This window comes from Globicephala melas, chromosome 12 (genome assembly GCF_963455315.2).
Source record: "Globicephala melas chromosome 12, mGloMel1.2, whole genome shotgun sequence".
Taxonomy (NCBI): domain Eukaryota; kingdom Metazoa; phylum Chordata; class Mammalia; order Artiodactyla; family Delphinidae; genus Globicephala; species Globicephala melas.
The window spans coordinates 29,349,429-29,609,806 of record NC_083325.1 but is presented as its reverse complement, the minus strand read 5'-3'; the positions used below and the strand labels follow the sequence as shown (position 1 = coordinate 29,609,806).

The following is a 260,378-nucleotide window of genomic DNA, read 5'->3' as shown; positions in this document are numbered from 1 at the left end:
TTACTTCCTTCAAATTAGTTATCTGGACATTGGGATTCTAAATTAAAATAAAAGGAACTGCTTAAAGCATAAAAGTATAGTAGAGGTGATTTGTGTGTTTTATCCTAGTGACAGATGTTGATGGTTCACTGTATGTAGTAAATAATGTTCCTCTCTGCTGCTGCTTGCACTTCAGACTGGGAATTAGGACTCCAAATACAAAAGATTTTTAGGTTTGTTTTGTTTTGTTTCGTTTTTTTAAATAAACATACCTTTTTTGCATATAATCTTAGAAGTGTTCTAGACTTTTCCAGAAAACCTTGAAATACCTACCTCCCTTTATTCACACTACACATATGGAATGTCATTTACATAGCAGTTTCTGCTTACTAGTTGGTTAAGGTATATAACTGGATTGCAGCTTTTACCATTTCAGCATAGTTTCTGTCATTATCTAGACACCAAAGCAAGAAAAGGTTGTGTTCTACACCTCCATAAAGGTATTTAGATTCTTTTACCCTTTCTGGCATAGAATGCTGTGGAAGTTTGCCTCTCCAAAACTGCTCCTTCTGAATTCTTTAAAAAGAAAAAAAATGTGTTGAGAGTCAGGTTTTAAAACGTTAAATTTTTATTTTAATATTTTATTGTTTGATTGTAGAAAGTATCAAGCATTTGAAAAAGAATAGGGTAATTTATATATACTAATTATCTAGTTTGAGTAATTATCAGTGCAGTTATCAATTTATATATTTACTTTTTTCACTTCTCATTTTTTATGTTCTTTTTTGTTTTTTGCGGTACACGGGCCCCTCACTGTTGTGGCCTCTACCGTTGCGGAGCACAGGCTCTGGATGCACAGGCTCAGTGGCCATGGCTCATGGGCCTAGCCGCTCCACGGCATGTGGGATCTTCCCGGACCGGGGCACGAACCTGTGTCCCCTGCATCGGCAGGCGGACTCTCAACCACTGCGCCACCAGGGAAGCCCCGTCACTTCTCATATTATTTTAAAGTAAATCTCAGCATGTCATTTTACCCATAAATGTTTCATTATGTATTTCTAAAAGATAAGGATTCTTCTTAAAATAACCAGTAATATCATTAAAAATATTCCTTATTTAGATAAAAATCCAGGGACTTTCCTGGTGGTGCAGTTGTTAAGAATCTGCCTGCCAATGCAGGGTACACGGGTTCAACCAGTGGTCTGGGAAGATCCCACATGCTGCGGAGCAACTAAGCCCTTGCGCTACAACTACTGAGCCCGTGTGCCACAACTACTGATGCCCATGCGCCTAGAGCCCATGCTCTGCAGCAAGAGAAGCCACAACAAATGAGAAGCCTGTGCACCTCAACGAAGAGTAGCCTCTGCTCGTCACGCCACAACTAGAGAAAGCCCGCACCCAGCAGCGAAGACCCAGTGCAGCCAAAATAAATAAATAAAAAATAAAAATCCAGTTCAGATTTTCTACTCTCTCATAAGTGATTTTTGTTTTCTTTTACTATGTTTGCATCAAGATCAAAATAAGATCTGTACATTGTTGCTGGCTTGGTAGGTCTTTTAAATTATTTTTAATATATAGACTCTCTTCTGGTAATTTATTTAATGAAGAAACGAGATATTCAGTTCTGCAAAGCCATGCCACTCAAAATGAGGTCTTTGGATCTAGTGCCAGTCCACGAACTGTCTGGTACTAGTACAGAAGTTGAAAGTGTTTAGAAACTTTATCGCCGTTTGACAGAGACTTTGTCTGTTTGTTGAATCTAATAATTTTAAAAATTGGGCTTGCATGTTTTTGCATTTTTTGTTTTTTAAAATATATTTACAAGTATTAGTCTGTGATAGATTGGAAATTAGGGGGTGAAAAATAAACTGATCCATCACATAGTTTGAGAAGCACTGCTGAAGGGTTTCACACAGCCTGGATTTTGTTGATTGCAACTGTACAGTGGAATTCTAACATTCCTCTTATAAATTGATAGTTGAATACAGAACGTTGATCAGAATTTTCTTTCTTTTTGGCAAGACTGCTTCAGACCGTGTTGTGGTCTTCCTGATCAGGAGGCACAAAATACCTGTTTTCTTCGGGATTTTGGTAGCAGTTGATGCTTAGAGCTTTGATGCACTTGGTCATTAGGGATTGTGAAACACTGATACTATAATTCTATATTTCTTCTTGTATAAACTAGGATACTTGTCTGAAAAGAGAACTTCCCCTCATCTGCTGTTTGGTTACTCGGTGGGTATGGTTTATGTAAAAAAGACATGATACGGGGCTTCCCTGGTGGCGCAGTGGTTGAGAGTCCACCTGCTGTTGCAGGGGACACGGGTTTGTGCCCCGGTCTGGGAGGATCCCACATGCCATGGAGCGGCTGGGCCCGTGAGCCATGGCCGCTGAACCTGTGCGTCCAGAGCCTGTGCTCCGCAACGGGAGAGGCCACAACAGTGAGAGGCCCGCGTACCGCAAAAAAAAAAGACATGATACATATTTGATGCTTTTCCTTTATTTACCTTTTTCCCCCCCAAAATAAGTTGTTTTGTTGGCATTCACTGGGCGTGATAAATTCTTTTTATTTAAATATTAATTTGAATTCATGAATTTTAACATATTTGATGTTACAAACCTTTGCAGTATCAGCCCGTTGATACTCAAATTGTTCCATTTTTGGCCTTTTTGATTTGACACCTCATTCCTTTTAACATGACACAACTAATTTTAATAGGTTCCTTCCTATCTGTATATGAAGATGTTGCAGGCTCACCTTGTATACCTCCTGCCCCAAATCTGAAGTCAGCCGTTTCCTTAAGGAACAGTGTCTACTTAGGGTGCACATTGCTTCTGTTTGGTTATTGCTCTTCAGTGGCTGGAACTTGGAAGTATATGTTTTGTTTTTAAGATAAAATGCATCATGATCATACTGATTCTTCTGGTTCAAATTCAGGACTTATAAGTTTTTATTTAGCTCTTTTAAGTCTAGATTTTCTTTGTCCTATGTCAGGAATTCTCATTCTCAAGGACATCAGTCAGAATAACAATACCAAGACCACAACCAACAATGTGATTATTAAAAACAAAATTTTAAACTTGAAACCTTTTGCACACCAAAGGAAACCATAAACAAGATGAAAAGACAACCCTCAGAATGGGAGAAAATATTTGCAAACAAAGGAACCGACAAGGGATTAATCTCCAAAATACACAAACAGCTCATGCAGCTCAATATCAAAAAAACAAGCAACCCAATCCAAAAATGGGCAGAAGACCTAAATAGACGTTCCTCCAAAGAAGACATACAGATGGCCAAAAAGCACATGGAAAGATGCTCAACATCACTAATTATTAGAGAAATGCAAATCAAAACTACAATGAGGTATGTCCCCTCACACCCGTCGGGATGGTCATCGTCAAAGAATCTACAAACAATAAATGCTGGAGAGGGTGTGGAGAAAAGGGAACCCTCCGACACTGTTGGTGGGAATGTAAATTGGTGTAGCCACTATGGAGAACAGTATGGAGGTTCCTTAAAAAACTAAAAATTGAGCTACCATATGATCCAGCAGTCCCACTCCTGGGAATATATCCAGAGAAAACTATAATTTGAAAGGATATGTGTACCCCAGTGTTCATTGCAGCACTATTTACAATAGCCAGGACATGGAAGCAACGTAAATGTCCATCAACAGAGGAATGGATAAAGAAGATGTGGTGTGTGTGTGTGTATATATATATATATATATACACATACAATAATGGAATATTACTCAGCTGTAAAAAAAAAAAAAAAGAATGAAATAATGCCATTTGCAGCAACATGGATGGACCTAGAGATTGTCATACTGAGTGAAGTAAGTCAGACACAAAAAAGACAAGATATTGCTTATATGTGGAATCTAAAAAGGTACAAATGAACTTATCTACAAAACAGTTAACAGATGTAGAAAAACTTACGGTTAACAGGAAATAAGGGGGAGGAGAGATAAATTGGGAGATTGGGATTGACGTATACACACTACTGTATGTAAAATAGATAACTAATAAAGGCCTACTGTATAGCACAGGGAACTCTACTCAATACTCTGTAATGGATTACATGGAAAGGAGTCTAAAAAAGAGTGGATAGGGGCTTCCCTGGTGGCGCAGTGGTTGAGAGTCCGCTTGCCGATGCAGGGGACGTGGGTTCGTGCCCCGGTCCAGGAGGATCCCACATGCCGCAGAGTGGCTGGGCCTGTGAGCCATGGCCGCTGGGCCTGTGCATCTGGAGCCTGTGCTTTGCAACGGGAGAGGCCACAACAGTGAGTGGCCTGCATACCACAAAAAAAAAAAAAAAAGGGTGGATATATGTACATATATAGCTGATTCACTTTGCTGTACACCTGAAACTAACACAACATTGTGAATCAACTATACTCCAATAAACATTAAAAAACTTTTTTTCCACCTTTGCTTTTGTTTTGCCTTTAGAGTATATCCTAGTAAGGATATACGTTCAAATTATAGGGCTTTCAAGTCACTTGGAAATAGTTCTTTAACAGTTATGCTGCCATCTAGATTAACATTGAGGTTCGTTTAATTTCATTTTTGATTTTTTTCCAGACCACTGGTAGGAGTGGTCTCTAGACTTTGGTGGGGTGGGGTATTTTATCACTAATATTGTATAGAGTTGCCTATAGTAAATGATGATGATAAAAAGCAGTTTTACTCAGTTTTTATTATTTTTAAGTACTTTATAGACAACCCCCCCCCCAATTTGGCCTTCATGGAATAGACTATACCCATTGCCCTGTCTTTAGTACACCCCTGCCAGTGGGGCTGCATTCCCCACTGGCAGGGGTGTACTAGAGGAGGCAGCCCTGCTGTATCTGGGGTGACTCAGCCCTGTAGAACAGCTGGAGCCTTCTGAGTCTCTCCTGACTTACCGAGAAAGGCTTCTGAGTGGCCAGGAGGGGCACCTGGAGTATGCTGGTGCCTTTTTGAAAAGACTAGCCAGAGGCTTGGGTGGAAGTGTAATTAACGCACCACCTCTCACCAGCCTTGGTTGCAGTGACAACCTCTTGACTCCAGGTGTGTGTAGGCCCCCCGAGTTGATCCTAGTCATGTATTAAGGACCAGAGAAGAGAGGCCTGGCTTATAACAGCCACTGCAGGGACTGACTGGGAGCTGCACTCAGGTGTTACCTACCCTGTGACGGCCCTGTAGTCTGGAACTTTTTTATTTTCAGTCCTCCAACTCCAACAGACCTGTTGCCACCACCTTCCCGAGGAAAACCCCTTGTGGTAAGCTGCCCCCGCCAGGGAAGGAAGGGGTGAAGATACCTGAGGAATGTTACAAAGGTGAAGTTCAAACTCTGGCACCGAGGTATAATCACTCTGCAGTTATAGAAGTGGCCCCATACTTTGCTGTGAGCTGCTGGCTCTTGGTAAGTGTGACCCAGCCAGGTTTTTCTAATGCAACATTCGAAGCTATATTAGTTAGAAAGCTGAGGAACACGTAAACATAAGAAAACTGAATTAAACAGAGAACTCTATGAATCTCCCTATTCTTTTCCTTCTTTAAGCCCTTGATTAAGTAATTTGCTTGTATTTCAGGCCTTTTTTACTTAAGAAATACACTGTGTCATTAAACTTTGAATTAACACTTAGCAGGGAGGGCTGTGCATGCCAGAAGGGGCACCTGTGACCAACAGCTTGAAGGAAGGCAGAAATCATGCCTTCCTCATGTTCACCTGGGGCCTTTCTCCTTGAGTAGAATAGCTTGGCACCTAAGTATTTGAAAATTCCAATCTCTTCTGTCCAGCATGTCAATTAAATGGACATATAGTGTAGCTCCAAGACCTGAGAGAGAGGAGTTGCTGTTGTGGAGAGGAGTTGCTGTTGTGGGGAAGTGAGGTTTAGAGGTGGGAATGAAAGGTACTTAGGAGGGCTTGTACATGTGATTGCTGTTGCTTGCTTGTGAAGCACTCATTTCTCCCTTCTAAGTAGTCCTGCCATTGGGAACCAACATGGAAGCCACCCTACCTCTGGATTTTCAGTTCTGAGAGCTAATCCATTTTCTTATGTTTTATCAACTTTCTCTCAAACTCATAGCTTTAGATGTTGAGGTTGGGAACTTTATCCCATTGTCAAAGGAAAATATGCACACTTTTGAGATGAAATCCCATATTTAGGAAAATCACATTTACACACTGACCTTTACATGCCATCTACTCTGGTGCTGATGTAAGGCAACAGTTTAATTTCCATCTTTTGTCTAATGTGATACTGCTGATTTCCTTGTTGATTTGTGGCTGATTCCACTAGGCTCCTGTCCCTTTCATCTCCCCAGCCTTGCTTGAAACATCCAAACACACAGTGCTTCCTCTGTCACGTCCTATGGACAACCCCAGTCTATTCCTCTGTACTCCAACCTGATTCCTCATGCCAGTGGTTAGGACCTCCACACTGACTACTTTCCATACTTTTTAGGCTGTTTTGTTGCAGCCGTCTTGGCAGCAAAATCTCAGTGCTGGGGGGACATAATAGGTCACCAAGGCCAGTCTTCAGATGCTCAAAATTCTCCATGGCATTCCCGCAATGGAATGGCTGTCCATTCAAGGAGTACTTCTAGGGCCTGGGTGCTCCCACTGTGGCCACTTCCATTTTTAGTTAGTTCTAGTTATTATCCTCTCTTTAGAATTTGAGTCTTAAAAACCTAGAGGTAAATCCAAGAGAAAATTTCAGGGTCCTTCAGGTAAGGAACTGTTAGATATTTTCTGTTTGTCCTACCAGATCCACTCCCTACCCTTTCCCACCCTGCTTTCTGCCCCAGGAGGCTAACCTATGTGGACAGCATCCATTGCCTGTCCACTTCTGTGTGGTTTTGAATGAGAAGCCAGGGCAGGAGATCGAACAGAGTAAGTGAGGTCAGAGTATTTCTCCTGGCTTTCTCTCTGCAGGATTACCTCAGTCTGGCTTTGTTCTTCAACTAGGAATCAACATTTTAATCAAGGCTGCATTCTTTATAGGATTCTCTCCTTTTAGGTTCCAGTAACTAGTAACTACTGTTACTCATCCTAGGGTGTTGAACTACCCTATAGCCTGCACACTTTGTCAATAGTCTCTTTATTAAACCTTCCTCAAGTTATCCTAATATCAGTGTGCTATTTCTTAATGAGACCTAGATTGATAGAATAATTGGTACCACAAGTGGCTCTAGGAAACTGTCCTTCAAAACTGGGCTAACATTAATTTTTTAACTGGTTATATTAATGTCAGATAAATTATACTTCAAAGTTTATTACTAGAGACAATGAGAAACATTACATGACAATAAAAAGATCAGTCCACCAAGAAGATGTAACAATCCTAAATGTTTAAACACCAAGGAACAAAGCTTCAAAATACATGAAGGAAGAACTGATAGAGCTAAAAGGAGAAATAGAAAAATCAGTTATACTTGGGGATTTCAGTACCTCTCACCAATTGATAGAATTGCTAGAGAGAAAATCATCAAGCATACAGAAGATCTGAAGAAAATCGTCAAATCAACAGGATCTAATTGGCATTTCTAGAACACCCAGCAACAGCAGAATACACATTGTTTTCAAGCAAGTATAGAATGTGCATTACAGACCATAATCTGGACCATAAAACAAACCTTGACGTATTTAAAACCATTAGAATAATACAGAATATGTACTTTGACCATAATGGAATCAAACAGAAATCAACAACAGAATGACAATAGGAAAACACAAAACACTTGGAAATTAAACAGCACACTTATAAATAATTCATGGGTCAAAGATGACGTTTCAAAGGGAAAAAACAGGAATGAAGATGAAGACATCAAAATTTGTGGGCTACAGCTAGTGAAGTACTGAGGAATATTTAAGTGCTTGCTTTGTAGAATAAATAAGTTCATAGCTCAAGAAGCTAGAAAAAGGAGCAAGTGAGACCCAATGTAATCAGAAGGAAATGATAAAGCAGAAATTAATAAAATTGAAAAGAGGAAAATGAGAGGGAAAAATGAATGAAACAAAGCTAGTCCCTCAAAAAAATCAATAAAATTGATGAACCTCAGCAAGATTCACAAAAAGAAGACATGGATACTAATACTGGGAATGAAAAAGGAAATAGCACAACAGACACTGCAGCTATTAGAAGAAGAATAAAGGAATACTATGAATAATCTCTGCTCAAATTCGACAACTTGGAAGAAATGGACAAGTCCCTTGAAAATCACAAGTTACCAAAACTAAGCAAAGATGAAGGTAGAGAACCTGAATAATCCTAAAATTGAATTTATAATCAAAACACTCTCAAAAAAGATAACTCCAGGCCCAGATGGTTTCACTGAAGAATTCTTTGAAACGTTCAAAGAATTACTTTATACAATTTCTTCCAGAAAGTAGAAGAAGGAATACTTCCTGCCCATCATTTGAGGGATTTATTCTAGATATGCAAGGCTGGTTCAGTATTGGAAACTCATCAATGTAATCCACCATATCAACTGGCTAAGGAAGGAAAAAGCCAGATGATAGCTTTTGATTCAGAAAAGACATTTGACAAAATTCAACACACATTCATGGTTAAATAGACAAACAAAAAAACCTCTCAGTACACTAAAAATAGATGGGAACTTCCTCAATCTCATAAAGAGGCTCTATCCCCCAAAATCTACAGCTAGCATCACACTTAACATTGAAAGACAATGCTCTCCCTCTCAGATCCCAAGCAATGAAAGGATGTCCACTCTCACTTCTGTTATTTAACATAGTATTATAAATTGTAGCCACTGCAAGAAAGAAAAATCAGAAAGAAGAAATAAAACTATTGCTATCTGCAGATGATATGATTGTCTACATAGAAAACTCCACGGAATCTGCAACAAAACTTCTAGAACTCTTATATGAGTTCAGTAAGGTATAAGAGCAATACAAAAATGAATTGTATTTTCTATATACTGACAATAAATAAGTAGAAACCAAAAATTTTTTTTTCAAATTCAGTACCAGTTACAATTGCTCCAAAGAAAATTACTTAGGTGTAAATGTACCAAAACATGTACAGGATCTATATTATGAAAATTATAAAATGCTGGTGAAAGAAATTAAGGGAGACCTAAATAAATAGATGATTATGTTCATGGATTGAAAAGTTCAACACAGTTAAGATGTTAATTCTCCCCAAAATTGTTCTATAGGTTAATGCAATTCCTGTCAAAATCCCAGTAAGTTGTTTATTTTTGTAGACATGTACAAGCTTATTCTACCCTTATATATGGGACACATAAAGCTGAAACAGTGGAGGGGAATTGGCCAAGGTGTTGGAGTAGAAACACCCTGAGTTCACCTCTCTTGGGCACACCAAAATCACAAATATTTGCAGAACAACCATTGGTGAAAAAGACCAGAACCTACCCGAAAAAATCTACAACTAAAGATATAAAGAAGTAACCACAAGATGGGTAGGAGGGGCAGAGATGTGATGTAGTCAAGCCCTGTAACCCTAGTTGGGCAAGTTACAAAGGGGAGAATAACTACAATGGCAGAGGTTCTTCCAAGGGAGTGAGAGGTTGAAGCCCCACAATAGGCTCCCCATCCTGGGGGTCCTGCACTGGGAAAACAAGCCCCCAGAGCATTTGGCTTTGCAGGCCAGTGGGACTTACTTTAGGGTGTTCCAGGGGGCTGGGAGAAATAGAGACTTCACCCTTAAAGGGTGCACACAAAATCTCACATGCTCCATGACCCCGGGCAGAAGGAGTAATTTGATAGGAGCCTAGGTCAGACCTACCTGCTGATCTTGGACAGTCACCCAGAGAGACAGGAGGCAACTGCAGCTCACAGTGGGGACATAGGCACTGGTGGCAGCCATTTTGGGGAGCTCATTCTACCACATGGACACTAGTGCTGGCATGTGCCATTTTGGAATCCTCCCTCTAGCTTTTTAGCCCCAGGACAAAGCCCCACCCTGACCCAACAGCCTGTAGGCACCAGTGTAGGGATGTCTCAGGCCAAGCAACTGTGTATGGACATAGCTTCATCCTCTAGCAGACAGGCTGCCTCACCACCCCCTGAACCCACAGCTGTCCCTGGACATGGCACTGCCCACCAGAGGGCCCAGGACACCACCCCACACACCACTGTGCAGGCACTAGACTTGGGACCCCCGGACCCTCTAACCAGAGATCCCAGGTCCCAACTCTGCCAACTGGGGGCAGACACCAGAAAGGCCCACATGGCCCTCATACAGGGAACCCCTAGAGCATATAGCTCTGGTGACAAGAGGGGAGTGTGCTGCTGGGAAGCAGAGGACATCTCCTACAAAAGACCCCTTCTCCAAGGTTAGGAAATGTAACCAATCTACCACATACATAAAAATAAAAACAGCAACTTAGGCAAAACGAGGCAACAGGAACATGTTCCAAAGGAAGAAACAAAATAAAACCCAAAGAAGGACTAAGTGGAGATAAGCAATCTACCCAAGAAAGAGTTTAGGGTGGTGATCATAAAGATGATCAAAGAACTCAGGAGAAGAATGGATGCACAGAGTGAGATGTTAGAATTTTTTTTAACAGAGTTTGAAAATATAAAGAACAACCAAACAGAAATGAAGAATACAATCATAAATGAAAAATATATTAGAAGAAATCAACAGTAGACTAAATGATACAGAGGAATGGATCAGTGAGTGGAAGACAGAGTAGTAGAAATCACTGCTGCTGAACAGAAAAAAGAATGAAAAGAAATGAGGACAGTTTTAAGAGACCTCTGGGACAACATCAAGTGCATGTATATATGCTGCATGCAAGAGACTCATTTCAGATCTAAAGACACACACTAAAAGTGAGGGGATGGAAAAGGGTATTCAATGCAAATGGAAATCAAAAGAAGGCCTGGGTAGCAATAGTTACATCAGACAAAATAGACTTTTAAATAAAGACTGTTACAAGAGACAAAGAAGGGCCTTGCATAATGATCAATGGATCAATTCAAGAAGAAAGTATAACAATTGTAAATATATATGCACCCAACATATTAACACAAAGCAAATACTAACAGACACAAAGGGAAAAAACAACAGTAAAAATAGTAGTAGGGGACTTTAACACCCCACTTACATCAATGGACAGATCACCCAGACAGAAAATCAATAAGGAAACACAGGCCTTAAATGACACATTAAGTCAGATGGACTTAATAGCTGTATGTAGGACATTTCATCCAAAAGCAGCAGAATACACATTCTTTTCAAATGCACATGGAACATTCTCCAGGATAGCTCACATCACATTCTTGGTAATTTTTAAGAAAATTGAAAGCATATCACGCATCTTTTCTGACCACAATGCTGTGAGACTAGAAATCAACTACAAGAAAAAAACTGCCAAAAAACACAAACACATGGAGGCTAAACAATATGCTACTAAACAACCAATGGCTCACTGAAGAAATCAAAGAGGAAATTAAAAAATACCTGAAGACAAATAAAAACATAACCATCCAAAATCTATAGGATGCAGCAAAAGCAGTTGTAAGAAGGAAGTTTATAGTGATACAAGCATACCTCAGGAAATAAGAAAAAATCTCAAACAACCTAACCTTACACCTAAAGGAGCATAGAAAAAGAAGAACAAACAAAACCCAAAGTTAGTAGAAGGAAAGAAATCAAAGATCAGAGCAAAAATAAATGAAATAGAGACTTTAAAAACAGTTGAAAAGATCAATGAAACTAAGAGCTGTTTCTTTGAAAAAATAAACAAAATTGATAAACCTTTAGCCATACTCATGAAAGAGAGAGAGAGAAAGCCCAAATTAAAAAAAAAAAATCAGAAATGAAAAAGGAGAAGTTAAAACCAACACCACAGAAAGGCAAAGAATCAGACTGATATGAATAACTATGCCAATAAAATGGTCAATCTAGAAGAAATGGACAAATGTCTGGAGATGTACAATTTCCCAAGACTGAACCAGGAAGAAATAGAAAATATGAAGAGATCAACTACCAGTAATGAAATTGAAACAGTAAAACAAAAACAAATAACTCCCAACAAACAAAAGTCCAGGACCAGATGGCTTCACAAGTGAATTCTATCAAACATTTAGAGAAGAGTTAACATCTATCCTTCTCAAACTATTCCAAAAAATTGCAGAAGAAGAAATGCTTCTGAATGCATTCTATGGGACTAGCATCACCCCCCCCCCCAATACTAAAACCAGACAAAGATACCACAAAAAAAGAAAATTAGGGACTTCCCTGGTGGCGCAGTGGTTAAGAATCTGCCTGCCAATGCAGGGGACACGTGTTTGAGCCCTGGTCCAGGAGGATCCCACATGCTGTGGAGCAACTAAGCCCATGCGCCACAACTACTGAGCCTGTGTGCCACAATTACTGAAGCCCACTCGCCTAGAGCCCTGCTCTGCAACAAGAGAAGCCACCGCAATGAGAAGCCCTTGCACCACAACGAAGAGTAGCCCCCGCTCACCCTGCAACTAGAGGAAGACCATGCACAGCAACGGAGACCCAACACAGCCAAAAAAAAATAAATGAATAAATAAATAAATAAATTGTAAGAAAAAAGAACATTACAGGCCACTATCACTGATGAACATAGATACAGAAATCCTCAACAAAATATTAGCAAACCAAATCCAACAATACATTAAAAGGATCATATACACATAATCAAGTAGGATTTATTCCAGGAATGGAAGAATTTTTCAATATCCTACAAGTCAATCAATGTGATTCACCACATTCACAAATTGAAGAATAAAAACCATATGATCATCTTAATAGTTGCAGAAAAAAGCTTTTGATAAAATTCAACATCCATTTATGATAAAAACTCTCCAGAAAGTGAGCATAGAGGGAATATACTCCAACATAGGAAAGGCCATATATGACAAGCCCATCATACTCAACAGTGAAAAGCTGAAAGCATTTCCTCTAAGATCAGGAACAAGACAAGGAGACCCACTCTTGCCACTTTTATTCAGCATAGTATTAGAAGTCCTAGCCACAGAAATCAGACAAGAAGAAGAAATAAAAGAAATCCAGATTGGAAAGGAAGAAGTAAAACTGTCACTGTTTGCAGATGACATGATACTATACATAGAAAATCCTAAAGACGCCACCAAAAAACTACTAGAGCTCATCAATGAATTTGGTAAAGTTGCAGGATACAAAATTAATATACAGAAATATGTTGCATTTCCATACACTAACAATAAACTATGAAAGAGAAATTAAGGAAAAATTCCATTTACAATCATATCAAAAAGAATAAAATATCTAGGAATAAACCTACCTAAGGAGGTAAAAGACCTGTACTCAGAAAACTGTAAGATACTGACAAAAGAAATTGAAGACTACACAAACAGATGGAAAGATAAACTGTGTTTATGGAATGGAAGAACTAATATTGTTAAAATGGCAATACTACCCAGGATAATCTACAGATGCCATGCAATACCTATCAAAATACCAAGGGCATTTTTCACAGAAATAGAACAAATAATTTTAAAATTTGTATAGAAACACAAAAGACCCTAAATAGCCAAAATAATCTTGAAAAGAAGAACAGAGCTGGAGGAATCATGCTTGCTGACTTCAGACTATACTACAAAGCTACAGTAGTCAAACAGTATGGTACTGGGACTTCCCTGGTGGTCCTGTGGTTAAGACTTCGCCTTCCAATGCAGGGGGTGTGGGTTCAATCTTAGTGGGAGCTAAGATCCCACATGCCTTGTGGCCAAAAAACCAAAACATAAAACAGAAGCAATGTTGTAACAAATTCAATAAAGACTTTAAAAATGGTCCACATCCAAAAAAAAAAATCTTAGGGCTTCCCTGGTGGCGCAGTGGTTAAGAATCTGCCTGCCGATGCAGGGGACATGGGTTCAAGCCCTGGTCCGGGAAGATCCCACATGCCACGGAGCAACTAAGCCCATGCGCCACAACTACTAAGCCTATGCTCAAGCCCAGAAGCTACAACTACTGGGCCCGCAAGCCACAACTACTGAAGCCCGCATGCCTAGAGCCCATGCTCTGCAACAAGAGAAGCCACTGCAATGAGAAGCCCGCGCACCACAATGAAGAATAGCCCCCGCTCACCACAACTAGAGAAAGCCCGTGCACAGCAACAAAGACCCAATGCAGCCAAAATATAAATAAATAAATAAAAATTTTTAAAAAATCTTAAAAGGAAAAAAAGTATGGTATTGGGAGGAAAAAATAAAACAGAGACATAGATCAATGGAACAGAATAGAGAGCCCAGAAATAAACCCACACACTGGATTATGGCAATCTATGACAGAGGGGACAATATACAGTGGAGAAAAGACAGTCTCTTCAGTAAGTGGTACTGGGAAATCTGGATACCTACATGTAAAAAAATGAAATCAGAACATTCTCTAGCACCATATACAAAATAAAACTCAAAATGGATTAAAGACCTAAATGTAAGACTGCAACCATAAAACTCCTAGAAGAAAACATAGGCAGAACACTCTTTGACATTAGTCATAGAAATATTTTTTTGGATCTGTCTCCTAAGGCAAAGGGAAAAACAGTAAATTAAACAAATGGGACCTAATTAAACTTAAAATCTTTTGCATAGCAAAGGAAACCATCAACAAATAAAAAGGCAACCTGAACAGGAGAAAATTTTTGCAAATGATATGACCAATAAGCGGTTAATATCCAATATATATAACAACTCATACAACTCAATATCAAAAAAAAAAAAAACCGAACAACCTGATTAAAAAATGAGCAGAAGACCTGAATAGACATTTTCCCAAAGAAGACATACAGATGGCCAAAAGGCATATGAAAAGATGCTCAACTTCGCTACTTATTAGAGAAATGCAAATCAAAACCACAATGAGAGAGCACCTCACATCTGTCAGAATAGCTATCATTAAAAAGTCTACAAATAGCAAATGTTGGAGAGGATGTGGAGAAAAGGGAACCCTCATACACTGTTGGTGGGAATATAAATTGGTGCAGCCACTGTGGAAAACAGTAGGGAGGTTTCTCAAAAAAACTAAAAATTGGAACTACCATATGATCCAGCGATTCCACTCCTGGATACATATTAGAAAAAAATGAAAACACTGATTCAAAAAGATACATGCACCCCAATGTTCATAGCAAAATCATTAACAATAGCCAAGATATGGAAGCAACGTAATGCCCATCAACAGATGAATGGGTAAAGGTGATGTGGTGTATATATATTATGCCATGTATGTAATATATAGAGGAATGGAATATTACTCATCCATTAAAAAAAAGAATGCAATTTTACCATTTGCCACAGCAGGGATGGACCTGGAGGGCACAATGCTGAGCGAAATAAGTCAGACACAGAGAGACAAATACTGTATGATGTCACTTCTATGTGGAATCTATAAAGTAAACTAATGAATGTAACAAAAAAAGAAACAGACTCACAGAGAAAACAAACTAGTGGTTACCAGTGGGGAGAGGGAAGGGGGAGGGGTAAAGTAGGGGTAGGGGATTCAGAGGTACAAACTACTATGTATAAAATAAGTAAGCTACAACGATGTATTGTACATCACAGGGAATATAGCCAATATTTTTATCATAACTATAAATGGAATATAACCTTTAAATATTGTGAATCACTACATTGTGTACCTGAAACTTATACAATATTGTACATCAACTATATCTCAACAAATAAATAAAGTTTATATGGGAAGGGAAGAGCCCTAGAATAGACAAAACCATTTTGAAAGAGAAGAATAAAGGGAAAGAAATCACTTTCTAATGTTAATTCTTACCATTTAGGTGCGGTAATCAAGAGAGCATGGTACTAAGAGAAGGAAATACACAGAGATCAATGGAACAGAATAGAAAACCTGGAAATAGACCCACACAAATATACCCAATTAATTATTTACAAAGAAGCAAAGGCAATTCAATGGAATAGGAGTAGACTTTACATTAAATGGTGTTGGAGCAATTGGACATCCATCAGCAAAAAATTGAACCTCGACCTAAACTTCACACCTTATATGAAAAACTCAAAAAGGATCATGGATTTAAATGTAAAACACAAAACTATGAAACTTTCAGAGAAGAGTGTAAGGAAAATCTTAAGGATCTAGGATTTGGCCAGAGTTCTTAGACTTGACACCAAAAGTAAAATCCAAAAGAGGAAAAGTGGATAAATTGGATTTCATCAAAGTGAAAACTTTTGTTTTGCAAAAGACCTAAAAGGATGGTAAAGACAAATTATAGACTAGCAGAAAATATTTACAAGTCACATATCCAACAAAGGCCTTATACCTAAAATATATAAAGTCTTGGACTTGCCTGGCTGTCCAGAGGTTAGGACTCTGCTCTTCCCCTGCAGGGGCAAGTTCGATCCCTGGTCAGGGAACTAAGACCCTACATGCCGCACGGTGTGGCCAAAAAATTTTAAAAAGTCTCAAAACTTAAAATTAAAAAAAATCCAATCGAAAATCAGCAACAAATCCTCTTTGTATATCCAAAGAGGATATACAGATCACATATAAACACATGAAAAGACATTCAACATCATTAGCTGTTAGTGAAATGCAAATTAAAATCACAAGGTATCACTACACAAGTATGAGAATAGTTAAAATGAAAAACAGTGATAATACCAAATGCTGGCAAGGAATCGGACAAACTTGGTTGCTCATACATTGCTCACCAGCACAACCACTCCGGAAAATAGTTAGACAGATTCTTTTGAAACTAAAAATGAACTTACCATATGACCCAGCATTTGTACTCTTGGGCATTTATCCCAGAGAAACGAAGATTTATTTTTACACAAGAACTTGTACACAAATATTCATAGTAGCTTTATTTGTAATAGTCCCAAAAGGGAAGCTGCTGAAATACCCTTCAGTGGGTGAATAGTTAAACAAACTGTGGTCAATCCATACTATGAAATACTCTTTAACACCTAAAAACAAGCCATTGTTGCTCAGAACAACTTGGATGAACCTCAAGGAAATTATGCTGAGTGAAAAAAGCCAGTCTCAAAAGGATACATGCCACATGGTTCCATTTATGTAGCATTCATAAATAGTTAATAAAGATGGAGAACAGATTAGTTATTGACAAGGATTAAGAATGGGAGAGAGGATGGGTGTAACTATAAAGGGGTAACATGAAATAGTCTTTGATAGTACAATTGATTATCTTGATCATGGTGGTGGCTATGCAAGGCTACACGTAACAAAATTGTATAGCGCTATATGCACATACAAGTGAGTGCATATATAACTGGTGAAATTGAAAAAGTTTTATGGGTTGTACTGATACCACTTGTTGATTTTCATATAGTTCTATGGTCGCTTAAAATATTAACATTGGGGGAGTTGGTGGAAGGGTGCACAGAACTTCCCTGTACATTTCTTCGCAACTTCCTGTGAATCCATAATTATTTCAAAGTGAAAATTTAAAAAAATTGGATTCTGGGGTTGCATTGGTCATATATTCAAGTAATACGTAACCTCTTTGCCAGGGGTGAATAGGACATGGTAATCTGGTATGCAGTATCATCACAATTATTCCAGTTATCACCAGTGGTATCAAGGAATGAAGTTTAAGGGCAGGCTTTGGAAGACGAAGTATCTGTGGCACTTTAGTCACTGTGACAACAATAGTGCTTATAAAGCTTCTAGATTTACCTGGTTTCCTATGGCCCCAGTTAGCATATTTAGAGAAAAAGAGAAAAGTTATAAGCATACAATTAAAACAAGCATGGAGGGACTTCCCTGGCTGTCCAGTAGTAAAGATTCCGGGCTTTCGCTGCAGGGGGCACGGGTTTGATCCCTGGTCGGGGAACTAAGATCCCACATGCCATGAGGCATGGCCAAAAAAACCAAACAAACAGCAACAAAAAAAAAACAACAGCCATGGAGAACCAGAAGACCTCTATGGCAGCTTTGAAGTTGTTCCTCATCTGGTGTCATAGAGAAGGTAAGGGTGAGGAACCTCGATATGACACATTCCCCTCAGATCCTGCCAGCCACTGGGTAGCTGGTTGACTGTATTCAGCCCCTCGCATCATGGAGGGTACAATGCTTTGTCCTCACCAGGGATTTACACGTTTTGGGTCTGGATTTGTCTTCCCTGAACTCAGGGCTTCTGATAGTACCACATTTGTGGACTTATGGATGGATTTATCCATCACCATGGAATAGCATTCAACCTCATTTGACAAGGAGATACATTTTTTGGTAAATGGACATGTGGGCCATGGGCTCATGCCCACAGACTTCACGAGTTTTACTGTGTGCTCCATAACCCAGAAGCAGGTGGCTGATAGGTGGAATGACCTGCTAGAGTAGTTATGGCACAAATTGGAGGAAGTATGGGTGTTGTACTGCAGATGCTTTATATACTTTATTTTTTTTCTTTTTTTTGCAGTTTGTAGCCTTTTATTTATTTTTTACTTTTGGCTGCATTGGGTCTTTTTTGCTGCGCGCGGGCTTTCTCTAGTTGCAGTGAGCAGGGCTACTCTTCGTTGCAGTGCTCAGGCTTCTCATTGCGGTGGCTTCTCTTGTTGTGGAGCATGGGCTGTAGGCGCGTGGGCTTCAGTAGTTGTGGCTCACGGGCTCTAGAGCACAGGCTCAGTAGCTGTGGTGCACGGGCTTAGTTGCTCCACAGCATGTGGGATCTTCCCGGTCCAGGGCTCGAACCCATGTCCCCTGCATTAGCAGGTGGATTCTTAACCACTGCGTCACCAGGGAAGCCCGCTTTATATACTTTAGACAGAGGCCAATATGTGGTACCATCTCCCCCATGGCCAGAATGCATAGGTTTGAGAACTAAGGAGTGGAGGTGTGGGTGTTCCCTCTCACTATTATATCCACTAACCCACTTGAAGGATTTTTATTTCCCATCTTTGTGACCCTGGCCTCAGTCTTTTTGGAAGTACCTAAGAGAAGAATGCATACACCAGAATGAATTGGAAGCTGAGACGGCCCTTTCACCTTTTGGGGTTCCTCATGCCACTGGACGAACAGGAAGGGAAAGAGATCATTGTACCTGATTGGATAATTGGTCCTGTTTACTGGGGGAAACTGAGTTTCATGGGAGTGTGCCTCTTACGACTCACTTGCCCAATAGCCATGGTCAATGGAAAACTGTGGCAATCTGATAAAGACAGGACCAGCAAGGACTCAAATCTGCCCAGCGTTCCTGCTGGCAGAGGGTTATGCAGAAGATGGAATGAGTAATGGAAAAATTAAACTTGATTATCAACATAGGCCTTGTTACCAGATACAGAGGTGGAGACTATAGCAGGTGATTCTTTTTTTAAAATCTCTATTTCTCCTATTATTTTATATGCTGGGTGTGACAAACTAAGGATGCTCTGATAAGTACCCAATTCTAAAACCACTAAGGGACTTGAATATTAGTAAAGATTGGTCTCAGAGCCTAGGCTTATCCGCCTTGGAGGATAAAGTGTCCTCAGATGTTAGGGGTGCTAATAGAACATGATCTCTGGATCAGATATTGGGCAATGATTGGGCAAGAGAGAAGAGCAACTGTGAAGTACTGTGACTGGATGGGAAGTAGTGCAGCATGGTTTGTTCTGTTGTCTCAGTAGGACCTTTGGCTCAGTTCTGTTTTTCTCAAGCCAACTATATTCCTAAGCTGACTATAAAAAGAAAGCTCTTGGGAAGGGTGGGGATTTGCCAGGATCAAGGAGTTAAGTGGGTTCCCTGGGTTTGAGGGCAGCTGGTTAATAGAGAGTGTTGTGGAAAGACAGAGTCCTACTGAAATCACAGGGTATGAGCCTTGAAAACCAGTCATCGCCCTGGATAACATTGATCCCAAAGCTGATTCTCCCCAGGCTTCCTTCTGTGCCTGCTATTCCAACCAGTTCTTTCTCGTTGGCCAGGATTATGTTCCATGTAGTGGGTTCCTTCCTTCTCAGCTCATCTTCTAAGCAATGGAATGGTCCCTAAGGTAAATCGAGATATTACTAGATGCATATCGCTGAGCTACTGTAACTTCCCCCAAATGTCCAGAGAGTGGAAGTCTCTCCTCACCACCCGGGCTAGCCCTTGCACTAGAATCATCATCTCCAGTAATCATATGTTCCAGTTTCCCCTCTCCTCTAATCCTCACCTAGAGCCTCTCTTGCATGAGTCTTGGTGAGGATTTCCATGCAGGGGTACATCTTCTTGATCTGCAGGACTCTCTCTCCTGCCATCTGGTAGTTATGCTGCTTTGATCAAGGACTATCTTTCACCACTTTGTTGGGTTTATGTAAATACTTCTACTGTTAGAACCATACATGCTTCTGCTATGGTCTGAATGTTTGTGGCCCCCAAAATTCATATGCTGACATCCTAACCCCTAAAGGTGATGCTGTTAGTAGGTAGGACCTTTGGGAGGTGTTTAAGTCATGAGAGTGGAGCCCTCGTGAATAGGATTAGTGCTTTTTAAAGAGGCTCCAGAGATATTCCTAGCCTCCTTCTATCACGTGAGGACACAATGAGAAGTCTGTGACCCGGAGAAGAGAACTTACTCAACCATGCGGGCGCCCTGATGTGAGGCTTCCAGCCTCCAGACTGTGAGTAAAAATTTCTGATTATGAACCACCCAGTCAATGTTATTTTGTTATAGCAGCCTGAACGAACTAAGACCGCTTATAACATTTTTACAGATGTTAGAGACCATAAATATTATTTGTGGTTTCATTTCTAAAGTTTTAATTTTATGAAATTAAATAATAGCTACACATTCCAATAGTAATAATAATAAAACAATAATAATAACTAGCTAATATTTACTGAATGCTCACTATACACCAGGCAGATATAATGTTTGTAAAGCACTGTATTAGTCAGAGTTCTCTGGAGAAACAGAACCAGTAGGATATAAATATAAATACATAGAAAGAAATTTATTATGAAAGATGAGCACTTGCACTTAACGGAGGCTGAGAAGTCCCATGACCTGCCGTCTGCAAGCTGGCGGCCCAGAAAAGCCAGTGGTGCAGTTCCAGTCCTAACCCAAAGGCCCAAGAACCAGGAAGGAGTGGGGCGGGGTGGGAGTGGAGGTCGCTGATGGTGTAAGTCCTGATCTGAGAAGGCCCAAGAACCAAGAGTGCCAGTGTCTGAGGGCAGGAGAAGATGGATGTCCCAGCTCAAGCAGAGAACATATCTGCCCTTCCTCTGCCTTACTGTTCTAATCAGTCTACTCAGTCCCTCAATGGACTGGATGATACCCACCTGCACTGGTGAGGGTGATCTTTACTTAGCCTACCGATTCAAATGCTAATCTCTTGCAGAAACAACCTCACAGACACCCAGAAATAATGTTTTACCAGCTATCTGGGCATCTCTTAGCCCAGTCAAGTTGACCCACAACAGTTAATCATCACAAGCACTTGTCCCATGAGGTAGATGTTCCTATAGTATCCATTTTACAGACAAGGAAACCAAGGTGTCAGGAAAGTAGGCTATCATGCCCAAGGCTATACAGCTAGAAGGTGAAGAGTGAAGGTTTGAATCCAGGTAGTCTGACTCCAGAGACATCCTTTTACACTGGTGCCATTGTCCTTTTCTTGTCCTACTGGTTTTACAGTTTTTAGCTGAATATTATCTCCCTCACCTTCTCTCCCTCCCCCAAATGCTCTCTTTTGCCACTTCAAGCCAATCTCCAGACAAACATAGTCTTCTCAGTCCTTGTGAAATGTACACCCTCTGGATTCAAGAGTGCATTCACCTGGCGTTTAAGGTTAGGATCCAAAGAGCCAAAGCCTGTGCTTTGACACTACCTGGGTCAGTGTTTCCTGGTCTTTGGTCCATATAAGAATAACTGGGGAGTTTTTAAAAGCCAGATTCCTGGGCCTTTTGCAGAGATTTTGATTCAGTAGGCCTAGGAGTACAGAGGAACCGAGGTGTCTCCGTTTTTTACAAGAAGCTTCCAATGCAGGAAACCCTCAGATGGAGCACACTTTAAGAAATGCTGATGGGTCAAATATTCGCTTCTCTCGGTGTCCTTCCTTTTCCAAAGTCTCAGCCTTCAGACAAGGAAGACACGCTGAAAATGCCCACAGTTTGTTGCCCTCTTAAGTCCTGGAACTATTCTTTAGGCCTTTCCTGGTGGTGTCTCCCCAGATAGCCACAGGAGTCCTTTGGTGTGTAAGCTTCAGCAAGCTCTCTGGCTCAGCTCCGCCCAGAGATGCACAGGAGCCCTTCACACTTGTTCCTCCTCATAGGTATCAACTCAGCCTAGGCCCTTATTCTGTGCCTCAGCAGGGAGCCATCCAGCACCACCATCTGCCTCTTCCCCCTGCTGGGGCCTGGAACAGGTTTCCTCACATTTGCTAAGATTGCTGCATCCTGGGATGTTGTAGTCTCTTCCAGAAGATGAGATAGCCTCACTTTGGAAAAAGTTTAATTCCTGTTCTTTTCCTCCATCACCTTAGTTTGGATCTTCTCAGAAGTGCACTCGCGCTCTCTCCCCTCCTCCAATGCCCCGCCCCATCTGTGTGTGTGTGTGTGTGTGTGTGTGTGTGTGTGTGTGTGTTTCTCTCATTCCTCTCTAGAGACTCCTCATCCTTTGGAATTGATGTGAAAGGAGGACCGTGCTTACAGACTGACCTGCTCCCATTAGTCCCAAGGCCATGCTCCCTGCACTTCAGCAGATGGGCTGCTCCCACCCCCTGCTCAGGATGGGGCTTTCAGGGGGCATTTCAGACCACAGGAGCTCCACCCCTCCATTCTGAACACACTCCTTTTCCGTATATCAGCCATGCCTGGATGGATAAAAATAGTCTCTATTTATTGGGTGTTTACTAAGTGTTTATCATGGTAGATTCTCAGGAAGGTCCCTTTCATGGAAAATTGAAACCTTCTGACATTACCATAAGTTTTTCTCCTCAGCGTAAGCAGATGAGATGACCAGAGTGTGAACAGGATCTGTGGCTCTTAGCAAGCGTGGCGGAGATCTGTGGCTGAGAAGGTGGAAGTCATTCAGTGTTTACAGATTCTCTCTTCTGTTAAAATCTGTTGCTGCTTTTCTTCTTTCTTTCTGTTTTCTATTGGAAAACAGACTTTTTAAAAATCTGTTGCAGAAAGAAGACTTTCTTTCTGTTTTCTATTGGAAAATGGTATCAGACTTGTCGCTTGGTGTCTCAGTGAGGCTGGAGAGCTGACTCTCCTTTTCTACCCTGAAACAACAAGCAGTAAAAGTGGTCTGAACACAAGCTCTTTTCAATAATGGTCTGGCTGCCGTTGTCAGAGGTTTGGTGCATTAGTTTCCTATGGCTGCTCTAACCAATTGTTACAGTTGTGGTGGTTAAAACAGCAAAATGTATTCTTTCACAGTTGTGGAGGCTGGAAGCCCAAGCTCAAGGTGTCAGCAGGGCCATGCTCCTTCCGGAGGCTTTGGGGGAAAATCTGTTCTTATCTCTTGTAGCTTCTGGTGACTGCCTGGCATTCCTTGACTTGTGGCCCCATCACTCCAATCTCTGCCTCCATCTTCACATCACCTTCTCTGTGTGCACCTGCCCTTCTCCTGCTGCCTCTTTCTTATAAGGATACACGTGATTGCATTTAGGGCCCACTGGGATAATCCAGGATAAACTCCCCCTCTCAAGATCCTTAACTTGGGCTTCCCTGGTGGCGCAGTGGTTGAGAGTCCGCCTGCCGATGCAGGGGACACGGGTTCGTGCCCCGGTCCGGGAAGATCCCACATGCCGCGGAGCGGCTGGGCTCGTGAGCCATGGCCGCTGAGCCTGCACGTCTGGAGCCTGCACGTCCGGAGCCTGTGCTCCGCAATGGGAGAGGCCACAACAGTGAGATGCCCGCGTACTGCAAAAAAAAAAAAAAAAAAAAAAAAAGATCCTTAACTTAATCACATGTTTTGCCATGTAAAGTAATATTCACAGGTCCTGGAGATTAGGAAATGAATATATCTCTGTGGAGGCACTTTTCTGACTTGGCTGTGGAAAGTAGGCACCCTCTGTTGTTAGCCCCCAAAGATCGAGCAAGGCGAGGCCACCCCTTGGCCCTGGACAGTCCAATCAATTGACGAATCTCACCTTCAGCAGAGGGCAGGAACAGAGTGGACATCTCTGCATTTGATAGGAAATAAAAGATAAATAAAATATTTTGAGCAGCCTCTGTATCCTGATATGTTGTACTTGCTTAACCTGCTGTGATAAAAAAAAAAAAAAAAATCCCTATCCAGGCCAGAAAAGGGAGGCACCCTTGATTTTGGAAAACCTTAAAATAGTGTTTTACATTACATGCATTTTATTCTCATTTTATCCTCACTGCAAACTGTGATTGTATTCATCTTACAGATGAGGAAACTAAGGCTCATAGATAATAACTCTGTCAATAGTCATATGGTAACTGGGAGCTAACACTGTTACCATCCCCACTTTCTGTTCCCGGTACACCTGACCCACTGGCTTCCTCTGCCCAGAACACAGAGCATGTGGTCCCAGAAGACCTGAGCTCATAGAAGCAAAAATAGGTTGACCTTGAAGATTCAAATAATTTTTCCTTAAATTGCCTAAGCTGGGAAGGGTTCTACTTATTTACTTTCTTTCCCAGGGGAGAAACCAAACTGTACCATCTTATGGAAAACCCAAACGAACTTTTTGGCCAACCCAATACAAGAAGATGTATAAATTCTGCATGTCAGCCAGGCTATCTATGGAGTAGAATTCATCTTTAGAGACTTCCTGAGCTGAAGCTGACTGACTGCCTATTTAGTACCTTCAGCTAGAGATCCTGACTTTGACATGGTTATGGTCTATGAGGGTCATCATGTATCATTGTTCAGGGCACTACCTGTGCAACTGTACATGGCAGCCCAGTTGGTTATTCTCTCATCCCAAATAAGGGATGGACCCCAGCCCACAAAAATCCCCCTGACAACAACACACACCCGTAGACCTTACTTTACCCTCTGAGGACTCTTTCCCGGTTACATCAAAGCTCTAAGTACTGTTAAGACTCCGTGCTTCCACTGCAGGAGGACATGGGTTGAATCCCTGATCAGGGAACTAAGATCCCACATGCCACCCCGTGTGGCCAAAAAAAAAAAAAAGCTCCTAAGTCCTCACATTCTCCACTCCTCCACTTCTTTGCTTCTTTCCTGGTCTGATTCCAACCAGAGTTCCAAAGCAGAGAGGATAGGCAGAAACATGAGACACTAGTGGTGCTTAATATACCTTGAAAGTCATAGCCAAGGATCTTTTATAGCAAGAAACAGAATTATGCTTCAGGGACTTCCCTTGTGGCACAGTGGATAGGAGTCCTCCTGCAAACACGGGGGACATGGGTTCGATCACTGGTCCAGGACAATCCCACGTGCCGCGGAGCAACTAAGCCCGTGCGCCACAACTACTGAGCCTGCGCTCTGGAGCCCGCGAGCCACAACTACTGAGCCCGCGTGCCTAGAGCCCGTGCTCCGCAACAAGAGAAGCCACTGTAATGAGAAGCCTGTGCACCACAACGAAGAGTAGCCCCCGCTCGCCACAACTAGAGAAAGCTGGCGTGCAGCAACGAAGACCCAACACAGCCAAAAATAAATAAAAATTAAATCTTAAAAAAAGAAAAAAAAAAGAATTATGCTTCAAATTACCCTAATCAAGATGTGGAGGGATTCATTATAAAGACACTAGATACAGTTGGATTCTTGGCTACTAGCAATAGCAACCAAACCTGGGCATCCGAATCAAGAGAGTTACAGGGGAGCTTTGGGGGCTCACAAAATGGACGGAAGTTGACAGTCTTGGCTTGGGAAAGAAATAGAACTCAGGGCAGCAGGAGTCACGGCTGTGATCCTTTGTCCTACAGCAGGAGAAGGCTGGTCATTTGCTGTCACTGCAGCTGCCATGTCCGACTTCCTGAAGCTCCTAAGGACTTACTTCCAGTCCTGGGAGAGAGTGTCCATCTGGCTGAGCCTGGGCCACACTGCACAGTGACGGGGAGCGAGAGGCCCTGGCTCTGAAGTTTCTAGAGAGGAAGGCACTTCTGCTCCCTGGGAACACTTACGAGGAGTGGTGAGAGGGTGTTTTAGGAAGGAGAGGTTGAAAGCTGGGAGCCAGAAACGACAAATATTCACCTCCAAGGCCATCTCAGAATTCATGGGCAGAAAGACTCATGAGGGATGAGATCCAGAAACAACTAGAAGGGTCTCTTTCTCTCTGTTCCCTCCCCCCTTCCCCATCATCTCTTTTTCTCTGCAGAACTTTCTCCACTTCTCCCTGCATGGAGCTCTTTCTGAGGCTCCGTTTTATTCATCTGAGCTCCAGCCACACACAGAAGCTAGCATCTCAGTTCCAGTTCCAAATTCTTGGGAAAGATCATCGAATTGCTTCCGCTTGAATCTGGTGTCTTTCCCTGTCTCCAGGGGGTTAGTCTCAGAGAACATGGTTCTTTTAAATAGAGAAGACACCCCAAACGTGTTCTATATATTGAGGAATAAAGTTGGGGGGCATTCCCACTAGGGGTTCACATCTGTACAGATGTGGCTATGCATAAAAAGTTTGAAGAGGACTTGCTGCATGAATAAACAGTGTAGAGGAGTTGCAAAGGGGATGTTTAACCTATAAAGAAAACTGATTCTTGTCAAATCACTTTAGTCACGTTGTATTTGCAAGCAGCTAAGTGTTTCTTGGATCCAATTTTAGCTCTGCCTTACAGCAGGTTCATGTTGCTTTATGCATTTGAATAGAGCCAAACTGTACTTCTTTAAAAATAGAACATAATTTGGACTTTGCCTAGATCAAAAGGGCCTCTTGCCCTTCTTCTCAATGAAGTCAAGTTTTACTCCCTATTTGGTACCCTTCTCTAAAACTGGAATCTGGCAAACTCCTGCCACATATGAGGCACCCTATAAACGCTGGTTGAATGAATGAATGAATGCATCAGCCAATGACTCCATCCAAAGGTTATTTCTCCAGCAACACATAAAGGCCAAGTTCAGCAGCAAGAAGCTTGATCTACTCCACCTGCTTACAGAACATCCCTCCCAGTTCCTCCCAGCTTTCCTTCATTCCATCTCCACTTTCATCACCTTGGGCCAAGTCACCACCATGTCTCACTTTGACCCTCTGCTATAGCTTCTAACTGGCCTCTTCACCTCCACTCTGGCCCCTTGCACCCCATTCCCCCCAAAGCAGCCAGAGATGCTGAAAAGTAAACCAGATCCTGTCATCCCTCTGGACCTGGCGGGCCCTAGGCAGCTTCCCACAGGCCCTGTGTGGTTCTCTTCAGCCTCATCTCCTCCAACACTCCCTCCCCCTAATCTGCACTCCAGTCAGGATGTTCTTTCTTCCTGGACTCTTCCCAGGACCGTGACCCAGAGCATTTCCTTCCTTCTCTTGAGAAGCCTCTTGTCCTCTGCCCCAACCTCAGTCTTGCCCAGTAAACTCCTAACTGGCCTTCAGATCTCATCTCAAATTACCTCTCACTGTCCGGGGATGAGATGAGGGATCCCTACTATCTGCTCTCACACACCACCATTTTCTATCCTTTATTGTACTTATTGTAATGGTGTAAGATTAGCTTGATTACTTGATAAGCGTCAGTTTCCCCCACTGAAGTGGAAACTCTGTGAGGTCAAGGACTATATTAATTTTCTCAGGCTGCCGTAACAAAATACCACAAACTGGGTGACTTAAACGACAGAAATTGGTTTTCTCACAGTTCTGGAGGCTAGAAGTCCAAGGTCAACCTGTCAGTCAGCAGGTCTTGTTTCTGTTGAGACCTCTGTCCTGGGCTTGCAGACGGCCCCCTCCTTGTGGTGTCCTTGCGTGGTCTTTCCTCTGTGTGCCTGCTTCCCCGGTGTCTCTTCATGTATCCAAATTTCCTCTTCTTACAAGAACCTGTCAGGTTGTGTTAGATTAGAGCCTACTCTGACAGTCTCATTTTAACTTAATGACCTTCTTAACTGGGGTTAGTGCTTCAATGTACAGATTTGGGGAGAACACAATTCAGCCCATAACAGGGACCATGTCACTTATGTTCACCGTTGTGTCCCTGTCACCCAGGACAGTGCTTGGCATGTTGCAGGGCTCCATACATACCTGTTAAATGAATGATTAAATTTAAGCCCCTCATTTTACTTTTCCCCCAACCACGTATGGTGCTAGAGGCAAAGAAGAGGCACAGATTGCAGCCGGAGAACTATAAGTGACCACAGTGTCTGCTATTCTGATCTTAAAATCACAGACCTTTGGGGGAGTGTTGCTACCTCCTGGTACCTTCATATAAGGCAAAGCGAGCCCCCTGTCAGCAGCTGACCCTTCCTGCGCTGGGAGTGTGTGCTACCCCCATGGGCTGCTGGGGGAGAAGTTTTGCTGACAGCTGACAAGTTTTGCTGACAGCACACCCACACCCATCCAAGTGGCCCACTTTAGAAGGTGAGTCACCCATCTGCTGGGAGTGGGTCCACACAGCTGCCGGAAAGCAGTTTAGCAACAGGTACTAGGGCCTAAAAAACAGGCATGTCCTGTGCCCTTATAATTCCAAAGCTAGGAATCCCATCTGAGGAACAAGCAGAGGGGGGCTCAAGATGGGTTTATATCCCAGTTTTTATATAAAAAACGATTTCTCACTACTCTGATGATAAGAAACTGGGAAGAGCCTCAGTGTGCAGCAGTGGGAGAAAGCTTTGGAATTTAAGACATTCATATGATAGAAAATTAGGTAGCTGTTGAAAAAAATTGTTTATAAAGAATTTTTAATGATGCAAGAAAATGGTACATGAAAAAGCAGGACACGGAACTGCACAGACACTCTGATCTCAGGTGTACAATAAAGACTAATTTACGTGCATATATGCATGCAATGCACAGGAAAAAATCTGGGCTGGTAAATAAACAAATGTTAATACTGTATTTTTCAGACTCAGTGATTTCTTTCTTTTATGATTTTGTGTTAAAAGTGTCATGTGTTGTTTTTATAACCAGAGAAGAGCGGTACAAAGTTTTTAAGGCAGCCGGCGCTGCCCGTCAATGAAATTCCTCAGCTCTGGTCTTCTCTCGCGAAAGCGCCGGCCCCGCGCCTGCTCCCCAGCGCGTCCCCGGGGCGGTCCGGCCGGCTGGCTCCGAGGGGGAGTGCTGGAATCCCCGCGGCGGGAGGAGGCGACGGGCTTGGCGTTGCGCACACTGCCGGAGGTGGAAGGTCAGGGGAGGGACAAAGCCCTTCTCCCGTGCAGGAGCGAGATCTGAACTGCGCTGGGCGCCCGGACCCCTGGTCCAGCCCTCAGCCCTCGCGGCCGCCGCCCAGTCCGCTGTTCCACCGCCAGGTGCAAAATGCCGTGTCATTGGGAGAGTCTGCGGCCGGAGCATTGAATTACAGCTTAGCCGAGCCCGGGTAGGGCGGCGGGGGTGGAAGGTGAGCAGAAGCCCCTGTTCTCCTCGGAGCACCCGCTGACAAGCGGGCTGAGCGCAGCCGGGGCGCGGACCGAGTGGAGCCCACTGAAGCAGCCCGGGACTGGCCTGTTCCTCTTTAAGAGCCGCTGCTCTGAGCCGGGAGCCAGTGATCCAAGCCGTTCTCCCTCCGCCAGCTCTCTCCAGTGAGGGAACCCACGAGCTGCGCCTCGACCGTCCCCGACCTTCCCCAGCCCTCTCCGCGCCCTGGGCGCACTGGGCCCTGACTCCCCGCCAGTCATGCTGAGGGTCTTCATCCTCTACGCCGAGAACGTCCACACCCCGGACTCCGATATCAGCGATGCCTACTGTTCTGCGGTGTTTGCAGGTAGGAGGGGCCCGCGATCCCTCCCGGGAGGGGAGGATGGGGTCGGGGAGGAGACGCCGCGGCTCTCCATCCCGGAGAGCACTGGGACGTGAGAGGCCAGACTCCTCGCCCAGACCAGATTGACTTTGAGTGTTGCAAAAACACACCCTCGGAGAGAGGCGACTCAGAGGGAAATTGAGGCAAGAGGGAGAGGCGGCTGAGCGGCCTGGAAGCTGAGCCCGGGTTGGGGCTAAGAGGGGCCTGGAAGACGGGGCCAGCATCTTTCCTCGCACTCTCAGGATCTCTTAAAAGAGACCTTTCCAGGTTGTGTGCTGCAAAGCGTTTTACTGCAGGGCTCCCCGCCTCTCCCCGGAAGACTGGTGCCCGGACTATTTGTAATCCAGCTCTTCCCGCCCCCCGCCCCCCACCCCCTCCCCGCGCCCCGGCCCGGGCCTGGCGGCTCTCCTCGGCCTTCGCTCTCTATTACAGGCTGGGCCGGCAGGCAGGCGGCCACTGGGGGCAGAGACATCGCCCATCGGTCCAGGGATCCTACCCTTGCTTTGGGCACAGGATGCGGGAAATTTAGCATGTTGGGGGTGGTAGCTTCATCATCAGATCGAGGCTACCTTGAGCAGGGGAGCCTGCTCCCCTATCAGATTGAGACATCCCACAGGAAGGTCTTTTCATGGTGATGAACGGCCTACTCCAGGAGGTGACGGCAGGGCCCTGTCTGCTTCTCTGCGACTCCCCTCTGGGTGGAGCCAGAGCTGGGGTCTACACAGCTGGGTCTGTGGGTTTGGAGCCATACTGAGGGAGAAGGACCAGAGGGCAGGAGTGTGGGAGCCCAGCTCCCCACCCGCCCTGTGGGTTCACTCTCAGCCTCTGTTAGTTACCTGTCATTCCCTTTCTACCCCGGAGACCTGGCTACATCCCAGGCCTCTGGCAATCATAGCATCGGCTGGTCCCTGGCCATCCAGCAGACATTCCCTTTCAGTTTCACAAGCTCCTGGATCTACCTGTTCCCAGACGCCCCTGTGCCCATGTGTCCCCGGACACATGCACACCTGAAGTGCCTGTGACACCTGCAAGTTCCAAGGAGTAGAAACTCACAGAACGCAGGCATGTGTCCATAGCAATGTGCACACACACACACACACACACACACACACACATACACACATTCCTGGGTGTGAGATTTTGGGTTTCTCGAGGAGGAGAAAGAAGTGTGCCCCAAAGGGGGTAGAAGGAGTGGGAGGTGACACTCCAGCTGTGCTCTTTTCCTAACGCGTTGCTTTGACCTGTTCTGACCAGTTTCCCACAGTTGCCTTCAGAAATGAGCTTTATCAAGGTTTCCAGGAGGAGAACGAGGGCACCAATCGGGGGCCTCCACGCTTCCTCTGAAACCTTGGCTCTGGGCAGGCCAGGCCAGTGGTTCATCTGCATGGCCCGGACTAGCAGCCTGGCTGAGGGCCCTGGGCTGAGAGCTGCAGACCTCCAGGGAGCACCATTCACTCTGTAAATAGCCCCCTGGCTGAGGGGAGGAAGGATACATTGCTGCCAGAGGGAAAACAGGCACCTTGTGCTTTAAGCAGCCACTCCCACCCCAGCACCCCTCGCCTGGCACAGGGCCCCCTGAGGGCTGAGCACCCTCTGGAGCTGTCCAGTGCACAAATGAAATGCAAGAAGGGTCACCTTGGAGCCCCTGCCTCTGTTCTCAGGGGTCTTGTCTCCTCTGGCGTCCACTCAGCCTGAACCAGACTTTCCCCCACCTTCTCTGACCACACCCCCAGCTCCCAACACCTCCCTGCAGGACAACACACTTGACTCAGCCTTCATGGCGCCCCTCCCCAGACCAAGCTCAGAACCCTAGCAAGAGAAAGGAAAGAATGAATAATGAATAATGAAAGGGGAAGCACTTTCTCACCCCAGAAGTGCTTTACCTAGAGAAATCCTATTGGTGTGGCTCCTCTCCTGTCGTCATGGAGCAATTGCCCCATCCTGCATCCTTGCCCTGACTGAGCCCTTCCCCACATTTGTCTGTCTGCTGTCAGTCTGCAGTCCTCCCCTTGGCCTGCAGCCTGGCTCCTCTGGGTGGGCTCCCCCTTCCCTGGCGATGAACGAGGTACACTGTCTGTGCTGACTGGGAGGGTCCCCAGCCTTCGCAGGGGGCCTTCTGGATCCCCCCCACTCCCAGCCATCACAGTCACTGCCAAGCAGTCATGGGGAGCGCAGGCCCTCCCTCCCCCACCCTTGGCCACAGTCCACCTCCTGCGTGTTGGCCAAGCTCCTCACTCATGTCCAAATTTGGCCTCCCTGCGGCATTCGGGCCTGCTCACCCTCCTTATCCCGACCGGGGCCAGGTTGGTGAATGATTATGCAGAAGGCTCTGTCTCAGGGACACACTCCTCAGAGCAGAACACCCTTCTGGGAAGGCTTCCCGCACCAGCTGGCCTGGACCTGGCTTTCCCAGATCTTCTGCTTTTAGGACCCATAGACCTCCTCCTTTGGTTACCTATTTGTAATATCTCATAATTTCACACGTGCCTCCGCCCATGCATAAATCCATTTCCTGCTCACGGTAGCTTTGTAAGGCCAGTGGGCAGGGATATCATCCCCTTTTACAGATAGGCCCAGAGAAGTGCAGGGGCCTGACCAAGGTCACACAGTGGCCAAAGCACCCCTCCCACCCCCATCACGCCCTCTGTTGTTCTCAGCGTCCACGCTCATGAATAAGAAAGTGCTTTGGAATGCATACCATGCACTGCCCACACAGGAGGCACCCTGGGCCTGAGCCAGAACAGGGGAGGGCTGTGTGGGGGGTACCCAGCATGGGCTGAGTCAGAGTCGGGGGGAGTGCAAGGCTGCGGGGAGGGCAGTGTATGACGAATGACCCAGAGATGCAGGATTCCAATTTTGAAAAGCGTATTCATCACAAGCAGAGAGAATGGTCATTCATTAAGCACAATGTACCATTTTCAGATGCCGTTTCTTCAAAACCCCACAACGATCCTGTGAGATACATTTAACTGATACTGTGCTTACTAGGTGTAAGCGCTGTTCTAAATGGAGCTCACTTACTATGAGTTCTATCGTGTTCGAGTTGTAATTTGTACCAGGCCCTTGTATGTAGACGCTTCATCCTCCTAGCAACCGTATATGGTAGCAACCATTATCACCCCCATTCTACACCAAAAAGAGGTTAAGTCATACACTAGTAATTAGTGGAATCAGGATTCAGGCCCACACACTCTGGCTCCAGAACCCGTCTTTAACTGCTCTACCATTTCCCTCTGGTCTTAGCTCTGATTTATAAGAGACAAGCAGTAAAAGGTGGAGGGGCAGGACCCAGGTCTGGCTCACACCCCAGAGACCAGTCTCAGTCTGCACGTGGCCCCCTCACACCCTGCCTCATCTCACACATTGTCCCTGCTGCCACCCACTCTCGTTCGCCCTCAGGCCCTGACATCCCCACTCGCATTCTCTGGTCTGGAGGATGCTTTCTTATCTCAGAGGGGTCTCTGCCCCTCTGCATCACCCTTTCTGCATCTCATAGGACTAGTCACCGGTTGGCCCAGGATGCTCCCTCTGGGCAGTACTCTTGTGCTAGGCCATCTCAAGGCCTCTGTTAGGCCTGTGATGGCTGTTCAGGGACTGATAAGCTAAGGCTAGAGGCATGCATCATGTAGCACTGAGGTGGGCAGCCTGCAGTGGGTGTGGCAGGCACTTGGGGGCCTCTGGAAAAGGGGCACTGTAAGCATAGGCCCCAAGCTTAGCCAATCCAGTGGGGTGGAGGGGCTCAGGGGTGCAGATAGCTGGCAGCCTTGGTCACATTCCAGTGGGATGAGAGCATGGAACAAGAATGAAAGGACGGTAGCTGAGAGTGTTGGCTGTGGACCCAGACTGCCTGGGACCTTGGATTTGGAATCCCAGCACTGTCATTTTCCAGCTGTGTGTCTTTGGACAAGTTACTTAACCTCTCTGTGTCTCAGTTTCTCATCTATAAAGTGTTGATAATAATAGTACCTGCTTTGGAGGGATGATTCTGAAGCGTTTATGTGTTAATACACATATTACACTTTGAATAGTGCCTGGCACTTAAATACATGTTAACTATTTTACTATTATTATATATGTTTATATATATATTTATTATAATTATTATTATGGTTAACATGTATTGTACATGTACTAAGAAATCACTGCACACATCCAGAAAGCCTTTCACTATCTTTTTTGCCTGGTCCGGCCTATCACCAGCTCTGTTGGTTCATCTACTGTCCTACCAGACTGGGCACAATGTGCTGAGGAGTGAGTGGCCATCCCCTCGGCCCCAAGGGACCCTGGTCCTGTCTCCTCTGGCTGCTCCCCCCGCACCCCCCGGAGCAGTCGCTTCTGAGGCCAAGACACATGTCCACTTGCCTGCCGGCTGGCTGTGACCCTCACCATTGGGCTAGATCTTTCTTGGAAAAGTGACTCCCTGAGCCCACAAACCTTCTCAGTCCCTCTCCCCAGGCCAAAATCTGTTTCTTTCTTTTCTTTTTTTTTTTTTTTACATCTTTATTGGAGTATAATTGCTTTACAATGGTGTGTTAGTTTCTGCTTTATAACAAAGTGAATCAGTTATACATAGACATATGTTCCCATATCTCTTCCCTCTTGCGTCTCCCTCCCTCCCACCCTCCCTATCCCACCCCTATTTCTTTCTTTACTTCCTGCATGCTGGTCTCTTTCCAGATTGGTTCATTAGGCTGAAGTGTTAGCAAGAAGAGCACTAACATCTATTGTGTACCTACTGTGCGCCAGGTAGGCACTGGCCTGGAAACTTTAGTGTTTGCTGTAATCCTCCTAACAGCTCTGTGAAGTAGCATTCTCTCGATTTCACAGAAGTGGAAACAGACTCTGAAAGGTCAAATCTCACGTCTTGGGACACATGGCTAGAAAAGGGTGCACTGGGATGGACGCAGGGCCATCTGATTGTTCCTGCTATGGGAGAGTTCTTCCCAGGCAGTCGGTCACATGACCGTGGCCATAACCAGAATCACTGCTGTGTGTGCAGTCTACACCCCGACACCCCTGGTAGACACGTGACTGCCTCTCTAATCCCAGCTGGTCGGATTGGGATATCCTTGGGACACAAATTCTTCAATGAATGTGAGAGGGGAGGGCAGGAGGAGGCATTGGACCATCCTTACTCCTGTAAGTTTTTGGACTTTGGCAGATGTGCCCTGAGGAATCCTGTAAGCTCACATGCAGAGGGTTCGTCTCCAGGTTGGTGTTATTGGAAGCAGAGGGCAAGGTTTATTTGCTTCCTGGATACCCCATGTCAGGCCTTGGGAAAAAACAAGGCCCCAGACATTAGGAAAACTGAGCCAGAGGAGGCCAACTCCAAAAGCAAGAAGGGGCTCTCCTTGAAGTATCTCCCCCTTGACTGGCAGGGAGGAAGGACCCCATCTAGGTGACAGAAGAGGGTCACAAACCCACATGCCCATGGGAGCATGGCAGGTGGCGTAACTAAGGCCAGAGGGAGAAGCGCATGCATATTGGGTGAGTGGTAGCGAGTAGGGCGAGCCGAGATGCATGCTCCTGGCTGCAGGCGCCAGAGAGTCAGTGTTAGGCAGAAAATTAGGGATCGTGTGCCAGCTTCTCTGATTTTTCAAGGGATGCTATAAATCCAGATCTCCTTATGGTTAAAGTACAATTTTGTTATAAAACATTGTGTTGATCAAAGACAGCAGGTCTATGTGCTGGATGTGTCCCAGGGGACACCAGTGGCAGCATCTGATGGTGTTTTATTTAATCTGGGAGACCTTGGTTCTTGGACTCTCCAGGGAACAGGCAGCCAGTCTCCTCTCACTTGAGATTATCAGTCAGCACCTATCCATGACTACACCGATGGGGTAACAGGGGAGAGCCTTAGTCCCCTCCCCACCTTACCTCTTTTAGCTCTGAAATGTCTGTTGCGCTTAACATGAAATTGTAAGTAAAAACTGGGCTTGCTATGCAAATTCAGCTTCAAAGCAGGTCCCCTTGAGGCAGGAGATAGATGATCCCCAGGCTAAACGGCTGGAGTTTGTCCCCTGTGGACAGAGACTCCAAACAGCAGGAGGGAGGAGAAGCTAAGCCCTGCCCAGATAAGGGATAGAAGACCACATAGTCCTCATTCTCAGAAGTCAAGGAGACCTTCCCAACTACACACACACAGAAAAGCTCCTTGGAGGTCAAAAAGGGAGGGGGCGCCACCCCATAGTAAGTGATGTCAACCTACCCGTAGGCCTATTCTCTAGAATCCATCTTGGCTAAGAGATGCGCACACACACAGAGGAGGACGCTGAGATATACCAAATATGGACTCAGACCAGCAAAGCAAGATGACTGGCCAAAGGAAACCCAGAAGAAATGCCCCATAAAGGTCATTCAAACTACCACAACGGCGCGACTCTCTCTCTGAGCCCGCCCGTGTGTCTACCCACACGTACTCTTTTTCCTCCTAATAAACACTTTACTTGTTTCACTACTCTCCGTTTCTTTGTGGAAATTCATTTTCTTGTCACTGGCCACCGGTCTAGTGGCTAGGATTCAGTGCTCTCACTGCCGTGGCCTGACTTCAATCTCTGGCCGGGAGCTGAAATCCTGCTTCAAGCTGCTGCAGGCCGAGGACACCCGAGACCACCCTTACCCACTTGCTACCCAACAGTGGCTCCTAAGCTGGCCTTGTCCCCTTTGCAGTGGGGCTGGAGTTTTCCGGGATGCCGAGGAGCCGCCCTTACCTGGGGCCTTAGGTAGGATGCAGACCTGGCTGTTGGCTAGCGAGCCCTAACTGATGGTGGGGGGCACGATGGTCTCTCTCACTCACATAATGGTTGATGTGTAGGCAGCCCAGGCTGGTAAAGTTCTGACCCGCAGGGCTGTCCAGGCCCCCGGATCCTTTCTGTCTTGTTTCTCTGCTATCCCCCGTGGTCCCTTTGACAACATGGTTGGTGTGGTGGATACTGTACTTGGCTCTCCAGTGTCCCTTCCACACCATGATGAGGCTGAGCCAGTGGTTCTCAAAGAGGATAGTACTGTCCCCTTGGGGGAATTTTGGATATGATGATTTGGGATATGTTTTCACTGCAGCCTGGGCAGGACACACATAGCCCTCCTGCTCATATCGCATCGGTCATCACCTGGTTTCCTGGCCACATCTAGCTCTGAGGGAGTTCTGGGAAATGTAGTCTATTTATGTGGGTGACCATGCTTCCAGGTCAATCTCCTTGGAACATTTCTATGGCAGGAGGGGAGAACATCTTTTTTTTTTTTTTTTTTTTTTGCAGTACATGGGCCTCTCACTGTTGTGACTTCTCCCGTTGCGGAGCACAGGCTCCGGACGCGCAGGCTCAGCGGCTCACGGGCCCAGCCGCTCCGCGGCATGTGGGATCTTCCCAGACCGAGGCATGAGCCCACGTCCCCTGCACCGGCAGGAGGACTCTCAACCACTGCGCCACCAGGGAAGCCCCGGGAGAACATCTTTGAGGGGGCCAAGTTGAGGTCTCAGCACACTGTCCGCAAGAGCTGCATTCCTGTTGCAAGTCCCCTTGGGAGGAAGCCCCCTTGAGCACCGGCCCCAGGATGACATCCCCAAGGGAAGAGTCAGCCATCCTATCAGGGAGAAGTGAAGGGCAGCCAGGCTGGGAAGTTGGAAGTTGGGATGGGAAAAGAGGCCTCAGGAAGTGTCCAGGGCTCAGGCCACCAGCTGAGCAGGAGTGTGGAGACCCTGTTCCTTGGACATAAGCCAAGTGTTTGCAAAGGTCCCTTGGAATATTCCTCTGGAAATATTAGATATGCCCCTACAGATTTCCTGTGCCCCCTCTGACCGATTAGAGCAGGGCTAGGGGGCAGGGTGTGGTGTGCTGGGGAAGGCAGCAACGTCAGGAATTATTGTGATGGTAAAAACTATCCTCGATCATCAGATCTAAAATTGCCCCTAGGGGGCAGTACTACCCTCTTTGAGAACAGCACCCTTCACATCACAGGGTGGAAGGGACACTGGGGAGCCAAGTACAATGTCCATCACACCAACCCCAGGCCAGCCCTTCTATCCACCGGGAACACCTGGCTGCCTGAGACAGACTGGGGCTCTCCCCTCATCGACCGACTCCACCATCTAGCTAGACATCAAACCAGCACTTAAACAAATAGTTACTGCTTCCAGTTGGGACAAGCGCTAAGAAGGAAAAGCGTTGCTGTGCAGTTGTTTGCCAGAGGACCCAGCCTAGACCAGGAGGTCAGAGGCTTCCCACGGAAGTGATGAAGCCTGAAGAGTGAGTGGGGGTGGCCCTTTAAGAGAGGGGGGAAGGCAGGTGCAGGTGGAGGTGACAGCAGAGCTTGGAGGGAGTTTGGAGGGAGCTCAGCATGTTCCAGAAACTGAGAAGTGAGGGGCTGAGGGGTCTTACCTTGTATGCAGAGGAAAGGGAGCCGGGCTTTATTCCAAGAGCATGGCAGGCCTTGGAGGGATTTTACGAGGGGAAAGACATGATTATATTTAAGATCACTTGGCTCCTGTGTGGATAATGGACCAGAGGTGACCAGCTAAGAGGCAGCCCAGGCAGGAGACGGTGGTGGTGGAAATGCCTTGGTGGAGGTACTTGGATGCTGTGGGCACATAGATGGTACCAAAGTCAGTAAGGATGACTTAGGCTGCAAGTAAGTGAAATCCTACCTCAAAAAGACTTTAATAATAAACAGTCTTAAAGTGATTTTTTTTTTTTTTTTTGAAGTACACGGGCCTCTCACTGTTGTGGCCTCTCCCGTTGCGGAGCACAGGCTCCAGATGCGCAGGCTCAGCGGCCATGGCTCACGGGCCCAGCCGCTCCACGGCATGTGGGATCTTCCCGGACCGGGGCACGAACCCGTGTACCCCTGCATCGGCAGGTGGACTCTCAACCACTGTGCCACCAGGGAAGCCCTTAAAGTGGTTTTTATGCCCGATACAAGTCCTCTTGGGAGGAATCCCTGTTAGTACCACGCCACAGTATGATCCAGAGACCTGGTGGACTCTGGGCATATACAGTGGACAGCTCCACAGTCACCCTGGACCCAGGCTGACTCCATTTTTCTCTCTGGTCTGCCGTCCTTGGTGTCTGCTACATCTTAGAGCTGGCCGGCAATTTGATCTACATGCTTCCTTATTCTCACAAAGCAGGAGAGGAAGTTGGGCTTGTCCATTCACGGAGGATAAGTTATCCCTCCAGGAGAACAACTCGGGACATATGCCATCGCTGGACCAATAGCTATTGCCAGGAGATGGTCTCAGATAGGTCAGGATCTGGAGCTAGGGCTGGGGGTAGTACCCGAATAGTCGGGTTCTGCTGAGAGAGAGGAAGTTTGGATGTTGGAGAGGAAGTAAATGTCCAGCTCATCGTAAGGGTTAGTGGGGTCACCCAGGGAGAGTGGTAGAGTCAGGAGGAAGAGGGCGCAAGCCAGCTAGAGAAGGTGCAGCCTTTAAGGTTGGGGAGAGGACAGCCTCAGACTTGTCATCGAGTGGGTGAGGGGGTAGGATCTAGTGCCCAAGTGCCCAGCGGGGCTTAGGAGTACGAATGATTCGTTTATAACAGCAGGAGAAAGAGCAAAAGATTTGGGTGCAGAAGCTGACGGGAGTTAGGAGGCGGGGAGCCTGAGGAAGTTCTCTACTTTGCATATAAAAAGCAAACTGAGAGCGAGGATGGTGATGGGGTGTTGTGGGTTTGGGGAGAGAAAAGTATGAACTAGCTGTCTAGGAGAGAGGGAGATTGAAGAGGCTGTGGACATGTAGTAGTTCCCTATCAGCACTCAGGATCCACCAGAGTCAGGGGTGGGAAATAACAGGTGAGACCAGCAGGCTAGCTGTGTTATTCTCCAACACCTTTAGTGCTTAGCGGGCTGGCGTGGAGTAGGCAGGGCTGGATTTCACCACGTTGCTGTTTAGCCACCTGAAAATGCTGGATCTTCAAAACAAGCGAAGAAAAAGAGAGCTGTGATCTTGTGCAGCAGAATGACGATAACTAGTCACTGAATTGAGGCTGAGTGAGGAAGCTAGTGAGGACCTGGGAGGTGGGAGGAGGGACAGTGCCTGTCGGGTGCTCGGTGCTGCAATGTAGGGGTATGGAGGTGAGAAGCCACCTGTGGCCAAGAAGTTCATCAGCTGGAAAGGAACCAGACGTAACACAGGAACGCACGCTAAAGGCTGTCACCACTCGAGGCTCACGCTCTAGGCAATTCCCCTCATGGTGAGGGCGAGGGGACCTAGAGATTGCTTTTGGGGATGTGGCAGGGTACCGAGTGGGCAGGATGCAGACCTCCGCCTCCGGAGGCGGGTGACCCCAGACTGCTCTGGAGAAGGCTCAGAGGCTCTTCGCGAGAGTTCGAGCGTCGGAGTCTCTCGGACCTCCGGGGCACCGAGGGCGGTCGAGGGGGAAGGTGGGCCGAGGCGAGCGGCGTGGGCGCCAGGGGCTCAGGGCGCAGCGCACGTTTGGCCGCTCGGCCCTCTCCTCCTCTAGCGCTCGCAGCGCTTGCAGTTTCCCGCGGACACACTCTGGTCTCTGAAGCCCCGTTTCCCCCACCTCCCGCCTTCGCACCCAGTTGCCCCTGGGCGCTTCGGGCAGGAGAGCAGTGGAAACGAGGTCGGCCTTGGTGCGCTCGGGGCCCGGGCGCGCTGGCCGGGCGGGTAACCGGGACGGTGCGGGCTCCCGCTAGCAGGCGGGCGGGCGACGCTTCCCAGCTGCGTAGCCCAGCCGTGCGCCCCGCGTCAGCTGCGCTTCCATTCCTGGCGGGGGCGGGGACCCGCGGAGGGGACCAGCGCCCCCGCCGGCGCCAGGCTGACCCCTGGCCCGCCCCGCCCTCCGCGGGCAGGGCGGATCCGGACCCGGGCCGGAGGGGAGGGTCCACCCAGTGGGTGTCCGGTGTCCTCGCCGCGGCCTCTCTCAGGCGCCGGGACTTCTCCCGCGGAGGCGACAGCTCGCTCCCCTCTGGTGCGGCTGCCTCGGAGCCGAGCGCTTGCTCGGTGGGGGCCGGCCGAACCATGCTGAGCTGCCAGCTGGTGAGGGCCAGCAACCTCCCCAGTGTGAAGAAGGACCGGCGCAGCGACCCGGTCGCCAGCCTGACTTTCCGAGGTGAGAGCCCCGTGGCCGTGGCGCCCGTGCGCCCGCGCCACCGACTCTGCGCGCGCACCGCCGGGTCTGCCGCCCCGGCTCCGGCGCTAACTGTAGTCCAAGCCATAGTTTCCTCCCCGTCAGCAAGGACAGAAATCTCAGAGAAATTTCGGTCCTATCTTCTGCCGAGGAGACGAGGAGGATGCAACCGAGCACGATAAATGCCACAGTGTTCAGAAATTTTGGAAAACCGGAAGTGCCATAACAGGTCGACAGTTAACACTTTTCTAAGACAGAAGCCCAGAGGGAATAACGTGCGAGCCCTTAGCGGGCAGTGATGAGGGCGGGGTTGGAGGATGGGTGCGGAAGAGAGAGGAATAGGATCGCTTAAAAACTGGGTGTGGAGACCGTGAAAGTTGTGTCTTGATTTCATTCATTCATTCGTCCATCTTTCTTCAGCACTGGCCGTATTGAATCGGCCGTGTCTCAGTTGGGAGGAAAAGGGATAGAATAGAGCGGATGTAGCCTTGATACAAAAAATTTTGAGAGTTCAAGGAAGTTTTTTAAATGCAAAGAGCCTAAACACCTGCCTGTGGTACTTAGACCAGAGAGGGTCTCTCTGTTTGGGGCAAACACCCCAAAGGACTCAAACCCCGCCCCCTTCTCACCAGGCACCCTTAACTCCCGCCTCAAGGCAGACATTCCCACGGGAGGAGGTATCTCAGGAGGGGAAAGGGAAGAGGAAGGATCTGTCAAAATTAAGAGAAGGAACAATGGCAGTGAGTCAGGACCCCGGTTCTGCAAAGAAAGATAATTAAGGAAAGGGAGAGGGTTTTCCTCTTACCACGAGGTGTATCCTGTGGTTTTGTGGAATTAAAAAACGTGTGCGGCGCAAAAGGTGGTCAAACGGAGAGGGACAAGTGGCTGGTGTTTTCAGGAGGTTAGAAAAAGGTGGGAACACCAAGGGGGCTCTTTAGCTCTGACCCACGATCGCCATCTTCTCCCCAAGCACCCCAAAATGATGATAACCATAGATGAAAGACACAGTTTGGCAAAGTGAGAACTAACTGTAGCTTTTATTCTTTGATGTGTGACCATTTACATTTTATTCCTCTTTTGAAAAGTGTGAGTCGAAACAGTTTAGAAAACTCTTCTGTTTTCATTAATTGGTGATATTCCTGGGTGCCTACTATGAAATGCAGCATCCAGACAAGGTCCCTAGTTCTCCCTTAGATTCAGATTCTGCTTAAGCCATTCTTGTGTGGAAATGATGGGGCCAACACTGGCTGGGAAAGAAGCTCCCCAAGGACCCTGAGCCCAGGGCCCTTCATCAGCCTAGGTCTCTTAGATGCTTCGGACTTCTTTTGCATCTGTTCACCACTCTCTTTCCCTGGTTCTCTAACGGTTTTGTGGTAGCTACTAATCTCCCCATTCTGCAGACAAGGAAATGGAAACCTGGGGAAGTGTCCTGGTCATGGCAGGGAGTGCTTGGAGCGGGCAGTGCCCTTGAGTCCAAATCAGTTGAGGTCCCTCTTGGCTGTTGCCCCAGCCCAGGTACCCCAAGCACATGCACCTGCTGTCCTCTCCCCATCTCTGCATTCCCCTCCCTTTATAATGCCTTACTATTTATTTGCACTGACAAGCTCCTAGCAAAACTGCAATATAATGGAATGTACCATCTCCAGCTGTTCAGTCTATTTAACTTTCAAAGCCCAGCTACAATGCCACCTTCTCCAGGAAGGCACCCAGGATTCCCCTGGCTATCATTAGTCTCTCCTCTCGTAATGCACAGCACCTTGTTAGGTCTGCTAGTGCACTTGCCCCAGCTGGGCTGTGCTCAGTACTTTGCTCCGTAATTAGGATCGCAGGACTCCTTGAGGGCAGCATCTCGTCCTATTCATCAGGATGCCTGGGGCTGAGAGCAAACTGGTGGTACTCTCTGGTGTGTGCCCTTTGTGGCCCAGTTACTCACCATCTTCCAGATGTGCCTGGGAGTCTCAACAGTCTGAGGCAATGGTTTTCATGTTTTACTGTGCCTGAGAATCTTCTGGCGATTGTGCTTGAAAGACAGATTCCTGGGTCCTATCCATAGAGGTTCTGATGCAGCAGGTTTAAGTGACCTAAGAATTAGCATTTCCATACCTGATGCAGGCCATTTTGGAACCACGTCTTGAGAGAAATTGATGTGAGATGTGGTGAAAGGTGAAATTAATGTGACCTCCCCCACCTGACAGGGGTATTCATGCTGGACTTGGGGGCTGAGTTGATGCTTAGGGAAAGGGGCTGTTAGAATCAGACCCAGAATTTACAGATCATCTAGCTTGGGGTACTCAACCCCGGTTGCACATCAGAATTGCGTGGAGAGCTTTCAGAAAAAACACTGCCAAACTCCCGGTCCCTCCTCTCTTGAAGCAAAACTTCTGGGGTGAGGGGCCCAGATATAGGTGTTTCCAAAAAATCTCCAAATGTACAGAAAGCGCAATCAGGGGTGAGAAGCCTTGTCGGAACACATCATGGCACAGAGGGGACTGGACTGCTTGCAGAGAAGTCTCCGCACTGTGTGCTGGGCTCCCACTCGGAGCGGAGCCCGAGGAGCATGGGCCTGGCCAGGCCCACTTGTCTCACAGTTGTTCCGGGCATTCCAGGCTCAGATGTAATTTCAGGACCTGCCTCCCAAAATAGACTATGAGCTCTGGGAGGCTGGACTCTGAGGGCCCTTTTATGTGTCCCCTCTCTCAGGTCTTTAGGATAGAGGTTTTTAATGAATACTTATCATCCCTTTGTTCTTGTATTAATTATTTAGTTAGCGTGACTAACTACCGTGAGTACCTGGGCCATGGTGGAGATTTTTGACTGACCATCTGCGTGAATGGGCAGCTTCATTTCCTATAGCATTTAATGAGCTGGACTTCTCTTCTGCCCTGCCCATTTCCCACCCTCTAATGTCATGATTTACATCCCTTCGTTCATGCATTTAGTTCATTGAACAAATACTTATTGAGCACCTACTACATGCTGGGTGCTGTTCGAGGGGCTGGGGATGCATCCAAGAACAAAACCAGATCCCTGTTCCCTTCGAGCTCAAACATCTTATTTCCTTGAAGTTTGGGTCTCCTGTGCCCCCACTTAGTGACTTTCTACCCTGCTTCCTCCAGGCTTACCAGCCAGAACCCGAGTCATTACTGCCCCTTCCCTTTCCCTTCTCCCATCAGTCCTCTCTTCCTCCCCGCGTCTCTCCAGTCGCTCTCTCTCCCTTCCCCCCTCCCCTCTCATCTATCTCCTGGGGAATCTTATAGAACCATCTGTAGGTGGGCCCACCTGACTTACCTGTATAGGGAAGGTGAGCTGCAAGGACACCGGACTCTTTGAATCTAGCTTTTTGAATATTAAAAGTTACTTTAGGGCTTCCCTGGTGGCGCAGTGGTTGAGAGTCCGCCTGCCGATGCAGGGGACGCAGGTTCGTGCCCCGGTCCGAGAGGATCCCACGTGCCGCGGCGGAGTGGCTGGGCCCGTGAGCCATGGCCACTAAGCCTGCGTGTCCGGAGCCTGTGCTCCGCAACGGGAGAGGCCACAACAGTGAGAGGCCCGCGAACCGCAAAAAAAAAAAAAAAAAAAAAAAAATTACTTTAAAGCATGGAAAATAGCCTGTTTTCTTTAGGTGAACGTAACATGTACTCAATGTAAAAAAGGATGAGACAAAAGTGAAAAGTAGCCCCCTATCCTTATACTTCAAATTAACTTGTCAACAATTTGACGTATTTCCTCCAAGATTCTTTTTTCTTTTTTTTTTTAAAGCAATTTTAGTGTGAAATTTAACACCTAAGTAAGTACATAATATATAAATGTACGCTTTAATGCAGTTGTTCTCAGTTGGCGATTTTGTTCCTCGGGACCTTTGGCAATGTCTGGAGACCTTTTGGGTTGTCACCACTGGGTGGGAGGATGAGGTACTATTGGCATCTACTGTGGGTAGAGGCCAGGGATGCTGCTAAACGTCCTACAGTGCACAAGACAGCTCCATGACACCCGCAACAAGGACTTATCCATCCCCAGAAGCTAACACAGCCAAGGTTGAGGAACCCTGCTTTAATGGATAAATTATGAAGGGAACACCCATGTCTGTCACTCAGGTCAAGGAATTGAACCTTACCGGTCCTACCCCTCCACCAGAAGTCCCTAGACCCCTTGCCTTCCTCCCTAGAGATGATCCCATCCAGATATCTTTTTTCCAGATGTTTACATATTTACATTTTCACTCAGTAAGAAGCCAGGGGCATTTTTGTATCAGTAAATATCCTCTGCACACCTTCTAAGTTTTATTTTATTACATGGATGCACTATAATTCAGTTAATCAACCCCCATTAAGGAATATTTAGGTTGTATCAATTTTTAATATTTATATCCAAAGCTTAAATTATACTGTCACTATGAGAAATATCCTGGTGACTAAATCTTTGCCCACTTATTTAACTATTTCCTTTTGGTAAATACTGGAAGTGGCGTTGCTGTGTCAGAGGTTATAGACATATTTAAGGCTTTGCCACATTTCCCAAATTGCTATCCTGACAGTCTGTACCAACTTTATCTTCCCATTAGCTGAGTTTGAGGGCTTATTTTCTTATAATTCTGCTAACACAAAGCATTATCATGCAAATTTTTAACAATTTCTTAGGTTCAAATAGTATTTGTGACCTTTCGATGTTATTGCCTATTTACATTTATTTCTTACTGAATTGCTTTTTAATTTGCCCAGTTTGGGAGGGAAGAGATGTTTGTCTTTTTCTTCATTAGTTGTGAGTCCTCTTTACATATTAAGGACATTAAGATGTTGTCATAGATGTTTAAAATATCTTCCCCAGTTCTAATTGGCCTTTTGAGTTTAAAGACTACCCCTCCTAGAGAGCATTCCATCACAGTCAGTATATCCACCTGCCACCACCCCTTCCTGACTACTCATTTTCTGGAAAGTATGCTTTCAGTTAAGATTTAGAAAATTGAGATCGAGGTGGGAGTTCTTGAGGTGAGAAGAGTAGGGCTCTGCTAGGGAAGCAGGGAGTGACTGCTGCCCAGTCTTGGGGTGTGCAGGCTTAAGTCAGGGCACAGATGGTGGGGCAAGTATCAGAGTTACCAGAGTCTGCCTACCGTTTTTGTTAGGGGGTATCTGTGCCAAGAAGTAAAGCAGGCCTTCCCTTGGCAGAAGCCAGGGCTACCTTTTCTCCGTTTACCACCATTTCTCTTGTCCACCAGTTTTTGGTTTTCTGCTGGTAACTTTGAATTTCTATCGCTTTGTTTATCTGATGGGTATTCTTTTTTTTTTTAATTAATTAATTTATTTATTCTTGGCTGCATTGGGTCTTCGTTGCTGCGTGTGGGCTTTCTCTAGTTGCGGTGAGCGGGCTTCTCATTGCTGTGGTTTCTCTTGTTGCAGAGCACGGACTCTAGGCGCACGGGCTTCTGCAGTTATGGCACGCAGGCTCAGTAGTTGTGGGTCTCGGGCTCTAGAGCGCGGGCTCAGTGGCTCTGGCGCATGGACTTAGTTGCTCTGCTGCATGTGGGATCTTCCTGGATCAGGGCTTGAACCTGTGTCCTTTGCACTGGCAGGCAGATTCTTAACTGCTGCACCACCAGGGAAGTCCCTCTGATGGGTATTCTAATGAGCTGTCAAGAGAGTGCCCAGCCCAGAGCAAGTCCTCTATAAATATTTGTGGACTAAATGAGAGGCTGCATTGAGATTGCCTGCACGATCTGAAGGTGCCCTGCCTCTTTGACAGTGGGTCCTGTTACCTGACTGGTGGGCAGAAACAACCCGTCTCTCTCTCTTTGGGAGTCCCAGGTGCCCCATCTCCTCTTCTCTCTGCTCCCTCTCTAGGTGAACAGCCCCACCAGCACTCATGCATCCCTGTCAGAATCTGAGATGTGCTCTGCTCCCACCACCACTTCTGCCTTCCCCACCCAGATGCCTGTCAGTAGACCCCAGGCCTGCTACCTGTGTCCTCACCATCTTCCACCTGGACTTAAAAAAAAATTGTGTTAAAATACACATAATATAGGGCTTCCCTGGTGGCGCAGTTGTTGAGGGTCCGCCTGCCGATGCAGGGGACACGGGTTCGTGCCCCGGTCCGGGATGATCCCACATGCCGCGGAGCAGCTGGGCCCGTGAGCCGTGACCGCTGAGCCTGCGTGTCCGGAGCCTGTGCTCTGCAACGGGAGAGGCCACAACAGTGAGAGGCCCGCGTACCGCAAAAAAAAAAAAAAAAAAAAGACATATTTGTCAACTCACTCAATTGATGTCATGGCCTGCTAATGGGTCCCAATTTGCAGTTTGAAAAACACCACCCTAGGGACTTCCCTGACAGTCCAGTTGTTAGGACTCTGTGCTTCCACTGCAGGGGGCACGGGTTCGATCCCTGGTCAGGGAACTAAGATCCTGCATGCTGTGCAGTGTGGTCAAAAAACAAAAAAGAGAAAGAAAAAGAAAAACACTACCCTACAGCCATGGGTGACTGTGGTCTCGGAGTGTGGGTTGAGTTGGGGTGGGTAGGCTGGGGAAACAAGTGAAGAGTTTGCATGGGGCCCAGAAGAGCCCTCCCATGGCGGGTTCACTCCCCTTCACTAAGTCATTCAGTCTGGAGGCGCACCCTAGGGCTCCAGCATGATTCTCACGGATGCCTGCTGGCCCCCAGTTCTGCAGAGTAATCTGGGGAGAGGATGTAATCCCAGCACGAGCTGTGAGCTCTCCTGTATCTTTAACTATTGAGTCTGTTTATTTACAGACATAACGCCACATCTCTCAAGGCCAGAATTGATGATCAAGGACAGGACAGGTCTAAATCCATGATGAGGAAGGAACTGTTTCCTAATTAGCAGCCTGACGTCCTCTTCCTTGGCGTCTGTAAGTCATGTGATCGTGCCGGGTTAACGTTTCATTTCTTTCTGGCTCTTCTTTGGGGCTGTAGAGCCTATCAGTGACCACTCGCTTCATGTCATCCAGAGGGTCCCAGAGTTGGCCCTTCTAACCAGGACTTAGTGAAATCCCTTAGAGGGTGTTTGTTCTCCTCATCTTCAGGGAAGGCAGGAAGTAGAAAATGTTTAAAAGACACTTTGCACAGGGCTTGGCACACACACACTGCTTAGTTGCTGCTAGCCAGGAGCACCTGGATATGTTTCCAAGTGGACAATTCAAGAGAGGCTGCAGATGGAATTTTCCATGTTACTCCTGTAGGTCATGGAAAGTTGATAGGGGAGGGGAAGTGAACACTTAGATAGCATCTCATATCCCCTCAAAACTGATACAGCAGACACTCTTTATTATTGTCATTTTACTGCCAAGGGAGATAAGGCCTTAGAGAGGTGACAAGTTCAGTTAGTAGCGCCTGCTGTTTGAATGACTCCAAAGCCATGTGTTTAACCTCTGCTGGAACCACACCAACATGGGCCCCAAGGGGATTCAGAATGATTCAGCCAGGGCAGGCCTGGGCAACCTTTAAGAAGATAACTGGGCCCCCCAAGGACACCTGCCCCCCATTGTACTTTCTTTCATCCCCTCTTTCTGTTGACATGTAGCCATTCTGCGAATGCAGTCTCTGGCGTTCTCTGAGAAGAGCCGTTCTGTCCTCTAGTGAGGAAGTGAACTTGCAGTCAACTTGGGAAAGAAAAGGACCCATTCCTTTGGCACCCGATTACTGGGCACCTTGCTATATTCTAGGGTTCCTAACATGAGGAAGGCATGGTGTCTGCTCTCTGAAGCTCACACTCTAGTAGGGGAGACAGACAGAAGCACACAGTTGTCCTGCTGTTCGATACGTGTGGTCACAGCTTGCAACCATCTCTGTCTGGGAGAGTCGGGGGAGGCTTATCTGAGCAGAGACAACTGAGCTGCCCATTGAAGGATCAGTAGGAATTCGCTAGATGCATCAGAGTGGAGCACAGAGGGGAGGGGAGGGGAAGTGAACTCACATTTAATGAGCGTGCTGTGTGCCAGGCAGCTCAGTCATCTTATCTTGTTTAATTTTCACCACAGTCCCGTAGGGAGGTATTATTATGACCTTACAGATGAGGAAACTGAGATGTTCAGTGAATTTCCTAAGAGGTTCTTCAAGTGTGGTACGTGGACCTCTAGGGGAATCCCCAGGCCTTTGAGCAGGTCAGCAAGGTTAAAGCTATTTCCACAATAACACTAAGATGCTATTTGCCATTTTCGCTGAGTCCATATTTGTACAACTGGTACAATAGCACTGGAAGGTGAAACTGTTTCTGCCTTAAGACTAATGAGGGCTTTGGCACCAAATTGTACTCGTTGTTGTATTTTTCACCCTCATGTAATTTGAAAAAAAAAAGCCAGTACTCACAGTTTGGGGGGCAAAAAAGCCAGTTTTACTGAAGAATGACCTTGATAAAGCAGTACAAATATTAATTTTATTAATCTTGATCTGGAGTTACACATGTTTGTAATATTTTCTGTGTTGAGATGGGAAGTATGCACAGAGCATTCTGCCGCACCCTGGAAAATGAAGGTCGCTGCAAGAAAAAGCCCCGTGTGACCGCTTGAGTGGCATGCTGAACTAGGCTTTTTTTTTTTTTTAATGGAATACCGTTTTTACTTGAAAGAATGACTGACAAACTATGATCGTTCAGACTTGGGCATCTGATAGACGTTTTCTTGAAAATGAGTGAGTGAGCCTGCCACTTTAAAAGTTGACGTTTATCATTTGTTGCCCATCATAAAATTTGAGCTTTCAAACAAAAATTGGAATTTTAGAAAGCTTCTGTCTTCCAGTTTCCCAGTATTTAATGTCTTTTCTGTTGAGACTGATGGTGATATTAATGAATGTAATTTTTCAGTATTATACAGTGAAATGTGTCAACATTTGGAAGGTCTGCATAACTCAGTGAGCAAAAACTTCCCAAATGAGCAATGCAAGATGTTACAGAATCATGTGTGGATAAAAGATTTATTCAAAATGCAAGATAGGACAACAGATTTTAATGTAACAGAGTACAAAATGTTCATCACTCTCTACTTTCAGATTTCACACTGCAGCTAACCTTTAGGTTTAAGAAATACTACTTATTGAGGGCTTCCCTAGTGGCACAGTGGTTAAGAATCTGCCTGCCAATGCAGGGGACACGAGTTCAAGCCCTGGTTCAGGAAGCTCCCACATGCCACGGAGCAACTAAGCCCCCTGCGTCCCAACTACTGAGCCTTTGCTCTAGAGTCTGCGAGCCACAACTACTGAGCCTACGTGCTACAGCTACTGAAGCCCATGCGCCTAGAGCCTGTGCTCCACAACAAGAGAAGCCCCGGCAATGAGAAGACTGCGCACCGCATCGAAGAGTAGCGCGCAACTTGAGAAAGCCCGCACGCAGCTACGAAGACCCAGTGCAGCCAAAAATTAAAAAAAAAGAAAAAGAAATAATACTTATTGAGTTTTGGTGCAGTATCAAAGAAGGAGATCCACAATTATCTGAAAATTTATTAAAATGCATCTCCAACTATATGTCTGGTTGGGTTTTTTTCACAGATGTCAACTAAAACAAGACATCTCAATGGACTGAATGTAGACAGGATAATGAGACTTCAGTGAGGCATTAAAGAGATTTGCAAAATGTAAACAGTGTCACTTTTCTGTTGCCTTTGTTTTGGAAGTTAGTTATTTTTCATAAAAATATGCCACTTATGTTAACATGTACTGGGCTTATTATTGTTAATGTAATATTAATTACTAAATAAATATTTTTAAATGCCTCAGTTTTAACCTTGAATACAGTAAAAGTTGATAGATACAAGTTACCTTAGTAAAATCTCCTTAGGGCCCTCAATAAATTTTTTTCTATGGAAGTTTTACTTTTTTAAAAATAAATAAATAAATTTGTTTATTTATTTATTTATTTATTTATGGCTGTGTTGGGTCTTTGTGGCGAGCGGGGGCTACTCTTTGTTGTGGTGCACGGGCTTCTCATTGCGGTGGCTTCTCTTGTTGTGGAGCACAGACTCTAGGCGCATGGGCTCCAGTAGTTCTGGCGCATGGGCTAAGTTGCTCCGCGGCATGTGGGATCTTCCCAGACCAGGGATCGAACCCGTGTCCCTCGCATTGACAGGCGGATTCTTAACCACTGCGCCACCAGCGAAGTCCCCTCAATAATTTTTTTTAAACTTTATTTTATTTACTTATTTATTTTTGGCTGCATTGGGTCTTCGTTGCTGCGCGCGGGCTTTCTCTAGTTGCAGGAAGCGGGGGCTACTCTTCATTGCGGTGCGTGGGCTTTTCATTGCGGTGGCTTCTCTTTGTTGCGGAGCACGGGCTCTAGGCACTTGGGCTTCAGTAGTGTGGCACACGGGCTTAGTTGCTCCGCAGCATGTGGGATCTTCCCGGACCAGGGCTGTAACCGGTGTTCCCTGCACTGGCAGGCAGATTCTTAACCACTGCACCACCAGGGAAGTCCCGCCTCAATAATTTTTAAGAATGACATCCTGTGACCAAAAATTTGAGAACTGCTGCCCCTAGGGTCTTCCAGAAAATAAGTATTCTATGGTGGTCTGTGTCATTCCAAAGTCCACGTGCTTTTCCCACAACAGTGATTTGCAGCAGGCGGTGAGAGGGGTTGGGGGCTCACCCTCTACCACTGGTGGAGGTTTCTCAGGATCTCTGAGGGGGCTCGTGGGGCTGAATCTTTGCCTTAAGTCTACCGATCCTCCCTCAGATGTTTCTTTCTCCTGGATTTTCCTTTGCTCCTTACTCTGTTGTTTCCTTCCTCCAAATCCTTCCCCCTACCTGGCTTGCGTCCTTGACCCACCTCTGCTCCCCGCTTCTCTCCATGCTCTGAACCGGGCCAGGGGGGCTGACCCTACAGAAGGGAAACGGACAATGCTCAGTTTCAGAGGAAGACTCGGGGGTCCTGGGAGATGTTTCCAGAGGCTTGAGGGGCTTTCATGGTCCAGACAGGACTCTGTAAACACTGAGCAGTCCACGTGAGACCAAAGGCTTCTTACTGAAAGGTCTTGCACAGGCGGGGTTGAACCGGTGATCTTTCAGATCCAACCCAAATATAAGTTTTGTGTCTGGCTGAACACTTTTTTTAAAAAATTATTTTAAAAATTTATTTATTTTTATTTATTTATTTTTGGCTGCATTGGGTCTTCGTTGCTGCATGCAGACTTGCTCTAGCTGCGACGAGTGGGGGCTACTCTTCGTTGCGGTGCGCAGGCTTCTCATCGCAGTGGCTTCTCTTGTTGCGGAGCACGGGCTCTAGGTGCACGGGCTTCAGTAGTTGTGGCTCGCAGGCTCTAGAGCGCAGGCTCAGTAGCTGTGGCGCACCGGCTTAGTTGCTCCGCAGCGTGTGGGATCTTCCCGGACCAGGGCTTGAACCCGTGTCCCCTGCATTGGCAGGCAGATTCTTAACCACTGTGCCGCCAGGGAAGCCCTGGCTGACACTTTTAATCGTCCATTGAACACAGAATCATTTCTGTTCTGATGCTTAATGGAAGAGCCAGACGTGTTTAGCCCTTTCTGTGCCCCTCATTCACCCCTTCGGCCCAAACTCCAGAGGGAGCGCTCAGCAGTCTGCCGCCTGGGGCACTGTGGCTCTTCCCAGCCATTACAGTGTCAGTTCTTCTTGTTGTCTATCTCAAAGCCCTTCTGCATTCCCTCGGCCCAGCCCTCACGAGCAGGTAGGACAGCCTGCTTCAGATAGATACCTTCAAGGTGAGAGTGAGGTGGATTTTTTTAAAATTGAGGTAAAATTCACAGACCCTAAAAGTCACCATTTTAACCATTTAAAAGTGTACAGTATAAATGGTTTTTAGTATACTCACAATGTTGTACAACCATCATCACTATCTAATTCCATAACAGTTCATCACCCCAAAAAGAAACCTCCATTAAGCGTTCACTTGCCATTCCCATCTCCCTCTAGGGCCCTGGAAACTACTAATCTAGTTTCTGTCTCTGTGAATTTGCCTGTTCTGGACATTTCATATAAATGGAATCCTACAATATGTGGAGATAGATTGTTTTAAAGAAAAATGGAATATTTTCTATGAAGATCATTCATTTTGAGAATCAGAAACTTTACAATTTAAAAGCTTTACTTAGAAAGTCAGGAGTAACGAACTCATTAAGAAGAGTCAGGCTGGGTATTTTCCTTTAAACAGTCCTTCCGATGGGGCTGCTGTTTGTCCGTCCCAGAGCTGAGAGATGTGTGTGATTGGCATTGGGCTTTCATTGCAGACTGGTGGGATTCTCAGGGACTCGTGGGTTTTGTAAGGTTTCCTTTGGCGGGTGAGGTGCAGTGCAGGTCTTGGAACTGGCCCTCACTTGGGGAAGGCGCAGGTTGGGGTACGTCTCTTCACTCCCCCTCTGTGTCTCTCGTAGGGGTGAAGAAGAGAACCAAAGTCATCAAGAACAACGTGAACCCCGTGTGGAATGAGGTATGTGAGCTTCCCACCTTCCCTCCTTTCCTCCCTCTGCTGCCACTGTCTCTGCAGGGACGAGTCAGGGGGCTCAGGCAGAGGCGGCTTTCTCAGAGGTGTTGTCATGGAGAGGAGGGGCTCTGATCCGTTGTGCCAACGAAATCCTCCTGGCACCTGGGAAGAGGGGTGGTGGCCTGGCTTGCGGTCTCCCCTGTGCTGTGGGTACGGTGTGGAGAGGAGTGAGGGGTCCCTTGTCTCCGCTTCTTTCAGCTCTGGCCAGCCAGGAGGAGGGTGTCTAGGGCTCTCTTACCTGCTTTTTCTCCCTTACACAGGGCCGTTGTCCTTGCCCAGAACTACCTCCTCCCCACAGCCCTCCCTGATTCATCAGGTCCTCCTCTGGTTCCTGCCCTCTCAACCAGCTTTCTTTCTTTCTTTTTTTTTTTTCCTTTGGGTTAAATTTAATACACTGTTTCAGAAAAACTGACAATGTTTAGGTAATTTAAACTATAGGAAATAATTGTCTATTTGCAGTAGATCATCTGTGCAAATGATTTACTTAAGGCATGTTGCAATAGCCTTTAACAAGTTTAATCAGTAAATCTATGTTGGCAGATGCTCATTTATTTGCTTACCAACTCAAGCTCTTGCTGGTCAGGGTATTATCTGTGCAGAGATTTGTCATTCTCTAATTGCAAAAGAATTGGCTCCCATCTGCTACATAACTTGCTCTCGTTCGAGACTTAGTCAACCAGCTTTCTTTATATGGCGCCCTGGTGGTCTTTGGAAGCCCTGTCCTTGTGTGGATGGGGTTGGGATGCATGGGGTGCCTTTGCTCTGAGGAGGGTCCTGGGGTCTCTGGAGACCAAGGTGGCACTAACGCATGCTGTCACCAGGCGCCGGGCTGCCCCACGAGCACACTGATTTTGGGCCCTGAGGGCCACCTGGAAGTTTTCCCAGCTGTGCTCCTGGTGACTGGTGGAATTGAGTTGGGGAGGGGGTCATGGGGGTCTGGTCTCCTACTCTCTTCCGCTGCCTTCAGCTCTCGCTGTCCCTTCTGAAGCTCTGAGACCCTGCTACTCATGTATTCATTCCTTCACTCATGCATCCTTCCCGTCACCAGTAGTGGTCACAGATGCCCGCTCAGTGCCCCAGGGGGACCTGTGGGGACCAGACACAGTCTCTTCTAGGGGTCCATAGGTTAAGACATCTTTTCTCTTTTTCTTCCAGGGCTTTGAGTGGGACCTCAAGGGTGTCCCCCTGGACCAAGGCTCCGAGCTTCATGTGGTGGTCAAAGACCATGAGACGATGGGGAGGAACAGGTGAGGCGGTGAGGGGGACTCTGGCCTGTGGGTGTGTACGGGTAGGGTCGTGGCGGATGTAGACTACAGAATGTGGACTCTGGAGAGCTGGTGTTTAGTGAAGACCTGCCACTCGTGGGCCTGGCCCGGTGGGAGATCTGGGGGCGAGGGCTGGCTGCAGTCTCAGGACCTCAGCCGTGGGTAAATCTGAGAGCTTCCCAAGTGACAGGGAAGGAAGGTGGGCTAGAATCAGATGTGCGTGTGTTTCCCCAGACAGTCTGTGCCCCAGGGAGCAGGGAAGAAAAGGCTCTCTGGGTCCTGCTGCAGCCCTGAGGTGCCTGGCACGGCCCTCTCTCCCTGCCCAGCACAGGCTAGGGAGGGCAGTGGCACATGGCGCGAGGCAGGCCGAGCGATGGCTTCATGGAAGAGGTGGGACTCGAGGTGAGAGTTGTGGTTTAGAAGTCGGAACAGTAATGGCGACACACACTGACTGCCCACCGTCCTGTGGCAGTGTCTTCTGGTGATATTTCATGTACGTAGTAGGGATGGTTCCCAGGCAGGGGCAATAGTAGGAGCAGAGTTCAGAGTTTTGTGGTGGCAGAAGTAGGCTCTCGAGGCGGGCGATGGGTCCTTCCTCGTGTATGGAGCTCCTGGGCCTTGTGTGTGCTGGTGGCGGGGTGGGCAGGGCCAGCCAGCTTGCAGACGGATGGCCCTGTTGACTGTGGGTAGGGTGACCTGGCAGACGCAGCCTGAGAGCGCTCCAGTGCTGGAACCTTGAATGTCAGGGCGGGGCTTCAGCCGGTCCCTGCGAGGCCTGACGGGGGTGCAGCTGTGTGAGGGGCCGGCAGGCGTGGGTTCATGCTCTTGGTGCCGTTCGCTGAGGTCTGGACCCGAGGATCGGGCATGGGCTTGCTGTTTTGTGACCTGCTGACAGTAGAGCCTTTGTTTGGGAACTGGGTCAGCTGGTGTCTGGGGCCCGGCTGTGTTTCCCTGGCAGGGCAAGAGTGGGAGAGGGAAGGAGGGAGGATTCAGAGACCTGGGGAAGGCCGACAGGGGTCTCAGCCTCCCAGACATCTGGAAAGTTGGAAATCTTAAAAAGCTTGGAAGAAAAAGGCAACCACCACGGTCTCTCTGTGTCTCTGCTGGCTGTGGGTGCAGCGCGTGATACGTGTGGGGAGGATGGAGGCGCTTCCACTAGGCCCTCCCAAGGTAGGGCTAAAAGGTGTGGGTCCAGGGCGTCTTGGGTCCATTTTGTCCAGCCTGGACCTCAGCAGCCCCCACCTGCACAGGGTGCAGGTTCCTGCAGGGGCTGGAACTCATTCACACTGTTACCCCAGCACAGGTATTTCATGGAAAAAAGGCAGCTTCTGACAAGCATGAACAGTGGACCTACAGGTGAGGGAGGAGCAATGCTGGACTCTGGGTGGTCCTGGAAGGCTTCCTGGAGGAGGGCCACACAGACGGACTCGGAGGCCAGGGTTGGCTTTAGAGAGGAGAGGAAGGGAGGGCCTTCCACTGTTTGGGCATGGAGGGCAGCAGGCTAAGGCCTTACATGTGGGATTCAGTCACATGACTTGTGCAGCCCAGTGAGAAGGGAGCAATGGGGCCATGTTGGGAGGGGGCCTCTGACACCAGGCTGAGGATAATAATAGCAAACCCACAACAGCTGATGTTTACCAAGAGCTTAGCCAAGTGTCTGGCCCTCTGCTGGGTCTTTATATAAAAGATCTTTTTTAATCGTTAGGTGTTGCTATTAGACTTGTCATTATTACGGAGGGAAACTGAGGCTCCAGGAGATTAATTTCCTCGAAGGCTACTGATGGCAGAGCTGTGATTGAAGGGCAGGTCTGCAACATGGTCAGAATCACGGAGCCCCTGCACCTCTCAGAGGCTCCCGGAAGCCCCAGGCAGGTGCTGGGCCCTTCTGGAGAGAGCGTAGCAAGGCAAAGGCATGCAGAGGAAACGCACGTTTCACTTTCACGATCACATTCAGTACTTTTCAGGCCCTGTGGGGAGATTTCTAAGACCATGAAGGCAGCAGGGGATGAGAACATATTTTTGATCAATTCAAGGGCCAGGCTAGACCTCGGGGTGATAGCAGGCCAGTGCCACACATGGGCCGGCCTGGCTCCGTGGGTTGGAGATCACAGCAGGGGCAGGCTGTCTTGCACATTGGAGCCCTCTCGTTGGCCCCTGTGTGTGTCCTCTGGCTCCTGGGGGCAAGTCAGCTCCCTGAACACCAGTTTCCCACATGACCAGGTACGTCACTTGAGAGGCCAGTGTGCTGGAAATCAGTTCCTCACACAGCAATTTGCAGAAGAACTAATTCACAAAGCTTCCCGATTCACCAGAAACTTCTTTCTGATAACTACTTGAATGTAATTTTTGAGTTTTTCAAACATTTATCTCAATTTTGCATTTCTAGCGATTAAAAATTAAATTTTAATTCAACTAAATTTAAACTTACATTCACAAACATCTGAAGAATTTCAGAAATAATAGAATTTTAGCTTTGCTATCGGAGCCTCGGAGCCAGTGGGGTATGCAGGCTGGAGAGCAGTTTGCTTGGATGGAAGATGCATGAGGGGAAACCCACTGGAGCAGCGGGAGGGAGGCAGGTACCCACAGGGTGCTTCTGTAAGGCCCTCATGGTTAGAGCGCACAGTACGTTCATGCTGCTCATGAAATGTGAGAAAAGAATCCCAGTTAAGGGCTTCCCTGGTGGCGCAGTGGTTGAGAGTCCGCCTGCCGATGCAGGGGACACAGGTTCATGACCCGGTCCGGGAAGATCCCACGTGCTGCAGAGCGGCTGGGCCCGTGAGCCATGGCCACTGAGCCTGCGCGTCCGGAGCCTGTGCTCCGCAACGGGAGAGGCCACAACAGTGAGAGGCCCGCGTACCACAAAAAAAAAAAAAAAAACCAGTTAATTAAAAGTATTAAAAAGTCTAACGCTGTAAAAGTCAAGCATTTCCAGGAAGTGGAAAGAGCAACCATGTGATATTTTACGTTCTAAAAGAGAAAAGGAAAAAAAAATCGGTGAATTCAATTCAATGAACGTTTTACATAGAACACCTACTCAGTACCCTCAAGTTGGCAGTGTCTGGTCAGGAAGCAAATAGGGAGACAACAGGTGTGACGGTGACCGCTGCCATCTGACTGCCCTCAGTTTCAGTGAAATCCACAGGGTCGTCATGCAGCAGTTCCTTCCTTCCTGGCAGTCCTGGGTGGGCTGTGAGCCCACCTAGGGTCCTCCTGGGTCTTCTTCCAAGCGAGGTGCAGCACAGCCCTCCACAGTCTCCCTCTGTCTCCTCCTCTCCGTCTTCTGAACCTCCATCCTCTGCCTCCACCTGTTTCTAGAGTCCCCTCAATGCCTCAATCATTCTTTACCGCCCCTCACTCACACCTCTGTCTCCACAGGTCTGTGGTTTTGCTCCTTTTTCTTCCTGGCCCCTCTCCGTTTATTCCTTCTGTCATCTGACTCTCCCCCACTTCCACTCTCTTCTCTTTCCCCAGGGCTTCTGGGATTTTTGATGTTTCTGTGTTTCCCCGACGACCGTTGGCAGTTTGGGGTGACCTCATTATGCCAGCCTGGTCTGTTGGCCTGGAGTGGGGTCTCGGAATCTCTCAGGAGGGGAAACTCAGGCTGGATACTGTCTCTGGGCCATTCTGCACCCCACCCATCCTGAAGCAACTGCAGGGGTGGATCAACTCCATGTCTATAAAATCAGGTTTCAAATGCACATAAGAGGAAACTTCACTCCTCTGGATGGGAGACACTCGTGCAAACCCAGCTAGGCTGGGTCTTGGACTCAGTTGAGTGTCCCAGGCTGCACTCAACAACTTCCTGTTTACTCTGGGCTTCTCAGAAGGATGCTGGAGGGGAAGTTGACCCTGATCCCTGACCAGCTAAGTTTGACCCCTGGGATGTTCAGCTGAGAAATTCCCAATTCAGGCTATGAGACGCAAGAGCATCAGCAGCAGCTTTGACATAACATACCAGTGCCTGGCCCCGCCTGCAAGTTCTCACTTAATTGATTGGGAGCGGGGCCTGTGCACCATTACGAACTCCCAGGTGTTAGGGAGTGAGAACCAGTCGTCTGCACTCCAGACCAGTGCTGCCCGGTAGAACTTTCTGAGATGATGGAACCATTCCGTGTTGGCTAGTGTAACTGAGGAACTGAATCTTAAATTTTATTTAATTTTAATTAATTTAAATTTGAATAGCTCATGTGCGTGCACAGTGGCGGCTTACTGTGTTGGACAGCGCAGCTCTAGGTTTTTAGAACAGTGCTCCAACCCTGGGTGCATCTTAGAATGGCCTGGGAGCTTTACAATAGATCAGTGTCTAGGCACAAACTGATGAAAGGAGAAGCTGGAGTCGGGTGCAGGCAGCAGCACTTCCTGAAACTGCCCAGGGGAGACCAGTGTGCACCAGGGCATGAGAGCAATGCTGGCACTTCTGCAAGGAATGGCTCTCAATTTTTTCATGGATTAACTGAGAAATAAATATAATTCTTGCCATAGTTTCTGGATGTGGTTATTGGTAGAACTGATTACCATGCAATAATTATGGGCAAAACGGCACGTGATAAAATTGTTAAGGAAATGAAAAACTGACTGAAGAATCCTGTTGGTAACTGTAAACACTGACCTGAGAGAATCAGACTTAATAGAACTAATTCCACAAAAGAAAACTCAAGAATCAAGAGAGCTATATTTGATAAAGCTTGATATGAATCGAAAAATGAAAAAACAAACAAACAAAAAACCCCCCAAGAAAACTTTGCACCAAACCTGTGTTGGGAAATTTAAACAGAAAATAATTGTTACTAATGACAATAATTTTGGTAAAATAAAAATGAAGATTAAAAAAAGAAAGGAGTTTAATTACACTGTATAGAAAATATCTCAACAAATTAACCGGGCTTAATTTAATTTGTTCTGAAAAATGCCTTTCCAGTAGAAATTAATTAATGTAGGTGTATTTTTTTTTAATTTAAATGTTTGGTAAATGTAAATATGGGAGCAAAAGTCTCCATGGGGTCAAAATGTCCATCTGTCAAAACACTAGGGTTACGGAATTCCCTGGCCATCCAGTGGTTAGGACTCTGCGCTTTCACTGCCGAGGGCCCGGTTTGATCCCAGGTCGGGGAACTAAGATCCTACAAGCCTAACGGCCCAGCCAAAAAAACCCCCAAAAAACGAAGCAAAAAAACCACCAGGGTTAAAATGATACTCACCTTGACCACCAGGCCCAGGATAGGGTGGCCAGATTCAATAGAGAAACATACAGGACACTCAGTTAGTTTGAATGTCCCAAATGTTGCATGAGACATACTTACATTAAGAGATTACCAAGTGTTTATCTGAAAGGTAAACTTAGCAGGGAATCCTGTACTTGATCTGGCAACTCTATTCCAGGGTGGCTGTCCCCCCGCCCCCGCTTCAATCAAGAAGTACAGAAGGAGACCCAGATTCACACCAAGAATCGGCTAGAAGGCACACTACTGCCTTTAAAGAAGCGTTCCCTTAGGCTCTCACAATAGCATTTTCTTCAGAAGAGTGTGATTCACTTCCAACCTTTCAGCAACCCGGTGACTCTATAAAGTGGGGCCTTGAGGGCTCTCTCAGCCGCACACAGAGCCTTGCCTGCCTTCACCTGCCCTGCGATCTGGGTTGTCAGTATGGTGCCGGCCACTGACGGGGGCCCCGGAGGCAGCTTGGGTACCTTCCTGGGCACCGCTGCTCCGTGTCCTTCCTCCTCAGCTGCTCCTCCTCTCACCCCGACGTCGGCCCCGTGAGCTGGTCACGGAATGAGCTGGAATGAATATGGACTTTGGGAAGAGCTAGGGTCCAGACTCAACAGCCCTGTGGCCTTGGGCAGGTCCTCAGCTCAGCTCCCTGAGCCTGTTTCCTCCTGCTTAGGGAGTATTAAATCAAGTGCAAAAGCACATCTCAGGGACCTGCCACAGAGGACTGCTCCCTAAATGGCAGTTCCCTTCGGCACATCCCCTTTTCCGTAGCTCCCCTGTGCTGCCCTCCAGCTGCCCCAGTTGCTTGAGTCCCACTGACCCCAGCCCTTTCCCATCAAAGCCTGCTCTCAGCCAGCTGTGGTTTGAAAACGGACTCACTCATTCATACTGAAGTGTTGGTGGCAGCCTGTGGTTTAACGTTTTGCTCCTTCTCTTAGGAATGTAGGCGATGGTGCTTTATTTCCCAGACTCCGCTTAGACCAAAAATGAAAGCGCTAACGGTGAGCCTTTCGGCACCGCGATAGGCTGTGAGGAGATGTTTTGGGAACGGCGGGTCTTCCTGACGTAGGTGACCATCTCCTGTAGGGCTGTTGCTGACCCTGGAGTAGGTCTTGGTGCCCCTAGGGTGGAGGTAGGGGTTGTCCTGGTGTCTCCGGGGACAACGAGCTTAATCTACTGAGGGAAAGCAGGGGTTGCTAGGAAGGAGCTGAATGTGAGTCTGTCACGTGCAAGAATGTAAGGAAGGTCGGGGCGCAGATCTGGCCAGTGGATGCCTTTGACTCACACCTGGAATGAGTTGATGTGGTCAAGGGGTTCCATCCTGGCAGGGGCAGGGGGTCTTGGCCCCCCAGGTTGTCTACATAGCTGAGCAGGGCAGTGGTGGTGGCTGGCATGAGAGTGAAGGTCAAAGGCTACTCTTGGGAGCCCCACTTTCAGCAGTGGGTCTCATCCTGGCACTGCCTTGACCTGGACCTTTCTGAAAGGCAATCACAGTACCTACAGTGCAGAGTTGTTGTATAATGCGTACGCGTCGAACGCCTACCCTGTGCTTGGCACATTGAAGGTGTCCGGTACATGGGGACTGTTGGTTGTAGCAGGATCCACACAGATGCACATACAGAAACCACACCAGTATGTGAACATTACAGCAAGTGCATGCCCCGTCTGGACACGTGCTGTACCTGAATATGAACACATTCTTTTTTATTTGAAAAAACCCCCCACAAGAGTATAAAAATTATAAATATTTTTATAAGCAGAAGTAAGCACCAGGATTTCCCTGGTGGTCCATTGGTTAAGACTCTGTGCTTCCACTGCAGGGGCCATGGGTTCGATCCCTGGTTGGGGAACTAAGATCCCGCATGCCACGTGGCACAGCCAAAAAAAATAAAGTAAAATAATAAGCGTAAGTCAGTAAGCTCCATTTTTAAAAGTTTATAAAGGAAAAAATGCATGTTCTCCAATCCGCTCCTTCCCTTCCCTCCAGTGGTGTCCACTGTTGACCGTATATAGCTTCCTCAACTTTCCCTAAGTATCTGCAAGCATCTGTTTATATACAAGTGTATTCATTTACTTACACAAAAATGAGTCACGCCATGTATATTGGTCCCCATGTAGCTTTTTGTCATTTTATCACTAACCGTTTTCCCAGGTCAGTGGATATCGGTCAACCCCATTTTCAGTAGTTGTGTTGTATTCCACGGTGTGAGTGCACCATAATTTACCCCACTGTAACCGTATTGACTGGTATTTAGTTTCTTTCTAGTTTCTTTCCTGGCCTGCCACTGAACATCTTTATCCAAACGTTTTTATGTTCTTATACTATTTTTCCTTTAGGATAGGTCCTTAGAAATGGGATAACATTTTCATCAATTCTGCCAAATTGCTTTTCAGAAAAGGTGTCCTGAGTTACGTCTACCGACAGTGTAAAAAAAGTGCCCGTCAATGTTTTATTTTTGCTAGTGCCATGGGGGAAAATAGGTATCTTATAATTTGTGTTTCCTTAATTGCTTGTAAAGTTGAGCATCTTTCCATGTGTTTATTGCCCATTTGTATTTCTTCTTCTGTCAGTTGCCTATCTTAATACTTTGAGGTGCTTGTTTTATTCTAACTAATTCATGGTAGTTTGTACGTTTGGGATCTTGTTAGGAATATTGACCCTCGGTCTGTTTTAAGTGTGGATGGTATTTTCTCTCTGCTTGTCGTCTATTGGTTGCTTTGTCCTGGTGTCATTCTTACACAGGAATGGATGTTCACCTTTGGGTATTTGTATGCCTGTGCACATAGACATTTAAAAAGGCAGAGAGGCAGTTTGCTGTTGTTAGAAGTTGGGGAAAGTAGGCCTATGTTCAGCCTCCAGGCTTCAGCAAGCCAGTGAGCAAGCCTCCGGAATCCTTGGGAGGCACTTTTGAGGCAGGAATACTTACAGTTCACCATCCCATTGTTCTCAGCATCCTCGGAAGCATTGACCATATCCTTATTTTCCAAGGATTTTTATAACTATATTTTGTCCTGGATTCTATCCAGGACATCCCTGTGTTTCGGAATTGTTTTTCTTTCTCTGGATTGAAGTGGAAAACTATTTAGAGTTACCCTTGGGCAGCCCCTGGAGGATCAGATACTGGCAGGAAGTCTGCCAGAGGCCAGGCGGGCTGGGGTTTGTGTGTGTGTGTGTTATGTCCGGCTGTTCTCATTTCCTGCCCCTCACGGCCAGGCATGCATGGCTGAAGGGGCCGCAGCTCATGGTGTCTCCTCACCGGTGTCCTTAAACTTCCCCTGAGTGTGTGTGTGTGTGTGTGTGTGTGTCCTGCCAGGTCAGGGGCTATCTGATTTTCCTGTTGTGCTGACTCACTGAATCTAATGAGGAAGGTGCGGCTGAGTCAGCGATGAATGGGTTTGAGTTGTAATACATATATTTTTAGTTGACTTGTCTTTTTCTTAGTTTAAAAGATAAAGAATGAGAAACGGACACATGGAGACCTTTCTAGAGCCTTTTTTGGGAAATAATTTCAAACTCATAGGAAAGTTTCAAAAAGAACATCCACACACTTTACTTAGACTCATTTATTGGTAATGTTCTATTCCATTTGGTTTATAATATTCTCTCTCTCTCTCACTCTCTCCTCTCCCTCCGTCCTCCCTTTTTCTCTCTCTCCCATTTGAGGGTAAGTTATACTCATCATGGCCCTTTATCCTTAGATACTTCTGTGTATATTTCCAAAGAGCAGGGATTTTTTTTACATAATCACAGTAAGTTACCAACTTCAGTTAAATTTAACATGGTTGCCTACTTTAATCTACTGTTTGTATTTTGATCCTATCCATTGACCAAGTTATGTCTTTTATAGCATTTCCCCCTCCCTTTCCCCCAGTATAGATACCCATATTGAATTTTGTCATCATATTTCCATAGCCTCCTTTACTTTGGGACATTTCCACAGTTATGACAATTTACATTTTTGAATAATACAATACCCCAGTGAAAAAAATAGAATATTCCTCATTGTGGGTTTGTCTGATGTCTTTCTCATGATTATATTCATGATCAGATTCGGTTACTGACTCCTGGCTGGAATCCGTCATAGGTGCGTTGTGTTTATCTCAGGATCTGGAGGTGCATGGTGTCCCTCGTTGGTGACATTCATTTCAATCACCCGTCAAGGTGTTGTCTGATTTTTCCATTGTGTCTTTACTGTTCTTTTTTTCCTCCTTGACGTGTGTTAAGAGACACTTTAAGACCCTGCCAATACCCTGCTCATCAAAATGTCCCCCTAGATTTAGCAGCCACAGGTGACTCTTGCTTGACTGATTCAGTCTTTACCATGAAGGCTGGGAACTGGTTTTCCATTGCCAGCACTCCCTTCACATTTACCAGTCTGGGCTGTGTAAGCCTTTCCTGCAGGAGGCCCTAGTGATGGTGCTTGTCTAACCCCACTGCTGTCATGCCTGGACCCTACCCTGTGCCTGCACTGGCCATCGGCCACCCACACTCTCACTGGAGCCTCCCCCCTTGGCAGGTATGCCATCCAGAATTGAAAGACCTGTGGGAGTCTCCTCCATCCTTCAAGGACAGAGCTAGAGTCAGGAAGAAGCCTGTTCAGGGCCTGGATTATAATGTTAGAAAGTCCTTCCTTCTGTTGAGCCACAGTCTCTCTCCCTGAGATTTTGAGGGTCTCATTTCTATTCTACCCTCAGGAGCGACCAAAAATAAATCTTACCTCTCACATATATTATGACAGTCATGATCTAATGAGTCCCTCACTTCAATCTGGTGGGGTAGTATGTGCAGAGGACAGGAAGCTGGTGAGTGGGGTGACATTTACCAAGCACTGTCTGTGTCCCAGACACAGTTGGGGGTGTTAGGAATGTGAACTTGGATTTTACAAGAACCCTTATATATATAGTGTGCACTATTCCTGTGAAGCTCCAACAGTGCAGGGGTGGTTGTCCATTTTGTGTAACCAGTATCCCCAATACCTACAATAATTAGGTGCTCACTACATATTTGTCAAAAGAATAAATGACCTTTACAGATGAGAAAACAGGCCTCAAAAAGGTTACGTAACTTGTCCTCAGCCACAGAGCTGCCGCATGGCAGAGCTGAGGTTCCAGCCCAAGTAGGATGACTCGAGAGCTCTTTTTCTTCATCATTCTACGATAAAATTTATTTTTGGAAGATAGTTGAGAGGAAGAATGTTTTCAAAGTGTTGCTATAGGTTGAAAGGTATAGTTTAGAAATGTTGGCACTGACTCAACATGTGAAGACCATGGTTGGCGTGTGTGACACCCAGGGTCTGCCACCTGGGGTGTCCCATGAACCAAACAGGGCAAGAACTGTGTCCTGCCAGCCTTCCTGGGCCACCTTCCTTCCGGGTGTCTGGGGAGAGGGCTTGTCTTACATTCACTTACTGGTCAGTGTCAGTGTGAGCTGCACCCACTTCTCCCATCTAACTTCTCCCTAACACAGCTCCGAGCACCTGGGGATGTTGTCTTCCCTGGTCTGCTGCACCTCGGCTGCCTCACCTGTTCATTCTTCAGCTCATGGCACCATGGCATATGGGAAGGCCTGGGGTAACGGATGGAGGGTCTGCCACCCCCTGCAGGTGTGGAGGCCACTTTCAGTGGAAGAGCGTCTCTCTTAGGTCCTTCAGCTATCCCTGCCACAGGCATGGCTGCCTCTCCCTGACTAGCTGGTTTCTCCTGGGGTCTCAGCCAGCTGCCCTGTTGCCAGACCTGTTCCTCACACTCGACTCTTCCCTTCCTTCTTCTCCTCAGGGCCCAGACTTCAAGGCCACCCTCTGAAAGCTCCAAATGCATAGTGTAGACTACTAGACCTCACAACCTCCTCTTCATAGGAGAGTGTAGCCCATCTACAGGGTGCGATTACTGAGCTCTTTAAAATGACCATTCACCCCTGATCTCCCCAACAAAGAACTAGCAGGCTTGTGTTTTAAAATGTAGGTTTTGTTATTATTCAGGTATGGTAAGCCAACAAATCAGGAGATGATTACCATTGAAAGGATAGTTTGTTACAGTTCCTCAGAGGAGGGGGCATGCTGCACCATGGGGGCCACGTGGGGAAGCACCAGGGTCAGTCAGGAGGCAGGGGGAGGGGTGGGAAAGCATGGGCAAGAGCCTTTACTGTGGTTTCCTCAGAAAAGAACAGGCAAGGCAGGGTAAGTGGGTTTAGGATTGGCTAGTTTGAATAATTTCAGCAGGCTCTGGAGGGCAGGGGCTATGTGAAGTTATGTGGTACCTGGCCCTGGGGTTTTCAGTGCAGGGGAATGTTGGCTGAGTGTGAGTGCTCAATAGAGAAGCGGGTGGGGGTGTGGGCTCTGGCTTGGTTGGTCTGCATATGAAAGGTGCAGTTGCAGGTGAGTCCTTTATATCTCTAGGAATTGACTAGTCCTGGGAGGGGCAGCCCCTCCAAAGTGAGCAAAGCCCCAGATATCAAAACATCAAAATATTGAAAATAAAAAGGCATGATTAATACAGCTTGGAATTAGATTTTTTTAAAAAGGTTGAACGAGATCAGATTTATAGCCTGGGCTCTCTTTTCCATGGATGAAGCAAAGGGTCTTTTTGTGTCTTGCATGATGTGCTCATGGGGCTCTGAGGTGTGCCACTGGTCCAGGATGGGGTCTAAGGCAAGGCTCTTGGAGTCTGGCTCTGTCTGTTATTTGTGTGAAATCAGACAAGTCAAATGCCTTTCCGAGTCCCAATCTCCTCATCTGTAAGGTGGATTGAACTAATACCAGTACCTACCCCACAGGGCTAGCGTCAGTTTAACCGCTGAGTGTATATCAGACACTCTATACATGTAGAGTGTCTGATATACACTCAGTCAGGAGGCAGGTAGCTCTTAGTAGAATGTAAGTTCCATGAGGGCAGGTTCGGTGTTTTGTCTGATAGGCAAAATAAGTATTTGTTGAATTAATAAATTATAAAATTTAAAAAGAGTTTTTATGCTTTGTTTTCAAATTTAATTTTTGAGTTAGTAAAAAAATTTAAGGAGTTATAAAAGCAGACTCTATTTTAAAAAATGCAGCAGAAGTTCTCCCTTTGTTCCCCCAGCTGCACAATTCTCATCTTTCTCCCATAGGTAACCATTGTTCTTTGTTTCTTCTGTATCACTCATATTATTGGTTAATCACCAGTATAAATTCTGACTTTTCTCTTTTTTACATAATAGATAGTATATTTATTTATTAAAATAGATTTTTTTGTATTGTGGTAAAATACACATAACAATTACCATCTTAACCATTTTTAAGTGTATATAGTTTAGTGGCATTAAATACATTTGCATTGTTTTATAACCATCACTACCATTCATCCCTGTAACTCTTTTCTTCTGTAAAACTGAAGCTCTATACCTATTAAACAATAACTCCCCATTGTCCCCTCCCTCCAGCCTCTGGCAAACACCATTACACTTTCTATCTATCTGACCACTCTAAGTAATAGGTAGCATATTATACACACTTTTTTGAACATTGTTTTTTTACTTAACAATGCATCTTTAAAAAAAACAATCAATATTTTAAAAATTGAAGTATAGTTGATTTACAATGTTGTGTTAATTTCTGCTGTACAGCAAAGTGATTCAGTTATACATATATACATTCTCTTTTTTTCAATATTCTTTTCCATTATGGTTTATCACAGGATATTGAATATAGTTCTCTGTGCCATACAGTAGGACCTTGTTGTTTATCCATTCTATATATAAAAGCTTACATCTGCTAACCCCAACCTCCCACTCCATCCCTCCCCCAACCCCCTCTGCCTTGGCAACCACCAGTCTATTCTCTATGTTCCTGATTCTGTTTCTGTTTCATAGATAGATTCATTTGTATCATAGTTTAGATCCTGCAGTAAGTGATATCATATGGTATTTGTCTTTCTCTTTCTGACTTACTTCACTTAGTATGATAATCTCTAGTTTCATCCATGTGGCTGCAGATGGCATTATGTCGTTCTTTTTTATGACTGAGTAGTATTCCATTGTAGACATGTACCAAATCTTCTCTATCCATTCATCTGTTGATGAATGTTGTTTCCATGTTGTTGTTTCCATGTTGTTTCCATGTCTTGATTATTGTGAATAGTGCTGCTATGAACATAGGGATGCATGTATCTTTTTGAAATATAGTTTTGTCTGGATATATGCCCAGGAGTGGGATTGCTGGATCATATGGTAATTCTATTTTTAGTTTTCTGAGGAGCCTCCATACTGTTTTCCACAGTGGCTATACCAAATTACATTCCCACCAACAGTAGAGGAGGGGTCTCTTTTCTGCATACCCTCTCCAGAATTTGTTACTTGTAGACTTTTTAATGATGGCCATTCTGACCAGTGTGAGGTGGTACCTCATTGTAGTTTTGATTTGCATTTCTCTAATAATTAGCTATGTTGAGCATCTTTTCATGTGCCCATTGGCCATTTGTATGTCCTCTTTGGAGAAATGTCTATTTAGGTCTTCTGCCCATTTTTCAATTAGTTTTTTTGTTGTTGAGATGTATGAGCTGTTTGTATATTTTGGAAATGACCTCGTTGGTCATATCGTTTGCAAATATTTTCTCCTATTCTGTAGGTTGTCTTTTCATTTTGTTTGTGGTTTCCTTTGCTGTGGAAGAGCTTGTGAGTTTGATTAGGTCCATTTGTTTATTTTTGTTTTTATTTCTATTGCCTTGGGAGACTGACCTAAGAAAACATTGGTACGGTTTATGTCAGAGAAAATTTTGCATGATCTCTTGTAGTTTTATGGTGTCATGTCTTATGTTTAAGTCTTTAAGCCACTTTGAGTTTATTTTTGTGTAAGGTGAGAGGGTGTGTTCTAACTTCATTGATTTACATGTGGCTGTCCAACTTTCCCTGTACCACTTGCTGAAGAGACTGTCTTTTCCCCATTGTATAGTCTCTCCTCCTTTGTCGAAGATTAATTGACCATAGCTATGTGGGTTTATTTCTGGGCTCACTATTCTGTTCCATTGATCCATATGCCTAACAATGTACGTTGAAGATTTTCCATACATTATAAGTCTACAGTGTAACATTTCCATAATTTTTATAGCTGTATACTATTCCGTTGTATGTCTATACTTAACTTACCCGTCTTCTATGATGGACATTTGGGTTGCCTCTTGTGTTTTGATCTTACAGTGATGTAAAATGTCCAGATGTTTCCTTTTTTAATTAATTATTAAAATTTTTATTGGAGTATAGTTAATTTACAATGTTGTGTTAGTTTCAGGTGTACAGCAAAGCGAATCAGTTATACATATGCATATATCCACTCTTTTTTAGATTCTTTTCCCATGTATGGCCCGATGTTTTAAAATAAAATTGTTTAGATTTCTTGGTGCTTTGTTAAAATCAACTTACTTGGCCACCTTAATTCGTACCCTCCCACTTAAGGCTTAGACTTGGAGGTCACCACCTCGCATTTCTGACAGGACAGCAACCTACTGGATGATTAATTTGGGAACCAGCTCTTTTTCCATGAGGAAGGACGTATGCCTTGTCAACATGGAAGCAGCTTTGACCTTGCACTCCCTCTCCCATGCTAATTCCTGACCTGGCTTTCTGTCTTTGGGATGGCAGCAGCTCTTTCGGACCCCACACTTCTCTTGCCCTCACATTCCAGTGGCTTGGGAACACAGCACAGCCAAGAGGGACAACCAGGTCCGGGGAGACTGGGCAGCGCATTTTTCTATCAGTAGGCTGTCAAGGCCCACAGGGTTTCCTTCCAGCCCACCAGGCTCCACACACACTCAGAGCTCGCTCTCAGGCAGCCCGTGCAGGAACCCCCACCCCCACCCCAGGCCCGTCCTTGCCTCATTTGACTGCTACTGAATCCTGCCTGCCACACTGGGCCACTGGTTGGTACCCACCGAGCGTGCAGCATCCCTGATGTGCAGAAGGCCGGGGCGCCCTAGGGTCTGTGTCTTAGCCTTGGTCTCAGGATGGGATGGGTCTCCTCAAGGGTCTGGACCCTCCCAGGTCCGAGCCCCCTGAATAACACATCTTCTCGGTGAAATGAATGAATGAAAAGTGCAGGGTTTCCGATCGCGGTCAAGCCTCAGATCCGTCCCCCTTCCCTCCCTCCCTCCTCCTCCCCGCAGTTCGGCGGGGCTGCCCACACCGGGCGGGCTCTGCCTCTCTCGGACTCGGGAGCGTCAGCCCACAACCTGCTCCTTAGGCTTAGGGATAGGCAGCCTGCTTCCAGCCTTACCTCCTAGCGGAGTGGAGGCCTGTGAAGCCGCTCAGGCCCTCGGAGGGACTGACCTCAGGGCCTCGGAGGGACTGACCTCAGGGCCTATGCAGGGTTGGCAAGTGGGGGCATTTCATGGCCCTGAAAGACGTTTAAGGGAGGAAATAACAAGCAATCCTGCTGGCCGCGGTCCCTCCAGCCCGGAGGTGCCTGGGCTGGCAGGGGTGGGGCCGGCGCTTCCTCTTGCATTTCCTCCCATTGTTCCCGCCCCGCTTCCGGGAATTCTCCCTGATAGGGGCCTGGGCGGGCGGGATGCCGGCGAGGGAGGAGAGCCGGGCCCGCTCTGCGCCCTGACCCGCCGCGCTCTGGCCGCAGCCTCCAGGGTCCGGAACCGGGGGCTCGCCGGCAAACTAGCTGTCTGCACCTCCAGGGCTGCCATCCCTCCACTCCCCTGGCGGCCCTGCCTCCCGCCGCCCCAGGCTGAAGCCTCAGAATTGCCAGGAATTGCCGCTGGGAATCTGGGGGCCAAGTCTGTCTACCAACAAATAATGCAGGAGGCTGCAAATAAGAAAATAGTTTATTTGGGATTTTAAGAATTGCAATTCGGGAGACGCAAATTCGGGTACCTGTGAAAGTATTGGGAGAAAGAGGGACTTTTAAAGACAAAAAGCCTGGAGGTTGTTAAAAGTTGCCTGGCGAGAATTGTGATAGGATCTGAAAGTATTTGTGCTTAAAGAAGCACAGGTTGGGGACTTCCCTGGTGGCGCAGTGGTTGAGAGTCTGCCTACCGATGCAGGGGACACGGGTTCATGCCCCGGTCCGGGAAGATGCCACATGCCGCGGAGCGGCTGGGCCCGTGAGCCATGGCCGCTGAGCCTGTGCGTCCGGAGCCTGTGCTCCACAACGGGAGAGGCCACAACAGTGAGAGGCCCGCGTACCGCAAAAAAAAAAAAAAAAAAAAAAAAGAATATGCCTGCCAATGCAGGGGACACGGGTTCGAGCCCTGGTCCGGGAAGATCCCACATGCCGCAGAGCAACTAAGCCAGTGCGCCACAACTACTGAGCCTGCGCCCTAGAGCCTGCGAATCATAACTACTGAAGCCCGTGTGGCACAACTACTGAAGTCCATGCACCTAGAGCCTGTGCTCCGCAACAAGAGAAGCCACCACAATGAGAAGCCCGCGCAACGCAAAGAAGAGTAGCCCCCGCTCACCGTTAACTAGAGAGAGCCCACGTGTAGCAACGAAGACCCAACGCAGCCAAAAAAAAAAAAAAAAGCACAGGTTGTTTTAGGGTAGGGGGTCTATAAGTAGATAGACTCTCCTGAGTTATTTTAGGGAAAGGGTCCGATAAATATCTGGAGTTTCGGGCAGGTGTTCTGGATGACTTCATCAGGTCAAAAGGTCAGATTCCATCCAGGCTGAGACATATATAAGTCACACTTCATTAATGGCCTCCCAGCTCCATTTTATAGAGCTCTCTTACCAATCCCGACTCTATTTTGATTTTCCTTTCACAGGTTCTAGAGCAGGATCCACCATCAACCTGCTCAAGCAAGTCCCTCCGTTCTGCTGCCCCAGTTTCACAGTGTCGCATTGTTACCCAGAAACTGGGTTTGCCTCTTGGTGGGTGTCGAGCCAAAAGACACAACCAAGTCAAAGACCAGGAGAAGGAAGGATTTATTACTTGCAGCAAGTAAAGTGAAATTTGGGGACCCTTCCCAAAGCAGTGTCTCCCTGGAACAGCAAAATTGGGGAAGTTTTAAGCTATGGGTATATGCATATTCGAGAAGGGGCTTGGGCAGTAGGCAGAGTCCGAGCTTTAATTGACTGAAGGCATGAAGGTCAGAAAAGGTCAACGTCACCATCTCTTAGATTCCAGCTGATCTGGTGGTTGAGTGCCTGAGGGGGGATTTAAATTCTGAACAGCTCAAGAAGTGCTTTAGGCTAGTCTTTGCAATTTAAATAGAACTGGGCGTCTCCACAACTGGTTTGTTACCTTTGCTATTGTTACTTTTGCCTTGATAAGTTTGTCCTTTATGTTCTCTTAAGATCATTATTACTGAGATCTATTCAAGGACAAGGACTGTGGCCAGGATTAGATCACAAAATGGTTTAGGCCAAAAATGGCTTCTCTTATGTCAAGGAGGCCATGCCTGGTTCTCTTTCTCTGGGGACCCCCTACCCCATCTGCTTACAGCATGGATTCAGGGGTTCTCCGCACCTACTGTCTGGTTTTTTTGACATTGCCCACTTCAGTCAACACACTGGTGACAGGGGCCTTCCCCTCGCTGGCTCTGGGATAGAGACTCTCCAGGAGGCCCAGTTTAGTGAGCTATGGTACGAGCCTGCTCTGTTCTGCAAAGGACTATAACACAAACCAGTCCAAATTCTAGGAAATTCCTAGCATCATGAGGGGTGTTAGAACCCTGGAATGAATATTAGCAAACATCTCTCCCTTTAGCCCTATTAAAAAACAAAATTCAACTAAGTACATTTGAAGATCTAATTGGTTTTTTATTCATTGAGTTATGAATCTGACAGCGTCCCATCTAGCAACTAGAAAGGCACTCCAAGGGGTTGTGCAAAATGGAAGATATTATAGGCAGAAGGAGGGTGGGGCAAGAAGGTATTAACAAAAGAATATGAAGGGTTATTTTAAAGTCAGGACATCAACTTTTTTGGGTGGGGAACAGACAGGCAAGGGTTTATCATGCAGATTGCCTCGTCTTCTTCTGGGTGGGGTGGGAGTGGGGTAGAGATGCCCCACAAGACAGATTACCTTTCTGGTGCTTGACCAGAACATTCTAGACTGGCCTATTAAGATTACATTTCTGGGAAAGGTTGAAACTGCGACTAGACCCGGTATTAAATCTAGGTTTGGTATTGGCCTCGGCCTGCAGCGGCTTGAAGCAGGATTTTGGTTCCCCAGCCAGAGATTGAAGTCAGGCCGCGGCAGTGAGAGCGCCGAATTCTAGCCACTAGACCACCAGGGACAGTGTCCAGTGACAAGGCCCTGGCCCGTTGGCTTTGTAGAAATGAATTTCCACAAAGAGGCAGACAGTACTGAAATAAGCAAAGTGTTTATTAGGAGGAAAAACGTGAATAGACTCACAGGGGCAGGCTCAGAGAGAGGGTCGCACCCTCGTGGTAGTTTGAATCACTTTTATGGGGCATTTCGTCCAGGTTTCCTCTGGCCAATCATCTTGCTTTGCCCGGCTCTGTGTCTGTATTTGGTTTAACTCAGGGTCCTCCTCTGTGTGTGTGTGCATCTCTGAGCCAAGTTGGATTCTAGTGAAGAGGCCTAGACGTAGGTTGACATCACCTACTATGGGGTGGTGCCCCTCGCTTTTTGACCCCTGAGGAGCCTTTCTGCACATGTGTAGTTGGGAAGGCCTCCTTGACCTAGAGAATGAGAAAAATGTGGTCTCTTTTTCTCTTATCTGGTCAGGGCTCAGCTCCTCTCTGCCCCTGCGATTACTGTTATCTTAAAGTGTCCACCGGAGGCAAAGTCCAGCTATTTACCCTGTTCCTGTTGTTGTTTCTATCTGGATGTGTAAACAGGAGGTTGGCTGAAAATGTCTAACCTGGAGCCCATCTATCTCCTGCCTCACACCTTTTGGCAATTGTGAATAATGCTGTTATGAACTTGGGTGTACAAATATCTCCTTGAGGGGCTTCCCTGGTGGCGCAGTGGTTGAGAGTCCGCCTGCCGATGCAGGGGACACGGGTTTGTGACCCGGTCCGAGAAGATCCCACATGCTGTGGAGCAGCTGGGCCTGTGAGCCATGGCCACTGGGCCTGCGCGTCCAGAGCCTGTGCTCCGCCATGGGAGAGGCCACAACAGTGAGAGGCCCGCGTATCGCAAAAAAAAAAAAAAAAAATCTCCTTGAGTCCCTGATTTCAATTCTTTTGGGTATTTACTCAGAAGTGGAATTGCCAAATCATATGGTAATTCTATATTTATTTATTAAAAGCTTTGTAGTGTTTTTTTTTTTAATTTTATTTATTTTTGGCCGTGTTGGGTCTTTGTTACTGCACGTGGGCTTTCTCTAGTTGTGGTGAGTGGGGGCTACTCTTTGTTGCGGTGCACAGGCTCTAGGCACGGGCTTCAGTAGTTGCAGCATGTGGGCTCAGGAGTTGCGGCATGTGGGCTCAGTAGCTGTGGCTCACGGGGTTGGTTGCTCCGCAGCATGTGGGATCTTCCCGGACCAGGGATCGAACCCACGTCCCCTGCATTGGCAGGCAGATTCTTAACCACTGTGCCACCAGGGAAGTCCTGGTAATTCTATATTTAATTTTTTTGAGGAACCGCCATGCTGTTTTCCATTCCAACCAATGGTGTGCAAGGGTTTCAATTTCTCAACATCCTCGTGAGCATTTGTTGTTTTCTGTTTTCTGATAGTAGTAATGGATGTGAAGTGGTACCTCATTGTAAGCAGCCAGTTTTAATAGTCAGCCCATTAGGTCAAGATGGAAGTTTTATTTCATCAGTAATAAAAACTCATGTTCAAATCAGTTGTTATAGAGACCAGAAAAAGGAAGGTCCCAGATAATAGGTGTGCTATTTATCCATCGGAAAAACAAAAAATTAACAAGCAAATGATGAGAGTACACCTGTGGCTGGTCGTTGTTTGTGTCCTGACAGTAATGTGCAGGAGGCACACCCAAGTCCGATGTAGGCACTGGGCAACGGTTCTGGTTGACACAGGCCACTCGCTGCCCTGGTTTCCTGCCGCTGCTGCAGGATGCAGTTTGCTCACTTTTTAGCTTAGGGACACAACCTTTTTCCTTGGCACTCTTTGAAGGGTACCTTCACTGAACATCAGGTGGTGACCTTCTCTTTCCTAAGAGCTCATCCATCTATGGGCCTCTTCCCCTCAGTCAGAGATGCGGCCTTAGGTGTGTGTGGGGTGATAGTCTCTTGGGAGTGGGGCATGCCTCCCCTGCCCCAGTTTTCCTTTCTCCCTGTCCCTGAAGATAGGAAGGTCTGTGTGTTTTTCATTTATCATCGTTGCTGGCTGAGCTCTGGGAAACCAGTGTAGATGGTCTGTGTAGCTGTGGGTCAGGAGAGCTGCTGGGGCAGAGGAGAATGCAGAGGCAGTGGTGGCGAAACTGCCCCTGCTTTCAGGAGATGCTGCTCTGGTGCACTGTTCAGGTCTGATGGGCAAAACAACCCAGGCAGATGGGGTGGCAGGGCTGGGCCTCTGGGTGGGGGCGGGGCAGAAGGGGTCAAAGTTGACCTTGGGGGAAGTGTCTCTTGTCCTTCTCGTGCAGGGAGAGGGGCCTGGTCTTCCAGGGATGGTGACGGGGTAACTGGGGGCAGGGCTGCCGGGGGAGCCTTGAGGGGTCCTAGGCATTCTAGGCAGATCAGTTGGTCTGTGGGGCATCCGTGAGGTGGCGGTGGTGAAGGGCATACGGGGGAGGAACTGGGCGCATTAGGCTGCTCTTCTACAGTCTACTTTTCTCTCCTCTCAGGTTCCTGGGGGAGGCCAACGTCCCACTCCGGGAGGTCCTTGCCACCCCCAGTCTGTCTGCCAGCTTCAATGCCCCGCTGCTGGACAGCAAGAAGCAGCCCACAGGGGTAAGTGTCCACCGGCCTCTGCATCTGGCCGGTTTCTGTCTGAGGCTTTGCCCTCCTGACCCCAGTGGGGTGTCAGAGTCCAGCCCCCAGCAACCAGGCCCGGCCTGCCCTGGCTGGAGCTCGGAGTGCCCGGGAGGGGCTCAGGGGTGGAAGGGATGGGAGGGGAAGAGGAGGGACCTGGCCCCACCTGCAGGGCTCCAGTCAGCCTTGCCGCACAGCAGCCTGCCCCTGGGTCACCTCCCGGGCTTGGTTTTTCACTGGAAACCCGAGGTCTTCCCAAGCTTCTCGGCAGCCTTGGTTACGGAGCCTCCATCTGCCTGGTAGCCCTTCCTCACCATCCAGGCCCCTTCTCCAGATCCGGAATATCTGAGTCATCTGGGTCACAGATCACAAGGGAAGGGGAACAGGCACCCCCCTCCCCTGCCCACCAGGACCTGTCAGACCCCCTTCCCTTCCTCCATAGTCCTTCCTGCTCCTCCGCCAGCCTTCCCAGTGCTCTCCCAGTCCTCCCAGACAATTCCCAGCCCTCATCTCTGGCCTCCCGTTATTTTTAGTGAGCTAAATATACCCTGCGGGGTTCTTACTTCATGGTCAGTAGAATTCCTGACCTTCCCTCTGGGTCAGCCCCACCTCCCAGGATGCACTGCGGGGACTAACAGTCTGGAAGTACTTCCTCCCAGTGGGGCCCTGGGGAGTCTGTCAGACAGAGTGTGGCTACCTTGCCCGGTGGAGTGTGTGCATGTGCGTGTGCGTGTGTGTGTGTGTGTGTGTGTGTGTGTGGGTGTGTGAGGTTGGGGGCTCTTGGCTGGCTTGGTGAGTCAGGAAGTGGCCGGTCTGGGCAGAGCTCTGAATGGAACCACTGCTGGGAACTGGGAGCTGGAGAAAGAGAGTGAATGACTGAAGTCACACAGTGAATCGGCGTCCAGCCTGGGACACGAATCAGGGGGCACATCTCCTAAGCTCTCAGTCGTGGAAGGGACTTGAATGGACCCCTGGTTCACTGCCCTTCTGATGCTGGAATTTTCTCCTAAGGTGCCTTAGGCCAGTGATGGCTGGGATGCTTCCTTGGTGGGGAAATGCCACTTCTCAGAGAATTCATCCCTTTCTCAGACAGTGCTCACTGGTAGAACATTCTGGTTCCGTGCAGGGTTCGCTGAGCCTGTCTCCATCACCTCTTGAGTCGCTTTTGTCCTCCCTTGGAGCCCTTCAGTCTGCTAATGCTTCCTGTAGTCAGGAAGGGCTCCGGGACTGCTGAGCTACCCTTCTAGGGATCCTGAAGAGGGCCAGAGCTGGCTCCTCTGAGACGGAGAGCACGAATGCAGGAGTGGCAGGCATCGAGGCAGCTGGGGAAGGAGGTATTTTGAGTCAGGGGATCTGCGCGGTGCTTCTCCACGGCGTCTCAGGGACAGCGCTGCCTACTTTGCTGAGGGTCGGGCCCCCAGTGCCTCCAACCGGGGTTTCTCGCTTCCTGGCTGGGCCACTCAGTCATCTCCTCGCTCTCGCCCTCTCTGCATCTGCGACGCTGGTGTTTCCTGCCAGTGCTTGCCACTCTGTCACACACCCCTCCAGGAAGGGGCTGTGAGAGCCACAAGGTGATGGGTGGCAGCTGAGCACAGGCTCCGGGAGCTGGGGTAAATTAGGTTCCTGGACCCACCTCCAAGGTGTGCGTGGAGGCTTCTCCACACCCACCAGCAATACTCCAGACACCAGCTGGGTGGCTGCGATTCAACTCAATCCTGACACTACCTACCTGGCCATAGCATCAGATCCTACAGGTTAAATGCTGAGTCCTGCCCCCCACCCCCCTTCAGATACCAGTCGCAAGCCCAGGCTGTTACCTGTGCTTCTGACCACCTGGCTATAAATCAGAGGTTCCCAGAACCTCCTCCACAGGTTCAATGAATTTGCTAGAGTGGCTCACAGAACTCAGAGAAACATTTTACTTACTAGATTACCAGTTTATTTATTTTTAAAAATTTATTTATTTTGTTATTTTTGGCTGCGTTGGGTCTTCGTTGCTGCACGTGGGCTTTCTCTAGTTGCGGCGAGCGGGGGCTACTCTTGGTTGCAGTGCGCAGGCTTCTCACTGCGGTGGCCTCTCCTGTTGCAGAGCACGGGCTCTAGGCACGCGGGCTTCAGTAGTTGTGGCTCACGGGCTGTAGAGCGCGGGCTCAGTAGTTGTGGCGCACGGGCTTAGCTGCTCTGCGGCATGTGGGATCCTCCCGGACCAGGGCTCGAACCCTTGTCCCCTGCATTGGCAGGGGGATTCTTAAGCACTGTGCCACTGTACCAGTTTATTATAAAAGGGTATAACTCAGGAATAGCCAGACAGAAGAGACACACAGGCAAGGTATGGGGAAGAGGCACAGAGCTTCCATGCCCTCTCTGGGAGCACAACTCTCTCCAGTTTCCACATGTTCTCCAGCACAGAAGCTCTCTGAAACACAGCCTTTAGGGTTTTTATGGAGGCTTCGTGACTTAAGCATGATTGATTAAATCGTTGACCATCAGTGACTGATTCAACCACCAGCCCCTCTTCCATCCCTGGAGGTTGGGGGTGGGACTGAAGTTACAACCCTCTGTTCACACAGTTGGTCCTCCTGGCAACCAGCCCCATCCTTAGGTGGGGTCCAAAGGTCACTCCATTAACATAACAAGAGACCACCTTTGTCACTCTTGGCACTTAAGAAATTCCAAGAGTTTTGGAAGCCGTGAGCCAGGAAATGGGGACAAAGACGAAATATCTATGAAAAATATATTTTGCTCATCTCAGTGACCAAATATATATGTCTTACAAATCACAATATAGCATGGGGCCTCCTTCCCTGCAGCCCAGGAGGTAGCTCTGGCCTGTGGAGAGGGTCCAGGACCGTCTTCTTGCCCCTGTGATTGTGCTGAGTCACACTGCAGCCCCAGGCAGCTCCCAAGGCCCTCTGAACTGGGGCTCCCCACCCGGGGCCTGGGGCTGGTTGCGCGGCAGCTGGGAGCACAGAGAGCTGGGGATTTGCTCAGACGGGACAGAGAGGCCTGTCAGCGGCTGTGCATTCTCACTGGCCATTTACTGAGGCCGATTTCTGGGCTGAGTCCGATGGACAGAGTTTGCCAGGCATCCCCTGTTGGTTGTAGCTCGGATGACCTCAGAGGGCCAAGGGAACCTGCTGATGGTGTGAGGGGAGTGAAGTCAGGGCTTGTGGGATCCTTAGAAAACCCCAGAGGGACTGAGAGGAGAGGAGGGGCCTGCTGCACGCTGGCCCGTGGGCTCCACCTGCCTGTCGCTCGGCATTCTCACCCAAGTCCCTTCGGATGTGGCGTGCTGGGCCGTGTGCCATGAGAAGATGCCAGAATTATCTAGACGCCTCTGGCCCGAAGGGGAAAACGCTACCCCCGTCCTGGGGGAGCCTCCAGGCCCACGAGGGTGCTGGACACACATGGAGGAAAGAGGCAACATGCTCACAAATGTAGTTTGAGAGCAGCTTGCTAATGAGGGTGTGGCTGATACACCACGAAAACCATGTCGGAATCTCCTCAGCCTTAAATGCCAGAGTTGGGTCGGGAGGGGAAACCCGCTGGGTGACAAAACACGTGAAACCCACTGGCGGGGTGGGTCGGGGAGGCAGGAGGGTCCTGTGTATTGGGAGCAGGCACCGAGGTGAGCGGACACAGTGCTCTGGTGAACCCCTGAGTTTCCTTCAGGTGGTCTGAAGAGCTGCCGACAGCCCCTGCCTCAGCTCAGGGCCACATCTTACCCTCTGCCGGCTGCTGGGTGTCGCCTGAGGGCAAGGTAAATAAGACCCGGGCACATGAAGTGCGTTGGGGGCAGTGTGGGTGGGCTGGTCCAGGGTTTGGTCCTGCTAAGCTCAGTGTTGGAGCGCGGTGGCCCAGGAAGGAGGCAGCAAGCCACGGGGCTGAGCATGGCAGGGTGGGCGAAGGACCTGGGACCTTGGCCCTATAACCTGTAGGAGGATATGATGGGGTTGTCCTCTGTCTCTGCCTGTCCTGGTGTCCTGGTTTCCTGGGCCCTCTTAGCCTGGGGGCCACACAGGACCTTGCAGAATTCTGTGATACTGTTGACAGAATGGCAACATGGGTGACTGAGGTTATCTGCTCCAGGGCAGCGTGTTTGATGGACACATGACTGACTGGCAGTGGCCTTGTGATAGGATCTATGCATGGTGGTGCTGGAGCTGAGGACCTGACGGACAGGGCTGTCGGATGGAGCACCTTGATGTGGAGGGCCTTAAAGAGGGTCCTACTGAGGGCTGTGGGCCAAAGTCATGGTCTAGGAGAGATGGAGCTCACATACATCCCACAGAAAGAAAATCTCAGCTCTGGTTATGTCTGGAGAAGGGGACACGCTATGAGATATGATGTCCCAGTAAGGATGGGAGTGGTCCTGACCCTGAGTGGGGCCCACAGACATGCCCCCTTTCCTTTAGATCTCAGTAGAGCTAGAGGCCTCCAGTATTAACCAGCTTTGGTCCTGAAGCAGTGGACCCTGGAGCCTGCCCCCTGCTGGCGAGATCTGTTCTAGATCCTGGGTTTCGGATCCTCAGAAGCTGCCAGGGATGTTCCTGTTGTTTCTTTCTTTCTTTTTTTTTTTAACATCTTTATTGGGGTATAATTGCTCTACAATGGCGTGTTAGTTTCTGCTTTACAACAAAGTGAATCAGTCATACACAAACATATGTTCCCATATGTCTTCCCTGTTGCGTCTCCCTCCCTCCCACCCTCCCCATCCCACCCCCCCAGGCTGTCACAAAGCACCGAGCCAATATCCCTGTGCCATGCGGCTGCTTCCCACTAGCTATCTACCTTACTGCGTTTGTTAGTGTGTATATGCCCATGACTCTCTCTCGCCCTGTCACAGCTCACCCTTCCCCCTCCCCATAACCTCAAGTCCGTTCTCTAAGAGGTCTGCGTCTTTATTCCTGCTTTACCCCTAGGTTCTTCATGACATTTTTTTCTTAAATTCCATATATATGTGTTAGCATACGGTATTTGTCTTTTTCTTTCTGACTTACTTCACTCTGTATGACAGACTCTAGGTCTATCCACCTCATTACAAATAGCTCAATTTCGTTTCTTTTTATGGCTGAGTAATATTCCATTGTATATATGTGCCACATCTTTTTTATCCATTCATCCGATGATGGGCACTTAGGTTGTTTCCATCTCCGGGCTATTGTAAATAGAGCTGCAATGAACATTTTGGTACATGACTCTTTTTGAATTATGGTTTTCTCAGGGTATATGCCCAGTAGTGGGAATAAAAACAAAAATAAACAAATGGGACCTAATGAAACTTCAAAGCTTTTGCACAGCAAAGGAAACCATAAACAAGACCAAAAGACAACCCTCAGAATGGGAGAAAATATTTGCAAATGAAGCAACCGACAAAGGATTAATCTCCAAAATTTACAAGCAGCTCATGCAGCTCAATAACAAGAAAACAAACAACCCAATCCAAAAATGGGCAGAAGACCTAAATAGACATTTCTCCAAAGAAGATATACAGACTGCCAACAAACATATGAAAGAATGCTCAACATCATTAATCATTAGAGAAATGCAAATCAAAACTACAATGAGATATCATCTCACACCAGTCAGAATGGCCATCATCAAAAAAATCTAGAAACAATAAATGCTGGAGAGGGTGTGGAGAAAAGGGAACACTCTTGCACTGCTGGTGGGAATGTGAATTGGTTCAGCCACTATGGAGAACAGTATGGAGGTTCCTGTTGTTTCTTGATGGCCATGTAAAAGGTGGAGCTGGCTCTGTCTTGGAGGTCTGTTCACAGGCCTGGAGCCACTGGCATGTTGCCAAGCCTTCAGGAGGTTGGGGGTGGGGGGGGCTCTCAGTGTGGAGGGACCTGATGCTCAGGAAACTCCGGGGGTGAGGTGGGGTGGGGTGGGGTGGGGGCAGGGGTTACCTGGGTGGTCTTGGGATTCAGGGGATGCCGTTCCTTCCCGAGCCTCCACGCTAATGGCACCCAAGCCACGGCATGGAGCAGTTACACTCCCAGGGCTCCACTTCTGCACAGAGCACAGAGATGATGTACCGGAAGCCCCAGGTGGTGAGGGGCCGGGGCTGGACAAGGTGAGCCCCAAGAAACAGGAAGTGGTGTTCTTCAAAGGAATCTGGTCCCAGGGTCAGAGGACCTCAGCCTCCAAGTGTTACGGGGCTTTATTTGTCTCTTCTGGGTGAGATTCCTGTGGTTGCTAGGTTTCTCCACCAATCACGAATCCATTCCCTTTTCTAATGAGTAAGAATGGGGGGGGGGAGAGGTATTTTGTGACTCTCTAAATACTTTGCTCCCTATCCAGTTTTTACCCAGTAGGTTTGACACCCATTGTTATTTCTTGGTTGGATATCATTTTGATTGTTGCTAAATGGTGATATCTTAAATCAATTATTAATTTTTTTCTGCGTTAATCATCCGGCATTCCACTGTAAGGAAAATGTCCTCCTGTTGTATTTATTCATTTATTTCTATATGGATTCATGTATTCCTGTTTTATTCAATGGTTTAGTCTGTTACCGTCATTATTTACTGTCATGTTCAAGTTGTACCAGATTTGGCCTGTGGGAACCCTTGAAAGCAGGCTTCTTTGTCCTTTTGACATTTTTTTTTTTTATCATTTTCTGAGTACTTCCTTGTTTTCTGGCACAAAAAGGTGTTCCAGGGTCATCTTCTACCTTCCCTGGCCTAACCCCGGAATTAGTTACTGCTCCGAAGAGCCCAAATTGCCTTTTGATGAAGTGAAGGAAAATACAGCTTCCCAGGCCCACCTCAGACCTGGAGTCTCAGGGAGATGGGCGTGGTTGTGAGCGGGTCTGGGTATCTGGGGCCGCCTTCTCGAGAGGCTGTTGTCCGCGTTACTAGAGCTTAGGGTGCGGGGCGCGCTGGCTGCTCAAGTGGCGACACCTGGCGGTGGTTCAGGAACCTGCATTGCTGTTAGGACAATGCCTTGGATCTGGGACTTAAAAGGTCTCATTGACTTCCCGGGCCTCCTCCTAGGTCTCCTGGGATGGGGAGCTGGCTCCAGCCTCCTTCCTCGGTGTTCTGAGCACCCGCCCATTACACACACACACACACACACACACACACACACACACCTGCCCTCCTTCCTCGGTGTTCTGAGCACCCGCCCATTACACACACACACACACACACACACACACACACACACACACACACACACACACCTGCCCCGACCCTGCCCTCCCTTAGCCCGGCTGCCCACGCCCAGGCTCCAACCTGAAGGGTTCAAGCTGCAGAGCTGGGTACATTCAGGACCTTGAGCTCCTTCCATCTCAGGACCAGGAATCGCTCCAGGAGTTTCCGGACATCCCTAATATTACTCAGCAGAGATACATGTCTAGTGAATTACGCTGAGTCGCTCAGAAGATGCATCATTAACAGTTATGTTTATAAAGCGTTTATCAAAATTTGGGGAAATGCTTACTATCTAATATTAAGTAAAAGACAAGCATTTGCTGTACAGCAGAGCTGTACATTTTTCATTTAAGAAGACTGGAGAGAATTATATCAAAGTGTGAATAGTGGTGGAATTATGGCAATTCCTTTTCTTTTACATTTTTCTTTAAGGCTTTTGTAATTTCCAAACTTTCTTACTTTGGAGTTTTTATTACTTTGATCGATTAAAAGGCCGCCCCAGGACATCTGCTGGACCTGTTGTATCAGGGAAGGCTCGGCCAGGCCTCCATGGCCTGGGAGCAGTAAGAGTAGAGAGCGCCACGGCTGTACCTTTTCTTCAGGTCCGGGTGCCCCTTTGAAGGGTGCCGGTCTCCTGGTAGGCTCGGGTGGGGCGGGAGCACAAGGCAGCCTTCCCCTGTCCGTGTGAGTGGCGTGATAGGTCACTCTCCTCTCACTGGTCAAAGCTGGAGCATCTGGGGGTGAGATGGGGGACAGGGGTGCTTCTGGGAGGGAAGAGGGCTCAGAAAGTTGAGCAGCACCCTGAGACCCTCTCAGTGCTAGCTGGGGCCTGAGCAGAGCAAGGCCGAGCTGTCGGTAGAGAGACAAGGGAGGACCCTTGGCTGGGCAGAGTGGCCAAGGGGCCTTTTTCCATAACATGGGCCTATGCTGAGAGTTGAAAAATCCTGCAGGTGAGGTTCGATCGCTGATTCATTTATAGAAGCTTACTAGGCATTCTATTAACTAATTTAATCCTCATTTGACCCTATGCAGAAAGTGCTCTTGCTATCACTACCCCCATTTTACAGACAAGGAAACGGAGGCACAGAGAGTTTACAGATCTTGCCAAAGTCACACAGCTTCTGAGTGGTGGAATTGACTCCAGATTCAATGCTCTTAACCACCTGACTGTGCTGATGGGGCCACAGACTCCATTTTTGGTAGAGGGACGAAAGGAACAGGAAGGATGCTGGAGGGCGGTGGTCAGAGGCCAACACACTAACCTGCTGCCCTCTCTCCCCCATCTCTTCCAGGCCTCACTGGTCCTGCAGGTGTCCTACACGCCTCTCCCTGGAACCGTGCCCACGTTCCCACCTTCGACGCCTCTGGAACCCTCCCCAACTCTGCCTGACATGGATATGGTGGCTGGTGAGAAACCCACGCTCACCCTGGCGGGGCCCTGGGGGGAGAAGCCTAGCAGTGGCACCCGAGTCTGAGAAGAGGGTGTCTTCCTCATACTGGGGGCTGCCCAGGCCTGGAGAAGGGAGGCCGGGTGGGTGGGGAGTCTTGAGAGCTGACTTCTGTCTTGCAAAACCAAGGGGCAGGAGGCGGGCTCCCCTAGGTGCCGCTAGGGTTAGTGTGAGGATCCCTTCCCAGCTGTTCAGGAAGGGGACTGTGCCAGGGCTGGGCACACTGCCCTCTGCAGCTCCAGAGGGGTGGGAGTTTTAGAGGTAGGCCTGTGCTGAGATGGGGTCCATCCTAGGTGATGCCTGAGGCCCCACCCACTCCCCAGAGCTGGATGCCTCCCTGCCCTGGCACTCCGTAGGCCTTTAGCAATGACACGTGACCAAAGAGCTGGATTTTCCCTGAAAGAGCCCTGGGCTGAAGTCAGGGGACCTGAGTTCCAGTCTTGCCTTTGACACCAAGTAGCTGTGTGACTCTGGGCCAGTCACTCCCTCTCTGGTCCTACAGTTTATTATTTGTGAAGTGAGGAGACTGAATTGTCTAAATCTCGAGGTTGCCTCAGTTCTCTTTATTTACCTCTCCTGGCCTTGTGAAGTGAGGACCCAGCCCAGGGTAGCTGGCTTGCCCAGTGCTGGGCCTGGGTGTGACAGTCCAGCCTGCTGGGGTGAACAGGAAACCACATAGGTGGGCCAGGTGGGGTCTTGCCCGTGGGAAAGATTCTCTCATGGTGAAGGGAGCTAGAAGCAAACCCAGCACGACACCCGGCAGCCCGTCTCAGGTGTGCCCCGAGCCTGTCCTGCGGCCCGTGTAGGGCTCCTGGTGAGGCAGGCAGGGCAGGGCCCCTCTTGTTGGACTGGGCACTGTCTGAGCTCGGAGGTGGGGAGATCCTTCTGGACTGGGGTTGAGGGGGGAAGCAGGGGGTGCTCCTGGTGACCGAGGGTGGGGAGGCTGAGGGCCCTGAACGTTCAGGGGCCACTTTTGAGGTGAATCTGACAGAGTTGGGCTCCAGCCGCTCGGGGAAGGCTCCTATTGGTGGCCAGTTCCCAGTCCTTCCCAGGAGGTGGTGAGAGGGACAGATGGACAGATACGGCGCCTGTTTCGGAGTTTTGTGCCAGGCCAGGGCAGGCGGGGAGAGCAGGGTTGGGGCGGGGGCTAGCTTGGCTTCCCTCACCAGCTCCCTCCTCCCCTCTGGGGCTGTGCCCTGCCCGTGTGCCAGGTGGGGGACAGAGCCGGGCTGAGACTTGGTCCCTGCTCAGTGACAGCACCGTGGACACAAGATACTCTGGAAAGAAGTGGCTGGCCCCCACGGGTGAGACGCGGGCCGGGCTGTCCCGATCCTACCACCTGTAACCGGCTCGCTTGCTGCCATCGTCAGCTCCCCAGAGTGGGACACGGTGGCCAGAAGGGCTCATCCCGCAGGACGAGGTGGGGAGGGCTGGGGCCATTCTGTCTCCTCCTGTCGACTCACTGGACTGACCACCCTCAAGTGTCAGCTGTTGGAAGCTCCTCTTCTTCTCCCTCATCCATCCTGGCTGAGTGGTGGGGAAAGAGAGGGGAAGGGGATTTGGGTGCTGAGCTGTTGGGTCCTCCATCGGGGTCCCTGATGGAGGATCCTCCCAGGGGCCGGAGGAACCCAGCCTCATCAGCACCCTCTCCTCCAGACACAGGAGGAGAGGAGGATACTGAGGACCAGGGCCTCACGGGAGACGAGGCTGAGCCATTCTTGGACCAGAGCGAAGCTCCGGGCCCAGGGGCCCCCATCACCCCAAAGAAGCCACCTTCCCATCCTCCCCCCTACCACCCCGGGGGAAGAAGGAAGAGAAGCACGCCTGCACCCAGAAAGCCGCTGTCGGACAAATCGCAGGACTTCCAGGTGACTGCAGTCTCCTCCTTCAGCCCGCAGCAGCCGCTGATGGCAGCGCAAAACTTGTCTGTCCAGCCGTGGGGAAGGTCCTAAGGGCTCTCCTAGGTGGGAGTCTGGTTCCCCTGGGTCCTGGGCAAATGCTAGATAGGGGGGCCATGGCTTGGGGCCTCTAGAAAAAGCCTCTGCCCAGCCCATGGTTTTGCTCTTAAAAAAAAAAAAAAAAAAAAAAGGAAGAAAAGGGTCACTGCAGAGTCAGCATCACTACACTGTTATCTGTTTCCCCAACCAGAGTTGCCCTAGCCAGCCAGTGCTGTGCTGTTCAAAGTGTGGTCCGTGGACGAGCAGCCTGGGTGTCACCTGGAAGCGTGTTAGAAAGGCGGGATCTTGGGCCTATCCCAGACCCACTGAATCAGAATCTGCACTTGAACAAGATCCCTAAGTCTGAGAAGCTCTGCCTATCTTTTTTTCTCCCTCTATCCATTTCCCCTATTTATAGCCATGATTTTTCTGAAGGTCATGTGCAATTTGAGTTTGTTCAAGTTATTCACAGAATATAACTATGAATATTAATCCTTTGACATTTTTTAATCCAAAAATCTATCCCATTTAATTTGCCTTTTTTTCTTTTTAAATTTTTCTTTTTATTTATTTTTTGACTGCACCATGTGGCATGTGGGATCTTAGTTCCCTGACCAGGGGTCGAACCCGGGTTCCTTGCAGTGGAAGTGCAGAGTCTTAACCACTGGACCCCCAGGGAAGTCCCTAATTTGCCTTTTAATTTGGGTCCTTTGCTTGTTCTTTTTCTTTTCTACAGAATTTTCCATCTTGATGTAATTGCATTTAGTGATATTTAACTATTCAGGACTACTATTAAAGTTAAAAACAGGAAACTTAAATATTTATTTATTAAATGAAACAAATTGTAAAAATATGCTTCAGTTCTAAATTGTGGTAATTTCAGCAAAAGTTCTAGTTATAACCATGTTTGCCTGAGAGACAAAATTCTAACTTATTTTTATTATTATTCACAAGACATGTTATTGTTTTTCTCCTTAGAAAATTAATACATATTTTTGGGTAGAAAATTGGAAAATACTGTACAGTGAAGGGAATGAAAATCACTCACCCCCTTCCCATTGCCATTGATAGTATATTCTGTAGTATCTTATTTTTAAAAAAGAGTCGATTAATAAAGAAATAACTGCTGATTAGAAATTAGAACCAGTAAACATCGTCTTTTTTCATGAAAGTTTTAATACTTTAAAATGTATTATTTTTTAATATTTTGCTTAAATTTGGAAGCACAGATGTTCTTGAAACCTTCATTTACTGAAAGTTCAATGAAGAAAGCTCTTATTTCTCAGAATGTCAGCATTCTGTCTTGCACCTTATACTACATAAGAATAAAGTGGGGTTACATCACTATGTAACTTTGACCTCTGAGGGGATTGTCAGTGAGGACTATTCAAGCCACACAGAAACATTGGCTTCAAGGGGTCTGAGGTGGGGCTGCGCATGAACTGAACGGGGGTGGGATCCTCAGCCCCGCCCTGGGATTTACCGCTGGCAGCTTGCTTGGGGGAGCCTGGCAGCTCTTACGTGGAACCATGGGATTTTATAGATGCAAGGGACCTTGGTGGGAAGATATTGTTCTTACAGTGTTCTTCCTAATGCCTTTGTAATACCCGTCCCAAGAGGCCAGCTGTGAGGGTGGTCCCTGAGATTCCTGGCGGGGGGTGGGTGCCTGATGACTTCTCCCTTTTCTTGCTCATGCCCCCTCCTGGTTTTCAGATCAGGGTCCAGGTGATCGAGGGACGCCAGCTGCCGGGAGTGAACATCAAGCCTGTGGTCAAGGTCACCGCAGCTGGGCAGACCAAACGGACGCGGATCCACAAGGGAAATAGCCCCCTCTTCAACGAGGTGGGAGACCCTGGGTCAGAGCTAGGACCTTGGTGGGAGCACACAGCACATGCCTAGCAGTTCATTCAGTTTTTGCATATGGCGCTAGCACTGGGTGGAGAGCTGTGTCAGTTCCTGAGCAGGTTATCTGAGGAACTGGAGAGAGGGTTCCCGCTCTTACTCCTGCCTTGGGTTCCTCCTGCTTCACATCCCCATCATCCCGTGGGGCCGGCCACCCACCCTGTCCCTGAGGTGACAACCTCCGTGAGGTCGAATCCCCAGAGCTCGGTGCTGGGCTGAGCCCACTGCCCACTTGTTGTGTGGACCAGACCTGGAGGCTGGGCGGTGGCTGTCCCCACCTGCCCGGGCTCGGCGGGCCTTCATCTGTCCCCCTTTCACCCTGAATCAACAGACTCTTTTCTTCAATGTGTTTGACTCTCCCGCGGAGCTGTTCGACGAACCCATCTTCATCACGGTACGTGGCAGCCCCCGAAGGCCCTCTGTGGGCTCAGCGTGCATGTGTGAGTATGTGTGAGTGTGAGTGTGAGTGTGTGTGGGTGAGGCACCCACCCCCCACCCGAGCCTGGATGACGGCGAGCAGCTCACAGCCTCGCCCCCGTGCTCACAGGGTTGTCTTCTGAGCTCAGATGCAAGCGGCAGCCGAGTGCAGAGTCCCTGCTGTTCAGGGTCAGGTGCCTTAGGCCAGGGTCCTGAACTAATTCTTGCAGTGGATCTTTGATTTTCATCTTGTTTTGTTTGTCTATATGCCTGCTTCTGACAAGATTTTCTTTCTCTGGACCTCAGCTCTTTTTTTCCCCATTTCCTTTTAAAGGCAGTATAGTTTAGCAGTTAAAAGTGTGGGCTCTGAAGCCAAACTGTCTGGATTCTGGTCCTGCCTATACCGTGTAGGGGTTGTGTGATTCTGTACAAATGATCTCTCTGTGCCTCTATTTCTTCATCTGTAGAATGGGGATAATGATAGTACCTACCCATGGGGTTCTTGTGAGGGTTAAACATTGCTTGGAACAATCTCTGGGATAGAGCAAGTGCTATTGGAGTGTGGGCTGTTATCTTTTGGGAGGGAAGAGCCGTTCGGTTGGTTCCTGTCTGGGTCAACCTTTGCTAGTGAATGAGAGTTTGAATTTGTCTTTCCTTCCAGGTGGTGGACTCCTGTTCCCTCCGGACAGATGCTCTCATTGGGGAGTTCCGGGTAATGGTTTATTTTCTTTGAAAGCAATCAGTTCTTGTTTATCCATGTTAATGGAAGCTCTGTGGATGATGGGCGGGGTTGGTGCTCCAGAGATCCTGTCTGTCTTGGTCTGTGTTGGGGAAAATGTAATGAAAAAAAACAAAACGATATCTTCTCCTAATCCAGAAATCCTCTCCACAAAGGTAGAGAAATAAAGCACTTTTGTTATTGGATAAGCATTAAACCAGAATATGATGCTATCATGGGCCATCCGCTAAGAGATTGCAAAGACAGAAAGTACTCTTGTATAGAGCCAAGCAGACACAACCCTTTCCATATATGTTCTCAAGATAAACAATAACTAAACAATAACTAGTGCTCGAGTTAGCGGCCTGGATAGTACCCTCAGTCACACATAGTTCATCCTAAATCTACCTAGTAATTGGGGTGACCATCTGTGTTTGCTAATTGACTCTATCTACAAGAAAAGACAGAAAGCAAGCTCACATTTTTATGATGGGGGGTAGATTTACAATTCGGTTAAGGTAGGTCCTTCCCTTTCCCAGAGATGGGAGAGCCTGGAGAAAGGCACTCCTGAATCATAAAGCTGACGAAAGGCTTATTTGGTTTCTACAAAGGTACATTTCAAAGAGATGGAGAAAGTACTTACATTAAAATATTCTGACAAAAAGAGAGGAGAGGGAAATCTCTCGCCTTGTTTCCAACAGGGAGGATTCAGCTTCTTTTTTAAATTCGCATTTGTCCTTACATCTTGGAAAGACAGCGTGGGACCTGAGTTTAGGCAGCCCTCCTCCTAATTCTGACAATCTCGGGCCAGCGTGACGCCAGCGCTCTGTGCCCTGGGCTCACCTGGGTTGGGAGTGGGGTCCAGATGTGGAGTCCATGGGGATGGGGTGGAGTGGGGTGGGGCGCAGTGGAGGGAGCGGGGGAGCCTGCCCCCTCATTTGTCCCAGACGTGCAGAAGTGAACAGTCCACTGTAGAGGACCTTGAACCAACGGCATAGGATGGTTTTAACAGATTACATAGTGTAAAGGCAACTAGTAATGGAGACCTTCACGAATGGTATTTTAATGTCATTTTATTGATTTTCTCATTTTGAATCCATAAGCATTTATCAAATGGAAAGAAAAGGCACAGGTTTATTTGACCTTCCTCTTGCTATCCAAATAAAATGTGGCCCCTTCTCCAAGAAGTAGTCACAAGATAGAAAACGGAGTCTGTTTTTCTGGAGAAGCAGTTTCTTTAAAAGAATGGGCTTGTGCTGGAGTCATTCTGTAACACTTATGTTACAGGATCTTATGTTTTGAGTCTTTAATCTTGTTATAAGAACCCAAGGGTTAGGTTAAAAAAGTATTCTTTTTTCTAATTTTAAAAGTAATCCATGATTTTAAAAAACTTTGTAGTTTTTTTTTTTTTCAGTACACGGGCCTCTCACTGTCATGGCCTCTCCCGTTGCGGAGCACAGGCTCTGGACACGCAGGCCCAGTGGCCATGGCTCACGGGCCCAGCCGCTCCGCGGCATGTGGGATCTTCCCAGACCGGGGCACGAACCCGTGTCCCCTGCATCGGCAGGCGGACCCTCAACCACTGTGCCACCAGGGAAGCCCATAAACTTTGTAGTTTTTGAGAGCAATTTTAGGTTCATAGCAAGACTGAGTGGAAAGTACAGTTCCCACATACCCCCTCCCCTAACACATGCATAACCTCTCCTACCATCAACATCTGACTAATCTGTGATTTTTTAAATGGAAAATTATAAAATATAGGAAAGAATAAAAATAAAATAAAAATCACCCAAATCTACCACCCAGAGGTAGTACAGTTACCGTTCGGTGTGTTTCCTTTGCTCTGTCTTTTCTATGCGTAGATATACTTTACCAAACTTCCATCAAAATGTATTCCGCTTTCTTTCCATGTGATATCAGAAAATGAACATTTCCCCATGTCTCCAAATGTTCTTCAGAACAGGATTTTTAATGGGTTGGTATCATGCATCATACTTTATTTAACACCCTGAGGACAAGAGTGTGACGTGTGCCTCCTTCCGTTTGATTTCAGATGGACGTGGGCAGCATCTACCGAGAGCCCCGTGAGTCACCCTCTCCTCCCCTTGGGCAGGTCCTTGCATTTGGGTTCCGGAGGCTGCATGGGGCACCCATTTGGGATACTCATCTTTCCTTCTAGGAGATTTTAGAATTTAGAGATGGGGTTTGATCTTGGAGGTAAGGCTGCAGGAATGAAGAGAGGACAGGCTTTCATCTTCTGGGTGAAACAGGCCCCCAGGAAGATTGAACCCTCACGTGGGTCTCAGCTGGCCCAGCTGGAGGGCTAAATCTGGAAGGCCCAAGCACGGGTTGCTGGGGACTGGGGTGCCTCCAGACAGGACGGGTCATTTGGATCCCAAGTCTAGGATTTCTCTACACCCTGGTCTCTGCTGTGGTCTGGTCACTTCCTGAAGGGGAGGAAAATGGCTGGGGGTCTGGCTTTGGCTGCCTCTGATAGGGGTTTCTGTTAACATTTCTCACTTGGACCCAAATGAACACTCAAGGTACATTTTGTTCTAGAATTTGAGTCCTTCCCCCATGTCTGGGTAGATGAGTCCTTCATCTCATCCAATGGAGTCCACCCGGGGCTCCCAGAGGTGGTTGCAGACTTGTGTCCTTCCAATTCTGGGATCACCAAGGGTGTTGTCTCTCTTAGGACATGCTTATCTCAGGAAGTGGCTGCTGCTTTCGGACCTGGATGATTTCTCTGCTGGGGCCAGAGGCTACCTGAAAGTGAGCCTTTGTGTGCTGGGGCCTGGAGACGAAGCCCCCGTGAGTACATTTCCTCGTCCCCCTCACAGCACCTCCGCCTGGCCTTGGAGGCACCAAATGAAGAAACAAAAAAACAACTTTAGTTTTTCTGATTTAAAAGAATACATGGCAATTATGAGAAATGTAGAACATGTGGAAAAGCATAAATAAAAATTGAATCACTCATAATTCTACCCATCAGAGAGAACCGTCATTAATACCTTCTTGCATATTCTCCCAGAAGGGTATACATGTATATTTTTCTTTTTTTTTTGGTGCAAAAGTGAGATCACTCACTCTGTAATGTATTGTAGTCTGAATTTTATCACCTAAGAATATATCATTGTCATCTTTATGGTCAGTAAGTAAAGTTATAAGTTGGAGGTGGTAAGAATGAGAAAGGCTTTCAGAGTTGGGGAAGTATCAGCATCTCTGTATGTCTGGGGAGAGGAGAGAAGGTTTGGAACAGTTGTTGAGGAACAAGGGGTTAATTAGATACAGACAGAAGGATTTCTTTTTTTATTTAAAAAAATTTTGTTTATTTATTTATTCATTTATATTGGTAACTGTAAGTTTGTTTTCTGTGTCTGTGAGTCTATTTCTGTTTTGTAAATGAGTTCATTTGTATCATTTTCTTTTATATTCCACATATAAGCGGTATCATGTGACATTCATCTTCTTTGGTCTGACTTACCTCACTTAGTATGATAATCTCTGGGTCCATCCATGTTGCTGCAAATGGCATTATTTCATTCTTTTTTGATGGTTGAGTAATATTCCGTTTAGTGTGTGTGTGTGTGTGTGTGCGCGCGCATGTACGCACACACACCACAAGACAGAAGGATTTCTGAGCAGACACTCTGGGCTGGAGGCTTTATGGGAGAGTGACCTCATAATACTCAGTGGCCTGGAAGCAGGAGAGGGGTAAGATGGAGGTGCTGTCAGGTGTGGACAAGGCAGGTGTGGTGGAGGCACAGGACTGAGGTAGCTGATGAGCCTGGCAGGGCGGATGCAAGAGGACTGGGCATAGAGCTGATGAGGAGGACAAAGAAGAGGGAAGGGCTAGGGAACACACATTTATTGAGTGCGTGCTGTGTGCCAAGCTCTGTGTTGGGTGCCTCACTTGGTGTGAGGGGGGGTTGGAGGAGGTGGATAGGTTGAAGTCTGTCTTTAGAGAAGGGTCTCAAGGTCAAGGTCTTCCTAGAGGATTGGTTCTTAGTGGCTGGAGGTTTGAGATATGGCCATCCCTCTAGCAGCTGCAGGGGAGGGGGATTAAGATGCTGCTGGTTGGGGCTTCCCTGGTGGCGCAGTGGTTGAGGGTCCGCCTGCTGATGCAGGGGACACGGGTTTGAGCCCCGGTCCGGGAAGATCCCACATGCCGCGGAGCGGCTGGGCCCGTGAGCCATGGCTGCTGAGCCTGAGCATCCGGAGCCTGTGCTCCACAACGGGAGAGGCCACAACAGTGAGAGGCCCGCGTACCGCAAAAAAAAAAAAAAAAGATGCTGCTGGTGGAGGACAAGGGACTGTGTTGGTGAATGACTTGTCCACGTGGATGTTGATTATCTCATGGGAGAATCGGAAATCAAACACGCAAACGTTGAGTCAGATACTGAGATCATCAAGGCAGGGTGAGCCAGGAGGAGTGGGAGAGGCAGGAGTGGGGAAGGCGGGTCTCCAGGAGGGCTGGGAAGGTGGAATCCCCAGGGAAAGCCGCGTGTGATCATGGAGGCGGAGGGCAAGTTCCATGAGGCTCTTAAGGACGAGAGCTCTGGCTGCTGACGAGAGCTCAAGAAGCCGCTGTGCAAAGGGTTAGGGGAAGGAGAACCCTGGGTGCCGTGCAGGGGCCAATGGAGCTCAGGTGGACCAGCCCCACCCAAGGGCACCTCCCCTGATCTCTCATCCCGTGTCCCTCTGTAGCCCAGGCAGACATTGTGCTTTCCTGCTCCTTTTCCTTCTACGTGGACTCTCTGAATCTATTACCCTTTCCTAAGACACTCTTTCCTCTTCTTCCCATTGATCAGACCCTTGTTTTTCCCGGATGAAACCACTTTTCTTGAGACCAACTCAGAGGGAAGCCCCTGTTCTCTGCTTCAGCTCTTTGTGGCTTTCAGGATGGGAGGAGTGGCCATCTTTTGGTTTCCCACAGTAGCTTCTCAACTTCAGCATTGCCTTCTTCTTTTTTTTAAAATTAATTTTATTGGAGTATAGTTGATTTACAATGTTGTGTTAGTTCCTGCTGTGCAGCAAAGTGAATCACTTATAAATATACATATATCTACTCTTTTTTAGATTCTATTCCTGCATAGGTCATTACGGAGCATTGAGTAGAGTTCCCTGTGCTATACAGTGGGTTCTTATTAGTTATCTATGTTATATATAGCAGTGTGTATATGTCAAACCCAATCTCCCAATTTATACACCCCCCCTTGGTAACCTAAGTTTGTTTTCTACATCTGTGACTCTATTTCTGTTTTGTAAATAGGTTCATTTCTACCATTTTTAAGATTTCACATATAAGCGATATCATATATTTGTCCTTCTCTGTCTGACTTACTTCACTCAGTATAACAATCTCTAAGTCCATCCATGTTGCTGCAGATGGCATTATTTCGTTCTTTTTTATGGCTGAGTAATATTCCATTGTATATATGTACCACATCTTCTTTATCCATTCCTCTGTTGATGGACATTTAGGTTGCTTCCACGTCCTGGCTATTGTAAATAGTGCTGCCATGAACATTGGGGTGCGTGTATCCTCCTGGATTATGGTTTTCTCTGGATATATGCCCAGGAGTGGGACTGCTGGGTCATATGGTAGCTCTATTTGTAGTTTTTTAAGGAACCTCCATACTGTTCTCCATAGTGCCTGCACCAATTTACATTCCCACCAGCAGTATAGGAGGGTTCCCTTTTCTCCACACCCTCTCTGGCATTTATCGCTTGTAGATTGCCTTCTTCTCTGAAGCCTGCCTCACTGGTTATTTCCTCTGGTCTTCTCGGCTGTTACCTACCCCTGGCACAGGCAGAGCTGGTGCAGGAGGGTCCTTGCTGGCAGATTCCCATCTTTGCCATTGTTCTGAGGTCTGACGTGTCCTTGCTGATGAGCCATCAACATCTGATCTTACTTCCTTTCAGACCCTGAGCTTGGAAATTGCTCTCCCCACCAGTTTCTTCCTGCCTCTTTCCCTCCCTCACCCTCAGTGAATGGCAGTTCTTCCTCACTGAGGTTACAGCCCTGACCCCTCTCAGTTTCCCAGCCCATCAACTCCCTCCTGAAGCCTGGCCCCCGTCCCCGATCCGCACTCTCACTCTGTGCTCGCTAGCTTCTGGGCTCTGCTGCCACACCTCGTGGCCCCCACCCTCCCCACGACATGCTGTCCGCACCACTCCTTGGTCAGCTTTGGGAGCAAAAGTCACCTGGAGTTGCTGTCAATGTCTTCCTTTACTTGGGTGAGGTTTACTCCTTATCCCATCCTCCACAGTGGCCGTTTCCAAAATTTCTGGTCAGGAATTCCCTGGCGGTCCAGTGGTTGGGACTCTGCGCTTCCACTGCCGAGGGCACGGGTTCGATCCCTGGTCAGGGAAACTGAGATCCTCCAAGCCACGTGGCACAGCCAAAAAAACTTAAACAAAACAAAACAAAACAACCTCCTGGTCTTAAGCTCCAGCCTCGGTCCCCCGTAGAGAGACAGAGCCGCACAGTGGGAGTGATGTGAGTGCTTGAAGCTCCCTGGGTCATCAGCGCACCCCCCATCTTCCTTCATCTTCCCTCCCTTCCCCACTCCCCGTCTCCTTTGCATGTGCTCACGTCCTCCATACCACCCCTGTCTTGTTCTTCCTGTCTCTTCTCTGGCTCCTGCCCTCTGGTCTGTGTCAGACTCCAGATTTCCCAATCTCAAAACACCCTTGCCTTCACCATTTCTCCCCACCCCTCCCCTCCAAGCTGCTTTCCTCTTCCTTTCAGCCATCACCAAGGTCACCAAGTTCTTGAGAGTACCCTGTGTCCCTCTTCTCTAGTCCTTTGCCAGCTGCTCACTCCTTCACCCCTTCAGCGTGCTTCCCACTGCCTCCTTCCCTGACCCACTGGCCTAAGGGTCATCCGTCGCAAAGCCCCAGGAGCTCTTCTCTCATTAATCCGCTCTGTTGCTCCACAGCGTTTGATTCTGGAGCTCACGTCTTATTTGAAACTCTCTTCTCCGTCGGCATCCATGACTCCCCTCATTCTTTTCCTTTTTTTTTTTTTTTTTGGAATGGATCCTTCACATTCAGTGGCTTGACAAAATTCTGCTGCCTGCATCTTTGCTGTGCCTTTGACGTGACATTCAAGGCCCATGAGCATCTGGCCTCAGTCTGATTTTGCAGTGCATCTATCTGTCTATGGAGGAGCCTGTCTCCGTCTACCTGAGGCTCCTCAATCGCTCATCTCCAGCCTGCATCTTCAGAGCTCCAGACGCTCAGTTTCAGTTGCCTGTACCAAAGCACATGAACATGTTCCTTAGGCCCCTTTAACTTCACATATAGAAACCCAGTATCATTCGCTGCCCACTCCTCATACCTGATTCCCATCCTGTGTTAGGTGACATCTTGGGAAATGGCACTCATCATCCACTTAGTTCCCCAGGCCAGAACGTCTTTCCTCATCCTTCAGTCCCACATCTGTCAGTCCACACGCACACAGTTGGCCAGTCTTGTTGGCATGACAACCTCAGTGCATGCCTCTCCTCTCTCTCATCCCAAGACCAGAGTTCAAGGTCAGGCTCCCGTCATATCTTACCTGGGCCTCTGTGTGAATGAAGATGTAGGTTCAGCTGCTGTAACTCCAGTTAACCCCACATTACCACCAAAACCATCTTCTTTAAACTCAGATACAATCATGTGAATCTCCTCTTAAAAATCTGCCGGAGACCCACCCTCCCTCCCAGTTACTTACAGGATGAAGTCCAGGATCCTTAGCATGACATTCAAGGCCATGAACATTTGGCCTCAGGCTGATTTTGCAGTGCCACTTGCCGGGACATACTTCCATGGACCCCGTACTGTGGCCACAGCAGACAACGTGACCCCTTCCAGAATGTACTTCCATCCTTCTCCCTGCCTTTTCACCTGATGGGATGCCTTCTCTGCCTACCAAAAACCACTTTGTTCTTCAAGACCCAATTCAGATGCTACTTCCTCCATGAAGCCTGCCTTGTCTTCCAGGGAAACTGATTGGTTTTTCCTTTCGGTCACCACCCCATGTTTTGTTAGTTCAGTTAATGTGTCCATCTTTGTCACTGAGACTCAGTTTCTTGAGGTCAGCGACAGTATAATAGATATGAACTGTTTTATCTCCCCTCTTGCCTAGTACAGGTCTTGTGAACAGTAGGTGCTCAATCAGTGCTTGTTGTCTAAGGGAATGAGCAGTGTTAAGGATGATGACTGAAAGCAGAGGAGGTGATCATTTTCTTCAGTTGTGAGCTGAGGAAAAGCAGTGCAGAACTAATTCCTTCACCAGCACTTGTGCGACGTGAGGCATTCTGGGATGGAGAATTTTGCTGCAAAGATTCTGAAGCAGGTTTCTACCTGTGGACTGAGTGAGGATGGTCCAGGCAGCTTTCCAAGGAGTGAGCTGCTGGGCATGGCCTGAAGCCACCTCTCTCCTATCCTTCTGCCACCCCCTTGCCCAAGTGCAGCACGTGGATCTTTTGTTCCTCAAACTGCCAAGTTAGCCCTCGCTCTGCATGAGTTTCTGCCCCTGCCTGGATCCCACCATCCAGGTCTCCAAGCTGGCACATCACCAACACTATTCCTGCCCTCCCCTCAATATAGTTACAAGCCCCCTTGCTCTGTTCTTTCTAAACCCACTGGTTCTACATCCAGCCTACGTTAACCCTCATCTAGCTTATCTGTAAAGTGGGGTATCCCAGGGCCTTGCACCCCACAGCATTGGCGTCGTCTGGGCATTTGTTAAAATACAGAGTCTTGGGCTCCACCCCAGACCTGTTGAACCAGAATCTGCATTTTAGTTGGAAGGTATAGCAGTGGTCTAGAAGTCACTGATTCTCCAGTTTCTAATGTGTAGCCACATTTGAGACCCACTGCTCATGGGGGTTGCTGTCAGGATTACATGAGAGAGTGTATACAATCAGTAAATATTATTTTTATTATTACTGTTCTAATCATAATACCCAGCATATGCTATTACATTCATTTGCTTAAAGGTCTGCTTTCCCTGTGAAAGGTGAGAACCACGGGGGCAGGACCTCTGTCCATCTTGTTCACTGCGGCAGCCCTCGCCCCTCAGCGTGATGCTGACACTTAGTAGTCACTCAATAGATACTTGTTGGGTGAATGAACAGACGTTATTGAAGACAGTGGCTGGCCTAGACCTCTGTCACCTCTGTGCTATTTTTTGATGGGTGGAATGGGAAGGAGACTGCAGTTCTTGAGAGCCTGCCGGTGTGCCACGTGCATTTACATGTTATTGAAGTTGATCCTCCCACAGCCCGGGAGGTCAGTGTCATTGTCTCCACTGTCCAGATGAGGAAGCAGAGTCTCAGGGTAAGGAACCTGTCAGAGATCACAGGCTAGGAAGTAGCAGGGCGAGATCTGCCTTTCTTCAAGATGCACCATTTATTTATTTATAAACATGACCTGAATGGTGCAATTTTGGATCCAGGAATACTTTTTTCTAAAAAAAAATTTATTTATGTAGTTGCAACCAGGTCTTAGTTGCGGCAGGCGGGCTCCTTAGTTGTGGCACGTGGGCTCCCTAGTTGCGACAGTTGGTCTCCTTAGTTGTGGCTTGCCAGCTCCTTAGTTGCGGCATGTGAACTCTTAGTTGCAGCATGCATGTGGGATCTAGTTCTCTGACCAGGGATCGAACCCAGGCCCCCTGCATTGGGAGCGCAGCAGGGTCTTATCCGCTGTGCCACCAGGGAAGTCCCGAGATGCACCATTTAAGTGTGTTGGTTGAGCTCTCAGAAAAGGAAGGTAAAACACTGTGCTCGAAGGCACATTAAGGAATCATATTTGGTTGTGTTGTAGCTGGAGAGAAAAGACCCCTCTGAAGACAAGGAGGACATTGAAGGCAACCTGCTCAGGCCGACCGGCGTGGCCCTCCGCGGAGCGCACTTCTGCCTGAAGGTCTTCAGGGCCGAGGATTTACCGCAGAGTGAGTCTGGTGCCCTCGTTGGGTGACTGTGAGGGGGGACGCTGGGCTGGGCTGCCTCAGCTCCCAGGGGGAAGGAGATGGAGGGGCTGGTCCCCTGCTCCCTCTCTGCCTCCCCTTGGCCTGGCTTCCTCACCCCGAGGGTCTACTAGATCCGTGTCAGCCCAGTTCTCCCTCTGCTCTGCCGTCTGGCGAAGCCTCACACCCTCTCTAGGTTTCCCAAGGCTTTTTACTGTTCTTAACAGAGAAACAGTCAGAATTAATGAGAAGTCATACTGATGCTGGTGGAGTCACAGAGATGCAAGAAGTCTTGAGAGTACTAGCTGCCCCTGGGCTCCGTTTCAGCATCTGCTAGGCCTTGACTGGCTCTTTGGCCACTCCGTGCACCCATTTTCTTGGCTCTCACTGCGGAGTCAGCACCATTTCAACTCTCTGTTCTGCGCTCACGGCTGGATCCCACTGATTTTCTTTCTCTCCTCTAGGAAGCCCCAGACTGAAAATTGGCAGACCCTGGGCTGGGGAAGCAGTTGCTGAAATGTTGTTAGAAGGGCTCAGTGTTTCCACTAAGTGGAGACACATGGGTGTCTAGTTTGCCTGGGACTGTCCTGGTTTTAGCACCCAAAGTCCCACATCCCAGAAAGTCCTCATTCCCTGGTAAACTGGGACAGTGGGTCACCCTAGCTGTGGCTATGTCCTCATCATCCCAAGAAGGCCATTGTGGCCACTGCCTGATTTCTCACAGTGACTAACCCTGTACTAGCCCTACCCTGTGTGCTCAATAAATGTGGGGGAATTATGCTGAATATTCTAAAGCTGTGGGTGTCAACCCAGGCTGCAGTTAAATCATCCTGGAAGCTTTAAGGAAGTGCAGATGCCTGGGCCCTTCCTCCAGTGTTTCAGATTGACTTGGTTTGGGGTGGGGCTTACACACTGGTAGTTTAAAAATGCTCCCTGGTAGTTCTCTTGCTGCGGGCTATAAGCCACTATTTTGGAGCATACATTAGCAGAATTAAGCCAGGCGCTGTCCATAGCAGAGTTCACAAGAACAAGTAGTCGGGGACTACTTGGGTCCCTGTTTACGAGTTTTCCATGAAGCTAATTGCTTGAGGGTTTCTGCTTTGACTAATGACACCAATAAATGGGTTCCTTCTGCACAAGCTTAATTGAACCAAAATCATGGGGAAAGCCTTTAAATAAGTAATGGGCATTAAAATACAGGCTTAGAACATTCTGCGTCTGTTGGTTGAAACTATGCAGAAGTGAGGCTGGTGAGCTTCCAAAGGGGGCTGGGGAAATAGAAATGTTTGCTTTGCTCAGGGTAAAGGGGATTATGTTGAATTCTCTGAAATGTTGTTTAAATATAAATAAAAGAAAAATAGATGGGTAAATAGAACATAAATATTTGCTAATTGTTATCTGTTGTATTCATGTAGACATTGGCTAGTATACAAGTGTTAACTGTCCCCTCCTCTCAGTTTCTCATTTATATACATATGTACATTTATACCTAGCATATACACACATACACACATCTATCATCTGTAAATACATATGTAAAAATATGGCTAATTCAGTAAAATATTGGTTTGAAGCAGCATAGATTAAATGTATATATATAAATATATATTTTTAAACGGAATTGACTTATTGGTTACCCTCAGGAAAATCACTGTGCTAATGTATATATATAAAGGAAAATGTCAAACAGGCAACAGTAATGGGATATTATTATAACAACTTACAGTCTTTTTTTTTTAATTAATTTATTTTTGGCTGCATTGGGTCTTCGTTGCTGTGAGCAGGCTTTCTCTAGTTGTGATGAGCGGGGGCTACTCTTTTTCTTTTTTAACATCTTTATTGGAGTATAATTGCTTTACAATGGCGTGTTAGTTTCTGCTGTATAACAAAGTGAATCAGCTATACATATACATATATTCCCATATCTCCTTCCTCTTGCGTCTCCTTCCCACCCTCCCTATCCCACCCCTCTAGGTGGACACAAAGCACCGAGCTGATCTCCCTGTGCTATGCGGCTGCTTCCCACTAGCTATCTATTTTACATTTGGTAGTGTATATATGTCCGTGCTACTCTCTCACTTCATCCCAGCCTACCCTTCCCCCTCCCTGTGTCCTCAAGTCCATTCTCTGTGTCTTCAGTCCTGTCCTGCCCCTAGGTTCGTCAGAACCATGTTTTTTTTTTTTTAGATTCCATATATATGTGTTAGCATACAGCATTTGTTTCTCTTTCTGACTTCACTCTGTATGAAAGTCTCTAGGTCCATCCACCTCACTAAAAATAACTCAATTTCGTTTCTTTCTATGGCTGGGTAATATTCCATTGTATATATGTGCCACATCTTCTTTATCCATTCATCTGTTGATGGACGACACTTAACATTGCTTCCATGTCCTGGCTATTGTAAGTAGAGCTTCAATGAACATTGTGGTACATGACTCTTTTTGAATTATGGTTTTCTCAGGGTATATGCCCAGTAGTGGGATTGCTATTCCCACTATAGCTTGGTAGTTCTATTTGTAGTTTTTTAAGGAACCTCCATACTGTTCTCCATAGTGGCTGTATCAATTTACATTCCCACCAACAGTGCAAGAGGGTTCCCTTTTCTCCACACCTTCTCCAGCATTTATTGTTTGTAGATTTTTTTGATGATGGCCATTCTGACTGGTGTGAGGTGATACCTCATTTTAGTTTTTTTAAAAAGTTTATTTATTTATTTAGTTAATTTATTTATGGCTGCATTGGGTCTTCGTTGCTCCACGTGGGCTTTTCTCTAGTTGCGGCGAGTGGGGGCTACTCCTTGTTGTGGTGTGCGGGCTTATTGCTGTGGCTTCTCTTGTTGCAGAGCATGGGCTCTGGGTGCACGGGCTTCAGTAGCTGTGGCACACAGGCTCAGTAGTTGTGGCTCAGGGGCTCTAGAGCACAGGCTCAGTAGCTGTGGTGCATGGGCTTAGCTGCTCCGTGGCATGGGTGATCTTCCTGGACCAGGGATCGAACCCGTGTCCCCTGCATTGGCAGGTGAATTCTTAACCACTGTGCCACCAGGGAAGTCCCCAACTTCCAGTCTTTTTCTGGATTATTTACTGCTCTTAGCGATGTAGATTTCTAATCAGTCAATCAATCGGACCTGTTCTGAAAGCCTTTGAGAACGGGGCGGGGGACAGTGAACCAGCTGTTTGGAGCTGGGCAAGGAAGCAGCGCAGTGCCCTCAGGAGCTGCTATTCTGAGATGGTCCTTTCTCCCAGGAGCCCTGGGCTGAGGGGTCCATGGCGTCTCTCTCAGGGAGTCCCAGGACTGTGGGGAGACAGGTGGGAAGTGGGGGTTTTGAAGATGGGAGAGCGGGTGGGCAGTGATCAGCATGTCTTTCTCCTCAGTGGATGATGCCGTAATGGACAACGTGAAGCAGATCTTTGGCTTTGAGAGTAACAAGAAGAACTTGGTGGATCCCTTCGTGGAAGTCAGCTTTGCGGGGAAGATGGTAAGGGGCAAGTAAACAAGAGGATTTGTGGGAGGGTGATGACTGGATGTCCCTGTGGATGGGCACTGGATGTGCAGGACAGAGTGAGGCACACGCAGTGCCCCCCATCAGAGGCATGTGCACACCGGGGATGGGGGGCTGATTGTGGGACATGGGGTGAGACACGCAGGCCCAGCTCTCTGGGGCTGCCATGCACACGCACGAGGACAGGTCTGCTCGGGTGTTTGAGACAGACACATAGGTGTGGATGGACAGGGAGAGGACATATGGACAGTGGATAGATAGAGGAATATTTGGGGGAAAATTAAGTAATAGTCAGGAAACCAGATGTGAAGGCACAATGATAGGGAAACTTAAAAACAATGCAGTGAAAACATAATGATTATTTTTAAAAAGTTGTGGCAGGAGTTGGGCAGACTCCTTTCAGCCACACTGGTGGGGGCCCTAGGGATCGTGTACCTCTCTTCCTTCCTGCCTAGAGGCCAGGCTGTTGCTCCAGTCCCTCTTGATTTCTGCCTGGGCCCCTCCCTCTATCCCACCTTAGGGATGGCTTTGCCCACTTTCCAGGCTCTCCTTCGAAGCCTCAGCCACTCCCAGGGTTCAGCCGTCACCTCTCCACAGAGGAATCCACAGCTGTATTTGACTCTGACCCCTCTCTTCAGACACAGACCTCCCCATGCCTCTTCAAGTCTCTATATTCTGCCCCTCCAGCCCTTTAAAGGAGTCATCTGCTGCCCCAAACCGCCCCACTTCCAGAAGCCGCCATCCTAATCAGGTACCACCATCAAAGGCAGAGAATGTGGGCCTGCCTTGATTCGGCCCTTTTTTTTTTGACCTGCCTACATCAAACATGCCACCCCTAGCTCTTGCCTTCAAAAATCCCGAGGTCCTTTCCTGTCTCTATGCCCCTAGTCACTGTCATCTCTCCCCAGGGCAACACAACAGCCTTGGGTCCATTCTCTTGTCCGGGTTCTCCCCGTAGAAATCCACCAGCATATTTAGTGTAAAACACAGTCCTGTCTGTAAAAGGAAGTTCAAACCGCATAACCTGGTTGACCAGGTCTCACCCAGCCGAACTTTCTCACCTCATCTCCATGGCCAATATTAGCTTGTACAGTCTTTGCGAGAATGTGGAACATCTCGCCCCCTCCTGGGCGGACGCAGCTCTGCAGCCCGCTTGGAGCAGCGCCGAACTGAGCGGGTTTCAGCCCCACTGTCTCGCTGGGGGGGGGCGGGGGGGGCGGGGTGCGGAGGGGGGCGTGCGGGTACAAACCGCACAGCCAGCACGTCGCCCGTGTGACCTCTCGTCTGCCCTGCGGTCACACCTAGCTTTTGCCCGGGCCTGTGCACTCCGGGGTCCTTCCTGGCCCTTTCCCCCCAGCAAGTCTGTTGCATCGTTCAAGGTTTAGCTTCCGTCACCCACACAGGCCTGATGTGCTAGTTCGGCCTTCGGGGCTCCGCGCGGCCGATTGCACGGCCCTTTTTTAGCCCGTTTTCCGCTGCATTCCGGTGTTTGTTAGCATATGTTCCTCTGACTTTCGGGGAAACAGCCCGATTTCTTTTACTGTGTAACCTCAGAGCAGAGACTGGTGGAAATACTGGAAATAGGGGAGAATGACGTATCTGGAAGGCGCAGCCTCCACCCCGGCTCCCGGAACCCTAACGAGGCGCCTCTGAGCTTCGTCCCAACCTCAGGGAGCTGGCAGGGTTGGGTAGCGCCCTCCGGGGCCCCGCCGGCCTGGCCCAGAGGTCCACCGGCCGGCCGCAGCGCCAGGCTCCGGCGAGTTGAGTTGGATGACTTGGGTGTTAACAGGAAAATTGGAAACGGGCGGAGGAGAAGGGCTTTGAACAGAGCCGAGTGGAGGGCGGGTGCAGCCGGCTCTGCTTTGCTCCCGAGGCAGAGGCCGGAAGGGAGACACGCAGGTGTTATAGGACAGTTGGGGAGGTGTTTACAAGCTTAACAACAAACGCTAAAAGCCTAGGGTGATGATGGAGGTCGTGTGGGCTCCCATTCACACAGCACTTTGCAGTGTTCTTTTCCACTTAATCTCTTCTTAGATTCATTTTGGAAAGATGTAGGGTCTGCCCGCCCATCCCACCAACAAAGGGACCCCTGAGGTCAGGGACCGGATCGCTGAGGCCCAGGTGTGATTTCACAAACGGGAGGAAGGCCTTGGATAGCTTGTTTCCTCTGCCTGCTACCTGAAGTCCACACTCTTCCCCGCCCCCCGTTTTATGTTTCTTTTCTTTCTTCTTTTATTATCGATGCACATATTTATTAAGGAATTTTGAAAAATGCAGAAAAAGTAGCATTATCCATAAGGCATCATACAAAGTTTATGTTTGGGGCCTATCTTTCTAGTTTTTAAAATTTTTATTTTTTACTGTGAATCAATATTAGACACTGTTGAAACACTTTATTTTTTTTAATATTTAAAAACATAAAGAAAAGTTGAAAGAATGGTTCAGTGAATGCTTACCCCCTGGTATGGCCTCCACTTAGATGAAACAATTATGAACATTTTGCTGCATTTACTTTCTCTCTCTCTCTGGATACTCCCCCCACCCCAGTCATTTGAAACCTAATTGCACACTTTGCCCCTAAAGGCTTCAGCATGCCCCTCCTGAGAAAAAGAAAATTCTTTGTAACCACAATAACATTATCACACCTAGGAAATTAACAATTATCTTCTACTCTTGTCAGATACTGGCTCATATAAATATTCTCTGATTATCCCCCAAATGTCTTTTAGAGCTGTTTAATTTTTTTTGTTTGTTTTTGTTTTTTTTTTTGCGGTACGTGGGCCTCTCACTGTTGTGGCCTCTCCCGTTGCGGAGCACAGGCTCCGGACGCGCAGGCTCAGCGGCCATGGCTCACGGGCCTAGCTGCTCCGCGGCATGTGGGATCTTCCTGGACCGGGGCACGAACCCGCATCCCCTGCATCGGCAGGCGGACTCTCAACCACTGCGCCACCAGGGAAGCCCTAATTTTGTTTTGATCTAAGATCCAACTGGATTTTACGCTCTGTGTTAGTCTCTTCTGTAACAGTCTTTTACCCACCTCCATCATTCCCATTTTTCTCACCCCACAACATTGCATTTTTGAAAAGCCCAAGCCATTGGTCCATGTCCTGGATTTGTCTCATTGTTTCCTTCTGTTGTTGTTTAACTTCTTCTGGCCCCTGTATTTCCTATAAACTGGAAGTTAGGTCTCAAGATCAGATTGCATTCAAATGAACTGTTTGGGCAAGAACGCATCACGGGTGATGTTTCGTACGTTGTATTGCATCACAGCAGGAAGCAAAATGTCACCTTGTCCCATCGTTGGTAATGATTGATTACTTGGTTTAGGTGGTGTCTCCAGATCTCTCCCTTGTCAAAGCACACGCTCGCCTCTGTACTTTGCAGGTTATCTGTGGGCGATATCTTGACGTGTGCTGATGTCCTGTTTCCCAGCAACCTCTTACCTAATGGTCCACGAAGCCATTGACCTCCTTGCCTGAAAAGTCATTCACCTGGGGTGCAAAGCGGCGATTCCCTCATTATCATTCCTTCTCTCTTTATTAGCTGGTATTTTTTGTAAAGAAGAGCTTCCCCTCCCCTCTTCCCTTTTGAGTGTTAATATGCCCCTAATACTTTTTATTAATTCAGTGTGTTAAAATCAGTTATGGTGCTGGTTGTGTGAACCATCCTGCTGTTGGCCAGTGGAGCGCCTTTGAGCTGTTCCTCCGTCCCGGGCTAAGACAGGGTCTCAGGGGAAATGTCTGTGGGAGAGGTAACACGAATTTTAAACTCATTCACACTGGGGTGTAAATGCTCACTATGGGTCTTACCGAAGTGCAGTTTTTGTTTGGGCTTGGGCTCAGAGTCTGATGCCCTTAGGAGGGACCGTGATGGGATGAATGGAGGCAGGAAGGAAGCAGGAAGGTTGGCTGGACAGTCCTGCTGGACACTTACTCCAAGGACCAGGATCAGTTTTCCCAGCTTGACAGATGCGAAAGTCATGTCTCAAGATTGTTTTTATTCCACATTCCCAACATGGTAGGGTGCTGTGAGGATGGCTAGAACCAAGACCGACCTGCCTTCCGATTCAGTAGCTTTCCTTGGAGCTGAGTCTCAGAGCTCTGGGGCTCCTAGCTGCTACTGGGTCCCTGCCAGCACCTTGATCTCTCTAGGGCTCCTGTTCTCAGATGCCCTTGGCTGGCCCTGGGGATTTTTCTAGGAAGGTGCAGATGTCTGGGGAAGGTGATAGAGGTAGGGGACCTGGCCCAGGCAAGGGAATATATAAAGCTGACTGGTGGCTGGGCTCCTGAATGAAGCTGCACCCTCCATTTTCCCTCTAGAAGGAAGGGGCTTATGAAAGAGGCAGTTGAGACCCTCCATCTTCTGGTGGTCACCGGGTCTCTGTGTCCCCTGCTCTCTGCCCCAGCCACCTCGTCATGGCTTCCCCCAACTCTCTCTGCTACCTTTATCACCTGTGTCATCCTGCCTGTCCTCTCTCTGTCTCTGGTGTGTCACTTTTTCTCATTCACCCTTTTCTGAAATGAAAAGCCCTGGGGATTTGTCCTCTGTGTGCCTACTCACCCAAGCCTGGCCCTCTTTGCATTTCCTCTAATGGACACTTGGTGGCACTGTTATCTAAGACGTGAACCATACCTGATTTGGCCAAGCTACTGAGATAGAAGGTTTTGTGTGTGTGCGCACTCACACACACACACATATCACACTTCTTCATGGTATGGGGCAAGGACAGGGGAGGTACTTGGAGGGCAGAGTGGGAGACTAAAGCGACCTTTTTATTTTCCAAGAATAAAACCTATTAATCATAAAAAGATGAAAAAATCAGAGAAAAGCAAGGAAAATGAAAAAAATTTAGCACATTCCTGCACACCACCTTGGAGAGGCCCACCATGAACATTTGTTTACGTTTTCCTCCCTGTAGCTCTCACTCCTTCTCTCTGTTGCACATCCCCCCTGCCAGCCCTGGCCCTGCCCTGCCCCAGTGGAAAAAAAATTGGATTTGGAATACAGTTGATCTTCATTATTCACAGATTCTGTATTTGCAAATTTGCCTACTCGCTAAAATTTATTTGTAACCCCAAATTAATCCTTATGGTGCTTTGGTGATCATTTGCAAAGCTGGGAACAATTTGAGTCAGCTGAGGTGCATGTTGCCAGCTGGGCTGAAACAATGTGATTCCCTCCTTGTTTCAGCTCTCGTGGTGTAAATGTGTCCTTTTCCTGGTCTATTTAGTGTCATGCTTTTTGCATTTTTTGTGCTTTTTGCTGGTGATTTCAGTGTTTACAAGGGCTCCCGAGTGTTGTGCTGAAATGCTGTCTAGTGTTTCCCTGTGTAAGAAGGCTGTGACGTGCCTTATGGAGAAACTATGTATTAGGTAAGCTTCATACAGGCATGAGTGAGAGTGCTGTTGGCTGTGAGTTCAATGTTAATGAATCCACAATATATAATAAAAAAACGGTGTTTTGAAACAGAAACACACATAAAACAAGGTTATTGGTGAGTTGACAAAAAACTGTTGTGACAGAGGCTTGCAGGAACCTAACCCTGTATTTCTTTTAGGAGCAACGCTTCAGTGTTCATCAGCTCATGTTCTTGGTGACTTACGATGTGTAGTTAGAATGTGTAACTACCGCCAGTAATGAGAGTCCACTATATCTGTGTGGTTTGGTAAAGTGCTTTTATCACCTAACATTTCCTTAGGTTATTAAATAGTCTTTGAAATCAATTTTTTGATGGCTGCATAATATTCCATGAGATGATATAACATACATTTTAATCCCACCCACATCTCGGTGGCTCTCTCACGGGGAGCCTCCAAGGGCAGCCCGGAGGAAGTGATTGCTGGGGAGGCCTTGGACTGCCTGGGGCAGGGCTGGGGGAGGGTGGGGACAACCTGTGCCTTCTTGTCCAGGGAGCTGAGTGATGCTGCCAGCGTCTCTCAGCTGTGTCTGATTAACGAGTCTTCCCTCCCTCCCTCCCTCCCTCCCTCCCTTCCTTCTTTCCTTCCTATTTTAAACTTTTGTTCATCTAAGTTTTGAATTAGGTAATACATTTATTATGCCCACCATATACATTTATGCATCCATCATTTTGCATCATTCTGGCTTAATTATGCATATGCTGCACACATCTGACCATAAATTCTTACCTTTTACCCTTTTAACACAAACGGTTGCACATGACACTCACTGTTCTGCACCTTGCTTTTTTCACTTAATAATAGAACTTGGAAGTTGTTTCATATCACAGAGCTCTTTCATTCTTCTAGGGCTACACAGTGCCCCATTCTGTGGATGGATCACACTTTATCTAATCTGTCCTCTGTTGGTGGACACATGGGTTGTTCCACGTCCTCCCTAGTTGGAGCCATGCTGCAGTGGATAACCTCGTACACGTGTTATGCTGCACACGTGCAAGTCTTTCTGTAGGATACTTTCTAGAGGTAGGACTGGTAGGTCAGAGGGCATTTGCATTTGTAATTTTGAACCATAGTGGCCAATGGCCCTTTGGAGGGGTTGAGCTGTTCTGTTTTCCCACCAGCAAAATCCTAGCGTGCAGTTTTCCCATTGCCTTGCCAAGAGAGGGCTGTCAGGCTTTAGAGATTTTTGTGAATCTGATAGATGAGACGTCGTATCTCATTCATTTTGTTTCTTTTATTATGAGGGAGATTAAGCATCTTTCTGTGTGCTTTACAGCCCTTTGTGTAACCATTCCTGAGAACTGTGTGTCCCACTTTGCCTTTTGTTCCGTCTGACTGTCGGAGCTCTTCTTTCCTTACTCCTCTCTTTGCTCACACAAGGGCCAAATCCCGGCACCCATCCCTGCCCCCAGACTTTGCCTGGGCTCTTCTCACAGGGAGGAGGGGATGGTGGGCACAGGGGCTGGTACTGGGTGGATCAGGGATGGAGACAAAGTCCTGGCCCCTAGGGAGGCCACACCCTCATTTGATGGAGGGCCCAAAGCCCCCAGTCTGGTCAGGTGCTCATTAGATGAGAAAATGCATGTCAATGCTTCACACAATCAGGGCCCACAGTAAATGCCCTGAGGAAGGCTGCTCACTGTTTCCGTGTGTAGGACACACACACCTTCCAGGATCTGAAGCAGAGTCTTCACCAGCTGCCCTGTGTGGGTACGGGATGCCCTGGGCTGGCTAAGGGACCTGGTGCCTCCCTGGGGACGCCCAGGGCAGAGCAGAACACACAAGCCGCTGGATTGGATCTGGTTTCCACCTCTGCTAGATTTCTTGTTTGTGGAAAGCCCAGTCTTATGAGCAGGGCTGATTGGAGGCAGACTGTGGCTTATGAGGTTTGTGTCTTCACTGCATTTTCCTCTCTCAGATGCAGGTGCATGGCCCCCTGCCCTGGCCCTCCAGCCCCCCTTTCCTCTCCTCCTCCCTCCATCTCTAATCTCCTGGGTTCACAGTCTTCCAAAAGGGCAGGTGATCTGGGCTGATGGGCAAAGGGGATTGCCTCAGACTCTAGGACTCCTGGGAAAGCTGGTCTGGACGCAGGGCTCCATATTTAGGGTCATGGCCATAATGGGAGGTGAGGGAGGAGAATTTCCAGCCAGAGGTATGAGATAAGGAAGGAGGGTTGTGACATTCAAACAATCTATCCCTCCTAACTCCCTCCACCCCATGCCCCCTTGGGTCTGATCTACCATTGAGCTTTGTCTCTAGAAAGATTCCCTGTGTCTGAGCCCACTGCACCAGGCTCCATGGCCCCCAGGGCCTTCTGCCCAGCCCCAAACGTGGCCAGCATGGCAGAGAATGGCTGCTGGCTGGTGTGGTGGTCTCCGAGGGAGCCCAGAGTCCCCTCAAAGCTCCATCCACCTGTGCTCTGTGTCTTCTAGCTCTGCAGCAAGATCCTGGAGAAGACGGCCAACCCTCAGTGGAACCAGAGCATCACGGTGCCTGCCATGGTGAGCCTCACCCCCATGAGCCCACCCCAGGAGGCCTGGGCTCCCAGCCTACCCAGTTCCCGCCTGCATCCCAGACTTCTGCTTCTTCAGAAGGACCCCACCCAACCCGTCTCTCTTCCCTCCTTAGTTTCCCTCCATGTGTGAGAAAATGAGGATTCGTGTCATAGACTGGTGAGCTCTGCGTCCCGGGATCTTTAGAGGTGGCTGTTGTCAGGGGTTACTTGGTCCTTCGGTTTCCTTTTGTTCATTCTGCAAGAAGTGGGAGAGTCTGTTTCAGGTGAGGTAGTTTCCTCTGGGGGAGGCCAGAGAAGGAGAGGGTGTGGGCTGTTGGGAAGCTTACAGCCCTGCTCGAGGGCAGCCAGCGGGGGCTGGAACAGCTCCAGGAACCAGAGATCCCTGAGGCCAGGAGGGGCCAGGAAGGCTTCCTGGAGGAGGTGAGGTTTTGGGAAGTTCAGGATGAAGGCATTCTAATGAAGAGAGGGTCATAAGCAGAGGCATGGAAGCTGGAAAGAGCAAAGCTTCCAGGAGGGTGGGCTGTGTTGCCCACAGTGTTGGTAGGATGAAACGGGTCTTCAGGCTGGGGAAGTGGGTCCGGTTACCCGAGCTGGGGATGCCACTGCCGGCTTGCAGCAGGGGTGGGCAAGAGTCACACAGTCATCTTAGAAAATGAGTATCTAACCCTTGCTGAGCGTCTATGTGCTCCAGGTCCTCCTCCCAGTGAGCGCTTTACATGCGTGTCCCACCTGACGCTCGCCTCGACTCCAGGCACCGCCCGACCTTGCAGATGAGGGAGTAGGTTTGAATAGACTGAGTACCCTGTACGACGTTGGGAAGCAGCCGAGGCCAGGCTCGAACAAGCCTGTGCTCCCTCCGCCCGTGCGCTTGCTTAACCACCGGGCCGTGCTGACCCTTCCGCGTTGAGCCTTCTCTCACGCCCGACGGCTGTTAGGCGTCCCCACGCGCGATCTCCAGGACCTTCCCTACATCAGCCTTTCCCAAAAGAGAGAGTTGTCCTTTCTCTGCCCCCAAAAAGTCTTGGCTGTGCGGTTCCCGGCGTGTTGTCCTTTGGTCTCAGGCCCATGGCACCCCCAGCCAGGAGGATAATGAGAGACTAGGGAAAACCCCCAGGCCACAGAGCCATTAAAGTGCGCGCCAGGTCCCCAGCCCGAGAGAAGACAGCTTGGGAGAATTAGAGGAGAGGAAGGGAGTGCGAGGGGGGCGAGGAGGGAGAGGCCTCTGGGGCCCTGCCCGCCCGTATGCTCTGTGGGAGGTGCTTTGGGGGCAATGTGCTCTACACCCACGGAGCCATCCTTCCCCTCGACGTGTGCGCGCGCGTGCGTGCGCTGGGTGCGTGCCTGTGCGTGGCGGTGTGAGTGGATGCACGCGGGCGTGCGAGCGCAAGGGCGCCGCGTCCCCTGTGTTGTGGACGGCCTCGCCCGAGTCCGTGTGAGCCGAGTGAGGCATCGGCATACTGTACAATCCAAACACATTACCGAATGTGGTGGCTGCCTCTCTGGTTTAGGCTGAAGTGGCATTTTTATTGTGAGTCTATTTTCAGACTTGCTGCATTTTCCAAAAGCAACCCCAAGCCCCAAAACCCAACTCTTGGCCAGAAAACATTCAGTTGCTGCAAGTTCCTATCCAGAAAAGTGCTTTCTTCCCAGAAAACTCAGATAAACTTGTGTTATTACCTGAATCCTAGAAATACGATATGGTCCATATGGCCTTTTCTCTGTAACTTAATCTTCCATTCAGTTCTCAAAGAATTTCTTTCATTAAAAGACAAAATCCCCCAAACTACCCCCTACCCCGCAAAAAAAAAAACCTGACACAAAATCTCTCTCCTCCCATTCTCTTTCCCTTCTCACCAGATTCATGTAAGACCAGAGGTGAGAAATCCTATTCCTCTCCAAGGGCTGGTCTTTTCTAGGGGTTGGTCATGAAGGCAGTTTAAAAGCGTCATCAACTGTCAATTATCTGGTATTGATAACCTTACTGTAAAATGTTTAAGGGAATTTTTACTTTCCAGTTCATCTTAACGTTATTCACCAGGAAAAGGGATACAGATCTGTGCTGGCAATTCACTCTTCCTAATGTAGCCCCCGCCCTGAGGGAAAACTTTAAAGCTTCAACACCTCCCTGGGAAATACAGAGAGAAAGGAAGGGAGCAGCAGAGATCTGGTATCTCATGGCTTTAAGATTTAAAAGGAAAATGAAATTGCCGTGCCCAGGCGGGTCTTTCACAATGGGGCGTGTGGGTATCATCTCCTGAAGCCTCCTGTGGCCAAAGGATGCACAGCAGGGAGAGAGGGCCTGCTGGGCCCCGAGAGGAGGGAAGAGGCACGTGGGGAACCTTCTGGAAGGAGATAGATCCTGCCCCATCCAGCGTTCCTCAGTCTCAGCACTGTGACGTTTTGGACTGGAAAAGTCTTTGCAGTGGGTGACTGTCCTGTGCACTGTAGGATGTTTGCTGCAACCATGGCTTCTCTCTACCACTCCCCTCCACATCAAAAATATTTCCAGACGTTGCCAGATGTCCTGGGGTCAGAATCACTGGATTGAGAACTCTAGGTCTAGCCTGGCAAGGAAGCAGCAGGTCGTTGCAAGCGTAGCTCTGGTTTCCATGTCAGGCATATTCTGCTCAAATCCCAGCTTTGCCAACCTGCCTACCTCAGCTTCTTCATCTGAAATTGGGGCTAATTGCAGAACCTGCCTCAGGGCCAACATGAGGATTAAATGAGCCAAGTCACGTGACGGGGTTAGCACACTGCTTGGCTCTCAGGAGGAGTCCAGTAAATGCTGACTATTACTGTATATGATTGTTAGGGGGGCAGGTGTGGGGCGCAGAGGAAGGGTCTGCACAAGACAGTCAGTCCTCAAGCTTCTCCCCATAGTCCCCTATGCTGGCTGGGGAGGGGAGAGGCCGCCTTCTGGGAGGCAGGACAGGCCCCGTATTGTAGACAGAAGCCGCGTGGGCCACGGTGCGAGCACTGGACCTGGAGTCTGGACACCAGGGTTTCGGTTCTGGCTCTGCCCCTCCCTCCCAGGCTGACCTCGGGCAAGGACCTTCTGGCTCTGAGCCTCAGTTTCTTCATCCATGCAAAAGAGATGTTAGTAAGAGTACCTGTTCCTCAAGGCTGCTGGGAGAATCCTTGGAGATAAGGGGGTTTAAAAGTGCTTTGTCACATACAGAATCAGATACAAAAAAGAGCTACCATAAGCTAATTAAGACTGTGGCCTTGGAGGTTGTTTCTTCCTGGTCATCTGGTTTTCTCCTTGGTCCGGGTATGTCTTGGCTCCTAGAGCCTTGCTCTCCCTGGGCCTGGGGGTCTGGCTCCCTGAGCGGCCTCCTGCTCCCCCGCCCTGCCTCCTGCCTCAGGTCTCCTCCCTTTCAACCTGCAGCTGTGCCCGCAGACCTCCAGCATGGCCGATGGGATGCTGATGGTGGGGGGGATGGACTGGGTCCCCCCTAGAGGAGTCTTGAGTGACACTTTCTTGCCTAGGATTACTAGGCCTCCATAACATACCCCGTGTGAAGACTGGGACCCCTAATGATGTATAACCGAGGTCGTTTCCTTCCTGGGTGGGCTGTGGCCTGCGATCCCCCTCCCCTGTTCACGCCCTTTCTGCCCCTTTGCTCTAGGGACCGCCTTACGCACAACGACATTGTGGCCACCAACTACCTGAGTATGTCGAAAATCTCTGCCTCTGGAGGAGAGATAGAAGGTACGTTCCACCTTTGTGCTGCCCTCTGGCCCCCCCGTGCTCTCCCCTGTTCCACCCCTACTGTCTTGAGAGTTTGTAGAAAAGGGAAGATTATAAGGTCTTTGCTGCCCATTTCCCAGGGAGAAGGGCTCTGGCCAGTGAGAGAGATGGGTTTGCATTTAGGACTGGCCCACTTCGGATGGTGGGATACACCACCGAATGGCATAGGGAGGATTCATTCCTGCAGATTATACTGGTGGCTGTGGCCACACCATCCACCGGGTTCTAGGTTGGCTGACTGTGTTCTAGCAGCTTCTGTTTTGAAAAGCTTTCATTGGCCTGTGAACAAGTAGTTCATGATCATTTTGTACAATTTAAAAGAAAAATATAAAATGGTCACAAAATTATCCATAAGCCTACCCTCCCAGACAAGAGGTAAATATTAACATTCTGGGACCTGTTTGTCTGTATGTATGTACGTGAAAAACTTTGCTTTGAAACAATTTTCAATTGTTTTGAAAATTGCTTTTTGTCACTTGGCAATACAACATAGATGTTCACTCATGTTATTAAGTATTCTTCTACAATATAATTTTAAATGAATACACACATTCCATTGTGTGAATACACCATAGTCCACATTAACTAAATGTTGAATAGTTAAGTGTTTTCTAAGTTTTCCATGTTATAAACAGCTAACTTGATATTGAATATTTTTGTAGCTGAATCTTTATGTGATTCATGATTTTTTCTTTTGCATAAATACCTAGAAGTGGAATTGCTGTGTTGAAAGATTCGAACATTTTAGGGACTTCCCTGGTGGTCCAGTGGCTAAGACTCCATGCTCCCAATGCAGGGGGCCCAAGGTTCGATCCCTGGTCAGGGAACTAGATCCCACATGCCACAACTAAGCCCTGGCCCAGCCAAATAAAAAAATAAATAAATATTTTTAAAAGATTTGAACATTTTGAATCTTTCGGTATGTATCAAAAGTGCCCTACAAAAAGACTGGACTATTTTACACTCTAATCACTCAAGCTTATTTTGCTGCACCCTCATCAAGAAAATGCAAAATAATGGTATTTAAAAAGAATTTTGTCAGTTTGTTGGGTGAATTTCATTGTTGCCTTAATTTTATTTCATTGATATCTGGTAAAGTTGACCATTGTAAATTTTAAAATATTATAATAATTATCTTACATTTACAAATTATATATATTTATATACTTCTAAATTTATTCTGTTGTAAATTGCCTATTCATGCTTTTTTCTATATTTCTGATGGTATGCTTGTCTTTTTCTCATTGTTTTTTTAAGAGTTGTGTATGTATGTGGAGGTTAATTTTCTCCCATCATATATGTTGTAAATAATTTTTGTCAGTCTTATTTAATCATTTCATAGTTTTTAACATACGGAAATTAAAAAATTTCACATAGCTAAATATATTAATCTTTTCCTTAGTGAATTAGGAAAGGGTTTAACATTACTTTTTTCAAAATTGTTCTTTGGTGATACCAATGCTATATATTGAATAATGTTTTCCCTGCGTTTTGAATTGCCACTTTTATCCCATACTAAATTCCTAAATGTGTTCTTGGGCCTATTTCTTGATTTTCTATTATCTTTAATTGGTATGTCTGCTTATTACTTCTTAGGTTTTGGTATCTGGGCTATGCTGGCTCTGTAAAATTAATTGGAAAGATTTAAAGTCTTTTCTAACATCTGGAACAGTTTATATATCATAAGAATATAGTCTTTTGAGGGTTTGAAAGAATTCACCCATAAAACCATATGGGCTGGGTGCCCTTTTTGAGTGGGTGTTGCACTCGCTCTTTAAAATCTTTTCAGTTTCTCCTGTGATCATTGGTATTTTTAGTTTGTTACTTTTACTATAGTTAATTTTGATAATCTACATTTTCCTAGAAAAACATTCATTACACTGAGGTCTTCTAATTTTTTTACTTATAGTGTTGTGTGGAGTAATCTTTTATAATTTAAACAATTCTCTCTACTTTCTTACTTCTAATGAAATATGTTTGAATTTTCCTTTTTCTTGACTAGGCTAGTTAGAAGTTTTTTTTTTCTCCCTACTTTATCGGACTTTTTAAAGAATCTGCTTTTGGATTTAGATATTAATTCTAATATTTTCTAATTTTTTATTCTCTCATCTTTCTACTCTTTAACTCTCTTTAGACGTATTTTGTTGTTTCCTTTTTAACTTTCTAGTTAACTTCTTGTGTTTATTTTCAATATTTCTTATTTAAATAATGGAAGTACGGTTTCTGCTCCATATGTCATGCTTTTGGCCTTCAGCAAACCCCAAGGTTATATTTATCTCTATTTTTTACACTTAAATATTTAATCTATTTTGAATTTATTTTGGTGTGTTTTCTGAGAATGATTTGATTCCTTTGTAGGTAATCTTTTCTTTTTTTTCTGACTAGATGCTGTTTGTAGGAATGTCTCTTTTTCCTTGCAGTTTAAAAAATACCTTTGATCTGTCTAGGTACAGGACTCTTTTCCTTGAATTTTGTCTGAGACATAGAGAATCCTTAAATCTGAGTTGAGGGATGATTTCACTTACTCTTACATTGTTTACCTGAGCAGCTGAAGGCAGGGTACGGGAGGGGTAGGAGGGGAGCTCTGGAACCAGGCAGCTTGAGAGAGTTGCTCCAGTCTCCTCCCACAAGTCCCAGCCTTGTAAGGTTTTTGTAAGGATCCAGTGAGATTATAAATGTTACATTCTGGTACATAATAAACCCCAAAGTAATGTCTGTTGTTTAGTATTGCTACTACTGGCTTTCTGCATCCCTAATCTGATTTTTCTTCCCACTGTACCAATTCTGCTTTTTACTGCTTCCCATGTGGTTTAAAATTGACTATTGCATTTTTAGTTTCTTGTCATGCCTTCCTTTCCCTCTGTCTTTTTTTTTTTATGTTTTCCTTTTCCTCTTTGTTCTCTCCCTCAAGTTTTGTTTTGTTCCACAAAAACTATGTCTTCTTGCACTCTACCGAGGATTCCAAATCGTGTCCTGAGAATTTCAGGTGAACACTCTCTTGAATCTTACAGATGCTATTTCCTCCCTGTTTCCCTATACTGGTTGGCCCCCTGTTTTCCCCCTCCCCCTTTATTTACTCTCACAATAGCTGGTCAGTGTTGGTGTCTTTCCACAGACAGGATGTGTGGGTCTCTGTCCACCCATCTTCTCAGATCTTTATCTGGAGGACAGGTTAGCGTGCCCAGTTTCTGGAAGATTCTACCTAGCAGTCTTGAAGTTGACCAATCCCTTCTAGATTCTCTGAAACATTAAAAAAAAAAAAAAACCTTTGAATTATAGATAATTCAAACATACATAAAAGTAAAGAATTCCACAATGAACTCCCAGGTGCCCTCACTCAGCTTTAACATCTAGCTGCTGTCATTCTGATTTCATCGTTGATACTTGTAATTGGTGGAATACACAAAAACTCCCTTCCAGAAGTCATTGCTATGTGGGCTCCTCCTGCCCCAGCCCCTCCCCCTTCCAACTGTGGGAACTGCTGGTCCCAGGATGCGGTGCTTCTTCTGTGATTGCTGTTCCGAGAGTTGGATGTAGAGGTAGAAGGATTGGAGGTGGGGGCAGTGTATCATGGGAGTGGGTGGGAGAGAGGGTATTCTAGGCTCCTCGTGGATCAGAACTCCTGGCACTGAAGGAACCTCTTCTCCAGTTTCCTGGCTGGTGCCATCCCTGTCTCTGAGTCCAAGGACAGACGCTGGTACAGCACAAAGCGACCTTCTGACTTTTCCAACAGCTGCCGTTTCATGAGGCTATAGCTGCGCCAGCTGTCAGCCACCTGAGGGAGAGTTTAGATCCCTGTGCCCCCATCAGTCTTCATGTCTGGTGGTGATGTTGACCTTGATCTTTTCCAGGGTCATCATGAATATTTGAACGGGAACGTGAGAAAGATGTTTATTTGGCCACTAGATGGCGCTCAGGCCATGGGCAACCCCGCGTGGTTCAGGGACCACTGGCTCCCACAGATTGTTTTGGGCTTAAATGAGAATCTTCTTGCCACCAGCTAACCGGTTTTAGATGCGCAGTTAAATAGCTTGATCTATGTAGCAATAAAAGAGTTAGACTTACTGCTCAAACTGGAGCTGTTCTTCCCAAGCTCTCTCTAGGCCTGGAAGGTTAGCCCTTGCCTCTGTCCCTGCCAAGCTTTTCCCACTTGTCCTGAGGCCACCTCAGAATGTCACCCCAACTTTCAGATCTTTGTGTTTTTCTCCACACTGGGGTGTTCTAGAACATCTGGGTGATGCATGGCCCTTGATTTCCCCACTACTCTCAAAACCCAAACTAAAGCAAACTGTAAAAATGGGTTCTTTCTCTATACTCCCTGGCCTCACAGTTCACCAGCTTATTTGATCCAACCAGGAGTTTTTGTTTTCGTGTTTTGTTTTTATTTCCAGCTAGGACAGGACCTAACACTAGCTTCTTAAGCACCTCTGCCCACAAGTTTGCCTGGGCACACAAGTATTCCTTGGACCCTGTGCTCCAAAACATTTAGTAAAAAATTGGTTTTTTAATAAGGAGTGCTTTTCTTAGAAGCTGCAGTACTTTCGAAAGGTAACAGGAACATGAGACCCATGAAACCTACACAGATTCTTTTATAACTTTGTACGTACGAAAATCGTGCTACATAAATAGCACTCAGGCAGTTTTTTCCACAGCTACAAAATCCAAAGTTCGTTTCTTTTTGTCTTTGGAACGTAGATGATGAGGATTTCCCAGCAGTTCTTGGTTTCTCCTCCTGCCTGGCGCGGGCTGGTGTCAGGCAGCCAAGCCGTGGGCGTGGGAGATGGGCTGAGAGGCAGAGGCAGCGGCAGGGCTGGCCGCAGGTAGTGGCCTCAGCTTCTCCAGGAGACGCGGGGTCCCGGGCTGGGAGGGCCTGCCCTCTGGCTTCCCCAGGTGAGGGAGCTAGGCTGGGCTGCTCACGCTACAGAACTGGGAGCATTCATCTGTGTTTTGAGGCTTCCCCAGCCCCTACTCCTTGGGCTTAGGGAAAACACACCAGAACACTTGTGTTTTGGCAGAAGAGTGATGAGGATTAAATAGAGGCTTTGTCTTGGTTGGCTTCACTGGTGACGCTGCCCTTGACTTTATGAGCTGTCTGCAGACACAGGGGAAGGACCCAGGATGATCCTCAGCTCCTGGAGACCTGGGACCCTGCCCCCAGATTAGGAGCCATTGGCCTCAGTTGTCAGCAGGGCCGTGTCTCAGCATGCCTTACACTGTGCCTGTTAGGTTTGCTGAACAAACGAATGAATGAGTGAGGGAATTAGTGAAAAGGCGTGGTTGGGAACAAGCCTACTCTGCAGCCCCCTAAACCGGTCCTCCCAGCCACCAGAGGCACGTGTTGTTCAGATGGCTGGTAGGACAGGGGCCATCTGTGTCTGGGCTGGGCACTAGTTTGCAGCCAGGATTCAGAGTTGGTCTGTGGGTGGAAAGCCATGTTTGCTTCTGCAAGAAGCACGTGGGGGTCGGAACTATGACCTCGGCCTCATTAGCCCTAGATAACTGACCGGGCCTGTTTGTAATCATTTGGAAGGAGCTTAAAGTGGAATCTGTTTCCTTCCGGCGGGCCCTGGCCGTGCTCTCCTGGGGCTGCAGCTGTGCCCGTGGCGGTCCTCTGTGGTTGCCGAAACTCCCCTGCGACCAGAGGCCTCGCTCCCCCACTGATGAAAACCTATTCCTGTGGATATGAAAATGGCCATGAATTATGGTTTCTGCAGCTCTGACTTCTGCCAGCTGGCATTCCTAGCTGAGGCCTGCTGTGGAGAGCTGAGTGGGTGGGTCCCAGGGCCTCAGGTCCCCCAGAGCCTCGCCTCACTGCCCTCCGTGCTGCCCTCTGGGCTCACTTGGTCAGCTCTGTCCTCATATCCAGGCTCCACGTTCCCTCTTCTCTTCCCCACGCTATTTCTTTCTGTGTCTCTCCTCATTCTTCCTTCATAATGTTTTACTCAGCTCTTGGCCCTTAACTCTGATCATGGAGCTATAGGAAAATAGCAATAGGTATTGTTTTTTGAAGGAGACCAGTAGGTAAAAGTGATCAATGAATGAAAATAATTTAGGGTTTCACCAAACACAACCCCAGGTCAATCAGGACCCCAGACTCGGCTACACTTAGATGGTTGGAGGAGGAGACGGGGAAGGTCAGAGTGTGGGAAGAGGCAGAATCGGAGAGGACCATGGAAGGAGACTGAGGGCTGCCTACTCTTTTGGGGGCATCTTGTACCTGCCTATAAGCAAGGGACGGATTCCAAGAGGCCGAAAGTATGCCAGAGCATCTCCTTTCTTGCTTCTCTTATTTCTAGACACTCCTCACCAGCATTTAGGGTATGCCCAAGAGTAGAAGCTTTAGCTAATGGAGGGTGCCTGGCACTGTGGTTCATTCGAAACGGCAGGTGTCAAAAGCCAGATCCCAGTGCCTGCTGTTGTGAAAATGCAACACGGTGCCCTCAGTGGTAATACTGGAAATAACCACTAGGTGGAGATCTTGTGCCTTGAAATGCTTCCACTCAGGGCAGTCAACCTGCCTGTGGCAGGGGCCGCTGGGTGTGCCTCACTGCCTAGCTCTGGCCCTTTCACGTTTCCCCCACCCTTTCTTTGCATCTGTACTTTGTTTTCCTCACTTATCTGGGTATAATATGGAAAAGCACATTTTCTTTATTGTGTTATTTCTTTTTTAAAAATTAATTAATTAATTATTTTCGGCTGTGTTGGGTCTTCGTTGCAGTGCACGGGCTTCATTGCGGTGGCTCCTCTTGTGAGGAAGCACAGGCTCTAGTCACGTGGGCTTCAGCAGTTGTGGCACGTGGGCTCAGTAGCTGTGGCTCGTGGGCTCTAGAGCGCAGGCTCAGCAGTTGTGGCGCACGGGCCTAGTTTCTCCGCAGCACGTGGGATCTTCCCGGACTAGGGATCGAACCTGTGTCCCCTGCATTGGCAGGCTGATTCTTAACAACTGCACCACCAGGGAAGTCCGTGTGTTATTTCCGGAATGTATTGAGTCAAGTTTCTGGTCCAATTTCCAATTGGCAAACAGAACTCACAGCCATGTAGGCAGACACGGGTGGGGAGAGACCCGAGCGCTCACTAGGGCACTGGGGCTATCTCTGGCTGAGGGGGGTGCGCTGTTGACTTAGTGTGTGATAAATTCACAGCTGGGCTGGGGTTGGGGCCTCGGGCCACATCTGTCTCCCCTTCCAGGAGCTGCGTTTCCATCTGTCTGTCTGCCAACTGTCCATCCACATGCCCCATTCACCTAATCCGTCCTCCACCCAGCCATGCCCATCCTAACCCCTTTTCCATTTCTTTACGCTTCAGAGGAGTCTGCAGGTGTGGTCCCGCCTCCTCCAGCCACAGACCGTACGTGCTTTCACCTCCAGGATGACAAGGGTGTGGGCCTTGTGGTTTTTGCTGGAGGGGCAAGGGCGCTGTTTGCCGGGAATTTTTTGATTTGCCTGAGGTGGGATTGAGATTCTCCACCACAATCCCAGTTTACCTTTGGCTGTTACCTCTCAACCGTGGTTGAATATGTAAATTGCTTGGAATGCTTTAAAGGCAATTCCCTCCCACTCTCTAAACCCCTTCCAGAATCTGCTGGGCCCTGGAGCTCAAAAGAGTTTAGTTCTTCAGCAGGGAAGGGGTAGAGCAGGCAGGGGAGTGCATGATGAGGCAGGGGCAGTGTAAGTCCTCTTGGGGCCCAGGAGGAGGAGGCCAGGGTGAGTTGAAAACTCCTGCAGTTGAAATTTACAAGGTAAATTATAATCGAGATGATTAGTACAGATAATTAGTAATGCTCACAACAGTTCTATCAGGCCTCCCACCCCTGTCCCAAATGCCAGAGCCCAGCGTGTGCTGGGGACTGGAGGACGAGTGATGCTGGGTGCGGGGCTCTGGGGGAGGCACGCTCCTGTCTTCTAGTTGGTAATATCATATGCCTCAGGGATGGGCTCAAGCCCCGGAGCTCACGCCCAGGGTCTGAGCGCTCAGAGTTTGCAGTCAGTCTGGCTGTCCATTGGAAAGTCGTGACATTAACAAAAGAGAGCCTCCAAAACAGGATGGAAATGATGTGGAGAAATCCCTCCCTCATCACTAGTGTCATTCTCAAACTCTCCTCCAACTTGCTCCACTGAAAGATCGTTCTTTGCACAATGTAGGGAAGGGGAGGGATGCCAGGATGAGTCAAGGCTGTTAGATGGTCTGTCTCAACTTCATAAGGACACAAGGGTGGAGGAGACATGTGCCTGGGGGCTGCCCTGTGTGTGAGGTGGTGGCATCCAGCTGGGCCCCCTCCCTGGCACCTGAGAGATGGAGTCTCTGGACACCAGGCTCCTGGGCCTCCTTTGTGCCTCCCCGCAGGCCAGATGGCCTGAGACACAGATGTAACTGCAGGACGAGGAGGGCATGCAGGACAGGGTATGGCCTGAGAGAGGCAGGGCAGGGGAGGCCCCTGAGCCCCAGCTTTGCACGCTGGCTGAGCGCATGCGCTTTGAGGTTAGACCATGTTGGGTCGTGCCTCTGTGTAGTCGTGTATTCCTGCGCCTCGCTTGGCTTCAGTTTCCTCATCTGTAAAATGAGACTAATAAAATCAATGCAAATCTCCACATCTCAGCATGGTGGTGAGGATTAAAGGGACGTACGGGAGACAGCTCTCATGGGTGTCACTGTCCTTTATACATTTACGGGGGCTGCATCCCATGCATGTGCGAGGAACTGAGGGCTGGTCTCCGGCCCGAAGGTGGCTGGGTGGAGTGCTAGAAATCTCGGCTGGGCGGCCCCTCTGATCCGCACCTGTGTCTCCCAGTGGATGACCATCTGGGCTTCCTCCCCACCTTCGGGCCCTGCTATGTCAACCTCTACGGCAGCCCCAGGGAGTTCACTGGCTTCCCGGACCCCTATGCAGAGCTCAACACGGGCAAGGTGAGTCAGACAGGAACCCACAGCCCCCAGATCCCCAGGCCTGCATACAGGGTCTTCCCCCCTGGCCTGGGCAGTATCTGCAGTTGGCCTGGACTCCAAGGGCCTGACGGGACTTGAGTGGGCCCAGGGTCTGGCGGCCACCCCCTCAGAGAACCCTTCTTCCCCCTGACCCCCTCCTTCCCTCCCACTCCCTTCCCTTTGCCTCTCCTTCAGGGCCAGCCTGACCCCCCCTCCCCTCGCCCCCCTAATTTTCCTGGCCTCTGGGGGCCCAGCCTCCATCTGTCTCAGGTTTCAGTCTCCCTGGCTAGGTTGGACTCTGGTGCTGACCATCAGGGTGGCATGTCCCATGAACTCTCTGGGCCACCGTTTCCTCACCTGCAGAGTGATGGGGTGTGGCTCAGGGCCCTCCTGGTTGCTGGGAGGTGACTGACCCCAGGGCCAGACCAGGCTCCTTTCCTTCCCCTCCTCCCCTCCATCGACCCTGCTCCTGGTGACCCAGCCTCCCCTCTCAGGGGGAAGGTGTGGCCTACCGAGGCCGGCTTCTGCTCTCCCTGGAGACCAAGCTGGTGGAGCACAGCGAACAGAAGGTGGAAGATCTCCCTGCGGATGACATCCTTCGGGTGGAGGTAAGGGGCGCGGCCCTGGGAGGGGCCAAGAGGGCAGTGGCCAAGTGGGGCTGGCAGAGGAGGGCTCAGTTCCACCCACACTCATGTGCCTTCACACACACCTCTGGGCCTCAGAGTAACCCAACACCTACCCTGCCTTCCTAAGGAATGTTCAGAGGCTCAAAGAAGATAAATGAAGGTTTTTAAAGTCTAGAGCTCAATGCACAATGAGAGGCTATTTTATTAATAATAATAATGTAAGAATAGCTAACCCTTTAATCACTGACTGTGTCACACACTATGCTGGTGACACTCTTTTTTTTTTTTACATCTTTATTGGAGTATAATAGAATGGCGTGTTAGTTTCTGCTTTATAACAAAGTGAATCAGTTATACATATACATATGTTCCCATATCTCTTCCCTCTTGCGTCTCCCTCCCTCCCACCCTCCCTAGCTGGTGACACTCTTGATGTCATCGAGTCCTCCCAGCACCTCCAGGTGGCTGCTCTGAGTATCTCCATTTTACAAATGAGGAGACTGAGGCTCAAATGTGGCAGAGCAGCACGTGGTCGAGCTGGGCCTTGTGTCCAGGAGACAGCTGTATGGAGTCCCCATGGTGGTGTGCACTTTCAGACTCTGTAGTCAGACAGTGCTGGTTTGAGTTCTGACTTGACCACCTGTCTGTTGTATCAGTTTCCCTATGTGTAAAGTGGGGGTAATGATTATATTCACCTCATAAGATTGTTGTGAGAATTAGAGTCATTCATACCTGCATGCAGTAAGCACTCAGTAAGTGTTAGCTGTTACCACTGTGCGCATTATCTAAAAACCCAGTCGTAGAATCCCTCTTCTCTCTGCCTTCCACAAAGGGGATCGTAAAGTCATCTCGGTTCAGGCCGGGGTGTGTGGTTGAATGCCTGCCATGTCCTCAGCCCCGTGCCCGATGCCCAGAGGGGACAATGGTATTCGTTCATCCCACGCACGTGGCAGCCTGCGCTGCTGCAGAGCTGGCTGGCTTGGTGGGGAGCCTCAGTGGTGCAGGGTGGGTGCTCTGGGTGGGGGCATGGTGGCTTAGAGCCTTCGGCCCCCTCTGAACAGCAGATGCAGCTCCCTGGGGTGGCGGTGCCATTGCTGTTTGTTTGGATTAAGGAGCAGCATGACCTTGGAGGCATGGACCTTATTAGAGGAACATGGCCAAACACACAGGCCTGGAATGTGTTTGCTCAGTTACTAACCAAATCTGGGCTGTGGGGCAGAGCTGGACCACTTGCCACCCATCCGTCCAGGCAGGATTTATTGGGTGCCAGGCATGGCCAGGGCCTGCGAGACACGTGACCCCTCCCCATGCTGGTGTCTTCTTCCCTCCTCCCCCTGACCCCACTGCTGCCCTCTCTGCCCCCAGAAATACCTCCGGAGGCGCAAATACTCGCTCTTTGCCGCCTTCTACTCGGCCACCATGCTGCAGGACGTTGACGACGCAGTCCAGTTTGAGGTCAGCATCGGGAACTACGGGAACAAGTTCGACACGACCTGCCTGCCACTGGCCTCCACCACCCAGTACAGCCGGGCGGTCTTTGATGGTGAGGCCAGAGACCACGCGCCTGGCTGGGACCCAGACCACTGAGCAGTGGGCTGAGCCCTAAATCCTGCCCCCTGGGGAAAGCTGCTGGAGGCTCGCCCAAAGGCTCTGGCCCTGGGCACACCTGTTTGGGGGACCCTCTGGTTTGCTTCCCCCCCCCCCCCACCCCGTGCCGCCTTCCCCTGCTCATCTCCAGGTGCGTCCCTGCTGGGACCCATAGATTGGGCTCTCGAAACCAGCAGTGGTCGGCATTGATCCTGACTTGTGGCGATCAGTTATCACAGGGTGGCTGCGGTCTTGGCATAGAGATATCGGAGAGTGTGGGATTCCCAGGGCCCTTCTAACAGCCCCTCGGTTCTGATGTGTTAAGGAGTCCTAATGAGGGCGGCAGCTGCCTGCTCCACGCGGGAAGGGAACTCTGGCACCTTGCCTGGGCACTGGGGGATACTGACCGAGCCACGGCTATCCACGGGAGCTCTTAGTGGGGGAGCAGGTGCTCGCGTCCATCCTCCCCTCGGCCCCCGCACTGCTCCACTCCTGGCTCAGCCGCAGGCCCTTGGGTCCTTCCAGGCTGCCACTACTACTACTTACCCTGGGGCAACGTGAAGCCCGTGGTGGTGCTGTCGTCCTACTGGGAGGACATCAGCCACAGAGTCGAGGCTCAGAACCAGCTTCTTAGGATCGCTGACCAGCTGGTGAGTGGAAGCTGGCCTCACCCACAATGACCTGTGCATGCGCCCCTGGTGGGTGTCTTCAGACCTGCTTCCGTGGGTGCGAAGCCTGCAGACCTCATGGTGCCTGGGGTCCCCTGAAACCTGACCAGGCCAGGCTTGTGATCCTGTCCTGCCTACTGGGAATAGAGGAGAGGGAGGGAGCACAGCCCTGGGGGTGCCCCCAGTCTGAGGTAGGAGATAGCACAGAGACAAAGCTGAGAGAAACTGAGCTGGGAGCAGAGGACAGAGCCACCACCCATTCATTCCTTCATTCATTCGTTCATCAAGTGCCTTTGACTCTTGCCACGGCAAGCATTGTGCTGGGAACTTCTAGCTAGAGGGTAGACATGAACGGGATGCTGCCCCTGTCTTCACGAGTCAGCCTAGAGGCAGCTTAGTAAAGCAGAGTGTAGGTTCACCCACCCCTCTCCTGCAGAGACTCAAACTCACATTCTGCTCCGGGAGTCCCTAGGGAGGGTGGCTCGGAGGGGAGAGGGACCAAGGAGCATCAGGAAGGCATCGTGTGGCAGCAGGGGGCCGCGGCCAGTGAGGGGAGTTGGGAGCTCGTTAGGATGTCCTTGCAGGGGCCCAGGGGAGCATGACTTGGCTCTGGGAAGGAGCTGACCTCAGGGAAAAAGCTGAAGGACTTGAGCTGCCAGGACTCGGTGGTCTGTTGAATTGGGGGCTGTGAGGAGGGACTCCGGTGACTGGGGAATTGGGAAGCTGGGGAGAAGAACAGGGTCTGCGAGGTCAGGTGATGAGTCCTGTCTTGGATGTGGCCGGGGGTTAATTGTGGAGGCTTGTCCAGGGAGTGGAGGAGAATCAGAGTGGGCAGAGGTGTGGAGGCCAGGGTGAGACGATCCTGGTGGTGGTTCCCAGCCCCTTCTGTGTGTGCCTGGGGTGGAGGCTCACCCGCGAGGTGTGTGGCCCGTGGGGACATGGGGAGGCAGGCGTGGCCATGCTGCTGGGGCCTGCGAGGGGCAGCAGGGTGGAGGGAAGGGGGTTGGAGAGGCTTGGGCAGGTGGAGGAGGGAAAGTGGAAAGGGAAGCGGGGGTGGGGATTTTAGAGTGGCTGGGAGGGGATGCAGGCCCCAGTCAGGGGCCGTGGTGAACCACACTTTCCCTGAAACCCAGAGCTCTGTGGCAGGGAGGGGACCAGCCCATACCCGGTTTCGGAGAACTCGGAGTCGATGCTGTGCAAGTCCAGCATCTTCTGGGCCAGCTGTTCTCTCCAAGCCATTCCCTGCGGGCAGGGGTTCGCTGATCCTTCCAGGGCCTGTCTGTGCCCAGCATGGTAGTCCCAGGGTGGAGCACACGGCACGCGCTCAGGAAGGTTGAGGTGGGGAAGGGGGTGGGGGACTGAGGGGCAAGTCCTTGGCCTGAGGGGTGTCCCGTGAGAGATCTCCACCTCCCAGCTCAGGCCTGAGGCCCAGGGAGGAGAGCTCCATGGAGGAGACCAGGTGCCACTGGGGCACAACCTGGCCACAGGAGTTTGGAGAGGGCAGCCCCGTTACTGCAGGTTGTCTGAGCGCTCCTGAAGGAAGGATGAGGGACCCAAGCCTGCTTGGGTGGCAGGACTTGGAAAGGAGGGAGGGTGCCAGCGGGGGAAGTGGAGGCGGCTCCAAGGTCACTTACCTGTGAGACCTTAGACCTGGCTTGACGGGGACCCGTGGAGAGCCCGTGGGGTGGGCGTCCCAGGCTTGGAAATTTGGATCTGTTTGGTGTGGGGAATCCTGGAAGCTTCTTGAGCCAAGACAGATGCTGGTGTGTGGGGTCTGGGCTCTGCCTCTTGGCTCTAACCATTCTCTCTTTTTGGTGGGACCGGGCTGTGGTGACAGTGCCTGGGGTTAAGGGTCCGTCCCACGGTGACCCTCCCAACCCCTGCCTGCCCGTTCCCCAGGAAGCCGGCCTGGAGCAGGTCCACGTGGCCCTGAAGGCTCAGCACTCTGCCGAGGACGTGGACTCCCTGGTGGCTCAGCTGATGGATGAGCTCATTGCAGGCTGCAGGTACGGGGTGCCTGGCACCCACGCGCCCTCCCTTCCTGGCTCGGCCGGGCCCTTTCCCCGGGAGTGTTCGTGTGTGGTGGTGAGCGACTGCACGTCTCCCCAGCCACGCTTGGCCAGCAGTCCAGCCCATGCTGAGTCCAAAGGTGGTGGAGCCAGCGCGGGGAGTTGAAAAGGTGACATTTAGAGCAGGTCATAAATCTCCCAGCAGCGGCGGCAGCTGTGGGCCCGCCGGGGCGGCCAGGCTCACCTGAATGGGGAGCATTGTGTCTCTGATCCCCGACCTCTTATTTCTCTGATGGAATCTCCAGGAGGAGCTGGCTGGTGGGAGGGACGGCACCCCTCCTTCCCCCAAGGCCATGTTGGGGACCACAGTGTCTGTTTAGCCTTGTATTAGCACAGCTGATGGTCACCTTCAGGAAAAGGGGGCGCTGGGGGGTGAAGGAGAATGGGGGGGCTCCGGGTCCCGGGGCCCTGGCAGGAGGGGGAGCGTCTCCTCCACAGCTGGGTGACTTGGAGCTCACCACTCACCTGCTCAGAACCTTGCTTTCCTCGTCTTCAACCTGACATTAAGAATAAGTGCTTTCTAATATCACACAAGCAAAATGCCTGGTCCTTAGGAAGTAGTTAATAAACGGCAGCTGTAATTATTATTGAGAAGAAGAAGCGTGAGGAGATTTAGATTCTCATCCCATTAACCACCCTTGTGGCTTTGGGCAACTTCACTTCTCTGGACCTCAGTTTTCCCAGCTATTAAATGGACTTAATAATAAACAGCCCTCTTTCTACTTTCTATGGGATTAAGCGTAAATATATATGCAAATGTATTCTTTGCCCGCTCTAAATCTTATCATCCCAGCCCCCGTCGGGAATGCATGAGAAATGCCTTCGTGTTGCAAATCAGGAATCCGTGACCCTGGCTGCCTGCCACAGTGCCGCTCTGGTCCTTTGTACCCCAGTTGGGAAGTGCACCTTTATCAGAAATGACCCTGCCTCAAGCCCTCCTGGGGGTGATGAGGCAGAAGTGAGCAAATGAAAGAAAGTGTGTTGGGGGCTTGAGGCATGTGCCCTAGTAGCTCAGAGCAGGTGTATCTTACGCAAATCAAAATCAGAGACGATTCCTGGAGGAGGGGATGCCCTATGTGAACTCCGGAGGGAAAGGAGTCAGCCTTTGGAGAGCGGACTGCCGGGCACAGGCGCAGAAGCCCCAAATGCCTGCTGCCTCCTGGGGCTGCAAGGGAAACTGCAGTCCAGAGGCGACAGACCTCCAGGGTTTGCTAAGGCAAGTTCAGCCCTGGGGGCTGTTGGGGCACAGGGATCCCCGGGATTCAGACGCTCACTCCTGCTGCAGCGTAAGAGGTGGGCTGAGGGTGGTGATGAGGGGCAACTGGACGAAGGCTTCACCCAGGGCAGGGACACGGGGACGTGGGGTGAGAGAAGCAGAGGTCAGCGACATGGGGACATGGGGTGAGAGAAGCAGAGGGCAGCGTGGACTCTTCAGGAGGCATCATGGTGGTAACAGCCTCATAAGGAACACTTGCTGTGCCACGTGCTGTTCTGAGAATTTCACATGTATCAGCTAATCATAAAAATCTCATGAGGTAGGAAGCAGAGTGATCCACATTTTACAGATGAGGAAACTGAGGCATGGGGAGGTGAATTGCCCAGATTCATGCCTCTAGTGAGGGGCTGAGCCCCCTCGCCGTGCTGCTCTGTACTGGACAGGCTTTGATGGTGGATTGAGTGTGAGGGCCCAAAGAAGGTCCAGAATGATTCCCTGGCTCTGGCCAGAGCAGGTGGGTGGAGAGCAGAGCCGCTTCTGGAGGGAGTCAGCGGGTTTGGGGGAGGATGAGGAATTCGGGGCTGGCCGTGTTGAGTGGCAGGTGCCTGTGGGCATCTGTGGTCTGGAGGTCAGAGGTCAGAGCGAGGCTAGAGGGGCACACGGGGGTGCGGTCAGCAGAGGGGGCTGCCGAATGACTGGCTGTGCCCCACTGCCCGTCCTGACAGCCTCGGACGCAGAGGGTGGGCCCCGGCTCTCGGTTCACTGCGTTCTCCTTGTGACTCATGTGTGGGTATGGGCCTTGGCAGGTCTGAGGTGCCTGAAACGTCTGAGATGGGTGGGTCCCAGGTCCTGGGCTGTCACTCCGCTCTCTCAGGGCTCTGTTCTTGGAGGGCTTGGCTAAGAATGCTTATGCCAAAGCCTGGTCCCCTTGAATCATTCTCCTGGGGGTAGATGGTGGCCAGGGCCCTCCTGGGGAGCCCGGGTCGCAGGTCAAGGGCTTGTGAGGAGGGTCCCATCCCCTCAGGAGTGCACGCATGGCTTTCTGGGGAGAACGCTGGGCCTCAGGACCAGTTCCTTTGGCACCACCTGAGGCCACTAATAGCCCTGGGGCCGCAGCAAGAGAGCTTCCACCCCCGCCCCTGGCCCGCTCTGTGCTGAGCGTCACAGCTGATAGCAGGGCAGCTGGGCATGGGGGACGTGAGCCAGCTTGCCACAGATGACCTGGCTGCTCGCCCATTCCTCCAGCCAGCCCCTGCCCAACATCCAACATCAGTGTCCTTCATTTGGTCAGACCCCTCCCTGCCTCCTCTCCCTGGGAGCCCCTCTCCCCCTGGCCAGTGCCACCCACTCTTTTCTTCCGGATCAGCCTTCTCCTCTCATCTCTCAACTCATGGACACAACTACCAGCTGCACACCTCCACCTGGGTGTCCACCAGCACATCCAATTCGTTCTCTGTGATCTTCCTAACGGTGCGGTCCGCTTCGACTTCAGCCCCGCGGCGGCTCCTGTTGCCTTTAGGAAAAACTGCAGCTCTCCTCTGACGGGTGGGCCGCTCTGTCCCCACTGCCTGCCTTCTAGACCTCAGCAATCTTACCCTCTAGCCCTTCGGAGCCTCTGTGCTGGCTCACCCCCCAACCCCACCTCCCTCCCACCAACGCCCACCTGCCTCCGAGCCTGTGTCTTGTGCGCATACCGCTCCTCTGGCCAGAACGCCCTTCCCGCTCTTCTTGGCCTCACTAGCTCCTGCTGGCCCTGCCAGTGCAGCCTGAGGCCACTTCCTCCAGGAAGGGCTCCAGACCCTGAGGATTCTCGGGGATCTAGCTTGCTTGCTTGTCTGTTCCAGGGGCCCCCTGAGGGCAGGGCTGGGTCTCATCCCTGGACCCAGCCTCCAGCCAGGACCAGCAGAGCTGTTGCTCGTGGGGAGTGAGATGAATGAGCCAGCGGCCGGTTTATCTTTCAGGCAGGACACTGTCCGCTCCCAGGCGGCTGTCCCTGTGAAAGGCACCCACTCACCTCAGGGGCAGGCAGCAACCTTGTGAGCAGCCCAGCTCTGCTCCCAGCCTATGCTGAGCCCTGCCTTGGGCCCGCCTGTCATTTCCAAGTCAGCCAGCGTTGGCAGGGCGACTGCCCCTGCTTGGGGTTGGGGCAGTGTCATCCAGCCTCCTCTTCCAGGTCTCCCTTTCTTTCTGTACCCTGCTTTGGGGTTTTGGGGGTGAGAAAGGGCTGAGACATCTTGTTTGTGGCAGTTACAGGTCCCGGCTGTTTCTTGGGGAGTCTCGGCTGGGCTGGTAGCCTCCGTGAACATCTCCCTCTGGTGGTCTGCCCGGCAGTCCCTCTCGGCTCCCGACCCAGGCCGGGAGCATAAATCACCCTGGTTGGCTTGCCTCCCCATATCCCACTCCAGACCCGCCTGCCCCCACCCTCAGGCCCACTCACGCCTCCTTCCCTGCAGGCCCAGCCCAGGACTCTGGCCCAGGCCCCCCTTCACCCACCGAACATGCCCCTCCGCCGCGTTCGAGTGGGCTGGGGATGGAGGCCGCCCCTCTCCTGGCCTGGGGCAGCCCCATCCGAGGCACCCTCGGGGCAGTAAATATTATATTACTACGGGGTGTGCAGTACGTGACCTGAGACAGGCCTCGGGGCTTAAGTTTCCCGAGATGGAGTTTGCGTACTGCTCCCCCCACCCTAAAAATTCAATTAAAAAAAATAACAGGAAAAATGTAGAGCGCCGAGGGCCTGCCAGAGTGGTGTATCTGGCGGCGGCGGTGCCGCTGCACTCGGCGGTAATTGGTTCTGCATAGCTTGGGGAAATTGGCAGAAAAATAAATCAGCCGGGAGCCGGGAGCCGAGACACTGTGGGGCGGGGAGCGTGAGGTGGGGCAGCAGATGTGGCGAGCGAGCGGGCCTGACTGATGTCCTGTTTGGGAGTCAGGGGCTTAGCGGGGGGGTGGGGGTGGGGCAGCCCCCCTACCCTCCAGCAGGGATGATCTAGAGGGTCCTGCCTGGCGAGGAAGAGCACAGACGCCCCCTCCCACCCCACTCCATCCTGTGTGACCCTTGCGTGTGCACTCACTGACCCTGGGGCTTCGTACGGCCAGGGGCAGCCACATAAAGGGCTTTTAGGGAGCCCGGAGAGGGACCCCATCCTTTGGATGGGGGTGGTCAGAGTTCTTCGCCTCTAAATGGGGTTGAGCTTAAACCCAACCCCCCGACTGGAGGCTTAAGGCTGTGTTTCTGGGACTGCGTGTACCCCCAGCTCCTCTCCAGGGGCTTCCCAAAGCAGAGGGTTCTGGGAGGGGTGTTGTGAGGCCGCCCTGGGTCGACACATCTGTACTGCTGGCTGCCGGCCTCCCCATAGCGTCTGCAGTGGCTTGTCAGGGGTCCATAAATTTCCTTCTTGAAGAACGTGTGCGCACAACAGAATGGATTCGCTTCAGCCAAAGGCAACTTAGTGCTTGCGCCTCTGCTCTAGGAGGGCGCCGGGGGGAGGGAGGGACCCACTGGGCCTCTGGGGACGTGCACTCAGGTGGGCAGAGGGGACTCACGACTGGAGGCTTGAGGATAGGTTCCAGACAGGCAGCCCCAGAATAAAGGGCTGGGGCGCTTCAGAGTGGGGGGCACACTGGCCAGTGTGGCTGCAGCGGGCTTCCTTGAAGAGATGGCTGGAGGAGGCACCCAGGGCACACGCCGCAGCCAGCAGGCAGGCTGAGGGTGTGAGACCCGTCGGGGGGGCCCGTGCACACGTGTGTACGTGCTTGCCTGCACCTGGGCCTGGGCGAGCGCCGGGCTCCTGCTCGTCGGGTACATCCCGTCTGTCTGTCCGTCACAGCCAACCTCTGGGTAATGTCCAAGAGACGCCCTCCGCCACCCACCTGGACCACTACCTGTACCGCCTGCGCACCCGTCACCTGAGCCAGATCACTGAGGCGGCCCAGGCCCTGAAGCTCGGCCACAGTGAACTCCCCACCGCCCTGGAGCAGGCTGAGGACTGGCTCCTGCGTCTCCGTGCCCTGGCAGATGAGGTAGCTGCCCCTGAGAGGTGCCTTCCTTCCTGCCTGGAGTGTCAGAACTCGGAGGGATGTGGGGAATGTCTGGACCGTGATCCACACTGGCTCCATTGCTGGGTAACCTTGGGCAGGTGACTTAACCTCTCTGAACCTCCGTGTCCCCATTCACAGAAGGAGGACAGAGGATGCAATGGGATACTGGGTGTTGTAGGGCCCAGCAGAGCCTGGCATTTAGTAGGTGCTGGATAAATGCCCCCAAATGTGCTCGATAAATGTGCTTAATAAATGCTGCCAAAGTACGTCAGAGACAGAGCTGGGACCAGAACCGGGACTCCCGGCTCTAGGTTCAGCGCCAGGGGCTTCTCCCCCAGGGGCCCAACTCCGTCTGCCCACCAACCTGTCTACCCCTGGCCTCAAACCTGCCTCTCGTGGGACCCTGCATTTCCTGCCCTCCTGGATATCCCTGAGGAGCCCCAGGCCTGAGGACACTGCACCTGCAGTAACTCTGCATCTATACCCTGACCCCTCTGGCCCTATCCAGCTCTGCAGGGAAGCAGGCAGGCCACAGACTTGTCCAGAATGAGGAGGAAGGTCTGCTCATATGTCACAGGTGGACACAGCTGCCACCCACCCTGGCCAGAGCCACCTGGGACCCCCGGGGAGAGGGATGGTGAGGAAGGATCTCCCCAGAAGGAGTGTGCAGAGAAAGGCAGGGCCTGCGAGCGGCTTCTGGAGGAGTGACTTGTTGAAGGGGAGAAGGGAGTCCAGGAGGTGGAAGGGGTGCTCAGGCGGGGAGGCAGCCTGAAATGTTAGTCCCTGAGAGGCAGCTTTGGCTCGTCCCCAAGCGGGGCCTTGGACGTGTGGCCGGTTACCTGGGGGCCACTGTGTTGCTCAGCCCCAGGACGACTCCTGGCAGTGGCTGGGGACCGTCCCTTTGGGAGGGTCACAGGCTGCCTTCCGTGTCTTGGCCCCGACCCTGGAACTCTCACGCAGATTGTGTCATGGCTGCGAGGGGTTAAGGTGAAACGGGTGCTAGGGACTGTGAGGGAGACCGGAGAGAGCCTTTCTCAAATTTGAGTGTGCATCAGAATCCCCCGAAGGCCTTGTTAGAACTGGGTACAAGCCCTGCCCGATCCCGCATGTCTGGGACCGGGCCTGAGAATCTGCATTTCCAGTGAGTTTCCAGGTGGTGCTGCGGCTGCCCTGGGGACCACACTTTGAGAACCCTTGGTATCGTGGTTCGAAACACACATTTGGAATCAGAAAACCCTAGTTCCTAACTTCTTTGTGCCTGAATTTCCTCACCTGTGCCTGCCTCTGGGCTTGCTGTAGGGATGAAGGGACACAGCCTAGGAGGTGTTGAGGGAGTGTGCCAGCCATCAGCTCTCAGCAGGAGCCTGGCTTCGAGACCCAGCCCTGCCCCCCTGACCACACCGCTCAGCAGCCTTGGGAGAAGATGGACTTAGCCAACTGGCCGCCTCTCCTGAGTGTGGCAGCTGGGAGCAGTTCTCATGCCTAGAGGATCGGAGGGGCTCAAGGGCCCCGCAGTCTGGGCTAGTCCCCATTTTCAGAGCCCAGTGTCAGCAGGCCCAGAAAAGGGCCAGACCCCCAGGGTCCCCGCTGTTAGAGGGAGGAGGGATCGTGTGTCCTCTGGGAAGGCGCACCCCTTCTGTGAATTCGCTTCTGCTCTCAGGGGTGAGGAAGGGGGTGGCACCTTAAGTGCAATGTCATCTCTAGGGTCAAATCAGATCCTCCGATGTCTCCCCACCGGGAGCCTCTATCTACCCACCCAGTGGAGGGGACCTAAGAACTTGGGGCTCCAGGCAGGAGTGTCTCTTCCTAGAAAACGTGAACGCAGCTTAGTGAATTCCTGGCGGGCTCCTCGTGTGAGCCGGGGGCAGCCTGTCACCCTATCCCTGGGGGCTCAGAGCTACTGAAGACAGGGGTGCCCAGCCAGCCCTGGGAGGTCAAGGGGGTGGCTGGGGGTGGGAGCTGGGAGGAGAGGCCTGGGGAGAGGGGGCTGAGGGTGTGGGCTGGGCGGTACCATCTCCACCCTGACTGCCACCCTCTCTCCAGCCCCAGAACAGCCTGCCTGACATCGTCATCTGGATGCTGCAGGGTGACAAGCGGGTGGCGTACCAGCGGGTGCCCACCCACGAGGTTCTCTTCTCCCGACGGGGCACCAGCTACTGTGGCAAGAATTGTGGAAAGCTGCAGACGATGTTTCTGAAAGTGGGTTGTTTCTCCTTAAGTCATGGTCATACTTTGTCACCCCCAGGGTGGTCCGCACCCCTTCTGTTTCCCCTCCCGTTCTCTGTCAGACTCCGAGTTTTTAGACTCTGCTCTTGGAACGGACCGAGGGCTTGCGTAAAAAGACTTCCCTTCTCCCCTCTCCCCACAAAGTCCCTAGACCCCATGCACCTGGTCTGGAAAGGGAGCAGGTGAGAATTGGAACCAGGGGTGCTGGGAACGAAGGAGGGGCTGACTCCTGAGGCTGTGCTCCCCTCCAGCCAGCTCCCTGGTGGGGGGCCTCAGCCCTCAGCTCCCACCGCCAGCCTTTGGGAGCCCGGGCACAGACTTGCCTCCCCCCTCCCCCCTCCCGAGGGTTTGGCTTCAGGTGGAGTCACACGTGGGTTCAGGTTCCTCCCTGGGGGAAGGCTGGTGTCTGGGCACCGGCTGTGCCTATGGCTCTGCTCCATCAGAGATCTGGGAGCAGGTAATCCTGTCCCTCCAGTCACCCCGCCCCACCTCTCCTGCCCTTTGTCCTCCTGCCATCTTCTTCTCTCAGCCTTGGTGGGTGGGTAACAGGGAAGTGAGCAGGTGCCTGGAGGCCCCCGTCCTCCTCTCTGGGTTCCTGTGGGGACACAGAGCCCGGGCTGCTTGGTCGGGACAGAATTCGGGGAAATCTGAGCTGTGGCTGTCGCGGCCCAGGAGAGCGTCCCGTGGGGAGGGCCGTCCCTCACCATGCATGGCTGACTCCAGCTGGCTCCGCCGGCATCGTAAACTGCCTGGCCTTCAACCCTCTGTCCCCACGTGTCTCTTCCCGTCCGCACCAGGACCTCCTTCCATCTCACCTCTTCCACGAAGTCGCTGTGGACTAACCTTAGCCTCGAACCTCTGAGTGGCTATTGGTCGACCCATTCGTACACTGATCAGTCATTCTTGCTGCCCCCTGAGGTGGGCAGAGGAGACAGGTTTCAAAGGCCCAGAGCGTGTGGACAGGTTGCAGGGCTGGCTGGAATCCTGTGTGGTCTTGGGCAGATTGTCTAACCTCTCTGAATGCTGTTTTCCCACCTATAAAACAAAGATCAGGCTGCCCTGATCACAATTTTGAGGATGGAATTAGGTAACACAGGTCAAGGGTCTGACTGGAACTAGGTGATCAATGAATATCAGTTTTTTTCTCCTCTTCTCCCTTTTTCCTTCTGGGGAGAGGAGGCTCTACCAGCACCATGACTGGAGGCCAGCGCAGGGCCAGGGATGATCAGATATCTGCGTTTGGGTCATTGGTGCTTCAGAGGAGAGCCGGCTTTGCCTAGAAAGAGGGCGGGGGTGTCAGGCAGCGGGCTGCCCCTCCCACCTCGGGGCATGTTCCTCGTGAGATCCTAACCTCCTAGCATCCTGCTTTCCTCCCTCCCAAGCCAGCTCCTTGCCTGGTAGGGCAGATGGGAAAGGAAGTCAAGGAGCGGCCACATCTGAATGGGGTTAACTAGGGAGGGCTGTCAGGCTGCAGTGGAGGTGGGGCTGCAGGAGTGGGCCTGGTGGATGCCGGTGAACGGAATCGGCCTCTGACCTCTTGGCCCTGCAGCCTCGGGGAAATGCAAACTGAAAAATTTCCCTGATCCCAAGCAAGGAAAAAAAAAAGATATAGGATTGTTTCTCGAAGTCTTCCCCACTGAGTTTATGAGCCCCGCCAGTAGCTCCTGAGCAAGCTCTACAAAAATGTTGGCAGCAAGCGGAGACCAAGAAAACATTGGTGTTTCTTAACTTAAACCAAAGTTGGAAAAAATGAGCACCAGCAGAGAGGGAGAGGAGCCCCAAACTAGACATTTCTTTATTTGCTGTTGCTATTTTGGGTCCAGCAGGCTGGCCCTGTCTGGGGGAGGGCAGGGGAGAGACTGGGGGCGGAGGGAGAAGGGGGGGGGGTCAGGCATTCCTGCCATCTCCCTGGGGCTGGTGGTTTGGAGGGGAAAAGGCTGCTAACCACCCCAAGGGAGAGGACACTGAAGCGAGCAGCCATGGGGAGGTTTCTGGGGGGTGACACTTGGGGTCAGGGGCTCCTCCAGGCTTCACCGAGGATGAACCAAAGGCAGAGAGGCTGGATGAAGGGTGAGACTTGTAATGCCTTGCCACGACACCCCTTCCTGACCCTCTTACCCGGCCTGGGCTCTCCCTCCGGGGATCCAGGCCTCCTCTACCAGTTAGAGAGCCCTTACCTCAGCCTCCCTTTCCTCCTCTGAACCCACCAAGACTTTCTCGTCTCATTCAGCTCCACGTCCCAGAGGAGACCCTCCTCTAAGCTCACACACATGAAGCCTGGGTAGTTAATGTATTACTTCCTCTAAGGAACCGTGTGTTATTCTAAAAGTGAGGCATTTCTGCTCTTCAGGCCGTATCTGACCCTTGATTTCAGTCAAAGGGTGAAGCAGTTGCGGAGAATAAATTTTTTATGTTGGGTTGTTGTGGTTATTCCATTTTGGCAGAACTTCTGAAAGTTTCAGGATAAAAAGCAGTTGAAGACCAGTGAATAGTGGTTAACAGGCTGATAAGCACTTAAAAGGGTAGGGATATCAGATGATACACTAACATCCAGCCAACCGCCCCCCCCCCAAAAAAAAAAAACAAACTGAAAACGAAGGGAGAGGCTTTAACCTCCTCCCCTTTCAGACCTTTCTATCTCTCTTTTTTTTTAAAAAAAATAATTAATTAATTTATGTTTGGCTGCCTTGGGTCTTCGTTGCTGCACGCAGGCTTTCTTTAGTTGCTGTGAGCGGGGGCTACTCTTCACGGCGGTACGTGGGCTTCTCATTGCGGTGGCTTCTCTTGTTGCGGAGCACAGGCTCTAGGTGCACAGGCTTCAGTAATTGTGGCTCGTGGACTCTAGAGCGCAGGCTCGGTAGTTCTGGTGCATGGGCTTAGTTGCTCCGCGGCATGTGGGATCTTCCTGGACCAGGGTTTGAACCCGTGTCCCCTGCGTTGGCAGGCGGATTCTTAACCACTGTGCCACCAGGGAAGCCCAGACCTTTCTATCTCTTATAAAGACATGTTCTACAACTGCACCATTAAATTTGGTAGCCGTATATGGTTATTTAAATTTAAATTAATTAAATAAAACTAAAAATTTAGTTTCTCAGTCACACCAGCTACATTTTAAGGGCTCAACTGCCACATGGGGTTAGTGCATTGGACTGTGCAGATATAAACCACTTCCACTGTAGCAGAAAGTTCCATTGGACACTGCTATTCTAGAAGAGAACAGAAATGAGGATGTGGTGGGAGAGGGGAGAATGGGGGCTCCTGGTCTAGACGTGGCTCGTCTCTGCAGAGAGCATCTAGATGGGGAGGATGCAGTCTTCTCCTTTGATGGGAAGGAATCTTGGCCGGTGGGGGCGTTTCTTAGTCATACACCCCTCTTCCATGAAATTCTAATAAGTCCTCCAACAGAGCACATACCTGATGGGGTGTCAGGCTGGTATGCTCAGGCCTGGAGGCTCCCACAAGTTGAGACATACTGACCCTGAAGGGGACTGTGGGTTTCTCTCCTTCTCTGCTACCCAGTATCCAATGGAGGGGGTGCCCGGAGCCCGGATGCCAGTGCAGATTCGGGTCAGGCTCTGGTTCGGGCTCTCTGTGGATGAAAAGGAGTTCAACCAGTTTGCTGAGGGCAAGCTCTCCGTCTTTGCTGAAACCGTGAGTGCCTGACCGCCTGCCCACCCTACCCCCGGCCCCAAAGCTACCGCAGCCCCACTCACTTCTCTGTTGCTCACTCTCCAGTATGAGAACCAGACCAAGCTGGCTCTGGTCGGGAACTGGGGCACAACGGGCCTCACCTACCCCAAATTTTCTGACGTCACGGGCAAGATCAAGCTACCCAAGGAGAGCTTCCGCCCCTCAGCTGGCTGGGCCTGGGCTGGAGACTGGTTCGTGTGTCCAGAGAAGACGTGAGTCGTGGACAGGGAGGGCTTGGGGACCCCGTCTGCCCCAGCCATTTCTCTGAAAGGGCCTCGGCTCTATTCATCCTTCTGTCTACGGCCGCTGCCCCTACGCTGGTCATAGCGACTTCCATTTGAACTCTCCTGGGACTGGGGGATCACGAGGCAGCATTCTTTTCTGCAAGGGCTCTAATGATTGGAAAGTCCTTTATGATTAAACCGAAGCTGGCCTCCAGTGGGCTTTGCGTCCACTGGTTACGGCCTTTTCCTCCAAGATACCACAGAAAGCCCGCTCCCTTCTCTGTGTGTTAATCCCTCCTTCAGTGCCCCTCAGAACAGCCTCGTTCATCCTTCTCCATCTCATCGCCATCTCCACCTCCTTCTCCTCTCTCTCTTTTCCAGTTCGGTTGATATTCAACAACTGTTTGTTTGGTTTTTCTTTTTACTTTTTAAACATTGAAGAGTAACATATATTGTAGTCATGTACTCAAATCTTAAGTATATAGCTCGATAACATTTTACATTTCTACAACTATCTATTGAGCTTCAACTACCCACCGGGTTTTCGACGTCTTCAATTGGCTTCCTTTTCTCTTTCTTTATCTTGGTGGTGACTTCCTCTTCTGTCTGCAAGTGTCTCCCTTGGTCTCCCCTTGACTCGCTGCCCCTCCTCTCTCTCCCCTCCTCTCTCTTGTTGTTGGTTGGGGTGAGGCTGACACAGGAAGGCTGGCCCAGGCTCTGGGGTGCTCTGCTGGGGGTTGTGGACGGCCTGGGGGTCTCTTCGGCAGAGGCTCTGACCCGCCCCCGCCCACAGCCTGCTTCATGACACCGACGCGGGCCACCTGAGCTTCGTGGAGGAGGTGTTTGAGAACCAGACCCGGCTCCCCGGAGGCCAGTGGATCTATATGAGCGACAACTACACGGATGTGGTAAGGGGGTGCCCTGGGGGCAGGTGGCCTCTGCTTTCCTGGCGGCCTGGACATTGGGGCCCAAGAGGGGCCTGTGACTGAAAGAAGAGGAATGTTCTCCCCTGCTCCCACGTCCCCAGCGTCAATGCCCTGGTTTCCAGAGGGACAGTGTGTGAGAGCTGGCAAGGGTAGGACACTGAGCCCGAGTCACACCTGGGGCTTTAGAATATATGTTGTCAGGTGGCATCTTCTCATCTTCCCTGATCACGTCTGTCTCTTCTCATGCTTGCCTGGCCTGTGTTACCCCAGAACGGGGAGAAGGTGCTTCCCAAGGATGACATCGAGTGCCCGCTGGGCTGGAAGTGGGAAGATGAAGAGTGGTCCACGGACCTCAATCGGGCCGTTGACGAACAAGGTGGGCAGCACGTGGAGCCCAGTGAGCACCCGGCAGACTCGCGAGGCATGCTGGAAGGGGGCACAGTTGAGTGCAGGCCCCTTGGGCCTGGGGTTCTGGCCTTCACTGGGCTACTTCATCTGGGGGACTTCCTGGGTGAGTCCTCACTATAAATTACAAATCGGGAGTCAGTGGCCACTTGAAAGTCTGTGAATGTACCCCAAATGGAGAGATGGGGAATGACCAGGCAGTGAGTGATGGGCACCTCTCCCCCAGGCTGGGAGTACAGCATCACCATCCCCCCGGACCGGAAGCCGAGGCACTGGGTCCCTGCTGAGAAGATGTACTACACACACCGTCGGCGGCGCTGGGTCCGCCTGCGCAGGAGGGACCTCAGCCAGATGGAGGCGCTGAAGAGGGTGAGCCCAGTCGGTGGGGGGAGGGTGGGGCATGGGGAGGGGTGAGGCCCTGGGGAGGGGAGGCCAGCTGGGCACAGGTGCACACCTCTGTGCAGGGGACATGTACAAGACACACGGGCTCACTCGAGATGCTCGCAGATCGTACCCAGCACTCACACAGATGCACACAGACAGAAAACACCCAAATGCCCATGACCAAGCAAGGGGATGCACTTGGAATTCACACACAGACCTGGAAGGTGCAAAGGCGTATCTAGAGTGTGTCTATGGCTAGGTGTCCGAGGGGCAGAGTCTGAGACAGGGACTCGGCTACATGCAGTTTACTGAGGCAGTACTCTCAGAAGTGCCAGGAGCAAGGATGTGGTCTCCGGCAAAGTCAGCTTTGGCTTGAGCTGTGGTTCGGGAAGGGGCTCAGCCTGGAGCACCACAGAATCCTCCTCACCAGGCAAGGGGGGTGGGCTTAGTACGGTCTTAGCCGTCAGTCACTGGCTGGGGGTTGCTGGGGGCGTGCTGGAGGGAGCCTGTTCCCTCCAGCACGGCCAGTTCCCTGGAGAAGGGGGATGCTGGTCAAGGGGCTTGGGTGGGCTTGGTCAGCATTTACCAGAGGGCATGTACACAGTGTGAGCACACATGCCCACGGCCGTGCCCAGATACTCTTGGGACACAGACAGGTGCAGAGTGAGCTTGTGTGGGCACACGAGTGTCTGTACCTGCTCCTGGGGTCACACAGATGCCCGTGTCGTGCACAGCCTCAGGGCCTGCCTCCCTGGAACCCTCTTGGCCTGCGTCCTTCCTTCCCAAGCGCACGTTGGAATTTTGGCTCGAGAACTAGGCCTCCCCCAGTCCGGGAATAGCCTTTGGCATGACCCGAGTCCCTTCCTCTCTCTCTGGTCACAGTGAATGTAGAGAGGAAGGTCACTGGGTCCCAGGAGAGGCAAGGCTTTTGGGCAGCAGGCTGTTCCTGGTGGCATGAACCAGACTCCACTCTCCCTGTGAGGGCACCCAGGGCACAGAGGCAAAGCCTTGCCAGGCGGTGTGCCTTGCCTGCTCCCTCACCACCAGCATCGTTCCTGGAGAGGGACGCAACTGGCCTCCGGGACTGGCACTGTCACCGAGCTCATGGCCTGGGCCTGACCTGAGGATCATCTCAGGTCACGAGGTGGATGGGAAGGGGCTTCCGGGGCTCCCCAAGGCTGGGAAAGGACCCCTTGAGAAGAAGTGCGGGGGTCTCTCCACACTGACGTAGGCCTAGCCTCATGGAGAAACAGCCTGGGGCTGGGAAATGGGCTCTTCATTTTGCCTCTGAATTGCAGACCCATTTCCACTTTTATAAGTTGGGATATGAAGAAGAAAAAGGAAATGACAAGAGAACCCTGGATTCGTGAAATCCACCCAGAACCCAAATAAGCAAACAGGCTGAAAGCCCAGTGTTTTCATCACTGCTCAGCCTACCTTCCTTTCTTGGCTCCTCGGACCTCCCCACAGCCTAGGGAGCCTCTTCTCCTCCTCATTTCCTGACCCGGGGCTCAGAGCCCCCTCCTCCGGGCGGCCCTCCCAGGTTTTCCCACCTGGAGGGTGACGGTGTGTGGTGTGTGTGGGGGAATCGTGGAGGGCAGGGAGGGCACAGCTGGAGCCCAAGCCAGGACTCCCCGCCACCCTGCCAAGTGGCCTCTGAGTCTGCCCTGTTCTCCCACGCAGCACAGGCAGGCGGAGGCGGAGGGCGAGGGCTGGGAGTACGCCTCGCTCTTTGGCTGGAAGTTCCACCTGGAGTACCGCAAGACAGACGCCTTTCGCCGCCGCCGCTGGCGCCGCCGCATGGAGCCACTGGAGAAGACGGGGCCTGCAGCTGTGTTTGCCCTCGAGGGGGCCCTGGTACGTGACAGTGGTCATCTTGGGTTGGTGGGGTGCGGCGTGGTCTCCCAGGGCTGTTCAGGGCTGACGCAGGAGAGGTGCAGAGGACCCCGGGACGGGACTTTGGCTTCAGTCGTCTGAGGTTGCGTGTGGGGAAAGTGGACACCAGTCTGGGTGTCCTCCTAAAAGAAAATAGCTCATTTCTTGGCACCAGAAGACCCACGGCTTTTTTGGTAATTGAGAAGGGACCAGGGGAGAGGGCCCCAGCCTTTTGATGGTCTGACCTGTGACGGGGCCAAGGGACCTGGCTCTTCCTGAAGAGGCTGGCTGGCCTGGGGTTGGGTCTGGGAGGCTTCGGCCTGGTCCAAGGGAGTAGCCTGAGAGGTCTAGTGACCCTGGATGTCCTTGGTTGGACATGAGTCCTCCTGAGAGGAGGCTATCTTGTGCGCATCCTCGGGAATTTTGGGGAGAGATGTGCCTCAGAGACCAAACCCCAGGCTGGCTGTGCTGCCTCCGAGAGTACTTCCCAGAGCCAGTGGAATGGGTGTCAGGTCAAGGTTATCCAGGGTCAGGATGATGTGTTCCGCAAAAGAGATGAGCAGACCCTTCCTGGACAGTCTGAGTGGGACATTCAGGGCCAGGAGATCGCCTGTCCCCCACTCTGTTGGTTTGGAGACTCCATCCAAGCATTGGGCGTGAGATGCCTAGGAGGAGACACCTTCTCTGAAATCCAGGTAGGACTGCCTGTCCCCTGAGGGGGCTTTGGGCTGTGACACAGGGGAGCAGGTCCCACCAGCTTCACTGGCTGATGGAATCTGAGTGTGTCCACGTGAGCCAGCTGTGTGTGCGCGCGTGCGTGCGTGCGTGCGCGCGCGTCCGTAGGAGCATTTCGTCTGGGTGCGGAGCAGTGTGTCTTAGCCTCAGCCAGGGAGTACAGTGGGGCAGGCCCCTGACCCGATGGGATGGCTACAGAGAAGGGAGTTGAGGCTGGCAGTGGCTCCGAGGGTTAGTGGGCAGAGCCTGGAGGTTCCATCACTCCCAGGGGTGCCAGTGTGGGAGAGGAAACCCTCCGGGGCCCAGATGATGTCAGAGGCTCTGGAGGGAACCCCTCCTGGGTCTTGGGGGCCAAGTGGTCAGGAGGCTGGAAGGAGACGGCAGAGCTCTGGGCTCTCTGGGGCCCTGAGCTGGTGCTCAGGTGGGAATTGGAACTGCCACCCAGGCTGGAGCAGCTGCAGTGGGGAGTCTCCTTGTCCTGTCAGAAGGGGCCTAGCTTGGGCACAGGGCAGTGCCTGGGGGAGGTTGTGTGGTTCCAGCTGAGGAGTGGGGAATAAAGACCTCAGCAGGCCTCAGAGGCAGGGCCAGGTCTGAGGGTGCTTGCCCTCTAAGGAGCCAGGGCTCGTTTTCATCCGACAGAAACACAACCAAAGTGGGCTGAAGAGAGAAAAAGAGCTTGAGAGCTCAGATTGCTGGGAATCTGATTCACCGAGGTGAATCAGGCATTAGGCCTGGCAGGAACTAGGGGCTCACACAGTGTCCCCGACTCGCTCCTCTGTCTTGGCCCCGTTCTCACACTGGCTCTTTCCATGTCGTTGGCAAAGTTGGTACCTGTGACAGAGGCTGATGCCACCTTTACAGCTAGCACAGCCCGGCGGGCATCCTCTGTTTCCTCACAGCTGGAGACCCCAGAGCGGAGAGTGCACTTTCTCGGTAGTGCCAGTACTGCCTCGTGTGCGATTGACTGGCTCTGCTTGGCCCTGTGCCCACACCAGCCCCTGAGCCTGGGGGCGAGGAACGGAATGTTCTGAATGACCGTCCTGGGTCACGCCCCTTTTCTGTGGTTGACAGCCCCACAGGCTGGGGAGAAGAGCATCTGAAAAGGAAAAAACCCCAAACGGTGGTGGACTCAGAGCTATAGATGACGACCACAGGACTCTTCTCTTTTTTTTTTTTTTTTTTTTTTTTTTTTTGCGGTACGCGGGCCTCTCACTGTTGTGGCCTCTCCCGTTGCGGAGCACAGGCTCCGGACGCGCAGTCTCAGCGGCCATGGCTCACGGGACCAGCAGCTCCGCGGCATGTGGGATCTTCCCGGACCGGGGCACGAACCCGCGTCCCCTGCATCGGCAGGCGGACTCTCTACCACTGCACCACCAGGGAAGCCCAGGACTCTTCTCTTGAATGAGCAGTAGGAGCAAGTGTGGGTTGCTGAGTGGAGGAGGAGTGCTCTGGTCAGAGCTGGGTGTTAGGGCCACTAATCAAGTAGCCGTGGAGGGTGGCTGGGGCCGGAGAGCCTCCCATCAGGAGACCATCAGGAGGCTTGGTTAGAGATCTGGGAAGATGTGACCATCTGGGGTGGGGGCCAGGGGACCGAAGTGGAGGGAGGTGGAGTAGCAGGGCTTGGGGAGGGAAGGGTCCAGTGGGCATCAGACACTCTGCTGGGTGGACGGTAGGGCCGCTGCCATCGCCAGGCTACGGGGCGGGGTGGGCCTGGGGCTGCGATGAGTTCACGGTTGGCACTGGCAAGTATGACGCACATGGTGAAGTGCTGTATGAGGAAGATGGACCTGGAGGCTGCCTGCCAGGCGGCCCAGGGCAGGGAGGCTGGGGGCGTGGGAGCTGAGCATCAGCTGTGAGGCGAGGGGGCTGAGAGGAGAGAGGGCACAAGGCCGGAGGTGCCCAGAGACCTGTGGATGGAAGCGTGGATGGCTCTGGGGCTGGTGAGGATCTAGGGGAAGAAGACGAGCAAGGCTGGCGGACTCGCTGCCAAGCTTTCATGGCTCAGTGACTGGGAGAATGAAGAGGGCCATTTCCCAGAACACAGAAACCAGGCCGTTTATTCTTTACGTGGGAGAGAAATGTCATGGGGGAGCATTGAAATCAAACGTCAAGTGGGAAAGTGAATGATTGTGATGCAGTTGGGACTCGCCTGTGAAATGTGGAAGAAACTGAAGTAGTGAAGCCCAGAGTCCTGAGGGAACTTTGCTGACATAGGGAGCCAGAGGCAGACAGTGGTTAGAACGGCTGGATCCACAGACCTGGAGTTGGACACAGCCTTTAGGAGTGACCAGCACTTGGACAGGACCACAGGCCCATTGGACAGAAACTGTCTGGACCACTCTACTTGAGCAAATGAGCCCCCATCAGCACGCGTGCTCACACACACACATGCACACACACGCATGCACACACACACTCTCCCCTTCCATGGTCACCTTTACATGCTCCCTGCCAGGACCGAGGATGGCCTGGGTTCCCATCCCTAAGTCTGCTGTCCTTCATCCAGGGATGTACTGGTGCTCCAGCAAGGCACTGGGGCTGGAGTCCACCCTGCATCATCGGGGCAGATGGTTGGGTTTTCTGGGTGCCAGGACCAATCTATTGTTCTGGGTACTGGCCTTTGCCCACTGGTCACTGATGCCTGCCTATTCACTTGGCGGGAGTGTGGTGGGGTGGGTGAGGCTTCTGAATGGCGCTGGTTTGGTTTGAATTCTGCTTCCTCTGCTTCAGCTGTGGCTAGGTCACTTGTCCCTTTAGTGACTCTGTTACTTATGAATGTCACTACACGTATGGGTCCTCGTAAGGATTAAGGACATAACCCAAGTACAGAGGCGCTTCTCAGTTTTAATGGACATAAGACCCATCTGAGGATCTTGTTTAGACGTATGCTCTTGATCTGCTGTCTGGGTGGGGCCCGAGAGTCTCCATTTCTAACAGCCCACGCTGCTGGTCCAAGGACCATCTTTGAGTAACAAGGATGTCGGGTGCACAGTGCATCCCGAAGATGAGGGAGGCAGTCACATCGACCACTACCGGGTGCCTCTCTGAGGGAGGCAGGGTGTCTATTCCTGACTGGAGGTGTGTCACCAGGGCCCTAGAGAGCGAGGCAGGGGCAGGTGACACGTTCTCCCTGCTCCTTGTGGGGAGAAAGTGATCTTTTCTTCCAAGGATCCTCCACCTGATAGTGGAGGCCTGGCTCATGGGAAACCCCTGTCTGATTAGGAAGAGGGATATTCACGTGTGAATGCAAACAAACCCAACAGAAGCTGCATCTCCGAAGGGCTGGAGGGCAGACTAAGGGTCATTCCAGAGTGACAGCGCCTAATGAGGGTGGCTTCTTGGAGGAGGACCTGGGGAGGCAGAGCTTGGAGGAGTCCAGGACTGTGGGTGGTAGCCAGGTGGGCTTTCTGGTAATCTGACGGTTCTGTATGTCTGGGTGCAAGGGCCAGGCCTGTGGCGCCCCCTTGCCTCCTACTGCCCGTCCCCTGGCCCATGCGTCCACCAGCAAGCTGGGCCTCACTTGCCAGCTCCCCTCCTGAAGACGTCTCACTGCAAGGCAGGCCCAGTCTGCTCATTAGCACGGGCAGCCTTTCCCTGAAACCTTCTGCCGGGGCCAAGCCTGGCTCCCTCTGCGGAGCGGGAGGCCCTGGCTCTGTCTGCTAATCGTCTGCTGTCTCCATCCCGAGCATTATTTTATTTTCGTATTATTCTTTTTCCAGCTAATATCCTGGCATTCCCAAAGACACCGGGTTTCATAATCTTCCTGGCGTTCCCAGGAGCTGGGAAGTGGAGCACAAAGCTGCTATTATAGCGTGTTCCATCCAGCCTCCCTCTCCTGCCCCACACCCCTCGCTGCCGCCGCCACCGCCACCGCCGGCGTCCACCCAGTCACCCCCTCCTGACGCCACCAGACTCTCTGAGAACGCTGGTGACGGCTGCCGGGGATGAGCTCACAGAATCCATCCTGTGGCCCTTGCCCTGGGCCTGCCCTCCATGCGCGAGGATTTTTCCAGAGCCCTGTCTTTGCGCTTGGCCCGGAGTGTCTGGAAGGGTTTTCTGAGATGCCTGAGCCTGGGCAGGGAGAAGAGGAGATGGAGACCCGGCCGCGTGTGCTCCTAGTCTTGGAGATTTTTAGAGCTGGAAGGAACTTTCATGTTCGAAAGCACTCTCCACCTGGCTTTGGTGCTACTTGAAATTGGATGCAGAGTTGTGGGTGTGCATGTGTGATCTGTGTGTGCACGTGTGTCTGACGTGTGAGCACGCGTGTGATGTGTGTATGGATGTATATGGCGTGTGCACATATGTGATATGCGTGTGTGTGCAGTGCGCATGTGTGTGCCTGTGGTGGGTAAATTCTGATGTAAAGTCCATGGTTTTCTCCAATTCTCAAGAAAATCTAGGATCCAAAGAGGATAACAATTACAAAAATCTGTTTTACCTTGTGCCGAAGACCAGGCTGAGAGCTGTACGTGCATTGTCTCATTTCATCCTCACAGGGACCCCGGAAGGCTGGATTCTATGATTATACCCATTTTACAGTTGGGGAGACTGAGGTTCCAGAACTGCACTGTCTAATATGAAAGCCACTAGCCAGGTGTGGCTATTTAAATTTACATTTAAAGTGATTAAAATAAGAAAATTCCGTTCCCCAGTCACACCGGCCACATTCGAAGAGCTCGATAGCCACGCCTGGCTAGTGGCTACCATATTGGACAGTGCAGAATAGTCCCATCACGACAGAAAGTTCTCTTGGACAGTGCTGCTCTAGAACAACTCTGAGCCCCTAATGTAGCCCCAGAAGAAACTGAGGCCTGAGAAGGAGTTTGCCCAGAGGCACAGCATGAGTCAGTTCTAGAACCGAGGCCAGAAGAGCGGGCTCTTCTGCTCTCTCTCCCCAGATTCATCTCCCCACTTGCTATGAGGGCATAAAGTCCTTCCCCCATAGAAGGCCCTTGAGTGGGGTCCCAGGGAGCATCATGGGCGCTGGCTGGAGCCCTCAGCTGGATGCATCCCCCTCCTCGTCTTGTAGCCAGGCAGCTTGGCCTCCCTGGAGCAGCTGGGCAGCTAGAGAGGAGTTGGCACCACTGCCCCCAGCCAGGAAGCCTCCAATCGGTTGGCAGGGGCCTGAGTCCTGACCTGAAGTACCAAGGACCCACAGAGACAGGCATCCCCAGCCCCTGTCAGGGGGCAGGGAAGGGCAGCTGGGAGTCGGGAGTGCTGGGAAGGGGTCAGTGAGAAGCCGGTGCCAGAGAGGAGGAATTTGGGAATTTGAACTGGCTGAAAAGGAGGTCAGATGTGGGTGGGGAGGGGAGGGGCCCTCTCTGGACCTGGATGAAATCCTGCTGTGTGCGGGGGCACCTAGGCATGCTTCCTAGAGTGGCTGCTTTGAGCAAGGGCAGCACCTGGGCGGTGAAAGGGCTTTGCCTTATTGAGTAATCAAGACCCCTGGCTGGGTCTGTGGGCCATTGGAAGGCGGCTCTGTGTCTCTTGAATGTCCTAATCAAGCACCTGTTCCACACCTGGCATTGTGCTACGGGGCAGGTTGAGGGCCACCGGAGGATTACACGGAAGGACCATTTGAGTAAATCCTCTAACTATGTGGACTCTCGGTCTATCTCACTCAAGATTTGGACGCCGAAGCCTGCGTGCGTCCACTGAAACTTGTGTGTCTGCGTACCTGAGACACAATGCCAGCACACAGCTAAGCATGGACTGTGTGTGTTACTGCTGGGTGGGTGTGACGGCTGCACCCCCTGTGTGTCATTATACACGCATGAGGGTGTGTCCACAGTGGCTAGGGTGACCTTATAATTTATTGTCTGGTCTGGACACTATTAAAAATCATGTTGGAAAATAGGCATAAGCTAGGCAAACGAGGACATACAGTCGTCCTGATGACGGAGGCACTCTGGCATGGCCTAAAACCTGCCTGAGCGTCCTCTGCAGACTTCAGAGACCTGGAAAGCCTAGAGGGACACACAGGCACATGCAAACACAGACACTCGTGCCAGCCCACACGTGGCATTGTGGATTCTCCAGGTTTCCTAATTCCACTCCCAGGCTCCCCAGGGGCTGGCCGGTAGCTCTGCAAGGAGTTTCGCAGCTGCTCTCAAGCCCTGGCTCCAGCTGTAAATTAAATGGGGTTGCACACTCGCCTGCTATTTCACTTAAGGTTGCAATCAGCCCTGATTAGGAAGGGAGGGCTGTGTGTTCCCAAGTTTTCTCTTTTACAGGGTTCTCCTCTGGCCTGGCCTGTGGGCCTGTGTGGGGTTTCCCTGGAAGCGGAGGCCAGAGCAGTCAGGGCAGTGACATGGGTGTGGGCTCCCCAGGGCCCTGACTTGGCACTTAGTCCTGTCCTGCCTCAGATCCCTGCTCAGGTGCTGAGTTCTGATGGGGAAGCAGGAGCTGGGAAGAGCCCTGCGGGGGTCCTGGGAGATCCTGGGCTCTACCAGCGAATTTCCCATGCACCCTGAAGGAAAACATGAATCTCTGGGTCCCAGTTTTCTCACTTATCAGATGGAGGTGATAACAACACAGCAAAAATAACCCCCTCCCCTTACAGAGCAGGGGTTGGCAAACGATGGCCCACTGGCCAAGTCTGGCCCTCTGCCTTTTTGTGTAAACAGAGCTGTATCAGCACAGCCACGCTCATCCATGTGCACATTGTCCACGGCTGCTGTCTGCTGCTACGGCAGCTGAGCAGTTGCAACAGCGCCTATATGGCTGACAAAGGTGAAAGTATTTACTCTCAGGCCCGTTATGGATAAAGTTTGTCAGCTGTTCTAGAGCATATGCTGCGTGTCAGGCAGTGCCCTCTGCCCTGTTCATGTATTATCTCATTTAGGCCTCCCAGTAATCCGGAGGTAGATTTTATTAGTGCTCCCATTTTACAGAGGAACAAACTGAGGCACAGAGAAAACAAGTAATAATTATTTTAGTGGTATTTCCTTGGTTGAATATTGTGAGAAATCTTATGGATAATGGCTGGGTTGTACAGGTTTATAGCACTCTTCTCTCCATTGTCATTTGTTATTTGGGTATCCCAGCAGAGCTGATGGTGAAGAAGAGATCCTGGCAGGTCACCCGAGGCCTACCTGTGCTGGTCGACGTTTAACAACTGGCTCTCCGGAAAGAAATCCAGAGAACAAATTCAGCTCTTCTTGTAGCATTTGCTCAAATGGTCTAGATATCCCTGCCATGGCCAATTGCAAGGTCTCAATGTGAGATCACAGAATGTGGGGATAGGAGGAGATGAGCAGTAGCACACCATTATATAGTGTTTATACAGTACTTCCACCTCACAGATACTCTAGATGTAAATCACCTTGGGAGCAAGATAACAGTAAAAGGTAGTGGAAGAATTTGGAAGTGACGCTTTTGAATATTTATCACCTTTGTTTTAGAAATAATTTCTGAAGTTACAAATGTATCTGATTTAATTTTTACAAGTGACTGTGTTTAACGAACGGCTTGCAAATGGCTGGAAATTTAACGATCTCTCATGAGCCCTGAGAGCCAGCTCCAGCACCTGCTGCTCTCTGGGGTCCTCTGATCTTGTTTACATAAAGAAGGAGATGGGGGCTCCCCGTAGTGGCGCCTTTCCTGTCAGCTCTGTCACCTGTGCTCTTTGGATCCATCAGACACAGGACTTGCGTCCTTCCTGTGAGGTGAGGAGGGTAGCTGGCCCCTGAAACCCATACGCTTGACTCCGCCGGGGCAGGGCGTGCCCTGGTGGCCCCTGGAGCCACCTCCGAGGCTCCGTTTTTTCCTGACCGCCGTGAGTGTGGCTTCTGTGTTTCTGTCCCCCTCTTACTCAGCCCTGGGGAGCCCCGCTGCTCAGCCTGTGTCTTTTTGCTGCATCCTCCTCTGCTCTGGCCCCTTCTGTCTCCTCCGTGCCTCTGCTTTATAGATCCTGAACCAGACCTCTGGGCCCCGTGTGGGAGTACCAGAGGGAGGAGGCATGCGTGTGACAGCCTGTGTGCGGAAAGAATCTGAGAAACGCCAGGGGTCTGCTGCTCGGTCTTGGATCCACTTTAGGTGGGTCGAGGCGTCCCCTTCACGGACTCCTTGTTTTCCCAGAACCTGCCCACCTTCTCCCTGTGTGGCGGCCAGGGTCCCGGGATGTCAGCCCTCAGCAGAAAAGGTGGGCTTGGCCACTGGCTCAGGGGACCCCTGGGGAGCCCTGGCATCTGGGAAGGAGAGTTCCTCACCCTCCTGAGCTCGGGCATCTCCAGGGAGCCGTGGCTGCCAGCGGGGCAACAGCGGGTTGGAGGCCCCCCAGTCCCCTTGGGCGAGCAGCAGGGTCCCTCCCACAGCTAGCCACAAGACCAAGTGCGTGGCCACAGACTGCGTGGCTGCCAGCCCCAGCCTGGGAGTCACATCGGCATGAGCTATGGAGGTAGGAATGTGACTGTGGGAAACTCAATGCCCCGAGCCTGGCCTGGGGCTGGGGAAGAGTGTGAGTGCGGAGTGGGGGTGAAGGGTGGGTGGGTGGAAACCAGACCGTTAGCTACCCCTGCAGCCTGGTTCTGCTCAGGGCTCCAAGTGAGAGCAGAAGGAAGCCAGCCCCGCTGCTCCCGGCCTCGCCCTGCCCCAGCCTTGCCCCTCTAGCCAAGCCTTCCCTAAGCTCTGGGGGGGGGCAGGCCTCCAGCGTGTCACTGCTGCCCCTGTTCCAGCACCCCTCTTATTCCCCTCCTCTGGGAAACCTTCCTGAATGGGACCTTCCAAGGGCCCACCGTGTTCCATTCCACCCCACAAATGGCCCCATCCTGGGGTGTAAGTGAGCCCACATCACTCTCTCTTTCTCTGGTGGCATCTGACCCTGAGCCCCATGAGGGTGGGAGGTTGCTGTCTGATGCACACTTTCCTGTCCCTTTCCCTGGGACCTTAGGCCTGAGTGCTGTGCGCATGCCTTAGGGCAGGGATGCTGGTGATTCATTTCATGCGATAAATCTTCACCGAATGCCTACTAAGTGCCAGACACTGGGGTCAGGTGCAGGGGATAAAGGAACGTGCATGCCTTACCTATACACATGGAAAGATGGATGCAGGAGAGATGCTAGGAGAGGCGGGGTAGGGGCTGCTGATAAAGGCAGGGCAGTCAAGGAAGTGTCCAAGCCTCAGTGATGACTGAGTTGAGGGAAGAGCTCGAGTTAGCTTGTCTGGAGGGCATTCCAGGTGGTGCGGACAGCCAGTGCAAAGGTCCTGTGGCAGAGGGATGGTGATGAATTCCAAACTTAAAGCCAGAGGGCAGGGATGAAGGCGGGGGAAGATATTGTTCAGCATGAAACTGGTGAGATGCAAGAGGGAAACTGGCACCACTGAATGCTGATTACGTGCAGGGACCTGTCAAGGGCTGTGGGTACGTTTCATTTAATTTCCACCTGTGGTCCTCAGCTGGGGACAATTTCTATCCCCCACCCCATCCTGCAAGGGACATTTGACAATGTCTGGAGATATTTTTGGTGGTCACAGCAGAGGGAGGGGGGCAGCTATGGACATCTAATGGCTAGAGGCCAGGGATACTGCTAGTGCACAGGGCAGCTCCCACAGCAGAGTTATGTAGCCCCAAATGTCAATAGTGCCAAGGCTGAACCCCCCTGTGTTTTCCTCAGTAGCCCATCGGGGTGAGTGTTACCACGATGGCCACTTTACAGTGAGGAATCTGAGTTTCAGGCTTCCCTGAGGCGCCCCCAGCTACCCTCCTCCGACCCACACTGTGAGCTCCAGGCACCTGCCCCCCACCCCGCTTCCTGGTGCCTGACACGGAGCCCGATTCCCCGGGGACTGGCAGCCTGATGTTCTCTGTGTCGGAGATTCAGGGTCTGTAAAATGAATGAGTCGCTCTGATCGTCTGCTCTGTGCACATGCTGTGCAATGTCAGGGAGCCGCAGGCCGCTCTTCTTCCGTGCAGTCGTTAAGTGGCTTGGCCTTTGTGTGCCATAGTTTGCCCGTCTGGAGAACAAAGGCAGTCACAGTCCCTGTTGGAAGGTGGTAAGGTGTCGGCAGGATTCCGCTGCGAGGATAGATGCTAAGGGCAGCATCTCTGCTGCGCCTCCACTGACCCCCTCTTCTCCCCTCTGCCAACGTCATCGCTTTCTCAGGGGGTGCTTCCCTCAAGTCAGGCTCGGCCCAGGAAGTTCCTTTAGCCCCAGACAGTTCCCTCCAGAAAATGGGTGGTTATGTGACAGGAGAGTCACCTACAGAGACTGGGGCTCAACTTGGATTTTTTTCCTTGATCAGTAAATATTTGCTGAGGACTTCTGTGTGCCAGGCATCGTAGCGGGTTCTGGGGACACAGCAGTGCCCCCATGGAGCCAGAGAGACAATGAACAAAAATGTTAATATAGCAAATGTGTGGGGTAATACGTGCTGTGAGGAACAGCAAGGCTGAATAAGAGAGTAGACAGGGCTGTCATGTGGGGTTGGGGTGTGTGGGGTGGGATATGTGACGGTGTGGATGTGAACGTGAGTTTTGACCTTTGGTCAGGGAAGGCATTTTATGTCTCCACAAGCAGCGATACCTATTTTCCAACTCGAATATGGGAAAGGCCTGGAACAAAGTAGGTGTTCAATAAACACAAGTGGCATGTCAGAGGGACGGGCTGACGGGAGGGAGATGCTTCCCAGAAGCTCCCAAATCATCTTTTCATGAGACTTCATTGTTTGCTTTGAGAGAAATTCCCAAACGTGAGCCATGTATGTCCATGTGTGAAAGCCAAAAATATGCTTCAGAGTGGAAAAAGCGTGACACTGGATCATCTGTGTTAACGCGCAGGCTGATCCCCTGACCTGGCGATGGGCTGGTCTTTGTCATCAGCTCTCCACAGAAAAGTGTGTGCTCATTCATCCATTCACTCATTCTCTAATTATTAATGGGGCACCCGCTGTGTGTGAGGGGTTCTGCTGGATGCTGGGTGCATGGGGGGAACCTCGCAAAGCTCTCTGTGGGAGGGGCAGACAGTGAACAGGTATTTACAATGGAGGGTGATATATGCAGTAAGGGGGGAACGCTGGGGCTCTGTGGGAGCACACGGGAGGTGTACCGAACTCATCCTTGCAGGGTGACCCTGAAGGTGAGACTGGATGTCTGAGGAAAAAGCCAGGGAAAGAGCAGGGCAGAGAGAACTACGTGCAGGAGGCCTGAGGGCGAGAAAGGGGACCCTGGGGGTTCAGCTGGTTTGAGTGTGGAAGCAGCAGGCTGACTGCTGGAGACTCAACGCAGGGGCTGCCACCGGGCTGGGAGAGGGGCCGGCCTCCGCTCTGCTCCTAAGGTCTGAAGGGGATTCGTGGAGAGCCCAGGTCCCCCCTGGGAAGGTCAGTGGGCCAGAGGATGTAAAGGCACTGGCCTGCTGTGTGGGTGGAATTCTGCCCAGCCTGGGAACCTGGCTGACCGCAGGGCTGAGGCTCCTCTGGCGGGACTGAACTTACTGGGGACTCTAGGTGCGTGTGTCATCCTGGTTCTCCTAGCTTCTTCCCAGCAACCCCTGTCTGTCTCCTTGAGCAGAGAGGGAAGGGGAGGTGGAGGCAAGGCCACGCAAGGGAGGCAGATGGGAGTGGGGGCGGACAGAGGCCCTGTGGACCAGGGGAAGCGGCTGTGGGCCCCTCCTCTGGAGACAGGGCAGGTGGAAGAGCCTCGGCCGCCCCTCAGGGCCATTCTGAGGGAGCGCTGGTTCTGCCTCTGAAGGGTGTCATTCTCGGTGCCAGGGCCTGCTGTGGGCCAGGACTGAGCCGGACCTGAGGTACCTGGCCCCGGCCTTGTGGAAATCCCAGGGATGGGGACACCTTTTTTTATCACAGGCAGGCGGCCCTGCCTTTGGACAGAGACCCAGAAAGTGCTGCCCGCTGCTGACGGGACACGGCTGGGGGGCCACCTGGAGCAGGTGCGCGCTGAGTGGGGATGTGCCCTGGAGGCAGCCCGCAAGCGTGGAGGTCCCTGCAGGCACCTGGTGGGAGAGAGAAATCACGGGGCCCATGGGAGCTGGAGGCGGCTTCCCTCCCCGCACTCACCTCAGTGCCCTACTTGCTGGCGTGGGACATATGTGTGGCCAGGGTGAGGTGGAGGGGCTACAGAGCCTGCCCTCCCCCCGACCAAGGCGCTCTGAGCTGCCTGCGCTAAGCCTCGTGGCACCTGGGGGCTGGCCGAACCCTGGTTCCAGCATCCTGACCTGCTTTCCTTGGCGTCCCTGTACCTCACGCCTGGGGTGGCCTGCTGGGCCCCCAGCTCCGGCTCTACGTGCGGCCTCGTAGACCCTGCGGCCAGAGCTACTAGCTGCTGGGCTTGGTGTGGGTGGCGGCAGGGCCAGAGCTGTGAGGCTGGGCCCAGCGCCTCTCCTGGCGGGAACCCAGGATGCCCGGGACCCTCGCCTGCCGGGAGGGAAGATTGCAGATGCTGTGGCCTTTGGGTTCTCACCTGTCCGTAGTATGGCATCCCTCCCTGTTGTCCTGCTCTCCTGTGTGTGTGTATGTGTGTGTGTGTGTGTGTGTGTGTGTGTGCATGCATGTGTGTATGCATGTGTGTGCACGTGTGTGTGTGCGTGCGCACGTGTGTGTGTGTGTGTGTGGAGAGAGGTTGATTGCTTGATTGACTGATTTTAATTTCTGCCCAGGACTGCGACGTTGCACTGAAATGTCTACTTTTCCAGCTCCTGGAACAATTTTGAACAAATATGGGGTATATGAATACCACCCCTGAGCACAATTAGTAACTTCATGGTTTATGACTTCCCCAGGTGGTGTGCTAACACAACATGTGATTTGTCTTCCTAAGAATCCCAGCAACTCTCTGAGATAAATACTGGAGAATTATCCCAAATTTATAGAGACTTGTGCAGAGAGGTTAAGCAACCTGCCCAAAGTCACACAGCTAGTAAATGGTAGCTGGAGCCCAAGGAATCTGATTCTAGAGCTTGTGTTGAAATTGTGGCCAAAGGAAAGGCGGGGGGGGGGGGTCACCGTATCTTCCTGTCAGAAAGTGGGGTGTCCTGTGCTAGGAGCCAGAGCCCACCCCGTTGTAGCCGGACCTCAGTGGGTCCCCCGGGAGAGCAGATGAACATGTCTTTCCCCCGTATATGTTTTATGGGCTCTTCTGTGGGATGGAGCAGAGGATGACTGCCTACCTTTAGGTTGCATTTCCTTGTTGACCCAGAGTGACCAGGGCAGGCCTTCCCTGGTGTCCTAAGATGAGCTGATCTGGGGGAGGACCAGCATTCTTGGCAGGGAACGGTAGGAGCTTGCACTGGGAGCAGGTGCATGTCTGGGCCAGCTTTGGGGAGCATGGCCTGCCCGATTGGATTTGGGGGAAGTAAGCCCTGGTGTTGGAGGGGGAAGGTGGAGCAGGGCACTGGGGGTCTGACCAGGACCCTTCAGGTGGTGAGAGCCATGGAGGGCTTCAGGCCGGGAGCCGGGTGCCGAGTGTGGGTAATGCAGCTGGTTCTGGTCCTGGGTGCGGGCGGATCGGAAGCCGGCGGGCGGGCACCCAGGGAAGCTTCTTGGACTGGAGGTCTGGGGCTAGGCCCTGACGGTGGGCACGGTTTGGAGAGGAGGAGCACCTAGGTGGCCGTACATCTAGGGGGGTGGGGCCACGATGTAGCTGCAGGGCCTGGGGAGAGGTCGAGACTCCTGGGGAATGGCTGCCGCCAGGTGGGGGGCATGGTGGCCTTGGGAAGTGGCTGCTCTGGGTGGGCCTGGGCGGGGTGAAAATGCCACGGGAGGGGAGGCCGGGGTTTTCTTTCAAGGGTGTGCGTGCTTGTGTGTTGGGAAGAGGGACTGGCGAGGGACTGGGGCAGGTGACAGTGTGGGGAGGGGGGAAGGGCTTGCAGAGGAAGCGGGCAGTCTCTCTGTTGGGCTTCTGCCGTGGGAGGCTGGTGGAGCTGGTATCACAGAAAGCCAGGTCTGGAAGGACAGGCTGCCATGTGACCGGCACATTTTCAATTTTTGTGGGGGCCTTGAGGTCCCCGCTGGGGCTCATCCCTGATGAGGGGCTGCGGTGTGGCAGAGGTGGTGGTGGAGGGAAGCAGTGCACCAAGGAGGTGGGCATCTGGTCCAAGGAGGCTGTTTAGGGCCCAGTGGTTAGAGCCCAGCGCGAACAAGGGCAAGGTTTACACACAGCTTCTGAGGCCGAGTGCAGACCCACCCTGCGTCGACTCCTGTCCCCTGTCCTCAGACTGAGGCCTCCTCTGACAGTCAGCGCAGTGGGAGCTGATGAGAGACAGTGGAGGATGCAGTGCAGCTTCTCCCCAGAGCTGGGGGCCCAGCTAAGTGCCCGTGTGTCCCTGGCACCAGCACCGTGTCCAGACATGTCTTGGGTGGGACAGAGATGCTAGACAGGGCCCTCCAGACTCGGGCTCCCCTAAACTCATCAGCCCGGGCAGATCCCCACTGGATTCCCTCTCAGAGAGCCCCTTCGAGTCCTTCCTTCTAGCAAACTCTAACCTCTTAGGCTGGAACAGCTCAAAATCCCATTCTGGCTTGTCTGGTCTCCACTAGAGAGGGAGAATTTCCCTGTGGACTTAACACTGGGGTCTGGGAAGGCACAGCCCTGGAGTGAAATCAGAGCTTTGGGCAGGTGAGGGGCCTCGTCTAAAGGACTCTGGGGACCTGACTCTCCGAACCAGTCTCCCTGCCACCCCCAGGCTCTGGGGTCAGAGTCTGCGGTGACCAGCTCTCCATCTCCAGGGCGGCGTGGTGGACGACAGGGGTGAAGATTCCAAGTCTGTCTCCACCTTGAGCTTTGGCGTGAACAGACCCACGATTTCCTGCATCTTTGACTGTAAGTGACGTTTGGAGGTGTCTACCGGGGTGACACGGATGAGTGTGTAGCCTGACGTTCCTGTTTGTGTGGGTCACATGGTCAGGTGTATACGTGGGGGCTGAGGAGGACTGAGTCTGGGTGTTTTGTTAGCGGGTCAGTGTCTCTTGGTTTGTGTGTGTGTGTGAACTCAGCCTGAAATCCAGCATTCAAGGCACTGTGCACTCTCACTGCCCCCATCATCTGTGACCCCTCCACTCCTTCCCCCTCCTCTGCCACCTCCCCAGCTGTCACCAGACCCAAGGACACATCACTTGGGGGTCCACCTTTGGGCTGTGGTCTGCTCTCCTGATCTTGAGAGCAGCTAACTCCAGCATAGCGTACACGTGTCGTTTCTACCATCCGGCCCCTCTGTGCGCTGCCCCCTCTAGGAACACCCTCTGTCCTCCCCTCGAGCCCCAGATCTTGGTCACCCCCAGCCCCTCAGCTGGCATCTGTTTCTTCCTCGGTGCAGACGGGAACCGCTACCATCTACGCTGCTACATGTACCAGGCCCGGGATCTGCCTGCGATGGACAAGGACTCCTTTTCTGGTAGGTGGGAGGAGGGAGGAGAGCCAGGGACCAGGGCCTGAGGGCTGGGAACAGAGTCATCGGGCCTTCAGACCACAGGGAACGTGGCCCAGGCTTCTCCTATGGTGGGTCGGGGGGCGCTGTGTTTGTTGGGTTTGTGGAGGTGAGGGCTGCAGTCAGGTCACCGTGTCCTCCTGGTTGTCAGGTGGCCTGCTTGACCCGTCTGCAGGTTTTGGTTTTACTGACCATGCCCTCCTCCTGAAAGGCCCTCTGGCCTTGGCCCCTGGGACACCCCTCTCTCCTGGTCTCCTGCAGCTTCCTGCTGCCCTACCTGCTCCTACTGAGCTACTGTCCTCTAAGCCTGATGCTTCCGAGAGTTCTGTGTGTGTTCTCTTCTCTGGGCACTGGGGTCCCCCAGGCAGCCCAGTAGCCACTCCTGTTGGGGAAGCTTCCAGGTCTTTAGTTCCTTTATGTCCAGCCACATTTTCTATGTCTCCCCTAGAAGCCTCAGAGGCACCTCAGTTCATCTTGTCTAAGCTGAACTCCTCGGGGCCTCTCCCCCAGGTCCAGGCCCCCCTTTACGTCCCACCGTGGTCTTAGGATCACGTCAATGCGCTTCCACTACCCATCAGGTTGGTTAACGGTCAGGTGCCCAGTTCTGTTGATTCTGGCTCCTGAATCTGTCTCGGAGATCGTTCCCTCCTATTCTGCATCGTGGCTGCCGTCTCACACTGGCCTTGCTCCTTTTATGTGAATGCTCCAGTCATCTCCTGGCCTCCCTGTGACCTTCCACACAACCCCAGACACAGCTGGTCATGTCACTCCCCTGATTTCAGACATAGACACTAACAGGTAAATCCCCAACTCTTTAGCCTGGCAGACAACTCCTTCGTGATCTGACCCCTTTGGATCTCACCAGTTTCATCTTTCCCTAATTCCCCTCTATCTGCTATCTCTGGCTGCACCAACTTTCGTCAACGTTTGTCTAGTTCTTCCACATTTCTGGCCTTTGTGCTCAGTGCCTAGAATGCCTTCCCTCCCTATTTTTAATCCAGTGAACTCCTACTCATCCTTCAAGACCCAGCCCAGATGCCCTCTGACTCTTCCCCAAGCTGAGCTGGTTGTTGCTTCCTCAGCACCTGGCCAGGACCTCACCAGCACCTCTCTCAGAGTCCTTACCCACTGCATAGATCACTTGCCATCTACCTCTGTCATATTCTTCCCGCCATGACTCTGAGCTCCTCCAGGAAGGGACCTTGACTTACCCTTGAGCCTGCAGCAGGTTCTAAAGAACTAACACTAAGATATCTAAAGAGCTAGCGCTTACTAAGTGCCCACTATGAGCCTAGGCGCTTTGCTGACCTTTTTTCACGTACGCCTTACAACTCTCCTGTGAAGCAGGCATTGAACATCCCCATTTTACAGATGAAGAAACTAAACTGCTTGAGTTAAAATAGCTGACAAGTGATGTACCCCACTCCAAGTGCTTGCTACTCACTCGAGTAGATCTGAGTTCTTCTATGGGAGTGACCTCCTGTTCACAGAATGGCACTCAGCTCATGGCCAGGCGCCCGTCCTCCTTTCTGGACCCTGCTCCTCCCCGAACTGGGGACAGCTGTGCTTCCTCGTGTTCCTCTCCTCTCAGTGACCTTTTCTCTAGCCCCACGCAGCCAGGCTCAGGGTGGATAGAGCAACAAGCACATGGGGATTGGCAGGTGGTGGTGGGGGGGTTGTGGGAGTGTGGGGGAGACCTCTGCAGCTGCAACTTCCTGGGAACCTTGGCCGGGATGCTTTCTGAAAATCAGCACCTACCCCAAGGAGAAGAGAAGTGACCTAATTCACAGTCTTGCTTCCTCTTCCTTTGGGGGAGGGTGTGAGAGGTCGGGGTGCAGGCGGCAGGTTTGTGTGTGGGGGGTGGGTAAGTGGGGTGCAGGTCGAGGGCCCCTTGTCCTCCACTGGCCGGGCTGGGGGTGGACCCTGGAGGGAGGGTGCTCCTCCCGGGGACCCGCACCTCTGGGGACTGCAGGCAGGGTCAGCCTGGTACCGGGGCCGAAGGAGACGTCACACTTTCCATCCTAGCTCCACCCCCTCCCCCAAATAAACATCCCTTGAGCTTTGAGGGCACTGCCCAGGCCCTGGCCGCTGGCTTCTGAATGAAAGGCCTGATTGAGCGGCTGCTGGAAAGGAAAACAGCAGCCAACACGGGTGAACCTATAAAACCCAGAGTGTTTATTTTCACTCCCAAACCCTAAACCAAAGCAGTTTCTCCCCTGGAACTGACCCTGAGGTGGCTGGAGGCTGTGCATGGCCACTGGCTGGCATTTCTCAGAGGAAACTCCTGTGTGAATCAGGAATGTCTGGGGTCTGGGGAGGGTCCGGCACAGAGTCTGTCGCTGGTGTCGTCTTCCAGCCTGCTTGCTGGCGTCTGCAGCCCAGAGGGCTCTCCTTGGGCAGCGCTCTGACCTTGCTGCCCTGGGCTTTTCCCCAGCGGGGCCCCCATGAGCCTGTGCTGTGCCCTCTGCTAGTCCCTTGTGTGGTGGGCCTTGGGGCTGCCACAAGGCCAGTGCTCTCTCTATTTCTTCTCCTTGACTGAAGGTGTGGGGGACACAGGAATTGTCCAGGAAACACTAGTTGAATAACACTGAACTCGGTCGGGGAGGGAGGCTTGTGGAGACAGTGCCATCCAGGCTGCCTGAGGATTTTGCCTTGGGTGGGGTTTGAGTGGAGGCCCGGCATCAGTTCTCTGGACCACTGGAAGGGCGAGTGTGGCCTGTGCTTGTGTGCTTATGCGTGTGTGTGGCCAGCATAGTGATTAGGTATAAAAAATGTGAAATGATGCTTAATTCAAATGGCTTCTCTTACGTTGGGACAGGGTTGCCACTGCTGGGTGAGCATCTGGAATACAAACTGGATCTACTTTGAACAGAAAAGACAGGACTCCAGAGGACTTAGAAATCACTTGTCCTCAGTGCTGTACCTACTGGGCAGCATCGTGGCTGTGAACAGCAGTGAGAGCTGAGTTGCTCTTCCCTGTAGACGGATGTTTCTCAAAGGGGATCGGGGAGTGCGCTGTCTCCTTTGCCTTGTTATACTCCAGGGAATTCTGCTTTGCCTCGACCCCCAGCCGGCGACCACCGGTGTGGTTTGAGGGAGCCATAGGCTCTGCTTACAGAGCTGCCGCCAGGAGGGAGGACCCTTGGGCAGCTCACATTCCAGGGCATGGCCCTTAGCTTGAGGCACCCAGAAACCCCTCCTTGAGAGTCTCATGGGTCAGTGGGCTCAGGGGCCCCCCTTGGTTAACGAAGGAGATGAGAGAAGGCTAGTAGGTCAGATGCCAAGTTATTCATTTATGGGGGTAGAGTGTCTGCCAAGAAAGCAGAAGGTCCTGTGCCCTCTTTGCCGGCCTCGTGGTTCCAGGGAGGTCAAAGCTGTGTGCTAGTTGGGTGGTCCTGAGGGGCGTTGCTGCCACGCCAGGCCACAGTGAGGTCTGGTGAACCATGGTTGGCCCAAGCTGAAGTCACCTCCGTGGGGACCAGTGCTTTCGTCTCCCCCAGATCCAGACTCTGGCTGGGGTGGGGCTGGGGAGCCCTTGCTTGTGGGCTTCCTCTGTCTGGACTCCAGTCCGAGCCCACCCCCACTTTTGAAGCACAGCTTTCTGTTAAGTTTGGCTTTGGCTGGGGCAATTCTCCCAATGAGCTTAAGAAGCTGTTTTCCAAGGTGTGCTGGAGGCTTGTGAAATGCTCCACTTACAAAGGGTTCCTGAGCGAGAGAGACTGGGAAACCCTGCACGCTTAGCGATTTACGAATCACGGTGGCATTGAAGGCTGGGGTGGCTGCAGGAGTCTGTTGAACGTGTTTAGCGTTCCTTCATTCCCCGAGAACTCACCTTGCGAAGAACACATTTTGGGGAACTCTGATGGACAGGATTCAGCCCAACTCGCTGAGCACGAGTCCAGGACCGTTTGCGATCTGCCCGCCTGCGTCCTCCTCCCTGGGGCCCCGGGGTGCTACCTTCCTCCCCTCAGCCAGACTTGCTGTTCCCTGAGTGCTCTTTGGTGCTTTTGCCAGTGCTGTGCTTCTCTTTGGTCCACCTCGGTTACCTCCTTATTCTTGAGACTCGGGGCTGGAGACCGCCTTTGGGGGTACTGACTTGACGCCACCAGACTCCAGGGCGTACCCCCACCCCTAGCGCCTTGAACGCTCCGCCGTGAGGCTGCACATCGCTTTGTATTGTAACCGATGTCTAGTTACCACTTCCAAGCAGCAGCCATGATCTTCAGAGCCCGGACCGTGTCTCGTACACCTTCCTATTCAGAGCACTGTGCCTACCTACCATATGCGGGTCAGTCAATAACTATGGTGGACGAATGACGGATCGCAGGTAACGCTGGAGCGAACATCTTTGTTCATATAGCTTCATGGTTCATTTGGATGATTCCCAGAAATATGGGAAACAGGGTGTAAACAGTTTTATGTTTTTCAGGTCATACTGCCTGATGGCTTTTCTAAAGGGTTGCTGAATTGCTTTCAGCAATAAAGGAGAGTACCTATTTCGTCAAATATTTGCCAACACTGGGTTTTATAAATCTAAACGATTTTTCTTAATTTTATAGGAAAAATACTGCTGTATTGCAGTTTTTGTTTGCAATGCCTTGATTACTGGCAGTCTACTCCACCTGTCTTAAGGGCCCTTTTCCCATGTTTGTGGCAGGTAGAAGGAGCACTGACTACGAGTCAGGGAGTCTGGTCCCAGGCACCTGTGAGTAGGGGCTAGTGGTCTTTCTGGGGCAAAGCTCCCTCTTCTGACAAGGGGTATGATGACACCTGCCCTGTGGTCTGAGCAGTTGGAGGGAGGGCCCATGAGGGAAGCTTAGTGTATTGTGACTGCAGAAGGGTCCTCCTTGGAGCTCCGGGAAGGCCTGAACAGCAGAGATCAGGCACAGGGCTGCAGGTCCAGCAGTCACCTGCCTGGGGCCTCCTGTGGTGATGGAGTCCAGTAGAACCCTTGTGTGTTCTTGGCTGGAGCTCCCAGGGCAGCCTGTGGTCCTCACAAAGCTCCGATCCAGCTTCAGTGCCGGGGGTGCTCCGTGTGGCTTGGCAGGTGAGGCCGGAGGGCTGAAGCTGGCCCTGCCCTCCTGGAGTGGCTCTGGGAAGAGCTGGCCTCTCCCCTCCCCTCCACCTCTCCTTGGGATCTGCCTCTCCATCCTCCTGGCTTTCCTGGAAGAGGCTTGTGTCTGTGCGTCCGTCTGGCTTCCCTTCATCTGACCACCTTGCCTCAGCAACACCCCACCCCCCTTGTTTCTCTTTTTTTGAGGGGCTGGGCCTTGTGCGGGGAGAGGCCAGGCCCCAGCACACAGTAGCCCAGTGTCTGAGGCCCCAGGCCTCCAGGCCTGCTCCTTACAATGCCTTTGTTGTGTGTTTTCCCCCCGCCCCCGGCGGGCGGGGCGAGCGTGTGGGTCTGGGTGATTTTTGTTTGAAAGCCACCCCCTCCCTTTCCCCCAGTGCTGAGCTCATTGCCTGCGCTGATGGGGCTGCTGGAAGGAGTCGCCTGCTCGGGGGCCAGCGTGGGGGGCGCTGCCAACACCAATACAGCGTGCATGGCCGCCACAATGTGCAATTGTGATCTTTGTGTAAACGCGGTCGGTCTGGGGCCCGCGCGCTTATAAAAATAAAGCCTTGGGAAGCACAGGGGGCGGGAACAAAAGGGGCTTTTTCGCTGGCTCTCGAATATGGTTTTGTTTATCGGAACGCGCCCTCTTTTTCTTACTGGAACCGGGGAGAGGTTCTCTGCCGAGCTTGGAGCTGATGGTATCACAGCCAGACGGTTTCATTAAATGCACAGACGCCGCTGGGCCCTGCCAGGGCCAGGAAGGGAACGGCTTGGGCCAGCCCTGCCAGGCTGGTGCATGGGAAAGGAGAGCCCCATGCCAGGGAGGCTCCCACCTGGTGGGCGTGGCAAGATGTGGTGGGCATGTCTCCCCTGCCCCTTCTTCTGCCAAGGGCCTCCCATTGCCCTCTTCTACCTCCAGAATCAGGTTCAAAACCAATTTCCTACAGGAAGCCCTCCCAGATTGACCCCAGTTTGTTCTTGTGCCTGAAGGCTGGCAAGCTGGTCCTAGCCTGGTGGCTGCCTCCTGTTAGGCAAACCCAGCATTGTTCGGCCAGTGAGTGCCCGTAGCTTCTGTTTCCTAACGTGAATCCCCCCCCCCCCTTAAAACAAGCCCTTTGAGCAATAGCCAGAATCCTGGACCCTGTCCCCCACCCCATCTCTTGATGGAAGTCCTCCTGTTGCCCACTCCAACTTTCCCACTTCTTCAATAGCCACTCTGCCACCTCCTGTGCAGTGGCTGTGGCATGCCACTTGGACTCTGGATGGCCAGGGAGAGACTGGCCTGCTCCCTCCCCTCTGTGGGGAAGAGCTATCTCCCCATCTCAGCCCCAGGACTGCAGTTGGACACCCCGGCTCTAGATGTCTGGCACTGAGGTCCTCTTGAGTCACGTGGGGGCTGCCCTGGAGGGTGCAGAGGATGCAAGGTGCTACAGGATGGAGGAACTGCCAAGGGTATAGGGCATGTGATAGAGCATTTGGGCTCAGCCCTGCCAGACATCTAGCATCCAGCTGCCAGCCTCCTGGATCCCCAGACTTCCCTGTCCACATGCCCTCAGCATCTGGCTCGTCGAGTCTTACAAAATGGCAAACTGGACCCTGCCCCCTAATGAGAGAAGTTGGAGGAGCCCCCTCCTCCGAGCCCTTTGCTCTTGTCCCAAATTACATGCACTCAGTCCCATGGGACCTTCTCTGGCGTTGGTTTCCAAGTGGAGTCCTGAAAGGCAGCATTAGCAACACCCGGGAACTTGTTAGAAATGTCAATTCTCAGGCCCCACCCCAGACCCGATGAAGGAGTCTCTGAGGGTGGGACCCAGCAGTCTCTGCCAGCCTTCCAGATGACTCTGCTGCATGCTCACATTTGAGAACCACTGCCCTAGAATCTTCTCTAGTGATGCTTTGGGACCAGGCAGAAGGAATGCCTCCTGGGTGGGTCCCAGGCTAGCATGGCTGGGGCCAATAGGCTGGAAAGTAGTTTGGGGGCGTCAGGGAGCTGCAGGGATCTTAGGGTCCCCCTCACACCCCCCCACCGCTCAATAGCCCTTGAATCCCTTTGTTTCTCTCTAGTGCCCCCACCCATCTAAGCCACCACCCTCCCTGCCTGAACCCCTGCAGTAGTTTCCTAACTGGTCTCCCTGCACCCACTTCTGCCCCCTCCAGTCTCTTCTCCAGGTGGCGGCCACAGTTAGCTTGCTGAAATGCAGACTCAGCCATGCCAGATCCCTCTCTCACACGCCACTGCACCTCCTATGTGTTCTTCAAAGCATGATCGAAATTGTCATTTTATGTTTGTTTGTATAGATTACCGTTTTGCTCCAAATGTATCCTCAGCCCCTAGCACCTAGCCCCCGGCCTGTTATGCAGAAGGCACTCAGTCAGTAAGTGCTTTTTGGATGAATGAATGAATGAATGCACAATCTATTCATTTTGCCTCCAGCAACCAGCCCAGGAAAGAGCCCAGGAGGGAAGCTCTCTGGATCTTTGCGCCCACTCTCTGGGACCTCGGTCCCATCTCCCCATGGTGGCCACCGGCTGGCCTCACGGAGGATGGAGGTGGGGGGGTACCCCCAGGATAGGGCTCCAGCCTGGACGTCGGTGCTCCTGAGTGGCAGCCACAGCTCTGCTCCAGCTTTGTGGCTGCATGACTCCTGAACGGGCGACTCTCACGGTCTCCGTTGTGTCCCATCTCCCTTCTCTGTGCCTGGCCCACACAGATCCCTATGCAATCGTCTCCTTCATGCACCAGAGCCAGAAGACGGTGGTGGTGAAGAACACCCTGAACCCCACCTGGGACCAGACACTCATCTTCTACGAGATCGAGATCTTCGGTGAGCTGGCCAGCATCGCTGAGCAGCCGGCCAGCATCGTGGTGGAGCTGTACGACCACGACACCTATGTGAGTGTGCCCACCTTCCTCCCCCGAGCCCTCACTGCCCACCCTCTCCAGGGCCCAGGGGAGATGCTGCTGTGAGGGGTGGGTCCCCAACGAGACGGGAGTTCCCCAAGGCTGGGGCTGATAGCCTCTCCCCCAACCCCACAGGCAGTGGTGAAAACTGTTTTAGAGTAATTAAAAACGAATTGCCACCACGTGTGCTGTGCCCACGGCAGAGAGCGGGTACAGATCTGGCAAGGGTGCTTGGCTGTGGTCAGGAGCCTGGGTTTTCTCTGTCTCTAACTTGCTTATAAGACCCCAGGTCGGTCCCTTCTCCTCATCCGAGGGCCGCTTTGACTCCACACACGGTTATCAAGCACTTGTGCTGGGCTGGGTGGCCCCTCATGTGGGGTCACCCAGCCAGGTGGGAGCCGGGGCTCAGGAACCACCAGGCAGGGACTCCTCCAGGGAGCCAGTGTGAGGTGCAGGTGGGGCCCTCTCTGCAGGACTGTCGCACAGCACAGAACCGCTTGTGCTGGCGGGAAGGCTCTGTGGTCGTGCCCCCCAAACGAGGGCCACTTGCCGTGTGTGCTGAGAAACCGAATTTTCATTGTTTTAGTTTTAATACATTAAACTTTAAGTAGCCACAGGCGGCCGGTGGCTCCGGTATTGGACAGCACAGCTCTGAAAGGTTCCCAGGAGAGAGAGGGCTGTGGGCTGGAATGTGCGATGTGGGAAGACCCAGGCCCTGGTGGAAATGGGAGATTGGGGTGTTGGGATGAGGCAGGGGTGTTAGCACAGCACGGGGGCCAGTGGGAGATGGAAGGATGGGGAAGGCAGGCAGGGAAGGAGGAGAAAGGAGTACGAGGCCAGGGGAGCGGGGAGAGTGGCGGAGTCAGGGCGACATGTTACAAAGGAGGGGTGGGATGCTGTTGGAAGAGAGAGACTGTGTCGGCCGAGGAGTGTGTGGCCAAGAGGCCCTACCTGGGTTGGGGGTGGCAGTAGATGAAAGGGGAGGGGCTAGGGCTTCACAGATGCTTCCAGAAAGAGTTGCCATGACTGGAAGGGAGAGTGTGGTGACCAGGGGTTGGGGGAAGGCGAGGCTGATTAGGGTGCCCCACTGGCTGGTGGTGGGCAATGCGGGCCTGGGTTGGGGAGGCTGACCCGTAAGCTCTGCCCTTAGAAGGAAGAGCTGGCTCCGTGGGGGCCGAGCAGCTGGAGGAAGGGTCTTTTGGGGATTTGCGGGGGAAGAGCTCAGGACCTGGAGCTTTTGGGGCAGGAGGAGGCGGGAGGTGGCAGGGCCTGGAGGGGGGCCAGGGCCAGGGGACTTTGCAGAAGCAGGTGTGACTGCTGGTGCAGGGCGGGCGGGAGGCCGGCAGGACACAGCCTCTCTCTCCCAGTGGCACCTCACCTCCTCGTCACCAATGGAACTCTATCCCCTTTGGGCCAGTGCCCGGGAGGGATCCCGGGGGAGAAAGCCATGGCCTCTTCTGGGTGGGTGGGCCCCAGGGTCCTGGGGGAGAGCAGAGCTGTGCTCATTGATAATATAGTCAAACGGGGCTGTACCTGTTGGCAAATATCCATTGCCCTGAGCCCCTGTTGTCCTGGCGGCCTGGCCTCTGTGAGGACTCCCCTCCCCGAGCCTCTCCATGACCCAGCGACTAGAGGGCAACGATGGGCCCAGAGGAGCATCCGGGACCCCTCCCAGTGCTGTGGCTGGTGACCACTCTGAGTGGTCTATGCTGGACCGTCACCCGCTGGTGTGGGCATTTATGCAGAAGCTGGTGGCCACTCCAGGATGGCTCTCGGCAATGTCCCCAGCAGTGGTGTGACTGCAGGTAGCCTCCCAGTCCTAGCCTGGTTTCTCCAGATGAGTGCCTTGGGCGAGCCACCGAGGCTTACGACAGCTGTGGCATCATCTGGCCGAGACCCAGGTTCTGTCTGCGGCCCCTGCCCTTGGGGGAGCTAACCACAAGGTCGGAGTTCACCGGTCCGCAAGCTCACTCTATCCTCTAGTCAGTGGGGAGCCATGGAAGGCTCATGAGTAAACGGAATGATAAGATGAAAACATCATTTGAACAAGACTCATTTACTTGGATGAGCGTGATCACAGTCTCCCCATGTGGAAACTGGGGGGATTTGAAGGTGAAATGAACAGGAGATACACATTCCTGGGAAATGTCAAACACCTCTCCTGCTGAGGGCATTAAAGAACTGCTAGGAGGCTGTCACTCTCCTGTCCAATGGGCTTAGAGCCTGATTACATTAAGGCAAGGTGAACGCTAGCTGGACATACAAAGGGACTTGTGGAACACGATGGGAATTCAGCATTAACAATAGTGGCAGGAGGCCACTCTCATGCTGCCCTCGCATCCCCCTGAGGGAAGCAGAGCTCACCGTCTGCACCAGGGACTGCCCTGACTTCTGAGGCCCTTCCGAGTTTGGGAGGCCAGATGTAGGTCTGCTGACTGCTCTGAGGCTGCCAGAGCCCTGGGCAGGGGGACGCTGACTTTTCTCTCTCTATGCTCGGTCTAGGGTGCAGATGAGTTTATGGGACGCTGCATCTGTCAGCCGAGTCTGGAACGGATGCCCCGGCTGGCCTGGTTCCCGCTGACCAGGGGCAACCAGCCGGCGGGTGAGCTGCTGGCCTCTTTTGAGCTCATCCAGAGAGAGAAGGTGAGGCTGGTCCACGTCCAGAGCCAGGAGGCCCAGCAGGGAACTCCTGGTGGTGGAGGGGGAGGGCCCAGACAGGGGATGGTCTGATAGAGGGGAGGGGGCTTAGCTACGTTCTTCTTCCCCCACCAAGGGCCTGCACTTAGTGGAGAGCACTGAAGGGCCACCTCTGGATGTGGGGCCTCCTGCTGGAACCGGTCTTGCCCATCTTTTCTGAGCCCCAAATCAGGACACGATCGAACACTGGGGCGGAAATCTGAACTGTGTTACTATGTCTGAGTCCTCTGGCCATTGGATGTATCTTTCTCTGGGTTATATCCTGACGTGGTTTCTGGAAGGGGGACCTCTGTGATCTGGCTGGCAGGGGACTCCAGGGACAGGTGAGGGCAGGACCCCTGTTGCAGTGCTGGCTCTACCATAGCCTCAGCCAGCCGATTCCCTGCTGTAAAATAAGGGGTTTGGATTAGAGCCCCATCTTCAAACTCGCTCTTAGTGGGATGTGAACCCTAATATGGAAGCCGGCTAGAAGTGAGGCTACTCTGGCTGAAGTGTCTGGAGGGGACACGGCACACTGCCAACCTGGCTTCCCCTGCACTCGCTTACCAGGCACCTCGCAGGAGTCCCTAGTCCGCCAAGGAAGAGTCTGCGAATCCCTGGACTGTCTGATCACAGACATAGTCCATGAGTGTCATTTTGTGGTTGGAGATGTGTTTACCTGGCCAGGGCAGAAAGGTGGTGGGGCCTTGGGTGACGGGCACCTAACCAAAGCTCTTTTTCTTCACCTAGCCGGCCATCCACCATATCCCTGGTTTTGAGGTAAGCCTCGCTCTCACCTTTGCTTCTTCAACCTTGCCCCCTCCCGGTGTTTGCAGCCCCCTCCCAGGCTAGGAAGGGGAGCAGGTGTGCACCACCACCATCCTGGCTTCAAGCCAAGCAAGGCTCGGTTGGGGCCACGGGGGCAGGGTGGGAAGGGGCTGGGGTCCCTGCCCAGCTCTGGCTTTCCCGCCCTTCTCCCCTGAGAAGTCCAAGAATCACAGACTCAGATGGAAGGGACCTCATGGTCATCCAGCCCAGTGGCTCTCAGCTGGGCTACATGTTGGAATCCCTTGGGCAGCTTTAAAAATCAGCAGTGCTCAGGCTCCACCCTAGACCAAGTGAAATCCCATCTTTCAGGGTGTGGCTCAGGCCTTCGTATCTCTCAAAGCTGCCCAGGAGGTTTGAATGTGCAGCCTGGGCTGAGAACCATCGACTTAGGCCAGTAGTTCTCCGCGTGGCATCACCCGAGGTATTGTTAGAAATGCCAAACTTGGGTCCCACTTCAAACCTATGAAGCCAGCTCTGAGGGCAGCACAGAAACCTGGGCATTGTCGAGCCCTGCAGGGGACTCGGACGCGCGCTCACGTTTCAGAAGCTCTGATTTAGACCGTAGTTCCCAACTCAGTGTTCCCACTAAGATCCGGTTTTATTTCCTCTACTAGCTATGGAGACTTCATTCCCTTTGCCCTGCTCCCCTTCCTTCTCCTGGGGGTCATGAAAAATGTAAACCTTTTACTGGTACACAGGCTGATTTGATTCAGGAATCCTCTGCCCGGCCAGGCTCAGCTGCAACTTTGAGAAGTGGTCGTTTGGGCTCTGTTTGGGTGCTTCTCCCCTTACGAGGCGGGGAGCCCAGGCGATCTGCAGACAGTCCTTACAGTACAAGCCCTCCTTGCCCCCTGCCCCCACTCCTCCCTCTGCCTCTCCTCCCACCCCTTCTAGTCTCTCTCCCTCTCCCTTTCCTGCTCCCTGTGCGCTCCAAGCTTCTGCTCTCAGCTCTGCCAGCCCTGGGCATGTAGGTTGCTTCTCCTTGGTTCTCCAAGTCCACATCTCCAGCAGTGGCTCCAGGGATTCAGGCCTGACTGCCTCCTGGGGCTGTTATACAGGGTCCGGGACCTTCCCAGCACCTGGCTGTTAGTCATTCTCCTTTCTCCTGTCACTTCTAGAGACGCCTGGGCTCCAGGTTTATGCTTTGGCCTCTCCCACCACTCCCTCTGCATCAACGTTTGTTGTACCTACTTTCTCAGGGACCACGTAGAGGGCGCGTCTGGGAAGCACATCACCCTCACCCTAGATGGGAAGTGGTTTCTGTTTGCTCCTTGTAGGGAGACATCTGGCCTGTTGATCTCTGCCCCAGCCTAGTGGTCCTTGTCACTAATGGTAAACTTTTACTCTCCTTCCTCTCCTCCCTCCACCATCTCCTGGATGTGGACTGTCCCATGGTGTGGTCCAGGTGCAGGATACATCAGGGATCCTGGAAGAGGTGAGCTGGCCCCTCACAGCTGTGGCCTGTGGCTGGGGATAGGTGGGCAGAGGCAGAGGGAAGATGAAGGCCATGCCCTGGAGTCTTCCTGGTTCCTGGTACTCCAGTGTGCCTCTGTCACGTGGACCCCTGTCTGGGTTTAACTTCCCGCACTCTGCGTGGATCCGGGGCTGCCTGGGGTGTGTCCTGGTGTGAATCTGGCTCTTAGGTGGATTGCTGCTATGTTGGAAGCCACATTTGCCCAGACCCCTGGGACAGCAGGGGTCTCAACCGGCTGAGTACCAAGTGGCATGTTTTCAAGAATAAAATGTTCCTAAGGGACCAGAGTAGTCAAGGAAGACTTGCTGGTGGAGGTGGCGTTAGCCGAACATTGTCGTAGCGCTTAGGAAGAAGGTGGGGAACGTGCCTCTGGCCCAAGGGACCAAGCACCAGGTTGGGGCCCGGCTGCTTTAGGGAACGGGGCAGGCTGGGGACTCCTAGCTTCTGGGAGAAGTTTGGGGTTTGCATCCAAATGGAGCAAGGCTATGCCCTTTGGTCTGCAGGATGAGAAGCCCATTTCCTTATGGCCTCCTGCACATCTGTGAGCAGGTCCTCAAGAGTGAGCTGAGGCAAAGGCCTGGGCAGAGAGACAGGAAGGAGAGCCCTGGTCAGATGGGGGTGGGAAAAGGGCAGCCACTTCCTGCCGTCAGGGAATCCCCAGGCTGCGAGCGAACACCATTTGACATTTTCAGTGCAATTTGGACTTGAAGTGCAGGGTCAGGATGTGGGATCCGCCGGCCCCGCGCCCCTTACCTCACTTCCTGCAGCTCCCAGACCGAGGTGGGGTCCGCCAAGTGAGCTGGCCGCAATTGCGCCTGACAGGCAGCCTCCTGCTTCTGGCTGCAGTTGCGAAAGACTGCCGATTTGGAAAGGGGACGGGAGTCCTGTCCAGGGAAGCAGCACGGAGCCCTCTCTCTTGATTGAGAGCATTCTGTGGCCAAAACCCACAGCCTGCTCTGAAGAAGACCCAGCCCAGGGATGAGTTATTAAAAAAAGTTAAAATCCTTAATAACTGGATTTGTAATATATAACAGTGAAGGCTCAGATTCCAAGAGCAGGGATCTGGCTGTGGTCTTGTTGTCAGGAAGCAAATCAAAATCTGCAGCTTTGGGGCCAGAGCCTGACGAGGGCCAAGTGCCCTGCCGCAGGGCCAGCCGGCCACAGGCTGAGGCGGGTGTGGGTCAGCAGGGCCAGAGGAGAGCAAGTCCTGGGGGTCTGCTGGGCACAGGGCTGGGCCAGCACGTTCAAAGGGTCCCAGGCCCAGTAGGATGGATGGAGGATCAGCTGGTCCAGGGAACCACCCCAGAAGGTGACCTGGTGACCCCTTCATCCCCAGAGGGCTCCCGCCAGGCCCTGGGGCCCATAGCTCAGCCTCTTTCTTCCCCTGCACTTGAAGGCTAAGACTCATGCCGAGGTCCTGCGTCCTATTTGGTTTTAAGAATCCCCAGGGACGGGGTGGAGGCAGGTTAGTCTTGCTGCTGCCGCAGCTGGTCCTGCTGGAAGCCTGACGCCTTAGCAAGATTTTTCTGTCTTCTTTGCTGCGGCCGAGCTCCTGCCTGGTATCCCTCATTCAGCCCCCTCCAGACTCCCGGCCTGATCCCTGTGAAGGGCGCTCCAGCCATCCTGGAGGGCTTTGAAAAGCCATGCCGGGAGCTTAGCTTCTGGGCCACTGGCCACGGGGGCCCTCAAAAGTCTGGGAGCAGAGAGGACAGATGGGTGTGTTAGGAAGCCGTCTGGCTGCAGAGAGGTGTGGAGTGGGGAGTGAGGGGCAGGAGAGACCAGCTAGGAGGCTTTTGAGACGGATGTGGTGATGGGGGCCTAGGCTAGAGAGGGAATGGAGAGGGGTGAGTGACTCTGAAGCATGGCGTAAGGACGGCCTCTTCAGTGGGGACTGCCTTCCGGCCAGCAGGCAGCCCACGCCTGTGTGGGAGATAGTGTCATGGATGAGGTGAAAGGCATCTACCCGGGCTGAGCTCTCCTAGAGCAGATGGAGGACAGTAGGGATGGCTTCCTGGAAGAGGTGACTCTGAGCTCTCTTTGGGGGTCCAGGTGGCAGTGCCTCGGGCTGGGGGTGCGTGTCACCGCGTGGGGCCATTTTGGTGGGCAACAAGATTTCCCCTCCCCCAGGCTGTTTGCCCACCTGGAGCATTCCCTCTCCAGGGGCTCTTGGTTGGGAAGGGGGACTGTTGCATTGTGTCTTTGAGGCTTTGGTGTCTGGGAGACCAGGGTCCTAAACGGGTGGAGGGGAGGGTTTCTTTCCAGCTCCCAGCCTGTCTTTCTGTCTGCCACTTGCTGTTTCCCCTCTTCCTGAGCCTTTCTCTTCCCCTTGTCCAGCTCTCCCTTCGCATTTCCCTTTTCCTCTGTTTGCTCCTTGGCCCAGGCTCCCTCTCTCCCTCCTTCTCCCCGCCTCTTCTGAGCCCTCTGTCTCGTTTCTTTTCCTTTTTGTCTGGAGAACAAAGGCGGTCTGCGCTGCCAAGGGGAATGAGTTCAAAGAAACTGCAATTTTAGATTTCCTGAGAAATGGAGAGTGCACAGGCATGTGTGAGTGTGTGCAACTATGTACACTCACGAGAGCATGCACACGTGCACGCGCACACACACACACACACACACGCAGCAGAAGAGATGATGGCAGATTCCTTAATAATTGAGGGCTCCTAGGATGTGGAGCCTGTGCAGAGGAAGACCCCATCTGGGAACCCTTTGGGTGGGAGCAGGGGCTTGTGGTCCTGAGCACCTAAGGGGGCGTGGTTCGGAGTATCACCCTTGGTTCTGATGCTCCTGTCATGCTCCGTGGAGGCATGCCCTGGTTGAAAGGAGAGCGTCCTCCGTGGCTTTTTTGCTGTGAGTTGGGGGCCAACCAGATGTCACTCCATCCCCTTCCTAATCCAGGCAACAGGCTATGTATGGCTTTTAGTCTGAGATGTACATGAGGTACTCTCCGGCACCCCCAAATCCTCCAGAAGGAAAAATTTGGTGTTTTGCAATCAGGAGAATAAGCCCAGTGGTCCCCCATCCCCCATCCCTCCCCCAAGGCTTTAATTTAAAACACTGTTTTTCCTGGGAAGTGTAATTAGAGCAGCATGCTGTCCCTAACGAGCTGGGTGGGGCAGGCAGACAGTGGAGCCCTCCCAGCCCGCCCGGCTGCGCCCACATGGAGCTCCCCGAGGAGCTCGGATCTGAGTGTCCAGAGGGTCACCTGACTGCCCTGCTGTGTGAGGAGGGGGTCTGTGGGCTGCCGGTGGCAACACTGACCTAGGTGGCTGGAGGGGCCTGCCCACACTTGCCCCAGCCCTGGGAATGCACGTCTGTCTAGTGTGGTGGCCCCTGGGACCGGGGGAGGAAGCCCCCCTCATGGCTCAGGGGCCTCAGTTCCCTGTACTGAACTGGCCAGCAGGACGGATAGATGAAAGGAGGCAGGAGGTGGATTCTGCTTAAAGTGGGGAGAGAGCCTCATTTGTCCCTGTGTCCTTGTCCTCTTGGTCTGAGCTGTCTCGGTCAGCGCCCTGCACACCTGTAGAACCCTGTCAGTGTAGCAGCCCCACGTCTGCCCTGCATTCAGGGTGGGTGGGGAGGAGCATGGAAGGCATGGACCCCACCACGGAAGAGGTCATCTTATTAGCCTTCTATTGTGTGGCTGCCCCTGAGGTCTGTGATCCTCGGAGTCCCCCGGCACACATGGGACAGGGAATCAGGATGTCCTGGCGGTGCTTTCAGTCTACACCCACCCCCTCCCAGCCTGGCAGTGCTGATGGGGGTCGCTGCAGCCCACCCCACTGAGGGTCACTGTCCTGGAAGGAGATATCATGCCTCTCAGATGGGCTGGACCAGAAAAAATTGAGAAACTTGGGCACAGGAGTGGCCATCGGGCTGGTGTCACAGGACTCCCAAGCGTGATATGTGGGGTACCAGTCAGGACCTTGGGCAACCAGAGCCCAGGGTTGCTTAATTAGAGGTAAAAGAAGTCAGAGAGTAGGGTTTAAAGAGTTTCTGGAGTGGTTGGGGAGATTTTCTGGAGGATGTAGAGTTTGACCTAGGCCCTGAAAGATGTGATAGATTCTGGAAGATGGCAAAGGAAGCCCCTTCAAACAGAGGGAGGGATGAGCGGGCACGGGGAAAGGAGGGGCTGGTGAGGATGCAAGACTGACACAGGCAAGAGCGTTGGGAAGGATGGGAGAGTGTTGGAGTCGGTTCTTTGTCTGCCATCCCCCTGTCCGTTCGCCCTCTGCCATCCCTCCCTCCCTGCCTTCAATAATCTGTTCGTAAGCCTTTATTTATTGGACAGGGGATATAGCTGTTGTCCCCGTGTGCAGAATTGCTGGTTTCACAAGGGACACAGACAAATGAACACACAGAAATGACCCAGCGTGATGTGTCTTTCAATGGGACAAGTTGCTCTGGGAACCGTGGGGTGCTTAACTTAAACCTGGAGCTCCAAGGAACACTTAAGTGGACATGAAGTCCACGTAGGAGGTAGCCAGATGAAGTGGGCAGAAGAGCCTTTCAGACAGAGGGACCCGTGAGCTCCAACCTCACAGGTACAGAGAGTGTGGTACCTCCTGCAACCTGCTGGCGTTCAGAAGTGGGGGTGCTGTTGAGCGTGGCTGGGGAGGTGGCCCATCACTGCCTGGGGTCCCGGAGGGGAAAGTTGGTGGTGAGAGGCGAGACCAGAGAGGTCAACAGGAGCTAGAAGATGAGGGGTCTTGGGGGCTGCGTCACGGAGTTTGGCCTTCATCCTGAGTGGGTGGGTTTTAAACAGAGTGGCAATCTTAGAAAGTCTTCCCTGGCTGCAGAGTACAGCATACATTCATTGGAAGGGGATGTGCTAAACCAGATGCAAGAGATCACTTAGGATGAAGCTGGTGAATCCAGGCAAGAGATGGTGGTGACCCAGACCCAGGAAAGAAGATGGGTGGGTGGGCCTGGGAGAGATTTAGGAGACAGAGCCCTAAGGCTTGGGGATCAATCCAGGGGAAGGAGAGTCAAGGGTGGTGTGGCGTTTTTGGCTTGGAGGTCTGGGTGGATGGTGGGGCTGGATTCTGAGATGACATTTGAAGAGAGCAAGTTTTTGGCGGGGGGGCAGGGGTGGGATCTTAGAGAATCCAGTTTGGGACAAGCTCGGTGTGAGAGGCCAGGAGGACACATGGATGAAGTAGCGGTAAGGTTGGAATGTGAGTGTGGGGCTTAGGAGAGATGCTTGGGAGCAGAAAGCCTAGGGGAGGGATGGGCAGAGGAGCAGCAGGGAGGCTGCCAGGGAGACACAGCCAGCGGAGGGTAGAGAGGGTGGAGGGGCCAGCGGTAAGGAGCTAGACAGACGGCTTTAGGAAGGACGACGAGGTCAGCTGGCCAGATGCTGCTGAGGTAGGGAGAGAGATAGGCGCCTGTGAGTTTCCTCTGGGTTGGGCTACAAGCAGGTTGTTGTTAATTTTGGAGACAGAAGTTTCCAGGGAGGGGGTGCAAGGGGCGGAGCGAGTGCACTGGGCAGAGGGCTGTGTGGAAGCGGGGGAGAGGCAGGGGATGGAGGCAGCCTTTTTCAGGAAGAGAGAGAGGAGAGGGTGGCAGGCTGCAGGAGAGGACACAGAGAGAAGGTGTGAATGAGATACCGTCTTGAGACTGTCTTTAAATGCAAGGAAAAAATCCAGCAGATAGTGTGGAAAATTGGGGCGCACTGGATGAGACCGGGTTAGGGAGCCAGAGCACGTGGCAGCGTAGATGCTCAGTGATAATGAGAGGTGCCTACAGGCGGGGGCGGTGCCTACAGGCGGGAGCGGTGCCTACAGGCGGGGCGGTGCGCACAGTGGGGAGGGGACAGAGGACTTGGTGGCAGCTGGCAGGTGTAGGGGAGCCCCTGCAGAGGCAGGGATTCTGGGGAATGGCAACAAGGTGCAGGGAGCAAGGATGTCCTGGGACCCCTGAGGACGATATGGTGGATGGAGGTGGCCTTGGGATGAGACTGGGGGCCTTGTGCCTCATAAGCTGCCCTGCGGATGCGCCTCTAACCGCTGTCTCTGCTTGTCTCTCCCTCCTGCCGGCCGGGCCTGGCGCTCCACAGCTGTGTGCACCCGCCGTCTTCCTCCAGGGCCTCCTGCAAACGGTACTGGAGCCCAGTCTTCTCCAGGTTCTTGGTCCCTGTCTTCCTCTGTAAGCAGGTTCCTGTGGTGGGGAGCCTGGGCGTCTGCACAGAGAGAGGAATATCCTCACAGGGGACCTGGAGGAGCCCAGAGGGAAAGCGGGACGTGGAAGTGAGGGACAAAAAGGAATCAAAGGGACACTGCCCAGAGTCTGGGGACCAGGAGAGGAATGTTCTGGGGGAAGTATATTCATGAGTTTTCCTGGGTGATTTCAGGACAACATTGCAGCCCTATGAGAAAGGCTTGGTCTTTCTGCCTCCCCACCCAGGAGCCCGGGGCTGTTCCCTCCCTGACCTCTTCTGTTTGTCCCTTTCGTCATGGGCTTTTGGCCCTGGGTCCACTGTGGGTTGGGCATCAGCCTTGAGCAGGCCACCAGCAGGCCACCAGCAGGCCTTCAGGCATAACCTTTTTCAAAAAGAGGCGACCCCTGCTGCACAGCTGTTGCAGTAGGTGGCCTTGGAGTGCCAAGGTTGGACGCCAAGCCAGGCGGCCCCAGAGCAGCCAGGCCACCGCGGGCTCTGCCTCCAGCCTCCAGGGGCACCATTCACGTGGATTGTGACATGCACAGCACCCCCTGGAGTTGTGCCCATGGCAGCCCTGTTCATCACCCTTTCTCCTGATGGCATCCGCTGCTCAGCCAGTCTAAAAATATCATGTCACCTGCATTGTGGGTCCGGAGGAAGATGATGAATTCCTTCACTCTGTGCTCTGGGGACGTAGGGATAGTTCTGAAGCCAGCGTTGTTTTGAGAGGTGCCTCTGATGGCTCAGCTCTGCTCAAGTCCCTGGGGGATCACCAACAACGTGAGTGATGGAAACAGTGGCACCACCAACAATACAGTGTTCATTTTAGTCACTGCTGTTTATTAAGCACCTTCTATGTGCCAGAAACTCTTTATATGTGTTCTCTTGTTAAATTCTCAGACAAATTTTGTAAGAGTTTCGTTATCCCGGATTTTCATGTGAGGGTACTGAGTCACAGAGGTTGAATAATTTTCCCAAGGTCAAATAGCTGAGGAGCTGCAGGGTTCAGACTAGGACCAGGGTCTGGTTTGATTCTAGAAATGAGCTTCTTACCACCACAGGTCACGAAGCGTAGCATCATCAGTGTGTCATTGGCAGGAGTGACAGCTGGGATTGGCTGTGAAGTGGTGAGGCAGGAGGAAGCTGGTGTGTTTCAGTCCTCCAGCTGCTCCCACCGTCTGCGTCAGAGCATCTGTAGGTGGACGCACCATCCTTTGAGAAGGAACCCAGAGCAACTCACTCGGAGAATGAATCCAACGATTCCATCGTTTATTAATGCAATTACCTGAGGCAAGCTCTGTAAAGCACACAGCACAGCCCTTGTATTTATAGTTAACATTTCCTGAGCGTCAGGGCCTCCATGTACGGATGTGCAGGTTGTGCACTGCGGAAGAGCCCTGGGTCTAAGGGCGTGCGATTTCCAGTGCAGACATCATGTATTTTAATTTTTCAGTAGGTGGCAGTAAAGTGTCTTGTTCTAATAAACTAGTAAACTATGATGATTTTCTGATGTGGAAGTTAAGAGTTTTAAGAAAGGGTCATCCTTCTCTAGTTGTCACAGAGGTGCCATGTGGGCTTCTATTGAGAGTTTACATGAACCAGGCACTCTTCTAAATGTTGTATTAACTTCTCCAAGCCTCCCGCTAACCTTCAGAGGTTGATAGTTTTTAATAATCACTTTATAGATGAAGAAAATGGAGCCACAGAGAAGTGACATAACTTATTTTACTCAGTAAGTAGTGGAGTCAGGATCTATACCCAGAGCCCGTGTTTCTAACCACTGTCAGACTTGGTAGTTGTCTAATCCACAGTAATACCTGCCTCCATTGCCCCGCCTGCTTCCCTATGTATTTCTTCAGGACTCTTGCCCAAGTCTTTTTGGCAAACCCATAGCAGGTAGGGTTGTCACAGGCCACGCTCATCTCTGGTCCGTGGTGTGAAGGAGCCTCCCCAGTAGGCCCTTTGGTGCCCCTGGATGGTGGGCCTTGCTGTCCCCTTCTCCTATTTGTAAATACCCCCTCTGGCCCACAGTGCAAGCATTCTGTTCAGATGTGTCACACCTCAGGACAGGTGTGAGTTTGGGGCTGGAGACGGAACACCAGGGCGGGTGGTAAGTCGGGAGGGTCTGAGCCAGGAGGCAGGAGAATCAGGCTAGCAGGAGGGCACGTGGTCCTCTCGGGACTGAGAGGGGCTGAAGTGGACGTGTCAGGTTGGACGGGGCAGTGCATGTGTGTGCACGTGTGTGCACAAGTGTATGTGTGACAGGGACGGGGTCACCCTGAGCAGCTCGTGGGTGGGAGGAGGGGTGCCCCGGGGCTTATTTGAAACAGGATCACCTGAACCCGGGGCCAAGGTGCTAGAATTGTGATCCTGGAGGAGATGGTGCCTGAGGAACTGACTTTGCTCTCTCATTTCTGTCTGCCCACTTCTGTGTCCCCGCTGCTCTGTTTCTGTGTCTCTCCACATGTCCTTCTTTCCATCCCGTCTGTCCTCCTTTCTTGTCTTTCCGCCTTGGTCTCCCTCCTGCCTTTGCCTCCATTCTACCTGCTGCCCTGCAGTCGGAGGACACGGACCTACCCTACCCGCCACCCCAGAGGGAGGCCAACATCTACATGGTCCCCCAGAACATCAAGCCTGTTCTCCAGCGAACCGCCATCGAGGTGAGCCCGCCCCCGTGGTGGGGTGGGGACTGTGGGCAGACGGGCCCTTCCTCTTCCTGGCCCAGCCTTTCTGGGGCCTGGGGCCTTCCCAGCTGCTGTCCTCACTCCGTGCCCCCAGATCCTGGCGTGGGGCCTTCGGAACATGAAGAGCTACCAGCTGGCCAGCGTGTCCTCCCCCAGCCTGGTGGTGGAGTGCGGGGGCCAGACCGTGCAGTCCTGTGTCATCAAGAACCTCCGGAAGAACCCCAACTTTGACATCTGCACCCTCTTCATGGAAGTGGTGAGCCCGACCTCCCCGCCGTCCCCTTCCGGAGTCCTGGTGGTTAGAATTTCCTTGCGGCCCCAGGCGGCCTGGGGTCTGGCTCCCTGCGGGATTCTGAGTGGGTCACGGCATCACTCCCACCTCACTGGAGAATGGGAGGAAATGCTCTCTCCTCCCTGGAGGAGTTGAAGCCTGCGAGCAGCGCAGAGGGGGCCAGCTCGGCCCCTCCTCCTCAGATCCTGAGTCCACGGAACTCCCAAGGACCCATCCGTGGCTGTTTCCCCGCTCAGGGCCGGCCTCAGCCCTGCCCCGGTGCCCCCTGCCAGGTCTCTGAGCTTCCAGGATTCCTCCAAACCTCCCAGGACCTGGTCCTCCCCCAGCCTGGGCCCCCGCAGAGGGGCTCACCCCCGCGGCCCTCAGGCCTCAGCTCCTTCCAGCAACCTGGGCTGCCTGGGCCTAGTGACCAGAGTAAGGCAAGTCTGAGGAAAGGAAAATGGTTTGCAAGATGAAAGTACTATAGAAATTCCAGGCCCAGTGGCTGTCAACAGGAGCCTCCTCCTGGCTGAGCCAAAGCCGCCACCGAAGGAGAGCATATAAATTATTTCAAGTTGTGTTCAAAGTGCTTTTAGGGTTGGGGGGAGAAGAATCTGGGTCTGGAAGCCAACTCTTGAGTATCCACTTGGGGGGGGTCTGTCTGCGAGAAACGTTGAGTCCCGGGCCAACTTCTCCCTTCTTCCCTTCCCCGGCCAGTGAGGGTTCAGGGAAAGTAGACTTGTTTTAACTTTAGGCTGAGCTGGATGTGTTTGGAAGGTAAAACTGTGAGGGAGAAGTCGGCCTCTGCATACAGCATCCAAGAGGCAGACAGAAGGGGCGTGTGGCTTCTGCTCCACTGGCCAGCTCCTGGGCTCGGCAAACCACCCGTTTGGATCGCTGGCTCTTGGGGGTTATGTGTGGGTTGAGAGCATTTTCTGCACCTTGGACTTGCCCTGGGAAGAAGGGCTCGCCTTCCTCTGAGACCTCCCAGAGATGGGGTCAGGCTGCTGCCCAGAGCTTCCCTCCCCCTCCACCCAGATGCTGCCCAGGGAGGAGCTCTACTGTCCCCCCATCGTGATCAAGGTAATTGATAATCGCCAGTTTGGCCGCCGGCCTGTGGTGGGCCAGTGTACCATCCGCTCCCTGGAGAGCTTCCTGTGCGACCCTTACTCAGAGGAGAGTCCGTCCCCACAGGGCGGCCCAGGTAGGGGAGGGGCTGTTGACGGGGGCGGGGAGGCAGAGGGGGCTGGGACAGGTGGACTTCCCAGCTTACCGGGCCCTGAATGAGACGACCGGAAGGATGGGTGGGAATCTCGTCTCCCTCAGGGCACCGTCTGGCCCTGGGCTGGGCCCCCCAGGAGAGGTTGGGGGGGTGGATGCTGAGGTGGGGTGTGGTGCGGAAAAGGCCGAGGGAAAGGGAGATTCAGGGATCAGTGGGATGAAGAGGGAGCTAGAGGGAGAACTGGGGAGACGGGGTGCGTGACGGGATCCGGGAGAGGGAAGGATGGCTGGGAGGAAGAGGGAGACACGGAGTGAAAAGTGTGGCAAGACAGAGGGCCGAGTCTTGTGTCTCAGGAGGGGTGAGCCCCTGAGGGAGCCCCCTCTCAGGCCTGTACACTGCTCCCCCTACAGATGACGTGAGCTTACTCAGTCCTGGGGAAGATGTGTTGATTGACATCGACGACAAGGAGCCTCTCATCCCCATCCAGGTACGATGGGTCCCCAGGGACAGACACTGGCTCCTTCCAAGAACTGGCTTGCTTGCCCTCTCCCTGCCCCTTGCCCTCCCTTCCTTCTCACACGGCCTCCATAGGACACTCTCTCTGCAGCCTGGTGGCTGGACACCTTACAGATGGACGGCCCCAGTTAGGAGCTTTCAGTCTGGTTGGGAGCAGGTTGGGGGTTGCGGGGGAGACTGTGTGGTCTTCTGGTCAAGACCCAATCATTTCCCCCAACGCATATGAGAAAAATGGCCCCACTGCCTGGAGGGCTCTCTCCTGGAAATCACCCAGGAAATCAGGGTGGAAGGAGCGAACGAGAGAGAAGGACAGGGTGGGGAGTGACCGGTAGCCTCTGGGGTGCCCCAGCCCCATCGCCTTACCCAGCTAGGGCCCTCCTTGGGGGCAGATTCATCTGTGGGCTTGTGCTCTGTGGCACCTGGCAGGCAGCTTGAAGGCGGGGTGTGTATCCAAGCCAGTGGTCCCTCTCACCCCGTTCCCTCCACCTGCAGGAGAGGAAGGGGGCCAGGAGAGGGGCCTTACTGCAAGGGTGTCCAACCCTGTGGGCAGGTAAGAGGCAGCCCCTGGCTATGTGCTCCACAACAGGGCGAGCTGGTGACCCGGACACCAGTGCCAAACAGCATGGCAAGAGGCCTGTGGCATCTCTTATTGAGGGGGGAAGCGCTCTCTTCACCTTGGGCCCTGGGGTGGCTCAGGGTCCTGTACGGCTGAGACCACCCGGTCCTTCCTGCAGTGGAGACGGAGAAAGACCTCACTGTGGGCACCAGCCTTGAATAGCTCTGTTCCAGGTTGTCACCGCCCTCTCAGCTTCTCTTGATTCTGGCCGCACCCCTGGCACGTGGGGCTCCCAGAGCTTCTGGGCTGCCCGGAGGCAGAGCCTCCCAGCCTGTGTAGACAGTACTTGTGCTCAGGCCCACAACCTGTTTGTTCACTGGGGAGGGGGTGGCATTTTGGGAGGGTTTTATTTTTTTCTGAACCATCAGTCAGATATTAGCTTTGAGAGCAAGAGAACGAACTTGGGTGTTGGGTTGGGCTCGGGGTCCTCGAGACTCTCCCCGAGATGTGCTTACAGGGGCTTCCCTCTGACGTTTAGGGCTGATTTCTGCTTCTTTCTCACACGCTCATCTCTTTCACCTTTCTGCCACTTCCATGGGGACATTTCTGCTGTTCAGTCCTGGGCCTTGCTGCTGCTGAGACAAGAGCTTCATAGCTGCTTTATAGTTCTCTGGTGCTAAGCGTCCTCAGAAGCCCCCAGCTCTCCGTTTCTCCCGCCTCTATGGCTCTCCAGGGCCCCACCCCAGCACGCGTTCTGCTGGGAGCACCTTCTGGCCAGCTCCCAGTCATTCTGTAAGACTCAGCCTAGGTGTGGTCACCTCCTTCCAGGATTCTGCCCTGGCTCCCCCACTTCTTCTGCAAGTCCTGTCTCTATCTTGGTCACCGCGCTTGCCTTAAGTCGTGCAGCATCTTTCCTAGACTAGGCTCAGGGAAGTGACTAGGGCTCATTCCTCTTTGTGTCCCCAGTGACCAGCACAGGGCCTGACTTAGAGGAGGCGTTCGAAGAAAGTCTGCCTGGGTGGATGGGTAGATGGACGGATGGATGGATGGATGGACGGATGAGTGGATGGATGCATAAGTAGATGGGTGTCTGGGTCAGTTACCTGCCTACTCTCTGTAGGGGTCTAAGGAGGAGCTTCTCTTGACTGGGGAAACCCAAACGGAAATTGCAAATACACAGAATTCAGCTACGCTCAAGGCTAGTACCTTCTGGCCTGGGTGGGTGTTCGTAGCTTAATGAGGCAGCTAATTAGCCCCAAGCTCCGGGCGCCCAGTGCTGGCTCCCGCTTCCCCCACCCCCGTCAGCGGGCCGTCTGAGTCTGTGCAGGGAAGCGTAGAGCTTGCCCAGCAGGATTTCCGTTCTGTGTGTGCTGCCCTCAAAGTGTCTACAGACTCAGATGGGGAGGGACTCTCTTGGGTCCTGCTGGCTACAAGCACAACCAGAGGCAGACGGTGAGGAGGCCCAGGCTGGACGTCCTTACAGCGTTGACATGAGTGAACCGGGGCCCGGGGTCTGAGCCAGAGCAGGGGCTGCACTCTTGGTGGGAGCATGCGGCTAGAGCTGCTGGCCGGGCAGAGGGCGGGGAGCTGAGGTTCGGGCTGGTGGAGGCATGCCCGCGCGGGGAGGGCCTGGGCTCACAGGACCTCGGAGGTCGGTAGGGAGAGGAGGAAGTGAGATCCGCCTGCTCTGGTGGGGGAGGTTTGGACCCTGCCCTCATCGAGCTCCCTGTCTGATGGAGGAGACATAACCCTATTCTCAAGGAGCCCCGAGGCCCGCAGGGAGATCAGTCCCAGTCTTCGGGAAGCCCTGTCCTGATGGGGTCTGCTGGGGGCTTGGGGAAAAAGCAATTTTGTATCGTGCTTTTCTCTGAGATCGTTGATCCGATCTGGCTGGCTCAGGAGATCCTTCCCTCACTCTGTCTTGCACATCTCCTGTGCAGGACTTGGGAGGACCAGGCATCTTGGGGCTGATCCAGGAGGCTGTGGGTTCCAGATCCAGTGGTTTTCCAGATAGTTCTGGCTGGGCTCTTGTCCCCTCGCCCCTTCCCCAGTGCAGATAGGAGAGGGATGAGAAGGAGAGATGAGCAGTCTGGCAGAACTTGGATTTTGCTGGCTCGTGTTTGTGCGGCCCGTGTCTCTAGGCCGCCCGTATTGTTCCCCCCCATCATGCGGCCCCTATCGCTGTGCTCACCAGCTCTGGCTGTGGACCCAGCAGAAGGCTCCTCCCCAGCTCCAAATGCTCTCTTGCCACATTCGGCTTCTGTTTAAGTCCCTCCCGTCTCCTTGCTCAGTTGCCTCTTCTCTGCTGAAGAACCTTGTCACCATCGTCCGCCAGTTTCTGGGATGAGCTGCCACACACTAGAAAAAGATACCCCAGACTTTCCTGATGCTTGTGCCTTTGGCTGACAACCACGGCCAAGCATTTCTCAGGTTTCTAGAAATGTTTAAGTGTCTGTCAAGAGTGGCCAGTTCTAGAGATGATCTGAAATGGATGTATGAGGCAGAACTGTCCACTTGGCCTTCTAGGCCTTGTAGGTGGGCACCTGTCTCTGGGAGTAGGGAGATGCCTGGCCTCCTGGACTCTTCTCTGTGGCGGGGGCTGGGATGAGATCAACTCTCGCATGGCAACCCCACAGTGTATTCTTGGTCTGTGTGGCTGTCTTTGTGTAGATTTTAGTGCCGTAGTCTGGGGATGGTGGTAGTGTGGGTGTGTGCGGTGTGTGTGCACATGAGTGTGCGTGAGAAGTGGGGTGGGGAGCTGGGAGCAGATATGTGCGCAAGCGTAGTGGTGGTGCTGCAAGCATCGTGGCCTTGACACCTAACTTGCTGAGGGCAGGCTGGGGGTGTCCTCCGAGGGGGGCACAGAGGTGTTTCCTTCCATCTAGTGCTCTGCTTGAGGTAAAGGATATATTCATTTTTCTCTGATTATAAATATATGTCCATTATATAAAGTTTGGAAAATATAGAAAAATAATGAACAGATGGGTGTTGCCTCCAGCCAGGAGCACGCTGTGAATGAACTGCTCCCACCGTGGCCTCCTCTGTCCTTCCCTTCCCCCCAGGCTGCGCTCTCTGTCTCTGATTCTGCCTCTGAGTATGACTCGGGCTCTATGTTTACGTTTCAAACAAACTTGGGGTCTTTGTCGACTAGTCTGCTAGTTCTTGGTGTTCTGATGATGAAAATGGGAAGAGAAGCAGTGCAGGAACACACCCAGAGTGGGCTTCCCACCATTTCCTAGGGGGTCCTGAGGCTCACGTAGAGGTGGCACCCCCTGCCCATTCCACGCCTCACCTACCTTCAGGTCAAGGGTGACGCTTGCCTATCATTCTGAGAGATCACCCTGGGTAGGGGTCTCCTCTTGAAGTCAGGCCGTGGGGTGGAGAACATGTGTGTATTGAGGAGGGATAAAGGGGAAGAGCGCTCTCGGGAGGTCTTCCCTCTGGCTGACAGAGAGGGGAGGGCTTTGTTGCAGATCCAGATGAGATGAACAGAGTGATAGCAAAGCAGTGAATGCTTGCTTAGCAAGGACACCAGGATCTTGGACTCTGGGCCCTACAAGGTCAGCGTGGGCTAAGTCATCAGGAAAGCTTCTCCCAGGGGGCTGGCGAGAGGGGTTAGAACAGCAGAGGGGAGAGGAGGCCTTTCCTGGTGGGCAGAGGAGCTGGGGCAAAGGCTTGGTGGTGGGAGGGGTGTGTGTGTGTGTGTGTGTGTGTGTGTGTGTGTGTGTGTGTGTGTTGACAGCATGTGTGTTGATTGCATGTGTTTGATGGTGCACCGAGTGTGTGTGTGTGTGTGTGTGTGTGTGTGTGTGTCTGATGGGCCTGGGAGGCTGTAGGGGAAACTCAGGCTAGCGTGCAGGAGGCATCAGAAGGCCTGCTCCCCACACCCGTGGGGTGGGGTGGGGTGGGGTGCTGGGGCCAGCTGCTCCCCGGCTCCCAGCTCGGGCTAATTTTGAGCTACCTGCTCCGGTTTTAGTCTCTGGGACGCCGTGAAGGTGGGAACGTGCTCCCAGAACTGGAGCGGCAAATTATGTCCAAATCCCAAAGGGGAACATGTAATTTCGGAAGCTGGCCCAGACCTTTGGAGCACTATGTTTAGCTTTATTTTTTCTCCCTCTTGCACTGGTGAACTGCCGGTTTCCCTCTCACCTTTCTAAAAACGAACTGTATTAAAAATAACAATACGGCTTCTGTGAGGTTCAGGAGGAGAACAAGAGGGGCAGAGCTGCTGCCTGGCTGGGCCAGTCTCTGGGCAGCTGGGGGCTTCACGTGGAGTTCATCTAGTCGATTCCAAGGGCTCGGCCTCCTGGGGAGTCTCCCAGAGCCTCCTGCCCCAGACTCAAAGGAAGAGAGGGTCCCGCTGGTCTGCTCTTCCCTCCACCATATCCCCCAAGCCTGCCTTCCTGGACCGTTAGCTCTCTCTTAAACTGGCAGTGCTGCTTTATTCCTCTATCCTTCACACTTGCTGTCTCCTCTGCCTAGAAGGCATCTCCTGGCCTCATCCACCTCGTCCACCCACAGCTCCATCACCTCCTCTGGCACTATTGTAGTGGCCCCTGAAAAAGTCACCCTACCTTCGGTCCTGACCCCAACAAGGCCCTCCTGGACCCTGCACCCTATACATTATGGATTCACTGTGCTAGGAGATTGCAGGCAAGGATCTGATGCCAGAAAAGAATGCAGCAAGGTTTCCGTAGTATAGGGGTGGCGTGTTTATGAGACTCTGAAAGCTCCCCTGGTTTTGGGGAAGCCACATGATGCCCTGGTCTTTGTCCTTGAGGACAGAAGACTCAGAAACCTGCATTGGTTTAGGAATAGTGCCCAAGCAGGGGTTGGTGTGACTCAGTTGTTAGAAGAAACCACCAGGGATGATGGGGAGCTTGGAGTATGTCTGAGGTCAGGAAGTTGGAAAGGCAGGGAGGGCATGTGAGAGTGGCATGGAGTCAGTGGTGCCCAGGGCAGTGAGAAAGCAGGCATGAGACAGGTATTGGCTGAGCCCCTCCCACGTGCCTCACCTTGTCCTAGGTGTGCATGGCCTTCACGTCATCCATACTCGCTGCTGCTCTGTGACAACACACGGCTGTGTTCCCATTCTCCAGATGGAGATGCTGACTCAGAGAGGTCAGGGGGCTTGTCCAAGGTCACGTAGCTGGTAAAGCAATGAGGCCGGGATTCGGAGCCACACTTGTCCAACTCCAAAGCACGCGTTTCTCGCACAACTTTTGCAGCCTCCCTGGAGAGAGAGCACAGGGTGCCTGGTTGGAGAGCTCTGCTTCCTCGGGATCATGCAGTTTTCCCTGGTTTCTCTAATCCTGTCGCTAACCAGCGTGTTTAATTTGTAGCTTGCAGATGGTCTGTCGGGCTTCGCCCCCACTAACATGGCGTCTTCTCCATCCAGTCGTCATGTATGTATTGTTTACCTATTTGTGGGCACCTTGATTTTCCCGGGGGGGCTGAGTGGGGGTAAGGAGTTAGGAAGGGAACAGAGGAGGTGGGGATGGGAGGGGAAGAAAAGAGTTTTCTGAGCCCTGGCAGAAAACAGTTACCTGTCCTGTGCGGTGATGGAGGGGCAGGGAGAAAGCTGAGGGAAGGTTTGCAGAAACAGACATCCCTGAATTATCTCTCGGTGCATCCTGGGATTTACCTTAATCCTGTTTCCCTGCATGGGGTAGCATGGGCCAGTGGAAACAGGGAAGTCTCTAGACCCTGACCGCTGGGACGTGGGACACAAGAGGCCTCTGTGGGCAAAGGCAGATTGATTTTCTCTACTCCTCCCAGAGGCATGAAACGTGTGTGACTGCGGAAACCTGGCTATCCCCAGCAGATTCTGAGAGCTCTGCTGGGGCCCACAGTTCACTCCTGCATTTGCCAGGAGGGATACTTCTGTCCTCCTGGGCTGATTCCTTAGGTATTATCTTTATGGGTCGAGGGTCCTTCAACATGCACTCATGAAGTCAAGGGGAGCCCCAGACTTGTAGGGGGGACATAAGAGATAGGACTTGCTGAAAGTTAAACTCCATTCATGGTGCCAAGAGGAGGCATTGCTGTGTTGGGTGTTTTATGGCTTCTAGGCAGAGGCAGTCTACATTTTAAATGTTTTCTGATTTATCTATTGTAGAAAATATAGAAAACACAAAAAAGTGTAAGGCAGAAAGTTAAAACCACCTGTGTTCCTACCAGTTGGAGATAAGCACTGTTAAGACTTTGATGTGCCTACATTTTTAGATATCTCTTATGCGCACGTGCATACTTTTTTTTTTTTACAAAATCAAGATCATATTGTACTTTTTAAAAAATCTGCATTTTCTTGTACTTAAAATGTATTATAAATGTTTTTTCCATGTCTTTATATTCTTTAAAAAATGGTTGCATGTCATGCTGTTGTATGGACATCCATAAACTATTCCCCTATCATTGGACATTTCATTTCTTAATTTCCACTATTGTCTTATTTTTTGTCCCTCAGAGGAGTTATTTTTAGTTTACTTTAAATAGGTCTAGTCCATTTCTTGTTAAGTTATTCCTAGGCATTTTATAGTGTTTGTTGCTGTCTGAATGGAATATCTTTTTTTTTCTTATGACTTTGTATAACTAGCTATTGCTAGAATATAGAAAAACAATATTTTTGTATATTTACTTTGAAACAGACTCTTCGTTAAGTACCTTTATTACTTCTGACAGTGGTTAATTGATTCGGTTGAGTTTTTCAGGTAGATAAGATTGTCTTCTTCAAACAATAATAAACATGTCATTTTCTAATAGTTATACCTTATTCCTTTTTCCAGAATGACATTTGATAATGGAGTTGCTAGTGAGCAAACTTATTTAGTTACTGATTCTAATGAGAAGGTCTCTGTCATTTTTCCATTATGATAACGATTGGTAGTTTCGGATAGATATTCTTGATTTTGTCAGGTTGTGTCCTGTATTATTAGTTTATTAATAACTTAAAAATTAGATATGGAAGTTTAATATTGGGCTGGCCAGAAAGTTCGTTCGGGTTTTCCCATCACATCTTATGGCCAACTGATATTATCCAATGGCATTTGGCATTTATCAAGATGATCATTTTGTTTTCCATTGTCCGTTTTATATATATATATTTTATACACACACACACACACACTCATATATATGTATGTATAATTGTCCTGCATTCCTGGGGTAAACCCAAATGGGTCAATTGGTCATGGTATTATCATTGACTACAATTGAAGTCCTCTTATACAGTCCATCAAGATAGGTAGTTGGTTGGCTAATTAAAGTCGGTTAAATAGGGACTCATTAAAAGTCAAATATAAGTACCATGAACATTTCTTTTTAATCATATCCATGTATCTTCATTTGACAATCATTTGACATGTGCCAAGACCTCTTTGAATTTGGATCTGCTATTCAAATGTCATGTTGTCTTTCCAGTATAAACCACATTCATAATGCATTAGCTATGATTTTTCCTTTAGGTTTATTAAAGTTTGATGAGCTCTTAATGATAGCTGCAAAAGACTCTGAACATGGAGTTTTTTTTAACATTTCAGATCCCCCTCACCTTTTTGTCCACCTCACTCAGACTTAATTTTCATAATTAAAAAAAAACAACATTAAGTTCATTTTCATAGATAAAATGCCCTTTCTTTTTAAATTCAAATTTTATATATTTTTATAATATTTACTTATTGATCTAATTACTGTATTAGTACAACTGGCATAAACAGATTTGGGAACAAACAATTAACTCTTGGTAAACATACAGCTCATCTGCTGGGAGCTGCAGTGGATAAATTAGATTAGCTGCAGGCTTGCATCTACTCTGGACCTTAGATCGTTAGCAGAGAGAATGGGTAGCATTTGTTAATCCTGGTTAAGGGGAAGTTTGTAAGGATAACATCTAGTATATATTACTGAGTTAGATTTGTTATTATTTATATGGGACTTTTGCATCTTTATTAATAAGTATTACTTTTAGGTTGTCTTTGTTAGGTTTTGATATCAAGGTTATAATAGTTTTATAAAATATTTTTTGAAGTGTACTCTCATGTCCTGTGCTCTTGAACAGTCTCTGTGGCAGGAGAATGATTGTTTAAAGGTTTGAAAATACATGAGAGCCATTCTTTATGAATATGAATTATGCAAGTTGAAAATTACATGATATAAACATTTTAATTGTCTTGTTTTATGTATAAAATGTGTAATACTGTGAATCAATCTACATTTAAAAAATGATTAACAGTCATGAAATTTAAAAGGTGGTGGCCAAATGAATTGTATTTATGATTTAGCTGGTAAACAGGATACCCATCATCTTTTTTTGAAAATGGTGTTATATGATGTGAGTTTTGAATTTTAGAAGATCTTCAGGAATGCATACCTTATACAAGTGTATAAGATGCATCTGCTCGGTACTCATTTGTAAGACAGGGCCTAGCACCATTTTTGGGAGGGGATTCTTTGATCATTTTCTACTTCTTCAATCAATTTAGTGCCTTAGATGTCTTCAGATATTGCTTATAACATTAGTATAGATTTATACATATTACTATAATAAAAGAAAATCCTTCTGTATCTGTTCTGTTTTTTATCCTCATTTCTAATTTTGTAATTTATGTTTATTGTTTGTTTTTTTTTTAACTTCATTAGGCTTAATAGCATTTCATCAATTTTATGGTTGTTTTTCATCCAAAGAACCAGCTCTTTAAATTTTTTTGATTCTTCTGTGTACTTTTTTTCCGTTTTTTTTTTTTTTTTTTTTTGGCGGTATGCGGGCCTCTCACTGCTGTGGCCTCTCCCACCGCGGAGCACAGACTCCGGACACGCAGGCCCAGTGGCCATGGCTCACGGGTGCAGCCGCTCTGCGGCATGAGGGATCCTCCCGGATCGGGACACGAATCCGCGTCCTCCACACTGGCAGGTGGACTCCCAACCACTGCGCCGCCACCAGGGAAGCCCTTCTGTGCACTTTTAATTTCTTTTTCTTTTTTATTATTTCCTTTTCTTGTCTGATTGCACTGACTGGGACCACAAGTTTAATATTCCATGTAACTGATAATAGTATTCTTATCTGCTCTAATTTAAAATGGAATATATTTTTTTGAATTTTATTTTATTTATTTATTTTATACAGCAGGTTCTTATTAATTATTTATTTTATATATATTAGTGTATATATTTCAGTCCTAATCTCCCAATTCATCCCACCACCACCACCTCCCTCCCCCCCGCCCACTTTCCTCCCTTGGTGTCCATGTTTGTTCTCTACATCTGTGTCTCTATTTCTGCCCTGCAAACCGGTTCATCTGTACCATTTTTCTGGATTCCACATGTATGCGTTAATATACAATATTTGTTTTTCTCTTTCTGACTTACTTCACTCTGTATGACAGTCTCTAGGTCCATCCACATCTCTACAAATGACCCAATTTCATTCCTTTTTACGGCTGAGTAATGTTCCATTGTATATATGTACCACATCTTCTTTATCCATAAAATAGAATATTTTTATGTTCCACCACTGAGTATGAAATTTATCAGGTGAGTGATTACTAGCTAGCTAGGAGTTTTTATGATGAATGATGTTAAATTTTATTCAGTGTTCTTTATGGATCTGTTGAGGTGATCATATGATTTTTCTCCTTTAATCTGTTAATGTGGTGAATTACATTAATAGATTTTTTTTTTTTTAGATGTTGGGGATAGGAGGTTATTAATTAATTAATTTATTTTTGCTGTATTGGGTCTTCGTTTCTGTGCAAGGGCTTTCTCTAGTTGTGGCAAGCGGGGGCCACTCTTCATCGCGGTGCATGGGCCTCTCACTATCGCGGCCTCTTTTGTTATGGAGCACAGGCTCCAGACGTGCAGGCTCAGTAGTTGTGGCTCACGGGCCTAGTCGCTCCGCAGCATGTGGGATCCTCCCAGACCAGGGCTCGAACCCGTGTCCCCCACATTAGCGGCAGATTCTCAACCACTGCGCCACCAGGGAAGCCCCCATTAATAGATTTTTTAAAATGCTGAAACAACTTTGCAGTTCTGAAACTATCTATCCTGGTCATGTTACATTGTCTTTTTTCTGCATTGTTGGGTTCAGTTTGCAAATGTTTACTTTAGGAATTTTTTTGCATCAATCTTTATGAGTGATAATGGCCTGGAGTTTCTTTTTCTGATACTGTTCTTTTCAGGTTTTGGTATCTAGGTAATATTAATCTTATAAAATGACTTGGGGAATATTTTCTCTTTTTCTAGTCTCTGAATAAATGATAAAAGCTTGAAATTATCTGTTGCCTGAAGGTTTGGTAGATTCATTTGTAAAACTGTCTAGACTTAGCATTCTTCTCGGGGATATTTTAAACTGCTGATAAAAATTTAAAAAATGTTTATAGGACCTTTGAGATTTTCTGTTTCTACGTGAGTCGTTCTTGGTGATTTATATTTTATAGGAATTTATCCATTTCTTGCTAAAAATTATTGACATAGTGTTTTTCATAATAACCTCTTACTGTTTTGAAAAATTTTCTTCTTCTATTTATGTTCCCTTTCATTCCTAAGGTTATATTTTATTATTCTTGCCAAAATTTGTCAGTTCTGTAAAAGTCCTTTCAGAGAACCAATTTTTATGTCTGTTGATTTAGCTCTATTGTTTCTGTGTTTTCTAGTTTCTAGTTCTTTTCTTTATTATCTTCTTCCTTCGAGTTTTAGAGAGCTTGTTATATTTTTAACCTCTTAAGAGCTATGCCTAGTTCATCAATTTTCAAACTTTCCTCTTTTCTAATGTAAGCATTTAAGGCTATAGAATTCCCTCGAAGTACTGCTTTATGCATCCCACAGGTTTTGGTAAGTGGTATTTTTGTTGTTTTTTAGTCCTGAGTATTTTCTGATTTCTGTCATATTTCTTTTTGACACCTGAATTGTTTAAAAGTATGTTTTAGAAATTCCTAACTTATGTTTTAAGTTATCTTTTTATCGGTTTCTAGCTTAACAGTACTTTGGTTCAGAGAATGTGGTCTGTGTGCAGTATTTCTTGACACTTGCTTTATGGCCTAGTACAGGGTCAATTTTTGTAATGATCTTGTGTGTGCTTGAAAAGAATGTGTATTCTCCCAATGTGTTTTACATATAGCATGTCCATTTAGATCAGACTTGTTAACTGTGTTATTCAAATCTATTTTCTTGTGATATTGTTTTGTGTGGTTTATCAATTTTTGAGATATTAAAACATCCTGCTTTGATGTGATGTTTGTTCTTCCTTGTTATTTCTGCCTACTTTTCCTTTATATATTTGAGGCTGTGTTATTAGGCACAAACAACTGTAGATTTCTTATATCTTCCTAGAGAATTGAATCTTTTAATGATACGTAGTAAACCCCCACTCCTTACCTTTTAAAATCTCTACTAATGAGTTTTGCCTTAAAGTCTGTTTTGTCTCATGTTAACATAGCTATACCATATTCTCTTGCTTGATGTTTTCCTAGTATATCTTTTTCTTTTTACTTTCAACTTTTCTGTGATTTTATGTTTTAGGTGTCTCTCTGATGAACAGCAAATAGATGGAGTCTGGTTTTTTTTTTAATACATTCTGACATAAGCTCTTAATTAGAGAGTTGGACAGTCTAATATATTAATTGTGTCTTACTGATATATTTGGATTTATTTCTGCCATTTTATTCTACTGTCCAGCCCTTTTCTTTTTTTCCTCTTTTTAAAATTTTTTTGGATTGAAAGATTCACCTGCCCCCACCCCCTGCCCCCGTCTTTTCATTCCTTTTTCCCTTTTCAGTTTCAAAGCTATACATTGTTTCTATTCCTTCAGGGATTAGTATAGAAACTTCAACATGTATATTCAATTTAGTAAAGTCTAAATTTAATTGGTATTTATAGCCTCCTCCAAAATATTACAAGGAACTTTGGATGCTTTAATTCCAGTCACTTACCAATTTACAAACTTTTGTTCAATATTTTAGCTCTACTTCTATAAATGACACTTTTAAAGCAATATTATTTTTTAAGTAATTGATTTTTCTTTTAGCTATGCCCATGTTGACTGTTTTGTTTTGTAGACCAGTCTCCCTTCTCCTGAGATCATCTTTATTCCTGAAGTAGAGCCTATAGAAATTCCTGTAATTGGGATCAATTCATTATAAACATTCTCACTTATTTTCTCTATTAAAAATTTTTTTTATTGCAGTATAGTTGCTTTACAACGTTGTGTTAGTTTCTGCTGTACAGCAAAGTGAATCAGTTATATATATACATGTGTCCCCTCTTTTTTAGATTTCCTTCCCATTTAGGTCACCATAGAGCTTTGAGTAGAGTTCCCTGTGCTATATAGTAGGTTCTCATTAGTTGTCTGTTTTATATATAGTAGTGTGTATATGTCAATCCCAATCTCCCAATTCATCCCACCCCCTTCCCCCTTTGATATCCATAAATTTGTTCTCTACATCTGTGTCTCTATTTCTGCTTTGCAAATAAGTTCATATGTACCATTTTTCTAGCAGTATTATATGATACTTGTTTTTCTCTTTCTGACTTACTTCACTCTGTATGAAAATCTCTAGGTCTATCCACATCTCTGCAAATGACACTATTTCATTCCTTTTATGGCTGTATAATATTCCATTGTATAAATGTACCACATCTTTTTTTTAAGGTATGTACATTTTTTATTTAGACATAATGTTATTTCACACTTAATATACTACAACATAGTGTAAACATAACTTTTATATGCATTTGGAGACCAAAAAATTCATGTGACTCTCTTTATTACGATATTTGGTTTATAGAGATGGTCTGGAACCAAACTCGCAATATATTCATATGCCTGGATTTAGAAAGAGAATGTTCTATTGTTTCACTAGTTAGTTCATCATTTCTGAAAGGTTACCTTAGGACGCAAATAACCCATTAATTCAGTCAATCAAACAATATTTATTAAACACCAAATATACACAGGTACCATTCTGGGCATGAAATACTAAAGTGTGTAAAACAGAGTCTATGTCTTCAATGAGGCTTCAATCTCTTGGGATTTCAAGAAGTGATAGCACTGAGAAGAAGACAAAATGTGGAAACGCCATTCAGAGTGAGTGAGGGGGTTGCTTTAACTAAGGTAGTTACTTTGCCGTTACATTTTGATTGTTACTTGAATGATGAGTAGGAGGCAGATATGTGGATAAGGAAAAGCTGATGTCAAAATCCTGAGATGGAAAGGAGCTGACTGTCTAAGAGGCAGAAAAGTCAACATGGCTCGGAGTAGGGAATGAAGGGGAGAGTGGGGAGCAGGGGAATGAGTGCATGGGCACTTCAAGGACAGTGGATTTTTTTTCTGGTTATAAAGAGAAGGCCTTGGGTGACTTTAAACTGAGGTATGGCCGGGTCTGAATCACACTTTACAAAGTCCACTTTGGCTTCTGTATGCAGGATGGACTATAAAGGAGGCAAGAGTTCTCAGGAGCACCTGACGTCCCTACTTAAAGATATGTTCTTCTAGAAGACCAATTTAGAGGCTGTTGCCATAGTTGGGGTAAAAAATGATAGTTGAACAGTATTAGTGGCAGGATATGTTTTAGAGATAGAACTTGTAGATCCTACCGATGAATTAGAAGAAATCAAGGATGGTTCTTTAAGTTTGAAGCCTGAGCAACTGGATGGATAGGATGATACCATAACTGAGATGGGGAAAATCTGTGGGGAAGTGAATTAGGAGGGCAGGCAGAGAAATTCAAAGCTCTATTTTGTCCAGTCCAGTTTAAGATGCCTGTTAGACTTCAGAAAGATATATCAAGAAGGCAGTTGGATATCTGCAGTGAGAAATGTCAGTTGAGTTGTTCAGTGCTTTGCATTTCAATCTCATTCCCGCCACTCAGAAGCTAGGTATCTTTGGTTGACTTAGTTAACTTTCTGAGCTTCTATTCCTTCATTTAAAATTGGCATAATGATAATAAATAAAGTAATATTTAATCCCAAATCTCCCGAATCCTAGTCCAAGACTCTTCACTCCACGATTCCCTTATTCTCCAGCTACTCATTTGCTGCCATTGTTTGGACATTCTTAGATCGTGTAACAGACGCAATGTCGTCACTTTGTTTAATTTTTTTCCAATTTTTTCCCACATCTTCTTTATCCATTCCTCTGTTGATGGACATTTTGCTTCCATGTCCTGGCTGTTGTAAATAGAGCTGCAATGAACATTGGAGTGCATGTATCTTTTTGAATTATGGTTTTCTCCGGGTATATGCCCAGGAGTGGGATTACTGGGTCATATGGTGGTTCTATTTTTAGTTTTTTGAGCGCCTCTATACTGTTCTCCATAGTGGCTGTATCAATTTACATTCCCACCAATAGTGTCAGAGGGTTTCCTTTTCTCCACACCCTCTCCAGCATTTATTGTTTGTAGATTTTCTGATGATGCCCATTCCTATTGCCCGGCAGGTGCGTGAGGGTCAGCCCCAGTGTGTGTGTGTGTGTGTGTGTGTGTGTGTGTGTGTGTGTGGCTTTCCAGGTGTTTGGCAGCAGGCATGTCTCACTTTTTAATTATTGTTTGAAAATATTTTTATTTCACTCTTATTTTAGAAATACTAGTTTCACTGACACTTATCTCCAGTCATCACTTTGAAGATACTATCTCACTAATCTCACTACCTTCTGGCTTCCATTGTGCTGTTGTCTTCCTAAATCTGAGGACTGTTTTTTTGCCTTTTTACTTTTAATTAGTTCTGGATGGTCAACCATTATCTCTTCAAATATTACATATTCCCCATTCTCTCATTTCCTTCTAAAGTCCTGATTAGATCTTCAATGGACCTGCTCTATTCTCCATGTCGGTTCAACTTTCTTTCATATTTCGTGTTTCTTTGTGTTACACACTGGCTAATTTCTGAAGATATGTCTTCTAGTTCACTAAGTCTTGTTTCTAAAGGTTATGTAACCCTGTCTATTAAGTTTCTAGTCCTAAGTATTAATATTTTTATCTCTAAAAGTTCTCTTTTTTTCCAAATCTTCTTGTTTATTTTTGAAAGTATCTTGTTCTTTTGCCATATTGTTAATGCCTTTAGTTTTTAAACAGTTTTTTTCTTAAAAGTCCTATTTCTGTTAATTCTGCTTTCTGTTGTCCTGACAGGTCTGATCTGCAGTTGGTGTTTCTAGCTGACTCTCACTCATGGTGCCTTGTTTCTTATGTGTTTCACTATTTTCAATTGTGAACTCATGTTCCTTGGAACTTTATCTGAGAGTTCTTTGAGGCCTGGATGAAAGTCACATTCTTTCAGAGAGGACACATGTTTACTTTTATCAGATGCCTGGAAACACTACCAACTCAGATTCACTTAAAACTAAATGTTTGGCTTGGGCTTTTTGGGCCCCACCGTTAGTTTGCATTTTGGCTCCTTATTTCTCTGGATTTTTGATTTTTCATTTGCCTCCAAGGATCTTCTTTACATTCCTATCAGCTCAGTCATGCATTTAAAAAGAATTTTAAAGATATCTTATTAATTAATTTAGGTGTTCTTACTTGGAGGGTTTCTCTGGTCCTCTAGTTTGCCATTTTGCTGGAAATCAGTGTCTTTGTTATAGTTTTCAATTTGACAGTCATGATGCCTTCATGCACATTCTAGTTCCTTCAGGACCACATGCTCTAACTTCTCGTTTATGGGATCCTCTTGAAACTTCCTGTGACCATAAATTGGTCATTTGTTTTCTTTCGTTTTTACTCAACCCTTTAACAGAACACTTATCTTAGTCCTCGTATTGTCCCCCTTCTTTTGAACCTTAATCTTTTCTTTCTGTCCTCACAGAGGGAAGTCCTTGCTTGTCAAGAACCAGGAGCTCCAATGGCTCTTGCATTAGTGCATAGGCCCCCTTCTAATCTCAAACTCAGGTAAAAGGAAGAAGGAAACAGTCTAAGATTGTTGTAAATTTACCTTGCCAGTTAGGAATCCAGCAGGGTGGGAGAATTAAGAAGGAAAACAGGATCAGAGGCTTTTCTACTGGGCTGAAGAGTTTGTTTTCTATGTTTGTTGGGGCAGTCAGATGCTGGCTGGCTAGGTCCGAGCCACAGTTCTTGTCTATGGAACCCTATATAGGAGTTTCTTAAATAAAGGAGAGCTGGCTCCAGGCAGGGGTGTTAGTCTAGGGAAGTTTCTACAGTCTTGGCTGTGTGGACCCTCAACCTTGTGAGCTCAGACACCTGATGGGTCAACTTTCTTAGGGCTAGATGCATATTTTTCAAGTTTCTAGACCAAGGTTACCAATGTATGAGTTTACAGTGAGAAATACTTCTGGCTGGGGGATGTGATCTTGGATAGTGGTCCAGCCTGTGGTCTCTCTATAGGCTCAGCAGCTGGGAAGCCAAGTTGTGACTGGAGATGAGTGAAGAATCAGAATGAGGAGAGAGGAGTTCTGGGATTTGAAATTGAGTATCAGCTGTCCAAAATGGACTGATAACTCCATCTCCAAAGAAAGGGACAGCTTTAGTCCCTAACCCTGGGATCCTGCCTCTGATGATGCTGGTGTGAACAGTCAACTCTTAACTCCTCTTCTCTTACATTTCCAGGACTGATCAGTTCCTTTGTTTCCTGACATAGCCTTTCTCTAGATGTATTAGTACAATTTACCCACTTACGGTTAAGGCTCAGCGTAGAAGCTGCCTTTCCCTTTGAGATGATTTTGCCTCTCCTTGCTCTGAACCCCTCTGCATTGATTTCATGGTCTGATTCTCCGAGGGCAGCCCTATTTCTCTTAATTCCAAGTTTTGGGGGGAATGCTTCACTGCAGCTTATGAGTACCAACAACAATTTATCAAAAGACTTGGAAGCAAAGGTTTTCTGAGCAAAGGAATCAATGACAGGGTGTGTCTCCCAAGTGAGGAAGTATTTCCAGAAGGTGCCCAAGGCAATTTGTCTCAGTGCACCGTGCTTGCACCTCTGGCCTTGAGAGTTTCAGGGGCAGTGTTTTCACCTTAATAACATGAATGGTTTTTACCTGGACTTTTGTACATATCAGATGTGCTAACGAGGAAGGTACTTATCTTCTCCTTAAAGCAGGTTTCCTAAGGACATGTATTTGGCACTATTGGTTTAGCAAGAATTATTGTATGCGCTTGAAAGTAACAAAACTGTACTTCTTTAAAAATATCTCTGGTTCAGATGTGTTGCCAGTGCAGCCTGGCCTCCCCCCACTCCCATTAGTTCTGATTAGGGAGGTTTGATGCCTGTCACTGTGTGTAATCTGGACCTTCCTTTGTGAGTCATTCCTTCTCTCATTTTCTCAGAGCAAATACAAATCGCCCATCCAATGACAAGTGAAGGCACAGGGGAGGCAAGGGGAGGGAAATCAGAGCCGAAATCTGTTAGCTATTTGGAGTAATTGGTTATTTGCTGTGTTTGCTGGTTGGGAAGCAGAGCACATACTTTACGGTCTCTCCTGTTACGGGGGCTGGAGTCACCCGCCGATATTGGATCCTCGTTGCCGGAGCCCTTGGCTCCGGGCGCCTTTCCCCTGCTTGGCATTCCTGTGGTCTCCTCGGGGGTGCACCCCTCCTCCCTCGATGCGCACTGCAGGGGGGACAGCCCAGGGTGAGACTTGTCTGGCGAACTCCAGGGCCTCATCAGGGAAGAAGAGGCCCCAGCCCCCACCTAGCAGCCCTCCCTGCCTCTGCCCTGTACTCCCCTCTTCCCAAGAGGTCTTTCCCCTGGTCCACGAGGAAGAAGCTTCATCTCTTCCCAGAGGGAAATTCTCGGCTTTCCTTGAAAATCTACAGGACAGGAAGTTCTCTCTGAGGTCTAATTTAATGCCTTCCTACCGCTGATGGTCCTGTCATCATCCCTGTCCCCTCCCGTTCCCCAGCCTGGGTCAAAACAGTGCTTGGAACTTGGTTCAGCTCTCACTGCTGAGTCCAGGTTCCCCCTGAGGATGCACAGCGGAGCTTATCAACCTGCCCAGTGACGTGAGCACCTCTCTTACGTTCACGGAGGCATGGGAAACCAGCCTGAATTAGCAGCAAGTTCGAAATATAGAATATTTGAAAAGTAATATGACTTTGTGTATGAAAACTCACACAGTAACTAGAAAGTAGGTTGACTTTGGCACATAGTAGGCTCCCCCAAAATACTTCTAAAATTGAATTTAAGATAGCTAAGATTAGTGTCTGTAGTTTGATGAATGCTTCTGCAGCCCTGGGAAGGCCTTCAAAAATAGTTTTTCTCTTAAGTAGATGGTTGGAACTCCTATCAAACAAAACTGTCTACATAAGCAGAACGAAGGTAAGGCAAGGTTTTTGCCCAGGCCCTACTGTAATCATCACAGATTTTGAGTAGCAATGTCTCATTGCTTTCTTCATAGGTTTGAACACTCTTCTTTCATTCACCCTGCTGGATAGATTCCATGCGTTTGGACTTTCTGCATGGGTTATGGGGTCATGCTGTCCTCAGAGGACCAAGTCATGGGGCCCCCATACATACCTTAGGCTTCTGAGTTTGGAAGAGATTTTCCACAGGTCCCCCACCTCACTTGGGCCCTCCATCTGGATCAGGCCAGTAGTCAAACTGTCAGGTCCTGACCCTTCTCTGCTCACCATCTGCTTGACTTTGCCAGATATCAGGCACACTGATTCGCGGGGCCTTTTGGAAGCAGTTCAGCATTTTGGTTAAAGGTCTTCCTTTTCCTCCCACCTCTGCTGGTCCAGCTGGAAGTCAGAGTAAACAGAGTAGTGATCCCTTCCACAGACATGGAGGCAGAACTGCAGGGAGTGTCCACACGAGACTGAAAGCCCAGTGTTCCACTCGTGGGAATAATTAAGTGGGTTTTTTTGGTCATTAGTGTGTAGAGTTCTGCTGAATCAACACGGTAGCTGACCGTGGGTGTAAGTCTGTGTGGTTTGGGGGGGCATGAAGCTTTTAGTATGCATGGGGTGGGGTAGGTTCAGAGTCGGGGCATTGCACGTCTAGGGGTTTTTCTGGTTTACATGGAGGTGTGAGTACTTGTATGTTATGTCTGTGTTTGTATTGATGTGTGTGTGAGCAAACAGACTCAGTGTTTAAATCTCAAGACATTAATTAAAGAACTAGAGAATCATCACGTCATTATTCCAGTTCTGCAGATATTGAGCTATGGGGCAGAAGCACTGGGGGTCAACCTGGGGATGTTGACAACATCAACAAGAGCGTTTATCATGGTAAACTTTATAGGTCACAAAATATCTTCACAGACACCAACTCGAAGCCCATACTAATCCCAGCGTTGGGTTCTAATATTACGATCTTGATGATGCTGATTTGTGCTAAGACAGAAATTACTTTCAACACGGTCTAGGATGGCTACCTTCTGGTTGACGTAGGCAATGAAGGCCTGCTTAAAATTAGTTTTAAAAAATGGAGGTGGGTGTATATTTCCCTAGAGTGGCTCCAAGGTTTAAAATTGTAACCTTGGTGATAAAGGAATTTGACCATGAACTTTTCTCTTTGATTCAAGAGTTCATCCTGGGGAGAGAACACAAGCGCTACTCCCTGCCTTCCCCAACTTTCCTAACTTCACAGAAAGTCAGGCTTGGAATGATTGTTGTCAATTTCGCCATCCATATTCATGAACTGCGTCAGGCTTACCGAATGAAAATGGGAGATTAAATGGTCTGAATGTGCCGTGCTGATTTGGGTCTTCAGAGGGATTAGGGTGCCCATTAGACTGGATCAAGCCGGGAGAAGCATGTCTTTGTTACATGGCTCCGGTTGCTCAGGAACTGAATGTTGGCTATTAGCTGAAATTGGAGAGGCCGCCAGTCCGTGCCTTGATCAGACTGACTTGCTTGGCTGGCTGAATGGTGAGGGACCTTGAACCCTGGGCACGGGGAAATAAAGCTTTAATGGCCAGACTTCTTGCTGAAGCCTGAGGTAACACTTCAACCATCGAGCCATTTGCATTTGTTTCTCCTCTTTGTCGCGTTCCAAGACTAGATGCTTAGCTATTACACAATGAGGTCAAGAGCACACTTCGAATTAGAGAGTGTGTACGACCATCTCCCTTTTGGAGCTTTGGATCATCGGATTCCACTAACACCAGAGGGTGGCTTGGCTTTGGCACATCTGGGATAAGACATGGGAGGACCGTCCTGTTTCTGTGGGGCTCATTCTCACGGGGGGCTAACTTATTCTTGGGCTTCTTGAGGAAGGGAAGGAAGAAGTGGGCATGAAGTAACTCCATCAGAAGCCAGGTTAGTGAAAGAGCAGGAATGATATTTTCAAGTCACACATCTGTGAGCGTGTTGAAAATATAACTTTATTTTTCTGTAATTCAACTTAATCTCTCTTTTGAGCTCACATTTTTCCTGGCAGAAAAGTCCTGGTAACTTCAACCATTTAGGTTTAAGCTTTAGTTAGTTTTGGATTTTTCTTTCTTGTCCTCACGCCTGGGAGGCAGCTGAATTCTGGGTTGGGCTTCCATAAGGTCATGACCTCCACAGGAAGGGACCCCCGGTCACTAGTGTGTGCGCACCCTGGATCTATTGGGCACACAGACCAAACAGACTATAGCTCATTATCTCGACCAGAAGGCCCTTACAGGTGTCCCGACTCTCTCTCTCGACTACCTTTCAAGCCTTTCTGGGGAGCACGGTACAAGTTGGCAGCTCCTTTGTGACACTCCGGGGTCTACAGGAAACGACGAGGACTACCTCAGGCTCTCTGTCCCATGACACCCCTGCAGCCGTCTTCTGTCAAACGCCATATGCCCCAAATTCTCTGGCAATTTCCGGATGGCTGCTGCTTACCGGATGTCCAAGGTTACAGAGGGGTCTATGCCATGTACACTTCGGGGCTGACCTGTGGCGGAGGGTGTGGGGCTGCCTTACCAGAAACCCTCACAGACTCTGGTTCTTGCTTCCTCTCCCACTCTACTCTTTCATCTCCTCTGTAAATAGCGGGAGAAGGGCTGGAAAGAACATCCTCTTAAACCTCTTTTTTTAATGGCATATTATCTGCTTTAGGAAATTTAAAAGCCAGGGATCCTGCCTCCCCACCCCCCTGCTGTCTAGGCATTCATATATCCGTTAGATATTGACTGGCCTCCAAAAATGCGCCAGGCAATGTTCTAAGGATTGGATGGAGGTATCGCGTTAAAAAAGATACACATCTGTGCCATCATGGGACATAATAAACAAGTACCTAAATAAAATATATGGAGTGTCTGATGGTGATAATTGCTAGGGAGAAAAAGCAAGGAAGGGGGAATGGGAGTTGCTGGGAGGGGGATAGTGATTTAAAATATGGTGAATAAGGAGGGGAAAACAGATCGTAGTTAGTCAAGACTTGAAGGAGGTGATGAAGTGACCCAGGGGAGGAATAGAGTTCCTGCCGTGGGAGGAGCATGAAGGCTCTGGAGATGTTCGTGGACTGGGAAGGCCACCGGGGTGGGAGCGGCGTGAGTGAGGAAGCAGTGGAAGGACGTGAGGTGGGGGAGGTGTGAGGGCCTGATCATGAGAGACTTTAGCTTGCTGTTGTTGTAAGGGCTTTGGCCTTATTCCAAGCGAGTTGGCAAATCACTGGATTTGCACAGAGAGGCGATGTGTTCCGATGTGTGTGGCTGTCGTATTGAGAATAGATTTGGGGGCAAGGGTGAAGGCAGGGAGGCCAGTTAGAAGACTGGTGCAATTCAGAATGAGAGAAAATATTTGCAAACAAAGCAACTGACAAAGGATTAATCTCCAAAATTTACAAGCAGCTCAATATTAAAAAAACAAACAACCCAATCCAAAAATGGGCAGAAGACCTAAATAGACATTTCTCCAAAGAATACATACAGATTGCCAACAAACACATGAAAGGATGCTCAACATCACTAATCATTAGAGAAATGAAAATCAAAACTACAATGAGGTATCACCTCACACCAGTCAGAATGGCCATCATCAAAAAATCTACAAACAATAAATGCTGGAGAGAGTGTGGAGAAAAGGGAACCCTCTTGCACTGTTGGTGGGAATGTAAATTGATACAGCCACTATGGAGAACAGTATGGAGATTCCTTAAAAAACTAAAAATAGAACTACCCTATGATCCAGCAATCCCACTACTGGGCATATACCCTGAGAAAACCATAATTCAAAAAGAATCATGCACCACAATGTTCATTGCAGCTCTATTTACAATAGCCAGGACGTGGAAGCAACCTAAGTGTCCATCATTGTATGAATGGATAAAGAAGATGTGGCACATATATACAATGGAATATTACTCAGCCATAAAAAGAAATGAAATTGAGTTATTTGTAGTGAGGTGGATGGACCTAGAGTCTGTCATACAGAGTGAAGTAAGTCAGAAAGAGAAAAACAAATACCGTATGCTAACACATATATATGGAATCTAAAAAAAACAAAACAAAACAAAAAAAGTTCTGAAGAACCTAGGGGCCGGACAGGAATAAAGACACAGATGTAGAGAATGGACTTGAGGACACGGGGAGGGGGAAGGGTAAGCTGGGACAAAGTGAGAGAGTGGCATGGACATATATACACTACCAAACGTAAAATAGATAGCTAGTGGGAAGCAGCCGCATAGCACAGGGAGATCAGCTCGGTGCTTTGTGACCACCTAGAGGGGTGGGATAGGGAGGGTGGGTGGGAGGGAGACGCAAGAGGGAAGAGATACGGGGATATATGTATATGTATGGCCGATTCACTTTATTATAAAGCAGAAACTGACACACCATTGTAGAGCAATTATACTCCAATAAAGATGTTTAAAAAAAAACAAAACCCCCAAAACAATCCAGATGATGGGGACCAGGCCCGTGGTGATAGGGGAGAATCGGTCTGATTCTGAGTATGTACTGAAGGTGGCGCCAACAGGATTCGCCGATGGATGGAATGTGGGACATGAGGAAGAGTCCAAAGTGACTTCGGGGGTTTTGACGTGAGCATCTGGAAGGAAGGAGTTGCAGTTGCTTATAAGAGGAAGACTGTGGAAGGAGCAGGTGGGCGGGTGGGAGGTGTGATTAGGAATTGGATTCTGGAGATGGCACATTCGAGAAGCTTATTAGATGTCCAGTCGGAGATGTTAAACAGGCAGCTGGAGTTCAGAGGAGTCATGCAGGTTGGAGAGAGCTCCACGTGGGGTTCCTCAGTGTATATGTTATTTAAAGACATCAGACTCGAGGGGAACCCCAAGGGAGTAAGAGTGGTTGGGGAGGAGAAGGGGTCTGAGCCTGGAGCCCCAGGCCACTCAGATGATCAAAGCACAGGTGACAAGGAGGACTCAGCAGAGACTGGGAAGGCGTGACCAGTAGGGTGGGAGGACCACAACCGTGATGCTCTGTAAAGCAAGGGGGATGTTTCAAAGACAGGAAGTGACTGCCTCTATCAAATACTGCTCTTGGTTGATTTTTGAGGCCTGAGTCCTCGGTGACCTTGACAGGCAAGTTTCGGTGGAGCAGAGCGAATGGAAAGACAATAATTAGAGACAAGTGTAGACAACTCTAGACGTTTTTCTGCAAAAGGAAGAAAGAAAGTAGGTGGGAGCCAAAAGTGCGGTTTGAGGGTTTTCTTTTTAAATGATGGGGGACTAGTGTCACATGTTTGAACGCCGATGGGAATGATCCAGTAGAGAGGGAAGCGTGATGACACAGGAGAGGGGGAAGAGGATCACATCCTTGAATGGGTCAGAGGGCATGACCCAGTGCAGGGGTGGCCTTGGGTCGGGGTGCAAGCAGAGCACCTTTTTAACAGGAGGGGGGGTGGGTGTGGTGCCGGTGCTGGTGGGCTTGCAGGGGGTGAGGTCTCTTCTGATTGCTTCTGTTCTAAGAGAAAGAGGAAGCAGGGTCACTGGCCCAGAGTGATGACAGGGAGGAGGTGTTAGAGGGCTGAGAGGAAAGGAGAAGGTGTGGAATGCTCGTGTCCGGCGGGGGGAGAGCAGAGGACCAGGGAGTTGAGATGGAGTGGATGACAGCAATGGACCCACTTGAGGCTGTGACATGAACTTGGAGTGAGACCAGCCTCTGGTTTGCTATTGTTCAGCCACATTGGATGTGATGTGGAAGAGCTGGGTTTAAACCTAGGTCTGATTGGCCAGAAACACAATGGAGCAAGAGAGGGCCAAGGAAATTTAGAAGTGGGGAAGGGCAAAGAGGCCAAATATAAACTAACTAGGATGTAAATTATGATTCTGCTGCATGTGTCATTTCTGTCAAGAATGAGGACGATTAGAAGAGGACTTACCTACGGGATGCAGGGAGAAAAGGGGGACTGAAATCACTGAGCAGCTGGCTAGCTGGGGTTACCAGGGGTTAGGAAAGTCACCAGCCCTGCTCCTCACCAGTGTGTCTGCTTAAGGAGAACCAGCCATAGAAATCACCTGGAACTTGGAGGGAGGAGGAAATTACAGCTGAGAGTTCTCGGGCAGAGTTGAGTGTGGTAAGACTTAAGTCCTGTTTGGTGGTCAATTGCTAGTTCTTTAAAAAAAAAAACCCAAAAAATCTTAACTCTAATTTCCTTAAAATAAATACTTGAGATTTCTGCTTTTGTTCTTCTGTTAGAGGTTATATGCTTGTATTTTATCGTCTGTTCTTTTTTATTTTAACACCTTTTTTTTGCGATAATCCACAAAAATACAAGCCCCTATTTAAAGCATACAATTCAGTGGCATTTAGTTTATCAACAGAGTTGTGCAACCATCATGCATCATCAACTTTAGAATATATTCATCATTCCAAAAAGAAATCCTGTACCCCAAGAGCAGTTGTCCCCCATTTCCTCCCAACCACTAATCTATTTTTTGTCTCTATTGGTTTGCTTATTCTGGACATTTCATATAAATGAAATCATGCCATGTGATCTTTTGTGACCACATAAGAACTTCTTTCATTTAGCATAATGTTTCCAAGGTTCATCCAAGTTGTAACATGTATCAGTTCTTCACTGCTTTTTATTATCAAATAGTGTGCCATTGTATGGGTACGTCACATTTTCTTTATCCATTGATGGACATTTGGATTGTTTCTACTTTGGGGCTATTATGAATAATGCTGCTATGAACATTCATGTACAAGTTTTTGTGAGGACCTAAGTTTTCATTTCTCTTGGATATATAATGAGGTGTAGAATTGCTGGGTCATATGGTTACTCTCTGTTTAATCTTTTAAGGAACTGCCAGGCTATTCTCCAAAGTGACCGCAACATGTTACATTTCCACCAGAAGTAGATGAGGGTCTCAGTTTCTCCACATCTTTACCAACATTTGTTATTATCTGACTTTTTGGTTATAGCCATCCTAGTGGTGTGTTCTCTCATTGTGGTTTTGATTTGCATTTCCTTGATGGCTAACGATGTTAAGCATCTTTTCATGTGCTTATTGGCCATTTGTGTATCTTCTTTCAAGGAATGTCTGTTTTAATCCATGGCTCATTTTTATTGCGTTATTCATCTTTTTATTATTGAATTGTGTGAGTTCTCTGTATATTCTGGTTACAAATCCCTTATCAGATACACATGGGCAAATATTTTCTCCTGTTCAGTGAATTACCTTTTCATTTTCTTGGTGGTGTGTTTTGAAGTATCCTTGTATTGTTCTTTATTTTTAAAATCTTTCATTTTTAAAATTATGTAAGGAATACATGCATACAATGAAAAATTAGAAAACTTTGAGTGATACACAAGAATAAAAGGAATAAACAAAACATCTGTAATCTTATCATTCACAGATAATTGCTGTGAACATTTGGGGTTTGATCCTTTAATTAAAAAGAATTCTCATTATTCAGTTTTTAACCTGTTGTAAATCTCATCCATTGTGAATAACTTTCCATGTCAATAAACATTTCTACAACATCATTTTTTTTATGTTGTACAACATTTAATCACATGAATGTACAGTTTACCCCAGAAGTTCCTTATTGTCAGATGCTTAAGTTGTTTTTCCGTGTTATAAATGTAGTTAAATCTCTATGCATATCTATAAATACTTTCTTTGAATAGATTTCTAGAATGGGAGTGATGGGTCAAAATGTAGGCACATTTTTGGGGCTGTAGAAACATGCAGCCAGATTTCCTTCTGGAAAGATTGTGGCCAGCTACGCTCCTGCTGGCAGTCTGTGAGAGAGCCAGCCCTTGGCCAGAAGCTAACCTGGTCCACACAAAAAAGCAATACTATTGTCAGTAGCACCGTGCTAGGCACTGTTCTGTGCACTTTATACATACGACTCATTTATTCCTCACGATAACTCTGTCAAATTGGTACTAGTGTTTTTCCATTTTACAGACAAGATAATTGAGGCATAGAGAAGTTAAGTTTTGCCCAAGGTCACACAGCTAGGAGTGGCAGGATTTGAACCCTGAGGCAGACTCCCTTCTGGGAGAAAGCCTGGTACTGTTAAGTACAATGCTGGCTATTGCTTGAAGATAGTCTTTACAATGCTAAGAAAGTTTCCTTTTACTCTTAACTCATGAGAGCTTCATTGAGAAATAACTAAAAATTTTATAACAATTTTATAACCCCTCACACTCCCTTCTTTTTTGCCTATATAGATCAGGGGTTGATAAGCTTCTTAAATGGCCAGATAGTAAATACTTTAGGTTTGGGGGACATAAGGTCTCTGTCACAACTACTCAGCTCTGCTGTTGTAGTTAAGAGGCAGCCACAGACAATATGTAAATTACAAAACCAGGTGGCTGGCTACCAGGCCATAGTTTGCAAATTTCTGTTATAGATGATTATTTGGGTTTTCTCTCCTTGCTTATTGATACTGAGCCACTCCTGCATTCTGGAATAATCCAGTCTGACCATGCAAAATCTACTGCTGCAATCTATTTGTTAGTATTTTATTTAGGACCTTTATATCTCTGTTCAGGAATAGGATTGATGTGTGTGTGTGTGTGTGTGTGTGTGTGTGTGTGTGTGTGTGTGTGTGTGTGTGTGTGTGTGTGTGTGTGTGTGTGTGTGTGTGTGTGTGTGTCCTGGTCAGGCTTCACAAAATGAAAGGGAGAAACTTCATTTTTTTTCTATACTGTGGAACAAAGAATGATCTATTCTTTGAGAGACTGATAGAACCTGCCTCCAAAGAAACCATCTTGGCCTGATGTCTTTTTTGGAGGTAGTTCTTTGAGATCTCTTCCACTTTCAGGAAGTGATCTCTTCATGTTTTCTATCACTTTTGAATTAATTTTGGCAATTTATATATATTTTTAGAAAGTTACCTACTTCATCTAGATTTTCCAGGGTTTTTCCATTGATTTGGGTGTAGCAAATCTCTTAATATTTTTATTCTCTCCATGATATCGTTTTTTTTTTTTTTTTCCTGCGGTACACGGGCCTCTCACTGTTGTGGCCTCTCCCGTTGCGGAGCACAGGCTCCGGTCACGCAGGCTCAGCGGCCATGGCTCACGGGCCCAGCCGCTCCGCGGCATGTGGGATCTTCCCAGACTGGGGCACGAACCCGTGTCCCCTGCATCGGCAGGAGGACTCTCAACCACTGAGCCACCAGGGAAGCCCCATAATATCTTTTTATTTGATCTTTCTTATTCCTAATGGTGTACCTACTTTTTAACATTAGATTTGGTAAATAATCTAATGTTTATTTTTTTGGTCTTTTGAAAGTTTTCTCTGGAATTGAATTATCAGTTGTAATATTCTCCATAATTCTACTCATCATTTTCAAATTATCTTCCTACTTTTCTCTAACTTCTTGAGTTATCAGGTTATTTATTTTCATTCTTTTTGTATAAAAGCAAGAATATTTAAGACTAAATTTTCTTTTGAGTACAGACTTGGCTACCAAGTTTTAAGGCATAGCCCTCTTACTCTTGGTATTTTCTAAGGATCTATGATTTTAGTTTTGGTTTTTCCTTTGACTCAGAAGGGTTTTAAGAGTACATCTTTAAATTTCTAAAAGGTTGGAATTTTTGAGTTTCTCATTAGTTTCTAGTTTTATTATTGAGGTCAGAGAGTGTGACTGGTAATGGGTTTATTCCTTGGACTTTATTGACATTGGCTACGTGGCTTTTAATTTTTTCTAAGTGCTCCAATGGTGCTGGAAAAGAAGGTGTAAGTTCTGTTTTTAGATTACATGATGTTTGTGTATTTAAATGGCACTGTTAATCATATTACTCAGAATCTCTGTCTCCATATTCTTTTTTTAAAAAAATTTACTTGGTTTTTCAAGACTGAGGGAAATGTAATGACTTTCCCACAGCTATCGTGTTCCTGTCATTTCCTTGTACAAAATACACTGATTGTTGCCTTTTTATGCCTGACTCTGAGCCTGAGTCATAAACTCAGATCTTTAAGTATCTGAGCTGGGGAAGAAAAGAAAGACTTAAGAGGAATCAAACAGCTAACTTGAATTCCATTCTAACCATTCCTACTTCTGTGTACATATTTGCCTGTGTGTTAGCGTGTGTACTTTGGGGGGATATATGTGTGTTTCAGCATACACATCTCCTTGGGCATGATTGTGTAAATATGTTCTTTTGTGTGTCCGTGATTGGGTGAGTTTGATATGTGTGTCTGTGTATGTTTATTCATCCGTGACATCTTTTTCTTCAAACTGAACTTAAAACATCAGGGGCGGTGTCTGCCTTGCTGGCTGTTTTGAGAGTCATTACAACTCAGAAAGCTCTGCTACCCTGTATCTTAACCCATCTGAACCTCTTTTCCCCTTTTTGGCTGCAGAAGATCCTCCTGGTAAGTTGGTCAGACAGAGACTCTCTGTAGACTCAGCCTTACTCTGGCACCCACTTGGTGCTCTGTCTAGGCACCATATTCTGGCCACACACATGGTGTTAGGGCCGTACTTCCAGGATGGGTGGAGACTCTGAGAACCTCAGTCCACGCTGTCCCCGTTGTACCTGTTCAAGTTCCCTTTGTCTGCCTGCAGCATGTGCTAACCCTTAATAAGGTAGAACAGCATGTCCTAACCCTTAATAAGGTGGAGCTTGATGGACTGGGCATTGGTCTAAAGGGAGCACCAGCATTTCCAGAAACTCATGATGGGGTTCAGTTCATTTTATGGAATCAGAGCAAGCTCCTGAGAGATCCCCTAGTTGACCGCCTCATACAGAGGAGGAAAGCGGGCCCCAGAATGGGCTCTCCTGACACCTTGTCCTGGGCCCTTCCCATGGAACTGGGAGAGCTTTACCGGCAGCACAGACCCAGTACCTGGGCCTGCGTGGGTTTTGGGGGAGACCAGGCAGAGTGATAATCCCACCTTCAGAGAGCTTGCTGACTCCCTGAGTGACCAGACACCTGCACAGGACACAGCTGAAGGAGCATTCTAGACACAAGAGCCAAGAGGGCCTTGTCCAGGAATAAACGGCGGGGAGACCAGTGTGTACCCCAACAGGCTCATCCACCTTTGCCCACAGATATGAATAAGCGAAGGAAGGAAGGGGCAGAGAGTGTGTTGTCACTAACTTCCTTTCTCCTCACCTAGTTTCCCCCATTGAGCATAGTGTCTTTTGAATAATGGGCACTTAGTATTCGTTGAATTTCAGGGACTCTGCCTTGATTTGACCTTGCAGGAGACTAAGTTCTGATTTTGGAAGCTTTTTTTTGGCTGTGGTCTGGCGGGGATCAGGATAGCCCTTTGGGGTCTGAGTTTTCCTGGGTGTACTGTATTTTATTAATAAATAACACTTTATTGACATTTCCCCCCAAAGAGTTATCCTATGTATCCTCTGATTTTAGCTTCAGTATGCCCCTGGAATGCAGGGGGACTGTGATGATTATGCCCATTTCACAGAAAGGAAAAGGGAGGCCCCAAGAGCTTAACAGAATCACACGGTGCAGGTAGGCAGGGCCAGGGCGAGAGCCTCTGCCTCTCAACACCAAGCAGGTGTGAAGACCTTTCTCCTGACTGCACAGTTGGCCCCTGGAGAGGCAGAGAGTTCCAGCTCTCTGCTCCCCCGAACTCACACCAGCAGGAGAGATTTGCAGTCCAGGCCAGCCCATCAGCCTTGCTTGGTGTTGGTCCAGAAGAAACTTGCTTGGCAAATTCTGTTTCTGAAACAGTCTCTTTTTTTCTACCCACTCAGGAGGAGGAGTTCATTGATTGGTGGAGCAAATTCTTTGCCTCGATAGGGGAGAGGGAAAAGTGCGGGTCCTACCTGGAGAAGGACTTCGACACTCTAAAGGTGAGCCCTCCTCACAATGTCCTCTTCAGTCTAGCAGTCCCTGGGCATGTGCACTGGGCAGCGGGAGATGCAACTGAAAGAGAATATATGTATACCTATATGTATATGCATATATATTTATGGGTGAAATGATACCTGGGATCTGTTTTAAAATGCTCAAGAAAAGTAAGGATGAATTATTTAGATGATGTGGGTCACCCTGTGATAGATGTTCATAATATTAAAGTTGATTGAAATTGCAAAATATTGAAAATTGTTAAAGCTTGGAGATGGGTACTTAGGGATTTGTTATACTATTCTGTCTCTCTTAAAGTTATTTGAACTTTTCTATTATAAAAATTTTCCATTAAAATAAAAAGGAAAGTCAATGTGAGAATGTACCTCTGATTCCCCCACCTCTGCAACTGGGATAGAAATTACCTAGCACATATAAAAATATGGTAAACTCTGTTTCTGTGGAAAAAAACCCCAGAGCCCGAAAAACAACACAAAACCAGGGATGAGTCAGCCAAATTCTGGTATTTTGAGGAAATTCCACAAATACAGTTATACTTTTTAAAAGCAGACTACTTTTAAAAAAGATAACCAGAGGTGACTCAAAATTACTCCCTGAAGGAGTTACATAGTGTCATGGAGAGGGTTACCAGGTAAAATTCAGGATGCTCAGTTACACTGGATTTCAGATATATAATGAATAATATTTGAGTATAAATTTGCTTTAAATATTGCACAGAACGTACTTATATAACAACTATTTGTTGTTTATCCAAAAGTCAAATTTAACTGGGTGGCCTGTATTTTCACTTGCTAAACCTGGCAGCCCTACCTAGAGAGCAAGAGGGGGCCAAGGCTGTCAGACATGCAAGAAAAGCCCAAGGAGCTCCCTAACAGGGACTAGGTGAAGGAGGCTTGAGGCTTATTGTAGTGGTGGGTGACCAGTATGGAAGGTGATCTCACAAGGCGGCCACAGCTGCCTCTGGTACGTTGGATGCCCCCATGTCATTGTACCTGGGGACCTGGAGGGGCAGAGATGAGGCCTCAGGCAGCAGCAGTCAGAAGGCTCAGGCCTCCCCAGGCAGCAAGTTCTTTGTTGACTTGGTAGGTGGGTGTGTGAGGCTGGGCAAAGAGACAGAACTATTTGCGTACCAGGAAGAAGGTCCGACACATTAAGTCTGGCATGTGGTACTGTGGCCTTGCCAAAAAATGAGAAAAGCCAAGTAAGAATGAGGACTCCTGCCAGGGTGGCCCATGGCCCTGGCACCCTTGCCACTCCCTCAGATGCCGGATGCTGAACTGGCACCCAGCCCACCAGCTTGACCTCTCTGAGATCTGTGACAGTTTCCAAGTGAAAATGGGCTGTCTAAAAACAAAATGCATTCAACCTGTTTCTGGGGGGAAAAACAGATCTGGAAGAAATGCTGGTTCTTTAGGGATCAGTAACCACCACCACCAACATGGGTCTTTGAAAAATAGCTTGTAGTATTATGGAGAGAATGGAGTACACAATGGGTGGGGGGAAAAAACCCATATTTTGGAAATTGCTATCATAGGGAAAAAAAGACAACTCATAGTCACAATAGTGAAAGATAGAAAACAAAGATACAGCAAGAAAGCATAGAAAAGCAGAAATCATAGAAAAACACAATAGAAAAAGAATATTAATTTTCTTAATAAATAAAACTGGGTTACAGTCTTTTACTAAGTGATAAGGACTCAGACTTCATCAAAAGTCAAAATTCATTATCATGTCTTTAAAGGACACATCTAAGACAATACAACTTAGAATGGCTAAAGTAGTAAATATTTTGGCAAACAAAATAAAGTAAGTATGAACAAAAGAGAAACAGATAGAAACTAAAGTAAAAAGCAAAGGAAACAAAATGGAGTGTTTTGTATAAATAAAAGATATACATCTCAGTGCAAAAACTCTCAAACATTAATGTTTGGAACAATAAAGCTTAGAAATCCTTAAAGCAAAAATGGATAAGAATATATAAAGTACTACCTCACACAAATGAAGGCATGAAATTACAGAAATTAACATTGCAGTGGTGATTTTAATGCACCTCTTTCCTAGACAGATGAAACAGGCAACCAATAAATAAGGAAATAAAAGATCTGAATAACAAGGTAAATATTTTCTAAGCTACATCAAGAGTAGCTTTAAAATAGAGAATAAAAATAATTTAAAAATGGAAAATGTATTTTTCCTAATGCTCAGAGAACACTTACAAAATTTGATCACATATTAGGTTAGTAATAGGCTACCAAAAGAAATCATACAAGACAGATTTAAATGCAATAAAATGAGAAATTAATAACAAAAGTTTAAACAAAAAGACCAACCACTTGGAAATTTAAAAAGTATTTTATTGGGACTTCCAGTATGAACATGGCTGCATAAGTCAGCATTTTTCACTTTTTCTCTTTGGAAATCATTCAAACCCACAAACTTCATTTTCAGTAAAAGTTGGAAACAAATAAAACCCGCAGACTCCAAAATACATGTAAGGGCTGTCCAAAGGCAACTGAGATTGGGTAGAAGTCACTCGGCAGTAAATGAAGAGAAGATGCATGAAAATGATGAAAGGTCATAGTGGTAGCTGATCTCAGAAAACCCCATACTTCCTAATAAAAGAATGTGGATAATTATTTAAGACAGGCTATGGATTCATGCGGAGTTATTATCTATTCTCTTTACTTTTGTGTGTGCTTGAAAATTTTCATAACAGATAGTTAAAAATATAATTCCAGAAATTGAAGTTTCACTGTAAAATATAAAAATATGTCCTTTGTTCACAACAATGGACATGGGAACTTTGGAGACAGGTTCAGGCTGGTGACAAAAGCTTCTTAGACCTGATTTGGTTCAGAGAAAACAGAGAAGGTGGAGCTACACAAGAATCACACAGATGAACCATATTTGTAGGGAACAGCCTGCCTCTGTTATGGGAACAAAGGAAATAACTGGTCTAGGAAAATCTAACACATTTAGTGACAAGTAATAACAAAAAGAAATTAGCACAGTATTAATTTAAAAATACTATGAAAAAAAGAAGAGAAAATATATAACAAAACTTAACCAAAAGAAGAGGATATATATATACCCACCAGAAAAATTTCTCCAAGGAACAGATGAGATGAAAGATTTTGCTGTTAACTTTTTAGAAATAGGGTGGTCAGAATGCAAGCAGAAATAAAAGAACGAAGGGCTGGTGAGATGAGAAGATGTGAAATATGAGCTAGTAAGATTCAGGAAAGAAGGAGAAGAAAACATGAAATTGGAAGGAGCACAGGACAGAATGGCCACATTGGAAAACACAGAAAGGGGCATAGAGGACAGAATGAAATGGAAATAAAGAAAGAGTTATAAAAGAATAAAGAGAAAATGACAAACATAGTAGTCAGGGAAAGGAGATCCAACATTTGCATAATTGGAGTCCGCAAGGAGGACAACCAAAACAAGGAACTAAAACAAACAGCTGATAGTTTAATAAAACGTCACTGAAATGAAAGAATACTTGAGTATGCATATTAGAAGGTCTGCTGCGTGTCAGGAAAAATTGACCCAGATTGGTCAACCCAGGGACATATTCTAGTGTAGTTATTGGACACTAGAGATAAAGAAAAAATTCTCTGGGTAGACATACATTCTCCCCCCACACAAATTTAAATAATTTAAAAAAGGAAAGAAATCAAAGTGACTTCACTTCCTCTACAACATTTAATGCCCAAAGATGATAGAGCACCATGTGTAAGATCATCAGGGAAAGAAAGGGTGACCCAAGGATTTGACATTCAGCCAAGCTGCCCTTCAAGCATAAAGGCTACAGACACACAGGTATTCACATTCAGGAGACAGGTAGTATGGCTCCCAGGAGCCCGTCTTGAGGGACTCCTACGGGATGAATTGGAGCTCATCTAGGAGCCATCTCAACTTGGAGGTAACTGGGAAAACCATAACAAAAGGACTGGTTGTGAGCATATTTTACCTTAAGCCTAAGATGGAAACAAATGGGAGGGTTAGGGTAGCTGGACAGAATGTAAATACCTTATATACTGAAAATGTAGAAATGATAAAACTGACAAAAGTTAGGTAAAGAGGAAAGAGGATGGAATACAGAGTAAGGGCACTGATAGTCATATTACAGAATAAATAGAATTGACAGATATTATTTAAAATTGGAAATCACGAAATGTGGAAACAACCTAAATGTCCATTGACTGATGAATGAATAAACAAAATATGGTAATTACATACAATAAAATATTATTCAGCCTTAAAAGGGAAGGAAATTCTGACCCATGCTACAACATGGGTGAATCTTTAAGACATATGTTAAGTGAAATAAGCTAGTTGCAAAAGGGCAAATACTGTATGATTCCACTCATGTGCAGTACTTAGAGTAATAAATTCATAGAGACAGAAAGTGGAATGATGGTTGCCAGGCACTGGGGGCGGGGGGAGAAAGGGAGTTATTGTTTAGTGAGTTTGGGGTTTCAACTGGGGAGGATGAAAAAAATTCTGGAGATAAATGGTGGTGATGGGAGCATAAAAGTGTGACTGTACTTAATGTCATTGAACTGTACACTTAAAGTGGTTTAAAAGGTATGTTTATGCTATTAACATATGTAATATATAAATAATAAAATTGGCAAATCAAATAATAGGCATATAAGCAAATTATAAGCAAACAGCACGAACATAAACATTAAGATAGATAATATTGTCTAAAACTAGGTGATGGAGAGGGAGAGGGAGGAAGATGAAATTTGATTATTTTATCATTGCTATAGTGGGGAACCCATGAATACTGCCCCTAAAGACACAATAATATTAGAGCATAAACTCAGGTCATTTTAGCTCTCAGAAAAACTAAAACACACACACACACACACACACACACACACACACACACACACACACACACAGAAAACAGACCATGCAAAGATTTTTAGAAAAACCCTATGAAACTAGGAAATATAATATAAACATATTACATGACTATGTAAATATAATACAAATGTAAAACCAGACCAAACATATCTGTCATATCAATACATGTCATATCAATCATTTATTAATCACAAAATTTAAAGCAGATCTCAAAGCAAAATCTAACTCTAAAATAAAACACTTCATAAAAGTTGAATATCAACGATTGAGAAAGTGTGTGCCAGGCAAATGCAGATGAAAAGAAAGCAGAAGTCACAATCTTAATATTAGATGAGAGCATACACAGGTCCCCCAAATTAGATGAGACAAAGAATGGCACTTTAGAATGCTAAATGCTGCAATTCCTAGTTATGATGGTCATGAGAATATCTATGTGCTAAATATACCTCAATATTTACAAAACAGAAATTACAAGAGATAGAAGAAGAAATAGAAATATACTGGTTTGTGGCGGAGATTTTAATTCACTTTTCTCAGTTCATGTCAGATCAAGGGGACAAAAGCATGAGAGGATATAGAAGACTAAAGTAATTACTAACCTGATTGAACCTGGTAGCTTGAAAATAGAGACACCCCTATGGCACATTTACAAAATTGGCATATATACACTACTATGTATAAAATAGATAACTAATGAGAACCTACTGTATAGCACAGGGAACTCTACTTAGTGCTCTGTGATGACCTAAGTGGGAAGGAAATCTAAAAAAGAGTGGATATATGTATACGTATAACTGATTCACTTTGCTGCACAGCAGAAACTAACACAATATTGTAAAGCAACTATACCCCAATAAAAATTAATTTAAAAAACTCCAAAACAAAAATCGACCATGTGATAGAGCATAAAGAAAATCTTAATAAAATTCAAAAAGTGACGAAACACTGACAATGTTTTCTGAATATAATGCCATAAAATTAGAAATTAATAACAAGCTCAAAAGCACAAGAAAACTTCTATCTGGAAAATTTTTAAAAAATCAACTCTCTTTTAACAATTCTTGGTGAAAGAGAAAATATAAGAGAAATTGCAGAATATCTGGGAAGCAAGGATAAAACCCTACCTTTTAGAACTTACTGGTTACAGTTAAAGCACTATTCAGAGGAAGTTTATAGCCTTAAAAACTTACGTTAAAACAAAAGAAAGAAAACTAATTACACATATAGATTTTAGATCAAAAAGTAAAAATAAAACTATAATTATGGAATGCCAAGAAAAGAAAAATGAACACATTATACATGAAAACAAATGGGGCAATACTAAGGCAGTAGTAAGCAGAGGCAATTTCATAGCAATAAGTGTTTTCCTTATCAGAAAAGAGGAAACAAAGTAATTAAAATTTCAACTGAAGAAATTAGAAGAAAAAAAATCCTTAAAATAGTAGAACAAAATAATAGAAATAGAAGCAGAAATAAGAAAGTGAAAACGGTAGTATAGACACCTCGAAGAATTGGTCTTTTGACTGAAATGATGCAACTATATAAATATGTCAATAAAATATTCAAAATGATACATACCAAATGTTAACCAAATAATTAGTTGTCATTTTTGGAAATCAGAATTTAAGGCAATAATAATATTTTCTTTATATCTACTTACATTTTCTAATTTTTAATAATGAAGCTATATCACTCACGTAATTAATTATTTCTTAGAAGAGATAGAACTTGAGCTTCATGGAAGAGATAGAACTAGAGCTCGGCCTAATGAGAAAAAATGTTTAGCGAGATGAGAAAGGGACTTACCTGAAGTACAGTAGGCCCTCTGTGCCCGCGGGTTGCATATTTGCAGATTCAACGCATGGAATCCGCAGATATGGAGGGCCGACGGTCTTGCCAGTCAGTTTCAGATTATAACCAATTTTAGCATGTATATTAAGTGGGTTAATATCACTATTAATTAAGTACATTTAATCATCTATAATAGAAGACTACTGCTTCATTTAGGTCTAAGCAATGCTCTAACAAGTAAAAGTCATTGTTTGAGAGGAGAGACAAATAAATTGAGTTGACAAATTTAAAGTGGTGCTCAAAATACATCCTCAGCCCAGTATTTGATCCACTGCCATTTGGACATCCTGGACAGTAAGGATTTTGCTGACTTGTGAATCTTCTAGAGTTCTGTCTTGATCTTCAAATAAAAAGTCAGTTAACTTTTCATTTATTTGTTTGACTGTGATCTTATTCTCAAAAAATGCACCACCCATGTATCTGATGACTCTCGGGTATCTAGAATATTGGATTAATCAGAAAACCCTGTTTTCCAACATTGCTGAACAAATGTCTTCCCCTCTTACTCCCTTCTCTGGTTCCCCCTCCACCCCGTTTCTCTCTCTCATCTCCATGATTTGCATCCTTTTTATCTCTGCCTTTGTTCTCTTCTTCTCTGCCTCTCTTCCTTCTTGGCCCCCTCTCTTACCTCCACCTCTCCCACCTGCCTTCCTCTTGACCTTTGTTCTCTAATTTGCTTATGGCTTTTCCCCCTCATTTTCTTCTCTGTCCTTTCTCTCCTTTCCTTTACTTGAATACTGTCATGTTTCCTCTTTCCTTGCTGTCCCTCTTCTTTCCCTCTTTCCTTTGTCCCCCTCTTTTGTCCCCCCATGTGGCAGGTCTATGACACACCACTGGAGAATGTGAAGGACTTTGAGGGCCTGTCTGACTTTTGTAACACCTTCAAGCTCTACCGGGGCAAGACTCAGGAGGAGATGGAAGACCCATCTGTCATTGGGGAGTTTAAGGTAAGTCCTTGAGGACACATCTCTAACCCAGGGGGGCCCAAGACTGGAGTGGCAGCCATGAGTGAAGGGGGTGGGGGCAGAAGTACTGTAGTAACATCAGTAATGACCCCAGTGCTGCAGTTGGTGACCATGTGGGTGATGGAGATGATGGTGGTGACGGTGATGCTGCTGATGCAGAATGCGATGGGGGTGATGGGATGGCATTGGGCTTAGTGATTGCAGTGGTGATGAGAGTAAGGGACATAGTGGTGATTGTATTGGTGACACTGAGGATGAAAATTAAACTTGACCCTTCCTTCTGTTCAGGGCCTCTTCAAAATTTATCCCCTCCCAGAAGACCCGGCCATCCCCATTCCCCCAAGACAGTTCCACCAGCTGGCTTCCCAGGGGCCCCAGGAATGCCTGGTCCGCATCTACATTATCCGAGCGTTTGGCCTGCAGCCCAAGGACCCCAATGGGAAGGTAACATTCCTAGAGCTCTCACCTCCCCTGGAATAAATGGTAGGCTGGGGTACAAAGAGGCTGCAGAATTTGGATACACTCTTTGCCCCAGGGAGTTCACAGTAAGTGGGGACACCAGACAAAGATGTACAAACCTGAGGTGGGACTGCATTGGAGTTCTATCAAGGCCAAGTGTTCCAGGTCAGAAAAGGCCAAAGTCAATACAAGACTTTGGAATAATGGGGAAGACTTCCTGGAAGGAATAGGATTCTTAAGCATTGATGGAGTTTTGATAGGCTGGGAGGGAGAAGAAAACCATATTTTAGGAGGAGTCAGAAACCTTGGCAAAGGTTTGGGAGCAGACTCAGTGTAGGTTTAGCACAAGGATAAGGCATAAGGACAAGGGACATTGATGGTGTAGACTGGGGCAGGACTTTGTGGGACTTTCAAGGGTGGGGTGGGGAGGGAAGAAGGAGGGGTAGAGCATGATGGGTAACTGTGCTGGCCTGGCCATGGCGGAGCCTGAGGCAAAAGGAAAAATCAGCAGTCCTGATCCTGTCTTTATTTAAAACTTTGATATTTTCTTCATCATGGACTGTTGGTGCTGGTTTTAATTTTTAAAATATCACATTAAAATGTTGTTTATTTTGATGACTAAGCTTTTTTGTCTTTCCCTTAAATTTTGTGCCTGAGGCGAGTACCTCACTGACCTACTCTAGTCCTGACCCTGAGCGAAGGAGGGGAGCTTGAGGGAGGGCGGGAGTCTGGAGCTACCCGGAGATGGGGGGAGGAACAGAGTAAAGTTGGGAAGAGAGAGTAAGAGGAAGTGGCGAGGCAGGAGTGGGGGACAGTGGGGTTCAGAGGTACGAGGCTAGGGTCTTCTCTTGTCTCCTTAGACAGGTGCAGGCCTAGCCTGTGTCCTAGGTTGTGGGTAGGGGCCTGGTGTCCAATCCCTGCTGCCCTGCTTTTCAAGGTGAGAAAAGCTGCCCATGCCCTGCTGGGAGATCACAGGGAGAGATGAACAGTCCCCGCCCAGGCACCACCGATGGCCTCCAAGACGTGGCTGTGGTCAAGTTTATATACTTCAAGCCTTCCTGGTGCCGAGACCCTGGCTGCTCCAGAGGCTAGTTGAGGGAATGCTGCTGCTTGTGGGAGGCTGCGCTGGGCTGAAAAAGTCTGGCCCTCTCCACCTGCTGAAGCAGAGGTCACAGACAGGACCCCAGCTTGGCCCAGTCACATATGTCACACAAGCTGGCATGTTTCTGAGGATATGGGCCTGGCCCCCACCCGCCCTCTCCCAGTGGGGCAGTGGATTGGGAGTATGGGGGACTTAGGTGCCCAGTTTCCACTGCCAGAGCCGAGGCTAGAAGCCCACATCGGGGGTGGTGTGCTGGGTGGGGCTGCTGGCCTGGCGGGAGGCAGCTTCTTGATGGTAGGCCCCCTTGCCCCTTTGAGGGGCAGAGCAATGAAGGAGCCTCGGAAGCGTGTTGGGAAGGTTACGTCGCTGAAGTGTTTCCTTCTCCTCCTCCAGTGTGATCCTTACATCAGGATCTCCATAGGGAAGAAGTCGGTGAGTGACCAGGACAGCTACATCCCCTGTACTCTGGAGCCTGTGTTTGGAAAGTAAGTTGGGGTGGCTTGGGTCTTGGGGTGGAGGTGCCAGTCTGGATCACCCACAGCCCAGCGGGAGAGATGTGGCTGCCACTGGGAAGTCCCCATCTCCTGGAGCAAAGCTGTGTTCCCTAAATCTTGCATGTCTGTAAGGGTGTAACCTCAGCTAGCGCTTCCTTAAGCGCTAAAGGCTTGAGTCCTTGCAGAAGCTCCTAGTTAAACAATTACCTTGAAGATCAGAAATCTAAATGGAAACCCAGAGCATGCATTTGCTAATTCTTCTTTTTTTTAGATCAACTTTTACTTTGGAATAATTTTAGATTTACAGAAAAGTTACAAAGATACTATAGTTTTCATATACCCATCACTCAATTTCCTCCGCCATTAACATTCCTACCTAACCATGGTACATGTATCAAAATTAAGAAATTGATATTGGCGCATTACTATTAACTAAACTCTAGACTCTTTTAGGATGTTGCCGATTTTTCCATTAATGCCCCTTTACTGTTTCAGGATCCAATCCAGGATTCCTATTACATTTAGTAGTTATTCTCTTTTACTGTTGCACGTTCATCTGTGGCAGATAGCGGAAGGATGTGGACTCAAGAGGGTAAAATGCTTCCTAAAATCTAAGAACGAGGGAAGGAGGAAGCAGTGCCCATTGCATGGGAGTAGTTCCCAGGCTTCCTGACTTGCTTGCTGTTTGGATGCGAGCGTATTTAGGGCAGAGAAAGGAGAATCTTGAGGGAAGCTGGCAGTTATTCCTCTAGCACCTGTAGGAGAAGGCATGTACCGATATTGTCAAGCGACACACTGGATTCATGAACCGGTGTCTCTTGAGTTAGTTGTAGTCATCTGGCCCTGCAGAGAGACCCAATCAGCCAGGGGAAATGCCATTTTTGAAGGGGAAACAGTCCTGGCCAATGATGAGCCACTGCCAGGCTGGAACTGGAGGGAAGGGCTGCGGGGAGGATGGTGGGTGGAAGAGAAGAACCCTGTTTGGTGAGCCCCAGTGGCCAGCGTGGGGCCCCATGCTGACGGGACCGCGCAGGGCCCAGGGCAGGGGAGGGGAGCTCGTGTAGAAACACGCCTCTCCCTCTCTGTTTCACCATCCCCCTCGGATCACGGCCGCCTGCTCTGCTTGGGGGATCAAGCCTCTGTGAGTCCACAGCAGAAGCTCTTTGTTTCTATCACCCACGTGTTGACCAGCAGAATTCATGGGACATAATCAGACACAACTCTGATTTTGTCTGCCAGTTTCCTGTAGACATTTATTCTGTGCGGGTGACCTTCCTCACTCCCTGAGTGGAAACTGGCAGGCAGGCCACTTTCCGCTCAGCTTTAGACAGTCCGCTTTGCCGTCAGCCCACCGTCTCAAGTTGATAACCAGAACGCGCGTTCGTGTGTCATCAGGAGCACGCCGGATGGCTGGAGGGCGGTCGCTCCCCCTCGCAGCTGCGTCCACCTTGGGCACAGCGTGTGCGCCTTGGGGGTGTGTGCGGAGGGGAGGAGGGTCTTTGCCCAGTGTCCCCCCCGCCCCTTCCTGCCGTCCTTCGCCATACTTGCAGGTCTAGGACTGGGGAGCCTGTGTGAGAGGAGGGGCCCATCTCAAGTGCTGACTTTGCCCCATCCGGCACCCTTGGGGTGGCAGATGTTTGCTTTCCTGTGGGCTTTTCAGACACCCCCTGAGCCCTCCTAACATAGCTCCTGGGATGTGGCAGGTGCTGTGTCCCTGTAGCGGGTGTCCCTCTCCCATACCCCGCAACCCGTTCTCAGATGGGCCGCCCCACAGTCTCTCGCTGTTGGAGCCCCAGATCCCGTGGGACAGGCTTCAGAGCAGCCGCCCCCTGCTCCGCTGGCAGCGCTGCAGTTCCGCGCCCAGCCAGGACGGGAGCTCAGCTCCTCCCAAACGTGCCCCCACCTCCTCTCGCTACAAGCTGCTTGTGCTTCCTCCACCACAGCTCGGGTGCCAGGCTTGTGTGTCCCTCCTGCAGGGAACTCATTTCAGGGGAGAAGGGACAGCACTTCTACACTTGACCTCCGTGGGAGGTGACGGGGGGTCTCAGAGCACGGCAGGACTCACAAATCCTCTCTTAATCCCACTCCAGAAGGAGTGGTGAGGCCCCAGGAGTCCGGAAAGTGGATCCCAGGCCATGCCCTTGGTAAATTTCTGGAGCTCTGGCACCTGGCTCTGGAGTTTCACATCTCTTGTCTCCAGGTGTCCTGGTTGAAACTTCATTTTTAACCTTGTGCTCCATTTCATTCGTCCATTCTGTGGTCCATCAGGCAGGCATCTGCTATATGCCCAGCTCAGATTATTTGGGAATACCGCACACACACACACCACACACACACTCAGACAAGCCCAGCACTGGGAGCGCTGTGGGTGGTGTGCTGTAAGAGCTATAGGAGGCTCGAGGAGGGTGGACTGCAGGCCAGTCCTGGGACAGGAGGAGGAGACACCAGGGGTGGCTTTCTAGCTCTTGCTCCAGCCTTGCCACCCACTTGAGTTTGCACTGTGTCCGGTGACCTCTGGGAGCTGGCGTCGTCATGACAACCGCCTACCCCCACAATAGGATGTTCGAGCTGACCTGCACTCTGCCTCTGGAGAAGGACCTGAAGGTTACCCTCTATGACTACGACCTCCTCTCCAAGGATGAAAAGATCGGGGAGACGGTTATCGACCTGGAGAACAGGCTGCTGTCCAAGTTTGGGGCTCGCTGCGGACTCCCCCAGACCTACTGCATGTAGGTGCAGGGCACTGGCTGCTTCCCTGACTGTGGGCCGAGCCCTGACTGTGTGCCAACCTGGGCCTAGCACAGCACAGACACTGTCTCTCTCAGTCAGCCCAGGTCTTATCCCCACTCCATAGATATGGAAACTGAGACCTGGTCTTGTAAGTGGTGGGATTAGCATTTGAACGTGCTTATCTGAAGCTAAGAACCCAGCTCTTCCTCACGTCTATAATCAAGTTCTCCTTAAGGCACCGTAGAGGGCCTGGAGAGGGGAAGGAGAAGGGAGACAGACAATGGGACACACAGCCCCGCTGGGCCCCAAGGTGAACTCACGTGTGGCCAGCCCCACCCACTTCCTGCCAACTTGGGTCTTGTCTGGGTCTGATTCGTTAAAGCTGGAAATTGGAAACATTTCAGTTCCACCTCCACGTGTGTGAAGTGGGCTCCCCGGTCATGACGAACAATCACACAGGGTGCCCACAGGCAAAGTGAAAGGTGGGTGATGCCGTGCGTGTGGGTGCATAGGTCACTGCACACACCTCTGCCCCCATTAGTGTCCTGGAGCGTCTCATCTTTGTCTTGTGTTTGGGCCTCAGCTCTGGACCCAACCAGTGGCGGGATCAGCTCCATCCCTCTCAGCTCCTCCACCTGTTCTGCCAGCAGCGCAGAGTCAAGGCCCCCGTGTACCGGACAGACCGTGTGGTGTTTCAGGATAAAGAATACACCATCGAAGAAATAGGTGAGTTCTCCCTCTCTCGCCCTCTCTCTTGTGGGTCCTCTCCTGCTGGATGTAACCACTGGACACAACCCACACCAGCACGGTGTGGTCTTGAGTCTCTCCAGGGCAGCACAGATGGACTAAACTTGCACTTGGTATTCTTGGGACCAGTACTTACCTGGGACACCATTGTGAAAATTAGAGGTCAAGGTGGGGCCACAGTGAGGGTGGGTCAGGGTCAGAGCTCAGTCTAAGACCAGGTTGGGGCCTGTCTGAGGCAAGATGAGGGGTGAGTCTGAAGCCAGGATCAGGGTCATGGTTAGGATCAGTCTGCTTCTGGCTTTGTGTGGGCAGACTGGTCAGAGTTTGGGTAGAGCCCACCGCTGAGAAAGTTTTCTACTTAATCATACTAGTCTGCCAGCTTCACCTTGACGGTACCTTCTGAGCCCCCAGTCCCAACTCCTTCACCTGATACATCCAAAGGGTGGCAGGAAGCCCTGTAGCCCCCGTCTTGCCTAATGCTCTGGGTCTGTCTCATGCTCATGCCGAGGGTCCTGCCATGTGCTCCCCGCGTGTCTGAGATGCTCATAGGCCTGCACGGCCCACCCAGAGCAGCTCAGACTCCCCAGAGGTGTTTGCAGACCCAGCTGGCCCCTCGCCTCCTGCTGGTTTCGGAGATGTTTGATGTCAGAGCTGGTACTGAGGTTGTAAAAGAGGAGGGAGGCTTTGGCTCCCTCACCTCAAATCCCCCTCCTCCTTCTTCGTTTCTCTGATTCTCCAACGTCGTGGCTGAGCCAGGCTCCTTTCCATTAGGCCCTAACCCCTCCCCCAGTCTCTTTTCCTGTAGAACGTGCATCTGTTTTAGAGGTGGTCTCATTTCTTTCTGCTAGTCTGTGAGCAGCTTAAGCACAGGAACCAGGGCTCATGGTCATAAATTCATAGGAAAAGAAAGCCAGAAAGCTAGAGTTGGTGAGGCCTGACGTCTCCCTGTTTTTGCAGATGAGGCCGTTCAGACCACGAGTGGTTAACAACCTGCCCAAAGTCACGCAGCTGGTTAGAGGCAGAATCAGGTTCCTGGCCCGGTGGTCCTTCTGCAATGCCGTGCTGCTTCCTTAGTGGTACCTATTAAAGTGGGCAGGGCAGGTTTGACGGATGAACGTGTGTATGTGTGTGTACGTTAGAATCTGTGCTGGTGAACATGGGCACACCTGAGTGCACAGACCTGTGTGTGTACGTGTGTATAGACACGTGTGGACCCTCCTACCACCAGTCAAGGTCTCTGTCAAGGGGGCTCCAAGTTCATGTTGCTGGCTGGTTGGCCGGGCTTGTCAGGGTCAGAACCACCGCCGTGTCCTCACCCCATCCACAGTACCGGTCCCTGACCCAACCCCTGGCAGGTAGAGCTGTACCTGGGAAGCACGCAGGGGAGGGGAGGGGTATTCACATCCAGTCATGCGCCTTTCCTAATGAGCGTGTGATCTCAGTTGCCCTGCTCCCCAGCTGTGTGGCTGCCTGGCTTCGTGTCTGTCATCTGTGAAATGGGGCTAATAATAGCACTTACCTTTTAGGGTTACTTTGAGGATCAAGCCCTGTCAATATTTATGAAGAGCAGTGCCTGGCTCCTGCTTTATAAGTGTTCTCTGTTACTGCTATTATTTTAGTTACTGCTACTAATCAAAGAGATTGCATGAAACAGAGAATACTACTGAGAGCACTTAGATGCCCAATCTGGGAGAAGAGTTGTGGAGCCTCAGAGTTGAGAGCAATCTGGAAGGGCTTCCTGGAAGGAGTGGGCTTTGGAGGGTGGGGAGAATTTGTATTGGGTGGGAAAAAGGAAGGAGAGCTTGCAGAAGAGGCTTGATAGAGTTGGTGGCAATGGGGAGTCTGGATTTTAAGCCCAGAGCCTGTGGACAACGAGGTTTCCCTTACAGAGAACGAGACGTGAGGACCAGAAGAACTGTGTCTGGGCTAGGGGTGAGGCTGCAGGGTTAACAGCTTCCCGAGGCCCTCAGGCCCCCCTACCATCTCCTGCTCACTCTGTCCTGGCAATTTTTTTGTCTTCTCTCTGGGGCAGAGGCTGGCAGGGTCCCGAACCCACACCTGGGCCCAGTGGAGGAGCGTCTGGCCTTGCATGTCCTCCGGCAGCAGGGCCTGGTCCCTGAGCACGTGGAGTCCCGGCCCCTCTATAGTCCCCTGCAGCCGGACATCGAGCAGGTAGGACCTCCACCCTCGGGCCCCAGAGCCCCTGACCCTCAGCTACCCCTCCCCAAGAACAGCTTGGATATCCCAGAAGCACCAGTGGAGACCTCAGGATTTGGCTAATCCCTCGTTGTGGAGTTTCTCCACAGCCTGAATGGTTACCATTGTTGGCCCACGAGGGGACCTCTTGAGCCTGGCCTCCCCTGGCTGCCTGCAGGCCTCAGGGCCTGGGGAATGAGGCTTCTCCTCCATCCCCGTGTAGGCTGGACCTCTGGCTGCCCACAGGTCATTCTGAAGCCTCGCTGTTTCAGCCTGGCCACAGGGAGTCCTCCCCTGCCATCAGTGACATTGCAGATGGCCAACCCTGTGCTGGGCAGTGGGGAGTTCATACAGGGCGAGCCTATGACAGAGAGGCAGAGCAGCCATCAGGAGGGCCAGGGGAATGCTCCCAGGCAGAGGGAGGGAGGGCAGAGGGACAGCAGGCCCAGGGGTGACGTGCGGAGGCTTCCTGGAGGGGTTTGGAGGAGGGGGAGGGGAGAAAATGTTCCAGGCAGAGATGGGCCGAGGCAGCCTTTGTGGCACTAAGGTGCCTTTGTGGACATGCAGAGAACATCCTCTCTGCTCTTTGGAGCTGAGCTCTCCTCCCCTTGGTGGCGTGGCCACCAGCTCCCCAGAGTGGCACTGCAGGTGTTGAAATGTCAGCTCTTTCACGCTCATGTGAACCAGAAGAAGTTAGGTCAATCCCTGCTCCTTCTTCTGTAAGATGGGGACAGAGATAACCGCTGGCTCGCAGAGAAAGAGGGAGCTAAGTGGTGGCAGGTAGAGTGGTTTCCTGTCGTGGAAACCCTCTGAGCCCCCATCACTAAACCATGCTCTCTGAGCCTCCACAACTGTGTACACCATCCCCAAGGCCGACTGCCCCCTGCCCTCTTCCGCCTGGCACAGTGAGACTCAGCAAACATCGCTGTCTCCAGAGAGCTGCCCTGACCCCTGATCCCCAGGTGCTACCCCAGTCCGCGGCCTGTGGGGCAGTGGGCTCACCCCTGTGGTTGACCCTATGGTCCCCTTGAGGGCATCTCTCCTACAGTGTGCTGAGCCTCTCCATGCAGGGCCTGGGGTTTCCCTGTCCTGTGCTCCAAGTATCCAGTGCAGAGCGGGTGGTCAGGAGATGTTGGTTGAATGAAGAGGGTGGCGAGAGAGCAGGGTCATGTCTCCCTCCCCAGGGGAAGCTGCAGATGTGGATCGACCTGTTTCCAAAGGCCCTGGGGCGGCCGGGACCTCCTTTCAACATCACCCCACGGAGAGCCAGAAGGTGACTTACCCCAGCCCAGGCTCAGAGCTGAGCAGGGTGGTGGACTGGTTGCTGCGGGTGGGAGAAGGCGGTGGCTCTCGGGCCAGGCTTTGGGCCACTCAGGCCTCACTCTTGTGCGGGTCTGGCCAAATGTCCAGCCGGGCAAGCAGCAGAGTCTTGGGTGAGCTGACTTCTCGGCTTCTCGGACAAGGACTGCCCACCCTTTGGTGGGAAATCCACGTGGATTTGAGTCATCCTTCTCTGCAGGTTTTTCCTGCGTTGTATTATTTGGAACACCAAGGATGTGATCCTGGACGACCTCAGCATCACCGGGGAGAAGATGAGCGACATTTATGTGAAAGGGTAGGAAGTCACCCTCCTTCCCACCCGTCCCGACTCCACGGTGTGGCCTCTGCTCCCTCGGGGGTGGTGGTTGGTTGGGAAAGGGGGAACTCTGGGGTAGGGAAGGGGGAGAACAAGAAAGGAAGGAGGGCCTTATGGGAGTGGTCTCTGCCTCTGGGGAGTCAACCCCCACCAGATTTCTTCTTCCACATGAATCTTTGCACTGAACTTACAAGGCTTGAGGATATCCCTCAAGAGAGACGTGAGAACATTTTGAAATTTATGACACATTTGGTACATCAAGTTATTTTTCCTTTATCGCTTACCGAGTTCAATGACCTTCTTAGTTCCTTGTTTGCTTACGTCGAGGCTGCGTATTGTGGTGGAGACCTTAGTTAGCCGTGTTCTCGAAACTGTGTGTGTCTAGTTGGATGGTCGGCTTTGAAGAGCACAAGCAGAAGACAGACGTGCATTACCGGTCCCTGGGAGGCGAAGGCAACTTTAACTGGAGGTTCATCTTCCCTTTTGACTACCTGCCAGCTGAGCAAGTCTGCACTGTCTCCAAGAAGGTGGGTGCCATTCCTGTCCCCAGGGGTGCTCGTCCCAGGGCTGTCGAACAGCAGCCTGATCACTGTCGGCCGTGTCACTGTCATACTCCTGCCGCTGCCCCGCCATTGCTGGAGCCACCTCGGCTACCGCTGTGTAACAGCCACCACCATTGTCCCATCACTGCCGGCGTCACCACCACCACCACGTCCACCACGCCCACTCCTCCTACTTCTGCCATCATCGCCATCGTTAGCATTGCTGCCATCCCACAATCTCCCCCACGCCAGCGCTACAACCACTGTATGGAGCTAAGTCCAAATCCTAACAGACCAAGCCGCAGGGAGGGCCGTGGGCTCAGAGTGGGGAGAACATTGGTAAGGAAGCCCAGCACGGTCATCAGAGAGCGGTGGGGCAGAACCCCTAGGGAGAGCGGCCCCAGAGGGCTGTCTGGCCTTCGGTTTGGGCTGTCTGGCCACCCGCTAGGATCGGGTGTTGCTTAGCCAAGTCCCTGCTGCTTCCCCCTTTCTCCCATTTCTGTGCCTGGGGCCTGTGGCCACTGTCCAGGCTAGTATCTCTCAGACCTGGGGAGGCCCGGTGCCTCAGCCGGGGGAAGGGGCAGCTCCAGAGACCTCAGCTCTTTGTGGGTTAGCATCTTCTAGTTGAGGCCTCATCTGGGCCGTGAACTCTCTCCTCCTGAAATAGGCGGGTCCCAAGGCGGGTGGTGGCCCCGAGCCTGCCCTTAGGGAGCAGCCCCCAGAGCGCGGTGAGGAGGGTGCCGTGGGCAGGCAGCTTCCGGAGGCGGAGGGCCCCTCTGTCGGAGCTTCTAACTACGGCGTCCCGCCTAGAATCAGCTCCGCCTGCACATGCTCTCCTGTTCCACAGGGTGAATACCCCTCTGGAGTTTGGGTCCTGCTGGTCCTGTTTCCTTCCAGAGGTGGCGCAGGGCTCCAAGGCAAAGCTTCTGCGACTCCTCTTTCTGTCCTGAACGGTTGTGTGGCTTAAAGAAGGGAAATGTGTAATGGACCTCGGCTGCCTAGGTCCTCTTCATTCTCTTCATCGCATCCTTCCCCCATGACCCCTTCCTAACCCAACAGACAGAATCATCTGCACTTCAGAGAAACCAGAATGTTCCGCTGAACATTCTGAAACCATCAAACAAAAGAAAATATGGGTTAAATAAGGTTAAATGAATTCTTTCACCCAGGGATGCCTACCAGAAAGCAGAGTTTAGCAACAGCCCTGGATGCTGTGCCGTCAAGGAAAGCCTGGCCTATTTGTAGGTTTAATCCTGTTTGCCTTTGTTCAGCATGTTTGTCTATCAAAAGATGTTTCCATAACAAACCAAATGCTGCATTTGCTGGGGAGAGCTCCAAGTCAAACAAACAGTGCCTGTCCTTGCTGTGGACGGAGGGAATGGGGAAGGGCGGCCAGGCCCTCCTTCAGGCCACCTCCCGTGCTCATCAAGCCCTACACGGGGTGAGGCGTGGCTGGGGAACCGAGGCTGAGAGATGCCGATCGGCCCAACACGGGAGGCGGGACCACCTCTCTGTTGTGACAGGTGGAGATGGGTGCAAGGAGTCGCAGGGAGCAGAGTCTTCTGTTCTTGCTACAAAGTAGGAAGAGAGAGAATCTCCTGGCACTGTGGCAGGTGATTTGAGACAAACGACAAAGGCGGGAAGCAGCCATTATTGAGTGAAGGAGACAAAGGGGGAGAGAAAGGCAGAGGGAGAGGGAGCTAACTGGTGGTACCCGGCAGTTCTGAGGGCCCAACGGGATTGCTGATAAAGAATTTGAGGGGGCTCCGTTGTGGCAACAGTGGGGTTTCATCTCTGCCCTTTAGACACCAGCAAGGAAGCAGGGAGTTGAACTGACCCACAGTGCAGTTCCAGAGGAAGAGAGGGGCTGAGGGAACCGACCCATTGGACCGATGGCCCGCAGGACTGGGCTGGCCTTGGGAGAAGGAGAAGGCTATGGGGGATGCTGAGCTGGGAGGAGTCAAGGAGGCTGGGAGTGGCCCGGAGTGGTGAGGGCTGAGGGAATGGGACTTCCCCCCGCTTGGTGCCAGGCTCCGGAGAGGGCGGCTGGAGGGGTGTGTGTGGCAGAGGTCAGAAGAGGAGGTTGAGAACAGTCAAGGGGTTCTGAAGTCATCCAGGAACATGAGGGAGGAACTGGCTTGACCCGAGACAGGGCCATCGGGTCCCTCTGGGAGAAAGGACGCTGGGAGGCAGGGGGAGCCGTGCCCACGGTGGGGCACCAATTAGCTGGTCTGGGCTAGGGGACTAAGCCTGGGGGCGGTTAGTGCAGGGACACTGCACAGCCTCTTGGCTCCTTGGTCCTGCTGCAGAGCCAGCCCTCTGCCGAGGGGTTCAGCGCCTCTGGCAGGCAGGCCCTCCAGGGACCCCATTAACCAGACGAGACTGTTGTAAAGTACAAGGTCTCCTTTCATCCGGCGGCTTTGAACCACTGCTGGTTGCCCTGGCCGGCTCCCCACCTGGAGCCCAGCACACCCACCGGAGCGGGCCTGTGCGTCAGGCACCCACCCTGCAAATAAACAGCTAGTAAAAGGGCCCAGACTGGGAACATAATGAGTGCCTGGGACCTGGGGGGCCATCCCCAGACTGGAGCCCCAGCCCAGCTGCTCCCACCAGGGGCTGTTTGAACCTCTGGCTCATTACTGAGCCCATAAACCGGGCCGGCCAGAGGCACGGAGGATGCTGGCGTCCTGTACAGGCAGGCCTGCAGAGCTGGCCATAAAAGCCCCGCCAGAGGAGGGAGGCACCTGCAGGAGGGCTGGGGCCTGGAAAAGGGGGAGGTGCCAGATGGGGGCTGGAGGCGAGGGGCCAGGTGGGGACCTGAGCCCCTTCACCAGCCCAGGCAGCAGTGCAGGCTACAGCCAACGGCTTCACAAGGTGATCATTCCTCGGGGGCACCGGCCACGGCCTTTGGTCACAGGACCTCTGTGGGGTCCGTGTGATCTGAAGGGGCCACCAAGGCTGTGTACACAGGGCACCTGGGCCCAGACAAACTCTGTGTGGTCAGCAGTACTCCCTGACTCCCGTGGAGTCTGTCCCCCTGAGACTGGGTCCAGGTCCCTGCTGTGACCTGGCACCCACCATCTGCGGGATGGTCAGTGGGTCCTTGCCACCCACGCAGGTAAAGCTACAGTGAGAGGACAGAGAATAGGTGTGAGTGGGAAAGCCCCAGGGACGGTCCTTTGGGTTGAGTGTGACTGGACCCAGGGGTGGATCCAGGCCTCAGCGTGCCAGTCCCCAGCCCTCAGCTGCTCCACGAGGCCTTGGTGGAGAGAAGCCCAAGACAGTGCAGTTTCAGGCTGACTGGTCTGAGGAAGCGGGGAGGGGACAGCAGTGGGCTGGTGAACTTCCCAGCACCGGGAGCTTTCGGTGTGCCCCAGGGCAAGCTCTTGGAGGTGAAGGTGGGGTGGGCTGGGGACACTGCCCCCAGTGCCAGATCCTTACAGTGGTGTGTCGGGGGGTCCCCCCTGACACCCAGGTTCCCAGCCAGCCCACCTTGTCCCCAAGATCGCAGGGGCAGGATTAAGAGACTCTTGAACCTGACTGACTGGGTTGGAATCCAGCTTGCCACTTCCCAGCTGGGTGACTTGGATAAATTACTCGCTCTGGTTTCCTCAAGATAGTATCTCCTCATAGGTCGTTGGAAGCATAAATGATTTCACAGTGGGAAAAGGCTGATGCCTAAGAAGTGCATATTAATGTTGTTTTTATTACCTGTCAGACTTTGGGCAAATTCTTAACTTCTCAAAGCCTTTGTTACGTCATCTGTAAAATGGCAATGAGAACCTTGACTCATGAATTGCGAGGATTAAAGGAGCTACCTTATGTCAAGTGAGCCTGCGTGGTCCCCTCCTGGGCCCTTGAGCACTGCCCTCTGGGGTCTCAACAGTCTTCCTGCTAGGATCTGACTCTGGCAAGTCCCTAAGGGACGTCCCCCTCCACTGCCTCCTCCAGGCAGCCTTCCAGGCTAGAAGGGACCACTGCTCCTCTCTAATCCTGCTCTCCTGCTTCCTCCTCTGCTTCTCCTCTGGGCCAGGATGCTTTCTGGAGGCTGGACAAGACAGAGAGCAAGATCCCTGCCCGAGCGGTATTCCAGATCTGGGACAACGACAAGTTCTCCTTTGATGACTTTCTGGGTGAGCACCATTTCCGGTCAGCGCCATCTTGCCTGTCGGGGCTGCCCCAGAACCCCTCTCTCAGGCCTTGTGGGAAGGCTGGCAGGAGGATCAGGGAGCTCAGGGTCACTGGTCCCTGGTGCTGAGTGAGGTCGGTGACACAGGGTAGTGCCAGGGTGATCAGGGTGGCCAGCAGGGTGGCCTGCCAGCCGAGGTGGCATTGAACGCTGGGCCGTGTTGGTTGGTAGGACCCAGGTAAGGAAGAGAGGGGAGCGCAGGGTGAAGGCAGTGCAAGCAGGAGCTCCATCACTGGCTGTCTGGCCTTTCACGTGACAGGATCCCTGCCTCCTCAGTCTAGTGAGTGAGTGGCTCAAGGCTCTCTTCGCCCTTGTGCCCCAGAGACTGAGCAAATGAACACACCTGGGGCCAGGACTCTGCTGAGGGAAAGTGTGCTGCAACCCTGACTGTGGAACAGGGAGCGCTGGCTTGGAGGACGAGGTGGAGATGGTGCCTTCACAGGGTGAGGTGTGGGGCCTGCTGGCTGGACTGTAAGGAGCCGCCCCATCACAGCTATAAAAGTTCACTGGGAAAATGTGGCCTATCCCTACGATAGGATGTTATTCAGCCACAAGAAGAAATGAGATCATGCTACACCATGGGTGAACCTTGAAAACACACCAAGTGAAAGAAGCCAGACGCAAAAGTACAAATATCGTATGATTCCTTTACATGAAATGTCCGCAATACGTAATCCACAGAGGCAGAAAGTGGTTGCCGGGGATTGGAAGGAGAGGAGGTTGGGGACCGGCTGCTCGTGGGTCTGGTGTTTTTTTAGGGGTGATGAAAATATTCTGGAATTAGATAGTGCTGGTGGTCTCACAACGCTGTGAATATACTAAAAGCCACTGAGTTGTACACTTTACAATGGTTAAAATGGTGCATTTTGTTATGTGAATTTCACCTCAGTAAAGAAATAGTGAACCTGTGAGAAAGGCGGTCCAGGAAGTCACGAGTCCTGTGTTGCAGTTCTGCTCTGCCACCTGGGGGCAGGGCGGGCTTGGACGAATCACTGGAGCCCTCCCTGTGTGGCCAGTGATTGCAGAAGTCACCGAGCTCTTGGGCCCCTGCAGAGGATGCTCTGAGGAGCAGCCCCAGTAGGAATGGGGAGGAGGGCTGCCTGCCCGTTGGGCTGCTCTTCACCCCACTTCCCCCTGACCCCGAGCCTGGTCCCCTGAACTTGGAGGACTGGCAGCTGCTCCACAACTTCACTGTAAAAGATTCAGGGTGTCAAAATCATAGCACTAAGTTGGACTTTTGTTCTCTTACTTATTATTCTGGAATACATAATTCCTGTGGCAAAATTAGAAACCGGAGATAAGCAATGCCTCCCCTTCCTATTTTATTATAATCTCACTACCCAGAGATAACCTTCACTAATATAACTAAGATAACCTTCACTTTGGCGTGTATTATTATTTTGGCATGTATCTTATACAAGCAAACACATATGTGTTATATGTGTATTTTATACATATATATACACATGCATATATGGCATATAGATAGCAAAATTGGTTTATGTTACACATACTGTCTTAGATCTTGATTTTGGGGAAAACAATATTAAAAACATTCTTTCTGTCAGGAGTTATCCATCTGCATTGTATCTGCATCATGGTGCTTAATGTCCTGCCTGATGTCCCATCGGACCCTCATTAGTCCCCCCCTAGGTGCGTACTCGGCTCATCTCTAGGATTTCCTGCATGAGTGACAGCCTAGGCTTACATTTTTGGACCCTTTGTGCGTATCTTTCCTGAACTCTAAGAAGCAGATTTTTAGAGTCTTTGTACATTTTAGTGGTTTTTGAAACATTTTGTTCAATAGCCCTCTAGAAAGATTTTACATTTTTATATTCTCACCTGTGCCCTGTTTGCCTTAACGGCACCATTTTTCCTAAACTTTTGCTGCCAGTGTTATCTTTTTTTAAAAAAAATTGCCAATGTGGTACCTCATTTTTATCTTTCTTTGCATTTCTTCATTACTTGTAAGGTACAACTTTAAAAATATGTTGTTATCCATATTGTTGATGGGATTTTCTTTTTCGTGGTTTTGGGATGGTCCTCTTTTATTGTTGATTTTCAGAGCTTTTTATATAGTAAGGACACATTACAAATAATTTCTCCATTTTTCAATTGCTTTTCACATTTTTATGGAATTTTTTTTTGCTTACAGACTAAATAATTTTTTTAGCATCAGTCTATCAATCTTGCCTTTATGAGGTGAGGCTTTAGAAAATCAATTTTAAAAAGACAAACAAAAAATTGCATTTTATTGAATGAGAAAACAGTGTCCAAAATAAAATTAAACAGGATCATCTTTTGTTTTTAAAAATAAAACTACTACTTTTTAACTCCGTAGATTTCTTTTTTTTTAATTGGATGTTTGTGTATATTGTGAAGTGATAGCCAAAATAAGTTATGTAGTTAACAATGTTTTCTCTTGTGAAGAGAAATTTTAAGATCTACTCTTTTAGCGACTTACAGTATTATTCAGAGATTTCTTTTTTCCCCCTTCATAATGTATTTTCTAATTACATATTTTACTTCTTTTGAGTACTTATTACTTTTATTTTAAAAATGATAGTTAAGATCTGTAATTTTGCCATCAGGAAATAATCCTATGTTTCCTTACAGTCTTTATGTAGATATAGTATATATAGTTTAATATCCTGATTTTTACTTAATATTATCTTGGGATCATGTTTAAAATGGGAAATAAACATTCATCTGTAGTTGAGGGATGGAGAGATGTGTAGATGGGTGGATAGATAGATGAATGCTGATAGAGTTGAACAAATGCTGGATAGAATAATGACCTGATTAATGGATAGATACAGTGCTCAGCAAATGGTAGATCTAGAGGGATGTAGACAGTTAAGTCAAAGCAGATAGATGTATGGAAGGATAAATGGATGAATGGAAAGAAAGAAATCTAGAAAAATAGATCCAGTCAATGAATACTTGCAGTAACTGAGCATTCCACACTGAAAAAAACCTAATCTCCTTTGTATGGTATTCAAGAATTGTTACCGAGTCCAGGCTTGCTCTGCTCACTGCACGACAGGCCAAAGAATTGAAGACGAGGTGTTGAGACAAGGAATACGACTTTATTTGGAAAGCCGGCTGACCAAGAAGATGACAGACTAAAGTCTCAAAATAACCATCTTATTAGGGTTTGGATGCCAGTTTCTTTTATAGCACAGAGAAGGGGAGGAGATGAGGAAGTAAAGTAAAAAGGCTATAAGTTTTGCAAATATCACCTGGAATGGCCAGCCTCCAGGAGGGGATGTGTTCATTTCTTCTTTCTTGTAGCCATCCACAGGTGGACGGTTCCGGATATTTCCCTGAACAAAGGCACTTTGGTTTAACATTCAGGTAGAGGGGCAGGGTTCCCTGAGTATAGACAGTATGTATAGACATTATGCCATTATGTATAGACAGTATCCTTTTAGTGAACAAAAGCAGTGGAAAGCAAAGGTTAAAGTAAAAGAAACAGATACAACATATAGTCCGATTTGGCTCTTCCCTGTTACAATTCCCCACTGTCAATATCCATTCCACAATCTTGTGGAAGAAGGGGCGATGGCCGTTCTAACTGCTTCATCAGATGGATCTTTCTGGGAGTGTCCATCGGTGTCAGTGTTCCAAACATTGTTTCTTTTGTTCCTCTCTGGAAAGCGTCTCCTTTACACCTGTAGCCTTAAAAAATATTCACAGCTTAAAAGTTGAGAGTTATGATGTATTCAGTGGGAATTTTGAGGCCTTCAAGCTTGGGAGGGAGCACTTCAAGTTAAGGAATTTAGCGCTTTTCTATGTATGGGAAAATGCAAGAGTCTGGGCTCACTGAAATCACTCCCTTGATATGCACCTTAGCTATCTGGGGCCTGTATCCTGTATTCTCATATCCTGAGTTTCCTCAGGGTTCACCGGCTCACGTTGGAGGGCTGCAATCGCTAATGACTGATGTGGCAGGAAATATTCAATTTCTCAGATCCTCTCCTCTTGGTCGGGATTTTGACCAATATTTGGGAGACATTTCATGATCAACTTTTGTCCCACGGTGCTGGGAGGCTCATCCCAGATCAGGCAAAAATTCTTGGTGGGCCACTCCAAGTGCTAGTTTTGGGATTAGGCCCTATTGATAATTAAAGATTCTCTGGATCCCCTATCTAACTATGATCCAGGAGACATTTTCCCTTGTTGCTTCTTCCCATACCTAGAATCACACTATTACAATTATTTTACATTATAAATGTGATCTATTTCCTCAAGATGTTTAGCCATAGAAGTTTTGTTGGAAGCCTGGTTACACACTGGGTACTGTAAGAGACAACGGTCTTATAAAATAGACAGGATATAAGTAATGCAGCTAGTAACATTGACAAAGACAATGCAGGGAGACACAAAATACAAACCATTTGGCTTACAAAGGTGTAATTTACCAAATTACTGTGAGTCATAATTAGCTTAAGGGGAAGGTTTTCCTTACACCTGGAAAACACAGATTTAAAGCAGTCATTTTTCAGATAGAAACCATAAAAATTATAACCATATTCACCACTTTACTGAGTTCTATGTAACGAATCCTTCCTGTTAACAGCTTTATAAGCCATCAGGTTTCCCATTAGAATTCTTCAATTTCTTAGCCAGTCCAGCATTATGGCCTGAAAGCCAGAAACTTGTATTTATCCAAAGTCCTTCCTATGAATCTTCTTGAAGAGGAAGCATTTTTACAAAGGCATCATCAGAGTGAAACCATAACTGTCTATAATGACGAAAGACTTAAGAAGGCCCGTTTAAATCCGATTACAATGCAATTGACAAAGTAACTTGGTTAGTGCTGTGACGTGCAACACACTTAGATAATAACTAGAATTATGACGGATAACGTTTTACCAGCACACGTCAGATTTTAGGAACTCCATATAATCTCTAGAATACTGGTATCATTTGCCATACAGTATAACCTAAGAAGATCTATTACTTATTTGACACTCCCCATGTAATTCAACATACCAAGTGAACCTAATTAGTTAATATCTCTCTTTGGGGTGTTTCAGGGGCCCTTTGAAGCATCCCAAAGTTAGTTAGAGTTCAAAGGAACTTCATTATAATTTTTTTTTTTTTTTTTGCGGTACGCGGGCCTCTCACTGTTGTGGCCTCTCCCGTTGCGGAGCACAGGCTCCGGACGCGCAGGCTCAGCGGCCATGGCTCACGGGCCCAGCCGCTCTGCGGCATGTGGGATCTTCCCAGACCAGGGCACGAACCTGTGTCCCCTGCATCGGCAGGCAGACTCTCAACCACTGTACCACCAGAGAAGCCCCTTCATTATAATTTGATTTGTGAAGTTTTGTCAAAAAAATATCAAAAGGGTTTAAACAGTCAGATAGGATCTCAGGTCACTGTGAAACAAGTTATTCACTTAGCGGAAGTAACAGTAAAAGATTTCAAAGGAAAATACAGAACAGATCACTTAAAAGGTAGAAAAACTTAAAATCTGTTATCAGAGGCAGTTCAGAATCTTAAGAAACCTTGTCTTCTTAACAGAGAGAAAAGCCAAATTCAAATTTTTGACCAGCTTACTTTTAAAATTCATTTACTCAGTTAAACTTATTTTAAACTTAGTCAGTCCTGACCATCTACAAAACTCTTTTCTTGGGGTCCACTTTCCATAAACCTTCCATGACTTAACTTATTTTAGCACAATTCTAACTTTCAAGTTGTGGAATATCTGCAGAGATTAATAATTTTATTTTTTTTAATTTATTTATTTGTGTTTATTTTTGGCTATGTTGGGTCTTCATTGCTGTGCGTGGGCTTTCTCTAGTTGCGGCGAGCAGGGTCTACTCTTCATTGTGGTGCATGGGCTTTACATTATCGTGGCTTCTCTTGTTGTGGAGCACAGGCCTCAGTAGTTGTGGCATGTGGACTCTAGAGCGGAGGCTCAGTAGTTGTGGTGCATGGGCTTAGTTGCTCCATGGCATGTGGGATCTTCCCAGGCCAGGGATCGAACCTGTGTCCCCTTCATTGGCAGGCGGATTCTTAACCACTGCACCACCAGGGAAGCTCTGGAGAGATTAATTTTAGATAAAGATAATTATTTTAAAAAGTGCACCTAAAGCTCTTATCTCATTTGCATTTTCTTTCCTTAAAAGTTTCTTTACATCAAGTTACTTTCCTTGCTGATAAATTTGCAACAGATATAACAAGATTTTATTTAGCTTATATTAAACCTAGGCATAATGAAAGTATTATACTTAATGCTGATGACTCTAATGACATGTCTATATTAATTAGATCAACAAACAAACATTAATACTGAATATTTCTCAGTGCACATGAACCTGAAATTCATTTAGCTTAATTTTTCTTGTATTTAGAATTGTTTGGTTTGTAAGAACTTACTCTTCTTTAAGCCAATTAAATAGAGCTCATCCGCAAATCAACCCCAGCAATGTTATCCAAAGACAAAGACACATACAAGGACACAAACAAACAGAGACACCATAGTTCTCATTTCAAAATTTCAGCCCTGAGTCACGTACAGCAACATAAAACCCATCAGTTTACAAAAAGAGGTTGGATTAAATTTAGGTTTCTGGCAGATGGAACAAATCAAGTTCACTTGTCTAGATGGCTGAATTTTTACAGAAAAAACACTTAGTTTTTTAATTTATCCTTGACAAGTCAATTTCTAAATTACTTTGCCCTTTTCTCAAAGTTTGCATTTCAAAAAGATGGCAGAGATGAGCGTTCCTGAGAAGACCAGATAGGACACTCACATCTCAAAGATACAGTCAAGTTTTTCCTAGGATGCCTTTGTTTCCCCTTTGTTTAACATTTACAAGCCTCTTAAGATAAATAGGGAAGGTAGTCAATCAACTTGTTCTCCACTGTCTAAGTTATCTGGGGCTCCTGTGGGGAAATTAGAATCGGATGCCTCAAGTCCAGGGGAGTCCCCTGGCCTCTTACAGGATGTCAGCACAAGGGAAACTGCCCTGCTGTAGAAGTGGCCCCTGGTCCCAATTGGGTGTCCTGTTGGGTCTTAGATGGTGATACTAAACCAGGTCCCTGTGCCTTGGGGGTTATCATAGAAGCTTCTATTTGATCCCCATGGGTGGGGGAAACAGGAGGCGGTGAATATGTTGGTGGCATGTGGGGGGGGAGCAGTTGGAGAAACTGCTGGTGCAGCCTGCTCTTTTGCAAAACACTTCTAACTGCGAGATCATATAATAATTGAGTGAGCCATTCAGGGACCATAATTCTTCTGATCCTAACATATATTGGGTCCACACCCTATTACAATAGTGTATCATGTCTTTCTTAGTCATAGGCTCATGGCTATGTTTTGCCCATTTATCTAATATACACCCCAAAGGGCTCTCCTTCAGGATAGATGGAGTATTTCCATTTTTTATAAGTTTGATAACACCAAAACACAAAAGACACAAACAAATTCCAACACAAAAGGCCCAAACAAATTCTAGCATCGGTGCACACAAAACCAAGACCAAAACCAATGAACCAGTTCCTAAATCAGGTAGACTTAACCTGCAAAACCAACAAACTAGTTCCCAAATCGGGTAGACTTACCCTACAAAACCAACGAACTGGCTCCAAATCAGGTAGAGTCCAACAACAATTTCCCCCTCCAGTAGGGTACCCCAATCAAACAAATTGGCTTATCCTGTAAAGGAAAAGCCCAAAGTGAGAGGGAAATATGTTGCCAGTGTGCACGCTGGAGCAACTTATCATACAAAGTCGAGTTCGTCGACTCGCAACACAAAAGGATACACAAAAGCAAAACAAGACCAAGACCAAAACAAATGAACTGGTTACTGAATTGGGTAGACTAACCATACAAAATTGAGTCTGTGGACTCGTAGAAGTTGGTATTTTCCTTGCTTCAACTGCCAAGCGCTGCAGTAGCTGGCACCGCTTGAGGGAAGTTTGAAGGGAAGATCCTCAGGACAAATGGTCCTGGCATCTGCTAGGCCTTGCCACAATGTTCCCTGACCGGGGCTGTCTAGCCAAAAAACGGCAAGCCTCCTGGCTGGCTTGCCAAATTTGTTACCGAGTCCAACCTCACTCTGCTTGCCACACGACAGGCCAATGAATCAGAGATGAGGTGTTGAGGCAAGGAATACGACTTTATTCGGAAAGCTGGCAGACTGAGAAGATTGCAGACTAATGTCTCAAAATAACCATCTTATTGGGGTTTGGATGCCAGTTTCTTTTATAGCACAAAGAGGCGGAGGAGATGAGGAAGTAAAGTAAAAAGGCCATAAGGTTTGCAAACATCACCTGGAATAGCCAGCCTTGGGGAGGGGATGTGTTAATTTCTTCTTTCTTATAGCCATCCACAGATGGACAGGTTCTGGATGTTTCCCTGGAAAGGGCGCCTTGGTTCAACATTCAGGCAGAGGGGCAGGGTTCCCCAAGGCAGGCCATTCTGTATAGACAGTATCCTTTTAGTGAACAAAAGCAGTGGAAAGAAAAGGTTAAAGTAAGAGAAACAGATCCAACATGTGGTCAGATTTGGCTCTTCCCTGTTACAGAATTTCTTCAATTTGGCCTTGGAAAATATTTTTTAGATTTACCTCTCTCACTTAATCCCTTCAGTAACCTATGCTCCAATCCCATTGACTTCGTGTTGTTGGAATTGGATTAGGTGAAACCTCATGAAATTGCTGTTTTTATACGTCAAATATAGTTGAATACCAGAATTTTCATATGGCTCAACCCAGTAGATGGGACTATTCTTGGAGAAGATGGATAAAATAGATGAGTAGATGAAGCAGTATAGAAAGATAGCTGCTTGGATAACTAGGTGGGCAGATGAAAAAATTGGTGGATGAACCACAATGAGATAACACTTATACCTATAAAAAAGCAAAAGCAAAAACAAAAAATGGAAAATAACAAGTGTTGGAGAGGATGTGGAGAAATTGGAACACTTGTACATTGGTGGTATGCATGTAAAATGGCACAGCTGCTTGGGAAAAAGTTTGGCAGTTCCTCAAAAAGCTAAGCATATGACCTAGCAATTTCACTTCTAGTTATGTACCCAAAAGAATTAAAAACTGGGACTAAGACATCTGCACACCAGCGTTCAGAGCAGCATCATTCACAAGAGTCAAAAGGTGGAAACAATCCAAGTGTCCATCAACAGATGAATGGATAAACAAAATGTGGTATATACATACCATGGAATATTATTCAGCCATAAAAAGTATGAAGTACTGATACATGCTACAACATGGATGAATCTGGAAAACTAAATATGCCAAGTGAAATAAGCCAGATACAAAAGGATAAATTTTTATGATCCCACTTATATGAAGTGTCTAGAATAGGCTTTTTCATAGAGACAGAAAGTAGATTTAGAGGTTAGCAGGGCTGAGAGGAGAGGGGAATGGGGAGTTATTACTTAATGGATACAGAGTTGCTGTTTGGGGGGAATGAAAAAGTTATGGAAATAGGTAGTGCTGATGGTTGCAAAATGTTGTGAATGTAATTCATGCCACTGAAGTATACATCTGAACATGGTTAAAATAAATTTTATCTTATCTATAAATATTTTACTGCACTAAAAACAGTTTAAAAAGTTGATGGTTGATGGATGTAGACGATGGGTGAATGAGTGAATTTGTGCATAGTAAGATGAACAGTTGAGCAGGTGGGAAGTTCTGTTAAGGGTGAATCAGTCAGGGCACAGTAGCAGGCATATGCGTGCATGGATAGATGGATGGGAAGCTGTACAGATGGAATGAGAGGCAGTGGGTGGGGAGTGGAGTTTGAGCCATGGGGCTAAGACCATGGATAGAAGCTGAGGAGGCTGAACTTGCCCAGCCCCAGGGTGGTCCTAGGCTGGCAGTGACTGAGAAAGTGTGGACCAAAGCACCCTCCTCTGCCACAGGCTCTCTGCAGCTGGACCTCAACCGCATGCCCAAGCCTGCCAAGACAGCTGAGAAGTGTTCCTTGGACCAGCTGGATGACACTTTCCACCCGGAGTGGTTTGTGTCCCTTTTTGAACAGAAAACAGTGAAGGGCTGGTGGCCCTGTGTGGCGGACGAGGGTGAGAAGAAGATACTGGCGGTAAGTCTGTTCCCTCTGGTTGGTGGAAGTGACACGTCCATAGAAATCGCTGAGCACAGACGTGTTCCTCTCCCTCTATCCTGCCCTCCCTGTCTGTTTCCCAAGACACTGTCCCTCTTCCCTGCCAGTTCCCCGCCTTCGTCTCCTCGAGGCTCGTATCCCAGGAAAGCCCATCTAAATCTAAAGATGCCCTAATCTCCCGTGGACGCTGTTTAATTTGTACTTGCTCCTTGGCCTTCACAGTGATCTGTGTCCTGGGTTCCCCTCTGGCTGGGCTTCCTGTGGAGGACAGGGGTCATGCCACTCCCATTTGAGCAGAACCCTATAAGGGACCGTCCTTGTCCTCTTCTCCCTGCCCAGAGGTCTGCCCAGGCGTGTGACTGGGGACCATGGAGAATCATCCTTCCTCTGCAGAGGAAGTAAATGAGTTTACTGTCCTTCCTTGGTATCAGCAGAGGGTTGGTTCCAGGAGCCCGCGTGGACACCAAATCCATGGGTGCTCAAGTCTCATAGTCCACCTTCTGCGTTTGGTTTAATCTACAGATCTGAAACCTGCAAATGAGGGCCAACTGTATATTTATTGAAAAAATCTGTGTATAAGTGGACCTGTGCAGTTAAAACCCGTGTTGTTCAAGGGTCAACTGTACTTAGAAACGGCAGAGAGCCAGCCAATCCCTAAAGTGGCCCTTGAAATAAAATATCCATGTTGTATAACAAATTATAACAATTAATAAGAAATACTAACATCTCAAAAGAAAAATGAGCAAAGGGCATACATAGATAATACCTAAAGCAGTACAGTGGCCATTACATATTTAAGAAGGTTCATTTCCCCTAGGAATTACATAAAGGAATGCTTTAAAATGTGAAAACATTTTTTATGTATTATATTAGGATTTTTAAAAAATAGAAACACTTATTGCTAGTGAGGATGCAGAGAGACAGCCTTCTCATTTACCTCTGTTGGGCAGGCTAATGATTTTTACCATTTGGGGAAACAATGTAGTAATATATAGCCAGAGACTTAACAATATTTATGCCCTTGAAACTTTTCATCCCACTTCTAAAATCTCTCCTAAAGAAATAACCCCATAAAATTAAAAATTTAGGGTTTATTTATAACAACAAAGAGTTGGAAACAACCTAAACGAACCAAAATAACTGGTTTACTAAATAAATTATGGTCAACCATGGCATAGATACAGCATTAAAAGCAGACTTTAAAGAGTATATAATTATATAATAAAATATATTCCTAAATGAAAGAAACAAGCTATAGAACCATATATACACAGCGTGATATTTCATATACTTGCAAAGAAAAATAGCTCTGATGAATAAAGTATTACGAGTGCTTGTCTCTACATAGTAGAAGTATGGGTGACAGTCTCCTTTTTTATACATTTCCGTAGTTGCTATGTGTTCTGCAAGGAGCAGGTACTTTTATGAGCAGATCACCCTGTATCTTTTTTTCAAACAAATCATAAAGTGACCTTTACATCTGTCCTGGCCTGGCTCCTCTCCAAGCCATGGGGCCAAGCCTTTATGTCTCTGATCAGGTCCCCCTTGTCCCCTCAGGGCAAGTTGGAGATGACTTTGGAGATTGTGGCCGAGAGCGAACATGAGGAGCGGCCGGCCGGCCAGGGCCGGGATGAGCCCAACATGAACCCCAAGCTTGAGGACCCAAGGTTGGTGCTCAGCCCCTGAGCCCTGATGCCCAAGGGGACGGGGAGGAGTATCCACAGTTCAGGAGGCACTCACCGTATAGCCGCACAGAGGCCCCAGGGCCCAGAGAGGGGTGTGACTCATCCAAGGGTACACATTGTTAGGGGGCAGGTGACGGACATCATTCCAGGACACGCTGGGCTCGTCAGCTAGTTCCAGAAGCAGGCGCTGTTGGGTAGCTCTTGGTTGTAGGCCAGGCGTGCTGTCATATATATGTTGTGTCATGGAACCTTCCCTGCTGAGTCGTTGTTAGTATCCCCGCTTTACAGATGAGGAAACAATCACAGCAAAGTTAAATAAGGTCATTCCAAGGAAAGTGGCGAAGCTGAAATTCTCACACCTGGTCTGATTGGCCCCGGAGCCTGACCAAGGTCTTTCCCTGACCAAGCTGCCTTCCATGGCTCTCCTATGGTGTCAATGTGGCTTTCAAAAGGCCTTTCAGCTTTAATTTTCCCAGCTGTGAAATGGGGGCCTAGTCCCTGCCTCCCCTACCTCACAGGCCTCTAAGGGAGGGGCCTACATCCCAAACCAGTGGATGCAGAAGCCTTGAAGGCAGTTACCGGAGCCTGAAAGATGGCTGTTCGGGGGCGGGGGGTGGGGGGGAGTGGGCGGGGCTGCATTCGCTGGGTCCCTTTCCACGGCCTGCTCAGCTCAAGTCACACTTAGCACAGACAGCCCACTTTGTTATAGCGCTAGCCTGAGTGCCACTGGCTGGCAGAGCAGGGAGAGGCATCCCTGCCCAAGGATGCTGGGATCTGGGTGGAAAGACAGAGAGACCCAGGAGACCCAGCAGCACGCAAGCAGATGTGAAAACGGCCGTTACTGAGACACAAAATCCTGCCCGCTCTTTGAATTGTGAGGCTGACCTAGGGGAAGGATTTGAGGTTCTTGGTTATGAGACACAATCAGCTTTCTGGGTTCACTCCCTGCCAGTGAACGAGCCCCGTGCCTCTAGCCCAGTGGCTTAGCTTCTCTGGGGCTCGTGGACCGTAGCTCACCTAACGTGGAGCCCCCTTAAGCTCTGCCCAGTCCCCAATCTCTAGTCTGTGACTAAGTCCTGGGTCAGGAAGGAGAGAGTGGCAGGGAAGGTGACCTGGACAGGGTGGCTGAGCACGGGGTCCCTGAGGGTGTGCAGGGCTTGACAGCACCAAGAAGAGGAGGGCAACATGGGCGGGGCTCACACTGTAGCAAAGGCTGGGAGGAGAGGGCGATGCAGGTATGGACAGGGGCTGGGGGCCTGGAGGCTGGGCAGGTCTGGGGGGCTGACTCGGGTGGGCCAGGGCAATTTGTGAGCAGGACCCGGAGGGAGCAGCCCTGGTGGGAGGTACCCTGCTGACCTCTGGGATCTCACTCACAGGCGCCCTGACACCTCCTTCCTCTGGTTCACCTCTCCGTACAAGACCATGAAGTTTATCCTCTGGCGGCGGTTCCGGTGCGCCATCATCCTCTTCATCCTTCTCTTCATTCTCCTGCTGTTCTTGGGCATCTTCGTCTACTCCTTCCCGGTAAGCTGGCCTGAGTGGGGAGGCACAGACCCTTGTCTTGGAGGAGCTCCTGGTCTGACGTGGGAGGTACAGCCCTTGACCTCCAGCAGCTTCTGGTTCTCAGGGGAGTCTGTCATTGTCCTCAAAGTGCACCCCATGTCTGATGGAGAGAAGTAGCTTCTGTCTTTGGGGAGTCCATGGTCTGATGAGGGAGACATAGGCCCTGCTCTGGGGAGTCCCCAGTCTGGTAGGAGACCCTTGGGGAGCTCTTAGCCCAGTGAGGGAATCTGAGTTCTTGCCCGTGATGGGGAGACACCGCATCCTCAGCAAGCCCCTGAGGGGCTATGTAATCAAGGGGTTGGCAGAAGGCGAGGCCCCTTGGGCAGGCATGGGCAGGGGAACCTTCTTGAAGGAGTGGGTCAGGAGGGGCAGGGAAGGTGTAGATGGCAGAGCAGAGGGGAAGGTCCTCTGCTTGTGAGGATAGCACCTGCTGAGGACCTGGGGCTGGAGAGGGTGCCACCTGGGAACCTGAGAAAGTGTGTCCTGCCTGCTGCAGTGGGGTGGGCGTGGGGCAAGGTGTGGGCGAGGAGGGGGTGGGCAAGGAGCCTCTCACTGGGCGCAGTAAACACTGGGGCCCCTTTCACCTGCTAAGAAGCCAGTTGATGCCTGACGAAGAGTGGCCAGGGCCACCCGCGTGGGGACTGCTGTGCCCAGCTCCAGGGGCCCCTCCCAAGGGAGGAGGCTCTGGAGCTCTCTTCCCTGCCTGTGCTTCCCTCATCCTCACAGCAGCACCCCCAGTGTCTCTAGAACCTCAGAAGGGATCACAGTGTCCCCAGGCTGACACCTGATTTTTAATATTCTTGAAATTTTGGAAACTTTTTAATACAAAAAATTCAAAATCGTATGTAAGTAGAGGAATGGTGTGATCGACTCCATGTCACCCTTATTTGAATGGAAAGAAACACACATCCAGAGAGGAGAGGGACCAGCTCAGGGCTGCATGGCAGCCCTGTGTACAGCTCCCGGTCTGGGGTTCCGGCCACAGCCCTGGTCAGCACCAGGCCGCCGGCCAAGCACACTGTCCCACAGTGGGTAGTGCGCTCTGGGAATCACTCACCTGTGAGCTCTTTGTTTCGTGAATCCTCCGGGAGGAGGAGGCCCCCGAGAGTGCTCTCCCACCGTAGCTGGCAAGGCATTGTACCAGCAGAGCACGCCTCCTACGAGGAGGACGGTTAAAACCACGGAACAATCCCCTGCAGGCCCTAAGGTCATGAACTGTGGGAGCAGCAGAGAGGATGCTCTGGTTTGGACGTCCAGGCCCCGGCTACCCCTTGGACCCTAAGTGACAAAGGAGGATCTAGAGCTGGGATGACCGTGAGCTGGGCCGCGAGCCGGGCCCTCGTCTCAGCTGACTGTGTTGCCTGGAGCGCCAGGCTGAGGCTGTTCTGAGGCCCAGCGAGACGACTCACGGCCCGTTGGCCAAATGTGCCTGAGGCCCAGGGGCGGGTCCAGGCTGGGGGACCCTGAAGCTCATTCGGTTCGGGGGGCCCTCCTGAAGCAAAGGAAGACAGATTACAAGTACAAGGTTAGCTGCTGGGCCCTGGAAGGGCACGAGCAAGGGTGGTGCCTGGAGTGTAGCTGCCCTGGCAGTGACCTGGGCTCAGGGGTTGGGCCCAGGACTCCCCTTGTGGTCCCCTGTGTCTCCTCCCCTGGGACGCAGCCCTGTGGCCAAGTTGGGGAGGCGCAGTGGCCCTCACCTGGCCTGTCCTCAGGCTTACCTCCCCTCATTTTGAGGGCACCCAGCCGCCCCTCGGTTCAGGTGAAGACCTTATTAGCGCACGAAGTGTGTCCGGGAGGTGAGGGCGTGTTGTGTGGGTGAGGGAGAGGCTGGTGGGCCCCGTGCCCCTGGGAGCTGTCGGTCCACGAGGAGATGCAGTGAAGCCAGGGACGAGGGGGAGCACAGGGTACAGCCTAACGCCTCACTGAGAGGCCAGGCTGGGGAGCGTGGGCAAAGGGGAGCTGGTGTGGACCCTCGCTCCTTGAGGAGGTGGGCTGAGGAGCAAGCAGCGGCAGCACCAGGGAGCTGGTAAGAAATGCAGAGTCCTGGGCCAGCCCCAGGCCTGCTGAGGAGAATCTGCCTCGGGAACATCGAGGTCAGAGCATCGCTGCTGTGTGGAGCACAGCTCCATGTGGAGTCAGGAGCTGTTGGCTGGGTTCTGGCTCTGTCAGTGGCTCCCCAGTGACCGTGGCCAGGCCCTCCCGTCGCGTGAGGAAGGGGCTGGGATAGGTCAGTGCTGACCTGCTGTGACTAGCACTGTGGATAGGGGAGCGATTTTGCCTTCCCCAGGGGGGCTGCATGTCAAGCCAGCCTTCTGCTGAAGAGCTGAGGGGAGGGCCCCGCCCCTGCAAGGCACTAGGGCTGCAGACTAGGCCTCAGGGACCTGGGGAAGGAGGCCCTGCTGCTTGGCTGGGAGACGGACAGAAGATTTCCAGTCCCTTCCAGCCTGTGGTCCTTTCTCGTCCCTGGGGCAGCCTTACCCCAAAGTCCTGCGGGCAGGCCCTGGTCAGAGCCTCTTCCCTGTGTCCTGAGTCCCCAGCAGCAGCATCAATCTCCTTTGAGATCTTCGGGATGTGTCCTGTTTCGAATGCCAGCCCTGCCTTCTCTCTCCAGAGCTGGCATGTGGGGTGAGATCCTAGGCGAGGGCTGTAGGGCAGCCTGGGTCTGAGGCTGCAGACTGCTTTTGCTCGCAGGCCTTTGCTACAAGCTGGGCATATCCTCCTTCCCTCCAGCCAAGTCACCCAGTCACCTGGTGGATGCCAGGCCTGTGACCGTCCATCACCTGGCTTTCAGGCCTTGGGGGGCCAGAGGCCTGGGTGCAGAGGGGCTCCCCCCCCAGTTGGCCTCATCTCCCACCCTCTTGGAAATTCCCCTGGGAGGGAGACAGGGAGGGCAGCCCGTCTGATTCCTCCCAGCTCTGCCCTAGAGGCAGCGGGAGCAGGGCCAGTGTGGGGAGGCAGGAGGCGATCTGGCAGGGAAGGAGCGGCGGCTTTGTTTCCAGAGTTGGCTTTCCTGGGCGGCGCTGGGGAACATACTGTCCCAATTAGGAGCCCTGTGTTGTGTTGTATGTGTTTTCATGGTTTTGCGGGGAGGAGTGGGGAGGGGAGATTCCTGCCAGTCCTGCAGCAGCCAGGGCTTAATCAGGGGTGACCCATCTCTAGGGCTGGTCCGCACTGTGGGTCATCCCTCTATACCCCCCACCCCAACTCTCTCTCTGCGTTTTGGACGGGAGCGCGGTGGCCAGCGAGCCCCAGGTTCCCGCGCTGGGCAGTGTGGGAGGAGGGTGGGGAGAAGCGCAGCCGTGCCTTCAGGCCACCTGTCTGATGGAAAAGGCCGGTCCTGCCCTGGCCAGGGGCAGAGTCCTCTCGGTAGCTGGGCAGAACCTGGGGGTGGGCCCTGGAGTGATGGGGGAGAAGCCAGAGCAATTCAGGCGCTGTGGCCCCCAGGCAAGAGTGTGGGCTTGTGTGACAGCGAGAGCGCTGGCCGGGTGGAGTGCTGAGCTGAGTGTGGCCTGGGGGCTGATGAGGGAGAGGTGCAGGCAGGTGGTTGAGCGGATCAGCCACCTTTCCCAGCTCCGATTCCCTGGCAGCTGTCATCACCTGTCCCTGCCTCTCCCCCCTCCCTCCAGAACTATACCGCCATGAAGCTGGTGAAGCCATTCAGCTGAGGACTCTCGGGCCCAGGACCGGCTGCCTCCTCTGCCCTGCTCAGCTGAGTGTCTCCAGATGTCCAGGCCTCACCGTCCTGCCAGGGTGGGCAGACAGAGAGAGGGACTGGCACGTGCTCCAAGTGTTGGCGACATCGAGCCCTGTGGTCACCCCGCTTTCATCATTTCTTTCTCCCCCATCCCAACCCTTTTGGGGATCAGCCCTGTGTATTTCAGTATAAAACAGTTTGAACCACAAAGCGGCGTTGGTGTGTGTATCTCTGTGGTACCTGAATGGGGTGACTGTGCAGGGGATGTCTGGGTGGGCGCGTGTGTGGGATGTGTGCCATCTGTGCCACGTTCCCAGTGGGACTGTGTATCTTTTGGCAGGACTGGTAGGGGTGGCGGGGGCTTTGAGGCTTGATGTCTGGCCTGCCTGGAGACCCAGCCTGTTCTGCTTCTGGGACACCCCTCCACCCTGTGCCCTCCTTCCTCAGGCATCTCCTCGCCCACGGTGATCTTTGCTTGGGTGGCAGTTACCTGCACCATGCCCGGGAAGAGGTTCCACTTATGCACATGGAGCCCCTCGGAAAAACTCTCCAGGCTGGGAGGGCTGCTGGACCCCTGGCTGTGACCTTGTCTCCCATGCTCTTGGAATTTTTTTTGGTTCCCTCCCTCTGTTTCCTCACCCTGCTTTAATGATCTGGACTGGATAAACACACCCTTTTCTTGTGGTCTGAGCATCGCATTAGCTGTCGGGCTGACATCTCTTGCAGGAATCAGGCTTCATCTACAAGAGCAGCAAGAACATACTTAGAGAAAAACCAAAGAGCACAAAAACATCGCGTTTCCGAAATAGAGGCCTCTGCCTCTGTTGGCCGGTGGGCTGGAACTCTGGAGCACAGCCTGGCGGGAGGGCTTCTCCCATTTCCTGCTGTGAGCCTGTTCCCGTGGCCCAGGCCCCGAGGCCCCAGAGTGAGCCTTCCAGTCCCCTTGTCTCTTCACTGCATGCTGGGACCCAGACTGAGGCCCTGCCTCGTCCCCACCTGATTGGCAGGACTGGGGGGTGACTGGCACAGGGCTGATGACCTGAACCCTCCTGGGTGAGGGAGCTGCATCTTGAACATAGAGTGCTTCTCTCTTCAGGAGAGGTTCTGGCTGGAGGACACCCTCAGTGTCCAGCTCCGTGTGGACCCTGAGAACCTGGGTGGCCAGTCCTGAGACTCTGACGCCTGACACCTGGAGCCGGGTGGCCACACCTCGCACAGAACAGGCAGCAAGGACTGGGGTTACCCAACTCTTCTGGGTCGTGAGCCTTCCCTGAATACCCACCGTGCCCGCCTGCTTGGAGGCCGTGAGCAGGCGATTCCACGGAGAGGGCTGGAGGTGAAAGGATGGAAGAGCTGGGGCTGCAGCTTTGGGAGGTGCTGAGAGAGCTTAGAGGCTCTGGAGACCTGAGAATATTGGAAGGTAGGGAGGAGGAAGCCACTGAGGAGGGAAAGATCGAAGACACGACAGAGAAAATGGGATAATTAATAGAACCAGCTTCTGGAGAAGGAGGGGAGGGCGTAAGCTTTGGAAAGAAAGTTCTCTTTTTCTTACAGGTACAAGAACACTGGAGGAAATAAATACATACTGTGCAAGTATCAGCGGGGTTAAATGAGTTTGGGGGTACATTGTGCCCACTTATTAACTTTTTCCTTTAATCATTTGCTTTCTCTTGCTGCTTTGAGTTGCAGATCATAGGAAACATTATTTAAACGAGTAAAGGGACTATAATGGCTTTAGAGAAATGAAATTTTCAGAGGGATTGACCTCAGGTGAGGGCTCACTCACCTCCGCAATTAGGTCACCAAGACTTTGCATTCTCTCTCTGCTCTGCCCTTGTCAGGCTAGGGCTGGGGTTAAAGCTGCTCCCTGGAACCATATGGGCCACCAAGCAAAACTCAGGGAGAATGAGGAACGGATGGTGAGGAGACACCGTGTCCAGCACATGTTTATTGAGAGACTCCACATGGCAGCCCTAGAGCAGGTTCTGAGGGTATAGCAGGGAGTTACATGTGACTCCTGGCCTTCCATAGCTCCCAGCATGGGGGGAAAGGTGGATCAGGAAACCATGGTTATTTGAACGCTTGTGAGAGTATCAGAGAAGGGACACCCTGGGGCAGGGAAGGGATGTCATCTGAGTGGAGCGTTGGAATGGCCCAGTGGCTAAGAAGGGAAAGCTGTGCTGAGCAGCTGGGATAGAGACCAGTCTCCGGCTGTCAGAGAGCCTGGCTTCTTCGGGGCAGGGCTGGGTGTGGAAGGGCCTGTATCTGCAGCTGAAGAGTTTGAACTTCATTCCGGAGGTAAGCAAGAAGCACGGAAAGACTTAAAGCTGGACTGGCCTTGATCAGAGGTGTGGTTTCTTAGTTCTTATCTTGGGAGACAGGAGTCTTCTGGGAGCACATGGTGGGGCTTCAGGTTGTATAAGCCTTATGGCTTTCGAGAGGGTGAGGGTCCAGTGATCTCACCCAATTCTGCAATAGGGTCTATGATCACAAGTGGTGAAGAACAGTTGCTCAGGATGCTGTGTGGCCAGTTGCAGAGGGCCATTCTAGAAGGCTGGTCCATTAGTCCAGGAGCCAACTCTGAAAAGCAGGGCAGGAGTCATTCATTCATTCATTCACTCATTCATTCATTTAAGAAATACATACACACACACACACACGGAGAGACATCTGTGTACCAGACAAAGTGCTAGGCTCTAGAGATACAATGCTGAAAAGGATAAACATGGTTCCTGTTCTCCCAGAGCTCACAAATGAGTAGCAGAGGGAGACAAGTAGACGGGTAATTACAACACACTGATGGGCAAGGGTTACAGGGTTAAGGGCAGGGAATGGAAAAGACAGTAGAGAGAGCAAAGACTGACCAGAAATGGTTCAAAGATCTGTAAGAATCTCCACAGGGCATAGAGCCGTGGTTCTCAACCAGGGCTGATTTTTGCCCCCCAGGTCACATTTGACATTGTCTGGAGCCAGTTTTTATGGTCCTGGCTTGGGGTGGAGGGGATGAGGGTGCTACTGGCATCCAGGAGCTACTAAACATCCCTCAGTGCACAGGACACACCCTCCCACCCCAAATTATCCAGTCCGAAGATCTGATAGTGCTGCTGTTGGAAACTCTGGCATAGAGATCGTGGACTGCAGAGACCTGAGCAGATAGAACTAAGAGGCCTGGGGGATTGACTGGTTAGGGCTGGGGTGGGGCGGTGGGGTGGTGGGATGGGAGATGAATTCCAAATGACTCCCACCTGCCTGGCTTTGTGAGTGGTGGGACCATTCATGAAGTCCGTTTTGGACAACAAAGTTCCTCCATGTCTCCCTACTAATATGGTCTCTCCTCTCTTCACAAAGTTCTAGAAAGCATCATTTATACTTGCTGTCTCCATGCCCTTACCCTGCACTCACTCCTCCACCCACTGTGGTCTGACTTCATCCCTGTGGCTGACTCAGTGGGTTGTCTTCTCCAACAGCCATCCCCTTTCTATTCCCCTGTGGCACTGTGCCGAGAAAAGAGCCCTGCCCCAGCCCTCGGGGAAGGTGTCTTATGAGATCAAGCCAACCATAGTAAAGCCATTACCCTTGACGGTGATTGGTTTAGGAAGAGGCATGTGACTCATTTATGGCCAATGAGATGTGAGGGGAAGGTGGTGATGGTTACGGGTGGGGAGGCTGCTTGAAAAGTTTCTAGGAAGGTTTTATCCCCAATAACAAAGGACACACAAGAAGACACATCTTCATCTTTTGCCTTTTCTTCTTGTGGAAAAAACGTAATGTCTGGAGCCATGGCTGCCATCTTGTGATCATGAGGGGACAAGCCTGAGGAAGAAAGTCGATCAGAGGATGGCAAGAACCTGATTCTCCAGGAAGCTATTGAGAAAGAACCAACTCTGGAACTTCCCTACTTCCAAGAGGTCTTGTTATGTGGGATCATAAATTCCTTATTGTTTAAGCCATCTTCGGTTGGGTAGTGTGCTACCCATAGCTCAAAGCATCCTTGTTGGTAGATTTCATTCTACTGTTTTCACTGCAGTCGCCAATGACCGGGGCGTTGTGTCCAGGCACCACATCTAAGACATCATGAGTTTATTCTTTATTATAACAGTTTTCCCACAGATGGCAGTAAAGTGTTTTGTTCTAATAAAATCAGTGTGTTACAGTTTTCTGAAAGAAGCGAACTACCTTGAGGAAGGGGCACCTTTCTCTAATTCACACCAGGACCCCACCTACCCCGGTTGTTAAATCTGTGGACGCGGACCCTCCCAACGCTCTGCAGCAGCTGGCAGCACTGAGCATTCTCTGCTTCTTAATACACTTTCAGTTTTTGGCTTCCATGCCACCACGGTTGCCTAATATTCCTCTTTTCTGTCCGGCCCTGCCTTCTCTGATTGGTCTCTAGTGTTCCCCAGGGCCCTTGGCCTGGCCCTCTCTTCTTACTCTGCATCTCCTCAGCTGCCTCACCCACTCCTGTGGCTTTGGTTGTTCTCTAGAGGCTACTGACCCTGGAATCCCTACCTCTAGCCCCATTTTTTCCCCTGTGCTGCAGCCATGCTAGCCAACTGCTTACCCAGTGGGCATCTCCCCCCAGGGTGACTTACCGGCTCTGCAAACGCAACCCCCGCCTCCCATCCCCACTCAACATCTCTATCCTCCACCCCATGAGAACAGCTCCTGCCCTGTGGTTCCCTCCATCGACCCAGTCACTAGAGCTGAATGTGTGGGAGGCATCCTTGAGTCTTACCTCCTCCTTAGCCTGTATCCAAGACATCAGCAGATCCCACAAATTCTGCCTCTTGGATCTCTCTGGATCGAGCTACTTTTCTTCCCAACGCCACCCCTTCCAATTACGATCAGGCCCCCAAGCAGGCCAGTCATTGGAACCCAGGTAGCACTCCTTCAGCCTTCTCCCTCGCCACACCGCAGTTCACTGTCTGCGGGCAGTCAGCCCTGGACCCAGCTGTGGTCCCCTCCTCCCAGATTCCATCCTCACAAGGGAGGTCAGCCATGCTGGCCCAGGGTCCTCAGAGGACAATCCTGCCATCTTTCTTGCCTCACCTGTTGCTTTTCCCTCTGCTCTACTGAGTGAATGTTGAGCAAGCCTGGCCTTGGCCCGTGGCTCAGGCCTCAGCGTGGCCCCTTCCTCTGGGAGGTTTCCTCTGACCTGTCCTGGTGCCCGTCCACCACTGAAACCCGGCACACTTGACTGTCCCCGCCTCCCCTGACCCCTAATCTGTGCCTCCAAGGCAGAAATCACATCTCAGTCCTTAATGAGATGTCTGCTTCCTTCACTAAAGGGACTTCACTAAGTGTTTCATTGCATCCTCTCTTTAAATAGGCAGGCCCTCAGAGCCATTGCAAATTGGATTTCTGTGTTCTGAAATTCAGTTAGTGTTCAATATTTGAGACCCATTCTTTTGCAAGGTGGAGAATCACTCTCATCTGTTAAAAAAATGGTTCGGTAAAATTTCATAAGCCTTTTATATGCGGAATACTCAGTTCCCTGACTTTATTTTCTTTGCTGGTGTTTTGGAGAGAGATATTCTGCTTGTGCGCTCAGACACACACGTACACACACACATGCATTCACACGCGCACCATTTTCTGTTCCTTTCCCAGGGCTCTGTGGACAGCCCAGGCTGGAGTGACAGGGAGCTGGATAGACAGGAAGAGCTGTAAGCACAGCCCTGGCCTGTAGCCCCCTCCCCGTTGTCTCCGCCCCCAGGGAACGCAAACTTGTCTCAATCCTCTCTCCACGTGTTTCATAAATGCAGGATTAGGGGGTTTCCAGGGGAGCCAGGTGGGCATCCCCTGCCTGGGACGTGGGGACAGCCCAGGAAACATTTTTTATTGCGGATGAGAACAGGGTAAGGACCAGGGTTCGCCTGCCAGGCTGGCCCTTAAATGGTGGCTGAGATTCCCACAAGTAGAGTGGGAACCTCCCTCTCCCTCCTTCCCCCTTTGCTGCTGCTCCATCCTGTCCTCTGGAGACGACTAGCTGCAGCTTCTGTGCCCTGTGGCTTGGCCCAGTGTGGATTTCATGCTGTTTCTCTGCCTTTATTTTGGTCTCGGTTTTTCATGGTGTGTGTGTGTGTGTCCGTGTCTGTATCTGTGTGTGTGTGAGCGCACACGCGTGTGTAAAAGAGAGACAACGGATGAGACAGATGACGAGAGAGACAGATTCATGGTGAGGGACAGAGACAGAGACAGACACACAGGAAGACTGTGCAGCAGGGACAAGAAAGGGACCAGAACCTTTCATGCAAGTACTGGGTGGAGCATGGCCTCAACTCCTCTCATTCCTCCAGAGCCAGCTCCCTTCTGCCCTCCCCACTGGCTCCCAAGCTTATTCGGTTAGACACAGAATACAGGAGGAAGAGAGAGGCTACGCCCCTGGGTTGGCCACTCCAAATCCAGTTGGGGAAGCCTCACATCATATTTTCCTGGTAACCCATTAGTTCACTGTAAGCTCCATCGGTTACCCTGGGCTCCATTCCCCTTCACTCTGCAGGGCTGGCCGGGGTGTGTTTGGGATGGGGTGGAGTGGGGCGCTGTGGTTGGTTCAGCTCCCTGGCTGGTTCTACATGTTTCCATCATGAGCCTGGGGCCGGAGCCTGGTTGCCTCTTCCCCCTGCAGGCTCAGGAGACCCCTGGGGTCCCCAGGAGCCTTTCCTGAGATGATACACAGTGGCTGACATATAGTGAGTGCTCGATTTCCTTTGAAAAGGAGCTCTGAGCTGCCGGGGTGTTGGGACGAGAGAGAGTGCTAAAGAAGAAGACAAGGCAGGTGTGGGGGTCTCCCCTCTCTGGGGGACTCCTCCCGTGTAAGGGGGACAGTGGCCCCATTTCTTTGCCCGGGAAGGATGGGGCTTGTTGTTCTCTGGATGTGGGAAAGGAGGGAGAGAAACCATGCAGCTGTCCTGCCACACGGGCAGTGCCCACCACATGACTGTCTCGGCCACCACGTCTGGGCTTTCCTTTCCTGGAGAGCAGCTATTCTGCATGCCACCTTGGGGTGGGCTGGGTGACAGTCGCCCACCAATGACCAGAATGGGGATCCCTACAGAGGTGCGCACTAGAGGATGCCCCTGCCCCACAGAGACCCCCTCATGCAGATGGTCAAGGCCAGTTACGCTCAGACCCACGCAGGAAGCGCCATGCCCTCTGGGACGCAGTCACAAACACAGGCATAGTCACAGGCGCACGCGTGTGCGCTCAGGGCACACGTGTTGCTGTGTGTGTGTGCGTGCGTCTGTGCGTGTGTGTTTCACATTTTTGGCCAGAATACACTCTGGAAACCTAAGCAGAAAAGAGCGTGTGAATGTGGCCATCATCAGGGATAAATTAATCCCAGACATGTAAAGGGTTTTCTTTTTTCATTCTCAGCCTGACTGCAAATTCAATTATAACTCTCTGCCAGCTACTGAAATGAGGGGACAAGTACGGACGTGGCTGAGCCTGGAAAATGGGGCAGGGCAGGGGACCCTCTTGATCCGAACCCTCATCCCCCTTCCTTGCTGTCCGGGATCCAGGAAAGAGTTGCAGCCATTCCTGGATACCACACGCCGACAGAGCTTTGGGGCAGCAGTGAGGTGACATCCAAGAACGTGGACCTGGCAGAAGCAGAACTGCCCTCTGAGACCTGAGTGAGGAAATGACCACATGTGGGATCAGAGCACAGGATGGCAAAGGCTCCCTAATGAGGTGACTGGTCCCAGGGCCTGGCAAACCGTGGTGGCGCATGTGCCCACCCACCCTGGGAGAGAAAGGTGAGACACCTGATTGTGTCCAGGGGAGAGAGACTTGGCTGCGGGACCCCTTGGCATCTT

At 49.8% G+C, this 260,378-nt stretch overlaps 1 protein-coding gene across 22 annotated transcripts; it reads left to right on the top strand.

Moving 5' to 3' along the window:
• The first annotated feature begins 29,079 nt into the window (after positions 1–29,079).
• DYSF (dysferlin) lies at positions 29,080–252,756 on the top strand. Of its 22 annotated transcripts, none has more exons than XM_030877510.2 (58): positions 29,080–29,714; positions 53,171–53,226; positions 54,436–54,527; positions 75,453–75,558; positions 84,032–84,146; positions 85,399–85,491; positions 85,844–86,055; positions 87,838–87,966; positions 88,358–88,420; positions 89,105–89,155; positions 91,215–91,245; positions 91,857–91,972; positions 98,978–99,104; positions 102,492–102,595; positions 110,469–110,537; positions 110,665–110,708; positions 114,181–114,263; positions 121,608–121,649; positions 123,091–123,206; positions 123,719–123,832; positions 125,216–125,393; positions 125,963–126,087; positions 128,005–128,111; positions 133,221–133,413; positions 135,475–135,630; positions 139,177–139,308; positions 139,393–139,559; positions 140,365–140,479; positions 140,768–140,873; positions 141,129–141,271; positions 142,970–143,143; positions 158,573–158,666; positions 159,160–159,237; positions 167,038–167,219; positions 169,731–169,871; positions 170,655–170,684; positions 172,138–172,167; positions 178,259–178,300; positions 180,919–181,020; positions 181,139–181,300; positions 182,354–182,519; positions 182,948–183,024; positions 188,952–189,014; positions 213,609–213,707; positions 221,274–221,402; positions 221,709–221,864; positions 223,375–223,466; positions 226,034–226,204; positions 226,789–226,931; positions 228,985–229,124; positions 230,333–230,421; positions 230,668–230,763; positions 231,170–231,311; positions 235,360–235,459; positions 245,417–245,595; positions 247,174–247,283; positions 248,678–248,825; positions 252,491–252,756. In XM_030877510.2, exons 1-58 carry the CDS (start codon positions 29,627–29,629, stop codon positions 252,527–252,529), a joined length of 6,447 nt encoding a protein of 2,148 aa, XP_030733370.2. In that variant the 5' UTR covers positions 29,080–29,626; the 3' UTR covers positions 252,530–252,756. The 22 variants fall into 22 exon arrangements, with proteins under 22 accessions (XP_030733370.2, XP_030733383.2, XP_030733388.2 ...); XM_030877509.2 differs by lacking the exon at positions 29,080–29,714 and adding an exon at positions 40,622–40,819; XM_030877523.2 differs by lacking the exon at positions 85,399–85,491.
• Positions 252,757–260,378: the final 7,622 nt, after the last annotated feature.

Coding starts and splice junctions, on each gene's coding strand:
- DYSF (XM_030877509.2), top strand. CDS start 40,729: ATGCTGAGCTGCCAGCTGGTGAGGGCCAGCAACCTCCCCAGTGTGAAG. Junction 139,309..139,392: donor TCTCCGTCTTTGCTGAAACC/GTGAGTGCCTGA, acceptor CTCACTCTCCAG/TATGAGAACCAGACCAAGCT. Junction 247,284..248,677: donor CCCAAGCTTGAGGACCCAAG/GTTGGTGCTCAG, acceptor TCTCACTCACAG/GCGCCCTGACACCTCCTTCC.